The following is a 237747-nucleotide window of genomic DNA, read 5'->3' as shown; positions in this document are numbered from 1 at the left end:
CGTGCGTGCACGGCACCTGGATGCCGGCGCCCTCGGAGGCCGGAAGGCGTTGGATCCCTTGGAGCGGAGCGTCTGTTCTATTCTTATCTCATTGATGGGGCTCTGAAGGCGAGGGGTTTGTGTAAGAAATATGGAAAGCTGTCAAACTAGGCTCCTGATGATGGTGTTTTCTCCTGTTCTTTCCAGTTATGAGGGGAAAACGAATTTTCAGTGATACCTAACAGTTTTTTTCTAAGCGCTGACTTGGAGACCCGCAGCCAGCCCTTGGATATTATTACTATTTTAAAGAGGTCAGCGAAGTTAAACATCTTTCTCAAGGGCACATTAACCCCGCAAAGGGCTCACAAATTGTATGATAGAAAGTCCAGTATTTTTACATCATTGACGTCAAAACCCGTGATCGGAACATCCCCTCACCCCCCATGCCGCCGCTTTAAGGCCCTAGAAAAATGGCTGAACCTAGAATGCAAAAACTGAAGGAAGGCAGCCCTGATTTTTCTTCTGCTAAACACAGGGTCTTCACCAGACGGAAAAGCTAATTAGTGCTTTAGATTATTTCTGGAAAGTTATTTAAATTCAGTTACAGAAAAAACAGCCACTAAAGAGAACCTAAGAAGTCACAAGTTTGGTAATTTAAGACAGTCACCTCCTTTTGTCGTACTTTTCAAGAGACTTTAAAAAAACCCACAACATAATATTGGTATGGAATTGAGTGTTGTAATTCAAAGAATTGAGGTAGTTATTTCAAAGTAACACTGGAATCCCAGCATTTTGGAGTGTCCTGAATTCCAGGCCAGCCTGGGCTACCTAGACCCTGTTTTAACAACAACAACAAAACAAACCCAACTAGTACTTTTTTTCAATTCTTTGGAAAGCATGGAATAAATATCCTGTATATACCTTTTTTAAAAGGAGCAAAACTAAAAACACCTTTATAACAAAAGGCAGTGAGATGGCTCAGTGGATCAGAGCACTAGCTGTTTTTCTAAAGGACCCAGTTCAATTCCCAGCACCCAGATGGTTTTGTTACCCAGCACCCAATAACTATAACTCCAGTTCCAGGAGGCCCACACTCTTTTGGCCTTTGAGGGCACCAGGCATGCCAGTTGTGAGCAGACACACATGCAGTTAAAACACTCATGCACATAAAAATTAAATTTAAAATGGATACATGAAGAAAAAACTGAATGTGTGCAGGTGCTGGTGGTGGAGTTTCAGAGTTTGAGCTACCTAGTGTGGATATTGGGAACTCAAGTCCTCTGAAAGAGCAGCAAGTGCTCTTAACGACTGAGCCATCTCTCTAACCTCTGAGAAATACTATATACTGGGTTTGACAATGACTTCTTGGCTATAACACCAAAAGCACAGGGAACAGCAAAAGATAATACAACTTCAACGTTAAAAAGTTACCTTTTTTTGCATCTATTAAGCATGTTATTTTTCTATTATTTCTATTACTTCTGTTACAAATTACTTTTTTTTTGTTTTTTTGTTTTTTTGTTTTTTGGATTTGTTTTTTTCCAAGACAGGGTTTCTCTGTGTAGCCCTGGCTGTCCTGGAACTCACTCTGTAGACCAGGTTGGCCTCGAACTCAGAAATCCGCCTGCCTCTGCCTCCCAGAGTGCTGGGATTACAGGCGTGCGCCATCACCGCCCCACCACAAATTACATTTTACTTATTTATTTAATGTATATGTTTGCCTGTTTATATGGATGTGCACCACATACATGTGTGGTTAGATCTCCTGGAACTGGAGTTGTAAGCCGTCCTGTGAGTGCTAGAAACTAGACTTGAGCCTTCTGTTTGAACATCCACCATATGTTCTTAACCATTGAACCATCTCTCTAGCCCCTAATTATTTTTTTTAATTTTTTGTTATTTTAAATTATGTATCTTTGTGGAGATATGTCACATGCTTGCAGGTGTCCTCTTAGACTAGAGGCGTGGCATGTCCCCAGAGCTGCGGTTGTATATGAGCTGCCCGACATGGGTGCTGGGAACCAGAGTCGGGTCTTCTGGAAGAACAGTCCATGCTCTTAACCACTGACCCAACTTTCCAGCTCTCAATTCTTTATATTTTTGAGTCAGAATAATGTATGTAGCCCAAGCTGTCCTGAGACTGGTCTAAAAGTCACAATCCTCCTAATGTCTTGGCCTCCTAAGTACCAGGGTTACAGGTATGACCCACTATGCCTAACATTTCAATTTTCAACACCTTTTTGAGATAATACCTACATACCATTAATTCATACATGTAAAGTATAAATCCAATGGATTTCATATATATATATATATATATATATATATACACACACACATACAGATGTGCAAGCAATATCACTCATTTTTAGGACATTTAATCATATATGAGGTAAAGTTCATAATGATCAGTGATAATTTCTATGTCCCTTCATAGCCCTCATTCAAGTCCTAAGTAGCCACTAACATACTTTCTGTTCCAATGACTTTCCTATTCTTAATTTTCATATAAATGTAATACCATGATGTGTGTACTCTTGTGTATTTAAATCAGTCTATATGCTGGCCAGTTTTATGTCAACTCAACATAAACTAGGGTCATCTGAGCGGAGGAACCTCAGTTGAGAAAAATGCCTCTATGAGATCTGGTTGTAGGCAGGCATGTATTGCGTTTTCTTAATTAGTGATTAACGAGGAAGGGTCCAGCCCATTATGGGTGGTGCTTATCCCTGGGCTGGTGGTCCTGGATTCTATAAGAAAGCAGGCTAAGCAAGCCATGGGGAACAAGTCAGCTCCCTCCGTGGCCTGTGCTTCAGCTCCTCCCTCCAGGTTCCAGTCCTGCTTAAGCTGACTTCCTCCAATGACCATGACTCAGGATATGGAAGTCAAATAAACCCTTTCCTCCCCAAGTTTGGTCACGGTGTTTCAACACAGCATAAGACAATGTGTCTTCAGTGATAAGTACAGCAGCTATAAGCTTTCATATACAAGTTTTATGGTCAAGTATTTTCATTTATCTCAGGTGCATACTTTAGAAGCATTTGTTTCAGAAATTGCCTGACGTATTTATTTAGAAATGGAATTTCTCTGTGTAGTCCTGGTTGTCCTGGAAGTTTTTTTGTACACTAGGCTGGCCTGGCTCTCACAGAGATCCACCTGCCTCTGCCTCCCAAGTGCTGGGATGAAAGGCTGCTGCCACCATAGCCACTATATTCTGTACCTCTTAATTGTTTGGCCACCTTCCCCTGGGCCATAGACTGAGACTGAGCTTTTCTTTCTTTCTTTCTTTCTTTCTTTCTTTCTTTCTTTCTTTCTTTCTTTCTTTCTTTCTTTCTTTCTTTCTTTCTTTCTTCTCTCTCTCTCTCTCTCTCTCTCTCTCTCTCTCTCTCTCTCTCTCTCTCTCTCTCTCTCTCTCTCTCTCTTTTTTCTTTTTTTTCCCCCCCCCCCCCCGAGAGACAGGGTTTCTCTGTGTATCACTGACTGTCCAGGAACTCACTCTGTAGACCAGGCTGGCCTTGAACTCAGAAATCCACCTGCCTCTGCTTCCCAAGTGCTGGGATTAAAGGCGTGCGCCACCACTGCCTGGTGAGACCAAGCTTTTCTAATGTGGGCCTTGGGAAACAATGAAGATACAAATAGTAATGATAACCTAGAGGCTAAATATAAAGCACAGGATTTGGATCGAGTTCTTTATGGATTAATAGAGGGAGAGACAAAAGCAATAGAGCAATAGGGGACCCAAGAGTAACAAGTTTCGGTATAAAGAGACATGGTGGCGGGCCTGACAGCTCAGTGGGAGTTTGGGTGGGAGTGCGACTTCAGAGTTCTGAAGTTGACTGGAACCAAAAGAACAACGCCAATCCTTATTAATTACAAGGTGAGAATGTAGGTGCTTGTTATTTGCTCTTGGCATCTGGGAAGTCTTGGACTCAGAATGCAGCTGAGTATAACCTTGAACTGTTGATCCTCCACCTCTGCAGTGCTGGAACTGAAGTTGTTCACTACACCTAGTTAGTGTGGTACTGGGGCTTGAACCTAGGAATCCTTGATTGCTAGAAAGCACTCTACCAAACTGAACTAATAAATCTACACCACAATATGTTTTGTTTTAAAGAAATATAAAAGTCAGATCAGCAAGATGGCTCTGTTGCTATGCTGGTATGCTGGGAGATTCGAGATCAGTCCCCAGACTACACATGGTGAAAGCAGAGAATCAACTCTACTAAGATGATCTCTAACACACACACACACACACACACACACAGAGAGAGAGAGGGGGGGGCACCCTTGTCTACAGGATACCCTGTTTCAATGATTCTTAAGAGCAGCAAAGTTCAGCAGTTCAGAGCACTTGGTGCTCCTACCAGAGGATCCAGATTTGGGTCCTAGTACCAAATGTCAGCTTACAGCCTTCTGTAATTTCAGTTCCAGGGCATCTAGCACCCTCCTCTGACCTCCAGAGGACACACACAGTGCCCTTACAGACACCTGTGCAAAACATTCACACATATAAAATTAAATACATCTTTTTAACAGTGGTATGGCTAAAGAGTGGGTTAAGAGTATGTTCTGCTCATCTAGAGGACCTGAGTTCAATTTCCAAACCCATGTCAATCACCGATAACTCAAGCTCCCCATCTGGTACCTCTAGCCTCTGCAGGCACCCCATTCATGTGCACATAAACCCACCCTCATGAGCACATACATAGTTAAAATACTAATTTTTTTTTTTGGATTTGGTTTTTTGGAGACAGGGTTTTTCGGTATAGCCGTGGCTGTCCTGGAACTCACTCTGTAGACCAGGCTGGCCTCAAACTCAGAAATCCGTCTGCCTCTGCCTCCCAGAGTACTGGGATTACAAGCGTGCGCCACCACTGCCCGGCAAAATACTAAATTTTTATAAGGGGGAAGTAATATTTTTTTAAGGTGAGTATATTGACAGCTACTTGTAAATCTTAGTACTTAGGTGGTTGAGGCAGAAGAATAGGAAGTACAAGACTAGACTCAGCTACACAGTAAGACCTTGTCTCAGGAAAAATGATATCACAGAAAGTATGTGTGTGAAAAGGGGGAGCAGGAAGGGGGAGACAGAGAGACTTTTAGAAGAATTCCTAGACAGGTTACATATCCAACTTTACCATTCTGACATGTATACCCAAGTAGGTGATTCCAACTTGATGCCAACTTCCCATGAGCCACAGCCAATCAGAAAGTGCCAGTCTTGCAGTGCATGTCTGCTCTGACATGTCTGGAGCTGCCCAGAACCAGACAAATGTGAAATGTGTTATCAGACTCTGAGCAACCACTACACAGACCCTTCAAGGAATGGCAAGGAATGAGAGAGGAGAGATTAAGCATCTTCCAATATTAAGAAGGCTTTTGAGGAGGCTGGAGAGATGGCTCAGTGATTAGGAGCACTGACTGCTCATCCAGAGGTCCCGAGTTCAATTCCCTGCAACCAACCACATGGTGGCTCACAACCATCTGTGATAAGATCTGAGACCCTCTTCTGGTGTGTCTGAAGACAACTACAGTATATCCACATAAATAAATAAATAAATAAATAAATAAATAAATAAATAAATAAATAAATAAATAAATAAATAAATCTTTTTTAAAAAAGGCTTTTGAAATGGACAGGGGAAGGTGTGTACTCCACTCACGCCTAGCAAAGCCACTCATTTATTCGTGACGCCTTTCTGAGGTGTCATCATGTAGTCACACTCAGGGACACAGTCTGAGAAATGTGTCCTTGGGTGTTTAGGTGCTTTGTGTGCCGGTCAAACTGTGAATGCCAACAGTGCATTTACACAACCCTAGATAGTACAGGTCTGTCATTCACTGAGGCTGTGTTCGGAGGGAGGGACCGGATCTGGAGCTGGACCCTGAGACGCTGTACACCTGAGGCAGCTGCTTTACCACTTACCTTGGTTCCTGGCCCCATGGCCTCCTGATGCTCTGAACATGCAATGGATGCTGAGGCTACTGCCTGTTAGACAGTAAGGGTTTTTTTTTTTTTTTTTTTTGACTTTTTACTAAGATTATATTCTAGTCAGGCATTGTAGCACACACCTATAATCCCAGTACTCAGGAGGCAGAGGCAGAGCTCTCTGTGAGTTCGAGGCCAGCCTGATCTACATAGTGAGTTCCAGATCAGCCACATGGTGAGACTCTTTCTCAATAAGTAAACAGACAGACAAATAAAAACAAGAGTGTACTCTAATACAATAAAAATTTACATAGATCAGTAAGTCATTTATTAGCACTATCAAGTATGCACTGTACACAATTGTGCTACATTTTTACAAGACTGGCAATGCACTGGCTTGTTTGCACCAACACCAAGACCTGAGTAGAACACATCATCACAGCTGTGACCTCGCTAGGCCACAGGAATTTTTCAGCTCCATTACCATCTTATGGTAATATGCAGTCCACTGACCAAAATGATGTTTAGGCGGTAAACAGCTGTAAATATCAAACATTGTTCTAGGAACTAAAGAGACCAGGAGGGACTAGAGCTAAGAAAATGAAATGTCCTGATCCCGAAGAACTTTTGTTACAGTTGTTAGCACAGACAGGGAGGTAAAGCCATAACAAAACGCCTTGGGGTGTGCGGGCAGTAGACATGGAATGGGAGGGGACCACGTTCAAGACCAATGGTCTGGGAATGCAAAGCTCTGGATGGCGAGATGGAGGTGACCATGCAGGACTGTGAGGGAGGCCCTGTCACAGGAGCAGCAAGCACATCTACTAAGGAGGGAACATGTCTAATCTGCATGGAATATTTCTGGTAAAATTCAAATCTACTACAAAACTTTAAAGAACAAAATAGCCTTGACAATTATCTGAACAGTTTTCAAGAAAAATTTATTTCCATAAATTAATTAATGTAACAGTGGGCATTTAGAGTCACAAACTATCAAACAGAAAAGGAACTGCAGGGTATCATGTATACTAGCATTACCAGAGATGGACACAGTTCACTCAACTATTAGCCATGATAATACAGGAACACTTGGGACAGCAACTTACTGGCCCAGATCCTAACTCAAGGGGCCTCTTGTTGAGAATTAAAATCCAGCCAACACCAGACAGTCTTATAAAGACAAACAAGCCTTCGATCCTGGCATGCTGGGCTGGAAGGCAGCTAAATGAGGACCCTAAGCTTCACAACCAAGATAGCTTTTGCTGGTCAAAGTGCGGGTAAGTTGGAATATTAATTAATTGTGATTTGAACAAAATTTAACTTGCCTTCCTAGCCAGTTCTATATAGAAGTTCAGTCCAGGAAAGCAGCCCTCTCCTGACAGGAATTCTGGTGAGGACATTCCATATCTCTGGCCAATTAGTTATGCTTTGGATACAGCCACCCACAACGTGGTCATTAAAAAGGCCCTTTTCATGATACCAGGGGAAAAGCTATAGAAACAAAGGATATTAAAGAAAGCACCAACTGCATACTTTCCTCCCCCCAGGTACCAGGAGGAAAGTACCATGACCTAAAAGTTGGTCTTGCACAGATCTTAATGCACACGGCACAGAAGAGACGAGCCCTGCCTGGGGAGATGGAGGGCTGTGTCCACTTGGCTGCACTGCAGCCCGGACCTGCTGCCACAGCCTTGCAGGCTTGCTACTGCTCTTAGCATGGTGGGCAGAGGAGACACCCAGGGGAAGGATGCCCAGAGGGTGGGATCTAGAATTGACCTTAGGTTGGCTCTGGAGCCCTCGCAAAAGACCCTTTCAGGCAAAATTGTGGGAAAAAAAAAGTCATGATTTTCACAGCTCTTGGAGGAGCACAAAGTTTAGGATTCACAGCATGAGTTTCTGAGCTCTTCAGGCTCAAGTAAGGCAAAAGCTACATCTCTTCCCACTGCACCTCCCTCTCAGTCAGCTCTCACAATAAGGGCAGCAGGAAGACAGACACAATCTGCTTTAACAGGTGATGAGGTACATCTAGACGGATGGAGAGATGAGGCGGGGCGGGACAGGGCGGGACAGCGGGGAGGGAGAGAAGACAGGCACTAGTGAGGAAGGAGGCTGCTCCAGTGAGACTGAAAGGTGGCCAAGGAAACAACTGAAATCTGGCTGGACCTGAGATTACTCTTCTTTCTCCGTAATCATTAAAACACTGACCTTCTGAAGGTGAGCTATAGTTAAGTAAGTTGTGCTTAAGGGCAGCTTCTCATTACTTGGGTGGGAAGTCCAAGAAATTCTACCAATTCCCATTACAGAACCAATCTATAGTTTTGGCAGGTGACAAGCCAACAGCCACTACCTCCAGCCAAGGTCAGAGACCACAGGTTCCAAGAACACTAAGGTGTCCCTGAGGCTGGCTGACTGCTGTGAGACATAATGGTAAGACAGGTGAGGCCGAGTCTCCTAGTTCTGAAGCAGATGGGCCTTTGCTGGAGGGCAGGCCAAGCTGACCGTTTTCCTCCTCCCATTCCCGGGACAGGGATAGAGTTAGGTCTCTCTAGTCCTGTGCTCTACAATGCTGACAGTCCAGACTAGTGTTTCCAGCCTTTTCCAGGCCACACTAGTCATTAACTCATTCCATTCCCTGCAGTAACAACAGAGCTCAGAAGCACTGAGTAACTAAAAATCCCACCCCAACAAGGGAACACAGGTCACATTTGTAGGTCTGGTCAACATGTGTAAACCGGGATCTGCACACACTGCTGAGGTCCAGCATGCAAACTAGCCTGCTCTCTTCTGTAATGGAGCCATGGCCTTCAAGTCTCCACAGACAAGCAGGTGTGTATTAACTTATTTAAACAGCTGAGGAGATGAAAGACTTGATACATTTTCCCCTGCTCATGTCCAGTTTACTGTTTCAGGGTGGCCCAGACCACCAACCTGCAAAGGAAAGGCACATAAAGACCCCAAAATGGCACCCCCCCTCTCCCTAGCCATTGACAAATAGGGAATGAAAGAGTCCGAAGAGCACTGGCCAACATTCCAGGTCAGCACTGCTGACTCTTGTCTACAGACGGACAGGGAAATGTCCCTGGACCAAGCTAGGAGAATGGGAAGAAATGACCATTGTTCAGCGGCCGGCTTGAGCATCTTACCCATCAGCGGGCTCTCCGAACTCTGAGCAGCAGGTATGAAGAATGAATGGGAGAGATACTGGGACGAGAAAACACAAGGACAGGGAGCACGGTGAGGACACAGTAGGAGGAGGGAGCACGGTGAGCTCTGAGGGCCTGCTGCTCAGACAACGGCAGCCTACCACCTGCAGACTCCTCTGGGCACAAACCTAGAAACTGCTACTTCTAGCATGCAAACGCTTCCAACAGGTTTGACAAAGGACCAGAGTACTGAGGCACTCTTGGAGTGCTGGCTCCGGCCTGTTACAGAGCCAGGCACTTAAGCAGCTGAAAATGCTCTTGGCCAGCCTCTCACACCACTGCTCCTAACTCCACCATATCCCAGCAGTTCAGAGAAAACCACACTCCACCTCAACAGTTTTCAAGTGGTTATAAAAGAAGTCTGCTTTTATGTATGTCACTAAACAAATATATGTATTCAGTGGGTGGGACTGAGGAGAGGGAGAAAAGTGCTTTCTCTAGTGAGCTACACAAAAAGGTGGGGAGGGAGGGCCTGCCTGAAACACACGACTGGAAACACTGCCCCTCCATGTGCTGACCAATGCCTGTCACATATTGTCCTAAGACATATATTGTCTTTCTCCTTAATGTCTTACAAAATGGTTTAAAAATCACATTTAGAGATCCCAAACATGCAGCAATAATAAAAAAACAAAAAAGAAAAGATGAAAATAATCAACACTATAACATTAAAAAGTGCAACTTACATTGGGGCCGGGATGGGCTCCTCTGGCACTAGTGACCCACAGTCACAGATGGGAGAAAAGATGGGGGAAAAGCCACAAACACACACAAACACACATTCTCTCAGAATAAAGGTCCTGGGCAGACAAGAATCAAAGTCAGAAAACACACCAGTTCATCTTTCTCAATCACCATAACAAGCTGGTGAGAACACACAGGCCAGGCAGCCAGGTCCTCCCTCCCCCGGCAGGGCAGCCAGGTCCCCTTCCCCCCAGGCCAGGTATCTAAGTCATCTTGGACGAGCAGCACCATAAACAGAGAGGAACTTTCATGTGAACGCACAGACACCAAGTCCTTAGATTCCTAGTGTTGCTTAAGAGTGTGGCTTTTCCACCTGTTGGGAACTGGGAAGGAGGTGGCCTGAGGTCATTCAGGACCATTCCCAGGAGAAGGGAGCATTCCTGAGGCTCTATACTCAGCAGTAGAATTAGAGGGCCCTCTTCACCAGCTTCTAAAAAGGCTGCACCTTGAAATAAGTAAAAATTCACGGGCTGGGCATCGTGAGTGGTTTGGGCACAGGGCTAAAATCAGGGAACCTCTTCCAGGGAGGTCTACAAAAGTTCAAAATGGAGACCCCGAACTGTTCTCAGCAGCTGGCTGATGCTCCTGCTCCTCCTCCTTGGCAAAGAAAGTCTCCAGTTCCATCAGCTTCTGAATCAGAAGAGCATCCAGCTCTTGAGTCTGCAGAGCCGCCTTCTGGGCCCTGGTGAAGCTGCCGGCCAGCTTCACCTTACCTCGAGCTCGTCTCTTTCGAGGGACCGTAAAGTCTTGGAATTCCAGAACTCGCTTCCGTTTCTGCTGGCTGACAGAGATCAAGGTGCCATTCCGTTCTTTGGGTTCCTCAAAGATGGTCTCTAAACACCTAAGGACAGAGCGCAGATCCGAGTCACCAGCAGCACAAGGATGCCTGTGCTGACCCCCAACTCAGCTGTGTCCTGCCAATCGCTGTTTCTATGCATGAGAAAAAGCATATGTGTGTTTATAACTATGTGCACAAAGTGAAAAGTTACAACTGAAGGGGGTACAGCAAGACCGAGGCCAGTTCCTCACACTAGTGTATAGAGTAGAGGCCAGTTCCTCATGCTAGTGTATAGAGTAGAGGCCAGTTCCTCACGCTAGTGTATAGAGTAGAGGTTAGTTCCTCATGCTAGTGTATAGAATAGAGGTCAGTTCCTCACACTAGTGTATAGAATAGAGGTCAGTTCCTCATGCTAGTGTATAGAGTAGAGGTTAGTTCCTCACACTAGTATATAGAATAGAGGCTAGTTCCTCACACTAGTGTATAGAATAGAGGTCAGTTCCTCATGCTAGTGTATAGAATAGAGGTCAGTTCCTCATGCTAGTGTATAGAATAGAGGCTAGTTCCTCACACTAGTGTATAGAATAGAGGTCAGTTCCTCATGCTAGTGTATAGAATAGAGGTCAGTTCCTCATGCTAGTGTATAGAGTAGAGGCCAGTTCCTCACACTAGTGTATAGAATAGAGGCTAGTTCCTCACACTAGTGTATAGAATAGAGGCTAGTTCCTCACACACTAGTGTATAGAATAGAGGCTAGTTCCTCACGCTAGCATGTATAGTACCGTTAACTCCTGGTTTTGTAAATGCTCTCCACAGCAGTTGACACTGGGCCATTGCTTGTCACATAGCCCTGGCTGGCCTCAAACTCCGTATTTAGCCAAGATGATTCCTGAGCCCTCTACTTCAGCCTCCCATGTGCTGGGATCAAACATGCATTACCACACCAGAACCCAGACAGTGAGCCTTTTAAACTCTATGAGCAATATGGATCGCTACCACAAATTTATTTTGGGTTTTCCTTCTGTGAACAAAGCTATTAGCTCACAAACCACAAAATAAAAAATAAAAAATAAATGAAAACTGGTAGCTGGGATCCACCGTAGAACGTTTGCCTAACACACATAAGGGGCCAGGGCTACAACCCAGCATGGTCTTAAAGAAAGCAAAAACAGATAGGATGATGCAAGTCTCTAGTCTCAACTACCAGGGAGGCAAGTACTTGATTTGGGGGCAAGCCCTGAGTAGGCCCAGAATTTGGCAACTGGTGGTACATACCTCCAAAAGTAACACACAACATGCACTGTCCTGCACATGGGGCTCTTAACTATGGAAGACCCTGAAGCTTATTTTCATTTAATTAACGTTGTCCAATTCGGTTTCAACGGTTATGCATTATATTTCCTTGTAAGAATGGACCTAAGAGAGGCAAGCAGATTTCTGAGTTCGAGGCCAGCCAGGGCTACACAGAGAAACCCTGCCTCAAAAAAAAAAAAAAGAGAGACTGAACCTAAGTTCAGTGAGCACCCGAATAATAGAAACTTTTGGCTGTTCCCGTCTTTCTTACGGTTACCTAGCAATCCTGCAATGAACAGGCTTCTAGGAAAAATGCCTTCCAGGCAGAGCCCATGTCTAGAGTCCTGGGATAATACCAGGACTCTCCTTCAACCCAGATAAATTTAGTGCCCATCACTGCTTTGAACTGACTTCAGACCCAGAGCAGGCCCATGACACTGCATCAGTGTCTGGACTAAGATCATGGCTGCAGCAGTAACTACAAGCCCAGAGGAGACAAGGCAGTGTGTTATCAAGACACACCTGCACAGCACACAGACATTTCCTATCATGACCCCAATTCTAGCTACTTCTAATGCCCAACACTGGGCTGGATATGGGGCCACCTGTAATACAGACCTTTCCAAAAGCAGAATCAAGTGGATCTGTGAATTTTAGGCTAGCCAAGCATGCACGATGATACTGTCCCACAAAATACAAACAACAAAAGTCCACTCAATACTGGGTAGAGCTGAGTTGAAGTGCCTTTCTACCCAAGAAAAGTGAGAGGTCATTCCAGCACTGCCCGCTGGGCCGGACGGCCGCAGGACTCACCTGCTTGCAGGAGGAGACTTGTAATTCTTGTTTGTATAGATTTCCTCTAAACTAAACTCCTTCTTCTTTAATCTGCGAAAAGAAGAAACAATCCTCAATCCTGCTGTCACTGTCTCACACATACACATTCAAGTAGAAAAGAGAAAAACTGTTCATCCCATTTCTGGCCACTAGAGCTGCGGAAACCACTCTGGCCCTAGCACAGTAGGAAAGTATCTACTATGGCTTCACAGCAGCGGTGTCCTGTGCCAGGGTGCCTTCCTCTTCTTCATTTAGGGTTCTCTGAGACAAGGTCCCAGTAGGCAGCGCAGTCAAGACTCCTGCCTCCTCGGAAGGCTGGGGTTACATGCCCGAGCCTGCACCCAGATGCTCTCCCTCCATTAGCAGTGCTGGGTCTTGTGAACGCTGGGCAGGCCCTCTGCCACGAGTCCAGCCACATACTCGCTTTTATTCTTCTTGGCTTAGAAATGAGAAGCTTTAGTGGCCGGCAAGAATTTAATGAACACAATAAACCTTTATTGGTTGAGTTGGTTGGTTTTATTCATTCACTCATTCATTTATTTATAAGACACGGCTTCTCTGTGTAGCTCTGGCTGTCCTGGAACTCCCTCTGTAGACCAGGCTGCCTCCTGAGTATACTGGAAGTATACTCCTGAGTATAATGGTCTACACCACCATACCTAACCCCTGGGTTTATTTAAGTATGTGGGTGTTCTGCCTACATGTGTATCCATGCACTACATGTCAGAAGTCAGAAGAGGGTGATGGCCCTGGAACAGAAGCTACAGGTGTGAGCCACCATGCAGATGCTGACAACTGAAGCCACGTCCTCTGCAAGAACACCCGGTGCTCTTAACAATTCTGTCATCTCTCCAGCCTCTCCAGGTTTTTTGTTTTTTTTTCTTTTCAGACAGGGTGTCTCTATATAGCCCTGGCTGTGCTGGAACTCCCTATGTAGATCAGGCTGGCTTTTCTAAACTTACTATTTATTTTACTGCACAGACTAGGGACAACCTTGGATGACATCCTTGGGAACACTGCCCACCTCTTTTCAGAACTCAGCTCCGCTCATGGACTAGGCGAGAACACCAGTCGAGCCCGTGAGCCCCAAGCTCTTCAGTTTAGGAATTCTAAGCTTGTATCACCAGAGCTGGCATATTTAATCTGGGTTCTGGGTTCAGGTCTTTTGCTTACCTCAACCTGGGATTATAAATGTCTTTTTTAGCAATGACCTGACCATTGTCTAGAAGTACTGGCTTACCCAGTCACTACTAAAGTACACATTGCTCACATCTAGGTCTAGACAATCATGAGTAAAACTGATGCAAATGTGTGTGAAGATTTTTTTCAGTATATACATTTCCAACTTGTGGATAAAATCTAATGAATATAAAGTGGTGGAGCAGCCAAGCGGTGGTGGTGCATGCCTGTAATCCCAGCACTCTGGGAGGCAGAGGCAGGCAGATTTCTGAGTTCGAGGCCAGTCTGGTCTACAGATGAGTTCCAGGACAGCCAGGGCTATACAGAGAAACCCTGTCTCGAAAAAACCCATAATCAAAAAAAAAAAAAGTAGTGGAGCATGCCTTTAATCTCAGCACTGGGGGAGGCAGGCAGAGACAGGTAGATCTCTGAGTTCAAGGCCAGCCTGGTCTACAAAGCTAGTCATAGGGCTATACACAGAGAAGCCCTATCTTGAAAAACCACACAAACAAATACCCTAACTGAATGCTGTAATGTATGGTCAGAACATATTTACTTAACTGCATGCTCACCGGTAACAAATCTGAGCTCCTGCCGCTCTGTGCCCAGTGACACTGCTGCTGTGCTTTCATTAGCTATTCTAACAGGCGTGCGGCAGTATGCCCTTGTTTAATGTGTAAATCCACGATGATACAACACTGGGCGGCCTTTTAGGTGTCTGTTTCCTCCTTTTAACAAGATCTAAGTTCAGGAAGTTTGCCCATTTTTGAACTGGGTTGTTCATTTCTTACTGAGTTTAAGAGGCTGTGGTGCATGGATGCACAGGTGAGTGGTATGGACTCCCCGGCCATGCGATGAAGACCCAGGTCTGATCCTAAGTACCACTGGACAGAGGGAGGGGAGGAGCTGTATATTTTGGATAATAGTCCTCACTATATTAAATTGGAAATATATTTTGCTTCTATTTTATTATACCTTGTAGTCTTCTAATTTTCTACCTATCGACCTCCTACCTACCAACCAGCCTATTTATCTATCAAGCAATCAACCAGCCAGACCAGGCTACGCAGTTAAGAGGTTGATTGATTCTGAGCTAACTTGTACATGGGATCCAGTTCTATATGTGACAACCCAGCACCGCTTGTTAGAAAGATTCGTTTCCCCCGAGTGGCTGTGGGGCTCTTGTTGGAATCAACTGACTTTAGATGTTTACATCCAGGCGCTTACTGTGTCACCTCAGAAATCGATCCTTCAGCTACTTCTGCACTGTCGTGACATTGTAGCTTCATACAGTTTTTATAGTAAAAAAATCCCAAAAGCTTGACATCTGCCATTAAACTTGTTTTTTCAAAGACAGTCTCAGCTGACCTTAAACTCTGCTTCAGTGTCTAGAGAACTGGGATTACAGGCATGTACCAGTACCATGCTTGGCCATTTCAACTATTTTAAATATAACTACTTTTGGTATGTGTGCGGTCTAAGCACATGGGCTGTGTGGTACATGCTAATGCCTATGCTGCAGAAGCTCTGTGTCTGCTCACCCTGCGCCCTGCAGACGAGGCTTCTCAGGGTGAGGCGACTGGCCATTCACAGCACTCCGCTCTTCCACGGCTTGGGTTTAATTCCCAGCACAAACATGGTAGCTCACAGCTATCTAACTCCAGTTCCTAGAGACTGGATGCCTTCTTCTGTTCTCTGCAGACCTTATACATGGATTGTACACATACATACACAAGGCTATACAGACATAATTAAAAAAAAAAAAAACAGCTGGGCATGGTGGCGCAGGCCGGTAATCCCAGCACTTGGGAGGCAGAGGCAGGCGGATTTCTGAGTTCGAGGCCAGTCTAGTCTACAGAGTGAGTTCCAGGACAGCCAGGGCTACACAGAGAAACCCTCTCTCGAAAAGAAAAAAAAAAAAAAACAAAAAATCTCAATCTGCAATACTGCCCTAATCCACGGTGTTACCACCCAGCCAGCCCCTATGTCCAAAAGTTTACAATGTCCACAATTCTCATTAGCACTCAAGCTGACCACTGCCAACCTGATGGGTGGTCTGGAAGCGAGATCTGGTGATGAATGCTTGCTGGTTCCTACCACAGGGTTCATATGGGCAAGCTATGCAGACCCCACCTTTCCCCTCAGTGCTGGCCATTAGCGCTAGCTAGCATCGCCACTATCTGCTACTGAGGCACTGACGACTTCCCTAGATAGTTACCATTAATTCTGCTTTCAGTTCATCCAGGATCTCCAACGGTGCCTCAGACCTTACCCTCCAGGGGCAAATAGACTCACTGATGACAGGAGAGATGGCCTTTGTATCTTCCTCACAGAGAAATGTTGCTTTCACGTCAACCAACAACTCCAGACAGATTTCCAAAAACTTAAGAAACTGCTCAGTTCTCTGCCCAGTGGATCACTGATAGTCCATTTTGGAATTGTACACTATCCCTCTCAATCCCCTTCTCCTCCATTTCTTTCTTTTTTTTTTTTTTTTTTGGTTTGGTTTTTTGGAGACAGGGTTTCTCTGTACAGCCCTGGCTGTCCTGGAACTCACTCGTAGACCAGGCTGGCCTCGAACTCAGAAATCCACCTGCCTCTGCCTCCCAGAGTGCTGGGATTACAGGCGTGTGCCACCACTGCCTGGCTTCCTCCATTTCTTTTTTAAAAAAACATCTTTTTTATATATGAGTACACTGTAGCTGTCTTCAGACACACCAGAAGAGGGCATCAGATCCCATTACAAATGGTTATGAGCCACCATGTGGTTGCTGGGAATTGAACTCAGGACCTCTGGAAGAGTAGCCAGTGCTCTTAACCACTGAGCCAACTCTCCAGTCGTCTCCTTCATTTCTTAATGGAGGCATCCTGCCTTATAAACTTCTTGTCTATATCTCTTCAACAATAGATTCAAAAGATTCCTAACCAGAATTTTAATCAATTGCTATTACAGGATAACTAGCCCCTAGCTACAGAGCCAGACGCCTTCAACTCCCAATTATTCCCTGGAGATAAAGATCAAGTTTGCCGCAAGGACTTCAACAACCACATTCAGCAGATAGTAGTCTAATGATAAACAGAAAAGGGGGGAATGCAAACCCCTCATTGTGCAAGTGGCATGCTATGCCCACCCAGACCATAGTGGCTATAGCCATCATTTTCAACCCCCTCCAGATGCAGACGAACAAGCTCTGTCCTGCAGAGAAAAAAAATGCCCATGGTCAGGCCACAGAATCCTACCAACCCCAGGCCACCCTGAAAAGGCCCCCTAACCCAGACCCCCTATATAAAGCCTGATTACTGCTCAGTTCTTTGCTGCTTTCTACCCAAGCAGAGGCAGTCATTCTCTCGGGTCATTCCCAGTAAATCTTTTCTGTGAGGTTTGCTGTGAGGTGTGACTCTGGACTTTCCTACCAGAGATGTAACACACCAGCAATCAACCTTAGCTCCTTGTACATGCCAGACTATCCCAGAGCTACATTCTAATTGTGTGAACTTTCTAACCTCCAAAGATGAATAACAGACTATATAAGACAAAATATAACGGGCGAACAGCAAAAAACACCGGAACAAAACTTTCAGAATGTAACACAGAAACCAAAGGAGAGGAGGAACAAGGCATAGCTTAGCAGCACATTATCTGTGCAGTCGCACAAGGCCCTGCCTTTGACAACACTGCAATAAACAAACCCCTCCTGTACCACGAAGGAAGCACTGAACATAGGAGCTGGGAAAGGCTGCTGCTCTATGGACCAACACCTGCCTAGCATGCGCAGACAGCCTGTGTTCTATCCCATCCAGCATACAACAAAACCACTCTAATACCTGGCTCCATCTCCCTGGTGGCTTTTACATGTGCCTTACTGCATGACTCAGGTTTTGGGCCATCTGTATTCCCTGAAATGTTTACCACATTCTCTATTGGTTCCTACAACCTGAGGCTTTTCAGATTTGATCACTGCCTCTTACTTCCATGGTAGAACTGTATCTCCATTTATTCATTCATTCATTCATTCATTCATTCATTCATTCATTCATTCATTCATTCATTTATTTATTTGACTGTTATTAACAAAAGTTAACATCCCTTTAATACTTTTTTTTGGTTTTGATTTGAAACGGAGTACTACTATTTAGTCCAGGCTATCCTCAAACTCACAAACCTGCTTCAGTTCTCCCAAGAACCTGCATTACTATTACATGCCTCCCTACGCAGCTTCTTTTAAATTAAAAATCGTTTGTTGTTATTGTTGCTAAAACAGAACTTCTAAGTGAAGTTAGCAACATCTCTTCTGTGGACATGAAGACGGAAGACTTGTGGTTAGTTGGTATCATGATGCCCTGCAAGGGCCACCGACTTCCAGATCTACAAGCCATTGGAGAAATGTGCTAGATCAGTGCTAAACCTATGGGTCTAATGCTCCATCAAGGGTCAAACGATCCTTTCACAGGGGTCATCCTAAATAACATTACGTTATGATTTATAACGTTAGCAAAATTACAATTATAAAGTAGCAATGAAATAATTTATAGTTAGGGATCACCACACATGACAAACTGTTAGCCACTGCATTAGGAAAGCTAAAGCACTGTGCTAGATACCGCCTCAATTCTCAGGCAAACCTTTAAGGCCATGACACCTATGGAAATGTACGACCACAGATCTGTGGTGCACAGATCTACTGTAGTCCTTTTGAGGGGACCAGCTACGGTCAGTTGCTTTCCACTGAAGAATGGATTTGCATCCTTCCTAAGAATGTATGGTCTGTGACAATTCTCCCTTTAGAGGATCATGTCTTTTAATTAATTTGTAATTATTACATGTGTGTAATGTGTGCAAGGGCATGTGTGGTTATGGGCATGCACCTGAAGGTCAGAGAACAATTTTACGTAGTCAGTTTTCTCCTTCCATCTTAACATGGGTTCCAGGAGTCAAGTCATCGGCGTTGCCCGTCAAACACTACCCACTGGGCCACCTCACTCATCCAGGAGTTCATGTCTTTTCCCATTTGTTTCTATTTTATTTATTTCTATCAATATGCCTGAGCGTATGCATATATACCATAAACATGCAGGACCCTGTGGAGCCCAGCAGAAGGCATCAGACACTCTAGAGCTTGAGTTACAGGTAATTGTGAGCCCCCACATGGTGTTGGGAATGCCACCTGGGACCACGGGAAGAGCAGCCCCTGCTCTGACTGCTTTGCTAGTCCCCTATTTAATTTTTGAGGCAGTGATTCATAAAACACAGCCTGGCCTTGAACTTGGTACATACCCCAGGCTGGCATCAAATGCCTACCCTCTATCACTGAAGTGCTAGGATTATTAAGCATGAACCAATACATCCAGCCCATTTATATTTTTGTATCCCTAAGAGAATACATAAATATCCCTCTACTCTAAATAAATTACAGAGGGAAAAATCATTCAGCTTTGAAATATCTTAAATTAAAGAATTAGCTACAAATTGGGAAAGCAGGACCTATCACAGACAATTGACAATAGAATTGGGTTTTTTTTTTTTTTTTTGGATTTGGTTTTTTAGAGACAGGGTTTCTCTGTGTAGCCCTGGCTGTCCTGGAACTCACTCTGTAGACCAGGCTGGCCTTGAAATCAGAAATCCACCTGCCTCTGCCTCCCAGAGTGCTGGGATTACAGGCGTGAGCCACCACCGCCCGGCCTAGAATTATGTTTTTTTTTTTTTTTTTTTAAATCCTTGAGCATCCTTATGAAGTGGGACGTGGGACACAGACCTCCTCCCATATACAGATCACAATTATAAATTCACCCCCAAAATGCAACGCCATCCCTGCTGCAGCAAACACACAGCATCATTATGTACTCACGCTGTGTCTGTACTGAGGTCCTGTGTCAAGGACATAAAACAGTGAGAGGCTGTGTGGTTCCACACTTCTAAAGTCTCAACAGAAACTAAATGTAATTAACAGAAGTTAAATGAAGGTTAAGGTTGTTTTTTCAGGTCCTGTTAGGAACTGGGAAAGTCTTGGGACATTTTTTGTGGAATCACAACTTCCCAATTTGAGAAAGCCCACAGGTTAGGATTCCAGCCATGGATATTTCTTGAGGCTACACCCCCATCATTTAGCAGCGGCTACGTTCCATGGGTTCTGGCTACAGAGCTGACATCCTTGGAAACCGGCTGATGCAGTTGGGCTGTCAGAGATGGTGCAGATGTGAGCTGGAATCCACCTCAAACACTCAGATGATGGCATCGTTCCCACAAGCTGCTGCTAGGGCCCCAGATAGATGACACCAATATCATAAACAGTTTTGGAGCAGAACACCCACAACATGCAGATATATTTCCTGCCAAAGCCAGAGTCATTGCACGTCATCCTTGCTTGTGTCCTAGGAGATAGGGGCACTTAACACTCTGTATTAAAGTAGGATGCCAGGCGGCAGACAATGGAGTTAGGAACCAAGGTCTATACAGTGAATTCATGATCCTCAAGGTTTAGTAGCACAAGAGACCCCGTCGTCCTTTTCCTGGTGGAGCTTTACTGTGTCAAGGCTGGCAGAAGTTAAAACCTCCTCACTTAAATGGCTGGCTATCTTGTGGATGGGAACTGAGGACACTAATACAGTTCATACACATCATCTTCATCCAGATCCATATGCGCTTAGGTGGGGGTGGCCAAGATGTTGCCAGTACAGCCCAAGCCGCATGACCTCTTTCTCATGACCATCATCAGTTTAGAGCACTGGTTGCTCTTGCAAAGGACCATGTTTGATTCCCAGAAAGTATGTAACCAATCCATCTGTACACTGCAACCAATGTACAAATCCATTTCTGGGGCACCTGACACTCTCTTATGACCTGTTTGGATACTAGGCATGCTTGTATATATATATATAGATATATGCAGGCAAAACCTAAATACATATAAAACAAATAAATTAAGAAAAAAAATAAAGAACGGTTACACAGAGTCATCTTGCTCTGCCAAATACAAGCAGTAGAACAACAGCTGGCAGACCCCGTAATCAGCACAGGGGCCAAGCTCCTCCCACACAGGCCTGCAGCCAAGGACAGACTTGCAGATCTTGCAATCGCTCCTGGTGGTTCAGACGCAGATTCCATGGCTGGCAGTGTGGGATCCAGGCTGCCCAGGTCCAGGTGTGCTGGGATGCAGCTCATGTGCACCAGGGAGCCCATCATCACTCAGCAGATGCAGGGAGAGGAGGTGTCGGTGCACTGTTCTGTCAGGGCATGAGGTGAAGTCACTAAACAACCAACCCTGGGCACTGTAACTGGAACTTCAGCCTAGGGTTGCCAGCCTTTCCTGGTAGCTAAGAATCCAGACTGTACATCCACAAAAGTTCCACAAAAGAGGCTGAACTTCCCAGAGTTCTTCCTTTTTACTCACTGCCAGGGTTTGGAGAGGGTACTGTTCTTTATTGTTGTCCTGGCTGTCGGGGAGGGAGAAACATAGATGTTCATGTTTGGTCTGCATCTACTTAATGTTTTTGTTGTTGTTGTTGTTTTTTGAAACAGCGTCTATTTAGTCCTGGAACTCACAATGTAGACAGGCCAGCCTTGAACTCACATGAATTTCCCTAACTGACTCTAGAGTGCTGGGACTAAAGGCACGTGCTACTGTGCCCAACAATGTGCATTTATTTCATGCCCAATTTTCTGTAGCTCTTGCCATACACGTTGTGCCACGTCAGCTTCCCTAGGTCCAGTGGCACGTATCTAGTACTCTGCTCCCCTGGAGATGTTCAGTGATCAAGAAGCAACTCTCGATGCATTAATGCATCGTTCTCTGCAAGTTTCCGTAGATGTAGTAAGAATGCAGGACTCCTTTCCGACCTCTAACCCAGGTTCCAGTACCAACTACGTGGTCTGTGTACCCTACTGGCCCTAGCACTGTGTTGTGAGAACGGCACACATCACTTTTCTTGTGAAGCTGGGTTCCCACTGTGGTGCCCAAGCTGGCCTTCTGTTCCCGCACTGAAACAGTCCAGCTGCCTCACTTCCCGAGCAGGATCAACCACACCGTGTGCTGCTGTACTTGACTGACACTTTGTCTCTCCAAAGTGGCAACTTTAAAATATGTGTATTTTTAAATTGTATATGTGTTTCTGAGTATTTGTATATGAATGACATGTATGCAGGAGGTCAGAGGAAGCATTTGGTCCCTTTAAATTGGAGTCACAGATGGTTGTAGGCCACCATATGGGTGCTAGGAACTGAACCTCTCAGTGTTGAGATTAAAAGGATGTACCACTGTCTGTTCCAGGCCACAGCAATAATTTCTTATACTATTTGTTTTTTTAAATTTCATACAAACCTAGACATAATCAGGAAGAGACACTATTTATTGATAAAGTGCCTCTAGACGACTGGCCTGTAGACAGGCCAGTACATGCACACGCAAACACACACACACACACACACACACACACACACACACACACACACACACAACCTACCTCTAAAGCATAGATAGGGTCTCACTGCATCCTTGATTGCTGTTACTAAGTAGACCACGATGGCCTCCCAATTGCCAAGATTAAAGATGTGCCTTACCACCCCATTCTTTTAAATGGATGTTCTATAATCATTTAACTACATTTGTGTTTTCCTTCTTGTTTTGTTTTATTTTGTTTGAGAGAAGGTTTCTCTGTGTGTAGCCCTGGCTGTTCTAAAACTCTCACTCTGTAGAACAGGCTGGCCTTGAACTCATCAATCCACCTACTTCTGCCTCCCCAGTTCAGGGATTAAATGGGTGCGACACCACCGCCTGGATCTTACACTGTGATTTTCACTTTCTTTTGTTCTGTTCATAACCAGGGTGTCACTGTGCATCTCTGGCTGACATGGGACTTACAACATAGACTTTTCTGGCCTTTGAACTCACTCACCATCCAACTGCCTCTGCCTCCTGAGTTCTAGGATTAAAGACAAACCGAGATCTTATTCCTCATTTTTGATGCAAGGTCTCCCTATTGTTTCTATGCTAAGTCAGCAAGCTTCTGGTGAATTATTCCATCCCTGAGGCCCACCTTGCAGATGAGAAACTGTATTCAGCTTTCTATTAAAAATAAACATATATACACCTGGTTTGACTTCTCCCACTTTTGTTTTTGTTTTTGCTTTTAGGTTTTTTCGAGACAGGAACTCACTCTGTAGACCAGGCTGGCCTCAAACTCAGAAATCCACCTGCCTCTGCCTCCCAAGTACTAGGATTAAAGGCGTGCACCACCACTGCCTGGTGGCTTCCCCCACTTTTAAGAGAAAGGTCTCAAATGTGCAGGCCAAGCATGCCTGGAATTCACTGTCCTGCCACAGGTTCCAGAGTGTTGGGATTATAAACCTGTGCCTCTGCACCCTAATGTAATCTTTTCATTTTGTGTTTTGTAGAGACAGGATCGAATACAGCCCCGGCTGATCCAAAGTCCCTATGAAAGATAAGTTAGCCTTTTCTTATCCTTCCGCCTCCAGCTTCTAAACACCAGGGTTACTGGTGTATGCCACCAAGCTTGACCCCAAAACTTCTTTATTTTTATGCAGTTTATGTAATTTTTAAAAGATTTTATTTCATTTAATTATATATATATGATATATATCATATATATAATATATGATATATATCATATATATGATATATGTATATATAATATATAGAATATATATATGATGAGTACATGATATGATATATATATGATATGATATATATGTGTATATATATATATATATATATATATATATATATGTATGTATGTATGTATGTATGATGAGTACACTGTTGCTGTCTTCAGACACACCAAAAGAGGACATCAGATCGCATTACAGATGGATGTGGGTCACCATGTGGTTGCTGGGAATTGAACTCAGGACCTCTGGAAAGGCAGTCAGTGTTCTTAACCACTGAGACATTTCTCCCTGCCCTATGCAGTTTTTTAGCTTTTATATTATGACTTACAAATTTTTATTATAGTTAGCCCATTCCAAACAGAAGTTTCCTATGGTTTCGTCAAACATTCCTAAGTTTACACTAAAATCTGATTAGTAGAGATTATGATTAGGATAAGGCATATAGATACAACTTCATTATTCTTAAAATGGCTCCTATCCCAATAGCAATTAATAGCACAGATTCCCACCACTGACCTGAGAAGACACCTTCACTATACTCTAAATCACCCTGTAAACTGGTATTCATTCTCAATTTTCTATTTTACCAATACATGTATTTATGCTCTGGCTAACTTTTGAGACTTTATATTTCAAATCTCTGAGATTAGTATTCTTATTTCATTTCTTTTAAAAACTTTCTCTTAGCTGGACACAGTGGCAAATGGTTTTAGTCCGAGCACTCAGGAGGCAGAAGCAGGGGACTCGCTTCAAGTTCATAGGCTGCTTAGTCTACAGAGCAAGTTCTAGGACAGCCAGGGCTACACAGATATCTTGTCTCAAAGAAACCCACAAAACAATTTTTTCTTGGTTATTACTGTTTTATGTTTTACACAGCATTGCATCAGAACACACACATTTTATTTATTCAAATTTTTTCAATAATTTTGTTTTAAAGATTACTTTTATTTTATGTATATAAACATTTGTCTGCATGTAAAACAGTGGAGAATACAGAAATAATTTCACACATCTACTGCGGTCAAACAATTTTTAACACAATTGACATGGGCACACAGTGTAGAAAGGGAAGTATCTTTAAGCAGAGCTGGGAAAATTGATTTCATGTGTAAATAAATCAAATTTGTCTTTTTTCATATGTAAGACTCAACTCAAAATAGACTGAGAGCCTAAACAGGGATAGAGGTTGATAATGGAGCACTTTTCCTGGAAGGGTCTGGGACTGATTCCTGAACCACAACAGACCCTCCTCCTAACCACGTGGGAGCCAGTCTTCTCCTAGGCTGCGTTCTGAATAAGAGGCAGAACTGTAGGCTCCTCCTGCACCATGGCGGGGACACTGCCATGCTTCCCACCATGATAATGGACTGAGCCTCTGAACCATAAGCCAGCTCCAAGTGAATGTTGACCTTATGAGAGTTGCTGTGGTCATGGTGTCTGTACTCAGCAGTAAACCCTGACTAAGACATATACCAAACTGTATTTTCTTCTGGTAGGATTTTATTTTTTATTCACCCTTTTACATTAATTGCATTTTTAACTTTTCATCATTGAGAATTTTATTTTGCCTTTTCTCTTTTAAAGTTTTTCCTTTACTCTTTGCTCCCTAACATCCCATGTTTCCCCCGCCTTTAAGTGGGTTCTCTATTCACTCCTTGGCTGTCTCCTCCTTTCCTCTTAACACTCTGCTGTTCCCACACTTAGTGCACAGGGTCCCAGCATGCTCCACAGTAGCTCTGACATTTCAGTTGCATGGGTGTTAATGATGCATTACTGGATGACGGGATTTTAAATCCCTCTGCACCTCATACAGTGTGGCTGGCATTATTGTTGCTACAACACTTTGGGTTCTCTTTGATGACTGGTACTGCTGACTAAACCTTAAAGAGCAGGCTGCTCACTAAGATACCTTGCAAACTAGAGGCTTATAAACTGACAGATATACAAACTTCAAAACAAAACTGGAAGAAATACAAAATAGCGAGACAACATGACTCATCCAAAAGATCAAACTCTTTGGTTACTGAATTCAAAGTTACTCGTGTGGTTAAAATGCCAAATGAAAACTTCAAACATTTTCCAGCAAAAATCAGCAATGGAATGAATTAGCAGTGAAAGCACCCGTTACAAAGCTTGATAACCTGAGTTCGATTCCCATGCTCCACATAGTAGAAAGATAGAAGCAACCTGCAAAACCTGTCCTTTGACCTCCACACATAACCGGTACTGTACACATTTGGGCCCAGTCATGAGCACTCTTGCACATATGCATCAAAACACACACACACACACACACACACACACACATTAATAGTAATAACAACAAAATCAGCAGTATGGATCAAAAAGCTGATAACACTGAAGAAAAACTCAGCAAAGAGATTAACTTAAAAATAGCAGGCGGCTTTGAATTCCAGAACTAAAGTGGTAGAGGTAGGCATATCACTATGGGCCTGACCTAAATAGTGGATTTCAGGTCATCCGAAGCTTCACAGTGAGACTCTGTCTCAGAATACAGTAAACAGGGAAGAACTGGAGAAATGGTTCAGGGGTTAGAAACATTTGCCACTCTTGTAGAGACCTAGGCTCATTTCACAGAATCCACAAAGGTTCAAACTGCCTGTTCCAGGGGATTTGACACTCTGTTCCGGTACCCAAGAGCTCCTGTGTGTGCACTCTCCTCACATACCCACACACATGACCATAAAAAGTGAGGCTTTTTAAAGAAGAGAGCTCGCTAGCGAGAAGTTGGCAAGGAAAAGTTCAATGAATCAAATAATAAACAGTATGACAGCATTAATAACAGGCTTTGGATTTGGCTTTTTTGAGACAGGGTTTCTCTGTGTAGCACTGGCTGTCCTGGAACTCACTCTGTAGACCAGGCTGGCCTCGAACTCAGAAATCCGTCTGCCTCTGCCTCCCAGAGCGCTGGGATTACAGACGTGCACCACCACTGCCCAGCTTTAATAACAGGCTTAACCAAGCAGAGGAAAGCTTACTAGGGAGGGGGGCGGGGAGAAGGTATAAGACAGCAATATTCAATCATCAACAAGAAAACAAAAAACAAAACCAAGGCACTTGGTGGCACAGGCTATTAACCCTAGCCCTCAGGAGGCAAACTGAGGTGGATCTCTGTGAGTTTGAAGGCAACCTGGTCTACAAACTGAGTTCCAGGACAACCAAGGCTATATGGAGAAACTGTCTCTAAAAACCAAGCTACAAATAAAAACCCACAAACCAATCAACAAACAACAACCCCCCCAATAACAAAAGCAAACATGACCACAATGTTCAAGAACTCTGTGATACAATTAAGAAACAAACTCAAGAATCTATGTGATAAAAGGGTGGGTGGGTGGGGAACCCCACTTAAAGTATCCAAAAGTTCATCAATGAAAACACAACATAATCTGCCCAAAAATAAAGAGATTTTGAAATACAAGAGGCATTTAGAACTCCAAATAGACCCAACCAGAGAAAAACCTCTCTGGTGCTATTAACACATCATAGTCAAGATGTTAAAACTACAAAGTCAAAAGGCTGAAAAGATTGCTCAGTGGTTAGGAGCACCGGTTGCTCTTGCAGAGGACCCAGGTTTGATTCCGAGCACCCACATGTCAAGTCAATCCATCTGGAACTCCAGCCCTAGGAGACCCTGAGCTCTCTTCTGGCCTCCATGGATAACATGCACACAACACATATAGTGCACAAACACATGAAGACAAAACATCCACATAAATAAAACATCTTTTTCATTTGTTTTCATTTTTGAGACAGGCTTTCTCTGTGTAGACTTAGCTGTCCTGAAGCTCAGTTTGTAGAATAGGCTGGCCTCTAATTCAGATATCCACTTGCTTCAGCATCCTGAGTCCTGGGATTAAAGGCATGTGCCACCAATGCCCAGCTAAAATCCTTTGATCTAATTTCTTTTTATAATCTATGATCAGAATGACTTTTCCCCCCCAAGAAAAGGTTTCTTTGGCTATCCTGGAACTTGCTCTGTACACCAGGCAGGCCTTGACCTCACAGAGACCCTCCTACCTCTGCTCTCTGAGTGTATGTGCCACTGTCACCCAGCTGAAAACAATGTTTTAAAGGATGGAAACTGAAAAAAAAAATTAACAAAGGAAACCCTGGTCCATCTGCCCAGGAAGTAACCCATCTCTCCCAAACTCCAGGAAGCAATGACAGCCACTCCATACAGGAGTGCACTGCATAGAGGAGATGAGAAAGACATGTGGACTGTCTGCTGGGCCCGACTGCTAAAAGCAGAGAACCCAAAGCCCTTCCTGACACCACACGACACTCCACGAGGTGCTCTGACTCCACCTGGCTCATAGCAGCCAAATACCTATCTCTTCTAGACAGCCAAGGATAGGGGGATTGTAGAAGAGGGATCACCACCAATGGAGACCAATAACCTTCTTCTTAAATGTCCACAGGACCAAACTAGGCCACTTGCTCCCAGAATGGCCAACGATGGACTGGCAGATCATGCCCAATAGGCTTGGGCACCCTAATTACATACACCTCTCCTGAGTGTCATAAGTGGTTTCCAGTGTCCTTGTTAAACTTTGCTGGGACATTGGGTCAGCCAGCTTGAACTGCAAAATTCAGTCTATAAAAGGACTCAGAAATCAGGAGAATTGCTTGTGTTCCACCATGTTCTAAGGAAAGGGTGTAAGAGGAAAGAAAGACTTTCTCCAAGACCCAGGTAAGAAGCGTGACGACAGCAAACGGAGGAAGAGGCAGTATCCATTCCAGTGAAAGGGTGGACGGCAGCACAATGGGGAGAGAACACCAAAACTAAAAAATAAAATCTTTTACGGGAAACAAAACAAGAAGGCAGTGTGATGCACACCTATAATCCCAGCACTCAGGAGGCAGAGGCAGGAGAATCTCTGTGAATTCAAGGCCAGACTGGTCTACAGAGATAGTTCCAGAACAACCAAACAACCAGAAACAAAACAAAACAAAGGACAACAAATGCAGTGAGAATGTGAGGAAAGGAGAATCTTATGCACTGCTTATCAAAGGGCCAACTCCTGTAGCAAACATGGGTATCAGTGTGCAAGTTTTCCAAAACACTGAAACAGAAATGCCATATGTCAAGGCTGGAGAGACGGCTTGGTTGTTAGGAGCACGGCTGCTCTTCCAGAGAATCCAGTCAGCTCACAGCTCTCTGCAACTCTAGTTCTAGGGGATCTGGCACCCTCACACAGACATGCAAGCAAACCACCCATGCAGATAAAAATAAATCTTAACAGAAAAAAAAAAAAGGAATGCCATATGTCCAATTGGGAATGCCATATGTCCGACTGTAGGACTTTCAGATCCATGCATGCGTCAACACACCACCAAAATTAGTACATGTATATGAAAAAAAGAAAGAAAAAGAAACAGGATCATCAGGGGGATGAGATCTTGGGAAAATCAGGAAACAGTGTGGGTAACACAAGATGAAAACGGAAGCAGGGGCTTCCTGGAGTAGGGGAACCTCCAGGGTGTACAAGGTACAGGGAGGGGGGCAAGCACGAAGAAAATGAAGAAAGGAATATATAAAGATGCCATGGTAAGACATCATGTATACAGATTCAAGAAGAACAAGGAGAAAGGCTTTTATAGCATTAAAAAAAAAAAAAGAAAAATTCTGCCTGCAGGTGATGTGGCAGCCTCCTTTAATCCCAGCACAGAGACAGGCGATCTCTGAGTTAGAGACAAGCATGGACTTATGGCAGCATGAGTTCAGGACAGCCAGAGGTACACAGAGAAACCCTGTCTCAAAAAAAACAAAAGAAAAATATAAAAAAACACAAAACCAAACAACAGAGCAAAGTGAAACAAACAAGCCTTTGTGTTCCCACTAAGGCTTTGAGATCAGAAGCACACGGCGGGAAGGAAAGCCACATTGAAACCTACTTTCTATTGGCCATGGGGTGCATGAGATATGCAAAGCGTGCGTTTATAGAGGTGACACAAAGGAAGAGTCAGTAAAGGACGTGACAGCAGAGAAGGCTCAAAGGCTTCCCCTCACAAAGCCTTCTCCAGTACAGAAAGACGAGGGAGCGAGAGAGAATATATATTTTAAGATAATGCTATTTACTTGTAATCTCAGCATTTAGAGGCTAAGACAGAAGGATGATGGGTTCAAGGCCAACCTGGGCTATATAGTGAGAACAGGCTTTGGCAAGCACTGTTCTCCCTGAGCACTTACTTGGCCCACAGACAGACTCTTAGAGTTCAAGAGGTTAATTGATTTAACTTACTTAAGGGAACCAATGAAAACTATACCAGAACACTGCACATAAACCAGAAGGGTGAAAACTGAAGGTGACCTTGAACTCTTCCCTCCTATCCACCTCCGGATTGCTGGGATCACAGGAGTACACTACACTGCCCAACTTCAAAAGTATATTGGGGAGATATGGCTCAGAAGTTAAAAATACCATAACACAAATCCATCTTCAGTTCCAGGAGATCCAATGCCATGAAAGTGACCTTCAAGGGTACCAGGCACAATACAAATAAAACCAATACACGAAAATGAAATGTTTTAAATAAACTGGGTTTTTTTGGTTTGTGTGTGTGACTTTTTGTTTTAAGTTGTTGTAACTCTGCACTTGTGCGCTGCCCCTGCCCCGCTTCTCCTCTGAGAGAGAACCTTCCCCAGGTAGCTCTGCAGCCGCCATGTCCCCAAGGCTGGTCTGAACGAGAACCTAACTTGGCCTCTCAAATCTCAAAGGCTCAGTTCCGACTGGGGTTTAAGCTAGAATTATGCACATAATATCCAGCATAAGAAGAACAGTAAAAATGACTAATGTATTGGAAATCTTGTACATAATTATATAGCCATATAACCATGAATTCTTGGGATAAATTGCCAGAAGTAAGAACACAGCTGAGTATGTGGCGGCGGCTTTGAGGACAAGTATGCTTAGCCCAGCACTTTTCCCAGACAGAGAACCCAGTCTGCATCAGAGAAGCTCACCTTTTGGGCCGAGGCAGGCCCATGGGGGTAAGGTTGGGATCTGGTTTAGGAATGGTTTTCCGGATTCGGATCTGTGAGACTTTCTTTGGTCTCTTCTCTGGCTCAGCCTGTTTTTAAAGGTTAAGAACAAAGATAGTCAAGATGTGAGACTTCTAAATAAAGCTGCTACACTCAAACACTGCTCCCTCAGTTTACAGACAAGCCTAAAAAGGAGCTAAAGACACGTATCCCCTTCCTACCCTTGCTTCATTTTTTGTCATTGCCCCTTCATATATTAAAACAGAGTTGAAAGGTTTATCAAGTTATTACCAAGAGATAATCAACTGAAAGTGTTCAATCAGTGGAGATGGGCGATGTTGTAAACCCGAAGGACACGATCATTTATTCATCTTTCAATGCACAAAGGCTCTTAGGGCCAAGTCTCTTTATAAACTCTTTAATGCTGTTGCTGAGAAAACGGGCCTGACAAGCAGTACAGACAACTAGGCTCTGCATGGAACGGGAGAGCTGGCAGCCAGCGAGGAGAAAACAGAAGGGCCCCATCTCTGAGACAAACCAAGCCCATGCAGAGCCACGTATCATCTCCTACCTCAGTGCTCAGACCCTGAGCCAAGGCTGCTGAGTAAAGGCTGTACCTACCATGTGATGGGGTCAATGGGAACCCCGACACCACCTCCACCTGACACCCTGGTACTCTGCATTTACCTCGTTCTGCTGTGCAGGGCTGCTCTGTGGTCGGGGGCAAGTTGCTGACACAACATCCAACTCATCAAACCCAGGAACTGGGAGCTCAGAGGCCGAGAGCAGGAGCGTGCTGACAGCGGGTTCTGTCACCAAGCAAGACTTTGGCACCAAGGCAGGAAACACACGCTCTAGCCTAGCACCATGGAGACAGAATGAAGACAAAACCTGTATGAGGTTTGCTCTCTACTTCTGGCGGACTTGTTTGTTTGTTTGCTTGTTTTTGAGTCAGGGTTTCTCTGTGGAGCCACAGCTGCCCTGGAACTTAACTGTGAGAACCAGGCTGGCCTCGAAGTCACAGAGATCCACCTGCCTCTGAGTGCTGGGATTAAAGGAATGCGCCACCACTGCCTGGCAGCAAGCAGGCATTTTATTTAGATTTCTTTTTTAAAGTAACTTGGTAAGCACACAGGTTAAGATTCTTTAAAAAATGTAAAGATAAGGACTAGTCAAATGACTCCACATGCAGGTCTTGCTGTGGTCCTGGGGTGTACATGTGCATGTTGAGGCCAGGACAAGGTCCTTCCTCAGCTGTCCCAGCCACCTTCTTTTTGGCCTAGATCTCACCCAGTAGCCTAGCCTGGCTGGCTAGTAAGCCTCAGAACCTGCCTATCTCTGCCTACCTAAGCGCTAGAATTGCAAGTGTGCCACCATGACTGGTTTTCTCTGTGGGCTGCGGGGGATGAAACCCATGCCCTCAGGCTTGCAAAGCAGACAGTTTACCATTGTGGCCTCATCCCAGCCTATGTGATCTCTTGAACATACAGATTAGAATGGGTGATATTTTTTCTGTCCAGGAATGACATTTTCAGTCAACCTGTTTCCTAGTCATTTTTAGACTAACCTGGGTCTACACATATGTAAAATTACAAGAATGTGGTCAATCCATTTCAGTGTACAGGGCAGTTTTATAAAGAAATGTGTAAGTAAGTGAAGACTGGTGAGAAGATAGTAGTGAATGAACAGATGAACCAACCCCACTCAGGGACCAGGACCCAGGCTGGTGCAGGACCTCAGACACCTTGAGATACTTACAAGCTGGTTAGTGATTTCCTTTTTAAGTAAAGGGTTCTGATTACACAAGCCTAGTCCTCATTATTTGATATAGAGCATTACTCAGAGATATTTGAGACCTATAAACCTGAGTAAGAGTAGTGAGACCAGGTCAGAGTTGTGCCATGCCTAGCCCATGCTATCAACAAACACTAGAATAAATGTATTCTCCTCTTGCACTTCTCACACTCACCCATCCACACTTGAGGCCTGTGTGCCAAGGCTTACCTCAGGTAACAACTGTTGGTGCCGTGGACAGCTTCCATGCCTGGAAGAGGCACATTTGGTATGGTGGTGTGGCTGAAGTAAAGCACAAAGACAAAGCAGCAAGTTAAGGGAGTGGGACAAGAGCAAAGGTCTTATGTTACTGCAGGTCCTGGCACATGATGGAGGCCAAGAATAAGCACCTCCCACCGTGCCACTGCGCTCATGGGTTCACTGGGATGGAAGCAGGCTAACAGGAAGAGTGTTCCTAATAGAGAAAGGTATAAAGAAAAGAAAGGACAGTAAGAGAGAGGCCTGGAACAAGAATGATGTTAGGGCTTATACCTTTAAATTGACTTGGTAAGCACACATTAGGATTCTTTGAAAAGTTTCAGGATGAGGACTAGTAAGATGGCTCCTCATGTAGAAGGTCTTGCTGCCATGCCCGACCACCTGAGGTCAAACTCTGGAACTCACAGGGTGGAGGAAGAGATGGAGTCCCCAAAAATTTATTGACCAACCTTCCTTTATGTGCTTATCATGACACATGTATACTTCATACATGCACACACATACAACAGATGGTTTTTAAAAATTAGACATAAAAGTATCTTACTCGTAAAAGAACCAAACACAACATAACAAAGTTCCTGGATAAGCAACCCCTATACCAGGGAGGATATACGGCGGAATGATGATGAGTTCAAGATCATGCTAAGACACACATGGAGTTTGAGGCCAGTCTGAACTACATGAGACCCTACCTCCAAAATAAGGGGGGCGGGGGCGGGGAGAGTAGGGGGAAAGGTAAGATGGCTCAGCAGGTAAAGACACACACACTGACAATGCAAGGTGACAGCCTGAGTTTAATTCCTGGGCCCCACATAGAGTGAAAAGAAAAAAACAACTCCAAAGTTGTCCTCTAACTACACACACACACACACACACACACACACACACACACACACACACGCACGCACGCACGCACGCACGCACACGCGCACGCGCATCATGGCACAAGTCTACTCCATCCCCCCCTGAAAAAAAAAAAACAAACCCCAAACATGCAAACAAGAAAGTATAATGAAAATATAAAATAAAGACCTTAAACTGTTTAGGTCTATATTAATTGTTAAAATAAATTTTGCCTTTTGGGACTGGAGAGATGGCTCAGTGGTTAAAAGCACTGGCTGGTCTTCCAGAGGACCAAGGTTCAATTCCTAGCACTCACATGGCAGCTCGCAATTATCTGCAACTCTAGGGCATCTGATACTTTCTTCCAATCTGCGTGGGCACTAAGTACACGGTGTCCATACACACATGCAGGTGAAACAGGAAGACATGTAAAAAGTAAGGAGGCTGGAGAAATGGCTCGGCATTTGAGAGCACTGCTTACTCTTGTCCAGGACCTAGGCTCAGTTCCTGGTACCCACTCGGAGGCTCACAACCATCCTTAATCCAGTTCCAAGGGTTCCATCACACTCTTGTGACTTCCTTGGGCACCAGGCATATATGTGTCACATAGACGTCAGGCAAAATACTCATAGAAGAAAATTAAAAAAAAAAAAATTAGAAAAAAATGTTACAGCTGGGCGGTGGTGGCATACTCCTGTAATCCCAGCACTTGGGAGGCAGAGGCAGGCGGATTAGGCCAGCCTGGTCTATAGAATGACGACTATACAGAGAAACCCTGTCTCGAAAAACCAAAAAAAAAAAAAAAAAAAAAAAAAAAAAAAAGTTACTGCCCAGTGTACACAAGCACAACCACACACCTAAAGCACAGCTGATTTCATCCCTCTACCCATGGCTTACAGATATGCTCATGTAGATGCTGGGAACATTCTGTGCCTTTCAGATAAGACTGGCACCAAAATTCTACCGACTTTAGAACAGAGCATACTTTATTAACATGGAGCTTGTATCATAACCCTAAATCTCATCTCCTCCCTGAAAATTAGCAATTTGTTAAACAGCTAGGAAAAATTTCTCAAATGTTGAGAACAGATTAAGATCTTAGGTGAAGAGTCTCAGTAAGAGGACAGATACTGGAAAAGGCAGGTCAAAACAGGATTTAAGAGCCCCTGTGTCTAGTTCTAGTTCAGTGGAAATCCCAAGCAACCAAGGGATTAGGTTAGAAAAAAATCTTCAAGTGCTCAGTGCAGTGACACAAACCTGTGGTCCCAGCTACTCAGGAAAAGAACAACAGAGCACAGACTTTGAGGTCAGCCTAAGTAATAGAACTTGTCTCAAAAATAAATTAGATCAAAACACTGGGGGCTAGACTGTATAGTGAGATCCTATCTTTAAGAGAAAAAAAAAGGTCTGGAGGGTGGCTCAGTGGTTAAGAGCACTGACTGCTCTTCCAGGGTCCTGAGTTCAGTTCCCAGCAACCACATGGTGGCTCACAACCATCTTTAATGGGATTCGATGCCCTCTTCTGGTGTGTCTGAAGATAGCTACACTGCATACTCATATACATGAATATTTAAAATAATATAAAATAATATAAAAAAATAATAAATGAATATTTAAAAAAAAAGAACTAGGCAGTGGTGGCGCACACCTTTAATCCTAATACCTGGGAGGTAGAGACAGGTGTATCTCGGAGTTCGAGGCCTACGTGGTCTACAGAGTTCTAGGATGGCCAGGGCTACACAGAAACCCTGTCTCAAGGACAACAATGACAACGACAACAACAACAACAACAACAGGAAAAAAAAACAAAAGAAAAAGAGGTAAAGAGAAAAAGAAAGAAGAAAGAAAAGGAAAAAGGTATATATAGAATGTAAGAAGCAAAAATAATGTAAGGAATTATGAAAAACCAAATGAGACAGAGTTCTGAAAGAGAAAAGAGCCCTAGACTCACATCCTGAATACTAACACAGCATCCAAGAATATAGCAGTGAAGTGGTCAAGCCTATAATCCTTGAACCTGGAAGGTGGAGCAGGGTCAGGAGCTGAAGCCCAACATAGGGAGCTGGAGGCCATCATAAGCTACAAGACAGACAGAGAAAGAGTGGGGAGGAAGGAAACACAAAACAGTTGAAAGCTCTGTGCCATAAGCTATAGCACAGAACAGTTACAACAATTTACAGAGGCAGACCAAAGTACCAGATAATATATGAAGTATGCCATCATTTGACACAATTGATCCCTTTTATTTTTACGGTATACTTTCTTATTTTGTACATATGTGTGAACTCACCATGTGTGTAGCGTGGCATGCGTATGGAGGTCAAAGGACAAATTGTCATTTTTCTCCTCCCACTTCATGCGTTCTAAGAATATAAACCAGGTCATCGATCGGGCTTGGTGGCTTACTCACTGAAACATCTTGCCAGGAAGCACCCCATTCTTTCATTTGTCATTTTATTTATTTACAAATTTAATTAAAATTATTTACAGATTTAATAGTTTTGTATAGCTGCAGTGGTGGTGCACACCTTTAATCCAAGCACTCAGGAGGCAGAGGCAGAGGCAGAGGCAGAGGCAGGGGATCTGAGTTCAAGAGCAGCCTGGTCTGCAGAGATAGTTCTAGCACAGCCAGGGCTACATAGAGAAACCTGTCTCAAACACCCCCCCCCCACACACACACACACACAACCAAACTGGGGTCCTCTTAACTGCTGAGTATCTTTCTTGTCCCTTTAATGTGTTCTTGAGACATTTCAGCCCTTACCCCAAACTGGTCTTAAATTTCAATCAGAATTAGAATTTCAACTGTAGCAATAGCTAAGAACAAATTAAAAGTGACAGAATTAAGTTGGCCAGTCCTTTAGTCCCAGATCTCTAGAGGCAGATCTCAGTAGGCCAGCCTGGTCTACAGAGCAAGTGCCAAGACAGGCAAGGTTAACAGAGAAACCCTATCTGGAAAAATAAAACAAAACAGCAGAGTTTCTGTTCATATAAAGAATCTCAGTAGAAATATTTATCTAACACAATTCCTTGAGGACTGTTTTAGTGTAGGGATTGATTTCAGCATCTTAACTTGTGCTAAGCATACACTCTACATAAACTATATCTCACCTAAAAACTCTTAAAAAAATGGGAAATTTTAAATCTTAGGTTCCCTAGGAGGGTGACTCTAGCTAAGACTCCTAGTTGTGGGGGATTCTGGAGCCTGAAATGGCCATCTCTGAAAGCTAGGCAGGACTCCAGTGGAGGAATAAAAACACCCACCTACCCATAAAACCTTCAACCAAAATTTGTCCTGCTATAAATGCAGGAACAAAGATGGAACAGAGACTGAAGGAATAGCAAACCAATGACTGGCCCAACTGAAGACTCATCCCCATGGACAAGAACCAATCCCTGACACTATTAATGATACTCTGTTACACTTGCAGAAGGGAGCTTAGCATAACTGTTCTCTGAGAGGTTACACCTAGCAACTGACTGAAACAGATGCAGAGACCCACAGCCAAACACTAGAAGGAGCTCAGGGAGTTTTGTGGAAGAGTTGGGGGAAGGATTCAGGGACCCAAAGGGGACAGGAACTCCACAGGAAGACTAACAGACTCAACTAACTGGACCCTCAGGCTCCCACAGACTGACCCACTAACCTAAGAGTACATACATACATACATATATACAGTAACCTAAGAGTACATACATACATACATACATATATACAGTAACCTAAGAGTACATACATACATACATATAAACAGTAACCTAAGAGTACATACATGCATATATACAGTAACCTAAGAGTACATACATACATACATATATACACTAACCTAAGAGTAAATATATACATAGGCTGGATCTAGTCATCTGCGTCCCTCTCCCACCACCCATGGCACATATCTAACAGAAGTGTAGCTTGGTCTCCATGAGGGTCCCCCAACAACTGGGGTGGGGGCTATCCCTGACTTTGTTGCCTGCCTATAGATCCTGTTTCCCTAACTGGGCTGCTTTGTCTGGCCTCAGTGGGAGTGGACATGCCTAGTCCTGTAGTAATTTGATGTGCCAGGGTAGGTTGGTACCAGGGGGGGCTCCCCTTCTCAGAGGAAAAGAAGAGGATGATGGGATGTGGAGAGGAGCTACATGAGGGGAATGAGAGGAGGGGGCTGCTATCTGGGTGAAAAGCAAGGCATGGGGGAGAGGGAAAGGGGAGGGGGAAGACAGGGAAAGAGGGAAGGGGGAGGGGGAGAGGAGAAGACAGGGAAAGAGAGAAGGGAGAGGGGGAGAGGGAGGGGGAAGACAGGGAAAGAGGGAAGGGTGAGGGGGAGAGGAGAAGACAGGGAAAGAGGGAAGGGGGAGGGAGAGGGAGAGGGGGAGAGGAAAAGGGGAGGGGGAAGACAGGGAAAGAGGGAAGGGGAGGGAGAGGGAGAGGGGGAGAGGAAAAGGGGAGGGGGAAGACAGGGAAAGAGGGAAGGGGAGGGGGAAAGGGGAGAGGGAAGACAGGGAAAGCGGGAAGAAGGAGGGGGAGGGGGAGAGGGAAAGGGGAGGGGGGGAAGACAGGGAAAGAGGGAAGAGGGAGGGGGAGGGGGAGAGGGGAGGGAGGAGACGGGAAAAGAGGGAAGAGGGAGGGGGAGGGAAAGGGGTCACTACTAAGTTGAATGGATCAGAAACATGTGGCCAAGAGCGGTCCACCTGAAGGACAGGCTGATGGAGCAGAAGCATCCAGGAAGACATCAGATTGGCAAGTGATAGGCATTTATATGGGTTTTAACAGGTGAAGAGATTAGCATACTCAGAACCTGCCCAGCACAATGACTACAGCTTAGTAAAAAAAATGTATCTCTGATCTACAGAGTTCCAAGACAGCTAGAGCTACACAGAGGAACCTTCCTCTTCCCCTCAACTCCCCCAAAAAGAATCTATCCAGTTCACTACAAATTCCTCAAAGTCCCCAAACCAGGGTATGCAACTATGAATTTCTGAAGGCCATATTACAGAAAGAAATGTAGACACAACTGGGACATGACGGCTCAGGCTTGTAATGCCAGCACTCAAGGCTGAAACAAGGTGTTCTTGAGTTCTGGGCCAGCCTAAGCTACAGTATCACAAACAAACAGGCAAACAAGCTATAAAGAAAGGTAGTTAGGCACACACTGGGCGTTATAGTGCCTAACTTTATTCCAGCACTTGAAAGGCAGGGACAGGTCAGATCGGTCTGTATAGTGAATTGCAATAGCAGAGCTATACTGAGACCCTGACTCAAAAGAAAAAAAAAAAAAAAAAAACCAAGATGGCAACACAAAGAGTAAAATGTAGAGAATAAAATGTAAAGAATAGTGAAGATGTAAGAGAAGATGTTGTGGGCAAATCGGGGCCTCTATATGCAAGAATTACTGCTGAACTCTCAACAGAGACTTTCCAAGGAAAACAATATAACAGAGGCAGCCCCTAGCAGACAATCCTGCCTTTCCAGCCCTGGCCCTTCTCCTTTCCCAGGCAGCAGGAGGCACAATACAACAGAACAATGTTCAATAGAACAATGAAAGAAAAGGAGACAGCCCTTACCTGCTGGGGGTGCTCAGGCTCCCCTGCTGCTTGCTGTGAGTGGAACCAAGAGCTGGCAATCTGAAGGTCCAAGAGGGCCCGTGCTGGCTCCAAATGGACAACACTCGGCCCACCGAGTAGGGCAGAGAACAGAAGACCTTATCTGCTATAGAGGCTGGAGCCCTTAACCCTTTTAGGCCCTGTGTAAACTGGGTCAAGAAGAGCCTCTGCATGATAGGCATAGAACTGTTGAAGTTCCGTCTTTTTGTCCAGATTCGGTAACATCCGGGTGAACAAAGTGCTAGAAGTGTGTGAAGGCCAAGGTCAGAGCAGTCTGCTCTGGTCTCAACTATGGCAGTGCCTCCGTAATCTCCGAGAGGAGCCTGAGTGTGTGTCTGACTACTGAGGCCAGTGTCTTCCCTGAATGTGTCCATCCCAGGGCAACCATGGGACAAGAAAAAAGAGAAGGTCCACTTGGGAGATGGAGCTGCGCACGGGGAGGCCTCTGTTAAGGCAAGCCTTGATGGAGCACAGTGCTCAGGAAAAGTCCTGGAGGACTCAGCCATGCAACCGGATGCTGATTTCACATGAAAGGAAAATGGAACGTTTTCAATACCAAACAGCAGTGACGGCATCTTGTTGCTCAAATCTATGAAGCTCATCTTAACAGCTTCAAGAGAATAAAGTGCCAAGGGCCTACTGTTAGACCCCCTATTCCATCCAGTAGCTGCCAAATATGGGTCCAGCTGCATTGCATTGTGTGAAAATCCATCTAGGAGCTTTTTATATCTGAGGCGCTTGTAGTTTTTAGCCAATGGAACAAGGGAAGAGGAATATCGCCGATATCTGAGTTTCTGGGGCTTTGTTGCTAGAGTCAGTTTGGAGGCAAGGACAGACAGCTTGTTGAGTAAGGCTGATTCTTTGGTAGGCTTCCTACAACTCAGGCTCCTCAAGGAATGGCACAGAGTAGCCTTCGGCTTTGGTATGTGGCTACACAAGCTCTCGCTACTAGCTACAGTTTCGGGTTCCAATGGCTTGGCAGGCACAGTACATGGGCTGAGAAGTCTGTGTGCTTTTGTGGGGATTGGGTTGGAGAAAATCTTTTCACAATCAGAATTTCTCACTTTATTTATTTTTCTCCGCACAGTGACTGGCTCCTGACAGGAAATTCTCTTACAGGTTCGATGAGGCTGCTTCTTTACAGGAAGCAATCTTTGCTGATATGACAGAGTCACGAAGGCACCGTGTATTCGGTCACCTCCAGCAAAGCTGGGGTCATGTTCTTTCCAGGAGGCACCAGGAAGGCAAGTACCTGTGCATAACTCAATGTCTTTCTTTAATGAATGACATAAACTTTCTTCTTTGGGGGATTTCAACCTCTGGAGCTGTCTGTTTTTTTTGTCCTTGGATGGCTTTCTTAGGGTGACTGCTCCCATCATGATGGACTCATCTTGGTCAGCCACTGGTTGCTTCTTGTTTTGCATCTCATCTGAAAACATCTTTGATGATGTATGTTGTTCCAACAGTGCATATGTGCCCTTTTGAAGTGTGCGCTCGTCTTTGGGCAAGGCACAGTCCACAGTTCCCTGGTTTTGTGGGACTTCAGTAACATTTTGCAATCTCTGGCATTTCAAGTGGGTCTGAGAATTACCATCATGACCTTCTCTGGTGATGGTCTCTTCAGATGCTTCCCCAACAGGTATGTGACCCAGTAGTTCCTTCTGATGTTCTTTAGTTTCTTCTTTATTCATTTTAATTGCTATTTCCATTGTCATAGACAAATGTTTATCAATAGAATTCTTACGAGAGCGACAAGTTTTGCAAACATTTTTGTCCACACTGATGCATGTGCTATCTTCTTCACTAGGGTTACTTAAATCCATTGGTATTCCTTCTTTCATGTCAGACAGAACTGTGCAATCCTTGACATTTTCACAAAGCATTTCACCATCTTTGGGTTTGAAGTGATGTTTCCTGTTAGGCCTTTCATCATGAGCATCAGCTGGTGAATGTTCCTGAGAAGACAGACAAGAATGCACCACCCTGGTAGAGTCTTGGCACCCAGGAGACACTGCGTCTTTTAAGGATAATCCAAAGGTTCTTTTCTTGCCAAACTCAGAATTTGCTTCAAGTCTCTGTTCTTCTATCACAGATCCTCCTTGACGCTGATGCTCACAATGAATATAATTTAAAGATACACTTCCTCTATCCAGGGCTCGTATTTTTGGTTCATGATCTACAACAGATTTTACTTCATGATCAACGGCAGAGTCTGGACATTCTTCCATTTCATAGTCTTTTAGAGATCTGCATACTTTTTCTTCACGTGATTTTTGTATTTCAGGAGAGTCTACTGAAGCTACAGCAGTTGGGAGTTCTGAGTGCCAAGCAGGTGTACCTTTAAATACAACATTCAGTTCTCGAAGAGACGAGCTATTTCTTAAAGCCTCGTGGCATGCCAGTGTATCTTGACTTGTACCATGACCAGATAGACTGTGTGATTCTGTATCCAGCACTCCCTCTGTAGGTTCATCTGTGCAGTCTGGACATATAGCATCTAGCATACTGTGTGTGAACTCTTCAGAACCAGGAACATTTTCAAAGGCTCTTTTGGGATCTTTTATCTTTAAACTACTACAAGACTGAGGGACTTTACTGCCTGAACTGACTATCAGATCCTTTGGCTTGTGGCTTAGCTCAGGGAAGGTCTCTCGGTAGTCACCACTGCCGTCTTCCCTGGCTGGCTCACCTTCACATCTGCATCTGTCTAGACTATTTTGGTTACTCTGGCAGTCAGAGACTTCATCTGCTTTCTGGTGAAGACTTTCAGCTGCTTGGTACATGGTCTTAAAATGAGATGAAGGAACACTCAGAGACTGGTCCACTAAGGTTTCAGGACTTGGAATGTGTGCAGACTGCTTTAGTTCTTGTGTGTCATAAGCAGAGATGCTGTGTTTATAAGTTTCAGTGTCTCTGTGTTGATCTGGTTTCTTTCTAACTAGTCCTTCGTCACTGGTTTCCGCATGAGTAGCTGCGTTCAGAAAACCACTATGTGACACAGCTGCTGCCATTGCACTTCTGCCCGTGCCTCCCAGGACGCTGCTCTGCACCTCTCTCCCAGCAGGTTCACTCTCCAAGAGGGTGCTATTTTCTACAAAACCTTCCGGTCTTTGGAAGCAGTGATTGCCATACTGAGCTGCATTTCCACATTCTACTTTACAGTTGTGGACTTTCAGAATATCTCTTCTAGGTTCACAGGCATCGAAAGCAGAACACATGCTCTTTTCAGATGCATCTTGTGTTATGCAGTGACAGCTGAAGATATCCTGAGATGGGACACTTTGACATTCAGTGACAAAGGAAGAGCCAGCTGCTCCCCTCACACTTGAGGATAACGTGGAATGTACACCAGTGACTTCCTTTTGCCCTTCTGAGCTTGTTTTGATGTTGAAGGTTTGTACGAATGAAGAGGCACCACAGGCTTTGTCACCTTGTGGGGACATGGCTTCTGTTTTTGACTCAGCAGGAATGGTTTGAGTATCAGGGGTAACATTTACTCCATTCTCCAGACAATGATGGCTCTCTTGAATATCTCTGCATGTTGCTGAAGGCATTTCTCTGTTTCTACAGGGTAGAGAGTCAGTTGTCACATGGTCTTGAGAACTAAGGGACACTTGTAGATGTGGAACACATTCATGCTCTATTTTGTGTGCTCGGTCAGGGGAGCATACACACATCTCACTGGTGATGTTGGGGTCACTGAAATGTGAGACGCTGTCACATGAGGTCTGAACAGGTTTTTCTGGAGATGATAATTTTGCAGTACCTTTCTTGGGTTTTGATATTTCATTATGTTCAGAACTTACTGGATCTTCTGGCATCAAACTCTGAAGGGGCTTTCTTTCAGACAGAAAATTGCTGCATAATGCCTTATTTAGCAGAGAGTCACCCAGATTTCTCTGGATGCAGACTACAGACTTAGCATCTTTACTGGAAATCTTCCCATTTAATGCACTGGACTTTACAGTAGTTTGTTCAGGATCTTCAATATGCACCTTAAATAAGGAAAAGCTGCTTTCCTCAAAGTGTTTCTCAGGATGGGTCATAGCAACAACAGTTTTTCTATGGTCCTCAGAGTTTATCAAATCACCATGAAGGTCTAAAGTAATTTTCACATCATTTTTTTTAAACATAATTTCTGTGGCTTCAGTAAAAGAGTTAAGCATAGAACCACATCTGTCTGTACAGGGACAACTAGCTTGAGTGTGACAGCTGCTATGGTTACTGGATTCCATAGTCATTTCTTCTCCACAAGTGAAGTCCTTGCTTTGATCAACCTTGTGCATTTTTTCAGCAGAAGCCTTTATCAATCGACTGCTTTCAAAACCACAGTTTTCTAACGATTTTGGACCAGACAAATATGGTGTGAGAAATAACATTTTAGAATTTTCTTCTGAGGGTTTTATAGTATCTCCGCTTCCTGTAGTGAGAGAACTGTCATGTGCAGAGCTGTGCTTTTCCTGGCAGTGGCTGGAACTCTGCGGGTGATTGTCATCTTCTTTACAGACAGGGTGTGAGTCACAAGACTCTTCCTTCCGCTTGCTCATTCTGGAAACAGCACAGTTCCCTGGTAATGACACACAAAGGCCACATTAGTAATCCTCCACAGTATTTTTCTTTAAGAGTTGCTTTTGTTAATTCAGAGTCCACAAAGATTACAGGTACACTCTGGGAGGCAGAGGCAGGCAGATTTCTGAGTTCAAGGCCAGCCTGGTCTACAGACTCAGTTCCAGGACTGCCAGGGCTACACAGAGAAACCCTGTCTCAAAAAAAAAAAAAAAAAAAAAAAAAAAAAATCCCAAATCCCAAAAACAAAGCAAAACAAAAAAAAAAAAAAAAAAAAAAAGGTTACAGGTAGCGTGGAAAGTAAAGCTCTGGTTCCCCAAAGCTCACTGCTGGTCATGCTCCTGTCTGCGCACTGCTCCCAGCTGACAGATACTGACTCCCAGTGCCACCCAATGTCCTCCATCACTGTCCCTCTAGTTCCTATGGCTTTCATACCTTGTCTCTCTTCTGTGGGTTCTGGCAGAGCTCCAGTTGTATTATGTACATTTCCTTTTACAAAAGAGAACCAAACACAAATCAGTATATAATTTAAAAAATAAAAATAAGAAGCTGCTCTATCTGAATGAATTTCATCATACATCCAATGAACAATGACAGAAAGACTAACCTGGGAAGACAATCAGAAAGCTCAGTATGGCATACTAGTAGTTTTGTGTTTCTTTGCAAACTATGATAAAGAGCCAAAGAAGCAACCAATTTTGAAAAAAATATAAACCACCTTTCATTATGTTATTTGGCATTCAGATGATACTAGATAATTGAGTAACAAGTAAAAATTGAGCCTGACTCAAGTCTTAAGTTGCTGGGCTTTGTTGTTGTTGTTTTGTTTTTTGTTCATTTGAAATGTTTATTTATTTTATGTGAGTACTGTTAGGATTCTGTCTAAGCTCCACCCCACAGTTACCTGGCACAGCCAGGTAGGCCTGGCCCATTATAAAACGGGATGCCTGTCCCCTCCCCTCCCTCTCCCCTGTTTCCTGCTTAATTCTCTCTCCCCCTTGCCCTCTTGGGCTCTTCTCTCTCCCCCTCCCCTTCCTCCTTCTCTCCACATGGTCATGGTCGGCCTCTACTTCTCTACTCTCTCCTTCTCTTGGCCTTTCTTTGCCTCTACTACCCTCTTAACCCCCATCCCCATGCCCTGAATAAACTCTATTCCATACTCTACTGTCCCTCCTGGGGAAGGGATGCCTCAGCATGGGCACACCTTCCCCCACACCTCACCACACCATTTAGAAGATACCTTAATAGCTCTCTATCTTTTTATAATCACAAGTACACTGTCGTTCTCTTCAGACATCCCAGAGGAGTGCATCAGATCCCATTACAGGGTTGTGAGCCACCATGTAGTTGCTGGGAATTGAACTCAGGACCTCTGGAAGAGCAGTCAGCGCTCTTAACCTCTGAGCCATCTCTCCAGCCCAAGATAGACAGATAGATAGATAGATAGACTGATTGATTTATGTATATAGTGTTCTATTTCATGTATATCTGCAGGCCAGAGGATGGCACCAGATTTCATTATAAATGGTTGTGAGTCACCATATGGTTACTGGGAATATCAGTATCAAGACCTCTGGAAGAGCAGTCAGCACTCTTAACCTCTGAGCCATCTTTCCAGTCCAAGATAGATTTATGTATGTATGTATGTATGTATGTATGTATGTATGTATGTATGTATATGTACAGTGTTCTATATGCATGTATACCTGCATGCCAGAAGATAGCACCAGATCTCATTACAGATGGTTATGAGCCACCATATGGTTGATGGGAATTGAACTCAGGTCCTTTGGAAGAGTAGCCAGGGCTCTTAAACTCTGTGCCATCTTTCCAGCTCATGCTACTAATTTAAAACACTACTAGGAGGCCCTGGTGATGTCAGTTTGCAATAGCAGCTTCTCAGGGGCTGAGGCAGGATGGCAAGATCTACGACTGTCAGAGCTACAAAGTGTGTCCCAGGTCAACCCAGGCAACTCAAAATAAAGCTGAGAAGGTTAAGAAGAAAGTTGAGTGACAGAGCACTGGCGTCAATCCTAGCTAGGGTAAAACTAGTCCATCTACCTACTGATCACAATAAACTGTTATTACAACAGTTCTTATTATTTGATGATCATCGTATTACCTGAAATTAGATATAAATAAAACAGCTCTTTGTAAAGGAATAGTTAAAGCTGGTACTGTGACTCAGTGGTAGAGTCCATGCCTAGCATTAGAAAAGCCACAGGTTCAATCCCTAGCACTGCCAGAAACAAGTCAGGAAACACAACAACAACAGCAACAACAAAACCAGTTATGTGTAGAACTTTGTATATAAATATGAGATTAACTTGCAAGTGAAATGGTCCTGAACCCAATGAGTTGCAACAACTGCCCTTCTGTAAGCTGTGCTGATCGCTGTGAGGCTGAGTAACAGGAACATGCAAGCTCAGTTTACTCCATCACTTCTGAGTTAGGATGAACACGGCCATTAGGAAACTCACAAAGCAAGCAAACAACAACAACCAGCCCACCTTTCAGTGTGCAATGCAGAGTGTGTGAAGGAATTTTACTTCAGACACACCTATGATGCCAGCAGGAGGGAAACAGAACAGGAGCCCCAACCCTTGTTCAGAGGCAGCCAGAACTCTGAACCCCTCAACTCTATGGTACTAATTTTCCTGAGCCTCAAGTTCTTCTGTAGAAAGCATGGTAAGTGCACTTATCTCAATGCTATAGAGGATTAAATAACATGCAAACACTGCCTGGAACAGTACTTGCAGTATTTTCTCTTTGATTCTTAAATATAAGATTCTACATATAAGAATAGTTAAAATGATAACATTCAGAATAGCATTTAAAAATATTTAGAATATGGGTTGCAGGTATAATTCAGTGATAGGAAGCTTGCCTGGCAGGTATAAAGCTAGCAATACGTGGGGTGGGGGGAACCTAATGAGTTTCTTTTTTTTTTTTCTTTTCCCCCCAAGACAGGGTTTCTCTGTGTAGCCCTGGCCGCCCTGGAACTCACTCTGTAGACAAGGCTGGCCTCGAACTCAGAAATCCACCTGCCTCTGCTTCTATTGTGCTAGGATTAAATGCATGCACCACCACTGCCCCGGCCTAATGAGTTTCTTATCTGGAGTACTAGCAATTGAACCCAGCAACACACACATGCTTAGGCACACGCTCTGCGGCTGAACTACACTCCCCGACCTAGGACATGGAGAAGTAGTAAACACTGGATAAATGTACACTGGATGTCAACAGTTTACGTAAATATGAATTACTAAAAAAAGTCATCTCCAATTCTCTACACAGTATTTAGCATTGTGAAATAAGCTGCTTTTCATGTCATCCCAAATAATGATCCGTCTGTGAATTTCTCAGCATGAACACTGGGTGTGACAGTACAGACCCACAATTCTAGCATTTGAAAAGTAGAGACAAGCTCGTTCTGCCATCTTGAACTTTATATATAAGAGATTAACTTGCAAGTGAAATGGTCCTAATCCCATTGAGTTGCAACAACCTTCTGTAAGCCCGGGCAGTGGAGGCCTGCCGGGCACAGGCCTTCTGAAAGCAAGTCCGTCTGGAAGGCTGTGGTGCTGGGCCACTTTTGCTGGCTACAAGCGAGGTGTCCTGAAACCAAGACAGCACACGGCTCTTCTTAAAATTGAAGGTCTTTATGCCCGAGATGAAACTGAGTTGTAAGATGTATGCTTATGTGTATAAAGCAAAAAGCCATACAGTGACTCCTGGAGACAAACCAAACAAAGCCAGAGTGATCTGGGTAAAAGTAACCCAGGCCCACAGAAACAGTGGCATGGTTCGTGCCAAATTCCGAAGCAACCTTCCTGCAAAGGCCATTGGACCCAGAATCCGTGTGATGCTGTACCCGTCCTGGATTTAAACTAATGGAGAGTAAATAAATAAAAGTATATTTGTGCTCTTTGAAAAAAAAAAAAAAGGAAAGAAAAGTAGAGGCAAGGTGTTCAAAGTCAGCCCTGACCAGTACTCAGAAAGCAGAGGCAGGAGGACCTCTGTGAGTTTAAGGCCAGCTTGTTCTACAGACATGTTCAAAGCAAGCCCAGGCTACACAGAACCAGTTTCAACAAATAAAAGCCCCCCAAATGAGCAGACAAGGAGAGTACTGGTCTGAATGTGTCTGGACAGGACAGACCCCCTTGTGAAACAGCCCCATAGCTACTTTGGTCTTACCCCTCTGAAGCCACTTCTAAGCCTCTCCGGCTGTTATGTTTTTATTCTGAAGTGTTTTTGAACACTGCTTAGCCAAGAGCATGTCTCTGAGAGGCAATGGAAACTTTGGGACACTTGATCCGGAGGAGAGTCTACACAGACACTTCCAGGAAAGCCAGGACTATATAGTAAGACCCTGACAAGGGGTGAAGGGTGTTAGGGGGTGGGAAAACAGAAAGTCCTGAAAGGAAGATGTTGATGTATTGATGCACGGATCTCTGAGTTCGAGGCCAGTCTGGTCTACAGAGTTGAGTTAGTTCCAGGACAAGCCAGGGGTATACAGAGAAATCCTGTCTTGAAAAACAAACAAAACAAAAAGATAAATATTAAAGGTCAGGCATGGTGATACACATCTTTAATTCTAGAACTCTGGTGGCAAAGTCAGACAGATCTCTGAGTTCTAGGCCAGCCTGGTCTATAGATCAAATTCCGAGGCAGCCAGGATGGCCCAGAGAAACCCTGTCTCAAAGACAACAAAGAACCTGTGCCTGCAGAATGATTGATTCCGAGTTCAGTACTATGGAAAGATTGGAAAGCCACGGGTGCTAACTTTGGGCTAGCTTTAGCCCCCAGAGACCACACACATACTGCTTGCCAAATGCCAGATCATGATCTGATCTCAAGACCAGAAGATCAAAGTGGAAGACCACAGGCTATGCAACGCCAGGACTCAGCCTCCACCTTAGCCTCAGCCCTCCCTGTGCAGTCAGGTCACACTTGGCCTCCTTGGAACACCTTCCAGCCCAGCCTCTGTCCTTGACCCTTCTCTTCTGTTTCTTTCTCCACTCACCCTTCCTCAACTGGGCGACAACAAGCGAAACATGGTAAAGAAAACTAAGAGAGCTGGGGAATGGTGGGCCACACATGTGATCCTAGCACTCCCAAAACAGAGGCAGGGTGTATGAGTTTGAGGCCAATCTGGTCTATAGACCAAGTTTCAAGACAGCCACAGCTACACAGAGAAAACTGATCTCAAGCAATCAAGCAAACACTATTCTCACTAAGAGTGTATTCTGGCAGCTATCCAAAAGAAGACAACTAAACCTTTTCATAATAAACCCCAAATTGGGGCCTGGAAACATGGTTTAGTAATTAAGAATGCTTTACTGTTCTTGCAATAGGCCCTGTTTGGGGACCCACTACCTCATACTGTCACTCACAACTGCCTTTAACTAGGTCCACCAGGTCTGACCCCTCCTCTGGCCGCCACTGGCTCCTGCACATGTGGACACACATGCTTAGGCAAGCTCACGCATGCACATAAACAACAAGCAAATCATAAAAAACGAAAACAGAACAAAAGCCTTCCCACGGATAATGCCCATCTTTGAATCCAAGCATTTAAGGGCAGAGGCGGTGGGCATGAGTTCCAGGTCAGCCAGGACTAAGTGAGATCTTGTCTCGATAAAAGCAAAACCCAACAACAAAAGAAGTACCATACCTCTGTTCGTTCGTGGATCTCCAGGGAGGTCTGCACACATAGGTCCTTTGCTGGATTGTCTCAGGAGGATATCCTGCAGCAAGAAAACCCCACAGTCAACAGAAGACACAGAGGTATGTGAGCCCAGAGGTATAATAACACCAGTTATTATTTCAGAGATCAGTGTAAGGCCAGGATTGTTGCCAACAGTCACAGGAATTGAGAACTGAAGAAAAGCTCAAATTTAGGTTAATAAATAAAAAGGATTACTTCTCTGGAATTTGAGCTTGAAGCAGATGCAAACAGAGCACCTAAGTGGGACTAAAACAGCAGTGTTCCTCCTGCCTCAGCTTCTTGAGTGGTGGGGCTGAAGGTGTGTATCAGCATGCAGCTCCTGTAAGTGCCTTCTGAAATCAAGAGATGAGTTAGATGGACAGGAGCACTTAGTAGCAGCTTGAGCCAGTGCAGGACCGAAGTTTCTCTGTGCTCAGGCATGCAGCTCAGAGCTGCCTACAGCCCCCTCTAGTTCCCTTCACAACTTTAGAGAGGGGTTGTTGAGAACAAGAAAAGGAAAAGGAGGAGCTAGCTGGATCTCAAGAACAGAAACTGCTGGAGAATTTTTAGATACCTGCAAATCAATGAGAAAATTGGGAAGTTAATGACTGAGTTTGTGACTTTTAATGCCAGCACCACAGAGGCAGGTCAAGTCCAGGCTGGTCCACATAAGAAGTTCCTGGCCATCAAGTCAAACTTTGTATTAAAAAAAACAAACAAAACAAACAAACAAACAAACAAAAAAAAAACCCCAAAAAAAACCTCCTAAACTGAGGCTTAATTTCAGTTTTGAACTTTTGTCCTGCCTTTTCAGTTTTATGTAAGTCACAAATTACTTCAAAATAAAAGTCCTAAAAGATTTTTTTTTTAAATTTAAAATGTGTGTGTGTACACACAACACACAAAATTTATTGGCCTACATGCAGTACCCTTGTAGGCCAGAAGAGGGCCACAGCTGCCATGTGGTTGCTGAGGCTTGAACTAGGAGCCTCTGGAAAAACAAGTACTCCCAACCACTGAACCATGTTTTCGGCCCCGGTTTTTGTTCATGCTTTTAATTCATTTATTTTTCTGTGTATGTTTTACCTGTATGTGTGCCTGGTATCTGCAGGGGTCAGAAGAGGGTGTCAGATTCCCTAGAGTTACAATTACAGATAAATAAACCCAGAGCTGCCAATCAAACCCAGATCTTCAGCAAGAGCAAGTGCTTTTAACCTCTGAACCAACTCTAGCCTCTCAAAAACAGAACCAATCAAAAAAGGGTAAGAAAGCATGCTCCTGGGTGTGGCTCTTGCAGAAGACTCACAGACTTAAGAGCCAGCCTCTAGGCTACTGAGTCGGACAAAGATAGTATAGGGCTGGGGGCACAGCGCAACTGGTATGGTGCCTAATGAACTGGACAGAGCCCTGGATTCAACTGCCAACATTCTAATGAAAGAGAAGTTTTATCTCTAGATGGATCTCCCATTTCCCTACACCTTTGTATGTAGAGGAGAAAAAAAAACTCGGTAATTTTAAAGGAATTTTCCTGTCTCTCAATTCAGAAAACCTTCAGCTTAAGTGAGTCACCAATGGTAAGTCAGAGAAAACTCTTACAACCCATCAACATGCTTTAGATGCAGCCCTGTCTGCTTTAGACAAGCAACTGGGGAGCAATAGTGCCCTGCAGACCCAAGAACAGCCTATCCATATCAACTTCTTTAAAATGCTTGTTTCCATCACGTGTACACACCCGTGTGCATGCATAGGTATCTATCTGTAAGTACAGCGGGAGGCTAGGCGTTCACATTGGATGTTGTTCCTCAGAGCCATCTGCATCCTCAGCCTCATTTTGTATGTGACTGTGGGGAGGGCATGTGCCTCTGCACATGTGGAAGCAGAGAACAATTTTATGAAATTGATTCTCTCCTTCCATCTTTACTTGAGTCCTTAGGATCAAGCTCAGGACTTGTGGCTTGTACAGGAAGCACCTTTATGGTTAGAATCATCTCAACCAGCCCTCACCTTGTTTCTTGAGTGTACTGGCTGGTTTTGTGTGTCAACTTGACACAGGTTGGAGTTTTGTCACAGAGAAAAGAGCTTCAGATGAGGAAATGCCTCCATGAGATCCAGCTGTAGGGCATTTTCTAAATTAGTGATGGGGGGGGGGGGGCGTTGTGGGTGGTACCATCCCTGGAGAAAGCAAGCTGAGCAAGCCAGGGGAAGCAAGCCAGTAAGTCACATCCCTCCGTGGCCTCTGCATCAGCTCCTGCTTCCTGACCTGCTTGAGTTCCAGTCCTGACTTCCTTTAGTGATGAACAGCAGTGTGGAAGTGTAAGTTGAATAAACCCTTTCCTTCCCAGTTTGCTTCTTGGTCATGATGTTTGTTCAGGAATAGAAACCTTGAAAAAGACATTGAGAAAGGGTCTCTTGGTGATAAGGATAGGTTGGGCTGCTCAGTGAGAGTGCAGACAATCTCCTGATTCCAGTGTCCTACGCTCTTGGCTTGTATGTGAGTGCAGGGGAAAAGCTCGGGTCCTCGGGCTGACACAGCCAGCAAGCATTTGCTGAGGGAGCCATCTCCTCAGCTGCCAAGACTTTTCACTTTTAGGTCCCTGAAATTTTATTTATTTCCAACAGGAAATCCCTTCATTAGGAGCTGGAGAGATGGCTTTGTGGTTAAAAACACAGGCTGCTCTTAGAGAGGACCCAAGTTCATTCTCACGACCCACATGGTGGCAACTCGTTCCCAGGATCTCAGGCACTGTCTGCTTCTGAAGGCACCCACCTACACACGTGCTGCATACAAATACACACACACACACACACACACACACGGTTTAAAGTTTTATAGGCAGTTGTGAGCAGCTCAGTGTAGGTGCTAGGGAGTGAACCCAGATTCTCCGGCCATCAGAGTAGCAAGCTAACGTTAGGCACTGGCCGGGCTTCCCACCTCGTGGACTCTGGGGGATAAACAGCAACCTCCTGACAACTATGGCAAGCTTCTGTTAGGATCAGAGACTGCCGGGGCAGGGACATAGTAGTAATCTGGACAGTATTAAGTTCAGCAACCTTTAAATAAATTGACATAAATCATAAAAACTGGGTGTCTTGTGAACACACCATGAAAAAATGAATTTCATAGCATGCTTCAAACAATCACCAGCTGTCTCCTTACTACAAGGTTCCTTTCCTTCAAATCCAGGACATTCTCCAAAATGTGTATGCCGTGGCTGAAAAGCAGTAACTTTTTCTTACGCCTTCAGTACAATTATTACACCCTGGAACCAAAACTTTTTATAACATATTCAACCCAGGTTCATCTACCATTATTGAAGAGAAAAGAGCAATTAAAAAAACAAACATTCTACAACCTCGACTCAGCAACAATCACTAACAAGCCTGGTGGGGCAGAGAGGATTTTCAGTGCGTCCTCACTGTGGGGAGGACACCACAGGCTATATCCATCATTGCTGTAGCTCTGAAATAAGACCAATCTTTAGTGTAGCCTCCATAGGAAATCTCACATGTACCATCATTTTCAGTTTTCTCCTACAAGAATAGAGTTCAGAACTGAAAACATCATTTCAGAGTTGAGGTTGGCTCCTGTAGCTGGTCTTTCCCCTGTACCTTTCTCAGGTACTGTTTTCTTAAGGTTAAATAAAATAAAATAAAATAAAGTGCAGGGCTGGAGAAATGGCTCAGCAGTTAAGAGCACAGGCTGCTCTTCCAGAGGTTCTGAGTTCAATTCCCAGCAACCACATGGTGGTGGCTCAAAGCCATCTGTAATGGAATCTGATGCCCTCTTCTCTTGTGTCTGAAGACAGCTACAGTGTAGTCATACAAATAAAATCTTAAAAAAAAAAAAGGCTTGGGAAAGCGAGGTTTCCAGGAAAAATAAAAAATAAAAATGCTAGGTGGTGGTGGTGCACACCTTTAATCCCAGCACTCAGGAGGAAGAGACAAGTGGATCTGAGCTGGAGGCTAGCCTAAAAGAGGTTCAGAATGGAGAAACGGTGCCTCTGTTAACTTTTAAATCCAGGACAAAAGGTTGAAGTAGCTATTTAACACACCAATGCAGACCCAGCTATCAAGTTCTCCCAGCATCCCTCAGTCCCTCCCTGTTTCAGGGTATGGCTGGCCTGCACCCCAACTCTCCAGCCCAGGGGCTGGGCTGGGCTGCCCTTCCCCAAGAGAATCTTCCTTAATATAATTCAGACATTTTGGTTACCATCCCCTTTGGTATCTCTGGCCTCCTGGCTGCTGCACCTGGCTCCTTCCCCTCCTCCCACCTCTCCCTACTTGACTACATAAGTCACTTAGTCCACTCTGGACTCTCCCAGAGTCCACTGCCTCTGGCTATGCTCTCCCTTTTATCCACAATAAACTTCCTCCTTCACTATTTTAAGGAGCAGTCTCGTCCTTGTACAGGACCTAGGTTTGGGTCCCAGCAACTACCTGGGTGCTCCCAGCTATCAATAACTCCAGTTCCAAGATCTGAAGTCCTCTTCAGCCCTCCACGGGCACCAGGCACACACATGATGCACATACACACAGGCAAAATATTCAGACGCATAAAACTGAAAAATAAATTCTTAAATTATGTGTGTAGGATAATGGACTTTTCCTCATCCATTACAGAAAAAGCAGAGGCAACTGAAGAAAGCTGAGAGCAGGAGAGGTGGTCTTCCTCAGGGAAAAAGACGCCAACTGGTTGTCCAGTGTACAAGTAGTAGTATATGAAATACAATAAGCCGGGCGGTGGTGGCGCATGCCTGTTATCCCAGCACTTGGCAGAGGCAGACGGATTTCTGAGTTCGAGGCCAGCTTGGTCTACAGAATGAGTTCCAGGACAGCCAGGGCTACACAGGGAAACCCTGTCTCAAAAAAAAAAACAAAAACAAAAACACCACCAACACCAACACCACCAACAAAGAAATCAGATGCCCTCTTCTGGTGTGTCTGATGAAAGCAAGATTGTACTTGCATACTTAAATAAATAAATAAATAAATAAAAATACATAATTTAAAAAGTTCATTCTCAGCCGGGCAGTGGTGGTGCACGCCTGTAATCCCAGCACTCTGGGAGGCAGAGGCAGGCGGATTTCTGAGTTCAAGGCCAGCCTTGTCTACAGAGTGAGTTCCAGGACAGCCAGGGCTATACAGAGAAACCCTGTCTCGAAAAAACCAAATCCAAAAAAAAAAAAAAAAAAAAAAAAAAAAGTTCATTTTCTTCCAATAATGAAATATTCCTCATCAAATAAATGAAACTAATAGTTACAAGATTTTACACAACTCTAAAGCAAGAAAGAACTACTTTTTGCTGGTTTATATTTAAGTGTTTTTTTTTTTAAAAAATAAGATTTATTGTTTTTTCTATATATGAGTACACTTTAGCTGTCTTCAGAAGAGGGCATCAGATCCAATTATAGATAGTTGTGAGCCACCATGTGGTTGCTGGGAATTGAACTCAGGACCTCTGGAAAAGCAGTTGGTGCTCTTAAGCTCTGAGCCATCTCTCCAGCCACCATTTAAATGTTATTAATGTATGTTTTCATGTTTGTCCTGACACAGAGTGTCATCTACTTTGGTAGATGGCTTTGCTCTGTAGCTGAAGCTCATGTTGAGCGCCTGGATCCTGACTCCTCTACGGAGCCCAGTGCTGGGACAGACGGTACCCAATAAACCCAACATCTACCTTCTAAATGACTGAAAAATGTATCTCATGGTTGAAGTATATAAGTTGTTAACTTTTTTATTTTTAATTAAACTAATAAAATTTATTTTAAAATATACAACCCAGTATTGACAATTAAGTCATCAAAATAATCTATAATAGTTAAATGCCTCTGAAATCTACATGATGTCTTCTGAAGCTAAAAGTAATATGCCCTCAATCAGTTTCTAAAATCTATTTGAAACATTACATATGATAGAAGTAAAAGAAAAAAATCTCTTATGAAGTCCTCTATGAAAAGAAATTGTGAAAGTTCCTGATTAGACAGAAACTGTTTCATCTCCAAGGGAGAATACTCAGCATAACTGTGGCTTCATAGAATGAACTGAGTAGTGTTCCTTCTGTTTCTATTTTGTGGAACAGTTTGAAGAGTACTGGTATTAGGTTATCTTTGAAGGTTTGATAGAATTCTGCACTAAAACCATCTGGTCTTGGGCTTTTCTTTTTTGTTGGGAGCCTTTTTTTTTTGGGATTTTTTATTTTGGTTTTTTTGAGACAGGGTTTCTCTGGGTAGCCCTGGCTGTCCTGGAACTCACTCTGTAGACCAGGCTGGCCTCGAACTCAGAAATCCGCCTGCCTCTGCCTCCCAGAGTGCTGGGATTACAGGAGTGTACCACCACTGCCTGGCGGTTGGGAGACTTTTAATGACTGCTTCTATTTCTTTAGGGGTTATGGAACTGTTTAGGTGGTTTATCTGATCCTGACTTAACTTTGATATTTGGTATCTGTCTAGAAAAATGTCCATTTCATCCAGATTTTCCAGTTTTGTTGAATATAGGCTTTTATAGTAGAATTTTTTTCTTTAATTTCCTCAGTTTCTGTTGTTATAGCTCCCTTTTCTGATTTTGTTAATTTAGATACTGTCTCTGTGCTCTTTGGTTAGTCTAGCTAAGGGTTTATCTATCTTGAAAAAAATAAAGAAATTAAAGATGTTTTAGAATTTAATGAAAATTAAGACACAACATACCCAAACTTATGGGACACAATGAAAGCAGTGCTAGAGGAAAACAGCTCTGAGCGCCTCCAAAAAGAAAATGGAGAGAGCATACACTAGCATCTCTAAAACAACAACAAAAAAAAAGAAGCAAATACACCCAAGAAGAGTAGACAGCAGGAAATAAACAAAACCCAGGGCTGAAATCAACCAAGTAGAAACAAAAAGAACAATACAAAGAACTGACAAAACCAGGAGTTGGTTCTTTTAGAAAATCAACAAGACACTTAACTTTTAAAATGAGTGTTAGGATTACAGGTATATACCACCATTCCCAGCCAGGTTTTGTCTCTTAATTCATCAGGTCAAGAATTCTTTATGAGCCAGTGGTAGTGGTGGTGCACGCCTTTGATCCCAGCATGTGGGAGGGAGAGGCAGCATGATCTCTGAGCTTGAGACTAAGAAGCCTGTTCTGCAAGTTAAGTTCCAGTACAGCCAGGGCTACCTCAGAGAAATCCTATCTCAAAACAACAACAACAAAAACCCCAAAGAAAGAAAAAGAAAAAGAAAAAGATTCTCTATGTATGCTAACACATGCCTTTAATCTCAGCACCAGGAGGCAGAAGCAGAAACAGATGAATCTCTAAGTTCGAGGCTAGTCTGGTCCACATAACGAGTTCAATAGCCAGGACTACATAGAGAGACCTTGTCTCAAACACAAAACAAACAAATAATTTTCTTTGCATAAGGCAAGATATTGCTCTATAAATTATATGTACAAATATCTTTACTTAATTGGCTTGATGTCTTGCTTTCTTTCCTTCTTAATTGTCAGAGTCTTGCTATACAGTTCTGACTCAACTGACGTTCACTGTGTAGCCCAGGCTGGTCTTGAACAGATGCCAATCTTCTTCCTTCAGCCTCTTAAATAACAAGCTGACCACTATGCCTAACATCAGCTGTCTCCTGACTGTTTGGTAGTCTGTCAGATTAGTAAGGTTTCTTATTTTAAGGTCATCTGATTTTATATATCCAAATGCTGTGCAAATGGCAGGTCTCCTTGTCTGAGAGGTTTGCAGTGTTCACAAGCTTTGTGACCTGAGAATGACTAGGAACTACTGCTACCTAATGATGTCCAATGAGTCTAACTGTGCCCAGTAGGATCACTTCTGTCAGAGAGTCATCCAAATGCTTCAAGACTCTTCTCAAATCTCCTGAGAGATTTGATCCAAGTAAGACAGTTCCATTAATCAAATGAAGAACAGCCTTATTTATTCTTTTTCTTTTGGGGGGGAGGGGGTTTCTTCTTCTTCCTCTTTTTTTTTTTTTTTTTTGGTTTTTCGAGACAGGGTTTCTCTATGTAGCCCTGGCTATCCTGGAACTCACTCTGTAGACCAGGCTGGCCCCCGAACTCAGAAACCCACCTGCCTCTGCCTCCCAAGTCCTGGGATTAAAGCATGCGCCATCTCTGTGAGTTCAAAGCCAGCCTGGTCTAGAGTGTTTCAGGCTAGGCAAGGCTACATAATAAGACTCTGCCTCAAAAAAACAAAAACAAACAAACAAACAAAAAGTGTACATGTAAGTGCATGTGCGTATGGCACTCAAGGAAGTCAGAATACAGCATAGGACCTCCTAGAACTAGAATTATATAAGGTTGAGAAATCTTCCATGTGGTTACAAAGCCAGGCATAGAAGTATACCCTTGTAGCCCCAATACTCAAGAAGCTGGGGGGAAGGGGTTGGAGAGATGATGGCTCAGAGGTTAAGAGCACTGACTGCATGCCAGGCCAGGCAGTGGTGGTGGCCCACACCTTTAATCCCAGTACTTGGGCAGCAGTGGCAGGCGAATTTCTGAGTTCGAGGCCAGTCTGGTCTACAGAGTGAGTTCCAGGACAGCCAGGGCTATACAGGGAAACCCTGTCTCAAAAAAAAAAAAAAAAAAAGCACTGACTGCTCTTTGAAAGGCCCTGAGTTCAAATCCCAGCAACCACGTGGTGGCGCTCACAACCATCTGTAATGAAATCTGATGCCCTCTTCTGTGTCTGAAAACAGCTACAGTGTACTTAGATATAACAAATAAATCTTTTTTTAAAAAAAAGAAGCTGAGACAGGAATACTGTCTTTCATTAAAGGCCAGTCTGAGCTACATAAAGACCTTGTTTCAAACTGAAACAGAACAAACTAAAAATAAAAAAGAACTGGCTTTCAGTCTATTATGAAGATCACCTCTGATGTCCTAAAGATAAAATTATCTGTACACACAAGCATGCATGCACGCACGCACACTTGCCTAGTATATACAAGGAAGGCCTGGGTCTGATACCTATCACTGTGGAGAAAAAAAGTTTCTGGGCCTGAAAAGCTAATAGCTTCTGAAAAACCCACCTGATGAAGCCACTACATGTAGCATTAGCCTCCCCAAAGGTTTCTCTGGGACATTTCACTCCAGTTTGTCATGACACTACTAAAGCTTGAATTCTCATCATTTTGCATCATTCTGTGTGTCTGTGTGGGTGTGCACATGTGTGCACCTGTACTGATGGCTACAGGTGGAAGTCAGGTGTGGTCTCCAACAGCCTGCCACCCAGTTGTTTTGATTAGGGTCTCCCACTGAACCTGGAGCTCATAGATTTGGCTCTGCTGGATAGTGCGAACTCCAGGGATCTGCCCCTCTGTGCCTGGCTTTTCATGCGGTGTTAGGGATCTGATTTTTAGTTAAGCCATCTCCCCAGGCCTGATCCGTAGCTTTCTATCAGCATGTATAGAAACACCACCTTGTTTTTAGAGAAATTCATACAGTAGCGAGAGCACAGCAGTGACTTACATCCAAAAATAGCAAAATCCATATTTTTGACAATGTTTCAAGACTCAAGTCTCACGCTGCCTGTCCACAGCATCTGGGATTTACATTAGAGGAAATTGCTCTGCAGTGCTATCACTCAATCAACTTATCCAAATTGAGATTTCACCTCTTACCTGACGGGGGCCCATCTTTTCTTTAGTAGCTGTGGACTGCTGGCACGGGTCTTCCTGTGCTCCCTCACATGGGCCTCTGAAAACTTGCTCCTGGTCTCCTTGATCTCTGAAGACCTGTGGCTCCATGCTCTCGGGTCCGTCTTCCCTATCCACGATCTCATAAGCCACAGGATCTCTTGTAGGGTCCACTAGTCCACACCACCCATTCTTGCCCCCATAATCCAAGGTCTCAGAGCTTTCTTCAGGACAACTTTCTGCATGAGTCCTCTGCCACCCCAGGGGGGAGGCCCTGCCATGACTCACAGGAGAGCTTGAGGTTCCAGGCTTTACATCTGGAATCTTACTTGGCTCCTGCTCAGCGTGAAGCTCTTTGGAGACACTCACTGAAAGTTCAGAGTACAGCCCCTGTACCACAGCAGACATGGAGGAAGCAAGCGGAACTGGCTGAGTGTCTACTCCAGATGACAGCATTAGGGCAGATGGAGATTATGGAGTCTTCTGCATCAATGGTTTACCCTGACACAAATCAAACGAAGGATAGAAGTTTAAAACCTTGATGTGGCAAAAGAAAACCATTTCCATTCACATTGGTTAAAACATGGAAAATAGCCAAGCACGGTGCCTTTAATACTAGCACTCTGAAGGCAGAGGCTGGTGGATCTCTGTGAGCCTGGTCTACAGAGCCAGCCTTATCTACAAAGCAAGTCCAGGGCAGGCTACACAGAGAAACCCTGGCTCAAAACACAAAACAACAAAACCAAAAAATTATGAACAACATATTCAACTTCAAATATCAGCATTAATGGACACCAAATGTCTACTGTTTGGTAGGAAAATACATATCTTGTTGGGCAGTGGGAGGCAGAGGCAGGTAGATTTCTGAGTTTGCGGCCAGCCTGGTCTACAGAGTGAGTTCCAGGACAGCCAGGGCTAGAGAAACCCTGTCTCAGAAAAAAAAAAAAGAAAGAAAGAAAAAGAAAAATACATATCTTAATCTTTTCATAATACCACCGGGGATTGTGGCTCATAGCTGTGATCCTAATACTCAAGAGGCTGAGGCAAGATTGACTCAAATTCAAGAGCCTCAGCTACATAGGCTCTTTGTACAAGGCTATCCTTGACTAAGACTGAGCTCCTCCTCGAGAAAAGTGGGAAGCGGGGGCTAGCAAAATGCCTAAGTGCATGTGCTGTTTTTGCGGAGGGCACCAATTTGGCTCCCACGAAAGTCTGCGCCCAAGGTGAACAGTTCAAAACCTCCTAAACCACAAGCTCCAGGGGATCTGATACCTATAACACCTTTAGGAGGCTACAGTCATCTGTGTAGATATATATAAATACACAGCATTTAACTGCCAGGCCTAGTGGCACTCCCCTTCAATCCCACTACTCAGGAGGCAGAGGCAGAGGCAGATCTCTGAATTTGAGACCAGCCGGGTCTTCATAATGATTTCCAGGCTAGAAAGGGCTCCATAGAGAGATCTGATCTCAAAAAACAAGAAATCTTAAAAAAAAAAAAAAAGACATAAACATATATCCAAAAATAGACCTGACATCAACTAGAAAACAAAGGTGCTTTTCTACGTCGTTTGAAGACATGAGCCTTAAACACCTGTTCACTGTTGTATCCCAGAGTAGGTACTTGACATGGAGTAATTACTCAGTTGCTGTTTTTGTTTTGTTTTTTAAATATATGTGCGTATTTCTGTGTACACGTGGAGGACAATGTCCAGTGTCATTCTCAGGACAGAGTCTCTCTTTAGTCTGAAGCTCATCAATTAGGCTAGACAGGACGGTCAGCAAAGTCCGTGGATCTTCATCTCTGCCTGTCCTGTGCAGGGGTGACCCCAGGCTCGCTTTTGTTTTCTCACTTGAGACAGGGTTTCTCTGTGTAGCCCTGGCTGTCCTGAAACACACTCTGTTCAGCAGGCTGGCCTCGAACTCAGAGATTCACCTACCTCTGCCTCTGCCTCCCAAATGCTGGGACTAAAAGCATGCACAGCCACTACCCAGCAGGAGACCGACATTTTTAATACATTTACCTTTCTTCTCTGAAGGAAGATACTGGAAAATGCAATTCCCTTTCTTTACATACTTGAGATCTGTCTACCCAGACAAACACAAGTTCCTAACTAATTCAGTTCCTCTGGCTGCTTCTTGAGATTCTCCAAGAGGTTTTAATGGGCAACATGCATTTACTTCAACAGAACAACCCCATGAGCTCAGCAGAACAACTATTATAGATCTTTTATTTATTTATTTATTTATTTATTTATTTATTTATTTATTTATTTATTTGAGACAGGGTTTCTCTGTATATCCTTGGCTGTCCTGTAACTTGTTCTGTAGACCAGGTTGGTCTCCATCTCGGAGATCACCTGCCTCTGCCACCCAGAGTGCTGGGATTACAGGCGTGTGCCATCACCGCCCGGCTATTACAGATCTTAATACCACACCTGAGGTTGAAAGTGGCAAGCCTAACACGCTACAGAAGCCGCAAGCTTGCCACAGGATGCCACTATGTGGGTAGTTAAATTCCTTGTACTGAATGCTAGAAACAGGCTCCTTGCTCAAGTATTTCATCTAAGTATTTCATAGTACTAGAGGGAGGAAGATGTAGCTCATCGGTAGAGTGCTTGCCTAGGTAGTGCATGATGCCTAAGGTTCACTGGGGAGGGAGGCACCCAGTACACAGCATGCAGCATGCAGAGCCACTGTGTACTTTCATGATGATTCTTAAAGCTTCTCCCACCCTAAACAAGGCAAGAGAAATATTTTTGTTTGTATTTGTTTTGACTGAGACAGGGTTTCTCTGAGTAGCTTTGGCTGTCCAGGAATTCACTTGTAGTCCAGGCTGGCCTCAAACTCAAGAGAACCACCTACCTCTGCCTCCTGAGTGCTGGAGTAAACGCGTGCACCATCATCGCAGGCTAAGAAGAAAAATTTTGAAAGAAATTGTCCCCAATTTAAAGACTAGAAACTATAGATATCAGAATGCTACCCAGAATGCTAGCTCATAGCCTGGGCTGCTCCAAAACTAGAGGTCCTGGCGGGGGGTGGGGGGGGGTGGCACATGCCTGTAATCCCAGCACTCTGGGAGGCAGAGGCAGGCAGATTTCTGAGTTCGAGGCCAGCCTGGTCTACAGAGTAAGTTCCAGGACAGCCAGGGCTACACAGAGAAACCCTGTCTCAAAAAAACCAAATCCAAAAAAGAAAAAAAAACAATAACAAAAAAACCCCCAAAAAACCCAAAACAACAACAAGAACAACAAAACCAAAACTAGAGGTCCTACGTTAAGCCTCGTGAATGTTGGGTTTGCGGGTATGAACTACCTACCATATGTGCTTTAAGCTAAACAAAATTTTTAATGAAAAGTTAAAAGGCAGTGGTGCCTCATACCTTTAATCTCAGCACTTGGGAGGCAGAGGCAGGTGGATCTCCAAGATGGAGACCAACCTGGCCTATAGAACAAGTTACAGGACAGTCAAAGCTACATAGCAAAACCTTTCTTGAAAAACAAAAACAGGGCTGGAGAAATGGCTCAGTGGTTAAGAGCACTGACTGCTCTTCTGGAGGTCCTGAGTTCAAATCCCAGCAACCACATGGTGGCTCACAACCATCTATAATGGGATCTGATGTCCTCTTCTGGAGTGTCTGAAGACAGCTACAGTGTACTTATAATAATAAGTAAACTAATTAAAAAAAAAGAAATATTTACTTTTTTTGAAATATTTACTTTTTAATTGGTGTGATGACACACACCTTTAGCCTCAATACTTGGGAGGCAGAGGAAGGCAGAACCTTGCATAAGTGTTTGAGACCAGCTTGGTCTACATAGCAGATTCTAGACCAGTCAAAGCTCTACAGCGAAACCCTGTCTCAAAACCAAAACCAAAATTGCCTAAATTGAGGGCTGGAGAGCTGGCTCTGTTTATGAGCACTTGCTGCTCTTGCAAGAGGACCTGGATTCCAGCTCCTACATCAGATAGCGCCTACCCATCTATAATCCAACTCCAGGGTATCTGACACCCTCTGGCCTCTGAGGGCACCAGCAGGCTTGTGGCACGCATAAACGTGGGTAGGCAGGCAGGCAGGCAGCATACACGCACATACACCAACTCTTAAAAAAGGAATAAGGAGCCGGGCTGTGGTGGCGCACGCCTGTAATCCCAGCACTCTGGGAGGCAGAGGCAGGTGGATTTCTGAGTTCGAGGCCACCCTGGTCTACAGAGTGAGTTCCAGGACAGCCAGGGCTATACAGAGAAACCCTGTCTCGAAAAAACCAAATCCAAAAAAAAAAAAAAAAAAAAAAGGAATAAGGACTGCCTAAATTGTTAAACTCATAGGCAGTAATCCTCGCACTTGGAAGCTGAAGTTAAGAGAACCTAGGATTCAAGACCAGCCTGGGCTAGTTAAAAGACCTAATTTCAAAAACCATACAATGAAAGGAAAGAGAAGAAGGAAGAGGAGGAGGAAGAAGAAAAGGAAGAAGAGGAGGTATAGGAGGAGAAAGGAAGGAAATTACCCAAGAGAGGTCCTCTAGATCTCATGGCAAAAGCAGATTCTCCACTTAAGAGATAGAACTGAGGGGCTGGAGCAGTGGCTCAGCATTTAAGAGACTCACTGCTCTTGCAGAGAACCTGGGTTCAGTTCCCAGCATCAATGTGGTGGCCAACAACTACATAGAATTCTAGTTTCAAGAGATTTGAGGCTGTCTTCAGGCCTCTGCATTCACCTTCATATGAATGGTACTCATACATACACTCTTCACATACACATAAAATATAAAAAACTAAAAATAAATATCTTTAGCCAGGCAGTGGTGGCGCACGCCTGTAATCCCAGTACTTTGGGAGGCAGAGGCAGGTGGATTTCTGAGTTCGAGGCCAGGCTGGTCTACAGAGTGAGTTCCAGGACAGCCAGAGCTATACAGAGAAACTCTGTCTCGAAAAAAACCAAATCAAAAAAAAAAAAAAAAAAGAGAGACAAGAGTTGAGACTACTTTATCCCTTTTAGAATTAAAACTCTTCCTTTCTCCTCTAGCTACTGGTTATTTCTGAAGGACTTCAGATTTTAAGCCATTTGTCTATGTGTGTGGGCATTAACAGAAAATAATTGTACTTGCTATTTGATGCCAAATAGTAGCAAATACTCAGTTTTAACTTGGTTTCGATTCCTTTTCCTAGTTACTACAATGCACACAAAGTGCAGGAAAAGATCCTATAATGATGGATCACAGAGATGGCCAGGAGTTAAACTGCTAGCCTTTGACCTCAACTCAATCCCAGAGACTCACGAGTGAAGAAGACCAACCACCAAAAGTTGCCTCGACTTGTACATATCTACAAATGTGAACACAGGCTCACATTCACATATTATCACACGTATACACAAATATCAATGAAAGCTCCTGTAAAATGCAAGTTTGCCTCCCTTGGGAAGGTGCACACCTTTAACTGCAGCACCTGAACGAGCAGCAAGCAGGACTGTGAGCTCATGGCCACCTGGGGTATACAAGCGCTCTGAAGAAAACCGAGTTTATGGAAACAGACTTCTTGGGTCTCTGCCACCTTCCTCCCCTATATCCCCTGCCCACCAGAGGAACTTGGGTGTTCTCAAAAGCTAATCCATCTCTTCCTAAATTTTATTTCCTCCATGATGTCACCTTTCCTTGAAGCCTCTCTGCTGAGTAAAACCCAAATTTGTCCCCTTGCACTGGGGCAGTAGCTCAGTGAAAGTGTGTGCCTGATGTGAAAGATCCAACTCTACAGTTCACAGTGGGCATTCCTCTTCCACAGGACCAGAGTTAGGTTCCCAGCAGCCACATCATGCACATAATCTCCTATAACTCCAGCTCCAGAGGATCCAGTTCCTCTTCTGGCCTCTGAGGGAACCATGTATATGTGCACAGACACACACAGAAGTTGAGGCAGGCTGATGAGGAGGAGTTAAGATAACATTTCATTACACACAGAGTTCTCCAGCAGCCCGGGATATATGAGAACTGGCCCTAAATACCCCCAAAGAAGCATGCGTTGACTGTGTTGCCTGGGTGATAAGCTCAACAATAACTCATTTGCATGCTGTACTTGAGTGACTGTGGTACCTCAGCTGTTATTTCAGTGGAAAGCACTAGTTTCAAAGATAAAAGGCCCTGCGTTTGAGCACCAGCTACACAAAAAACAAGCAAATAAACTAACAACAAACAAATAGTAAGTGCTACATTATGGGGTTTTGTTTTGTTTTGTTTTAACCAAGATCTAAATGAAAAGGCTGGTGGGTAAATAGCTAGCAAACCTATTAAAAACTAGCAAGATCAGCCTTTTATTGTATCAGTCTTCTCACCGTCAGCCTCCTTCCTATCAACGGTTTTAAATTAAATTCTTGTAGTAAAAAGAAAGAAGAAGTAACATGTTTATAAAATTCAGACAGGGATTTATTTATAACTTAAGCCTTCTCAATGCTTATAACCAAGCTATTGGAAAAGTTAAGTCACTATCTAGTTTAAGGTTTGAGCAAAAATTAACCCATTGACTTAAGAAAGACTCTTACCTGGCTGGAGAGATAGATGGCTCTTCCAGAGGATCTGGGTTCCTTTCCCAACACCCACATGGAGGAGGCTCACAACTGTCTATAACTCCTGTTCCAGGGATCTGATGCCCTCTTCTGACCTCTCCAGGTACCAGGCACACATATGGTACACAGACATATATGCAAGCGAAACACTCAAAAACATAAAATAAAATATAAAGCCAGGCCGTGGTTGCACATACCTCCTGAGTGTCCCAGCACTCAGGAGATTAGACAGATGGATCTCTGTAACTTCAAGACCAGCCTGGTCTACAGAGTAAGTTCCAAAACAACCAAGGCTACACAGAGAAACCCTGTCTCAAAAAAATAAAAAAATAAATAAAATTTAAAAACCAATCTTAAATCACTCTCACCATGTGTACAAATACATATTATATTATTTAGGGAATGGATTTATTTCAGACATTATAAAATGAGTGATATTTTGTAAAAAAAATATGAAATAAAATTATTCTTCTAAAAGATGATATTCACAAAACAAGCCTTCCATCCCAAATACCAGGGAGACACAAATTTCTAGGCCAGAATTTGTGGGCTACACAGTACAATAACAAGCTATACAGGAGACCCTGTTTCAAGACAAAACAAATTTGTTTAAAAAAAAGGGGGGGGGAGAGTGAAGAGAAGGAGGAGGAAGAGATTTGGGGGGGGGAGGATTGGATTTTTTTGGGTTTTTTTTTTTTTTTTGGAGACAGGGTTTCTCTGTATAGCCCTGGCTGTCCTGGAACTCACTCTGTAGACCAGGCTGGCCTCCAACTCAGAAATTTGCCTGCCTCTGCCTCCCAGAGTGCTGGGATCACAGGCGTGCACCACCACCACCCGGCTGAGATATTTTTGAGTTGAGACTAACAACTGACCTCTCACCTGTGTCAAATGCAAAGCTCTGTAGGGAGTAACTCAATCTTTCTGGTGTCCAGGCCAAAAGCCAGGGTCCCTCCCTACTCTGACTTCACTCACTAGCTTCAGGGTCTGGAATGTCTTCAGTTTAAATGAACTTTCCTGGGCTTGTTCTTTCCATGCAAAATGACCAAGCTAAAATATCCCACGAAAGCCCCAGGGTAGAAAGGACAACCTCCCTCTTTTCCTCTTTGTTTCCACATACACCATAGACAGGTATCAACAGGAGTACAGGGCTCAAACTAATTCCTTCAATAGGTGCGCGCGCATGGGCATTTAAGGCAATGTAGGAATAGTATACATAACAAAAAAGACACAAAGGTTTTCTTCAGCGTGATTGGGTCACTGAACTCCTACCCTACCAAAAAATCAAAAACATGACAAAAGCCAGTAAAGGCGTAACATCAGGCTGGAGAGATGACTCAGCAGTTAAGAGCAGTCAATGCTCTTCCAAAGGTCCTGAGTTCAATTCCCAGCAACAACATGGTGGCTCACAACCATCTGTAATGGGGTCTGATACCCTCTTCTGGTGTCTGAAGACACCTACAATGTACTCATATACATAAAATAACTAAATCTTTAAAAAAAAAAGCATAACATCGCAATTCCCCATGTCATTAGAATGAATCTATTTTACCACACCCCAAATTTTACAGAGCCAACATGTCTAATCATTCAACAGTCCCCTCAAGTAATAGTTTTGGAAGCAAAACTTGACAGCAATAAAGCAAAAAAAAAAGAAAGAAAGAAAGAAAGAAAGAAAGAAAGAAAGAAAGAAAGAAAGAGAAAGAAAGAAAGAAAGAAAGAGAGAGAAAAGGAAAGGAAAGAAAAGAGAAAAAAAAGAAAAAACAAAAAAAGAAAGCAGATCAGAGAAACTCCATGCCCCAATAATCCCTTCTGTTGAATTGGAATGTTCAGAAGCTGTTAACAACAGTGGGCACTGCCATGCTTGTGTCAAGGAACAATACTCACAAGAATGATCAGGCCCTGAGAAGTTCACAGCACTCCTTTCACCTTGAGAAAAGGGCTTTCTTTTCCAAAGATTCAAATTCTGCAGCCAGTCCCTCCATAAGGGACATTCACACACTGTAGCCAATTCTTCCATGAGGGAATTTGGAGAAGAGGCCTCTTCTTGAGGGACAGAAAAAGAAGAATCTTTTAATATGATCTCCCTAAACCAGGAGTGGTGGCTCACACCAGTGATCCTAACACTCAGGAAGAGGCCAAGGCAAGAGGGCTGCGGAGGACAGACTGGGGTGCACCAGGGGTGTCAGGCCAGCTAGGGCCGTATAGCTAGACCCTGTTTCCAAAGAAAAACAAACCACTGATCAAGATCTCAAACTGGAAGCCATCATTACACAGGACCCAGTCCTTAGAGACGTGTGCAGGGGAGCTCTAAGGCATCACGGCTGTTTCCCTTTCCCTTTTTATTAACATGCAGAAAAAGCAATCCATCTTTCAACAAAGGTTTTGAATTGAAAATGCTCTTGATGTCTACTGACAAAAGACACCATGTATGAAAGACTTTCATGTACTTATCCAAGGGAAAGGGGAAAGAAGCCATTTTCTGCGCTTTACATACTGGAAAAGGACAGTCTTTCACTTTGGAAAGCTGGAGGCTGGAGGCTGTATAGATTAGGGGAAGCTTTTTTTTTTTGATTGCCAACAAAAGCAACTGAAGGGAGGAGAGATCTAGACAGCTTTGGTGAACAAAGAAAGTGTGGCTTCTGGCACCAAGTTTCCCTCCCTCTTAAGACTCTTAATAGGGAGATGGAGGCAGGAAGATCAGAGGCTTGGCTACAGAGCAAATTTGACACCAGCCTGGGCTACATGAGAGCTCATCTCCAAACAAAACAAAAAGTGGCACACGGTGGTGCATGCCTGAATTAGTAGTGTCTTGTAAGGTGAGACAACATTATGAGGGGTCAGGGGCTAGAGGCCAGCCTGGTCTACCTACTGAGTTTGAGCCTGGGCTATAAAGAGACTCCTCATATCAAACTAAATAAATAGATGAAGTGCTAACCTGTTTCCAAAACTTAGTATTTTCTTACTGATTTTCACTAAGGCTCTCTGTTAACTTGGGGAGTAGAGTAGGATCCAAAGTGAGAGGCAGTGCCCTGTATCTCAGGAGCAGGGAAAGCCTTTCTGGTGGAAAGAGTGGGCTGAAATTTGTGAGGAGGATACATTCATGCAATCACCAGCTTCTCTGAGGACATGACTTTTCTTCCTAAACATAACAACAGAAACGACTGACCAAAAGTTCACTGTGCACCGAGCATTTTCCACAAAACTTCCCTTGAGCCCTCATGACAATTCAGAGAAAAAAAGTACCCAGGTTTTACAGATGGGCTGCAACTGACAGGGGATGAGTCAAGGTCACAAAGACGTTAAGTGGGAGACACAAACTTGCAATATCACACTCCAGTAGAGGAGGAGCAGCTCAATGAATACTAAAAGACCGAATAAAAACACAAAAAGCAAAGCTCCCTTGGTGGACATGACTGGGGGAAGGGGAGAAAAGCTGACTTATGATATCATAAATTCAGGGCCTCTCTGTATTTTGGGGTAAAAGTGAAAAAAATAAATAAGGAAAGACAGATCCGTTTCTTGCAGAAAAGATACCTCTGTCACTTTTGGGAAAGTTGAGAATCTCCTTCACTGAAAGACGCTGACCAAAGTGGGGGTCGTTTAGGGGTTACCCCTTAAATGTTCCTTTGGATAAAGAATTCCCTTTAGCACCATAAACGGGTCTCCCTTCGCTGACAAATCGACCAGAGCCGAGGAAATGCGTATAGCTACAAGGGGCGTCGTCTTCTCCAAGGTGAGAAGTTGGGGGTCTCCTTCAGATGGAGGTTCAATGGGCGCCTCCTTCCCCTGGAACCAGGACTCTGAGAAGCTGTTTTCTCCCAGCAGCGTGGAGCCTGATCTCCTGGATGTCTGTGGGTGTTTGTCACTAACAACGCTGCTTCGGTGCCCTTCGGCTCCCTGAAAGGCTGGGGGCCCAGACCCCCTTTAGTCACCACCGTCCGGCGGAGGACCCCAAGGCCGTCGTGGGGCTGCCCAGGCCTCTTACCCTGTGGCCTCCTCCGCGGCCCGTGCTCATCCCGCCACTTTGGCCTCGGCTGCCTCCGTTCCCGCTGTCCCCGCCGCCGCCAACTCTACCAGATCTTCTGGAGCCGAGGCCCGAGGGCGCTCCAGCCTCCACCGCTTCTACAGTGCCCTCCCCCCCTCCCCACCGCACTTCCTCATCCGGGGCCAAAGCCAGCCATGCGGACGGGCTTTGATCCCGCCCCCGCACGGCGCGCGCGCAATCCGGAGGGCGGCTCTTCCCATCTGGTACCTCCACCCTCTGCTAGCTCCAGACGCACACAGCCCCGCCCCCACCGTGTGGACTCTTAAAGAGAAACACACCCTGCAGCATAGTTCCTGTCTCCCGCTGTTACCAGAGCTGTGGGCCTCCCCATTTTCGTTTTTTTTTTTTTGTTGTTGTTGTTGTTGTTGGTGGTGGTGGTGGTGGTGGTGTTTTTGTTTTTTCTAGACAGGGTTTCTCTGTGTAGAGCTGGCTGTCCTGGAACTCACTCTGTAGACCAGGCTGGCCTCGAACTCAGAAATCCACCTGTCTAGCCGGGAGGTGGTGGTACATACCTTTAAACCCAGCACTTGGGAGGCAGAGGTAGGCAGATTTCTGAAGTCAGCCTGGTCTACAGAGTGAGTCCAGGACAGCCAGGGCTACACTGAGACACCCTGTCTCAAAAAAACAAAAACAAACAAACAAACAAAAAACAAGAAAGAAAGAAAAAGAAAGGAAAAAAGAAAAAAAGAAAGAAATCCACCTGTCTCTGCCTCCCAAGTGCTGGGATTAAAGACGTATGCCACCACTGCCCGGCTCCTACTCATGTTTTCTGAGGTGGACAGATGCCAATCTAGGGGCCTGCTTCCATCCTGGCAGATCACGAGACCTTGTTTTTTTTTTTTTTTTTTTTTTTTTTTTTTTTTGGCTTTTTGGATTTGGTTTTGTCGAGACAGTTTCTCTGTGTAGCCCTGGCTGTCCTGGGACTCACTCTGTAGACCAGGCTGGCCTCGAACTCAGAAATCCACCTGCCTCTGCCTCCCAGAGGGCTGGGATTACAGGCGTGCGCCACCACCGCCTGGCACGAGACCTTTTAATAACTGAAATCAAAGGTTTAGGTCATACCATTCTCCTGTTGCTTCTAATCACACTGGCCACGAAATCCAAAAGATAACCCAGGAAAGCAGTTGGTTACACTTTGATTTTATTTCATTGCCTCTTTGGCATTGAAAAGTACTGAATTTTATCTCTGTGGTGCCTGTTTCTTTCCATCCTTGTCTGTTTTCTTCAGGACTATATTCACAGCACCTAAGGAAGTATCTGGAAGAAATTAGAATGAATCTGGGCACGCCTTGAATTCCAGCACTTGGTAGGCAGAGGCAGGAGGATCTCTGAGTTCAAGGAAAATTTGTCTGCAGAGCAAGTTCCTGGACAGTCAAGGCTACACAGAAAAACCCTATCTCAAAAGGACAGAGAGAAGGAGACAGAGAAAGAGACAGACAGACAAAAACTCAGAATAGAAAAAAGAGTCGGACAGTGGGGGGGGGGGGGCATGCCTTTAATCGGAGCACTTGGGAAGGCAGAGGCAGGTGGATTTCTGAGTTCAAGGCCAGCCTGGTCTACAGAGTGAGTTCCAGAATAGCCAGGGCTACACAGAGAAACCCTGTCTCGAAAAACCAAAAAAAACCCCAACATGTAAAATGCTTAAGTATGAGTACAATAAAAATGAATGACATGATCAAAGAAAGGGAGAATTCAGAGTGAACCAGAAGGAATTTTTATCCGGTCCCTGTGTTTTTAGACTCCATTTCAACCCAATCAAGATTTGATGCTGTGGAAGGCTCAAATCCCATCCTTAACATCAGTTACTTCCAGTACTGTTACATTTCGGAGTACTCCAACAGCCAAGGAGTCAAGCTGGTCCTGAGGAATGGTAAGCTGATCTGAGCTAGTCAGGCAGAGTGGTAAAGTGATTCAATGAAGACTTCTTTTGTTATTGTTTTTTGTTTTTTGACACAGAGTTTCTCTGTGTAGCACTGGCTGTCCTGGAAATTGCTCTGAGTTCTAGACTGGCCTGGAACTCAAGAAATCTGTCTGCCTCTGCCTCCTTAGTGCTGGGATTAAGGTGTGTGCCACCACTGCCTGGCACGAATACTTCCGTCCAGCTGTTTTAATTCTGGGTCCCCCAGAATGATGCCTAGCTTGACGAGAAGAGGAAGGAGTTAGGTGGCTCATAGCTCATTGGCTCCCTTTCCGAGGTAACGTGAACAGCTTTTAGGAGTTGGACGCATTGATCTCTTGGTGTTTGGAACTTATATATGGCTACTGAATGGAGCAACCGTTGGCCCGCCTTAGAAGAGGGTCCATCCAAGAGATCATGAGAAAACGTAATAGGGGGCAAAAATCCAGAACGTAAGTCAGGAGGAGATGATTGTACTTCTCATGGGGAACCTCCCTGTATGTATATGTTATGTCGTGTAGCTTGGTGTTTCTGCGGGACTCCTAACAGTGGGAGCGGGGCTGTCTTTTACTCTTTTACTTGCTTTGGGAGCCCATTTCCTCCTACTGGGTTGCCTTAACCAGCCTTAAAATGAGGGGATTTTTCTATGATAATTTCATTCCATAGATTCAACCACCAGATGGAAGATGAAAGCAATCTGTCATGTCAAATCTGTAATATATAATTCACATGTATTAACAAAAAGGCCAAAGCAACTCTGCTCCTTCTGTCAACGGACAGCTCTGTAGTCTACCACATACCAACAGCAGTAAGCCTATTTATTAACATCATTTTATTTAAAAATAGATTCGTTTAGAGGCATGATTTGTAAAGAAAGTTAACCAAATTAAATGAACTATTGGCTTTTGGAAATTATTAGAAAACATCCACAAAATTCCCTGCCAAAGCTTGTGTACTCCTTGTAGACATCAAGGTGCAGGCACTGGCCCTGGAGTTCTCTATCTGGGTAGAGAATAGATTATTTTATCAAAGTGCTGCAGCTAAGACCCGGTTGGAGAAAATCTTCATCTAAGTCATCCTTTCCTGAAGAATCTGAGGGCTTGAGATATCACTTAATACAATCATTTGTTGACTCTACAGATGCAAAACCAACTGACAAAGACATGGCTTGGATAGTCTAAAGAACTTTGCAAAGCTGTGACTTTGATCACAGAGTATCTGGCATCCTCCTTTAAGGAGGGAACATGGTTAGGGTGTGTTTCCTGAAAATAGCTTTTGTTAAGAGAAAGAATTGGATGCCAGGGTAGAGGGCAGAGCTGACTGAACTAGCATGTGGGACTCAGATCAGTAATAGTTTCCCCTGTGTACAGCATCCTCAGTTGTCAGTTTGGGAGACATTGAGGGCAGAGTATAATTGCTGTTTGCCTCTCTGTTCTTTAAGACATTTAGGATGTGTGTGCTGACTCTGAGATCCTCCCATGGACAAGAGAATCCACCTCCCCCCACCTCCGTCCTGTGAGACACTAGGAATAATTCATCTTTAGATAAGGAGATTTTTTTGGCTTTGTTTGTTTTGGCCTACATGGTGGGATCAGGTCAGGCCTTCTAGCAGGTTCTCCTTCCCATGAATCTTTATTCTGTAATGAGGCAGACACACAACTTAATCTGGTTGGATGATTTATACCCCATCTAAGGAAACTACTGGGCCTTCTGCCATGCAAGCCTATTGTAGATTTAACCCATTGTACTCAAGCATTCAATGTTTTGAATATTACTTTTTTATCGAACAAATTTTGTTTGCACTTATTTTGATTTATGTATATTAGGTTTAATTTTGTCAACAAAAGAGTATATAATGGGAAAAATAAATTAGTCTCTCCTTCCAAGCTTGTCTTTGTACATGTTACATTAGTACTTAAATTGTATTAACTTGTATTTCTTAATTATACTTAACAGTTATATGTTACTAACTCCCTCATGAGTTAAACACAATCCCTTTTTTTTGTTGTTTTTTTTGGGGGGGTGTTGGATTTTGTTTTTTGTTTTTTTGTTTGTTTGTTTGTTTTAGAGACAGGGTTTCTCTGTATAGCCCTGGCTGTCCTGGAACTCACTCTGTAGACCAGGCTGGCCTTGAACTCAGAAATCTGCCTGCCACTGCCTCCCAGAGGCATGGGGATTACAGGTGTGCGCCACCGCCGCCCGGCTCAATCCCGTTTTCTTGCTACATAGTCCAAGAACTCTAGGGAATGTTCTGCATTCCAGAGATCTGGATTAGAAGGATGAGCGACTACACGCAGAGACTTTTGAACTTTTCAATAACCATCCGGACCAGGCAGAGTTACTAACTTCATCAAATATATGGAAACAGCTCAGCGAGATAAGTCAAGTCTCTCAACTTTCTCCTATTATGAAATCACTCTCTGAAACGAAGGTCTTGGCTGTGGCTCTATTTTCAAATTTCCCTTGCAAAGCGGTTAGCACTGTAGACGGTGGCGGGAAACGCCAACGGGAACTCAGTTTGAAGTCAGCATCGACGCCACGCCCCTGGTCCCCCTCCACCCCCCCGGCCCCCCCCCAAGCCCCGGAGGAGGAAGTGGCGCGGCCACCGAGACGAGGCGGAGGCCGGGCTAGAGCGGCCAGGCCGGCTGAGCGGGGACCGGCGAGGGGCGGGGACTCGGGGCGGAGCCTCGGGAGCGGCGCGGGCTCAGGTGAGCGCTCTCCGGCGGTGCTGTCTGTCTAGCTCCTAGAGCTCTGGTGCGGAAGCTACGCCAACTGTGGGCTCTCAGGTGGGATATCCTGAGGAGGTCCTGGAGATCTGTCCAGGACCTGGCTTCGGGCCCGGCCTGAGGCGGGGAGGGGCTCTGGAAGTGGGGGTGAGTCGAGCGCCAGCCTCGGGCTGAGACTTGAGGGGCTTGAAGGAAGGGTCCCTGAGCCAGGTTCGAGGCCCGACTCTTCCTGCAGCCCCCGTGTGACCTTGGACCAGTCTTTATCTCACCGAGCTTCCGTGACCGCAGCGGTGAAATGGAGGCAGGACGGTCCGCTGAGAGTTGGTACACATAGAGGTTCGGCAAAGAAACCCCAGCCTTCCTCAGTTCTCTCTTCCCCTGGACATTGTTAGTGGAACGTGAATCATGGGAGTGCTTAACAGTTCGAGTGACCTTGGGCGAGTCCCTTGTTTTGACGTTTCTCTACAGATGTGATGGACTAACCTCTTCGAATATCCCTGTACTGTTTTGGTGTTCCTGATGCAGACAAAAACAAGGTAGTGCCCCTCTTACCACAAGCCTTCCTTTTAGGTATGCGGTAGAGAAAATAGCTTTAGAGGATTGACTAGCTCTTAGCCCAAGTTCCCTTTAATTTTTAAAGTACACTTCTATTTGTTTTTCTCCCTTGGTAATTGGAGGAGCGATAAAATGCAAGGGCTGGCACGCCTCTCAGCTGAACAACAACTAGTACCTTCAAGGCCTAAAATTAAAGAGCAATTTTAGGAAGCCTGACATTCTCGCTTATTTGTTTGTGTTTCAGTAGCAGGAAAGCAAGATGACTTCCCTGCTCCAAGATCGGAACAGCTGAAGAAACCACAAGACAACATGAGAACCACAAAGGTCTACAAACTTGTCATCCACAAGAAGGGCTTTGGGGGCAGTGGTCAGTATTGATTGATCTTTGGGGATTGTGTAAGTTGGCTGAAGTTATAATGTGCCTTAGAAATTACCCATATCACAATTGAGGCGGGACAGGTAAGAGTGGTGCAGTATCAGCAATCAGGAATGGTTGGAAGGGAGAGCACAGGGTCTTTTGGAAAAGCATTCACATTCAGATTTTGTTTAGTTGGATTTTGAATCCAGCTTTTACCATGTATCCAAGGTTCATTTAGAACTCACCATGTAGCCCAAGCTGGCTTTGAACCCATTTTCCTCCTGCCTATGTATCTGGAAATACTCCACCACACCTGAGTTAAGTTTCCTCTTGCTTTGCTTTTGGCCACAAGTTTACTAGAAAAGGTCTCTATGACAGGGCTGCATCCAAGTCCTCCCTTCTGGTTTTTTTTTTTTTTTTAAATGTTGTTTACTTCAAAAATCAGAATTACTGACAATGTGAGATGGTTTGATTTTTTTTTTTTTTTGAGACAGTCTAATAGCTCATACTGCCTTTGAACTCAATATGTGCTGGAGGATGATGAATCACTGACCTTCCTTCATACCCAAGTGTCGGGATTTCAGGCATGTGCTCCCACATGGTTTTACATGGATCTGGATAAAGAACCCATGCTTTGTGTCTGTGAGCAAGCACTCTGTCAAGCAGGGTTACCTTCAGACCTCAATGAGTCCTTTTAAACTTTATATTTCATTTAATATTTATTTATGCACTTGTGTATATCTTTGTGTGTATGTGTGTGTGTGTGTCACAGATATAGCTTGATGATATACCTAGGAGACCAGAATTCTAACTAGTATACCCTTCAAGTATAAAGACTGTGGGTATGGTAAAATCTCTTGTCCCCAAGGAGCTCTTTACATTTTGAAGGCTGTAGTAGCTTGTGCCTGTGACACAGAACTTTCCAACGTTGAGACAGGAGAATTGCTGAAGGTTTGAGGCCATCCTGCTGCAGAACATAACTGACTCTGTTTCAAAGAAAAGAAATAGGAGCTAGATGTGGTGGTGCACACTATGAATCCCAGCATACAGGAGGCAGAGGCACTCAGGTCTCTTGTGAGTTTGAGGCTTCCCTGATCTACATAGTGAGCTCCAAGCTACACAGTGAAACTCTGTCTCAAACAAAAAGGACAAAAGGAAAGAAAAAGGAAGGGGGGAGAGAGGGAGAGAAAATGGAGTCAGTAACACAAAATGCTCAGGGAGCTTCATGTAGACAATGGACGTTCATCACAGGGACTTCACACACATTGGAACTGAGATTATCAACGGAACATTTCAAATAAAAAATGAGATTGACCCAATCAGTTCTTTACTAGGCTGAATTTTGTAGAGTATAATTATCTTGAGGTGGATGGATAGATGGATGGATGAATGGATTGGTTGATTGATACCAAGGACTGGGTTTGTAGCCAGGGTCTTATGCATGCTAAGCATTTTTCTATTGACCTATACTTTTACCCCAGGCCTTAGAGTTTAAAGGTTGTTTTTTTGTCCTAGTGTGAACTTGGCTCAAGTTTTACAACACATAAGAGATGGTGAGCCTGGTTTAGACAGAAGGAACTTAGTACTAGTAATGAGCTCAGTACTGTAATTTTACTGGCGGTCTAACCTTTTAGGCAAGTCAGTTATCTCCTAGGTTATTGCCTTGTTCTTGTTAATACTAAAGATCTATTACGAGGGTCTAATTAAGACAGTGTTTAAGGAATTTCTTTGAATGTTACATAAATATGAGTCCTGTGTTTGGGTCTTAGACTCTTCCCATCATATGTATGCCAGATTCACAGTGTTTTAGAGTAAAGGATATGCCAGAGTCATAATTCCCCAAATCATGGACTGCTTTTTCCATGGGTGTAGTAGGAGAGCAGAGAGCGCGTGTGATTGGAGACAGTCCCTGAGCCCTTTCCAATCCGCCCATTTACTGTTGAGACCCTAGATACTTTTGCAATTTTTTTCTTTTGAGCTGAGGATGGAAACCAACATGCTAGGCAAGTACTTTATCACTGAGTTACATCCCCAGCCCTATGTGAATCCTTTAGTTCTAAAACTAGATTTAAAATGGACCCTCAGGGAAAAGGCAGAACATCTGCTTATCCATGTGTGAGCCCTTGGTTAAGTTCCAGCCTTAGTAACAATTGGGGTTGGTGAATGGCTCATGGGTAAAGAACACCTGCTGTCAAACCTATTAACCTGAGTTAATCCCTGGGCCTTATATGATGGAGGGAGAAAACCAACATCTGTAAATTGTCCTCTGACCTACACACACACACACACACACCACCACTACAAGCAGAAAACAAAACCCAAATGGAACATCAGTGTAACAGCAAAAGTGAAAATAAATGTTGGGCATGGTGCAGCTTGCCCTGTCGTCCCAGAAGGCTGGAGGTGGAGACAGGAAGATGAAAGAGTTTGATGTTACCTTGAGACACCTATGTTAGTCAGGAAAGTAAAACAAGGCCAGAGCGTGCCTGAGATCCGGTCCTAACGCTACCGTGATGGGGTGCCCTGTGTTTTCTGTCTGATGCTTTAATTTTGTAGAAGGTATGTGCTAGCCATTCAGCCCAACACTGTATACCACTGTATACTCACCTTCTGAGCTATACTCCAGCCCAGTTGCTTTTTAAAACCACTAAGTTGTCTTTCAGATGATGAGCTAGTCGTGAACCCTAAAGTATTTCCGCACATCAAACTTGGAGACATTGTGGAGATTGCTCACCCCAATGATGAGTACAGGTGAGCGATTCAAGAATGACGGGAACTGGGTACCCTGCCGATTTCAAATGCGATTACAGGCTAGTCAGAGCTGTAGCAAGGCTCAGTCTCAAAAAACAAAACAACAAATGCTCATATCTAGGGCTGAAGAAATGTCTCAGCTAGTAAGAGCACTGGCTGTTGTTCTGGAGGACCTGAGTTTGGGTTCCAGCCACCCACATGGCATGTCACAACCATCTGTAATGTCAGTTCCAGGACATCTGAAGCCCTATTCTGGCCTCCTACGGTACCAGGAATGCCTATGGTGCACAGACAGACACCCAGGGTAAAACACATATGCACAGAAAAAAATTAAAAATAAATTTTTTAGAGATTTTTTTTTCAAATTATTTGTATGCCTGTGCATGTGAGTGCAGATTCCCTCCCTCTGAAGTTACAGACCCTTGTGAGCCACTTGAGGAGGGTCTTGAATACCAAATTTGAATTCTGTGAAAGATAGCAAGTACTCTTAACTGCTGAGCAGTCTCTCCAGCCCTAACAACGCGTTTTAAAATGTCCATTCCTGTTTTAAAGTTGAAGGAAGAACTCTGGATAGTGTTGTTGCTTTTGCTCATTTCCTTCCAGGCCAAGTGTAGTTTCTTTGTTTCAAAGGGAATTTTCTGTGTTTGTGTTACAAGTTACAATGTGCACTATATTGTTTGTTTGCTTTTTAACTACAGTGGAGAAAGCTTACCTCATGCAGTGTTCCTCATTGTTGCTTTCTCTTCCAGTCCTTTGCTTTTGCAAGTCAAGTCTCTTAAGGAAGATTTACAGAAAGGTGAGTATTACCTCTCTCCCTCCCCTCTCCCTCTCCCTTTCCCCTCCTTTCTCTCTCTCTTTTTGAGACAGGGTTTCTCTGTGTAGCCCTGTCTGTCTGTCCTGGAACTTACTCTGTAGACCAGGCTGGCCTTGAACTCAGTCTGCCTCTGCCTCCCAAGTGCTGGGATTATAGGTGTGCACTACCACGCCTGTCGCATTTTAATATTTTAAACATTATTTTATTTCATCTTGTTTTTTGGTTTGTTTTGGTTTTGGTTTTTGGTTTTTGGTTTTTGAGATAGAGTTTCTCTGTGTAGCCCTCGCTGTCTTGGAGTTCACTCTGTAGACCAGGCTGTCCTCGAAATTACAGAGATTTGGGTACCTCTGCCTACCAAGAGCTGGGCTTAAAGGCATGTACCACTACTGCCCAACTATTATTATTTTAGAAACCTTGAAAATAAATTAAAGCATCACACACCAAAATGAACTGACTCAGAATCTGTATAATTCAGTGAACTTCTATACAATTAGGCTAGACATTTGGAAAGGATGCCAGGGAGTATCACATGAAATTTTTTACTTTTATTACCAAATATGTTTTATGTACTTGGCTAACACCGAAACAAAGCCAAAAGCTCCGTGGCAGAATTAGAACTCGGACAAGTAGCTTCCTGTCCTCTGCCATGGCTGGTTCTTTCACCTGCATCCTGTCTTTCCTCGTTCCCTGGTCTTCAGCTTCCTCACTTTTTTCTTCGTGTTTACTGTATGCACATGCACATTTGTTCACATACACATAGGATAGAATCTGCTTGAGAGGAAAAAAGCATGCAGGTTTTTTCTTTCTGAGTCTTTGCTACGTACTTACATACACATTCCATAATGCTTAAATGCAGCGGGCTCATGTTACCTGTGTATACATGATCTCATGGATGACCACTTGGTGTTGGATAACTAAAATCGAGGGCTCTTCCCTGGTACTTGGCATCCCTCAGTTGCCTGTAGTCTTTTGTCTACAAAGAGGGGAGCCCTCAAGCTTCCCCCTTTTTATATTTTCATGTCTACTGGTGTGACATTCTTTAGGTCTTGTTTAGGCAGCCACTTGATAATGGGAGGCTTTCTGACATTTCTAGGTGACAGTCTCGCAGCGAACTTCCTGTCCTTCTAGCTCTTACAGTCTCTGTGTTCACTTTGACAGTGGTCCCAGAGCCTTAGGTGAGGAGCTGTGAATATATGTATCAGTCGGGACAGAACAGAACACAATCTCTTTTTTTTTTTTTAAAAAAAAAGATTTATTTATTATTATATGTAAGTACAATGTAGCTGTTTAGACACACCAGAAGAGGGCGTCGAATCTCGTTACAGATGGTTGTGAGCCACCATGTGGTTGCTGGGATTTGAACTCAGGACCTCTGGAAGAGCAGTCAGTGCTCTTAACCACTCAGCCATCTCACCAGCCCCCCACAATCTCTTTTTGTTCTCTGCATCCTGATCAATTGTGGATTTGTGCATATTCTGTTCTCTTTTTCTGAAGACATAGTAAGACCCTGTTTCCAAAAAGAAAAAAAAAAAAAGCAAAACAGCAAAAAACCTTTTTTCCTATGTTTGCTTAATGTAAGTTAAGTGCGTGGACACACAACAGGCAGGATGCAGGTGTGGAAGTCAGAAGACAACTTGAGGAATCAGTTCTTCCATTTTGCCATGTGGGTCCCAAGGATTGAACCTAGGTTGTCAGACTTGGTGGCAAGTGCCTTTACCACTGTACTACCTTGCCGCCTGAAATAATGGGTTTTATTGTGACGTTTCTAAACATGAACAGAATGTATTTCTATCAAATTCACTCCTCACCACCTTTCTTGTTCCTCACATTGGATAAGTCCGCTCCTCTTTTACAGTACCTCCCCTGCTGCTTCCAGGTCTCTTTCTTTGTGCATGACCCAGTAAGCTTTATTGGGGTTGTTTACAGGAGCACAGGCACCTTACCCTGGATACACCACTGGGAAAATGTCTTTTCTTTACTCATCAACCATTAAATGTGCAAGAATGGCTAGGGCCTGGTGAGTCTCCTCCTTTCATGACAGCAGTAACAGGCCTGATGTTATGTAATCATAGCCGCTGTGAGTTAAACAATGAAGTTATCATATCCAGATGTGAGCGACCCACACTGTTCTTCCCCCTTTTCTGGCTCCTATATTCTCTCTGCCCCTTCTCCTGTGTTGCTATGTTCCCCGAGTCTTGAGGCCTGGCATGCAAAAGTCATTTGTTCTCAGCATCTTGACCAGTTGTGGATCTGCAATCATTGCTGACCAATGCAGAAAGAAGCTTTTCTGGTCAAAGCTAATAGCAAAACTAATCGATGGGAATAAACATAGTTATTTGGGCAGTTTCAGTGCTTATATACTTTCAGTTCTAGGGGAGGCTAGAGAGCCTTGTGAGTTAGAACCAGTCTGGGCTACAGAGTAGAGTTCTAGGGCAGTTTAGGACTGCATAGTGAGACTCTTTCCAAAATCAAAATAATGAATGAATAAAATAAAAGTATACTAATTTAGAAAGCGATCTGAATATGGCTTTATGAATGCGCTCGGTCTCCTCTGACCTTAGAAGCTAAACAGGATTGCACCTGTTTGGTACTTGGATGAGCTATATCAGTGTGAAAGGGACATTGTACCCTTGTGGTAAAACTGTAGCAGTAGTTTCCACACTACTGTTTGTGATCTCCCCAACCACAGGCTTAGTAGTGGAAATGAATCTCCTTCTGCTGTGTGTGTGTGTCAGAGTCATCCATAACAGACTCCTGTTGCACCATGGACTCGTCCTGCCTGGCTGGTTTGTATTGTGGGGTGTCAGATCCATAGCTGAGTAAGACAGTTGAGGATCCCTTCTGTCACCATGAGGGCTAGTTATCGAGGAAAGCTTCCAGCTCAGCTTGGTTTCTCTGTGCTCCTTGACCAAGGCATGTAGCACCCTCAAAAATAAGGTCTCAGCGTCTGTTTTGGTGAGCCACCCATGGCAATGGAATTGCTTATATTTTCAGATCTTTGGAGTCTTCCGTGACCAACAACTTAGGAGGGAAGGTTAAGTAGCTCACCTCTGCCACTGGGGTTTGAATTTTCTTATGTCGCTCCTTCCACCCTAACCCAGGGCTCTGCATATTAAACAAGTTTGCTGTCACTGAGTCATATTCCTAGCCTTCAGATCGGTCTGTCTGTCTGTCTATCATCTATTTTCCTCCCTCCCTCCCCCTCTTTCTTTTTTCTTTCCTTACATATTTTTAAATAGGGTCTCCATAGCCCTGGCTGTTCATGATTCACTATGTAGACCAAGCTGGCCTGGTACTTGGTGGGCTCTATCTGTCTGCCTCTCAAGTGCTAGAATTAAAGGCATATACCACCACACCTAGCTCAGCTGTTTTTGATAGTTTTTTAAAATGCTTTTTAAAATATTTTAATTAAAAACCTTTCTGGTTGTTTGTGGTAATAAGGTTTCATGGTCCAGGATGAACATGCTGGGTAGTTAGGGTGGCTTTAGATTTCTGATCCTCAGTCCTCTACCTCCAGAGTGCTGCAGTCAAAGGCACTTAACTACTCTTTTTTTTCCCCCTGTAGTTTAGGCTGGCTTCAAACTCAATGTCTTATCAGGCTAGCTTCCAACTCATAACTATCCTTGTCTCCGTGTCACAAGTAATAAAATATTGTTTTGTGTGTGTGTGTGTGTTTGTCTGTGTGTGTGCCTATGTTGTTTGTGGGTGTGTTTAATGTGCATGTGTGCTTACCAATGCCTGTATGTATAGAAGTTAGAGGTCGATGTCAGGTGTCATCTTCTTAGTTTTTTTTTTAAGATTTATTTATTATTATATGTAAGTACACTGTAGCTGTCTTCAGACACACCAGAAGAGGGCATCAGATCTCATTATGGATGGTTGTGAGCCACCATGTGGTTGCTGGGATTTGAACTCAGGACCTTTGGAAGAGCAGTCAGTGCTCCTAACTGCTGAGCCAGCTCTCCAGCCCCACTTCTTAGTTTTTTTGTGACAGTATTTTTGTTTTCGAGAGAGGGTCTCACTGTGTGTTAGTAAATGTACTATCATGGAACTCACTATATAGACCAGGCTGGCCTTGAACTCAGAGATCCAGCTGCCACCACTGCCAGCAGAATAGTCTTTGATGAAGTCAGAGTTCTGTTTTGGCTAGGCTAACTGGCCACCAGTCCAAGGATTCACTAGCGCCAAAGGACCTGAAGCACCATTGCTAGGGAGCAGGTGTGTGCATCCATGCCTGCCTTTTATGAGGGTGCAGAAGACCAGGGTTCAGGTTGTTGTGTCCATGGAGCAGGCACTTTACTGCCTACCGTCTTTCCAGTTCCCAAGGCAGGATCCTTATGAACTTGACTCATATGTGCCACTACTGAGTTACATTTCTTTCTTTACTGATTGGATTTGTTTATTTTTTTGTAAGGATGTTTTGCCTGTATGCATGTATGTGTATCATGTACACGCCTGAAACGGGGTTACAGATGGTTGTGAGCCACCGTAAGGTGCTGGGAACCCAACCCAGGACCTCTACAAGAACAGCAACTCTTAACTACTGAACATCTCTCCAGCCCCAGCTCTCTTCTTTGAGGCAGAGGCTGCTTAAGTAGTCTAGTGTGGCTTTTCAGTCTTCCCACCTCAGCCTCCCAAGTGCTGGAATTATAGGCGTGCGCCACCACTGCCCAGCTATTATGTACTTTCTATAGTGAAGTAAAGCAGACGGCTCTATGCCATCTTCAAGACTATATATAACACAGGGCAAGGTTGCCATGACATCAGGTGTTTATTATCACTTTAAATCAAGTGGTAGTTTTTTGGTTGTGTTTCATCCGTAAAGTACAGAATTGTTTAAATATTGAACTCCTGGAAGACAAAGAAATAGCAAATGATGAGTTATATTAATTTTTGAGTATGTGCTGATTTCAAAATGTGTTAACTGATCCAGATTTTTTTCTCTGTTTCAGAAACTATCAGTGTGGACCAGACTGTGACTCAAGTATTCCGGCTAAGACCTTATCAAGATGTCTATGTGAATGTTGTAGACCCCAAGGCAAGTCTTTGCTTTGTACTTTTATATCTTTTTATAATAATTAGCACCTATCCTCAAAGGTTAGGAACTATGGAAATGAGGTACTAAAGTGTTGTGCTGGATTGTTAAATATATAGCCATATCTAGGTCATTTAGATATAAATGTACATAGGCTGCTTTTATTTATTTATTTATTTATTTATTTTTGATTCCCCTCCCCCCCCCCAGACAGGGTTTCTCTGGACCTGGCTGTCCTGGAACTCACTCTGTAGACCAGGCTGGCCTCGAACTCAGAAATCCGCCTGCCTCTGCCTCCCAAGTGCTGGGATTACAGGCATGCGCCACCACTGCCCAGCTATTATGTACTTTCTATAGTGAAGTAAAGCAGATGGCTCGATGTCATCTTCAAGACTATAACACAGGTCAAGGTTGCATGTAGCTGTAGTTTGAGCTACTTATGCTGAGGCACGATTACTCAGCAGTGAGAGGGTAGCCTGGGCTACAAACCAACCATAGCCTTTGCTAATCACCAGCAACAAAGGGACTGAAGCACAGTGTTAGTCCTCTGATGTCCTTTTTCATGGGATAGCTGCCGTACGGTGTCCTGTAGAATTGCCATGGGCATGGCTGAGTTGCCTTTGCTGTGGAGAATTCTCTCAGGTTCTGCTCTTGAGTGGTCTCCCAAAGCTTTTCTTTTTTGCATCTTTTTTATGGTGTGTAGCAAAATAATACAGATGTGTGGTTATTCTCTTTTAGGATGTGACTCTTGACCTCGTGGAATTGACTTTTAAGGATCAGTATATTGGCCGTGGGGATATGTGGCGACTAAAGAAAAGTTTGGTAAGATTTTTTTTTTTTTTTTTTTGGTTTTTTGGATTTGGATTTTTTTCGAGACAGGGTTTCTCTGTGTAGCCCTGGCTGTCCTGGAACTCACTCTGTAGATCAGACTGGCCTCAAACTCAGAAATCTGCCTGCCTCTGCCTCCCAGAGTGCTGGGATTACAGACGTGTGCCACCACCGCCCTGCTAGATTGCTTATTTTAAATAGTATGTTGTCTTTTTTATGACAAATTGTCTTCATTTATCATATAAATTTAGAACCATCAAAATAAGTTCCAATTCTAGCATCTGCAACTAGTTACTGTAAACATTTGTCTATATCCTTATCTATTTTCTTTCTTACTTATTTTATTTTACATGTATGGCTGTTTTGCCTGCATGCCTATATTTGTACTTTATGCATACATAGTACTTTCACCAGTCAGAAGAGAAAGTTAGGCCTTCTAGAATAGGAGTTACAGACTGAATTGCCATGTGTGTGCTGGGACCTGAACCTGGGTTCTCTGTGAGAGCAACAAGTGCCTTCTCTCAGCTCCTACCCCACTGCCAGCCCCAGTTGTGAGGATGGTCCTAATATGTAGACTTGGCTGGTCTGGAGTTTGCTGTGTAAGTCAGACTGGCCTTGGACTCCTCCTGAGTGATGGGATTGAAGTCCTGTACCATCACAGCCACGTATTTATTTATCTTTAATGAACTTTTAACATTTAAAATGCCAAGTGCTGACCAGGTACTGAAAACTTTTTAGTCCAGTGTTTGCATATTATGAACAAACAAATTTTTTTTAAAGATTTATTTTCTTTATTATATGTTGGTATGCTGTAGCTGTCTTCAGACACTCCAGAAGAGGGCTTCAGATCTTGTTGCAGATGGTTGTGAGTCACCATGTGGTTGCTGGGATTTGAACTCAGGACCTTCGGAAGAGCAGTCACTGCTCTTAACCACTGAGCCATCTCTCCAGCCCTGAAGGAATAAATTATATGCACAACTTCTACACAAAATATATTTTCGGGGTAAAGTCAAACAACCAAAACCTTGATTGGGCTAGGAACGTAGTCCAGTGGTAGAGCCTTTGCTTATTATATGTGAGGACTTTAGTTCAGTTCTCAGCATCAAATATAAATAAACAAACAAGTGAAAATTATGCTTTTTTTGTTGTTGTTGTTGTTTTTTCAAAACAGGGTTTCTCTGTGTAGCCCTGGATGTCCTGGAACTCACTCTGTAGACCAGACTGGCCTCCAACTCAGACATCTGCCAGAGGTGCCTCTGCCTCCCAAGTGCTGGGACTAAAGGTGTGCGCCGCTACCGCCCGGCGGAATTTCTGTTTCTTTTAGCTCTCTCAGTAGTAGCTAACCTTGAAGTCTTTGGTTTGGACTTTGGCACTGAATAAAATTCTAAAGTGTAAAGATAATTTATACAACATTTATAATGTAGATAAATGTAGGGTCTAGGTAAGCACTCCTGAAGATCAGTGGACGTCTCAGGCGGCACTTACTGTCTGCTTGCTGGGACTTGCTGCGGCCTCGAGAGCCAGTGAGTCATCACCTGGCTCCAGCTTCTTCCCTGTGTGGTAAAGCTCTCACTGCCTTGCTGACTGGACTTTGTTGTTGTAGAAGATTGTTTTTTTTTTTTTTTTCTGAGACAGGGTCTCTGTGTAGCCCTGGCTCTCCTGGAACTTGCTCTGCCTTGACTTCTGAGTGCTGGGGCTAAAGGCCTGTACCACCACGCTCTACTGTTTTGTTGTTATTGTTGCTTTTGGAGAAGATTTTAAAGCCAGGAGCCCTTCTGTGTGACTTTCCTGGTGGTTTAAGTCTTTTCTTTTTCTCTCTTCCCTTAGGTGAGCACCTGTGCCTATATCACTCAGAAAGTGGAATTTGCTGGCATCAGGTAGGTATCCTGGCATTCTGGACTCACTGGGTAGTAAGCAGCAGTAGGATCTAGTTTAGCAAGTCGGCTGTGTTCGACGCTCCAGGCTGTGGGTCTCCATCCAGGAAGGCGCTCAGGTGTTAGACTGCTGTGATATGAGCAAAGAAGTACCAAGTACGCGATGGCAATTTCAGGACTGCTGTATGATTCTGCTCTCTGGGATGTTGAGACCTAGTCTCTTGTAGCCAGGCTGTCCTCAGTGATGCCAACACTAGCTTTTTGTTTTTGTTTTTAGAAGATAGTGTTTTTCTGTGTAACAGCCCTGGCTGTCCTGGAATTTGCTTTGTAGACCAGGCTAGCATTGAATTCACAAGGATCCGAGAGTCCTAGGATTAAAGGCATATGCCACCACACTTGGCTTGCCAATACTGGCTCTTAACTCCTGAGTCTTCCCACCCTGACCTCTCCAGTACAGGGATGGCAGGTGCATACCCCCATACCTGGCTGCTTTTAGAGTTACCTCGAAAAGTGGCTGAAGTTACTGTAAGAAGAGGTGCAAATTACATATTTAAGAGTTGAAACTATTTTATATCACTGTTTAATCACACCTGGTTTTTATAGGATTCTTGCTTACAGGTGCACACTAACAGCACCGTAGCTATGATGTGCTTGTTGCCTTGTTAATTGGATTGCCTCTCGATGACTGCATTTAAAATGGTTTCTGTATTTTAGTAAAAGGGACTTTTCAAAATCTGCCACCTCCCTTTTTTAGAGCTAGAGATGGAGCCCAGAGCCTCGTATGTACTAGTCAGTCAAGCACTCTACCACTGAGCCACAACTCTAGCCCTGAAACTCCTGCACTCCACCCACTGCAGCATTTTCTTTATGGTCTTATATGTTTTGTGCTGGGAATGGCCTCACAAATGCTGGGAAAGTCCTCTGCCACAAATCTACATCTCCATTTTTTTTTTTTTTTTTTTTTTAGAAACAGGGTCTCATGTCTCATGGTAGTGTAGGTTAATTTGGAATTCACTGTGTAACCTATGCTGGCTGTTTATAGTCTTGTGAATTTACAGCTCATTATACACATTATTGTAATGACTCCATGATAGTCTGTTGTATGGACACACCATAGTTTTTTGTTGTTGTTGTTTGGGTTTTTCGAGACAGGGTTTCTCTGTGTAGCCCTGGCTGTCCTGGAACTCACTCTGTAGACCAGGCTGGCCTCAAACTCAGAAATCCACCTGCCTCTGCCTCCCAAGTGCTGGGATTACAGGCGTGCACTACCACGTTCGGTCACACCATAGTTTATTTTAATTAGTTGGCTTTTAAAAATATTCTCTGTATGAGTGTTTTTCCTGCATGTGTATTCCCACCACATGTCTACCTCAGATCTCTTGGAATTGGAGCTATGAATGCTTGTGAGCCACTATGTGAGTGCAAGTCTTGAACCCAGGTCCTCTGTAAGAGCAACAGTTGCTCTTAAAGAGCCCTCTATCCAGCTTCCCTTAGCTTGTACAAAGATATGTAGTACAAAAGATGCTGTATTAGCTATATTTAATAAACTATTTCAACTTTTTATTTCTAGATTACAGCTGTAATGGATTGTGAACTTCACTGATTTCAAATAGCTCACTAATAGGAAGTGGAGGGTTCTCAAAAGCAGAAAGTCAAATGGTGAATAAATACTTGAGAAAATGTTCAACATCTTTAGTCATCAGAGTAACACAAATTAAAATTGTGGTTGAGAGATTAACTGACTAGAAATATAAATGAGGCCCTGGGCTTCATCTCTAGCACTGAGATAAATGGAGGGATTTTGAAAAGTCCCTTTACTAAAATACAGAAAATTTGAGATCCATATCAGAAAAAAACAAATTGCTGGGCGGTGGTGGCTCACACCTATAATCCCAGCACTCTGGAAGCGGAGGCAGGCGGATTTCTGAATTGAGGCCAGCCTGGTCTACAGAGTGAGTTCCAGGGCAGCCAGGGCTATACAGAGAAACCCTGTCTGGAAAAACCAAATCCAAAAAACCAAAACCAAACCAAACAAAAAAAACAAAACAAACAAACAAAAAAAACCCCACAAATTAAAATTGCTTTAAGATTCTATATGTTAATCCCACTGGTCAAGAATAAGACTGCTATCACAATTTTTGAGCCAGTTTTGAAGCACGCTCTAATTTAATACTGTCTAGGAAGATGGATGGACTCTAGCCACGCCCATTCCTGGTTTCCCAGGAAATGGCACAAGTCATGTTTTACAGAGGCTTAAAAAGGGCAAAAACACAGGGCTGCCATATTTCTTATCAAGTCCAATCAGGGCTAAGCATGTATTCTGATGCACTTCCTGCCTGTGCACTTCTGACTACAGAGGCAAGTGTATACATCCTGGCATATTTTCTGCCACATGATGAAGCACTACCAGTGCAGAGGTCAAACAAAGGGCCAACAGGAACTTTCTATTAACTTTCTTAACTGCAAAAATAACTCTTAATCGCAAGATATATTTTTTTCTGTATTGCTCTTCCATTAACTTGCAAGGTGTGTTGTTCTCGTTCCTGTTTTGGTCTCACACTGTCATCCCAGTCAGAATGGCTACCATCAACAAAGCAAAAATAACCAGTGCTGCTGAGGGGGTGAGGGCAGGGACTCCGATAGACTGGTGGTGGCAGTGTAACTGATACAGTCACCATGAAAACAACATAGAAATATAAATGTCTGCATTCTGGCTAGATTGTATAGACCTAGAAGGTCTTTGGATGTGATCCCTTCCCAGAGCAGCCATGTTGCTGGATTAAAATTTCTGTACATCTTCCCCTTTTCTGTTTAAGGTAAAATGTGTACAGTGTCACTTTTACAACAGAAACAATTATCAGTTTCACAGACTTAGCAGCAGGATGTCCTTATGAAGATCTGTCAGTGATCCTTTATAACTAGTCCTAATCATCTGTCCTTTACCAAAGGTCCATTTTAGCATCAGAGGTCTCCAGTCTACCAGTCTAGTAAACGATCTGTCCTTTTTCAACCAGTTTGTTGATCTGTCCCCATGTTTGGGGGGGGGGGAGGTCAGCTTTCCATGTCATCTACATTGCTATCTTCCTTCCTTGAGTCCTGCCTTTCAAGTGGAAGCTTCTCTTACCAGATCAGAGCTTTATCAATTTTGATGGAACCCATGGTCTTTTATCACCTGTGCAAACAGACAAACCCGTTATACATTTTCTCACTACCACTCTGGTGTTAACACATCTTTACAGTATACAGGTTGATCTAGTTCCGTAGTTTTTCCCTATAACCCAGTGTCTTTCAGCAGCTGTTGTTCCTGCCTCACTGGCATTCAAAGAATTTAAACATTATTCAGTCTATTTCTGGGTATTCTTATTTCCTTTTTTTGTTTATCAAGGTACAATTAGATACACACATAACATTTTTTACATTTGAAACTAGACAATTAGGCACTATCACTCTATGCCCAGCACCATATCAGCGAGTGGCTTTTTACTTATTTAAACAGAGAAACAATCAAGCCATATTACACAAGATATCAATATACAGTATCAGTTAAAATAGGTATCCATTATCTGAGAGTGAAGACATGTTCATCTAAGCTCCCCAATGTTGTAGTAGCTCTCTTCTCCAGAGGTTTATGGTTATGTGTGCCACATATTTGACCTTCTGGTCCCATACATTTAGTTTGTCTTGCACTTTGTTTTACTTGGAATAATGCTCCAATCCCAACAAACTGTAGTTACCTTCTGACAGGGCTGATGTGGATTCCAAGATTCTTTTGAGATTATAGTTAAATCAGCTCCTGTGTCCACCAATCCTTCAATTTCAATACCATTTAATTTTTGATCTCTGGTCGTTGATAACAATTTGTCAAAAACCGTGTCTTCAGGTTTTTCCAGATTCTTATATTCTTTTATTGGAACTCCTGGCCTTTGACATAAGGAAACAGTAAAAGCTAGGAATCCTGTCTCCAGAATTTATTTATTTCTATATATTTATTTACTGGGTTTTCTGAGACAGGGTTTCTCTGTGTAGCTCTGGCTGCCATGGAACTCACTTTAGACCAGGCTGGCCTTTAACTCAGAAATCCACCTGCCTCTGCCTCCCAAGTGCTGGGATTAAAGATTAAAGGATTAAAGTAGTGTGCTACCACCGCTCGGGCCTGTCTCCAGCTTTAAACTGCAATTTTTCTTTATGTAAGACATAATCTCAGTCTCTCCCTTGAAATCTTCATCTGTACATCCTGGATGTACAGTGAATCCTTGAGATGTTAGGCTACTTCTTCCTGAAAGCATCCCTGCTGTCTTTGTAGGTAGTAATCCATGACTCCAGTGGGTATTTTTGTAGCATTGAATGTTTGGTGATAATGTGAGATTTTTACTTATGGCTAAGTCTAGGGCAGTGCCTCCTACTGTAGCATGCATTAGCTCTCCAATACCTAGTTTGGTTTTCTCCAGTTGCTCTGTGGATTACTGACAGGAAATACCTGGCTCATATTGTTTGTGCCCAGGTACAAGCGAACCCTTTAGGAGGTTTCCCCATATTTAAGGATTATCTCATAGGGAATTAGTTTCACCTCAGTAAGGTATTACCTCAATTATCTCTTGCTGATCTTTACTCATTAGTCATTGGACTACTTACCCTTACCACACCTTCTATAAATCCTGGAAGGCTGAGGTCTTCTTGAGAAGTCTCTAGGAATGACTTGCCTACAATCTATTTTCAGATGACCTCATTTCTCACAGTTAAAACAACAGACATTTTGACATTAGGGTTATTGGCCATTGCTTGTCCAAATCCAATTTCATAGTCATTAGGGCTAATATCAGCAGTAATTCTAATCCATTTACCCATGGGTGCTGATCGACCTTTTTTAAGGTCTATGAACTTTTTTACAGTCTGTTTCAATCAATATCCATCTCGTCTGGATCTGATATTGCCCTGTTTATAGTAGACATTAATCTATGAAAGAGATCAGTAAACATCTCTCTGGGACTTTGCAGTCTTTGTGAGTGACACAGATCCTTTTCCTTCTTCCTCCACCTTTTCCCAGACTGTTCAAGCTACTAAAGTACATTGTATAAAAATAGAGCCATCAAATTGCTTCTGATTTTGTAAATCAGCATATTGGCCTTCCCTTAACAATTGATTTTTCACAGTGTTAGCACTTTTAGGCTATTACGATTTTCAATAGCTGCAACTTCTCTTCTGAAAACATCATGTCAGCTGTTGTAATTGAGAACCAGCTTCTAGCCTGGCCTTGGTGTAATCCACAGGCCTGTAATCCCACCACTTGGGAGGCAGAGGCAGGCGGATTTCTGAGTTCAAGGCTAGCCTGGTCTACAGAGTGAGTTCCAGGACAGAGAAACCCTGACTCAAAAAAAAAAAAAAAAAAAAAAAGAGAGAGAGAGAGGGGGAGAAAGAGAACCAGCTTCCTGTACAGCTGCCACCAAATCTTTCCAGTCTCGAGGGATAATTCTATTTTGGGTAGTCTAGGTATTTAACATCTGTCTCATATAGGGTGAGTCCATTTCATAAGTTATTATTAATTCTTTAAAATGTCCTCTGCAAACCAGAACCTTGAAGGCCTTATTAAGAGGTGGCCCGGTAGGTTCAATGTGCTGTCTGTCCTAATCCTCAATGTCATCAGGTAACATAGGTTCACAGTTAAGCACTTCCTGTTCTCTTACTTCCTGTCTTTTGTCTCTCTTTGTACTTAGTACCTAGCTAATTTCTTGTCGTTGTACATATATTTTTCAACCTTTTTTTGAGAGGAAATATAAAGGATCTGAAATGGAGTTTTCTATTTTTTTAATGTAGGAAGTTTGTCTATATAATTAAAACAGTCTTTTTTGGGGGGTTGGGACTTACTTATTTGCTGTCTTAGGCTCTGTGACTCTGGAGTCTCCCAAGTCTTTCTGGGCATGTCCAACCAACTGAAAATTCCTCTGGAGAGGGATGATTCAAGGAAAATTACTTTTCTTCAACATTTCTGTCTGATGTCCTCTCTTTTCTGCAATGTTGATGGGTTTTTTCCTTCTCCTGGGTGGGCACCAGATACAAATGTCAATTTTATTTCCTCAGATGAAGGGGTGACATGAGAGCCGTAACTGACTGAGTTATGCAAATGCATTGCTTGGGCTGGACCCAGAGCATTTCTTTCTCTGTTCTAACTTTCCTTAGGCCGAGGTCTGGAAGCTTCCAGCCTCTGTACAACTTAATCTTCCTTTTTCAGTATGACTGAAAAATGCGTGACTTTTTCAGTATGCCTTCTGTTGACTTCTGACTGAATTGCTCTGCTTGACTTCATACTAACTTTGGCAAGAACAACCATAAAACCTATTTCCACAGGAATAATTTTTTTATTTATCATTTATCCGTTATGATATCTCATTTGTTCTTCTCAAGAGCGCTAGAAATTAGATAGATAGGTAGGTAGGTGGCTAGCTAGCTACAGGAATAAATATTCTAATCACATTTATTGCCTTTTTAAAAGAATTGAGGCTTGGGCAGTGAGTGAGATGTCTCAGTAGGTAATGGTACTTTCTGCCAAGACTGATGAATTTCCTGGTTCCTACATGGTAGGAGAGATCTGCTTTGGCAAATTATCTGCTTTTCACAGACATAAACATACCTCTACACATACACAGACAATCTCTGCTCTTCACAGACATAAACACAACCCTTCATATACACAGACAAAATAAATGAAGATAGTAAAATCTGAGCCTTAGAAAAGATGATAACATCTTGTAACAATAGTAGAAGTACTAGAATCTAATACCAAATTTTGTTGCACCAATTTGCATGTGAATATTACAAAAAGCTAGTAACATTGAGTACAGTTGAGAAGGTTTTTGAGATCCTGTAAAACAATGTTTGGTTGTATGTAGTATGTTGCTTTGTTTTGTTGTTTTTCTTTTTGTTTCTTTGTTTTGTTTGAGACAAGGTCTTATTATATAGCCCCCTGGCTGTTCTGGAAATTGCTGTGTAGAACACCCTGGCCTTGAACCCATAAAGATTTAATTTCCTCTGTGTTCTTGAGTGCTGGGATTAAAAGCATGTGTAAAAAGCAGTATGTCAAGTGCTGGGATTACTGGTGGATGCTACAACTCCCAAGTACTGTGTCATTTTGGGAACTGAACTCATATCACATGGAAAGGAACTACATCGATTATTGTTTATCTGTTGATATTCAGCTAATAAGTGACACTCAGCTGCAATCCCTTCTTAGACTAGTTATTCCCCAAAGTGGACAGCTCTGAGCTGAGAGCCTTGTTTGTTGTACTGCTCTGTTCTCTTACAAAAGTCCCAGAGGAAAGACAGTGGGTGACACACTCCTATAATATAGCACGTAGGTGAGTGATGCTGGGGGATTCTGTGTTCAAGAACAGTTTGGGGTATATAGAATAGAGTCTAGCCTGAGCTACATAGTTGTCTCAAGAATAAGCAACAAAAGAGTTTCAGAGAGAAAAACATTAAATTGGAAAAGATTTACCAAATTACCATTGTTTTTTTGTTTGGTTTGTTTTGGTTTGGTTTTGGATTTGGTTTTTTTTCGAGATAGGGTTTCTCTGTATAGCCCTGGCTGTCCTGGAACTCACTCTGTAGACCAGGCAGGCCTCGAACTCAGAAATCCTCTGCCTCCCAAGTGCTGGGATTAAAGGCGTGCACCACCACCGCCTGGCTCTTTCTTTCTTTTTTTTTAAAAGATTTATTTCCTGTATATGAGTACACCGTAACTGTCTTCAGACACTCTAGAAGAGGGCGTCAGATCTCATTACAGATGGCTATGAGCCACCATATGGTTACTGGGAATTGAACTCAGGACCTTCAGAAGAGCAGTCAGTGTTCTTAACTGCTGAACCATCTCTCCAGCCCTTGTCTTTTTATTTTAAGTTTTTTTTTAATATTATGACTATGTAGCCTTGTGTATGTATACGTACTATCATACTATCAATGTACAGGGTCTACAGAGAACAGAAGAAGGCGTCTGATCTCCAGGACCTCTGGAAGAGCAGTCAGTGCTCTTAACCACTGAGCCATCTCTCCAGCCCCCTCTTTCTTTCTTTTTCTTTCTTGTTTTATTTTGTTTCATTTCATTTTGTTTGTTTTGTTTTGCAACAGACTTTTACTTTGTAGCTCTGGCTGTCGGGAACTCATTATCTAGACCAGGCTGGAGATCACAGAGATCTGCATGCCTCTACCTCCTGAGTGCTGAGATTTGGGAAACCCCACGTTTCCCAACATTTTTATTTTTTAATTTTTTGAAGTGTGATTTCCCTTGAAATAGGGATCTTGACCCTTAATATCTCCTGACTGCTTGTGTTAGGATCCTGATATTAAAATGATGTTTTCCCTGTATTGAAACTCACTGTATCCGGGCTAGGATTAAGACAGATTTTACCAACACTTATTTTTTGAGTTTTGACCAAAGCTATCAAGTCTGCACCCAATAATTTTGTAAATCATTTCTGAGGATCACTGTTCTTTGAAGGCCCAATTTTTAAGACCTGTATGGTTTCTGAGGACTCTAGTTGTTTGTATTTAGGACTCTGACAGTTGCTTATAGTAGATAATCTGCTCATAGGACTCTCTATTGAAAGGTAAAACTGATGAGGGCAGTTGGAAACAAGTAGACCTAGATGACAGACACAGGAGGCTGGCTTGATTCAGAAGACATACTGTGAGTGACAGAGCCACCTGGAGGGAGCAGCAGTAACTTGTATGTGTATCTCCTTTCAGGGCACAGGCTGGAGAGCTGTGGGTCAAGAATGAGAAGGTCATGTGTGGTTACATTAGTGAAGAGACCAGGGTAAGAGTTGTAAAATGACTTTCTGGGTTTGTTTCCTTATACCATTATGTCTGAGTTCTGAATTCACAACAAAGGCATCAGCAAAACTCTCATGACTAATACTGACTGCCCAGCTAGGTCCCCTACTTCTCTCCTATTTTATAGTTGGATCTTGGTAGGTTGAAATTGATCTTCATTTTCTTCTTCCAAATGAGGCTGTTCAATCTGTTAAATACAGGTCTGGTTGTAGTGGCTCTGCTTATAATCCCAGCATTCAGAAGGTGAGGCAGGAAGATTACTGTGAATTAGAAGCCATTCTGGGCTACTTAATTAGTTTCAGTCTGGGCCACAGAGTAAAATATCTTAAAGTTCTTTGGTATAGTTCCTGCACTTAGTAATTTCAAGTGTTTGTTGAATGGATTTTCTCAAGTACAAGAACTCATAATCTGATCCTATGCAATAGGCATGGACCTAGATTCCAGGCTACTTAAGAAACTGAGGAAAAGCCATGCATGTTGCAGACCTTTAATTCCAGTACAGAGCCAGACAAATCTCTGAGTTAGAGTTCAGCCAGCCCAACTGAGTTGTACAGAGCAAGTTCCAGGACAGCCATGGCCACACCAAGAAATCCTGTCTTGAAAAACCAAGAAACCAAAAAACAAACAAATAAAAGAACCTGAAAAGATGACCTTGGTTCAAAATAGAATAAAAACGTTTGTTTTTTTTTTTTTTTTTTTTTTTTTTTTGGCTATGGATGTGTAGTCCAGGTTGGTCTTGAACTATCAATTTTATGTCTACCTCTGCAAAGTTGAAATGATAGCTGTTATTACCACCGTAGTTTGGAGAACAAGATACCTGTATATGAAAAGAAATTAGGACGGAAGAGGGCTTATGGGACATGCGGGGAGTGGGGACCCAGAAAAGGGAAAATCATTTGCAATGTAAATAAAAAAAAAAAGAAAAGAAAAGAAAACAAATTAGCACTGTTGGGTTGGGGCTGCACCTTAGTGGTAGAGTGGTTGCCCAGTGTGACAAGATTGGACAAGTGTGACAGTGATACAAGTCCCCAGTATCAACAGGAGAAAGGATATTAGTATCACAACATTTACTAGCTGCAGAACTGGCTCAGTAGGTAAAAGCACTGGCTGTGTGAGCCTGATGATCGGCGCTCAGATCCTGAAAGTCATACGTAGTGGTGTAAGCATCAGCATCCTTGCATGCTCCTACAGTGAGAGGAGATGCTTCACAAGCTTTTCCACCAGCTCGCCCCAAGAGAACCTACCTCAGTGTGGAAGGTGAGGACCGAATTGAAGGTTGGCCTCTGACCGCCACCTGAGCACTAGTGTGTGTACCACGCCCATTTAAATTTGATTACACACATCTTCTTCCCCTCACCGACCTCTCAAACATAGATGCACAGAATTTAAGTTTAAGACTCTTACCCCAGCACTGATACACCTGGATCTTTTGGTCATTCCCTTTTTTTAGTGATGCACTCAAACCCATGGTAACACATTAGCCACATCACAACCAGCCCTCTTCCCCCCCACCCCAGACAGAGTTTCTCTGTGTAGCCCTGGCTGTCCTGGAACTCATTCTGTAGACCAGGTTGGCCTCGAACTTAGAAATCTGCCTGTCTCTGCCTCCCAAGTGCCAAGTGCTGGGATTAAAGGTCAATCAGCCCACTTACGTTAGGTAACTTTTTTTTTTTTCAAAGATTTATTTATTTATTATATGTAAGTACACTGTACTGTTTTCAGACACCAGAAGAGGGCATCAGATATCTTTTACCAATGGTTGTGAGCCACCATGTGGGTGCTGGGATTTGAACTCATGACCATAGGAAGAGCAGTCATTACTCTTACTGGCTAAGCCATCTCTCCAGTCCTTTAGGTAACTTCATGACCACAACATTTGCCTGGTTTGCCATCACATACAATGTCATAAGTGTACATTTTAAAAGGGAAAACTGACACAGCAGTGCACTCTTGTTGTTACTGTTGTTGTATTTTGAGATAGGGTCTCACTGTGTAGTACAGGCTATCCTGGAACTCACTATGTAGACCAATCTGGCCTTGAATTCACAGAATAGGCCTTCCTCTGCCTATTCTGTGTATTGGGATTAAAGGTGTATGCTAGGACTCCTGGCCAGGACTTTAGTCTGAAATCTCGGGAATTGAAGGCAGGAGAATCTGTAGTTGAAGGACTGACCTACTTCTGTCTTTAGAATAATTTTCCCTTAAAGGGGAGTCTTATTTATTTGCCATTCTGGGGGGAGCCTAGGGGCTTGCACATGCTAAGCATGCACCATTGAACTACATCTTTTTCAAAAAAGTTTTAAGTATAGAACCTGGTGGTGGTGGGAGTGGTGGAGGAAGAGGAAGAGGAGGACCTGTGGCAAATGTGGCAGCTGTGGCAGCACATGCAATTAATCCCAGCACTTGGCACTTGGGAGGTAGAGGCAGGTAGATTTCTGTGAGTTCAAAGCTAGCCTGGTTTACATAGTGATTTCCAGGATAGTATAAAAACTATAAATGTTTTTCTTCCTTTCTATAAAATATGCCATGATTTTAAGATGTAAACCAGATATAATAGTACAGGTCAGCAGTCTGAGCATTTCAGAAAAATCATGTTCAGAAAAAAGTTAACGTGTAGCTCAGAGGTCTCACACTGGTTTGGCATGCCTTAAGTCCTAGGTTAAATTCCCAACACTGCTAAAAGGAACTGGACTTGTGCTGCCTGTAAGTACTGCACTCCAGCAGTTGAGGCCAGAACATAGATAGCTCCATCCAGACTAGCCTGGGTTTCATAGTGAGAACCTGTCTATTCACAAAGGAAAACAAACAGGGCTGGGGTGCTGGCTCCCTCGGTAACAGCATTTGCTGTGCTAACTTGAGAACCTGAGTTCAAATCCCTAGCACCCATGAAAAAGGTAGACATGGTCACACAGTGATTTTACTGGAGCAATATTAGGAGGGGACAGCTAACCAGGCAGTGGTGCTAAGTTAGCACTTTCAAAAGTGTGTTTTCCCTAGACATTGTGTTTCTATTTTTAAAAAAGAGAATAAAAGTCTGGCAGTGATAGCACACACCTTTAATACTAGAGGCAGAGGAAGGTGGATCTCCCGAGTTCATGGCCAGCCTAGTCTTGGGTTTCAAGAAACAAAGTTTCTTGAAAAACCGGGTTTGAGGGGGTGGAATGGGGAGATTTTTCAGGAATTCTCCAGAGTGAATAGTCTTTAAGAAGGAGTCTTTAGTGAACTAAAGGCTTAGAGATTGACATTCTGCTCTTTCACCAAAGTCCTTCAGAGGTAGCAGTGAATGACTAAATAACATGAGTGGTAAGAACACATAGCCAAATAGGGAATGTATGATACCAATTATAATTTATTAGGCTCATTTGGCAAATCTTGGTTCAAGTTCTTGAGGTTTCTGTGACTTCCATGGGTAGAGCTGCTGCCCTTTCTGCTACATTTCTGGTGTGAATATCCTTGAAAGTATTGTAGTGCATTGCCGGTCCTTACCCACGTGCTGTAAAACTCCCAGAGTTTTCAGACCTTGCTTTCTATGACACAGAGCTCAGAGCAGAATTAAGTAACTTCCTGTTTGTTTTTATAGATTATTTTTTATTTCTTGTGTATGAGTTTTTGCTTTCCACATATATATGTGTGTACCAAACATACCTGGTGCCCATGGAGTCCAGAAGAGTTCATTGGATCCTCTAGAACTGGAGTTAGAGACAGTTGTGGGCCACAGTGTATGTGCTTGTGGGTGCTGAGTGATCAACCTGGGTCATCTCTGAGAGCATCCAGTACTCTTGACTACTGAGCCATCTCTCTAGCCCCTACTTTTGGGTTTTTGAAGTAGAGTTTCATGTAGCCCAGGCTAGCTTTGAACTCTCTGTACCTAAGGATTACCTTTAATTCCCAGGCCTCCTATGTCCACTTCACAAGTGCTGGGATTGTAAGCATGTGCCACACCATACACTCAGACTTACTTGGTATAGTAGCTCAGAGTTTCATGAAAGCTAGGCAGGCTTGCTGCCAACTGGGCATTCTATCTACCAGATGGAAAATGAATGGGTAAAGTTTGCTTTTAGCCATGCCACTTCACAATTAAGAGAATTCCTCCATTGTTTGAGAAATTCATTTAGTAAAAAAACCACAAAATTTACTGAGTATATATTTTGTTTGCTTTTCAACACAGGGTTTTGCTCTTTAGCCCAGGTTGGCTTTGAACTGACTGTATTTCTGCCTCACTTTTCTGATTTACAGGATTACAAACATGAACTACCATGTCAGAGTTCACTCTGTTTTTCTTATTATTTATTGTTAAAATTCTTACATATTTTGATCATGTTTTTCTCTCTCCCTCAACTCTTTACAGATCATCCCTACTTCCCTAACCACCCAACTTCATGTTTTCTCTTTCATTAAAATAAATACAAATATTAAAATAATGAAAAAAATCAATAGACAAAAAAATGCCAAGACAAAACTAAAGCACCCACAAAAACGTGGAATTTGTTTTGTGTTTGGCTAATTATACTGGTCATGGAGCATGCCCTGGAATATGGTTGATTTACCAAGTGACATTCCTTTGGACAAAACTGATTTTTCCCTTTGCCTACAGATATCAATTGTAAATAGCTTATTGGTTAGGGGTGCGAGCCTGTGTTCTCTTGCACCCTTCAGTTCTGGGACCACATCTTGCTTGAACCTGTGCAGGCCTTTTGTGGGTCTTATGTGTACTGCCTTGATCTCTGCGAGGTCATATGTTCATTGGTCCTGCTGTGTCTGAAAGACACTGTTTCCTTAGAGCCATCTACCACCTCTTTGTCTTACAGTCTTTCCACTTCTCTGTAATAGATCCCTGACCCCCAGGGGGAGAGGTTTGATGAAGATATCCCATTAAGACTACTCCAGTCTCTCACTCTTTGCCCATTGTCTAGTTGTAGATCTCTGTGAATTCCTATCTACTGCAAGAAAGAGCATCTCTGATGAGGGCTGAGTGAGGTTGTGTTCTAGCAATATGTTATCAAAAGTCATTTTAATTAATTAATTAATTTATTTATTTCTCACACACCTTTATTCCTTCTGGATAAAAGTCATTTCATTTTTATGTTCCTTTAGCAGAATAATAATAGTTTTTTTCCCCCTATGTCCATGGCATGTATATCTAGGCTAAGGTTCTTGGACATTTTAGCAGTGTCAGGTGTGGGGTCTATCTCATGGAGTGGGCCTTAAAAAAAAAAAAAGACCATAAAAACTGGTGGTTGTTAATTCTATAACATTGTCCCTGTATTGCACTAGTATATCGTGTATGCAGGTCGCTTTTATAGGTTGCACGGTTTGTGAATGTTAGCTTTTAAGCTTTAAATATACGTGCACTATTCTTAAGTGTATAATTATGTTAGGCTGGTGAGATTGCTCCATGAGTAAAGGTGCTAACCACAAAGCCTGATGGACCTGCATCTCAGTCCCCAGTGCCCACATAGTGGGAGGAGGGAACTGACCTCCATGTGTTACACACACACACACACACACACACACACACACACACACACACACATGCATGCACACATTTGTATTCACATTCTCTCCTTCTCTAAATACTCATGAATAATTGTTAAATATGTCACCCTTAGCACGGCAGTGGTGGCACTCGCCTTTAATCCCAGCACTTGGGAAGCAGAAGCAGGCAGATTTCTGAGTTCAAGGCCAACCTGATCTACAGAGTGAGTTCCAGGACAGCCAGGGCTACACAGAGAAACCCTGTCTTGAAAAACCAAAAAAGAAAGAAAATAAAGAAAGAAAAAAAAAAAAAAAAGAAATATGTCACCCTTACCATCATGACAGACTTTGAGACCCTGTTCATCCTGTAGAACTAAAATTTTACTTTTAACAAATCATTTGCTTTTTAATGCAATTATGTTTTTATTTGTTACAGGTGGTGTTCCGTTCTACGTCTGCTATGGTTTACATATTTATTCAGATGAGCTGTGAAATGTGGGATTTTGATATTTATGGTACTGTTCCCTAAGTACTGATTGTAACTGGCAATGGAAAGAATTTTCTGTTTTCCTCCAAGTTTGTAGCTCTTGGTAGTCTCTAAAGATGTGTTGTGCTTTCTTGTCAAACCTTTCAGTTCTGTCCTTTTTACTATTATTTTTCTTTTTGTTGTTGTTGTTGTTGCTGTTTGTTTTTTGAGATACGGTCTCCTGTGTCTGATGATGGCCTTGAACTTCCCATTCTCCCATCACCCAAGTGCTGAGATCAGAGGCATTCACTTCCGCCCAGCTTATGCTGTGCTAGAGACTGAACCCTGGGCTCTGTGCTAACTAAGCATGCATTCTACCAAACTGAGATCCAGGCCAGGCTGGATGGTGCATGCCTTGAATCCCAACATTCAGGAGCCAAGAGGCATTCAGCTTTCTGAGAGTTTAAAGCCTGCATAGTCTACATGGCAAATTCCTGTCAGAGCTAGATAGTGAAACCCTGTAATCAAGGATGACCTTGAATTTCTGATTCTCCTGCCTCCCAAGTGCTGTAATTTCAAGCATGCACTACCATGCACAGTACTCTCTGTTTTATTTACTATTAGACATTTTTCATTTATTAATATTTTATGAATATGGGCATGCATACATCCTACATACCCCATGAAGGTGTTTTTGCCCATCAAGCTATCTCACTGGCCCTACAAATTATCTTCTAATACACTTTAAGCACAACTATAAGAAGTATCATATTTGGAGTGTAGGTTGATCTCTTTTCTTGAACACACAATAAATTAACTAGTCATCTGCCTCTTTAAAAATGTGGGTTTTATACCCATGGCTCCAGACACATAGGCAGCAGAGGATGGCCTTGTTGGACATCAAAGGGAGGAGAGGCCCTTGGTCCTGGAAAGGCTTGATGCTGCAGTGTGGGGGAATGCTGGGACAGGGAAGCGGGAGAAGGATGATTGGGGAACAGGGGGAGGGGAGATGGGTTATGAGACTTTTGGGGGGAGGGGAGAATCAGGGAAGGGGACATTTGAAATGTAAATGAAGAATAAAAAAAGGTAAAAAAATAAAATAAAATTTGGGTTTTACCTTGAAGCTGATACTGTAATTATGAGATTATATAATTATGAGAAAGTACAGTCCTATATTTTCTGTGCTACGGAAGCATCTAACCTCCATAATTAAACTTGGCTTGATAGAGTTCAACCCACAGTCCAATGATAGAGTGTTTGTCTAGTATATGCAAGTAGGTCTTCTACATTTTTGTACTTTATACTTTTTTTTTTGTTATTGTTGTTTGTCTTGTTTTGTTTTTGAGGCAAGGTCTGTAGTTCTGGCTGGAACTTGCTGTGTAGAGCAGTCTAGTTCTGAACACAGAGATCCACCTGCCTCTGCCTCTAGTGCTGAGATTTAAGGTGTGTGTCACCACATCTAGTGACTTTGTACTTTAAAAGCTTTGTGATCTTTTACAAAAAATTAAGCAAACCCCATTGGTCCTGTTCATTGACCGCCTCCTCACTGCTTTTCAGGGGATCTGTACTTTGAGAAAGCTGTGAACGGTTTCCTTGCCGACCTGTTTACTAAGTGGAAGGTATGTTTCTTTCTACATTGTCCAATCATCTGGGTGGATCTCACTCACTACATATAAATTTTTTTATTTATTAATAATTTTAATTATTTTAGTTTTTAATTTTTGAGACAGTTTTCATGTAGCCAAGGCTGGTCTCTGACTCCCTGAATAGCCAGTGATGACATTGAACTTCTGATCCTCCTGCCTTAACACAAACTAGGATTGTGGGCGTGCTTTTCTTTTGTCATTCTTTTTCTATTTTAATGTTTTAGTTGTGTCAGTGGGCTATTGGTCAAACTGTCTTCCTTGTTTTTGGGTCTTCTTGAGTATGCTAGATTGGCTGTCCTGGGAACCTCTGGGAGCTCCTGTCCCAGCTGCTCCAGCTTTGGGGTTACAAACATGCACCCCCCCAACTCCCCTCAGCCCCCCACCCCCCATGCCTCCTGGCTCCCCTAGCTTCTACTTACTATTTTTTCAATTAGTTGTTGTGCTTTTGATGTCGTAAGAAATCACTCCTGGAGCTGGAGGGATGACTCAGTGGTTAAGAGCACCAACATGGAAGTTTATAACGGTCTACAACTTCAATTACAAGGGATCTGGCACCCTCATATACACACATGCAGGCAAAAGACCAGTGCACACAAAATAATTCTGGGCATGGTAGTGCACACCTATAATTCCAACATTTGAGATGTAACTCCACTTACGGTATAATCCCAACATTCAAAGGATGAGGCAAGCCTAGTTTAAACTATGTGGTGATAGATAGACAGACAGACAGACAGACAGACAAACAAACAAACTTTTAAGAGTTTAGGGTATTAGCCCTGATATTTAGATCTTTAGCTGACTTCCATGTGTGATATGAACCAAATTCATTTTCTGGTTTTTCTTTTCTTTTTTTTTTTTTTTAAATTTATTTTATATATATGAGTATACTGTCACTTTCTTCAGACACACCAGAAGAGGGTATCAGATAACATTACAGATGGTTGTGAACCACCATGAGGTTGCTGGGAATTGAACTGAGGACATCTGGAAGAATAGTCAGTGTTCTTAACTGCTGAGCCATTTCTTCAGCCCCTTTTTCTTTTTTTAAGATAGGCTTTCTCTGTGTAGCCCTGGCTGTCCTGGAACTAGCATTGTAGACCAGACTGACCTTGAACTCATAGATATCTACCTGCCTTTGCCCTGTGTCTAAGAGCATGTACTACCACTGGCCCACTTGGAGTCATTCTTTTCCATATAGTCAGTTGTCTCAGAACATCTGCTGTATAGTGTATTCTTTCTCCTCTATAGTGGATTTTGTTATTCTTATCTAAGATCACAAGACCACAGAGATATAGGTTGATATATGGACTTTTAACTCAGTTCTATTTATATATGTCTATCCTGATGCCAATATATCCTCAGCCAAATAGTGTGATCACTAGCATTATTTTTCTGTCTGTAATAAGAAATCAAATTCTTAGCCAGGCGGTGGTGGTGCACGCCTGTAATCCCAGAACTCTGGGAGGCAGAGGCAGGCGGATTTCTGAGTTCGAGGCCAGCCTGGTCTACCTGAGTGAGTTCCAGGACAGCCAGGGCTATACAGAGAAACCCTGTCTCGAAAAAACCAAATCTAAAAAACCAAAAAAAAAAAAAAAAAGAAAGAAATCAAATTCTTTATTTTAATTTTAATTTAATTTAATTTTATTTTGGTTTTTTTTGAGACAGGGTTTTTCTGTGTAGCCCTGTCTGTCCTAGAACTCACTTTGAAGACCAGGCTGGCCTCGAACTCAGAAAAAAAATCCGCCTGCCTCTGCCTCCCAAGTGCTGGGATTAAAGGCGTGTGCCACCACTGCCCGCTCTTTATTGTTTTTATAAGACTGTTTATGAGGATCAGATTTTTATTTCTATTAAAAAAAATGGGTATTAGAATTTTGATCCAGCACGCCTTTAATCCCAACACTTGGGAGTCAGAGGCAGGCAAACCTTTGAGTCTGAGACCAGTCTGGTCTACAGAGTGAGTTCCAGGGCAACCAAGGCTACACAGAGAAACTCAGTCTGGAAAAATCTAGGGCTATAGCTCAGTTGGTGCAGTGCTTACCAAGCAGCCAGCCTTGAGTTCAGTGTCTGGCACATGATAACACTGGCAGAAGTGCTGTAATTCTAGCCCTAGGGAGGTGGAGGCATGAGGATCAGGAGTTCAAGGTCATCCTCCTGGGACAAACAAAATGAAACAAAAAAGGTAAATTGACCTTTTAAAAATTGAAGTTCTTTGAAGATACAGATACTGCTCACTTGACTTTCCTACCACATGGAAACATCATTGGGATATATACACTCAGTATTTGAGGTCACAGAGTTTGAAGTAAAACAAAAAGGGTTCTCCTCCAATTAGCTTTTTGTTGTAGTTTCCTTTTCTGCAAAATGGAGATGATGATACTCCTATCTCCTTTTCCACATGGAGTGACTCTGTGTGACATTTTTTCTGTCCATCATAATTAGTAAGAATGCTAGATCTAGAGCATGTGAAGTCCAGTAAACTAATTGGTAACTAAGGAGGTCTGCTCTACCGAAGCAGTGTGCTTCCAGTACTTTGACTTTCACTCAGGAATTTCTGTCAACCTGTGATACAGCCTTGGAAGAATGCTATATTTAGTTGCATTCTTTTATGTCACATGCTGAATTGTATGAGTGTGGTTGGGAGAGAGATGAGGCTGAGCCTGGCAGGAACCGAAACTACACTTGGTGACTCGGTAGATGAGCTACGTGTCATGTCCACCCGTGAGCACCCTGTTCCCAGGGCTTTGGTCCCAGACTTCATGGAAGTATTATTCTTCCTCTTCCAGTTCTCATCCTGCAGTTTATAGGAGAATCTTTGGTCCTTAAAACCACTACTGTGGCCGCTTAGTTCTGACGAATTAAAAATGGGTAGAGATATAATCAACTCTTTTTTGTTTTTTTGGTTTTTTTGGGTTTTTTTTTTTGTTTTTGCTTTGTTTTGGTTTTGGTTTTTTGGATTTGGTTTTTTCTGAGACTGGGTTTCTCTGTGTAGCCCTGACTGTCCTGCAACTCACTCTGTAGACCAGGCTGGCCTCGAACTCAGAAATCCACCTGCCTCTGCGTCCCAGAGTGCTGGGATTACAGGCGTGCGCCACCACCGTCCAGCTTATGATCAATTTCTAATGTTCACTTGACCAAGTTTATGAAGGATTGGATGACAAGAAGCCTTTTTTAATTGTAGCTTTCTAAGCATCTTGCACATTTTTGGACCTCTAAGTAACTTACCTGAAATCAAGCAGTGGTAAGCAAGAAGTGATAGCAGGTCTGACAGCATGCAGTGTTGTGTCTCTTCAGTGTTTCCTACAGTCCCATGAAGCTGTCCAGTACCATGTAGCTGCTGAGCCTCTTAGTATGAATGGATTGCTTCAGTGAAATAAATGATGTAAACTTAAACCCCCCTTTGTATGTGTTCCTGCCTAGGAGAAGAACTGTAGTCATGAAGTGACTGTGGTCCTGTTTTCCAGAACTTTTTATGATGCAAAATCTATCGGTGAGTAACTTTTTCTCATTCATATGTGTATGAATATATACCTAATACATATATACATCTCCCCAGCCCAAAGAAGATAGATTTTTTTAATTCAGTATATTCTTGTTACACAGTCCAAATTTTATCTGTTTGTTTGTCTGTCTCTCTGTCTATTTATTTGATTTTTCTCCTGAGACAAGGTCTCACTATACTCTAGAAATCACTATGTAACTAGGGTGGTCTCAGACTAACAGAGATCTTCCTTCCTCTGCCTCTGTACCATTACTCCTGCTAATTTTAAAATGTTTCATAGACAGGGTCTGGTTACATTTTTAGGCTGACCCTGAATGGCTGTCTGAGGCTTCCGAGCAGCTGGCGTGCCAGCACACATCATTATACTGCCTTCTTTCAGTTATTTTACATTGGGTTCCTCACCGTCATCTCCAGCAATTTATCTTTGTCTTCTTTGCTTTTGTACTTTTTTTTTAAAGATTTATTTATTTTATGTATATGAGTACACTGTAGCTGTACAGATGGTTGTGAGCCACCATGTGGTTGCTGGGAATTGAACTCAGGACCTTCAGATGAGCAGTCAGTGCTCTTAACCACTGAGCCATCTCTCCAGCCCACTTTTGTACTTTTTGCCTTTCCCATCTTTGCTAGGGTGATCAAGTAAAGAGGAAAATAATGCATCTAATTGTAGCTACTATCTGTGTAGCTGCTGAACCTAGTGTATATATGTATATATATACATATATATGTGTGTATGTATATATATATATATATATGTATGTATGTGTGTGTGTGTATATATATATATATTAGTATATAGTAGTAACTTGTCTAATAAATTGATGTATATGTAAGATGGCTGGGCTATGATACTATCTAAAAAACCTGCATAATAAATACACAGTTGTATTTCCTTATTTACTTAGTGTCTTGGGTTGTTTGTTTGTTTGTTTGTTTGTTTTAAAGGCAGGGTCTCACTGTGTAGCCTTGGCTGTCCTCGAACTTGCTTTGTAGACCAGGCTGGCCACAAACTCATAGAGATCTGCCTATTTCTGCCTCACAAGTGCTGGGATTAAAGGCATATGCTAGGTGGAGAGATGGCTCAGTGGTTAAGAGCACTGACTGCTCTTCCAGAGATCCTGAGTTCAATTCCAAGCAACCACATGGTGGCTTACAACCATCTGTAATGGGATACAATTCCCTCTTCTGGTGTGTCTGAAGACAGCTACATAAAATAAAAAAATAAATTAAAAAAAAAAATTAAAGGCATGTGTTGCCACTCCTGGCTTTTTTTTTTTTGATATCAGATCTTTAAGGCAAAAGAGTAATCCAACAGCAAGGTAAAAATCTCTTTTCAATATGATCTGTATAGTGAATTTTCTTTATTTCAGATGAATTTCCTGAAGTAAACCGAGCTTCAATTCAACAGGATCACAAAGGGAGATTCTATGAGGACTTTTACAAGTATGTTTTGATATTTTTCGGTGTCTTTGACTTATTTATTGGTTATTTCCTCCCAACTTAAAGAACTTACTCAGACTTCATCAATTTTCCGTTCCTGTACTTGTAAAATTTTAGGATACAAAATAATACATTTTGTTTAGAATTTTTATTTGTTTTTGCTTTTATTAAACTTTTTTTTTTTAGCCCTAGCTGTCCTGGAACTCACTCTGTAGACCAGGCTGACCTCGAACTCAGAAATCTGCCTGCCTCTGCCTCCCAGTACTGTGATTAAAGGCGTGCACCACCATTGCCAGACCTGTTTTTGCTTTTTTGAACAGTGTCTAACTATTTAGCTCAGGTTCGTCTGGAAGTCACTGTATAAACCAGGCTAGTCTTGAACTTGTACCATTCCTTGTTTCTGCTTCCACAGTGCTAGGGTTTTAGGTGTGAACCATTACAGCTTTCCAAATTATTATTATTATTATTATTATTTTTTTTTGTGAAAAATCTTAGCCTTCAAAACCTACTGTATCAGTAGGTAATATGAAAACTTTGGGTGTTCAGTGTCTGCATTTGCAGTTAATATCTCTTGCCATATTTGCTTTTCCTGCTTTTGGTTAGATTTTATCTTAAAATAATTTATAGATCTTTTACATTTTTATTCCTATGTAAAATAAGATAATTTTATATTTAATCATATCATTTAACAAAATTAACAATGACTCTAATCTTACCCACTTATCTGATCTTTTTTATAGTTTCTTAATTGTGTGTTAATATAACTTTATCCGTGTATGTCAGGGCATACATGTGTATTTGTGAGAGTCTGTGTGTGAGTGTGCATGTGGAGGCCAGAGGTCAGCATTGGGCATCTTTCTTGATTTCTTTCACTTCCTTTTTTGAGACAGGGCATCTTTCACTGAACTTGGAGTTTGCTGAGTGGGCTGGCCGTTGAGTTCAGGGATCCGTCTGTCTGTCATTCTCCACTGCTGGGGTTACAGATATACACAGTCATTGCCTGGCTTCTCCATCAGTGCAGGGTATCTAGGCTGTCAGGCATGGAAGCAGGCTCTTTGCCTACTAGGGTTGAGTGATTGGTACACAGAAGCTTTGCTGTCTTATTCTGTCCTGTAGTGTGTGTGTGTGTGTGTGTGTGTGTGTGTGTGTGTGTGTGAGTATGTGTGCATGTGTTGTGTTCACATTTGTATACGCTCATGAAGAGGCTAGAAGTCAACATTAGGGGTATCTTTCTGAAGCATTTTCTTCCTTACTTTTATTTTTTTATATCATTGTGATTATTTAAGACAGTTTTTTTTTTAAAAGATCTTGGCTGGAATTCACTGATCACGCTGACCTCAAACTCTGCGAGATCTACCTGACTTTGTCTCCTGAGTGCTAAAATTAATGGCGTATGCCAATCATGGTTTGCCTTAGTTTTATTCTTTTTGTTTGTTTGTTTTGTTTTTTTCAAGACAGGGATTCTCTGTGTAGCCCTGGCTGTCCTGGAGCTCACTCTGTAGACCAGGCTGGCCTTGAACTCAGAAATCCACCTGCCTCTGCCTCCCAAGTGCTGGGATTACAGGCGTGCGCCACCACCCTGCTTATTCTTAAGATTCCAAAAATTGACTTACTCCCTCATGTATGTTATGTACCTTGGTGTCTTGCTTGCATGATGTCTGTGTGAGGGCGTCAGATCTCCTGGAACTGGAGTTAGAGACAGTTGTGAGCTGCCGTGTAGGTGCTGGGAATTGAACCTGGGTCCTCTGGAAGAGCATCCTGTGCTTTAAGCTGATGAGCCATCTCTCCAGCCCTGATTTCCTTGTTTATGGCGTGTGTGCCTGTACTCAAGGGAACACTTTGTTGAGGTCAGAGGACAGCTTGTAGTGTTTGTTTCCTCTTTCTACCTTGTAGGTCCCTGAGGTAAACATCAGGCACTGGGCCAGGTGCCTTTTATTTATTTTTTTGTTTGTTTGTTTGTTTGTTTGTTTTTTGTTTTGTTTTGTTTTGTTTTTTTGAGACAGGGTTTCTCTGTGTAGCCCTGGCTGTCCTGGAACTCACTTTGTAGATCAGGCTAGCCTCGAACTCAGAAATCAACCTGCCTCTGCCTCCCAAGTGCTACCAGGTGCCTTTTAATGAACCACTTTGTTTATTTGTCTTTTTGGTTTGAGACAGGGTCTTTCTCTGTAGCCCTGGCTGGCCTAGAATTCCCTATATAGACAAGGCTGAGACTCTGCCTCCTGAGTGCTGGGATCAAAGCTTGGAATACTATACCGAGAGTGTTTTATTTTTGACCAAGTAACCCTGGCTGGTCTGAAACTGACTATGTTGACCAACCTGTCCTGAACTTGTGGCTGTACCTCCTAAGTCCCCAGTCCTTGAATGGTAGGCATGTTCGTCTCTTCATCCCCTGCTTACTTCTCAGCATTAATCACACTATCCTTCTTCCTTGAAACTTTGTAATGAGCCCAATAGCATGGATGTAACAGGTGCTTGATTTCACCTTCATGATAATATCCTTTCAGAGTGGTGGTGCAGAATGAGAGAAGAGAAGAGTGGACTTCACTCCTTGTGACCATTAAAAAACTCTTCATCCAGTATCCAGTGTTGGTGCGGCTGGAACAGGCAGGTACTGCACCTGTGTGTCAGAGCTGATTTCCTGGCTTTCCTTTTTTGGGGAATTGGGTATGTGGTTCAAGACACACTTTCTCTGTGTAACAGCCATGGCTGTCCTGGAACTCACTCTGGACCAGACTGGCCTGGAACTCAGAACCAACTACCTCTGCCTTCTGTGTGCTGGGATTAAAAGTGTGAGCCTCCACCACCTAGCACCTTCCTGGTAGTTTTCAAGAGATCGTCTTTGATGAAATGTTTTTCCTTGTTGATATCTTCTGCTTCAGGGGGCTTTCCTCAAGGAGACAATTCTACCTCAGCACAAGGAAACTACCTAGAGGCCATCAACTTGTCGTTTAATGGTGAGTAAGGACACGCTAAGCGACCTTTTCCTTTCCATGTGGCCATACACAGCTCATTGCTGATACCCAGACAGCCAGACCTGGTCGCCCTCTTCCTAGTTACACTTCAGACTGACTGAAAGCAGTACATCCTGATCGGGTGGTCATAATGACTGCTGTTTGGCTCATAGGCCTTCTATTGGAGAATCAGCTCAGTGTGTTCATCTGCCTCTGTGGTGAGGAGCTGGCAGGACTCCTGCCTGGTGGGTTTTAGTTTTGGGTTTTGGGGTTTTTTTTCTACAGGCTGTGTTTTTATTTTTCATACCCTCTCTTAACCGATTTTAGGGGTTTTTTCTTTTTGCTTTTTGAAAGAAAATACATATAATCTTGGGTGTGGCGCCTGAGGAGGGAGAATGATAAGCATGAGGGATAGAGACCATAAGCTACTAGAGAGCCCCTGCCTCAAAAGCCAGAGCAAAACATGGGGTTAGTGAGACACTTAGTATAGCTGCCTGAAATCAAGTTGAGGGCTTAGGTTTGAGCCCTGAGATCTTAGAAAAAAAAAAAAGGATTCCTGCAAGTTGTCCTCTGATCTCCACCCACGTGCAGTTAGAAGAATGCATATCCCCCCAACACAATAAAAATTCAATTAAAAAAATTAAAAACAAAACCAGAAAAAGTGCATATGCTATATTGTTAAAATTCAAGTAGAGAAGGATGGTATAATAAGTAAAAACAAGGTACACTCCATCAGTCCTGTTGTAAGAAGAGACAGTGACTGTGGTGTAACCTCTTCCTAAGGATTGTCCCTATATATATGTGGTAGCTGAGGTACCGTTATTTGCCAACGGAAAAGGAAATTTAAAGTAAAGATTCAGGCAGGTCTTTTCAAGGAAGATATAGACCTTGGTAGCTCTGAGAAACAGAGCAGTAGGAATTCCTCAGTGAACCTGTCTCTGCTGTATTTCCAAATACAGACTATGGGGAAAGACTATGGTAGCCATGAGCAGAACTAGCTGGAGGTGGAAGGGCTGATGCGTTTTCACTTCATGTTACCTTTCCAGGAGTCATACGCAGGTGCTAGGGGATTTTAGAATATGTTACACTTTAGAGTGGTATCCCGGTGCTAGGGAATTCTAGAGCACAGGGTAGCTATTGCTACTATTCTTGTAATATTTGACTTGCCACACCCCCTCCCCAAGACAGGGTTTCTCTGTGTAGCCCTGACTGTCCTGGAACTCACTTTGTAGACCAGGCTGGCCTTAAACTCAGAAACCCGCCGGCCTCTGCCTCCCAAGTGCTGGGATTAAAGGTGAGCACCACCACTACCTGGCAATATTTGACTTTCAAAATATTTTCATAGCATGAATTATTTCAGGAACAAAAATTTGTATGTATGATAAAACCCTTGATCTCTATATTAAATATTGTGTTAAACCGATGTTTGGGGGCTGGCGGGATAGCTCAGTGGACAGAGGTGCTTGTCCCTCAACCTGATGACCTGACTTTGGTTCCTTGGAATGTAGCCATTTGAATGTACACACAGAAAACAAGTAAATATAAAGCATCGTATTTGCTTCTTGGAGCTTTCAGATAGACTCCTTGATGGATGATGTAAGTTTATGAGATAAATTAAGCACTTACAGCTGTATAGGCATCAGTGAAGGCAAGTCATACAGAGTAAAGTGAAGGACTTGTTTTTAAGACATTGCAGAAGTCAAAGGGAAAATATAAATGTGTGTATGACTTGGTAAAATTCAGGTTGGAGTGATTGGAATGTATGCTAAGTGCTCTGAAAGCACAGAGATGCTTGCTTGTGCTGGCTTCTGAAAAGCTGTGGCATCATCACTGAGGGGAATTTTGTTTTCTTTTAAGTGTTTGACAAGCACTATATCAACCGAAACTTTGACCGAACTGGGCAGATGTCTGTGGTGATCACACCAGGGGTGGGTGTCTTTGAAGTGGACCGCCTCCTCATGATCTTGACCAAGCAGCGGATGATTGATAATGGTAATGGTTCTTGTCTTCTGCTGTCTCCCTGTGTTGATAGCCTGAGTCGTCCTAGAATCATTGAGTTTTCAGTGTCTTCTTAGAATATGGAGGGCTTTGCAAAGGAATCCAGGATGTCACTAGAATTTAATAGTGGAGGCCTTGCTTGTCTTCTTATAGATCTTCTGGGTAATCAGTGTCTAACCTAAAGCACAGTAGAGGAAAAGCAAATGCATGTATTTTTAAGTTTAAATTGCAGCCTCATACCAGCCCAGTTCAGTAATCCCATTCAGACTGCGCTAACAGACCGGAGCACTTACTCCTGCGCGTGTCCCCTCTTCTCAACTTTCTTCATCCTTCCCTTGTAGGAATTGGTGTGGACTTAGTGTGCATGGGAGAGCAGCCATTACATGCTGTGCCGTTATTCAAGGTAATAGAATTTGGATTCTTTTCTGAAGACCAGTTGAAGAATAATTAAACTAGAAAGACTGGAGCAGTTCTTAGCCAGCTTATTTGCTATGTCATCTGTGTCCTGGCATTTTCTCTTGCAGCTACACAACCGGAGTGTTCCGAGGGATTCTCGGCTGGGTGATGATTATAATATTCCTCACTGGATAAACCACAGGTGGGTATGAGCTTGAATGGAAGACAAATGTTTTCAATGGTTTCCGTGGTGTGGGCTCTTTCAATTTGTTATTGTTTTGTTTTGTGAAATGGTCTCTGTGTTGTCCATCCTCAAACTCATGGCAGTCCTGCCTCAGACTCCGGAATACTGGGATCATATCCTGAGCCACCCAAATCTGCCTTATTAATTAATAATTAATTAATTGGTTGTACTGTTTTAAAAAATATTTACTTTTATTTCTATATGCATATGCCATTTGTATATGAGTACACACAAAGGCCAGGCAAAAGTGCTGATCATCTGGAGCTAGAGTTACAGGTGGTTGAGAGCCACCTGATGTAGGCTCTGGGAACCAAACGCAGGTCCTCTAATCACTGGACTATCTCTCTAGCCTCCCCTAGGGCTTAATGCAGAGTGGGCAATTGCTCTCTCCTAGGCCTGAAAATCCACTTCTTTAGACCATTATTTTTTTTTCCTTTTTTATTTTGTTCTTAAGTCACAAAATCATTTCTATAGTCTTTGTTTGGATCTCAAGATGTAGAAGTAAAAAAGTTTTAGTGCTCTCTACTATCGCATGGCAAGGCGTGATGTGCCGGGATCTTCGGGAGCGGGAGACAGTGGTCCTTAAACCACTACTCTATATGTGCTTGATCTGATTCTCAAGAGCACTGGTTAAGGACTAATGTGACTGACCCCACAGTCTTCTCTCCTGCCACCGTTTCTTCTTTCTTTTCTTTTAAAGATTTATTTGTTTGTTTATGTTATACACATGAATACACTGTAACTGTCTTCAGACACACCAGAAGAATGTGTCTGACACACCACACCACATCCCATTACAGATGGTTGTGAGCCACCATGTGGTTGCTGGGGGGAATTTATCTCAGGACCTCTGCAGGAGCAGTCAGGGCTCTTAACCACTGAGCCCTCTCTCCAGCCCTTCCCTTTCTTACTGTGGGTAGCAGACACCCTCACCTCACCTTCAGAACTAATTTTTTTAAACCTATGGTGTCTCGGGCTTGTCGTTTCCTTGAAGGGTCTTTCTTTCAAGGCCAACCTCTTCTCTGTGACTCCCTCCCTGCCAACTCCCTCTCTCGCCTGTCGTTCGTCATAGGCTTCACAAGGGACGGCCTACTTGCCTATGCCTCCAGCTCAATAGAACCTTCTATTTTGACTTTTATAGCATATTTTTAAAAAATTATCACCACACTTATTTATTTACGTGTCTGTGCCATGGCATGCTTGTGGAAGTCAGAGGACGAATTGTAAGATTTTGTTCCTTCCCTCCTTTCACCATGTAGCTCCTGGAGATCAGACTCAGGTCCTCAGGCTTGTTGGCAAGTGTGTTCAGCTATCACCGAGCAGTCTTGCTTGTCCTGGCTTCTATAGTATTCAGGTTACAAAATATACTAGAGAGCAGCTTGGAAACTCATTACAAATACAGATGTTAGCCTTGCTTATGTGTCTTTTATCCTTGTAAAAAGCTGTGTTCCTATTGGCTCAGTGATTGTTGCTAGCCACGTTTAGTTATTCATAGGCAAAGAACCAGAAATGAGCAAGGGTTACTTGTTTATCCATCTCTGTAATTATAATGTGGCTCCACTACAATTATCTTGATCAAAGAATGTCCCTTATTATTTATTTAATAAATATTTTTCGTATACTTTTTTTTTTGATATTTTCTTTATTTACATTTCAAATGTCATCCCCTTTCCTGGTTTCTTCCCCTCTCTGAAACCCCTCAATCCTATCCCTCCTCCCTCTGCTTCTATGAGAGTGTTCCTCCACTCACCCACCTACTCCCGCCTCCCCATCCTCAATTCCCCTACACTGGGGCATCTATCAGAACAGTCATAGCATTGATAGCTCAGCCCGTGGGAGCTCTGGTTGGTTGACATTGTTGTTCTCCCTGCGGGTCGCAAACCCTTCAGCTCTCTCAGTCCTTTCTCTAGCTCCTCCACTGGGGACCCAGTGAATATTATTTATTATTTATTGTAATAGTTATTTTCCAAGAGCCTATAAAATATTGTCTAGCTGGTATTTTATTTTTTTTTTGACAAAGGGTCTTGCTATATAGCCAAGTTGACCTCAAACTTTTGATTGTTCCACCTTAGCAATGTTAATGTTAAAGCCATAAGCCACCATAGACAGCATAGATATTATACTTTAAAAAAAAAAAAACTTTATTGGAGGGCAAACTAGGAGAAGGACAATGATCGGACTGTGAAAAAATAAAAGTAATTAAAAAAAAAAAAAAACAACTTTATTGGTCTGGAGAGATAGCTCAGTGGTTAAGAACACTGCTTTTCCAGAGGTCCTGAGTTCAAATCCAACCATCCATATGGTATTTCACAATCATCTGTAATGGGATGAGATGTGTGTCTGAAGATAGCTACGGGATACTTGTATCAATAAAACAAATAAATCTTTAAAGAGTTAAAACATAATCCCAAACTTTATTTATATGGGCCTTTTGCCTACATGTGCACCACATGCTTGCTTTGTGTCCTCAAAGGTCAGAAGAGGGTGTCGAGTGCCCTAAAACTGGAGCTACAGATTATGAGCAATCCTGTGGAAGCAAGGAATCAAACCTGGGTTCCCTGGAAGAACAGTCAGAATTCTTAAGCCCCAAGCCATCTCTCCAGCCCTATTTTGTGGTCTTCAGCTCTAAAGAAAAAAATAGAGAGCAGGAAAAGATTGATTCAGTGTGGCAGGCAGCACTAGGAAGATAGGCAAAGAGATCCAGAAGACCCCTCAACTCCATTTTTAAGGTTCTAAAGTGAGATCAGAACTTAATAGAAGACCAAGGGTATACACGTCTAAACAGTGCTGGTGAAGATGTGGTCCCACCCACCACTGCGCCATCAGTGGCTGTAGGCTGTCCTGTAGGATGGCTTCACAGATTGGGAAAACTAAGTGCAGTCTCTTTCCAGGACACAAGTCCCACGCTGGCTAGCAGCCTTTCCTCCTCCAGCATGCAATTTCTGGGGAATTCCCAGGTCTTTAAAGTCTGTTGTTTCAATAGTCTCAGGTTGAGAGACACAAGTGCCTCTTTAGAATATTTTCATTTCTGCCAGCACAGTTACAACAGTAAGTACCTTTATCTCCTGAGCCATCTTGCTGACCTTTTTATTTGTAATTTTTTAATACATTTCTATTCAGTTATCAATTCGAAATCTCGATTGAAAACCACATACTTCATGATTTTGAGTTTAGTTTAGGAAAGATAAAAGGTAACTATAGAATATATAGAAAGAATGTATTTCAGTTAAATTTCTGCATTTTTCTCAAATTTTACTTTATAGTAACTTGGAAGATTCCCCAATTCCCACTTTATTTTTCATGCTACACTGGTGTTCTGGTTCCATTATGATGCAGCATAGAACCACATATGAAGGACTTTTAAATCCAAGAATTTGGTGGGACTGACACCTCCTTTTCACATTTTATTGTGAGCCTTGCCAAAACAGAACAGAACAGAACAAAGGAAACAAAGAAAAATCCTGAAACCCGAAAGAAAATTGTGATATTAGAGTGTTTATGACCCTGGAAAATAGCCATTTCATGGTTCAACTTAATAGAAATCCATCTTTCTGTCTCTTGTAACTTTCTAACTTATCTCTCTGGTGTGTGTATTCATGCGTACGTGCATTGGTATGTGTATATGAGTGCACATATGTATCACTTTGAACACATTAATAATAGACTCAGAATACCCAAAATATATCAGTGCTGCATTATGATTAAGAAATTTAAAAGCATTATCCCTTAGTGTAATGTAACCAAGGTTGAGCCAACGTTTGAATCCTGCTTTTCTTCCTGTGTCTTCTGTTTGCTGTAATAATCTGAATCTGTGCCTGCCTGAATGTGAGTCCCATTGTGTGTGTGTTTCTTTGTGTTCCTAACAAAGCACGTTGCTCTCTCTTTTATTGAACAGCACAGAACATACCACATGGGGAAGGAATGAGGGGCGCTTTATAGAAATCTTTAACAGAACTTTTAAAGGGATTACGTCATTGGGTCCAACTGACCCAGATAACAAGGAAACAAATGTTATCAAGCAATATCTGCACATTGTCTTCAACATTTATGGTGGATATTCATTCGTTTTATAAGGTTGCTTTCAATCTATTTTTGCTGTTTCTAGCACTTATTACCCAGTCTCACTCACATACACACTCACTTACGGGTCAGGGCAAGCAAGACTACATAATTTAAGATTATGTATTTAGATAGTTTAGATTGTAAAGGTTCCACAGAGCGCCAGCCCTCCTAGAACTGCCTGTGTTCCCTAAGTGCTGGATGAACGACATGCACCACCATGCCTCTCAGCATCGTTCTCTTAGAGGCAAAAAGTTCCAGCCTTTTAGAGCGTGAGATATTTGTATGTTGTATTGGTACACGTGTGTTTTGGTGTGTATATATCTATATGTACATACTTGTGGAGAGCAAATGTCAAAATTTAGTATGTCTTTTTTCCTGGAGCCATTCACTTTTTTTTTTTTTGAGACAGGGTCTGTCATTGTCCTGGAGCTTTCCCAAGTAGGCCAGGCTGGCCCTCGAGGTAGGCCCAGGCTGTCTCCCTGCTGCTGGGATTGCAAGTGCACAGCCTACACTCTTGAGTTCCTTTGTGCTCAGTGTGCCATAAGATTGTTCCCATGGCCTGTCAGTTATCTGCAGCAGCTGCTGCTGCTACTTCTATTCTGTTGTTTTGCTTTCTGAAACATGGTCTCACTTTGTAGCTGTGGCTGCCCTGGAACTCACCATGTAGACCAGACTGCCTTGAGCTCACAGAGATACACCTTGGTTCCCATGTATTAGACCATACCTGGCTTCATTTTTATTTTTTGTTTGTTTGTAGTCAGAGATTCTCTAGAAGTCTGAGCTGGGGCAACATCCCAAACATTATTTATGAGTTTATAATGTAGAAAGAAAAGAGAATACAGGAAGGTCCCAAAGAATAGAAAGGAAGTAGTACTGTGTCTGTGTGTTCAGCACTCTGGTGTAGTACTCTCGACTTAACATGGGTTTATGACATGGTTGTATTAACATCATGTTTAGAAAGATTGGGATTTAATGGTTTCAGCTACCTTTTTTTGAACACTTAACCTTTTTCCTGTTTTTGTTTGTTTTGTTTTGTTTAACTTAAGTATCGATCAGTGAATGGATGCTAAGAACTTCCTGTGGACCTAACTATTTACCCAACATCAGGATGAAAGTACCCTGATATAAAGCGCTCTCGCCCCTTCCCTTCCCGACCTAGAAGATTCTGATCTAGTTAGCAGTTAGGACTAATGCACACTTAAGAGTGAGCATATGGCATGTGGGGAGAAAGGGCCAGAGCAGCAATTGAAATCATTGCTGTTGTTGAAGTTGGAATTAAAATTTTTTACTATTATTATTGGTTGTTGTTATTGTTTGAGACAAAGTCTCACTATGTAGCCTTGGCTAGCTGAGACTTTGCTATGTAGACAGCCTGGCCTCTTTCTTTCTTTCTTTCTTTCTTTCCCCCCCCCCCCCCCCCGAGACAGGGTTTCTCTGTGTAGCCCTGGCTGTCCTGGAACTCACTCTGTAGACCAGGCTGGCCTCGAACTCAGAAATCCACCTGCCTCTGCCTCCCAAGTGCTGGGATTAAAGACGTGCACCACCACTACCCGCCTCAGCCTGGCCTCTTAATTCATAAAGATCTACCTGCCTTTGCCTCCAGAGTGTGACCTTGCTTGGCTTTAGTGTGTGTGTGTGTGTGTGTGTGTGTGTGTGTGTGTGTGTGTGTGTGTGTGTGTGTGTTTAAGAGTGTGGTATATGTGGAGGCCAGAAGATGGCTTTTGGAAGTTGATTTTCTCCTCCACCATAGGTTGCCAGAGATCACATCAGGTTCTCTAGTGAGAAGATTTGTGAACCTAAAACAAAACCAAGCGCAGGTGTGCTGAGCTCACCTGGATTGCACTTTGTCTTAAGGTTTAGATTAATGAAGCCTGTATACTAGGGGACATCTTTAATCGCAGCCCTCAGAAGGTAGGGGCAGGCGGGTCTGAGTATGAGAACAGTTTGGACCACCCAGAAAAACCCTGTCTTGAAAAACAAAGCGTAACATTGAGACTGGAGAGATGACTCAGTGGTTAAGATCACTGGCTGCTCTTCTAGGGGACCTGGGTTCAATTCCTAGCACCCACGTGGCAGCTTACAAGTGCCTATAACTCAAGTTCCAGTGGATCCAACACCTTCACACAGACCTACATGCAGGCTAAACACCAAACACACATAAACATAAATACATAATACATTAATGACCTTTCTTCTTCTTTTTTTAAACAGTTTCTACACATCCAAAAGCCAGCTCTTTTGTAACAGTTTCACTCCACGGATAAAACTGGCAGGAAAGAAGGTATGTTTCCCCAGTTTGACCAACTCTCTGGAGCTGTCACCCAGCTGTGCGTTTATTCTGATCTTGAAATACTTCCACCTTCCCTCTCCCCTGCCTAGGGACATAGATAAGGTTTAAAATTTTTCATGCTGAAACTCTAAGGAAGAGCTGGTACTACAGCCCACCGTAGACCACTTTCCCAAGCACGCAGGCAAAAAGCCCTGGATTCAGTCCCTAGCAGGAAAGCAGGCTGGCTGGCTCTGGTAAAGTTCAGGGGGAAGTTTCTTTCATGTTGATGTGACTGGTTTAATTCCAATGCTGAGGCCACTATTATTTGAGACAAGGATAATAAGAGGGCTACACATTGCAGCAAAGAAGAAATACAAAATTGTAAATGGTCACATTGTGTTAGTAAGTTAATAGAAATTTAAATGTGGAGGTTTCTTTTCTCTGTTTACCACAAAATATGCTAATAATAATTCTAGATACTAGGAAAGGTGGCAACTTCGGCGTTGGAGTTCCTGGTTGTTCCTTACTTTGGCAAAGCAGGGTAGCCATAAGTATCGAGTGTACTGCGAATGTTTATGCCATTCCTTGTAGCTTGATCATTTTAAAATAATTTCTGATTATTGGTGTGGGAAATTTGAAAGATTCAACAGAAACTTTTGTTGTTGTTGTTGTTATTGTTGTTGTTGTTGGTGGTGGTGGTGGTGGTGGTGGTGGTTTTTTGAGACGGGTTTCTCTTTGTATCCCTGACTGTCCTGGAACTCATTTTGTAGACCAGGCTGACCTCGAACTCAGCCTGTCTCTGCCTCCCAAGTGCTGGGATTACAGGCGCCACCACCGCCGGGTGAATAACCATCTTTTCTTAAGGTTTTTATTTTTGCTAACAAAGTACCATAACTAAAACCAAATTGGGAAGAAAATGGTTTATTTGGCTTACAAATCCTAAATCATAGTCCATTGAGAGAAGCTATGGCGGGAGCTCACTGAGGGGCCTAGAAGCAGGAGCTGGTGTGGGGATTATGGAAGAATGCTGCTGTTGCCTTGCCCGGGCCGCTTTCTTATAGAACACAGGACCACCAGCTCAGGGTGGTGATTAAGAAAACATGACATTTTCTCCATCAAGGTGCCTTCCTCCCAGATGACTCTAACTTGTGTCAGTTGTCATAAAATTAGCCAACATACTCCCCTATACAGTTCTCCTATGCCCCATCTGGATAAGGTTGTGGAAATAAATCAATGAAAGGTGGGAATTAAAAGACTTAGCAGGGCTTGACACTGTGGTAGGCAGGTGTCAAGTGTTAGCACCCACTTTTCATAAGTTACTCGATAGCTAGGACATGGTCTTTGCTGTGGGGAGTAGCACATACTGTGTTGTTCTATCAGAGGAATGATAAATTATCTACTTAATTTTTCAGTCTGCCTCTGAGAAAACCAAAAATGGCCGTGATACATGTGAGTATGTTTGACATATTATTTCATCACTTTTAGAAATAGTCAGCTAATTCATGGCAACAGAATAATGTGAAATAATATAAAAAGGTTCATATAACGGTCAAGACACCCAGGTTCCTTATGTCACCTTTGGAAGGGTCCTTAGCTGATGTTGTTCCTTCACTGTAAGCTGCAGTGAATGGGTCACTTTGGGGGGTCAGGTGGAAAATAGTCCACCAGCTCAGCTAGGATTTAAAGTAAGGCTATAAAAGATTAATGTGCTGTTTACACTGCCTTTCTTTTAACTCTATACTTTTTTTACATAAGTATTTTTATTGTTGTTGTTTGTCTTGTTTTTCAAGTCAGGGTTTTCTCTGTGTAGTCCTAGCTATCTTGGAATTTTGTCTGTATACTAGACAGGCCTTGAACTCATAGAGCTGCCTCTACCTCCTGAGTGCTGAGGTTAAAGGTGTGTGCCACCACTGCCTGGCAACTCTATATTATTTTAACATCACTTTGGCATTTATGTCAGTCCTAACCAGATAGTTGGGTTATTATTCTGTCTTGTCGTTAGTAGAGTATCACTTGTGCCTTTCAGATTTTGATGCCCGTCTAGGTCATCTCTATATAGATAAGTATACCTCTAGTGATATCTCTAAGTGTCTGTTAGATTATCTTAATTGTATTATTTGTGTTTTGCAGCTCTTGGGACTCCAAAGGAATCTGAAAACACTCTTCCCATCCAAGTAGATTACGATGCCTATGATGCCCAAGTGTTCAGGCTGCCTGGGCCATCCCGGGCTCAGCGCCTCGCCACCTGCAGGTTTCCTGTCAGATTCTCTTGGGTGGGGTCATATAAAATTATTTAGTGGCCAGACATGGTGGTGGCACAGGTCTGTAACCTAGCACTCTTAGAAGGCAAATGTTAAAGGATTTCAAGTTCGTTTTTTTTTAAAAAGATTTATTTATTGATTATATGTCCTCAGACACACAAGAAGAGGGTGTCAGAGCTCATTACGGATGGTTGTGAGCCACCCTGTGTTTGCTGGGATTTGAACCCAGGACCTTTGGAAGAGCAGTCAGTGCTCTTAACCGCCGAGCCATCTCTCCAGCTCCAGATTTCAAGTTCAAATCCAGCCTCAGTTATATAGTGAAATTATATCTCAAGAAAAAAGATTAATTAAGAAAACTTGCCGGGCAGTGGTAGCGCATGCCTGTAATCCCAGCACTTTGGGAGGCAGAGGCAGGCGGATTTCTGAGTTTGAGGCCAGCCTGATCTACATTGTGAGTTCCAGGACAGCCAGGCCTATACAGAGAAACTCTGTCTTGAAAAAACAAAATCCAAAAAAAAAAAAAAAAAAGAAAAGAAAAGAAAAAGAAAACCTGAAGATTGTGATAGCACTCCCAGCACTTGGGAGGCAGAGGCAGGTGGATGTTCCTAAGTTCAAGGCAGCCTGGCCTACAGAATGAGTTCCAGGCCAGCCAGGGCTACAGAGAGACTCTGTCAAAAACAAACAAACAAACAAACAAACAAACAAACAAAAAGAAAACCTGAAGGGTGCTCACTTTGGCAGTGCATATGCTAACATTGGAAGCATACAGAGCTTAGCATGGCCCTGCATAAGGAAGACATCCAAATTTGTGAAGTGTTCCTTCTTTTATTTTTTAATTCCAACACTTGTTTGTATTAAAACAGACTTCTAAAACAAAAAGAAACCTGAGAGACTTTTATAAATGCAATGAACTTTGAAGATGTTTAGATTGGAGCTAGAGAGGTGGACCAGTGCGTAAGAGCGCTTGTTCATTCAGAGGACGCAGGTTCAGTTTCTAGCATCCACATGGTGGTTGCTTAACCATCTAGATTTAGAATTCCAGGCTCTCCGAGGCCCAAAGTTGTCTTCTGACCACCAGGTGCTACAGGCAAACATGTGGTGTACCTACACACATGCAGGCAGAACATTTACGTACATAAAATAAATCTTAATTTTTTAAAAAGATGATTTATTTTATGTATATGAGTACATTACAGCTGTCTTCAGACACACCAGAAGAGGGCATCAGATCCCATTACAGATGGTTGTGAGCCACCATGTAGTTGTTAGGAGTTGAACTCAGGAAGAGCAGTCAGTCTCTTAATAACTGAGCCATCTCACCGGCCCTATGTATATATGTTTTAAAATTAGCCCCAGAAAAAGCCATCTTATAGAGATCATGAGAATTCCGTTTGCAGCCTCTGTCCACCTCTTATTTGTCCTGAAGTACTGTCTCAAAATACAGGAAGATTCTCAAACATGTTTTAGTTTTTGTTTGTTTGGCTTTTTATGACAGGGTTTCTCTGTGTAGCCCTAGCTTTCCTAGAACTATCTCTGTAGACCAGGCTGGCCTTGAACTCAGAGATCCCTCTGCCTCTGCCTCCCGAGTATTGGGATTAAAAATCTGCACCACCACTGCCACGTGGTTCAGCTGATGGTCTTAACCACTGAGACAGTTTTCCAGCTCCTAATTGTTTTTTGTTTTTTTGTTTTTTTTTTTGGCGGCGGTGGAGGGGGAGGGGGAAGTTTTTGGGTTTTTGGTTTTGGTTTTTTTCTTTCTGTTTTTGTTTGTTTGTTTGTTGTTTGTTTGTTTGAGACAGGGTTTCTCTGTGTAACCCTAGCTGTCCTGGAACTCACTCTGTAGACCAGGCTGGCCCGGAACTCAGAAATCCGCCTGCCTCTGCCTCCCAGAGTGCTGGGATTACAGGTGTGCACCTCCACCACCCGGCTAAATTTTATTTTATTGTCTATTTTTTTGCTTAGCTTAGATTAGTTTGCTTTGTTTGGCCCATGTTAGGAACTGAACTTAGCCGGGCAGTGTGTGAATGGTTTTATGTGTGGATGGTTTGAGTGCAAGACTATATACCATCTGCATGAAGTGCTTTTTAGTTCCAGAAGTGGCATTGGATCCCCTGTGATGGGAGTTACAGCTGTGAGCCACTGTCCTGGATGTTGAATTCAGGTTTCCTTGAAGAACAGCCAATTACCTTAACCATTGAAACATCTTTCTTGCACAAAGTTTCATGTTTCAATGAGTGTATTATTGTAAAAACTTCTCATAAGGAGAGAGAAAAATATCCTAATTATTTTCTTTCTTTTTTTTTTTTTGATTTTTTGTTTTTTTGAGACAGGGTTTTCTCTATATAGCCCTGGTGGTCCTGGAACTCACTCTGTAGACCAGGCTGGCCTCGAACTCAAGAAATCCGCCTGCCTCTCAGAGTGCTGGGATTACAGGTGTGGGCCACCACCGCCCGTCCCTAATTATTTTCTCATTTTTAAATACGTTTTAAATATTGGCTGCTGTGTTTTATAGCAAATGTTAGACTTCATTTTCTTTTCATCTATATATATTTTAGAATGCATTTTAAAAATCAATTTATTTTATTTTTTTATGTATGGATGTTTTGCCTTCATCTGTGTCTGTAGAAGGGTGTTGGATATCCTGGAACTTAGACACTTGTCAACAGACTTGTGAGCCAGCTGACGTGAGTGAGAGGAAGGGAACGTAGGTCCTCTGCACGAGAGGAGTGCTCTTTGTCACTGCTCCATCTCTTCAGCCCTGCTTCAGCATACACTGTTAACTGTTCACACTGTTAACTGTTCACACTGTTAGCTGTTCACACTGTTAACAATTTTTTTTTTAAGGTAGGGTTTCTCTGCATATCCCTGACTGTCCTGGAACTTAACTTATAGACCAGGCTGGCCTCAAACTCAGAGAGACTCTCCTGGCTCTGCCTTCTGAGTGCTGGTATTAAAGGCATGTGCCACCACTTTCTGGCCAAATAATTTTTTTGTAGGGGCTGGAGAGACATACTGCTTTTTCAGAGGACCTGAGTTCAGTCCCAGCACCCAGTTGTTCCTCTCACAATCTTCCTGTAATTCCAGCTCTGGGCACCTGTATTCACATAAACAGTCCCTAAACAGACTAATACACACAATTAATACAACCTTTTTAAACGTTTTTTTTTTTTCTTGTTTTGATCATTATCTCATGGATTTACTGTGCAGCGTAGAGTGGCCTTGAACCTGGTGATCCTCTCTGCCTCAGCCTCTCAATTGTCAGGGTTATATATAAACTGCCATGTCCCTATTTTTCCTCTTGAGATGAAATCTTACTTTGCTGTCCAGGCTAGCATTATTTCCCATATTGGGAGTTTTAATACTGATTTCCTGAGTATATCTAACTGATGATCTTTGTAGATGTTGAACTCAAAGTCAAAGTGCCCTTTTCATGGCGTTAATTTACCTCTCGCTTGTCAGGTCTGTGAGAGAGCAGGAGAATCACAATCGCAAAAGTGCCAGCTCCTGTGATGTCTCATCCAGCCCTTCCCTGCCAAGCCGTGCACTGCCCACTGAGGATGTGAGGAGCCAGGCTTCTGATGACAGCTCCCTGGGCAAGAGCACCAACATCCTGATGATCCCGAACCCCCACCTGCACCAGTATGAAGTCAGCAGCTCATTGGGCTACACCAGCACCCGAGGTCAGAGTGCTGGAGCAGACAGAGCTGGGGAGGTCTGGGAACTGTTTCTTTGCAGGATTGAGAGGTGAGAGTGGCAGGAAGTGATGGGAGTGGGATGCACGTCTCAATTTTAGTTATTGCCATGCCAGCAGATGGGTATAGATCATATTAGGTGTTGCATGTGTATTGTACTATTTATGTCTTAACCTTTTGTGCATCATCTACAGTGCTGTCTTAGGCCTAGGGTCAAAGGGGTTTGTTATTTTCTCAACTCCATTTGTGCCATACTTAAAATAACAGCGTCCTTTGTAACTGACTTTGCATAGTTACGCTCTTTCTTTGCAGTAGTGGAGATTAAACTCAGGGTAAGGGCCATACCACTGACTTACATCCCTCGTCTGGCATTTTCTTTATTTTCTTTTTGGCACAGGGTCTCATTAAGTTCCCCGGGTTGGACTTGAGATCTCTTTATAGCCTAAGTAGTCTGTGGGCCTGCCATCCTCTTGCCTCAGCCTGCAGAGTTAGCTGAGTTTATAGACCTTGTCACCAGGGCCCAGCTCATATTAAAACCATGGGTTTCTGTATCCATAAAATAAATAGCAGTGGGTTAAACACACACACACACACACACGCACACGCACACACACACACACACACACACACTGGGGTCTGGAGAGGTGGCTCGTCATTTAAGAGCAATTGTTGCTCTTGCAGAGGATCCAGATTTGATCCCTGCACCCACACCATGGCTCACGAGCTCATCTGTGACTCAGGCTCCAAGGGTTCAGTGTCCTGTCCTGACCTGAAGGCACTGGGCATGCGTGAGGTGCCTCGACATACATGCAGAGAAAACACTTCATGTACAAAAAATGTACACTAACATAATCAGATGTTTTATTCTCTTTTTTAAAAAAAATTACTTCTTTATTTTATGTATATGAGTACACTATATAAACACACCAGAAGAGGGCATTAGATCCCATTACAGATGGTTGTGAGCCACCATGTGGTTGCTGGGAATTGAACTCAGGACCTTGGGAAGAGCAGTCAGTGCTCTTAACCTCTGAGCCATCTCTCCAGCCCCAGACTTTTTATTCTTATCATTACTTCCTAGATAATAATACTTACATGCTATTTACATTGTATTAATTGTTATAATTAATGTAGAATTATGTGAAGTAGGTTATATACAAATATGCTATATAAAAGATTAAATATTCAAAGTTGGGCTGATGGAATGATTCTTTGAATCAGTCTCTTCACAAATACACAGACATGACATATATTCTCACTCACTCTCTGATTTTATTATGCTTAATCTTGATTTTATTTTTTGCCTTTTAAATGAGTTGGCTTAGCTGGGTGCATATCTTTAATTCCATCACTGGGGTTGCAAAGACAGGCAGATGTCTGAGTTCAAGGCCAGCATGGTCTACATGTGAGTTTCAGGCCGACTGAAGTTACACAGTGATACACTATGAGACTCTATTTTAAAAAAACAGGCTGACTTAATTCAAGGTGCTAGAGGCCTCAGAGTACAACAAAGATGAATCAGCAGGCTCTAGATGTGGTGGCACACACCTTTGATCCCAGCACTGCAGAGGTAGAGGTAGGTGGATGTTGGAATTTGAGGCCATCCTAGTCCAGGGCTACACAGAGAAACTCTGCCTTGAACCCCCATTTCTCACCCCCAAATTCACAAATACAGTATAAGTAGCTGAATTAAATGAGAACTGGCCATTGCATAAAGTTTATTATAATGTACAACAGGTTCCAGAATAACACTTTGTTCTAGCTGTTAGTAGAAAAAGGTCTTACAGCAGAAAATCCAGATGTTTACATGGGAATGTAAGACGATCACTGTCAGGTGTATGAAATAGCTTACTTTTGCCAGATTTCTCAGTTGCACCTGAGGCCAGGACCCCTCCCCCTGGCCTGGGCAGTTAGCTCCTGAGTTGCTTCTGCTCCCCTTTCTTCCTTTGAAAGCCTTGTCTTCCTTGGCTGTCTCCTTGGTCTTGAGCTATTTTACTCAAACTTTAGGAACTTCTGTTTTACTGCTCCTGAGACCTGACATGGTGCCTCTAGTCACTTCCAAGTTATCTGTGTGGGTATGTGTTGGCAGAGGCCAGAGATTGGATACCCTTGGGCTGGAATTACAGGCATTTGTGAGTTGCCTGACTTGGGTGCTAGGAACCAAATGTGGGTCCTCTGGAGAGCAGCAGTGCTGTTCATGTCTCCAGCTCTGCATTGTTAATCTGCTGTCAAACACTAGGGATCACATGCCTCCTCCTCCTGTATCCTATCTTTTCTTTTTTTTTATTAAAAAGATTTATTAAAAATCTTTTAATAAAGATTTATTTTTCTGGGAGGCAGAGGCAGGTGGATTTCTGAGTTTGAGGCCAGCCTGGTCTACAAAGTGAGTTCCAGAACAGCCAGGGCTATACAAAGAAACCCTGTCTCGAAAAAAACCAAATCCAAAAAAACCAAAAAAAAAAAAATTTTTTTTTATTTTATGTATGTGAGTATACTGTAGCTCTCTTCAGACACACCAGAAGAGGGCATCAGATCCTATTACAGAGAGCTGTAATCCACCTTGAGGTTGCTGGGATTTGAACTCAGGACCTCGGGAAGAGCAGTCAGTGCTCTTAACCGCTGAGCCATCTCTCCAGTCTCCTGTGTCCTATCTTGTCTCTCCAGCTGTAACTGCAACTGTAGTTCATAGGCTCCTCTGACTTAAAAAGACAAAACCAAGTATGGCATAGTGGCATACACCTTAAATTCCAGATGGATTCAGATGGATCTGTGAGTTCAAGGCTGGCCTGGCTTACATAGTGAATTTAATGCTAGTTAGGGTTCCAAAGTTGAGGCCCTGTTTTAAAAAAACAAACCAATAAGCAGAAAAGCCCTTTTATTTTTGAAACAAGTGAGAATAAAAGGCATACAGGAAGATTGTTGCACATCTGCTCTTCCCAGTGGTAACACTGTGTATGACTATAGTGCAGCAGCAAAGCCAGAAACTTGACACTGGTACAATTCATAGAGCTTACTCACTTATGCTGCACTCATATGTTTTGTGTGTTTTTATCATGTAAAGGTTCATCTTACCACAACTGCAATTAAAACACAGAACAGGGAGCTGGGTGTGGTGACACACTCCTTCAATCCCAGCACTCCAAAGGCAGAGGCAGATCTCTGAGTTCTGGGCTAGCCTGGTCTATAAAGCAAGTTCTAGGACAGCCAGAGCTACCATACAGAGAAATCCTGTTTCAGAAAATAAAGAAACAAGAAAGAAAGAATAGTTGTGCAGCCAGGCCTGGTGGCACAGGTCCATAGTCACAGCTTCTGGGGAGGCTGAGGCAGGAGGGTCACAAGTTCAGTGCCTGTCTGGGCTGCATGGTGGTTCAAGCCCAGCCTGAGCGATGAAGAAACGCTGCCTCAAAAAGTAAAAAGTAAAAAAGTGGGGGTGTTTGGGAATTTGGTTCAGTGGGAGAGCGTTCACCAACCATGCAGAAGTCTCAATCCCTAGTACCCTGAGGAGAGAAAGCTCAAGAGCAAAGCTGTTGTTCCCCCTCCCTCGTGCAAGCATGCAGAGCCCTCCCCTCTGCTCATCATTGTCCTCTAAAATTCCATTACTTAAGAATGTGTGGGTGGATGCACTTCTGTCTGATTGTTTTTACAGCCTCAGCAATACGTATGCTCCCAGTTGCCCCCTCTTGCTGTGGAAGGAGTCCTAATAGGCAGGGAGGCTTTTCCATGGCCTAGCTTGTTAACAGTGGAAACTTTGAGCTCCTGGGACCCAACCATTTGGCAACAAGGTGCATTTATCAATGAGGAACCATGATGTTGTGCTGTATATGCCTATAAATATTTTTGATGGTTGGATATTTTTTAAAACTAGCTGAAAGCAAGAAATTTCAAAGGAGAAAAAAGCAGGTATTTATTTATATGATTAGAGAGTATAACCTACATCACCTACATCAGCAGTATTTATATCTTAAATGCAAAGAGTATTTTATTTTAAAATGTTCTCTGCATTTTTGAGACAAGGTTTCATATAGCCCAGGCTGGCTTCAGATTCACTGTGTAGTCATTCTATCATGTGTGTCCTTCGGATTAAACACCGGTCACCAGGATTAGTGACGAGTTCCCTCACCTGCCGAGCCGTCTTGCCAGCCCCCTTTTCAGACTCTCATTTTACTATTGCCCAAGTTAGCCTTGAACTTGAAGCAATCCTCCTGCCTTTTCCTCCCGAGTGCCGGGACTGTAGACGAGCAACATCCTACCCAGCTGACTTTCTTCTTTCACTTTCATAGTAATTAATTAGGCCACATGTTCTATTTGATAAATCAAAGCACCATTCATTAGTGTACAGTGTATTCTGTTTGGTTCAGAAAATGATCAATGACTATACTTTCAGTTTTGAATGAGTTAACATATTAAGCAGCAAAAATAAAAGGACAAATACCAAGTAGCAGATAGAAGCACTGGACAGACAGCAGAGCATTATCAAATCAGGAACACATCCAGCAGAGCACAGGAGGGACCTTTCTCTACACAGAGCCAGGGGCCACACTAAACTAGGGCAGCAGCTATTTGAGGACACATGACATAAGCATGCTTGAGTCTGAAACAAGGGAGGGACTCCTCACTCTGAGTGCCAGTTCAACCGTGAATTTACCAATGTAATGTGTGTGTTGTAGTGAAAGGTCGTTTTTGCTTTGATAGAGGACATCACTGTGTACTCTGACCAGTCTCAATAATTAGCCTCAATAAATAATACATTCAGAGAGAAAGAAAAGAAGAAAGAAGGAAAGAAAAACAGACAGTGTTTGTGAGCAGACTTGTTCTATAACCCCTTTGATTTTTCCAGGCAGGGTCGCACAGAACAGCCTTTCTGGCCTGCAGCTCACCATATGTAGATCAGGCTGGCCTTGAACTCAGAAATCTGCCTGTCTCTGCTACCCAAGTGCTGGGACTATAGGTGTGTGCTGTTATACTGGGCTCAAACATTAATTTGTATTGCTTTGCCCACATAGAGAATATATTGACCCCATTCCCAAGGAAGATAACTCAACCCCCATCATACTCACTGCATCCAGCCCAGTGTTCATAGCCCCCTAGCAAGATAGGGGAATCCGTTAGGTTTGTGTGTGTCTTCACGGCGACAGGTCTTCAAAATACTTGAAAAATAAGCAAACCTAAACATGTTTTATTTCTTCATTCACAGTTTCACTCATTCTCTTACTTCTGATATTTATGATGTCCTAGGTTTTTGCTAGCCTTGACTCATCCATCTACTAAATTCTGATTTCATTGTGGCTTTGTGCTTTGTTTTGTTCAACTCCATGATGGCCAGCAGATGTCTTGGAGAACATGATAGAACCACCCCAGCGGGACTCTAGTGCACCAGGAAGGTTCCACGTGGGCAGTGCAGAGTCCATGCTGCATGTCCGACCTGGAGGATACACACCTCAGAGAGCACTGATTAACCCCTTTGCCCCCTCAAGAATGCCCATGAAGCTCACCTCCAACCGAAGGCGCTGGATGCACACTTTCCCTGTAGGTAAGATGGCTGCTCAGGTAAGAGCCTTGGACTGTGAGTTCCTAGCTCTGGTCCTTAGCACTAATCACCCATGTGACTTTAGTCAAGTACCTCAGCTTCTGTGAACCCCTTGGTCGGCCAGCGAGATGGACATGCCTGCCGGGCTTTTCACAGGGTTCTCAGCGGAGCCTTTGAACACACACTTGAGAGCAAGCTCTGTAACTATCAGCTGTGTTAACCTAAGGGCTTTGTTTGTTTGTGTGAAAGGGCCTGTGCTTTCCTGGCGGCCTCATTTCCACCCACTTAGGTCACTTTGTCATTTCTCAGGGGCCTACGACAGGTGAATAAAAATAATTATTTTTCCTTTTTTTTTTTTTTTTTTGGTTTTTCCAGACAGGGTTTCTCTGTGTAGCCCTGGCTGTCCTGGAACTCACTCTGTAGACCAGGCTGGCCTTGAACTCAGAAATCCTCCTGCCTCTGCCTCCCAAGTGCTGGGATTAAAGGTGTGTACCACCACCGCCCAAAATCTGACCTCTTTTAATTCTGTCTTTTTTTGTGCTTAAGCACCATTGATTCCTAGAGTTACACTTGTTACTTTTTGGTTTGCTTTTGTTGTTGCTGATTTTGTGTGTGTGTGTGTGTGTGTGTGTGTGTGTGCATGAGTGCGTGTGGTGTGTGTGTGTGCGCGTTTGCTTGCTTGCTTGCTTGCGCTTTATTTGGTTTTTTTTTTTTGAGCTAGGTTTTCTTTGTGTAGCCCTGGCTGCCCTGGAATTCACTCTGTAGACCAGGCTTGCCTTGAATTCAGAGATCCGTGCCTTTGCCTTTCAAGTGCTGGGAAAGAGGTGTACTAAGAGTGTGCCACTATGCCTGGCTTGTTATTTCATTTTTTTGTTTTTGTTTCCTTCTCTTGTCATCTTTTAGTCCTTTTATACTTGTCTTTTTCTGTGTGGCATCTTCATAGTATTCATGAAACTGAAGGTTCCAGATGTTCCTAACACATGACATGATAAAGCATGGGGCCTGCTTGGAGGAAGCCTCTGTGGGAGCCTGATAGTCCCTTATGTATGTTCCTTTTGCTGTGCTCTTTGTCAGATCTCTCCAGTATCCCAGCAGTTGGGAAGAAGGAAGAGTATGTTTTTTGTGTGCAGCCTGAGCTGTCAGGTGGGAATAACATTCAGTGGTTCTTTGTGTGCGTAGGACCTTCTGGAGAGGCCATCCAGATCCATCATCAAACCCGGCAAAACATGGCAGAGCTGCAGGGCAGCAGGCAGAGGGACCCCACCCACTCCTCTGCAGAGCTGCTGGAGTTGGCATACCATGAAGCGGCTGGAAGGTGAGGGGTTGGCACCATGCTCTGGACGGTAGCCCAGCACAGCGCTGAACAGCCGGCTGATGAAATGACACACAGTGACTTAGAACACACTCGGGCAGGACCCTCCTTGGTCAGCCAGTGTCATTCCCATCCATGGTACAAGCAATCAGCCTGGCACTTTGCCTATAATATTACCAAGACCCTGCTCAGGTATATTTTGAGCTTATATTTTGTAAACTTCCTAATTTTCTTCCAAACCTTGGTCAAAGGTACAAATGAGCTATCTCTTTTTTATCTCAAAGTTTGCCTATGGAACACTGGGACAGGTTGTCTTAGACAGCCTTCCGGTGACTTGGCATGTTGGTTTTTGAACAAAAGCCTTATAAAGCCTCTGAAGAGTCAGTGTAAGAAGAAAGTCACTTAAGCCTGATGTGCATCACCCCGGTTTCCGCCTGGACACACTGGTCCTAAATTGCTTTAGGAAATACTTTACAAAGAGCATCCTTCTTGGTCCCTTCCTTAGACACTGGGCATCTTCTTTGCTGGGGGTTGTTCATGGGAGGTCTGGACAGTGTGTCACCCTCTTCACCAGGTTTACTCTGGTACATCCATTCGAGCATTTTATATCTTTCCTTTGTTATTAAGTGGGGAGACACGGGGTAGAAAGGATCTAGCGTGGTGGTAGATAAGCAACAATGGAGGGTGTCCAAGGCTGCCACAGAATGACGCACTATGTGATGCTTTGATGGATCCTAAGGACTGAATATCAGGCCTGTTTTTCATGATCTTTTCCTTTTCCCATATGTCCTCTCCCACACGATAGGATACAGGGTGAGCAGGAAAAAAAATGTGATGATCTACATTAATTAAGCCAGGTGGCCTGGCTTTGTTCTCTGCAGGCACAGCACTTCCCGCCAGCCTGGTGACAGCATGTCCTTGAACTTCAGTGGAACGGAAGAGCTTTCTGTCAGCTTGCTTAGCAACAGTGGCACAGGTAACTCATCTAAGAAGAGTTGGGATGCTCTGAGCAGCCTCACATCTAGAAGTGACACAAAGGCCAGAAAGGCAGGACCATGTCTATTTTGGGGATCTTTTCAGCCACAACTCTGGGTGACCTATTTAGAAGCTATGCTTTGTAATACATGGATTATAAATGGACTGCGCATTGTATTTTTAGCTGAGAGCATGTTGGTCAAGACATATTTATCATTGCTTTGTCAGGGAGTCCTAACTGAGGGTTTGTGAGGTGCCGAGGGTAGCACCAGAGTCCGAGTAGGAGTAGTCTGTACCCTCATGGAACAACAGGCCAACAGGGGAACATTGTGACCTCTGTTACATCATCCTGTGGGTGGTGGCATACACCTTTTCAGTCCCAGTACTCCAGAGGCAGAGACGGGCAGAGCTCTGTGAGTTGGCCCGGTCTACATAGTGAGTTCTAGGCCTGCCAATCCTATGTAATAAGATACTCTCTCAAAAGAAAGAGGGCAGAGGGAGGCGATGTGGTTATGTTGAGAAGTAAAAGAGCTTCTCAGGCTTGAAGGGGTGGAAATTGGTTTGATGGAAAGTTAGAAGGCATAGATCTAAGTGCAGATGAAGGGTGGAGTGCACATTTCTTTTTCATTCTTTCTGACACACTTTTATTATCCTCCAGCAATCCCAGGAAGGCGTGTATTACTAAGTACAGTTTACATGGTCAGTTGATGTCTAGACAGACAGAGATACTGAACTAATCACTCACAGCAGCCCAGGTACCCTCGTGTGAGCATTCTCATCACAGTATCAGGGGCACATGAGTTTAGAAGGCTGCCTCTTCTGCAAAGCAGGTATTTTACAAGATGAGTGTGGAAAGATTTAAACAACAAGGTGACTGCTTCATCATGTCTGTGTCCTATAAATTGACTTGTATTTCTAGAACTTGGCTTAAGGTTTATGAAAGTAGGGGCTGGAGTGATGACTCAGCAGTTAAGGGCAACCATTGCTCCTTCCCTGGACCCAGGTTCAATTCCCAGCACCCACATGGCAGCTCACAACTGTCTGCAGCTCCAGTTCCAGGGGTTCTGTAAATTAAAAGAAAAAAAGAAAAGAATTTGGAAAGTAAAGCTGTGTAAAGGGGCCGATGATATTGTTTTAGTCACTGGTAGATTAATCTAGCTATATTCCTAGAGCTTATGCAAGTGACAGTAAGAGAATCCCAGAGTGGTTACAGTCTCATTCAGTTCATTCATTCATTTTAAATGAGAAACAAGCAAAAGTTTGGTACTGTGGAAATACTTTCAGCCATATAATCAGGGTGCTTAAATGGCTGCAAGATTTTCTCAAGTGCCTGCAGAATGTTACAAAGGCAGTGTCTATCACTTGGCAAAAGTAGGAAGTTTTCCTAGCTTTGGGGTACAAGGTTACTAAGGAGGGCTGATCTGGGTTTCTGGACCTAGCTTGACCAGTGATTAGAAGCGGGAAGAATTAATTGAACCCAGATGGTAGTAGCCAGCACCAGGGAGCCCAGTGACCTGGAGTATTGCTGAGATACCACATGTAGCCTTTGGAATTTTAAAAGGTTCCTGTTGAGAACACAGTAAGCTTTAAAAGAGTCTTGATTTAAAGACGGTGTGCAAGGTCTTTAGGTGATATTGTCATATCCTCTTAGCCGAGAGTTTCCTGGCACACATGTGCACACACACACACACACACACACACACACACAGGCAGGCAGGCAGACAAAAACAGACAGGCATTGGGAAAAGATTTGCCTGCAGCCTGGCTCTCTGGATCATCCTTTCCTCCTTGGTCTTCTAAGTTGTCAGTCTGCCTAACTGACGGACTGCTGTTCTTGGTGGCTGGCAGGTGCCTCCTTGTGGATGTGATGTCTGGACCCAGTTGTGCTGTTCTTTTGCCCACCTTTCCTTTTCTTCTGCCTTCCCATTCTGATGGTGGCTCCTCAGCTCCCTTCTTACTGTTTTTGTTGAGCCCTTTATTGTCTCTGTTCAGGATGACCACAATAGCTCTTCCTGCTCTGTTCCTCTCTTCTTCAGGGAACTACCATGCTGTCACCAATGATGTATTTCAAAATGGTTTTGACCAGCTTCTTCCAACAGGCACCCGTCATCACCTGTCTCCCGTGTCCCTTCATGTCCTCACCTGACTCTACTTTATCAATGTGTTGAGTATGGAAAAAGTGCAAGCTCTAGGATCTTAGGACATGAGACTCACTTCACAATGAGTAGTGAGCCCTTTGGGCTGGTTCCTACCTTCTGTATACCTCAGTTTTTTATTCTGAAGAGAATATAATGAAAATGTAAACAAAAACAAACAAACAAACAAAAAGTGACAGTCCACATGAGTGCTTTCAACAGTGCCAGGCAGACATGGGTGGTTAACAAATGGGAGGTGTTGTAAATAATATGTGGATTTTCTTACATCCCAGCCATGGTCTTCATTCTTCTGTGCAGTCTTGACATCCTTTGTCCAAGATGGTTCAGCTTCAAGTGCGCCTCCTTTTCTGCAGCTTCTCCTTGAGGTTTCCTTTCCATCTCATGCTTCCTAAGAGATGTTAGACTTGTTCCCACACAGCTCCTGATGTGAATTGCAGCTGGACAACTTAGTGCATCACTAGCCTATCCAGTGTTGGTGTCTATGTCTGTCTCCCCACTAGACTTAAAGTGTTTATTGCTACTTGTTTCCCCATAGTGTTAGGCATATTTATTGATAAAGTTTTATTTTGAAGACTATGCTGTCATGTGAGAAGCTTTAGGATGACCAATAAAATTAGTGTTTAATTTGTACTTGAGTATTTGTGTTTGCTTTTGTGTGTATGTGTGGGTATGCATTTACAGTGTTAAGCTTCTTAGAAACTGGGCTCCTTAGGTTGTTTTTCTGGTTGGGGTGATATAGTTGTAAAGGCTTACTCTTTCCTTTCCTATCCCCTTATGACCTGTAGTGTAGGTTTTAAAAAGGACCAGAGGTCATCAGGAAGTGGTCTGTAACTACATGGGAATTGTTTCATCTTTGAACCTAGGTTACCTGATAAATCATTTATTTTAATGAACACAAAAGGAAATTAAATTAAAACTTGATAAGTTTTATTTCCATATACAATAATCAATTAGCGTTCAGTCTCTCTTATGGTATCTTTAGAACCTTATCTTTATTGTCCTGGCCTAGTCTGTAGTCTGTTAGCTGGTCTTAGCTTTCTCTTTTGCTCTTTCATACTGCTTCTTCTCTTTTTTTAAAGATGTGTTTGTTTGTTTGTTTGTTTTTTGTTTTTTGTTTGTTTGTGTTTGTGTATATGCGCTTATGTGAGTGTGTGAACATATGTTGGGTGGAGATGCACACAGTTGTGCACATGCAGAGGCAGGGAGAGGGAGGGCATCAGGTGTCCTATTACTTTTCATCCATATCTTTGTGGCAGGCTCTGTGCCTGAACTTGGGACTCATACCTTCTCGGCTATGTTACAAACCAGGGATACTTCTTTGCCCCTCTAGGAGCTGGGCTTATAGGCGTTTGCAGTGAGGGACGCCTGGCTTGATGTGGATGCTGGGATCTGAACTCCATCCAGCACTCATGGCTGCAGGCAGAACAGTGTTCTGAAGTGCTGAGCTATCTCTCCAGCCCGTTTTGTAAATATTCTAAATAAATTAGAAGTCAGATCACAAAACGTATTTATACAAAGCTGTCTAAGGGCTTCTTGACTAACATTTCAAGGCTAAGGCATTACAAGCTTATGTTATAAGGCCAACGGCCTGTTAGAGCCTTGTTTCTCAGGTAAGCTTCAGATCTCTTCTGCTTCTCCTTACTCTTCTGTCTTGTGGTTCACTTGCTAGCTCAGGCACACGCAGAGTCTCAGCCCTTCCTCCAGCTCCGCTCCACTGTGTTCTTGACCAAATGAGCCTCAGGGCTAAAATCTAGTCGTCTAAATTTCCCCCATTATGAGAAACATTTTTGTTTTGCTCATGCTTTTTTTATCTCCAGAGCTTGAGGTAGTTCTGGCACAGAGTACACTTGATGTTAAGTGGGTGTCCTTTTTTATCTGTAGTCCTGGGATCATAGCCAGGGCCTTGTGTATGTTATATGTTATATGTAAATGTAGCAGTGAGCTTTTTGTCACTGAAAAATTATTTAATTTTTTTCTGATGCTCTTCTCGCTAATAACCTTGTTGAACAATTTACTGGATTCACTTTTTCAAAGAGTTAGGCAGTCTTTTTATACCATTTGTTTTGTGTTGTATATAGGGACTTTTTTATATTATAGGCTGAATTTTAAATTTACTATGTAGACGAGGATAGCCCTGAGTTTATAATTCTCCTGCCTCTACCTCTGAAATGCTGGGACTGTATATGTCTATCACCAAATCTGGTTATGTGTCCTGGGGATCAAACTCAGGGTTTTATGCTCCCTCCCCATTCATCCTCTATCTATCTATCTATCTATCTATCTATCTATCTATCTATCTATCTATCTATCTATCTTTCTATCTATCACCATATGTCCTTTTGTGTATATAGTACTTCCAGGTCAGTGTTTCTATGGGATTCCTGAGTGTGTAAGTGAGTGGTCTCAGGATCTCTGTCTGTTTCTTGTGCCTTTCCTTAGGCTCTTTTCCTTTGTTTTGTTCTATTCTTATGTATTAGTTTTTGGTTTTTCTTTATCTTATCTTTGTTTATATTATATCTTGTTATTACTCCTTAGAAGCATGTTGCTTTCTAATGAGAAACAAAAGGAAATGGATCCAGATGAGAGGGGAGGTGAGAAGGAACCAGGAGAAGTAGAGGGAAGGGAAGCAATAATTAAGATATTATGTGAGAAGCCAGGCAGTGGTGGCACACCAGGACAGCCAGGGCTACACAGAGAAACCCTGTCTTGAAAAAAACAAAACCAAACAAAACAAAGCAGACAAACAAACAAAAAGATATTATGTGAGGAAAAAAATCTTGTTTGTTTGATTGTTTTGAGACAGGGTTTCTCTGTGTAGCTCTGGCAGTCCCAGAACTCACTCTGTAGACCAGTCTAGCCTTGAACTCAAAATCAACCTGCCTCTGTCCACTGAGTGCTGGGATTAAAGGGATGTACCACCATCCCTGGCTTTTTCTTCCCTTTTTAAAATATTTATTTGTTTGTTTGTTTGTTTGTTTTGTGCATATGAATACACTGTAGCTGTCTTCAGACACACTAGAAGAAGGCATCTGATCCAATTACAAATGGTTGTGAGCCACCATATGCTTGCTGGGATTTGAACTCAGGACCTCTGAAAGAGCAGTCAGTGCTTTTAACCACTGAGCCATCTCTTCAGCCGCCCCCAGCTTTTATTTTCAATAAGAGGGGGAAAAATCCAAAGGGGGGTTGGGGGGAGGGAAGGAAGGAAGAAAGGAAGGAAGGAAAAGAAACTGGGCTTGGGGCTTTACAGTGTTGGCTTAGCAGTTAGGAGCTTTTGTTGCTTTTATAGAGGATTGGGGCTTCCATATGGTAGCTCACAACCAAGTGTAACTCAAATACCAGGGTGTCTGATCTCTCTTCTGTGGACACCAGGCATGAATACAGTGCCCAAACATACATGTAGACATGTTTGTAAAATTGAGTAAGTAAACAGACAAACTGGGCTGAGCCTTGGGGCGAAGGAAGGAGGATGGGAAGTTCAGGATCATCCTCTCCTCAAGCAAGGGTGAGGCCAGCGAGGGACACAGGAGACCCTGCCTTGAAATAATAACAAAAACCAGAGCCGAGGCATGCATGTCACTAGTTCGTGTGCTGCTTCCTACGTGGACACTGGTGTGGAATCCCTTTAAGTCTGCTCGTTTGCCTTCTGTGTATGGTGTTGAAGTCCATTCAAACATTTTGTTCATTTAGTTATTGGATTGTTAATTTTCTTCCTCTTGAGTTTTGAGAGATCTCTTTATATTCCAGATGCAATTCCTTTTTCCAGATTATGTAATTTTTCAAGTGCTTTCTCCTATGTTATTGCTTATTTTTTTCTAAAGGTTCACAAGGAATTTATAAATATTTGTTATGGTTGAGAGAGATTCAGGTGACAAAGAAATATATGGAGTAAACAGTTCAAATTCTGGGGCTGGAGAGAGGCTCAGCAGTTAAGTCGGGGATGTTCTTGCAGAGGACCTGGGTTCCATTCCTCGTTCCCACGTGGCTCGCAGATGTCTGTGAGGATCTGATGTCCTCTTCTAGCCCCCATGTGCTTCAGGCACACACAAGACGCACACAGTAAGAGCAGGGACTCAGACACTTAAAAACAATCTTAAAAATGCAGCCAAAGGTCTGCTTTTCACTCACCTCCTCCCTTAAGCTTGCTCTGTGGAGACAGCTAATGTTGGTTATTTTTTGGCCCTTTCCAATTCCTGTTTATAGTCTGCTTTTTTATTAAATAGTTATGTTTTCTAAGTGACATTTTTTGTGTGTGTTTTTTAAATTAGCTGTGTCATTTCATATTCGAGTTTCATTTTAAATATTTTTTAGACTAATTAGATTTAGGTAGATAGAATCTTTGTTAGTCTGTCAAGTATAGTAAATTTTTTTTGTTTGTTTGTTTGTTTTGAGACAGGGTTTCTCTGTATAGACCTGACTGTCCTGGAACTCACTCTGTAGACCAGGCTGGCCTCGAACTCAGAAATCCACCTGCCTCTGCCTCCCAGAGTGCTGGGATTACAGGCATGCATCACCACCGCCCGGCTCATGTTATATTCTTAAAAGCTATAATTTTGGAAAGAGTTATAGAAGTGAAGGTTAAACAAGGTGTACAAAATGTAATTAGGTTATTTTATGTGGGCTAAAAATTAATTAGTTGAAATGATTTTAAAATATGTCAATTTCTTCAAAATAAGTAGCAATTTGCTTTGTGTAAAAAAAAAAAAAAAGCCTATTAGACAAAAAGAATGGTATTGATAACATTGACGTTCTGGCTCGTTCCCAGATTCTCAGCTCTTCCTATTTTTTCTGTGGTTGATATTTTTGGGCCATTTGAAATACCCAGTTCAGAATTGGCGCATGGTTTGTGTTTGTATTTTTTACTTTATTTTTGAGCTTTTTCAACCACAACTATAAGAACTTTTTTGTTGAGTAACTTTTGATTCAGACAAGCTGCTTTTTCTTTCTCTAGGTGTGAATTCTAGGACCCAGATCAAGGACTCTCTAGAGGACGGTGTTTCTACCTCAGCAGACCCAAGTAAGAGGGGCTGACGGACTAGTGGGAGGACAGGCCATGAGGACTGTGGGGCAGTGAGGGCAGGAGCAAGCTCTGTGGGAAAACAACAGTCCAGACAGCCACGTTCTATGTGATAGGAAGCAAGGGACTCTGAGTGTCTCAAATGACAAGTGAGAGAAGTGGGCTGAATGACCCACTCCAGAATGTGTGCTCCGGGGCACACAGGAAAGAGTAGGCTTTCCAAGAAGACCCTCGTGCTGGGTGGAAGCCAGCCTTAGCTCTTAGACCTGATACTGACCATGAAAAAAAAATCAGCAAGAAACAATGGGCTGTTACTACAGTCTTCAGATACACTTAGAGTTGAAAATATTTGGCTAGTTAATGTCTGTTTGGGTCACATCTGTCTGTTTAAACAGCTGACCAGTTTCAGACCACCTTTACTAGAATACAGGGGACCACTTACCACTGCACACACTGAATCTGTGTGGCTATGGGTGTGCAGCTCCGAGGCTTTCGTCTCTATCGATGATTGATGAACTTAATCCTTTTACAATTTTTCATGTCCCTATTACTCATTTTTTAAGTCAAAAAGTATTTATTTTACATAGTTATGTGATGGCCCTCATATGCCATAGCATATGTGCATAGAGGCCAGAGGTCAACCATGTGAGCTGGCTCTCCTTCTGCTGGGTGGACCCAAGGATCAAACACAGCTTATCAGCTTTGGTGGCAAGTGCCTCTACCCACCGAGCCATCATGCCAGTCCCGAAAGCTTATTCTTTTTTCTTTCTTTTTTTTTAGGTTTGTGGTTTTTTGTTTTTTTTGTTTTTTAAGATTTGTATTTGAGTTCACTGTAGCTGTTTTCAGGCACACCAGAAGAGGGCATCAGATCTCATTACAGATGGTTGTGAGCCACCATGTGGTTGCTGGGAACTGAACTCAGGACTTCTGGAAGAACAGTCAGTGCTCTTAACCGCTGAGCTATCTCTACAGCCCTCTTTCTTTGTTTTTTTTATTTTGTGTTTTATTGTTGTGTCTGTATGAGTGTTTTGTCTGCATGTACGTCTGTGTACCACATGCATGCCTGGTGCTTGAGGAGGTGGTTAGCCTCCACGTGGTTGCTGAGAATCAAACCCTGGTCCTTTGCAAAAACAAGGGTTCTTCTTAACCACCGAGCCAACTCTCTCCCCTGCCCCCTTTGTTTGTTTGTTTAAATTTTATTAAGCTTAGTGTGGTAACACAGGGCTTTAATCCCAGCACTTGGGAAACCTGGAGTAAGTAGGGGTTCCAGGCCAGCTAGGGCTATACAGTGAGACACTGTCTCGAAACAAAAAATGCAGAAAATGTGAAGTTATTTTTAATTATATCATCAAACATATGATTATATTTGGGTTTTAGTATTTATTTATTTATTTATTTGGTGCTTTTGTTTGTTTGTTTTTTGTTTTTGTTTTTTTTTTGAGACAGGGTTTCTCTGTATAGCCCTGGCTGTCCTGGAACTCACTCTGTAGACCAGGCTGACCTCGAACTCAGTAATCCACCTGCCTCTGCCTTTTAGAGTGCTGGGATTACAGGTGTGCACCACCACCGCCCGGCAGTAATTACTTTTATTAGTGACCATGTGGATAGTTTCCAGGTTTGTTGTTTTGATTTTTTTTAAGCTAGGGTTTCTTGATATAGTCCAGCCTGGTTCTGAACTTGGAGTAACCATCTTGTCTTTGCTTTCCCAGTGCTGGGACCACAGGCATATGCTATCATGCCCAGCAGAAATCACTTCTACAAGAGTCAGAAAGGCAGTGAGGGGTTTTATCCAGGAAGTAGGGATAAGCCCAGTTTCTTGTTTGTCATGTGGGGAAGTTGGGGATGTATTTTGAATTCTGAGGTCTTAATGACTCTGTGATCCCTGCATAGAGACGGAGTTAGGCCCGTGTCAGTCCTCTCTGCCCCAGGGAGGCCCCCTGTGCTGTAAGCTTGTTACTGCTCAGTGCACGTGCATTTACAGTGTGCAGTGTGCAACTGTCCCACCTAGTACTCAGAGGTATGGAGGGGCTGTTGTTGCTCTTGTTTCCTTCTATAGATTTTAAAGAAGTCTTCCCTTAAAGGATCTTAAAGATTGAGTCAGTTCTACTTAGAGAGATAGCTACCTGTCTATTTTCATCATTCAAATGAAACACTTGAGGGGAAACACTTATGTGTTAAAGTGGTTTAAAGCCTGGTGTGTAGGGCACATTGTACCCCAGCCTTCTGCAAGTTCCAGAAGGATTACAAGTTCAAGGCTAACCTGGGATGCCTCTGGGAGAGGAAGAAGGAGGGGAGAGAGATTATTGTGGTGCTGGCTCTGGTATCCCATGGTGGTGGACGGCATCTTGATTAAAGAGTCAGAGAGATCACATGCGGTAAATGTAAGCTAGAGTGCAGGGCAGGGCAAGGACTGTCAGAGCTGCCTCTAGGTTTCACTGATAGAGCATCCATATTTCTCATATTTCCACAAGTGCAGGAGTCTAGTGGAGCAAACCACATAGTTCGTCCTCTGGGCTTTAACTCAGTGGTCTTGCGCTCAAGCCGTACTGGCCGTATATGCGTTGTTTCTGGTCTTCACAGTGGAGTACATGGCTGGCGTCTTGTGAGTGGAGTCCAGTGCTGCTCCTCAGCATCTCTCACTGTCCATCACAGCCTTCTGTAACTGACTGGTCTGGTCGGAATGTCAGGAGTTAGTTACCAGTGTTGAAACCTGCTTATCTAGGGAGCAGATGCCAAACTCACATCTCAAATCCCAGCCTTGTAACTGTCCCACACATCCTCCTCTGGCTTTCCCTGCTATCCTTCTGAATCTATTACTATGGTTCTGAAAGTGTTCCTGTTTCTGCTGCTATATGCTATTTTGCTCCCAATTAGGCTGAGCTTTCTTCCTTTCCTACCCAGACACTCTGCAGCACTCGAAAAGAGAAGCTCTACCCTGAGCCTCTCTCCTGCCCTCAGAATGTTAATTTGCTTTGATATATAACCCTGCCTGCCCTGCAGTAACCTCACTGGCATTTCAGCTATAGCTCATGATCAGCAGAAAATGAAAAATAGCGGCTGTGAATCCCATTGCATGATGGGATTGGATAAGCATGTGTTGCGTTATCTAACAAACTCTGTTTCTCTCTCTTTCTCCCTCCCCTATCCCCTTCCCTCTGCTCCCTGTCTGCCCTGGCAATTTCGATCACCTTTACCATGAACTTCACCCACACCCTCTCCCTTCCTTCCATATCCAAACCTGCCGTGGTGACTCCATGTACCTTTTCCCGTTGTGCGAGGCAGTTCTGACACTGTCTGCTCCCCCTGTAGTGCCAGGCTTCTGTTGCACAGTTGGAGTGGATTGGAAGTCTCTTACTACTCCTGCATGCCTCCCCCTCACCACTGACTACTTCCCGGACCGTCAGGGCCTGCAGAATGACTACACAGAGGGCTGCTATGATCTCCTCCCAGAAGCAGACATGGACAGGTCAGTGCCTGAAACAAAAGCAATCCGCTTTGTTTGAGAGGGTTATGGGTATATTTGAACACATGCAGAGAAAGAAGAACACTGGACTTTATGCCTTCCATGTCCTCCTTTAGTATTTGGGAAATGTGATGATGCAAGAACTGTTAGCTTCTCTTAAGTTCTGTTGACACTAACAGTTTGTCTGCCTGGATCATGTATTTGCTAAAGCAGTTGTTTTGGGCACACTTCATCTGATTCTATTTTCTAAGGTTATTCTTATTTTCTGTCTTCTTTCTCTACCTTGTTGAACTGATATTCCTCCTAAAGCTGGTGTACAGGTGAGGGGATTTTATGAGCTGCTGTGGAGTGATGACAAGAGGTGAAACAAGAGCAGAGATGCAGCGCTGTCTGTGTCACTGCCCAGAGCAAGCACACCCACAGGCGCTCGTTTCTTTTCCAGGAGGGATGAAGAGGGTGTTCAAATGACAGCCCAGCAAGTGTTTGAAGAGTTCATTTGCCAGCGTCTCATGCAGGGCTACCAAATCATAGTGCAGCCAAAGGCCCAGAAACCCAACACCACAGTCCCACCCCCACTGAGCAGTAGCCCACTCTATAGCAGAGGTAAGTGATTCTCCTTAAAATTATATTCCCTCTTTTCTACTAAATCCTGAGCGCACGTTTTCTTTCATTCAGTTATTGTCTTAGTTCTTGTGATAAAACACTAGACCCAAAGCAAGTTGGAAGGAAACAGTTTATTTGGCTTAAACACATCACTGAAGGATGTCAGGACAGGAATTTACACAGGGCAGGAGGGACTTGAAGACGAGCTGATGCAGAGGCCATGGAGAAGTACTGCTTCCTGGCTTGCTCTCAATGGTTTGCTCAGCCTGCTTTCTTATAGAACCCAGGACCACCAGCCCAGGGATGGCACACCCACACTGGGCTGGGCCTCCCCCACCCAGTAAGAAACTGCTTGACAGGCTTGCCTGCAGCCAGACCTTATGGAGACATTTTCTCACTGAGGTTCCTTCTGTCTGATGATAGTTTGTGTCAAGTTGACATAAAAACCAACTGGCACTTCAGCCTCTACTACAAAGTAATACCCTATTTCAAAACCAAAGACCCTACTGTAGGAGCCAGAGAAATGGCTCAGTGGTTAAGGGCACTGGCTGCTTTGCAGAGGGCCCTGGTCTCTGGTTCCTAGCTCTGACATGGTGGCTTTCTCCCAGTGGTACACATACGGTTAATCCCACTGAAGGAGAGTAAAACCGGTACTCAAATTCTTTGTTCAAATTAAGTAAACTTTATTTTCTGTCAGACTGTGCTCTCTCCCTAAAGCATGATTTTGGAAAAATAGCATCAAACACGGGAGGATGTGGGGTTTATATAGCCAAAGCCAAAAACAACAGCAACAAAAACACTTTAAGAATAGGGAGGGTTTCAAGACTTGAGGGATTTCCAGAGGAATTTTGGTTACATAGGAACTTGGCTAAACATTTCAAAACTATTTGGAAGAATATCTTCTCGGGGTATTCAAGGTGTAATCCAAACTCCATAGGGTAGAGAGAATGTCAAATCACAGAAACTGGTTAAAGCACTGTCAGCTTGGGTTTTGAAACAAACAGAAATGAATTTGTTCTGACCTTGCAACAGAATGGCTTCCATCCTTAAGATGGAATCAGGCTGATCCATCAATACTTTTGGGTAAACACAGATACAAATAAAATTAAAATAAATATTTTCTAAAAAAAAAAAAAAAACAAAAAAACAAAACCCTTCTTCTTTTGAGACACGGTTTCTCTGTGGTTCCCTGGAACTCTAGACCAGGATGTTTTCAAATTTACAGGGTTCTGCCTGTTTTTTGCCTCCCAAATGCCATGATTAATGGTGCCCACCTCTAAAGGTGGTCAACCTCATTCTTCTTAATCTCCCTCTCCTTCCCTCTCTTCCTCTCCATCTCCCTTTCTCTCTCCCTCCATCCCTTCCTCTTTCTGTTTTCTGAGACAGGTTTTTACTGTCCAGCCTGTTATAGACTCTTGTTGGACTATAACTCACTTTATAAATCAGGCAGGCTCACCTCTAACCCAAAGATCTATTTGTCTCTCCCTTTGAAGTGCTGGCATTTAAGGTATGCACCCTTATGCCTTACAATTCTCTTTTTAAAAAAGGAGGATATGACTAATTTTAGGCATGATATAGTTTGGTTTAGACAACTAGGAGTAGCAAAGGCCAAGTTAATATTTAGTTATCAAGTATATAGTGAATGCTCTAGACCTGGAAGTGGGTATTTAATTGTTTCTAGTGTTACACAAGAGGTTCTCAGATGGTGCCTAAATCTAAGTTTACTGTTTATTTGTTTTTTAATGTATATGTGGAGTGACACAGTCCACAGTAGCCAGGGAGGGGCATTAAATCCCCCAGAGCTGGAGTTACAGAAGCAGTGGTGGGAGGCCAGCATGGGCTCTGGGACCAGCCCAGTTCCTTTGGAATAGTGATAAGTGCTCTTGACTGCTGAGCATCTTACCCACTCCATACACTTTTTTATGCGTCTTTGTCTTTTTTCTTTTCCTGGACCTCAATCATAGTAGACAAAGTTCTCTACTCATTTACATTTGTTCTTTTCCCCTGAGTCTGTGTTCTTCTTTCTTTCTAATTACTGAAGCTTAGTGACCTGATTCAAGCATGAGTCACCCATTAGTGGCTAGCAAGTGACCCTAACTGAGGAAGAGCCAAGTTGTGGAGAACTTGTCTCAAATAAGTATAACAGAGGGACTGAAGTGTGGATGCTGGAAAGCAGTACTCACTTCCTGAAGCAGTCAGAGAGCTGTCTTGATTCCTGGTTTCTTCGTTGTTGCTTATGTAGCCTCCACTTCCCTATTTGTAAAACTTCAGATCGTTGTTGGTTCTAGTAATACTCCTCTGGCTGGAAAATTAAAGAAGTATGGATCTGGCATGTGGTGTCAGTTGGCAGCTAGTCTAGGCCTCGTAAATGAAGCTATGCATCTTTGATATTTTCTTTCTTTTTTTTTAAAAATATCTAGCTGGGCGGTGGTGGTGCACACCTGTAATCCCAGGACTTTGGGAGGCAGAGGCAGGCGGATCTCTGAGTTCGAGGACAGCCTGGTCTACAGAGTGAGTTCCAGGACAGCCAGGGCTACACAGAGAAACCCTATCTCAAAAAACCAAATCCAAAAAAACAAAAACAAAACAAAAAATTTATCTAGCCTTTTTTTAAAAAAAAAAAGAAGATTTATATATAAGTACACTGTAGCTGTCTTCAGCCACCAGAAGAGGGCATCAAATCTCATTACAGAGGGTTGTGAGCCACCATGTAGTTGCTGGGATTTGAACTCAGAACCTCCAGAAGAGCAGCTGGTGCTCTTACCCACTGAGCCATCTCTCCAGCCCAATATTTTCTTAGAAAGCGCCTTTGACATTTGTTACATGCTGCCTTCTCTTTGTATTGTACACTCTCCTGGTTTTGTTTTGTTTTATTTTATTTGTTTGTTTGTTTAAGGCAGGGTCTTTTATAGTCTAGGCTAGCCTTGAACTCTTGATTTTCCTGCTTCACCTCCCAGTTGCTAGGGTTACAATGTATATTGTCACACTTGGATTTTTCTCTTTGAACCTTTTGGGGTGCCAAGATCATTTTGGAAGGTTGCTATGGTCACCACTGTACCACCAGTGCACTTTAACAGAGATCGTTTTGGAGTCATCATTTTGACTTCCACAGTGCCTGGAATATAACAAATAGTAAACAAATATTTGTGGTTATTCATTCACTTATTCATTCAACAATGTTTTTTTTTTTTGACACTGCTAGTCAGGGAAATTTATAGCTCAATAGAGAGAAATGAATCTGCTGTGATAAAGACTGGGAGGGAAAAGTTAGTTCAAGACTTATGAGACTGCTTTAATTTGGAGCTTGATATGGTTTGGAGGATCGGTGCAAAATGGTGTTTGAACTCAAACCTGAAATAAGTAGAAGTCATTAGGAGAGATACGGGAAGTTGAAGGGAGGAGCATGCAGGCAGAAGGATCAGCTTATGCGTGTGCAAGAAAGCCTTGGAGCAGGAGATATTGTGATAATTTTTGCACACCAAAAAAAAAACTAGTGTTAGAGCGCTCTGGAGTTGTGGCTAGAGATGTTAGTTCTCACGGGGCTGTGGGAAGAGTTTAACTTTAACCCAAGCAACAGTAATAAATTGACTTTTAGATGTCACTGGCCACATCTAGCCTGCCTATCCTCTGCTCTTGGATGGATAGTGCTGTCCCTTGTGAGTGTATTCTAGTGTCCAGTCTGGTCCTGACATTTATGACCCTCATTCTTTATGGCTAGTTGTCAGAGGAAAACTCTTATTTCCCAGGTAATAAAAAGTACTGCTATCCTGTTACTAGTGTTACTTGGAAAGTTGCTTTCCTAGCCAAGTTGTGTGTCTCCCTAGTTTCAGGTTCAATGATCGATCACAAAGGTAAGGTAGGACTTGTCACAGCAGAATCTTGGGGTTTAATGTGGGGGAGGACACATTAACTGAACTACAAATACATGTTAGGGTTACTGGGGTGCTCCTAGTTGTGTCAGGGCACTGAACTGGATGCCCGTCACCCTTCTCCCCTGATACTCTTCCTGACAGCCAGCAGGCTGTGTATAGCAGAAGTAAAGGAGCATCTCTGGGGTACTCTGCAGCTGCAGAAAGCAGGGCTTGCAGAGATTTAAAACAATCACAGTCAGAATCCTCTCAGACTCTACTGTCTTTTATTCTCCTGAGGACTTCCAAGGGACCTGCCACCATAGGGCCATTTCTCTGAGCTGATCAGGAGAGAGCAGCACACTTTCTCTGCAGGTCACGAGGAGCTTCCCCAGACTTTGCTGCTGTTCTTTTGTTTGTTTGCTTGTTTGTTTGTTATGACTGTCCTGGAATTCACTCTGTAGACCAGGCTGACCTCAGACTCAGAAATCTGCCTGCCTCTGCCCCCTGAGTGTTGGGATTACAGGCAGTTGCCAGCCCTGCCTGGCTACCTTGGTTGTTCTTTATAGCACAGTTTTATTCTTTTGAACACTTGTCATATGTTTCTGATTCCTCATCATTCCCCACTCTGCTGTGTTTAATTCAGTTAAACTATGCTTTTGAACACCTACTCTGGGCAAGGCCTTTTAGTTTATTCAGGGCAGAGGATAGGGGTTAACGGGGTAGTGGCGGCAGAGAGAGGGAGAGAGTAGAGAAGTGGAGGCTAGTCATGACCACGTGGAGAGGTGGGGAGGGGAGGAGAGTCCAAGAGGGGCAGAGAGGAGAGAGGTGAAGAGACAAGAGGCAAGAGAGGTAAGAGCGGCCAAGGCCTTTTAATAGGAGCTAATATAAAGATAAACTATATTTAGATCAGGCCTCTTGGAACTTTGTTTTAAATTTTAATTTAATTTGTTCTTGAGGCAAGGATGCACTGTGTTACCCAGTTTTGCCTCAAACATCAAGATTCAAGCAATCTGCCTGTTGGTGTTCTCGATTGCTGGAGCTATAGATATGCACTACATTGCCTGAGAGTAACACATACTAGAGCTACAGATAAGGAGCTACAGATAAAATATTCACTAGGCTAGTGGTGTCTGATAGCTTTCCCCAGGAAGTTACCTTTGATGGCTATATAAGGTTATCTATAAGATGGGCTGGAGAGCTGGCTCTCAGTCAGTAAGAGCACTTCACTGCTGTGCTTGATGACCTGAGTGAGTTTGAACCCCAGAACCCACAGATTGGACAAATTGTCTTCTGACTTCTACACATGCATGCTATAGTTTGCATATGTCCTTGTACTCATGCACGTATACACAAAAAAAGTAAATAAATGTGAATATATTTTTTTAATCCATAAGATTTCAGTTAAAAAGCAGGAAGAAAATGCAGAAGCAGTGTCCAAGCAGCTGTGTAAGGGCAAAAATTGCATAAGTAAGTAAGTGCTCCTTTCAGACTGAAGCTGGGAGAACCCAGGGAGGAGTTGGAGCACAGGTCAGGAGGTGAGGACCGAGGTGTGCTTGGGTGGAGTGGAGTTTCATTTTAATCCTACACGTTTCCCCTATTCATGTTTTCTCCAGAGGGCTGTGCATCAGGGGTGGAGTGTGGCATCCAAGTGCTTTTAGCACCTTTTTCTCTGATTTGCTATTAGTTGGTTTAATAACAGAAATATCTGACCATTTCTGCAATTTTATTTTTTATTTTAACCAAAGAGGATGCTTCTGTGAGTTGCCTCTCTAAACATTTGTTTCTTCTTTTCCTCTTTATCTGTATCTTTGTGGATAAAAGCAGTCATTCTCTCTACTAGGCCTTGTGTCCCGAAACCGCCCTGAGGAGGAGGGCCAGTATTGGCTGAGTATGGGCAGAACTTTTCATAAGGTGACACTCAAGGACAAGATGATCACTGTAACTCGATACCTTCCCAAGTGAGTCCTTGCATGTTTACTATCCTTGGTGACCATCTTGAATTTTGTCTATACCTAAATTATGTGTACAAAACAATATGTGCATAAGAAATAGAAAGAGTCCCTTAGAATTTTGGCTTTGCCTTAAAATTAAGTTTATAGCTTACTGCTTCCAAAAGGCAACCAATTCAGTTTATAAAGCTTAGCATAATTCACATCAAGCATATTAAAAATCAAAGGATGAATATAAGAAAAGAATGGTAAGTTTAAAAAGATCTGAGAAATGTTTATTAGTCTGCTAGGATGAGCTGATTTCTGTATTTAGGGATTGAGCCCAGGTAGTATCAAGTATAGTGAGACAGAAAAGGGTGGTAGTGGTAGTGGCAGTGGTGGTCATGGTGACAGTGGATGTATGTTCAGATGACTTTTAAGTATACAGGCATACTTTTGTTTTTCAGGTACCCTTATGAATCCGCCCAAATCCATTACACCTACAGCCTCTGCCCTTCTCACTCTGACTCAGAGTTTGTCTCCTGTTGGGTGGAATTCTGCCATGAGCGGCTAGAGGAATACAAGTGGAATTACTTAGATCAGTATATTTGTTCTGCTGGCTCTGAAGATTTCAGGTGAGACAGTGGCTTTAACTTCCCGTTCCTGCTGCTTTGGATATGTGCATCTTTTAATACATTTGTCCTTTTGTCTGATGTCTGTTTTGTTTTCCCTAAAATTGGAAGAACAGAGCAGACCTGCCTGTGTTAAACTGTGTGGCTAATGGTGATGGTTATGTAACAGTGTGAATCTACTCAGCCATTGACATATACACTTCAAATGGGTTAAAATGATATATTTTATCGTGTATATTTTATTGCAATTGGAAGGAGAAACTCAGTCACAATGTGCCCTTTGGTTCAAGTATAAGCATAGAGTATGGACTCAGTGGAGGAACTTAGGCCCATAGAGATTGTAGGATGTGCCTGGGGCTACCTCGCTACAGCTATGATTCAGCATGGTTTTTTGTTTTTGTTTTTGTTTTTTGATTTTCTGAGACAGGGTTTCTCTGTATAGCCCTGGCGGTCCTGGAACTCACTCTGTAGACCAGACTGGCCTCGAACTCAGAAATCCGCCTGCTTCTGCCTCCCAAGTGCTGGGATTAAAGGTGTGTGCCACCACTGCCCGGCTTCAGCATTGTTTTATGTAAATTAATAGTCTTCATGTATATGTTCACATGTGTGCTTGTATACAGATCTATACATTTTTAGCAAACATAAGGGTTCATATTGCCACATGCTTTTAGCATTTTATTCTCTTGCTGTCTAGTAGCCTTATGGTTGTGGTTGTCTCATGTATAATGTTTCAACTTTTCTGTCTGCTTTGCAATTGATGGTGGACAGCTGCTTCGCTGGGGGTGGCTGCACAGAGGCATTGTTGTGACTCTGGGGTTAAAGCAGAAGCCACCTTGTGGTCTTCCTTGTGATTTTGTGTCTAGTGTCTTGAGCAAAGCCACTTGGGGCAGCAAAGAGGACTGTCTGGCACCAGCTTCAGAGAGCTCTCTGGCAGGACTTGTGTTACCTGCTTTTTCTCACCACCACTCTGTTACCCTTGACTATAGCTTAATCGAGTCACTGAAGTTCTGGAGAACCCGATTTCTACTACTGCCAGCCTGTGTCACTGCCACCAAGCGCATCACAGAAGGGGAGGTGCACTGTGACATCTATGGGGACAAACCCCGTGCAGATGAAGATGAGTGGCAGCTTCTAGATGGCTTTATTCGCTTTGTAGAGGGCTTAAATCGCATCCGCAGGCGCCACCGCTCAGACCGCATGATTCGGGTAAGGCTTCTTAGAACTCCTGGGGGCTACAACTTGCCTGGAGTGCAGGCTCTGCCTCCTGTTTTCTCATCAGCTGGACGACTTATCCCATGACTACCCAACATGTGTCTGAACCCGATTTCTACTACTGCCAGCCTGTGTCACTGCCACAGTGACACAGGAAAAAACAAAAAAAGTTTATGCTGCCCTTTGCGGTTTCTTCCATGTTGGGAAGTTCCTACCTGTTGTAGGATGAAAGAGGAGATTGGTGCCAACGGTGACTGGACATTGCTTTATGACTGGCTGCCCCTTGTAGCTGAGGACAGAGCACCTATTGTGTAATCCCCAAGTGGGACCCAGGAGCAGGCACAGCAGTACTGAATCGCAGAGTAAAAGCTCTTGAGAGCTTAACAGCAGCAGGCCTTCCTTTTAGAAAGTGTCCATCACATTCATTTCAGTCAAACACTGCCACTCAGTGGAGAAACTGAGGCTTTTGAAGGCTGCAGAATAGATTTGAGGCCACCCAGGCAACAATAGGCAGATGTATGATTCAGCATTGGTTTGCTTAAATGAATATATAGTACAGTTGACATGTGTGTTTGTGTGTGTGTGTGTGTGTGTGTGTGTGTGTGTGTGTACACAAACTACAGGGATTCATGTTACCAAACACCACCGTCAAAATGAATGGTTCCTCAGAGGTAGACCACCTGCCTGACGTTTGACAAAACTGAGTTTGATTCCAGAACTCAAAGGAAAAACAAAAAAGGTTTATGCTGCCCTTTGCGGTTCTATCTTTCCTGTCTCAATTTCCTAGCAACTGCTAACCTTTCCAGATGTTTTTAAAATGCTATCATATAATATAAAACCATTTGAGGCTTGCTTCTTTTACAAAGCATTATGCTTTGGGATTCATTCAAGTTTGTACATTAGTAGTTCGTTACCTTTAATCTTGTGATAGTGGTCCTTCATCAACCTTATTTTTAGCCTCAGGTTCCTTTTCCCACATCAGCTGCCATCTATACACAAGATCACATGTGCATGGAAACACTCAGAATGTGTAAAAAGAGCTAACTTTACTTTGAATTCCAGCTCCAGTGGGATTTGAACTTACCTGGTTAAACCAACTTCTCCGAGCCATAGTTTCTTTTATAGTCCACTAACCACAGAGAACCTATGTTCCTCTGCTGCATTAATTAGGTTCCCTGAGTCCAGAGATGCATCAGTGTGAACTGAGATACAGGGAAATCTCAGAGCCCACCTGGGCTAACAGACTCTCCTCCTCCATGCTTTAGAAGGGGACTGCCATGAAAGGCTTGCAGATGACCGGGCCCATCTCCGCACACTCTCTCGAGTCAACAGGCCCCCCAGTCGGGAAGAAAGGAACCTCAGCTCTGTCTGCCCTGCTGGAGATGGAGGCCAGTCAGAAGTAAGTGCAACCCCGCAGGCTTTAAGGCATCTCAGTGCCTCAGTCATCTGACCGAGCTGAAACATAATTTCCATATGTAATTAAGAAGATACTGCAGGGCTGGAGAGCTGTCTCAGCAGTTGAGAGGAGTGGCTACCTACTTTTAGTTCTCAGCACCATGGTGGCACCCAGCTGTTTGTAACTGCAGTTCCAAGGTTTCCACCGCCTTCTGTGGCCTCTGTGGACATTGCACACACATGGTATACAGACTTACTTGTAAGCAAACAGACATTCACATGAAATAAAACTAATTTTTTTTTTTAAGAAAGACATTTACATGACCAGAAAGTGAAGCTAATACCTGGTGAGTGTCAAATAACAAAATAGGCCTGCAGTTAAAAACTTGAAGTCTGAGCTGGGCAGTGGTGGCGCACACCTGTAATCCCAGCACTCTGGGAGGCAGAGGCAGGTGGATTTCTGAGTTCGAGGCCAGCCTGGTCTACAGAGTGAGTTCCAGGACAGCCAGGAACACAGAGAAACCCTGTCTCGAAAAATCAAAAAAACCCCAAAAATTTGAAGTCTGGGTTTTTATTCATACTACAAACACTTTTAATCTGGACCATAAAACATTTTCTTTAGCTTTTTTCCTTCTTAAAGTTTGTATGGGAAAAAAAATTTGTATGGATATCACGTATGCATCTCTGTGCGTTGCCGGTAACCATGCACATGTTACAGAGACCAGAGGAGGATGCCGTGGGTCCTTTTCCGTCATTCTCTACCTTGTTTCCTTGAGACAAGGTCTCTCAGCTTGGCCTATTGGCTGGGCCAGCAGAATCTGTCTCCCTCCTCCACAGGCCTGAGAGTACAGGCAGGCCTGACTACAGCTGGCGTTAGATAGGTGCTGGGGATAGAAACTCAAGTCTTCATGCCTGGTTGGCAAGCACTCTTTTTTGTTTTAATCAATGGTTTGCCTGCATATGTCTGTGTACCACATGGCTACCTGAGGCCTTCAGAGCCAGAAGGCGGACTTAAGGATGATTGTAATTTAACCAGGGTCATCTGTAAGTGTAACATATGCTCTTAACTACTAAGCCATCTCCCCAGCCCTACCTATGGTTAATTTTGTTATTGTTTTGACTTTTGTTTTTGTTTTAAGATGAGTCTGGCAATGTAGCTAGCCTAGGTTAGCTTAATTTTTTTTTTTTTTGTTATAGTTTTCTGTTGTCTCAATCTCATAGTAAGCCTTCCTTGGCTTCCTGGGTGCTGGGATTAGTAGGCATATGCCACCCTGTTGGTCTTAATTAGGAATGGGGTCTAGCTGTATTGTCCATGATGTCCTCAAACTCCTGGATCAAACTCAAGTGACCTTCCTGCCTCAGCCTCCTGAGTCTCTGGGACTGCAGGTATATGCCAGAGACATTGTATCTCCCTGGAGATGGAATGACGGGTGAACTGCCTCACGTGGGTGCTTGGAACTGAACTGGGGTCCTCTCTAAGAACAGTATGCACTTATAACCACTGAGCAGTGTCTCCAGCCTGTGCTCGGCTTTACAGAGCAGAGATTTGATCTACATTTATTCAACCGTAAAGGCCCAATAGTTTAGAAAAGATATCCACTTCTGGTTCTCCCAGGCATTTTATTCTTTTTTTTTTATTTATGTTATTTATTATTATAAATAAGTACACTGTAGCTGTCTTGAGGCACACCAGAAGAGGGCATCAGATCTCATTACAGGTGGTTGTGAGCCACCATGTGGCTGCTGGGAATTGAACTCAGGACCTCTGGAAGAGCAGTCAGTGCTCTTAACTGCTGAGCCATCTCTCCAGCCCCCATCTTATTCTTCTTAAAGACAAGATCCTATGTACCTTATGCTAGCCTCAGACTCACCATGTAGCCAGGGATGACTTTGAACTCCTGACCTTTGTGCTTCTACCCCCCACATGCTCAGGCTACATACACAGCGCTCTCCCTGAAGTGACTCATCTTGCTCCTTCAATCGTGCACTGGATTATGTGGCCCCTTCATAAATAGCAAATACTGCCAGTTGGCAGTACGTCAGCTGAATGACACCGGGCTTTGTGAGGAGGACATGAAGTGCACAGCAGGAGCTAGAGATAAGATGGCCGTGCATAAGCAAAGAGTTTCTGGGGGAAGGTAGAACTCAGCAGAAAGAGGAAGCATTGCGTGCATCCTTCTCACCCTCCCCAGGGCAGATTCGGCTCCCTGTCCGTTTGCCTGCTTCCTGGACCTACATCAGTCAGGTTACCTGACAGTTTTCTCCTGAGGACAGCGGTTCAGTACTTCACTCCGCTAGTTTCATAGTAGATGTGTAGTTTTATGGAGTTATAGAAGGTGGGATGCTGAGGGGCCCTTGTACAGATGTTATGCAGGTGGGTGAGGGAGACCCTGTCTACCCTCTTGTATGGTTCCATGTTGTATCTAGTAAGAACATTCGCACAGTGACTTCAGAAAGTAAAGTTGATTGGGCAAGAGAGCATGAGGTGTGTGTAGAAATTCACTTGGAGACAGTGTGGAGTGCCGGATGCCAGGCTGTCCTTACATGTTTTCATAGGGGCAGGATTCACTTAGCACACATTTGGTTTTGTTATAGTGAAAAGTTTCAAACAGATGAAAAAAAGTGAGCTGGCTAATATAATATAGTAAGTCCCTCTTTATCTGTTTCAGTGAGCATCTGCTGTTGGCCACTCTTGTTTTATTCATAATAGTCCATGGGTGTTCATCTTCCTTTATATTTTATTTCTCAAATCCCAGTTATCACACTCTTATCTGTAATATTTCAAAATATATCTCTGAAAAATTTGTCTTTTAAAAAAAAAAAAAAACTAAATGAGGATAGCAAGATGGTCCAGGGGTAAGAGTATTTGCCACGAAGACTTATAACTTGAGTCTCATTCCTGGAATCCACGTTGTGGGATTGAGAATTGACCCATGAAAGTTGTCCTCTGACTTCAACACTTATACTGAGGCATGTGTGCTCCCCAGTAAAAAAATGTAACTTAAAAAAGCCAACACCCTAATCATAATATCCTAATGTATAAAGATGTAACTTAAAAAAAACAACACCCTAATCATAATATCCTAATGTATCATAAAGTTATTATTCCTTAATAGTATGAAATATGTTTTCAGTGTCTTTGGCAAAAATGTGTCTCTTAGTTAAGGATATTATTGCTGTGATTAAAACATCACCACCATCAAAAGCATCCTGGGGAGAAAATTTTTTTTGCTTGTGCTTCCACGTCACTGTTGATCATTAAAGAAGTCAGGACAGGAGCTGCCGCAGAGGCGGGGGGGGGGGGGGGGGGGGGGGGTGCCACTTCCTGACTTGCTTCTCATGGCTTGCTCAACCTGATTTCTTATAGAACCCAGGACCACCAGCCTAGGGATGGCACCACTCATAGTGGGCTGGGCCCTTCCCAAAAATCATTGATTAAGAACATGTACTTACCTACAGCCTAAGCCATACAGAGGCAGTCTCTCAGTTGAGGGTCCTTCTCAGATGACTCTAGCCTGTGTTGGCATAAAACTATCCTATCCAGCATGTTTCCGGGGATGGGTCCCCCACCTAGAATGGCATGGTGCCTGGGTGCCAGGAGATAGGGTTTGGGTGGAAGGAAAGGATTACAAACAAGGTGCAGACAAACCACAGAGTGCCTGCAGGCCTGCGGATGGGAAGAAGAGGTGGCCAGATGAATCCTCCTGAGAGTGCTGGCTCTCGTTGGGAAGACCAGGAAAGGCCTCAGGTTTCTGCCAGGAGGTTCTCCCTGACTGCAGAAAAGAACGAGGAGCATACGTTTCTGGGAGTGGTGTGAAAATGGAGGTAAAAAATATCTTATTTTAATTTGACAGTGAGTCACTGGTTAGTATGCGCCAGTGCGCCTCTTTCTGCTCAGACTGGGAAAAGCCAGCCATCTTGTGCTTGTAGCATTCCCTGGGGTGGGTGACGGAGGCTTTCAGTGACCCTGTGACAAGAGCCAGGTCATACTGAGGCATTTTGCTCCTAGTTGATATGCTAGGCTTTTGGGAGGCTGAAGGTAGATTAAAGGAACCAGACCTTTATATAGTATTTACTTACACTGAGCTTTTTGTCTCCCCTGCCCCCTTTGTTTGTTTGTTTGTTTTTCAAGACAGGGTTTCTCTGTATAGCCTTGGCTGTCCTGGAACTCACTCTGTAGACCAGGCTGGCCTTGAACTCAGAAATCCTCCTGCCTCTGCCTCCCAAGTTCAGGGATTACAGGCGTGCACCACCACCACCCGGCTTGTTTGCTTTTCTTTCTCTTCTACTATAAAAAGCAGATTTGGTTATATTTGTTGGGAAAACCAGCGTTACAGCAGTGTGAGAAAGGGCTTTCTTTTTATAGTCTGCTGTCTTCCTGTAACTATTTCCTCCAGTTCCCAGCCAGTCTTTATCCAATAAGCACATTCCTTTGATCAGGCTTTTGTGGAGTCAGCTCTATGCTGACTAACAGCAGTGGGTTAGCCTGGGCAGCAGATAGTGGCCTGAAACCTTGTCTGCTTTTATGGGATGAGGATAACCCAATGCAGACAAACAGACAGATGTCCTCAATCTATGAAGGATGACTCCATGCTAAAAGCAGTCCAACAGTGTGATAGTGCCCCAACCACCTATATGTATGTTTACCTACTTGTGTCCTGTGTTTGGTGTAAGCTGGTTTCCTCCTGCCAATCACACGCAGTGTAGGCTTTGTGCAGGACTGACCGCTTGTCCCCCTTCCTCAGAATACATGTGCCCTGTGCTTGCTTCCCCGTCTCTGCATAGTCACTGTGGCAGGCAGGTGCTGAGCTACCGGACAGGAGCACCGAGAAGGCAGTTCCACAGATGTGGATGGTCATGTGCACCCATTGGTTATTGCTGTCGCAGCCATCAAGACATGCCGGAGAGAGTCGCTGTGTGTTTACGCATGTAACTCAGAAGGAAACTGAATATAGAATATATTGCAGTGTGATAGAGAAATGCAGTTTATTGGTGGACAAAGACGAAAAGCAAGTGTTTCTTCTACTTCTCCTATAAAGTATACCTTAGAATAACCAAGTAGTTGCAGATTTATTTTTCTTTCTAAAATATTCTTGCTGACTAATATCAGAAAGAATGCTAGAATATCACTGAATATAGTCACTAAAGAATCAAAGGAACTGAGAACTCATCAGTACACAACACACAGAGGAAGAATCCTTGCCCCCCCAGTTGAACCTACATCTAACTAAACTTTTAGGTCTAATAGCTCTCAGGAAGTACAGGGAAGAAAGCATGGAGTAATAAAGGGGTAGACTCAGCAGTCTGGATTGTATACGTCTCGGGTAAGCTGCAGACTGAGAGGGGTTGAGACCATAAAGGAGATGTCAGAGATTATGTAACTGCAAACACAGGCCTGCATAGAATCTCGTTTTGGACACACTAACATTTTTGAGATAGTTGAGGAAATATTTGGTTGTGGTTATGTTTCTTAAAGGTTATTTTCTGGGAGCTGGAGAGATGACTCAGCAGTTAAGAGCACTGACTGCTCTTCCAGAGATCCTAAGTTCAATTCCCAGCAACCGCATGGTAGCTCACAACCATTTGTAACAGGATCTGATGTCCTCTTCTGGTGTGTCTGAAGACAGCTACAGTGTACTCATATACAATAAATAAATATAAATAGACAGACAGACAGATTATTATCTTTTAGCGATATTGCTGTGATACAGATAAAATGATATGTGAATTTTGTTTCTAGGTAATTAGCGTGAATAGACAGGGAAATAGAGGAACAAAGTTGTTTTGGGATTTTTTGGTTTGTTTGTTTGTTTGTTTTTCTGAGACAGGGTTTCTCTGTGTAGCCCTGGCTGTCCTGGAACTCACTCTGTAGACCAGGCTGGCCTCGAACTCAGAAATCCTCCTGCCTCTGCCTCCCAAATGCTGGGATTACAGGCGCGCACCACCACTCCCAGCTCCACAAAGTTGTTTTTGAGTATATAATTTTAATGGGTGAACATGCAGGGTTGCCTATAAATTATCCTCTGCTTTTGTTTATTGGCCTTTTATTTATATTTGATTATCTCCCAGCTAGGTAACAAAAGTGACAGAGCACTTGCTATAGTGGACATGAGAAAACACAGGTTTGATCTCTCCATCCACCCACATAGAGTCAGAATGAGAAATGTTGCAGATTTGGTTGCCAGGGAAACAGACCAAGATATGATGTAAGCTGTTTATTAAGGAGACTTCTTAGTTAGATTCAACACCTGAGGGAAGGAGTGGAGACAGGATCGGGCATTTTACTGTCACATACCCACTGACAGCCTCAGGTACTACATGAGCACTGGGACTAGAAGGTACAGCTTTTAGAGGAAATCTGGGTTTTAACAACACAGCATTCATCAACTATGGCTGGGGGGGGGGGCATGAGCTTAAGCCAACCTGCTCTGCAGTTGGATCTGTCCCTGCCACTTATATAATGTGCCCAGCTGCTGATGAAAATAGGCTGAGAATTTGGCTATGAAGTATCCATTGCAGCAATATACGTGTTCTCTTTGTCTGTCGGTGATGGCAAGATGGCTTTGCTGCCAAGCCTGATGACCTGCATTCCCCAGAACCAGTATGGTAGAAGGGGAGAACCAGCTCCTGTAGGTTGTTTTCTAACTTTGAACTTGGGTCTTCTGGCATGAACCACACCACCCCAATAAATAAATAAATATAGAATTTTCTTTTCTTTTATATAAAGTCTGTACTAAACGAATAGATTTTTTTCTTATCCCTAAACAATGCTGTGTAATAATATAGTATTTATATTATATTGGATATCATAAGTAATACAAAGATGGTTTAAAGTATATGGAAGATTTAAAAAAACAGCCCAGTGATGGTAGCACACACCTGTAACTCCCTTACTGGGGCTGGGGGGCGGGGTAGAAGCAGGACAATAGGGAGCTTTAGATCATCCTTAGCTACATAGAAAGTTCGAAGCTAGCCTGAGCTACATGAGACTCTGTCTCAAAAAAAAAGAAAAAAGAAAAAAGAAAAAGCTGCTGGAGAGAAGGCTCTGTAGTTAAGACACTGGCTGTGCTTATAGAGGACCCAGTTGTCTTGGCATTAGTGTATCCACATGAGGTCTAAGTCACCGCACAGACCCCTGGAGGAGATTCTCTTCATATTACAGCAGTGGCAAAACTGTGCGCGTCTTTTCAGACTTACCACATGAAAGACTGAGATCAGAAAACGGCATACAGGCGTTTACAGTTACTTTTCAGGGGAACGGGGTATTAGGGATTGAGTACACGGCCTTGCATGTGCTCAGCAGGATTTTACTACTGAACTGCTATTCTAGTCCTTGCTTTTTGTTTTTGATATGTACCTTAGGCTGGACTTAAACTCATGATCCTCCTAGCTCAGCCTCCCCAGTGCTGGGACTGTAAGGTTGTGCTACCTTGATCAGTTTGGTTTTTTTTTTTTAAATATTCCATATACTTTAAACCATCTTTATATTATTTATGGTATACTGCATTTGGCTAATTTTAGTTGGGAAAAAATTGGAAACCAAACATGTAGCTATGCCTTAATCTGCATCAGAACTGAGATAAGATGAGATATAAGATAATCATATTTCTCTTACTTTATGACTTAGGGAAGGAGGGAATATAATTATGTCTGAAAATTAACATAAATCTCTTTAAAGTATACAGAACTAATACATATTCCCCTAGTTCATAGATACCGTATGTTACCGCAGTGCTGATTTTTAGACTGTGTTTTTGGGCAAGTTAGGTCTCACTGTTACTTAGACAGTTCTGAAACTCCTAGTCTCAAATGATCATCTTGGTCAGCCTTTCTTTAATGTGTATGGGTGTTTTATCTACATGTATGTCTGTGTTACCACATGCATGTCTGGTATTTGACCAGGCCTGAAGAAAGCACTGGATCCCCTGAAACTGAAGTTAAGCCACCATGTGGGTGCTGGGAGTTAAACCCCGTCTTCTTGAAGAATAGCTATTGCCTTAATTACTGAGCCATCTCTCTCTCTATCCCCACAATGATTTTTTTGAACTAAAATTTTAGTATAAAAAAGGTTTCAAGAAACATAGGCTTTGTTATAACATATTTATACATGTATCATCATGCCTTGTCCCCACAGTCCTACTTGCCTGTCTCTCCCCACCCCCACCCCCACCCTATTCTGCTTCCTTCCCTCATAGTGCTCTTGCTGCTTTTATGCTGTATGTATGTACGTATGTATGTATGTATACACACATAATATTACATCATACATACATGTATATATTAAATATAGATTCTACATATGAGTGGATACAGGATATTTGATCTTTCTTGGAATACTTATTTCTTATTTTTTGGTCTTTTTAAGACAGGGTCTCTCTATTATACAGCTCTGGCTGTTATGAAACTCTCTATGTAGACCAGGCTATCCTCAAACTCACAGAGATTCACCTGGGATTGAAAGTGTGTGTCACCACACCCTGCTTCTTGGAATGCTTTTTATTTTTTATTACATTTATTGGAGAGGCAATACACATGTATGTGTGGGAGGTCAGAGGACAAATTAAAGAAGTTAGTTCTTTTCTTCCACCATGTGGATTCAGTGATCAAATTCAGGTTGGTAGACTTTACCCACTGAGCCATCTCACCAGTCCTAGAATGTTCCTTTAACTGGGCCATTTTATGCCTATACTGTGCAGGCTGTTTATGACAGTTTAATTGCCTGGGTGGAGAAACCCTGTCTTGGTGGTGGGGGCAGTTTAATGGTGTAAGGGTGCCGGGGAGGGCCTGAAGGGAAAGCAAGGCAGAAAGAAGCATGTTTCAGAGGTGGAAACAGCAGTGCAGCCTTCCTGTAAACCAGCTTGGATCTTCTGATCTCTCAGCCAGCTGCAGTCACGTGTTTTCCTTCCTTCAGGAGCCTAGGAGAACAGCAGACAACTGTGCACGGAAAAAGCTCCACTCAGCCCCCTGAGAACAGCGGTGCTGCCATGACTCCCACCTATGTGGACAGCCCACGCAAGGTAAAGGCGGCTCACCAGCAGGGGGCTGCTGCGTGCTCTCCAGAGCCCTGTCCTGATGCTCTAGATATTCTCCCTCAAAGCTCTTTAAGTTCTGTTATCCTTCGTCAGGGACCTTCTTGTTGATGGCAACATGTGAATCACAGCATGTGCATAATCAGGTGCAGCATATGAATCACAGACTGAGATCTGACTTGAGCTTTGCAATTTGCCAAGTAGCTTTTCTTCAGTGTTAACCATTCACTCTGCTGGAGTGGAATTGGAAATTCCTGAAGCATCATCCACACTGCCTGTTCTTTTTGATAATGGAATTCCTATTACTTGTTTTTGCTTGTTTGTTTTGTTTTTTGTTATTTGTTTGTTTGAAGATTCCTGAGAAATACTTGGAAAGAAAAATGCAAACAAACATTTGAGGCATTAGGCCTTTTAAGGCCTAGCAAGTGCAACAGGATGGCAGACACCCTAGGTTGGACTTCTGTGTCTTCTGGGAAGGTCAGACACACTATTTGTGTGGACAGTGAGCTGATTCTGTGCTCTCAGAGCTTTTACTACAAGGAGATGAAAAAGAGTCTGGCATTTATTTTTCATAATTTTGGCCACATCTTTAATTTAATATGTATTAATTTTGCTCATATCATAAAAAGTTTTCCATGGCCCCTTTTTTCTTTTCTTTTTCTTTCTTTCTTTGTTTTTTTTTTTTTTTTTTTTTAAGTTTTAGGGATTCAACAAAAGCCTTTTATATGCGAGGCAAATAGTCTACAACTGAACTAAACTCTCAGTCCCTAAAATACTATGTTGAAAGTAGAGGTAGAACATCCAGTTTACATACTCAAGGCCCTTGGGTTTGATTCCCAATACTTCATATATACAGAGAGCTTGTTTAAAATGTAAATGGTTTCTCCTCTTCAAGGTAAATTTTAGCTGGGTGTGGTAGGGCATGCCTTTAATCCCAGTGCTCAGGAAGCAGAGGCATGTAGATCTCTATGAGTTGGAGAATAACCTGGTCTACAGAGCAGAATTCCAGGACAGCCAGAACTATCTAGAGAGAATCTAGGGTGGGAGCAGATATTACCAATGCTATAGAATTTAATCTACAGCATGAAAAATTCTAAACGATGCTAACGAACTTCTTCATGGCAGCTATTTGACTGCCGATCTGATTAATTACTTTCATATAAATTACTAGAATTATACTCTAGGGATTAAAATATGAGAAAAGTATAAACCAAAACAGTGGGCAGCCTGGAGGCTGTGGAACAGAGATCAGCAGCCCTGTGTGTGGATTTCAGACTTCATGGCAAAATAAAGGTACTGCATAAGTACTTCCATAACCATCTAAAATCATAAAAGCTATTATTTTCTGATAGCCTGTGAAGACCAGGTGAGTGATCAGATCTACTCTTTAACTGATGGTTTATTAACCCTACTCAAGGGAATAGCTTCAGGTCCCAAGGAAGTCTGTGTACAAAGGAATTTTCTTTTGGCCAAAACCAAAACAAAACCAAAAGAAACACAAAACAAAACCCCCCTTGATCTCATTTCTGTGACATAGGTCTCAGTGTTATCCGTGCCTCAGCTGTTAGAGCAGGATGGACTGATGTCCATCAGCCCTTTTCTGATGCTTACTTTCCTCATCTGACTTCTGAAAGCCATGGTACTGGGGTGTGTCTTCCAAGATTATAGGCTCAGAAGCCAAAGTGCCATGAGGTGCCCTGCTAGCCTGCCTGGAGACAGCACCTGTGCTGTGTCTATGATGCCTCTGCATTTTCAGTCATGCCTTTGCAGGGCGTGCTACTGGAGGGAGTCTGCAGTGGCTGTTGGGAGATACTGGCGTGATGATAAGAGGAACACCAAATGTCTCCATTGTTTTACTTCTAGAACTGAAGGAGAGTAGAGACCTTGATCAGCTGCCACTCCTGCGTGCACTGAGTGACAGTCACACATGCAAAGCAAGGCTTTGAAGAATCAGGAGAGCTTTGAGGGTTTTTGTTTTTGTTTTCTTTTTTTAAGATTTATTTTTTTTTTATTTAATGTACATGAGTGCAATGTAGCTGTCTTCAGACACACCAGAAGAGGGCATCAGATCTCATTAAGATGGTTGTGAGCCACCTTGTGGTTGCTGGGATTTGAACTCAGGATCTCTGGAAGAGCAGTTAGTGCTCTTAACCACTGAGCTATCATTCCAGCCCAGGAGATTTTTGAAATTCCTATTTGTCATTTTTGCTTCAAATACATGGACATTTAAACCCAACCCTGAGTAGAGAAGGGGGTGGTTGCTTCTGGAAGCCATTGCATTAGTGCTTATGTACTTGACTTTAAGTCTTAGTTTCTTGATTTCATCTCCCAGGTAGTAGAGGAGCAGGTACTGCTGCCTCTAACACCCTGTATGCACAGATCACGCAGGACTTTTCTCTTCAGTGATTCTTTGCTGCCACATTTAGTAACTAACAGGCAGAAGAAATCTTAGGCTCCAGTGTCTATCTCCTAGAAGGCTGTTGCCCAGCCAGACTGAAGGACAAGATGTCACTGCTGCCTTTACCTCCCTGTTCTCAACACTGCTCTGGGGCTGTTCTTCCTTACCATAGGTCTGAAGGAAATCAGAAGCGTCCAAGCCATAGGTACACACAAGGAGCTTGGCTGTGCTCCAGCTCTGGTGCTTCCACCCAGGTGGATGGTAGTTTGCTGACTGAGGTGTGGTTTCTTGCTCTTGCTTTGCATTTGGATATTGTCTTTCTGGGTCAGTCCCGCTCCCTGTTCCACTCCCCACCCCATTTCCTCAAGTCCTGATTTTTCTTCTTCCCTCATTTTTTTCACTTGTTTATTTACTTATTTTTCATCCCCATCTCCTCTCATACATAATCCATTTCTTGGCTCCCTTGCACCTGCTGCTGCTGCTGTTGCTTCCTCCTCCTCTGACTTCAGGACGGGGCCTTCTTTATGGAGTTTGTCCGCAGCCCACGCACAGCATCATCTGCCTTCTACCCTCAGGTTAGTCCAAACTCCAGCCTGTTCGTGCCTGTCCTGGGCAGAGGGCTCAGGCTGGCCTTCTGCTTACCTCTGAGCAGATAAAATTGGACTGAATCTAAATTTGAAGGGCAGCTGAAGTTGGATTTGTCTCTAAGGTATCTTGGTGTTCACAACAGCAAAAGAAAATATGAGAGACTCATGTACGAGGACAGCCTGCCACACCACCAGGACCGGACCATGCTTCTCCTTGCTGCTTATGTGGTTCACCCAGTTGCCATAAATCCCATTGTTGCCACATTGCAGCATCTGCCCTTTGAAAGTTTATAAGCATCATGAAATGTGTATATTTAAGGACTGAACACTTATTTTTCTCCTCTTCATACAGCCAAGATAAATTTAAAACAGTATGTTTATAAATAGTCATGAGCTGTATCATACATAGGCTAATGGTGTGTGGCCCTGGGAAGCTCACTTGCTTTCTGAGCTTCATTGATTTGTCAAATAAAGTTTGGGATGAGGTCATTGAGGGATTTCCAGGCCTTAAGATTCTTTACTTACCACATGCCTAGCACACTATCTCATTTCACCTTAGAACATAACCTAATAGTTAAGTAAAAGTGTTATTCCAGTTTTATAAGTAGAGAAATAAAGGACAAAGAAGTTGCTTTCTATAGTACAGAGAACTGGGATTTAAGCCCATGACCCACAAGACTTGACTCAAGACCCACTCTGTAATTAGCATTAATAATTACTATTTTGACTGCTCTTTGAAAGCAAATAGGACTCCCTGCTCTTTATGGAGGCTTCTAAGTATTATATGAAATTGACTGAACTGCAGAGAAGTAGTTACAGCAATCTGAAAGAATGAACAGGGTTTATGCAAAGTGGGTCTAGCTAAGGAGAATGGGACTTGTAAGGCTCAGTGGGAGAAGTTACGGAGTCCTAATTTAGTGAAAGTCAGAAAAGCAGCTCATTGAGCTTCCACCTTGCCAGTGCTTTATAAACATGACCTTTGTAACAACCTATAAAGGTGGACAAGTTCTACAGCTGGGAATAGTAAATAGAGGTCAGTTTCATAGAGGAATTAGTGATTCCATTCTATCCAATCTATCCATCTCTATCTATTCAATGAGAGATGTTTGTCTCTCCTGATGTTGTAAAATCTGATCTTCATTGTAATAGGAAATAGTAATTTAATAATGATTTAATATGGGGTCATTTTGAATATTTGAAACAACAAAGGTTTTAAAAAATTATAAGGGAATAACAATCAGAAATCACATTTCTGATCATAGTGCAAATAAGCTCTCTGTTAGTCATGAGAAACAATACGAAATATCTATATTTTTAGAAATGAATATGCTTCTAATCTTGCATATATAAATGAACAGCATGATGCTAGATAGGCAGTCAGTATGCAGTCAACATCAGTCATGATTAGAATCAGTACAGTTGGCTCTCTACAGCCATCCATAATCAACCTTGGATCAAAAATATTGGGGAGGAACAATGATGTCTATTCTGAACATGTACAGACTTTTTGCTTGTAGCTTATTATTCTCCAAACAGTATAGTGTGACAACTGCTCTCATAGCTATTCTGTATGTCAGGTATTATAAGTCAGTTAGAGATTATTTAAATTCATGCAAGTGTGTCCAGCCTACAGCCTGTGGGCTATATGTGCTACAGGACAGCTATGAGTACATCCCAATACAAAATCATAAATTTGAAACATTAGGAGATTTCGTTAATTTTTTTTTTTTAAATTCTGTGTTTTGTTATATAGCTGGACTGTGTGATTCTCCTGTTTGACTTTGTAGGTGACCGAGTTGTGTTGAAATGTCAGAAGGTTGAGCATGTGAACGTGCAGAGGATGATTTGTATAGACTATACACAAATACTATGTTGTTTATTTTAAGAGATTTGGTCATCCATGAAGGGGAGGGCAAATGCTGTGATCTAAATATACTATATTCATATATGAAATTACCAAAGAGTAATAAGCAAATATGCATTAAATTGATATAATTCAGCTTCAATACTTTTCAGTCACCCTTTGGTATAAAGACACCATTACCTCTAAGAAATAAAATCCCATAGATAAAGAAATAGATTCTAAAACATAATCAGTTCTAAAGCATAGTTCATACTAAAGCACCTTGGCATAGTCCCAAAGCCAAGTTTGAAAGTAGCCATCTTGGGCTGGAGAGATGGCTCAGCAGTTAAGAGTACTGAGTGCTCTTCCGAAAGTCCTGAGTTCAAATCCCAGCAACCACATGGTGCCTCACAACCATCTGTAATGAGATCTGACTCCCTCTTCTGGAGTCTCTGAAGATAGCTACAATGTACTTACACATAATAAGTAAATAAATCTTTAAAAGAAAAAGAAAAAGAAAGGAATGTAGCCTTCTTACTCCACTGTATGTTAGAACATTCATGTCAAATGGTTTTGTATATTTTGTAATAGTAAAAATAAAAAGAACAAAGGTATACAATTTAGTTGTATAGAGAAAGATTGCTTAGGGACTTTGGTAGAGTTGAATTTTTAACTTACCCGTCTTTTTTGTTGTTGTCTTAAAGACTGGACCTCTTTATAACACTGGCTGCTCTAGACCAGGCTGCCTTGAACTCCCAGAAATCCACCTGCCTCTGCCTCTGAGTGCTGGGATTAAAGGTGTGCACCACCATACCTGACTTTATTTACACATATTTTCACAGCCTTTCGCCCTCCCCTTCACCCTACATTTCCCTCACAACTTCACTTGGGAGTCTTTCCATGGGAGGGGAATGCTGAGATAGGGCTTCACTCTATAGACCAGGCTGACCTCAAACTCAGAGATACGCCTGCCTGTCTCCAGAGTGCTGGGATTAAAGGTGTAGGCCACCACTGCCCAGCCCTTTCTTTTGTAATAACCCACTAAGTCTAACTAGTGCTTCCTTCCTCCCTGCATAATTATGTGCCTATGAGGGAAATCCAAGGGGGGAAAAAAACTGATATAGGGTAAGACCTTGTAAAACAGCTAGAGTTTTGTGCTAATTTCAGCTCTAAGCTTCCTGTAGCCAAAGTATGGGAAACATCATCCTAAGATTCAGAGTGGTCAGACAAAAAAGACAATAGCATTTTCCGGAAAACATAACTTTTTCTGGTGTTAGGATCTGAGCAAAATGCACATCTGTAAAGGATAGGATGTGCATGATACAGAGCAGACATCGCATTCTTGGGGCAAATCTGGCCCACCATTTTGTTCTTTTAAATGAAATTTTATGGGATGGTACGCACATGCACAGGCAGGCACACATGCCACACCTCTTTTGCCTGTTGTTTCTTTGGTTTTGTTTTGAGATATTCTTATGTGAGCCCATCTAGTCTGTCCTGGAACTTACCATGTAGCCAAGGATGGAATTGAACTATTGATCTCCATTTCTGCCTCCTGAATGATGGGATTACATGTGTTTACCACCATACCCAGCTCTTTTTGTCTCTTTGCCATCTTAGGTTGGTTGCTTGGTTTTGGTTTTTCATGCACAGATGGTTGCTTCAGTATTCTTCAGTATTCTTGGGAAGAGTTGAATAGTTGCAACAGAGATGTAGCCCAACATGTTTACTATCTGGACGATGTTGGCCTATTCCAAAGCCTCAGCGGTGTTCACAGATGTAACTGGTTACTGCAGCTGCCTCTGGCTCTATTCTCTGGGTGTTGATGGTACCCATTGAAACCTATGTGGGTGCTTTTTTCTGTTTTGTTTTGTTTTGTTTTGTTTTGTTTTTTAAATCATTGAACCTTGCTGTGGGAAAGCACAGTGAGTGGTTCTGTTAGACCCAGGGTAATTTTTTTTTCAGGGTAATTTTTTATCTCGTGGGACATTTGATAATATCTAGAAACATTTTTAATACATCTGTGGATAGTATTACTGACATCTAGTGTGTGGGATTGGGGCAGTGCACAGGCCACCCTGTGACAAAGATTCATCTGATCTCAAGTAGCAGTAGTGCTGAGATGACAAGGCCTGTTTTAGAAATAGATATTTATATCATATAACAAAATATCTGTTAAAAGAAAGCTCTGTCTGGGGGATTTACTCAGGAATGTAAGTTGAGGCTTTTATTGGTTGTTAGAAGTGCTCTAAAAGGCTTAGTCATTCTTTGTAAATATTTGGTCTGAGAGGTAACCATTAGTGATGCTGCAGAGATTTAGGTCACTGAGGTATAGTCCTGCACTCTAGGAGCCTTAAATGAAATGAGACAAGCAGACTACTTTCTGAGCACTTCCTTCAGCAGCGAAGTCTGCCACTTGGAAGCCAATGTGGGGGTAATTGGGAAACGTTGAGGTAACTTGTGGGTCTTGACCCCTTTGGGGGCAAACAACCCTTTTGTGGGGTTGCATATCAAATATCCTGCCTATCAGATATTTACATTGCAATTCATAACAGTAGCAAAATTACAGTCATGAAGTAGCAATGCAAATAATGTTGTGGTTGGGGGTCATCACAGCATGTGGAACTGTATTAAAGGACCGTAGTGTGAGGAGGGCTGAGAGCCATGAAGACCTCTGTCCAAGGTGGGTGGGGTTTAGCCAGTGAAATAAGGAACCACAGGACAACAGAACGGGTAATACTGTACAAAGAAAGTTCTTAGACTGAAAGGGTATACTTGGTGAATGGCTGGTGATGCGTGGAGATAACAAGTCAGACAGATGTTCTCTAGAGTTCACAGTGTGGTGGCTCAGAGATTTGCAAGATTTCAGAGTAACAGGGTAACTAGGTTACAATTGGTTTTTAGAAAGATGCAAACAAATGATAATGGCTCGTAGGTGGTTTTCCGGAGAAAGGCTGTCGTTATATACCAGTTATGATCCTGTTCCAGCCTTCCCAAGTGGAGGGAGAGCATGGCATATGGCATGTGAATTTCCCAAGAGGAGGACAGAGGACTAGGCCTCTCTCAGGATGAAGCTAGAGAAGAAAACTTAGAAAGGCCTCTGAGGTTTGAACCGTCAGAAAGCTAACTGTGCCTCTGACAGGTACCAGAAAGGCTTGGGGTGGAAGGCTGAGTCATGGTAGATGGAAGGCGCCTCCTGGGATGCCAACCCATTTGTCTTCTCCAAATTTCTTTTTCCTCCTTTCAGTTTCCTAAGATCCTAACTTCTATGTTCTTTCTTTTTTGGAGACAGGGTCTCACTATGCAGCTCTGGCTAACCTGGAACTCTCTATGTAGACCAGGCTAGCCTCAAACTCACAGAGATCCTCCTGCACTACTTTGCCAAGACTTCTGTGTCCTTTTAATGGGGAGTGTCCTTCAGTGCCAGTCTTGTGGTTTTGAGTCTGGAACTGAAGTGATAGCTGTGGTTCTAGGGTTACTGTGACTGACTGGCTTCTTTCTGCCTTGGTTTAGAGGAAGTGAGTCTTTAATTTCTCTGACAAGGTAGTATACCCAGGACTGGGTGTGGTCTCTAGACTCTTGGCTCTTCCACCAGGGACCAGTGGGGACTGAGAATGGGAGGAATGGAAAAAACCCTATGTGTAAGTAGCTTCACTGTATGTGCATGAAGATATATAAAATGTCTGTTGGCTTCATAAACCAGAATAGCTTATTTACAGTTTCCTTTTGGTTAATTTTGGATCCATGTACTACTTACCCTTCTGCAGGCATCTGTGGACCAAACAGCTCCTCTGGTGTTAGACAGCACCAGTTTAGGAGTCAGCACATGCCAGTCCATGGATAGAGGCAACAACCAGACCTTTGGCAACTCCCAGAACATAGAACAAGCCTTTCCCTCTACAAACCCTGGTGACTGCAGGTAAGCTACAGAATAACCAAACTGATATTCTCATTGGATGGGGGAAAGTTTAACCAAACACATAGCAGTTGAGAGTCCAAAGTTCTTCGCCATGTTCTGTCAGCTACAAGTCATATGTGGGATCCTGAAAGAATCAGTCCTCACAACCAAGTGGTAGAGTGGAGGATCTGTGTTCTCTCAGAGATGTAGAAAGTATCAGATATCTCGTCAGTTCTATTCATAATGCCTCACACAAGTGCAAGTCGGTAAGGAAATGCGCTAGCAGTGGGTCAGTCACACACTGTGTGTAAATGAGGCTTTTCCTGTTCCTGAGAATCCAGAGAAGGTTACTACCTCCACCTCATTTGCTGAGTAAATATCCATGCTTCTCTTTTGTTTTTGGGTTTTTGGATTTTGGTTTTTTTGAGACAGGGTTTCTCTGTATAGCCCTGGCTGTCCTGGAACTCACTCTGTAGACTAGGCTAGCCTCGAACTCAGAAATCCGCCTGCCTCTGCCTCCCAGAGTTCGATGCCACCTCCTGGCCATGCCTTTTTTTATTTTAAAGGCAGAGTTTTTCCATTATGTAGCTCTGGCTGTCCTCGAACTTACTCTGTAGATCAGGCTGGCCTCAGACTCACAAAATTCCACCTGCCTCTGCCTCCTCAGTGCTGCTGGGACTGAAGGTGGTATATGCCACAGTGTCCCAGGTGATGGGATGGCCCAGTGTGTAAAGACCTTGCCTTGCATGCCAGCTCGCTTCACTGTAACCGTGGAGTCTATGCACAGGAGAAAGAAAGAACCAACTCCACAAAGTTGTCAGTTTGGAGGAACGTTTTCCTTTCTTTCCTGGCTGTGTTTGCTTTATGGCGGTTCTACCTACTCTGTTCGTACTGTGCCACTGTCCTGACTGAGCAGATCTTGGCTCTGTGATTCGAGAAACTTAACTTTTACAGCCCTCTCCCTGGTGCTCTTGGATACTCATGAGTAGTCCCTGTTGGCAGTCATTGCATTTCCTTACATCATAAACTCTTCACTGATTTTGCCTCTATTACACCCACCACTGTGTGTTCGTTTTGGCTAATAGAGGGGATGTTTGTTTAGGCCTAACTTTTCTCCTCTAACATTTCTCAGGCCCAAGTCCTCACCCTACCTACCTATGGAGGAGATTGCGGTGTGCAGAGTATGCATGAGGAGAGTATATCCATGGGCTTCCTCATTGCTCAGAGGGTAGAGAAGCAGGATGTTTCTGCTTTTGGAAGAAAGAGGAACTTCCGTAGGCTGGAGACGTGTCCTAGTTAGGACTTCATTGCTGTGAAGACACCATGACCACAGCAACTCTTTTAAAGGAAAACATTTAATTGGGACTAGCTTGTAATTCAGAATTTAGTCTGTTATCATCATGGCCAGAAGCACGTCAGCACAGAGGCAGACACAGTGCTGGAGAAGGAGCCAAGAGTTCTATATCCAGATCCACAGGCAGCAGGAAGAGACAGTGAGCCATTAGGTCTTGTTTGAGCTTCTAAGACCTCAAAGCCTACCACCAATGACTCACTTCCTCCAACAAGGCCATACCTACTTCAGCCAGGCCACTCCTCCTATTAGTTCCACTCTTATGAGCCTATGGGGCCATTTTTTTTTTCCCAAACCACAAGGTAAGAAGATCAGAAATGCTGTGGTAGGCAAAAGCAGGACCCATGACTGAAAATTACATAGTGTACATTCCCTTTCATGATACAGCTACATTAGGAAAGGCCGAGTTGTCTGCCTTTGGAGGTATTTGTGATTAGAAGTCTATCTTTTGACTACATACTTGAACTCAAACTCAGGGTTTGAAGGAAGGTTTCTTCAAAGGTTTTGAAGGCTTTTTCTAACCCTGAGATTCTGGTTTTAGGTTTTTGTTGTAGTGCTGGGATTAATCCATAGCTTAAGACTATGAAATACTGCACTGAATCCTGAAATATACCACAACCCCCCTTTGCAGTAGGTACTCAGAAGATTGGAATACAAGAAAGGGAAAGGTATGAGGAATTTCCAATAGCTGCTGAGTGTTCATCTCTCTTTTTTTTCCTTTCAGATTGTCTCAGCCACATCTCTGTAATAGGTCTTTCCAAGTAGCCTAAGTTGATCTCAAATTCACTTTAAGGCCTTGGGCTCAGCCCACAGCACTGAAGCTGAGGCCCATTCACAGCACATGTATCATGTTCTGTTGTGTTCTGTGTTACAGCTCTCAGCAGCACGTGGCGAGCTCTCTGACATCGTCCTCTACCCTGGTGGACATCCTGGAAGCCATGAAGCATCCCTCGTAAGTGACAGGCACATTTAGAAAGCAAGGGCAGAAGGTTCCCGAAGGAGGACTTGTGTGGTAATGTGGGTGGGTAGTTATCCCTTACTCTACCGCTTACCAGCTGTGGGATGTGGGCAAGTTACCTGACCTCCCGGAGCCTCTGCACCTCATTGAGACAATGAGAGGGATTTTGTTTTCTCTACACAGGGTTTCTCTGTGTAGCCCTGGCTGTCCTAGAATTCACTCTGCAGACCAGGCTGGAATCAAATTCATGGAGATCCGCCTGCCTCTGCCCCCCCACCCATGTGCTGAGATTAAAGGTGTGCTTCACCATCACCCAGCTACAATGAGTTTTTTAAAAATTATACTTTACTTATTTATTTGTGGGGACCTAGAGGGCATGCACATGTGTGGGTGCTGGTATGCTAGTTATATATGGCAGTCAGAAGACAACCTGCAGGAGTTGATCCTTTCCTTCCAGATGTGCCTATCATGACTGAGCTTGAGTTGTAAGGTTTGGTGACAGGCACCATCATGTACTGAGCCTCTTGAGTTTTATACATATGATTAATGCAACATTAAATTCTCATGTAAAGTACCTAGTATAATACTGATGGAAACAGTTTTCTCTAAATGTCCTTTCCCCGCTTAGTTCTTCTGTCCTGCCATGGGGATTTGTTTGTTTGTTTGTTTGTTTTTATGCTGCTTTAGTATATGTTACAGCTAGTGTTTATAAAATAGTTAAATCTTGTGAAACAAAAATCCATGAAAATTCAGAGAGGTAGATGTAATGGACTGACACGTAGAAGATTGTATTGTGGCACATGTTAAAGAGAAGCTTTTGTACAGACTTCAAACTTAGTTCTCTTGAATAGTCACCCGTTCGTGAAAAGTGGTTTGAGAAACCTTAAGATAGATGACCATGAAAAGGAGCAGACTTTCTGGGGTCTGAAGGGATTTATACTTGAAGACACTCCAGTCAGCAGAGGGTCATGGTGAGCATTCTGCAGACAGAACTGTTTCAAGTCTGCAGCTGGCTGGGAAACCTTCATGCAGTTGAGACCAGCTTCCAGCTGGAGCTGCTGAACCACCTTCTTCATGGCGGTAATGCTAGAAGAACCTGACATGGTGCTCGGGATAGCCTGGCCGACTCAGTCTGAGTAGGGGGCGGCAGGTCGGGGATTTCTCTCAATCTAGGAGTTCTATATGAACCCTCCCCTGGAGCCCTCACTAACCATCTTTTCTCTTTCCTTATGGGCACTGGGCACATATTCCCTGTTCACTTGTGGGAATCCAGGACAGGAGTCCAGCTGCTGTCTGAACAGAAAGGCCTTTCACCATGCTGCTTCATCAGTGCTGAGGTCGTACACTGGCTGATGAACAACGTGGAGGGGGTCCAGACGCAGGCAATGGGCATCGACATCATGCAGGTGAGACCGCAAGGTGGGGTTTGTCCTCTCAGGTCCTTGTCATCACAGTCTGTCATGGAAGGAGTCACCCATTCCAGTAACTAGATTTGCAAGCAGAGGTGAGGATCTGTTTTTAACAGACATTTGGTGTATCTGAAGTTGATGAGAGGATGGGTCCTCCTTTGAATACACTTTGAACACCGTAGGGTTAGAGATGGTAGCACAAGTCCCCAGCAGCACTGAGGAAGTGGAGGCAGAAGGATAAGTTCATTAAGTTAGAAGCCATCCTGTTCTACATAGTGAGACCTTATCTTAGAAATACAGAAACAGGTATGTGTATGTGTGTATGTGCATATGTGCATGCATGTGCTTTGGCTTTAAAGTTTGCCAGAACTTACTGTCTGAACTGAAATATTCTGGACAAAGTCTTGTCCTTGTCCCTTAGATAAATATCTGAAAGATTTTTCAGGGAACGGTCACCAGCCCCAAGTCCAATCTTACCCTGAGATGCCTGTGTATCCAAATCCCAAGGCTGAATTCCAGGCTCTGCATCAGGCAATGTCACATAGTATTACAAAGGCCTCAGAGCGAGGAGGGACTTCATTTCCTGGTCTTGTGCTTGGACAGGGCCTCCTTCTAGTGCTCATTTCTATACCCCCGAGACATGCATGTTGCTGGGCACATAGTAGGCACTCAGGAGATTAATACTGTCAAGTTCAACTCACCGTTGAGTGGACAAAGCAGAATGATGAGGTCAGGCTGACTGAGCTGGTCCACACTGTCCTGTCCACTCAGCTCTGCAGGATAGTTGTTGAACAGCTGTCTTTTCATCACTGCATGGTAAATGTAAGAACTAATTTGAATAAGAATACTGTCGTCATTTCACTCTTTGGAGGTCTTGACATGCTATTTTGCACAGTTTTTCCCTTCCATCTCTTTGAGAGTATTACTTCCTTATTGATAAAATGACATCCTGTTAAAACAATTTAAGGGAAATGAGCTGGAGGTACACATACTGATGTAGATAAATGTAGAATCATGATATCAGTAAAAACAAGTTGATACCAGAATCTAAGTATTATACCTTTATTTAAATTTAAAATACTTTAAAACCTCATTCTCATGTCAATACATAGCTACATAAAACCTTTTAAAAATATATACTTGAGTGGCCGGGCGGTGGTGGCGCACGCCTGTAATCCCAGCACTCTGGGAGGCAGAGGCAGGCAGATTTCTGAGTTTGAGGCCAGCCTGATCTACAGAGTGAGTTCCAGGACAGCCAGGGCTACACAGAGAAACCCTGTCTTGAAAGAACCAAAAAAAAAGAAAAAAGAAAAAAATATATATACTTGAAACATTCACATACATGTACATGCAACATAAAATAAACAAATAAATCTTGGGACTGAAGGGAGATGGTTCATTGGTTAAGAGTGCTTATTGCTTATCCAGAGGACCAGAGTTTCATTCCCATATCATATGGCTTGCTGTAAATCCAGCTCCAGGATCCAATACATAAAATATAAATACATCTTTAAAACAAAGCAAGCCGGGCGGTGGTGGTGCACGCCTGTAACCCCAGCACTCTGGGAGGTAGAGGCAGGTGGATTTTTGAGTTCAAGGCCAGCCTGGTCTACAGAGTGAGTTCCAGGACAGCCACAGCTACACAGAGAAACCCTGTCTCGAAAAAACCAAATCCAAATAAATAAATAAATAAACAAAACAAAAAAAACCAAAATTTTTTAACTAAAAAAGATTCCTGAGAATATTACTTGCATTAGTTACTTTTCTATCGAAATGAACAAGACAACTTAATAAAAGAAAGTGATAAATGGGCTTATAGTTGCAGGTTAAAGGCTATGATGGCTGAGTGAAGGTCTGGAGGCAGGAATAGTGAAGAGCTCCTCTCAAACAAAACAGGAGGCAGAGAGCATATTGGTGATGAGTCTTTTGAAACCCCCTAACTCTTCCCCCTGTGACACACTTTCCTCCACAAAGCCACACCTCCTAATCCTTCCGGAACAGTTCTACCAACTGGGGCCCAAGTATTCAAACATATGAGCCCCTGGGGGCCATTCTCACTCAGACCACCACATTTCTTAGTTGAGAAGAAAGAATGGGACTTAAAAGAATCTATAGTTTTGTTGTTGTTTATGTCCTTTTTAAAAGAAAATGTTTTGTGTATGTGTACACCAGTAATCTGCATGTCTGATTAGATTAGTGTAATTAGATTCCCTCAAACTGGAGTTAAGGGTGGTGCTGAGCTACCTGTGGGTTCTGAGAACTGAACTGGGGTCCTCTAGAAGACCAGCAAGTGCTCTTAACCAATGAAATAACTCTCTGGCCCTATGTTGTATATATTTTTCTAATTTTTTTTTAATTTTATATGTTTGAGTATTTTGCTTGCATATGTGTTTATCCTGGTGCCAGAGAAGGCCAGAAGATGACATCTGATCCTCTGGAACTGGGCAGTTGTTAGCATGTGGTTAATAAAAATTAAACCCTGGTCCACTGGAAAAGAAGTCTATGCTTTTAACCACTGAGACATCTCTCCAGCCCCCATTTTGTTCTGTTCTGTTCTGTTCTGCTCTGTTCTGTTCTGTTCTGTTCTGTTCTGTTCTGTTCTGTTCTGTTCTGTTCTGTTCTGTTCTGTGTTTGAGACAGTCTCTCTCTAGCCCTGGCTGTCCTGGAACTCACTGTGTAAACCACTCTGTCCTAGAACTCAGAGATCTACGTGTATCTATCTCCTTAGTTAAAGGCATTTACCAACATCCCAGATGGTTTTGGTTTTTTTTTTTAAATAATATGAGTTGACATTAATGTCATAGTGTTCCCTTATCTCAATTATTTCCTAAACTTTCAGTTAACCATGGTAAACTGACTCAAAAATATTAACTGGAACATTCCTGAAATAATATTTAAAGCATCTTTATTATAATATATGTGGTATATTATATAGCTGCATTTTATTATTAATTATCATTAGTATCTTACTATGCCTAATTTATAAATTAAAAACAGTTCAGTTTTTCTTTGATATCTGAGGATACATTCCAAATTTACCATCTGTATCAAAATCTACAAATGCTCAAATTCTTTATATTTACAATAGGACATTTAGCCCTCCCATATGTTATACACCATTCTAGGTTATTTAAAACCAAATAAAATGTAAGTGTATTGATTAAGGGATGGTAATTGAGGAATCCTCTGTGTGTGGCCAGTGCAAATGAGTTTTCCCTTTTTATTCTTACACATTTCTTTTTAAAATTTTTATTGATATATACTCATTGTATGTGGTAGGAGGCCATGTGAGGACATTTTCATACATCGGGCAGTGTTGCATGCCTTAATCCCAGCTCCTGAGAGGCAGAGGCAGGGGATCTCTGTGAGTCTGAGACCGGCTTGCTCTACAGATCATGTTCTTCTAGGACAGCCAAGGCTACACAGAAACATCGTCTCACATAAGTGAAGAGGAAAAGGCATTTTCATAAAGTGTCACGTCCACTTATCTCCATCCACACTGCTGCTCTCCTCTTGCCCACTTACCACTCCTGTCCGTCACCGCTGTGTCCCTCCGACACTTCCCTCCGACACTTACATAATATATAAGATGGCAGAACCTCAATCAAGAGAAAATACAAAGCATTTCTTTTATAGTTGGCTTAATCAATGTGATTATCTCCAATTGTGTCAGTGTAAATTTATTTTTATTATGGATGAGAAACAATTCCATTGTGTATATAAACCACATTTCTTTGTCTACAAACTGTCTCTCCACTCCCTGTCCCTTTGCTGTGCAGAGCCTTTTTAGATTAGTTTGTAGTCTCATGAAGTCTTGTTTGTCAGTTGTTACTATTATTTCCTGAGCCATATTCAGTAAGTCTTCGCCTATGCTTAGATCTTAGGTCTTTCTCTAAGAGGTTCAGAGTTCCCAGTATTGCATTAGAGGTCTTGATTCAGTGGGAGTTGATTGTTGTACAGGGTGAGAGACAGGAATCTAGTTTCATTTTTCTACAGTAGAGATACAAGTTTCCCAGTCCTGTTTGTGGACACTGTCTTCAGTGAGTATTTTTTGCTGTCTTGACTCCTCACTGTATGTCACTGATCTGTGTGTCTTGTGTGTGCCAAAGAGGTGCTCTGGTATAACCTGAAGTCAGGTATGGTGGTCCCTCCAGCACCATTCTTTTTGCTCAAGATTACATTGACTGTCTGTGCATCCATATGAATTTTAAGATTTTTTCCTTCTTCTGTGAAGAGTGGCATTGGAACTTAATGGGGATTGCATTGACTCTGTAGATTAGATAGGTACTTTTCATATTAATTCATGAGCACAGGATTAAAATCCATAAAAAGAATTTGGTGACATCTTTCCTGTTTCTGTTTTGTGGAATAGTTTAAGAAACACTGATGAGAAAAAGAACTAACCAGGAGCACTGGTGTTCGTTCTTTAAAGTTCTCTTAGATCGTCAGTGAACCAAGATGATCTTGAAGTCCTCATCCTCCTGCCTCCACTTCCCCAGTGGGATTAAGGGGTGTACACCACAACTAGTTTTCCTTTGGGGATTTTGGGAGACATTCTCTAAAGAGGACCATACTGCCTTGCAGATTGTTACATTTATTGAAGTTAGGTGGTTATCTACTTGGATGGTTTGTATGTTCAAAATGTTTGATGAAATTGATACATTTTATAACTTAGAACAAGTTCATCTTCACATAGCACGTTGTCAGAGGTGTGAACTCAGTTCTCCAGTCACTCCACTACCTTGGCTGCTGTGTGCAAGCAAGGGCTGCCTCTGAGATGTCAACTGCAGGACTTTCAAGACTGTCGTTGTCTTTCCTAGAAAATGCTAGAAGAGCAGCTCATCACACATGCGTCTGGCGAAGCATGGCGGACCTTCATTTATGGCTTCTATTTCTACAAGATCGTGCTGGACAAAGAACCCGAGCGAGGTCAGAGCCAGAGCCTTTCCCTAGTCTTTCACATCACAGTGCATCGTGAGCTCTGTGTGTGGCTTTGAATTTTGATTTGACACTCTGTTAACTTTCAGCATTTGTATGTATTTTAAGCATAAGTGAATAACAATGCTGATTTTTCAAAATGATTTATTTAGCTGTTTTTATAAATGTGTATGCGTGTGTGTGTGTGTGTGTGTGTGTGTGTGTTTACCCCATGTATTTGCAGGTAAAGTGCTGTTGTATTATACTGCATTGTTTAGGAAACAAGAAAAATTTGGTCATATTCAGTGTAAATACTCTCCTATCCCACCCCCTAAAACACTTTCCATGTGTTTGACTGAATCTGTAGATATACAGCACATGAGTCTAGGGGGCTGAATGTGTGCATTTGCCTGTTTATTTTGGTTCTGAGAGGAACCCAAGGCCTATGCACATAAGGCAAACACTCTGCTTCTTAGGAGTATTGTAGCTCTACCCCTTTTTAATGAAGAAAGGGAATTCTCCAATGGGGAACAATTTCTAGCATGAGTTTATCTAGCTTGCATAACTCTGGAGGCACCAAGGACTCAGACCAGCCTCGTAGTGTATGAATTTCAGGTGCATGGGGACTGGCTGGAAGTGACTCCTTCCATCTGCTAAGTCACTTTTCACCTCTGGGTCCATATGTGATATGGTATAGCCAGTGCCTCTGGGTCCATACGTGATATGGTTGGTATATATAGCTAGTCCTGTTGACTGTACACTCTTGTCAAGATAGTGTCTATTTTTATCTTCTAATACAAAAAGAAAAACCCACAACAGTTTATGTCCTGAAATTATTATGAAACTGATAAGATTTTTTAATTGAAGTAAAACAAACTTACATAACATAAAATTAGCCTACATAACAAAAGCCATTCACAGTACTGAACAACCACCACCTCTTCTTTGTTAGCTGTCACTGCCCCACCCTTTATTTCCATTCACTCTCAGTGTAAACACTAGGAGCTGTTTTTTTCTAAATATGTCATGTATAAAGAGTCATATAGAACGTAGACTTTTACACCTGGTTCTTAACACAGTGTTTTCAAGGTCTGTACTGTAATATATATCAGTCAGAAAGCGAGCATTGTGATAAGGGGTCCTTTACTTCCTCTGCATTTCCCAGTGGCTATGCAGCAGCCCTCTGCCCCCTGGCACACAGCAGGAGTGGATGATTTTGCCAGCTTCCAACGCAAGTGGTTTGAGGTAGCCTTTGTGGCAGAAGAGCTCGTGCACTCTGAGATTCCTGCCTTCCTCCTGCCCTGGCTGCCCAGCCGGCCAGCCTCTTATGCAAGCAGGCACAGCTCCTTCAGCAGAAGCTTTGGAGGACGGAGCCAGGCAGCTGCACTCTTAGGTAAGTTGTCTTTGTAGTCTGAGAATAGCAGGTAGCTGGGGAAGGGAGGTTGCTAGCCCTCTAGCATGTATAGGCCCTACTTAGAACCACAAGAAAACTGTTTGTGACTTTGATTGTGAGAGGATCTCACTGTGTGGTCCCGGCTGTCCTACAATAAACAAAGGTCCACTTTCCTCTGCTGGATTTAAAGCAGAGGTTCTCAACCTGTGGGTCATGGCCCCTCTAGAGGTCAAAGGCTTGTTTCAGAGGGGTTGCCTAAGACCACTGGAAAACACAAATATTTACACTATGATTCATTAACTAGCAAAATTAGTTATGAAGTAGCAATGAAAATAATTTATGATTGGGAGTCACCACAATATAAGGAACTGACTGTATAAAAGGGTCATAGCATTAGGACAGTAGAGACCCATTGGTTAAAAGGATATGCCATCTTGCCAAACAAGAAAAAAAATGTTTCCAAGTATGGCTGGATGTGGTGAGTTCACCTTTTCATCCTAGCACTTGGAGGCAGGGCAAGAGAATCTCTGAGTTCAAGGACAGTCAGGAATACATAAATCTCAAAACACACACACACACACACACACACACGTAATTTCTTTCTGACCAGATGAGATTAGTAGTGCACATCCATAATCCTAGCATTTGGGAGGCAGAAGCAGAGCAGGGACTGTGAATTTGAGGCCAGCCTAGGCTGCATAGTGAGGCCCTGACTCAGAAACCTAACCAATTTATTTATTTTATAAATAAATAAATTTTATAAATAAAAAAGTGTTTATAAATAAACACTTCAATTTTTCCTCAGGGGGGAAGAAACCAAAATGATTTATAGAAGAGAAAGACCACAGTGTGTCTCACTAATGCCTGTAATTTGGTTGGGTATTTGCTTGCTTTACTGTTGTTTGGGGATGGCTTTTTGTTTGCTTGTTCCTTTCTTAAAACTTGTGATGCTCATTTGGAGGTAGCTACAGAAAGCTATTTTGAAATGCCTAATGTTGATACATGAACCCCTGGCTTGGCCTATGGTCGCTCCCACTTCCCCGTTCTTATTTAAGTCACTGAGCCAGGATACTACAGAGGTGTCCAAGTCTGGAAGAAACAGGACCACGTGCCTTCTTCCAGAGCACAGGCCTTCTAGTTTTCTATGACAGTCTGTTAGATCTTGGAGTCAGGAGAGACTGTTGCATTCCTCTATCCAAACTTTTTCCAAAGCATTCCTGGTGAATGTAGATGGAGCCAGCTAGTTTCTTTTTTAGAAATTCCCTTCAACCTGTTGACCTGCTCCGTTGTGAGGCAGCTCTGGTTGTGAGGGCTGAGCTTCCGGGTTCTTTCTCCTCTGGTGATACCGATCGGTTCTCTAGGTCACTAGCAACGCCCTGGAATGCTGAGCTTGTTTCTTCTCTGGTCTTGTGCATATTGATTAGACTTCCATGTAGGAGCTGCAGCTGTGTCCATACTGAAAGCCTGCTAGAAGCGTCTGCATTGTCAGATCTTTCCCTGGAAGTGCAAAGCCAGTGCTAGAGCAGTACTTGGCTCACTAGTACATTTCCTTGGGTGACCCCTAGACTCACCTATTCTGCACTTAACAGACCTGATCACAGAAGATGATGGAAGTCACTGCTGGTGTTTATCCCTTGCCTTTGATTTTGTGACAGGCTTTCTAAATCTGGAGGAATATATTCATGGTGTGCTAGCCTAGAGAACACAGCTTTCTTTGGTGTGGAGTGTTGAGTCAATTGCCCCTGAGAGTGTCATAAAGCAGGATCATGAGGCCCAGACAGAATCTAGCTTTAATGAACATTTTAGTATCAGAGTGAACAAGTAAGTACCAAATGTGCCTCAAGTACTCACAACGCCCCAGACAGGCCTCACTGTGAGCATTAGTAACGCTCGTGCCATAAACTAGAAGGAAGGCATGATGGGACAGAGAAAAGAACAGACACAAAGTGGCCAGAGGAGAAGGCAAGTGAGGGAGCTTTATAAACCTTTCTGAGCCATGTGTTTCTTAGCTGGCCTGCCATATCAGTTTGCAGACAAGGAATTAAACCAGAAGACATGAAGTGCGGTTTTCAGAGATACGTGCCTGTGGCTAGAATTGCAGAAGCTTGGCACTTCAGCTCCAAGAACTTTGCCCATTCTGCATGCTCAGTTTTCTGGAGTCATTCACTGCCCAGCTATCTCTGCTTTCCAGCAACAGCGCATTAAATGTGTTGATAAGGAGCCATTCAGCTTCTACCTCAGAACCCAGACCCAAGCTTCATCTTTCAGATGAAGAAAAACCATGAGGAGTAGAGATGTGAGAACAGATCCTGACTTATAGAACACCTGAGTATGCGGGTGTGGTTATCACCCATGGAGGCTACAGCCTTTCTGGGTTAAAACTTCTCCTCCTCCTCCTCCTCCTCCTCACTAGTCTGGGATGAGTTCCCCCCCCCCTTTATCTGTTTGTGGGTCACTGAATTCTGGAGCTCTTGTGTACAGCCGTGTTGAGTTTCTGAGTTTGTGATAATGGTTAAGATAGCATCCCTCTCTCATAAAGAAAAGGAATGGATTGACCTAAGAGTCAAACTGCAGCATAATTGGCTAAGTCTAGCTTATGATTTACTTTATGATTGGCCCTCCTTTTTTTATATTTACAACTATTTCTGTTTGCACATACATAGAGGCCACAAGATGGCAGGCCTGGGTGTCCTGTATCACCGTGTGCTTTCTCTGTCCTTTGCAGCAGGGTCTCTCCCCAGGGCTTGTATTTTTTCATCTGGGCTAGAAGGCAGCAAGCTCCAGTGGTCCTCCTGTCTCTGAGCTGGCTTACAAGTGTATGGGACACCTGACCTGCTGTGTGGCCACGAGGGCCTGAACTCTGGGCACCATTGATTGTGCAGCAGCCACTCTTAAGTGATAAGCTATTTCTACAGCCCCCAGATTTTGTTCTTTGAGACAGAGTCTGACTATATAGCAACAGTGTCCTCTAACTTATATTCCTTCTGCCTTGATTTATATATATATATATTAGATTTAAGGTACCATGTGTGGCTAAAATCACTAATATTCTATTTTTTTAAACTGGATATTTTCTTTATTTACATTTCAAATGTTATATCCCCTTTCCCAGTTTCCCCTCTGCAACCCTCCTATCCCATCCCCCCTTATCTTCTATGAGGGTGCTCCCTCACCCACCCACCTACCCACTCCCGCCTCACCGCCCTAACATCCCCCTACACTGGGACATCAAGTCTTCACAGGTCCAAGGGCCTCCCTTCCCATTGATGTCACTAATTTTCTTAAATGGAATTTTAGCTCTCCAGCACAGTTGAGCAAAGAATTCCCATAGGTCCCCTGCCCCTCCCACACTCAGTCTCCTTCATTGCCAACCCCGTCAGATGACATTGTTCTGTTCCTTGTTCTGGTCCTTGGACCTACATGGATGCACTTTCATCACCCCAAATCCATGATTTCTGTTAGGAGTTTACTCTTGGTATTGTGCATTCTGTGAGTTTGTATAAATTTACAGTGCTGTGTTTTCTATCATAGCAACATAAGAGTTGCTTATTATCCTAAAATTTCATCTGTTCTTATAAAGTTTTTTAAAGATTTATTTATTTATTTATTTATTTATTTAATGTATATGAGTACACAGTAGTTGTCTTCAGACATACCAGAAGAGGGTGTCAGATAACATTGGAGATAGTTGTGAGCCACCATGTGGTTGCTGGGAATTAAACTCAGGACCTTTGGAAGAGTAGTCAGTGCTCTTAACCTCTGAGCCATCTCTCCAGCCCAGTTGTTTTTGTTTTTTTTTTTAAGATTTATTTATTTTATATAAGTGAGTACACTGTTGCTATCTTCAGACACACCAGAGGAGGCATCAGATTCCATTACAAATGGTTGTGTGCCACCATGTGGTTGCTGAGAATTGAACTCAGGACCTCTGGAAGAGCAGTCAGTGCTCTTAACCACTGAGCCATCTCTCCAGTCCTCGTATAAAGTTTTATTGGAACATAGCTGAAGCCATTCTCTTATGTACTGTCTATGGGGCCTTTGCCCTAAGTAGCATAGAGGCACACAGACAGCTCAGAGTGCCTGAAATATTTATTACCTAACAGCAAGCAGAACAAGTTTTTTCTAGACCCTGGGCTGTTGACTAGAGATTTCAGGATAGCAGCCTCCATTGTGCACTTGCGCAGTTTCATACTTACAGTGCTTATTGTCCACTCTTTTCCATTACCCCACTCCTGTACCTCTCCGTGTGTCCCCACGTCTCACTGTGTGCTGACACAGCTGCCACTGTCCCAGAGCAGAGGACTGTGACCCTGGATGTTGATGTGAACAACCGAACAGACCGGCTGGAGTGGTGCAGCTGTTACTACCATGGAAACTTCTCTCTCAATGCCGCCTTTGAGATCAAGCTACACTGGATGGCAGTGACTGCCACAGTCCTGTTTGAGATGGTGAGACCATTACCTCACTGTAAGGCAGGGGCACTCTGTGGAGGTTCCTTCACATAGCCTAGACCTGTAGGGATAGCCTTACAACATTAAACACAGAAAAGTTCAGAGCATAGATCAGTGTTTCTTCACCTTGGCAGTACTGACCCAGGGGCCAGATAATTATCTATTGTGAGTGACTGCATGCCTGTTGTAGGTTGTTGAACAGCATTCTGGCCTCTACCTGTTGAATGCCAGTAACACCTCCCTAGCAGTGCTAACCAAAACTTGGAATCACTGGTCCAGAGGGAAAAGCAAATCTCCCTTGTGTCCTGGGACTTCCATGTAACAGCAGCCATCACTGTTACCATGTTTAAAACATTCAAGGAGATCCTGTGTATCTATAAAACAGGGATGGGAGGCTAGTCACGGGGGCACACACCTTAAAAAAACTCTGCAAAAGGAGCCCCACAAGGCCAAGGCCGCCTAGCTACATAGTGAGCTCCAGGAGGGCCTGGGGCAGAGTGAGCACACACTTAGGCTTCCATGTTGGACACAGGTTATTTACATTTTGCTTTTTCTGTTACCTGCATATCTTCCATACCAATACAAATCAATCTGCCTTGTTTTTTATTTGTTGAATTTAATTTTTTTTTTGTCTCATTGTTTTTAATGACTACAGAATATTCTAGTATTTATTTATTCCAGTTTACCTCACCAATTCCCAGTTAGTTAATATCACTGGTTTTAACTTACCATTCATCAAACAAGGGTAAGTCTGTCTTCTGGGGGGCACTTGGCAGTATCTGAAGATATTTTTGCCAGCTCCACACAGGGGAGGATTGGATTTATTTTTAGCATTTGATGGTCAGCAACCAGAGGTGTCTGTGTTAATGAGCAAGTCCCTGGAAGAAGTAGCTGGCCTACAGGATCACATGTGTCAGGGTCCAGGGTTCCGGAGCCTTGCCGGAGGGCATTCTTCCCTGTCTTTCCTCCTGCTGCTCTGTCTTGACCTCCCTGTGGACTTGTGCTATGAATGCAGCCCACAGCATCAGCTGCCCATCCCCAGCTCAGCACTATAACATAAGCAAGCACTGCTTAGCCAGGCTGTGAGTATCTTCTCAGAGCCTCCTTAGCCATCACCACACTCCACTCCTCCTTGTGTGCACAAAGGAAACATTGTCATGCATCACTGAGTCCACTGCCCTCTGACACCAGCTTAGGCGTCTCACCACAGCCGAGAGCAGCTGGGACGTAGAGAGAGTGACTCAGTGAGTGCTGAGGGCCTTCGAGAAGTAAGTGCAGCACAGGAGAGAGATGCCATGAGTTTGTATGCTGAGCCTGGCAGGTTGACACACACCTTTAATACCAGCATTCGGGAGGCAGAGGCAGGCCAGGCAGATCTCTCTGAATTCGAGGGTTTACTAGTTGACATAGTGAGTTCCAGGACAGCCAGGACTACACCAAGAAAGTCTTGGTGGGTGAGAGTAGTTTATAGGCCTAGTTTTGTCTTATACAACATGGAGTCCTGGGGAATGTTCAGTTAGGTGTCTGTTATGCATAGACTTTTTGTTTGCATTAGTATCTTCAAGGACTGACTCCTCTTGGAAAGGCACTTCTCCAGAGAGCATCCATGAGATCTGTAAGGGGGCAGAGTGTCGGGAGATGAGTGGCTCAGCAGATAGCGTCCTTAACTGTACAAGACTGAGGATGCTCAGATCCCAGCACCTATGTGAAAGCCAAAGGAGTTTAGTGACTATCTTTAAAAAATTCAGTTTTCATATCTAGTCTAGTAAAACCAGTGAAAGCAGCTAATGCATTTATCACAGCATTTTGGTTTAGTTTTGGGAGTTTTGTTTTTGTTTGGTGGTTGTTGTTGTTGTTTGACTTACCTATAAGTGTGTAGACCATGGTCTGTGTGTTGAGGTCAGGGGACAAGTGGAGGGAGTTGCTTCTCTCCCTCCATTATGTGGGTTCCAGGGAGATAAAATGTCCGTGGGCAGCATTGATAGCAGTGTCTTTACAAACACTGAGCTACCTCACCAGCCAGCTAGTTTGTGGTTTTGTTTGTTTGTTCGTTTGTTTGTTTTTAAGTATCCATCAGTTTTATGTTTCTTAAAACATATTTCAAAAACACTTGCATAGTCACCCAAGGGACTGTGTTGTCAGAGTTACTTACAGAAGTCTAGCTTTCAGGAAGATAGCTTTGGGAGTTCCCCAGAGTGTGTTCTGTATCTGAGAGTTGGTCACTTTGTCTAGAGTCCACTATACTCATCTCCCGCCCTGCCTCAGTCAGAGTGAGTTCTTTTCTTATTTGTTACACTGGACTTCATATACACAAAGCTAGAAGTGCTCAGCCTTTGTCACGTGACCTTCCCCTGACATTCCACAGAATAAGAAGGGTCTCAGCTCTCTCTTCCGTTCCTTGCAAAAGAACTGAAGGTCAGAGGCTTGGGCCATAGAGAGGAGCTGTGTGCTCACCTCGCAGTTTTTCTAGCAGTCAACAGGAAGCACACATACACGTTTTCCTGACCAGGACGCTTGGCGCCAGAGGACATGAGTAAGTGAACATGGTCATCGAATATGTCTGCCACTGCTGCGGGTGTGTTCTGTGGAATCAGAGGTATTTTCTCTGGTCTAAAAGAACCCAAAGGTGATGCTGTTTTACACTTTCTTTCAGGTCCAAGGTTGGCATCGAAAAGCTACCTCCTGTGGCTTCCTGTTAGTCCCGGTTTTGGAGGGGCCCTTTGCACTGCCCAGTTACCTGTATGGCGACCCTCTGAGGGCCCAGCTCTTCATCCCACTCAACCTCAGCTGCTTGCTCAAGGAGGGCAGCGAGCACCTGTTCGATAGTAAGAGCTGCTCCCCTGCAGGGTCTATCTCACTGCGTCAGACCGCCTTCCAAAAATACCCTCTCCCGTGTTCTCTCATGAGTAGAATCTAGATGGAAAATGAACAAAGACATTAATAAGGAACAAAAAGCAGGAGGAGGTATTGACAATTCAGGAAGGGAAAAAAGGACAAGTGGGCAGTGGGATGAGAGGGAAGGAGGAAGATGCTTCTATGAGCTGTCCCAATGAAGCCCATCACTGTCCAGTGAGCAGAGGCCTAAAGAGACAACAGAACTGCAGGCTGCTCGGGAGAGCTCATCTATCCACAGAGGCAAAAGAATCTGGGTTGTTGTCCTGGGTTTTTGGTTTTTGGGTTTTTTTTTTTTTTTTAATTTTTAGAATTTCATTTTATTTGTGTGAATGTTTTGCCTGTCTGTGCATCACACATGGTACCCACAGAGGCCAGAGAAGGAAGTTAGATCTCCTAGATCTGAAGTTCTGGATGGTTGTGAGCCACCACTGGGTTGCTGGGAACCAAACTTAGGTCTTCTGCTAGAGCAGCCTGGTCTCTTAACCACTGAGCTGCCTCCCCAACCCTGTGCTGGGTTTTATTAGTGACTGGGTAATCTGGGGCAGACCACTCAATGCTTTGAGCTTTGAATTTCTCTTGCATGGATTGGCTAGAGATACTGCACCAGCTCTGCAAGGCCAATGTGAAGCAAGGAGGGGATCGTGTGCTGTCCATCTCTACACCATTACTGTGTCCTGTGTGCTCCCAGCCACCTGATTTGCCTGCAATGCTTGATTGAATTTGAGGAGAGCCTTTTGTATGCTAGTACATGCAATAAGGCTCTAGAAAGGCAATCAAAAGCAAAACAGGAAGCGGTGTCCTCTTGTGCAAAGTTGCAACAGGCTTTGTAAGTCCTGGGTTCCCTGCGTGTGTCTCCAGTGCTGTATCTCAAGGACTCAGATTAGAGTCCTTCCTCTGTCAGAAAAGGTCTGCAACAGCAGACCACCCCAGTGTGCCTTTACCCACACCATCTCCCCATCTCTACCTCCCACTGCCATCAGCACACGTGCAGATGAATTCACAAATAGCTCCTAGAAAGTTTTCCATGAGTACAAGATGACATTTTCAAAAGCAAGAAGCTGGAGTTGATGCTAATGTATCAGAAGCTGATAACAAGATTATAAATGTGAAAGGCACAACTCTGATGTAAGAGAAATATTTTCTTCCCACTCCCTTGTAAGTTTGCATTATGCTAAATGGCAGAGGGTAAGGAGGGCTTACCAGAGAGCAGACTAAACCTAGTAATCTGGTGATTCTATGACAGGCTGCCTGCTAGTTCCAACAGTCTGTACTCTCTGCTTACAACTTAGCAGACATTTTTGTACCTGAGCCCTGCAGAGTTTTGTACCTGAGCTCTGCATTAGAGGCCAGATCCTGAACTGCACAGGGCTGAGAGAGGACCATTTATGCAGTCCTAAAATGTAAGTGATGTGTTCCTCCCAGAGCGTTAGACCAGGCAGCTCACTGCAGGACTGTTAATATCTTGAGGGGCTGCAGTTACCTTACAACTCTAAAGATGCCCTCCTCATTGTAACAGGATTGTTTGGAGACATCGTAGCTGATGGTTTCTCTGCTGGTTCTGACCTGGTCTTCTAAACCATCAACCTCAGTTGGTTACCATGGTTACAGGGAAAAGTCCTAATTTAAAGGAACAGTAGTCCAAATCTAAATCAATTTTCTAAATTAGGTGCCTCTTTTCTTCTTATTTCCTCTACTTCTTGTAACAGTGAGTCTGCACCCTAAAATCTGGAACAAATGTGGTTGGGGTGTGTGTGTGTGTGTGTGTGTGTGTGTGTATATGTATGTATGTAAACGTGTATGTGGTGTGTGGGTGTGTATGTGGAGGTGTCTGTTTGTATGCATCTTGTATGTGTCTCTGTGGTTGTGTGTATGATCATGTATCTATGTGTGTGCATATGAGTGGCTGTGGTGGGGTGTCTACCATCTATTTTAAAGATAGTTCTAATTATGGACAGAGTAACAAAGCCACTCCATCCCTAGTTCTTGGGATGCCTCTTCTGTTGTTGCCAGAACCCTCTAAACCTCCATCCATCCAGCTCTGCTTCCTGTTGCTATGTAACAGAGTGCTCGGCCTTCCATCCATCCAGCTCTGCTTCCCGTTGCTATGTAACAGAGTGCTCGGCCTTCCATCCATCCAGCTCTGCTTCCTGTTGCTATGTGACAGAGTGCTCGGCCTTCCATCCATCCAGCTCTGCTTCCTGTTGCTATGTGACAGTGCTTGGCCTTCCCACCTGCTTTCTGCTTTGGTCCTCAGCAGCTGCCCTGTGGAAGAGGGGTGCAGAGCAATTCAGCCGCTGACAGAGGAGCAAATTCTTCTGCACTGCTCGCCTCCCCTTCAAAGCTCATGACTGCTCGAGAATTCCTTGTATATATACCTGCTTCGGTTTCTTTACCCATAAAATGGCGCTTTGTCTTTCTTTAAAGGGAAATGGAAGGTTAGCGATGCTAGAAATGGGAGGGTGGTTTTTCTCAGAAACACCTAATGTACACTTCAGGTTTGTGTTTTAATATTCTTTCAGACCAGGTCTCATGGTACACACCTGTGAGTAAGTAGAAGGGCCAGGGATTCAAAGCCAGCTGGCCACTTAAAGGTTGAGGCCAGCCTGGGCTGTGTGAGAGCCTGTGTCAAAACCAAATCATAAAACATTACGGGGCTCTCCTCAGCTTAAGAATTAAGACATTAGCAGAAGCCTCGTTGAATTCTGAAGGTCACACTGGCTCCTGAGGATTCCACCTTTCTAGACTGTGGAGGAACTTGGAGAGGGATTATGGGATACACAGCTGTCATTTCTATAACTGGGTGGGGTAAAGTTCAGATCCACGAGACAGGAATCGTCAAGAGCAATGAAGAGAACAGTGTGAATCTATTGCAGGCCTTGCGATCACAGCTCAGCGTTTATTCCTTATTCCTTTCAGGCTTTGAACCAGAGACATATTGGGATCGAATGCACCTTTTCCAGGAAGCCATTGCACACAGGTTTGTCCATTAGCAAGAAGGAACAGTCACCAAATCAGTATTTTTCTCCATACCTATGAAAACCAGTTCATTCTGTTCCGAAGGAAAAGCATCTGTCCTCCTAGAGCAGTGGTCCTCCCCCTTCCTGACGCTGTGATCCTTCAGTACAGCTCCTCATGCTGAGCTGACCCGAGCCACAACCTTGTGTTGTTGCTACTTCACAACTGTAATTTTGCTATTGTTATGACTCCTAATGTAAACATCTGATATGCAGGATACTGACTTACAGCCCCTGTGAAGGGGCGGACCTCTAAGGGTGGAGAACCATTGCTCTAGGGACAAACTTACTGCTTACCTTCGCTCAGATACAGAGGGAAATGCTGCCTTGCAATCTCTGTCTGTTGTCTCATAGACTCCTTGCTTGTTCTTTGTAAGTAGCCTAAAAAGAACCCAGTTCTGCTATGGAGGAGACAGGTGAAAGCAATGGATGGTCTAAAAGCAGTGGATCAAAGTAGATATTTCTTGGCACAGGGCTTGTGTACCAGGTAAGCCTTTCCTGGGCTCCTCTGATTCACTGTCTTCTTCACAGTGCAGCACACCATACTGTTTCCAGGGGTTGCTCAGCTGGTGTCCACTTGCTACTTATTCCTATGGTGAAACAAAGCCTTCTCTCACTATGTCAGTTACCCTCTGCTTGACGCACCTTCTTTGTATAGTCCTTATCTTACATCTTCAGTCGCTAGCACCTGCCTCTAGTGTCGTCCCCCCCCCCCCCCCCGTATCTGCTCTGTATTCACATATTCCCCCGTGCCCGCTATATATTCACATATTCCCCCAGCACCCGCTATATATTCACATATTTCCCTAGCACCCACTATATATTCACATATTCCCCTAGCACCTGCTATATATTCACATATTCCCCCAGCACCCGCTATATATTCACATATTCCCCCAGCACCCACTATATATTCACATATTCCCCCAGCACCCACTGTATATTCACATATTCTCCCGGTGCCTGCTATACATTCACATATTCCCTCAGCACCCACTATATATTCACATATTCCCCCAGCACCCACTGTATATTCACATATTGCCCCAGCGCCCACTATATATTCACATATTTCCCCAACACCCACTGTGTATTCACATATTCTCCCAGCGTCCGCTATATATTCACATATTCCCCCAGCACCTACTATATATTCACATATCCCCCCAACACCCACTGTATATTCACATATTCTCCCAGCGCCCACTATATATTCACATATTCCCCCAGCACCCACTATATATTCACATATTCCCCCAGCACCCACTGTGTATTCACATATTCTCCCAGCACCCGCTATATATTCACATATTCTCCCAGCGCCCACTATATATTCACATATTCCCACAGCGCCCACTATATATTCACATATTCCCCCAGCAACAGCTATATATTCACATATTCTCCCAGCATCCACTATATATTCACATATTCTCCCAGCGCCCACTATATATTCACATATTCCCCCAGCGCCCACTATATATTCACATATTCCCACAGCACCCACTATATATTCACATATTCCCACAGTGCCCACTATATATTCACATATTCCCCCAGCACCCGCTATATATTCACATATTCCCCCAGCGCCCACTATATATTCACATATTCCCACAGCACCCACTATATATTCACATATTCCCACAGTGCCCACTATATATTCACATATTCCCCCAGCACCCGCTATATATTCACATATTCCCCCAGCACCCACTATATATTCACATATTCCCCCAACACCCACTGTATATTCACATATTCTCCCAGTGCCCGCTATATATTCACATATTCCCCCAGCACCCGCTGTATATTCACATATTCTCCCAGCGCCCACTATATATTCACATATTCCCACAGCGCCCACTATATATTCACGAGGCCACAGATCTCTAACTTCTCTCACCTAAACTAGCTTTTCCCTACCTTATACCTTATCCTGAATGGTGTGTGTGTGTGCTCAGAGAAGGGTGTGGAATGAGTGCTGTGCTAACTCATTTCCTACTACTGCTAAAAGGGTGTAGACCTGAGCAGGGTGAAAAGAGGGAGGGAGAGGGAGGGGAGGGAGCCAGCACTGCAGGCACTGGGAAAAGACCTTGCTCTAGGAAGCAGACTAGTCTCCTCCACCTCCACCTCCACCTCCACTGCCTAGAGGTATAGAAGTCCCATGGTGCCTTGGTGAGCCTTACAGTGTAGTCTTCCTTTTCTCGCCCCCAGGGGCTTGCTGGGCTCAGCTGGTAAGTGTGCAGGAAACAGTGCTTATTAGGATGCCGCAGCTAAAGCACAGCTGCCAAGCCTCATGTTGACCAGTCGCTACACATTTTGACTAGATGTCTTCAGAGTTTGACCTTCACTTGCCAAATCTGTTTTTGTTTTTGTTTTTTTCTTCACGGGATCTTGTTCTCTAATCCTCCTCCTCTCCCGTGGGTCCTGAGGAATTCTCTCTAAACTGTTGCCCTATCTGATTTTCTCACATGTCTCTAAAGCTGTCCCATGTGTGACATGCTGTGTATCACCCTTTGCCTAAGCCCTGCCTCCTCTGTGCCTGTCATTGTCTCCCTCTGCCAGGGACTCTCTGGTCCCTCTATTTTGAGTTCCTCTCTCTGTCTCTCTATCTCTCTCCTCCTTACAGGGGTATACAGTGTAGTTCAGGATGGCTTTGAACTCACAGTCTCCTGTCTCTGGCTCTCGAGTGTTAAGATTACAGGGTACTCCAGCATAACCTGCTTGAAATTGCACTTTCCTCTTTTAAAAACTGTCAATCTACAGTGCTTTGTAGGCCCTAGGAGGGCAGAAGTTTAATTTTCTCATTCTTAGTGCCAGCAAAATGCCTTTTCCAGAGTAGTTGTTCTGCTTTTAGCTTCTGTGTGCCGTGCTGGGGGTGGGGCCCAGAGCCTGTGGGTGCTGGGTAAGCAGTCCCCCACTGGGCTGCATCCCTGGTCCTTCCTGTGGCTTTGCATGGAGTCAAATTCCCAGTGGAGATGTGACTCTGAAGTGATGGTCTATCCAAAGGTCTATCTCAGACAAAGCCAGAAAAGCTACCATTCATATTCTCTCTCTCTCTCTCTCTCTCTCTCTCTCTCTCTCTCTCACCCTCTCTCTCTCACCCTCTCACCTTCTCTCCTCCCCCAGCCCCCTGTGGTGGCTCCTAGCTCTTTTAAATACTCTGGATAATTGGAGTTAGTTTGGTACATCTTCTCTTGAGGTGGATACCCCTTACCTTCATTACAATCTTAGGTTTCCTCAAGTGGAAAATGAAGCATCCATGGATAATTGGGCAGAAATGAAGGTTTTCTGAGGTTTTTGTTTTGTTTTGTTTGTTTTGTTTTGGGATGGAGGGGAATGGTGGTGGTAGTGGTGGTGGTGGTTGGAGGTTTGTCTGATCTAGTTTGGTTTTTGTAGTTTTGGGTTTGGGGGGGAAAGGGTCTCACTCTGTAACCCTGGCTGGCCTGGAATTCATGTCTGTAAACTATGCTGGCCTTGAGAACTGCCTGACTGGAGTTAAAGTGCAGGGATTGAAGGCATGAACCACTGTGCCTGGCTAAATTGAGTTCTTAAAAAAAAATAAACACCTTGGGGCTGGAGAAATGGATCTGCAACAGAGTAATTGCTGCTTCTTGTAGAGGACTCAGCTTTGGTTCCTAGCACCCACCCTGGGCAGCTCACCACTGCCAGCGCCCTCTTCTGGCCTCCAGGGGCACTCATGCAGACAAGCAAGCACACGTGCAAACACATAAAATATTTTAAAGTAAAAATGAAGGTCTTCGGCTGGGTGTGGGGGTCAGTTGGTAGAATGCTCCTCTAGCATGCAGCAAGCACTCCATGAAGCAGGCACAGTGGTGCACACTGGGGACCCAGCACTCCAGAGGCAGAGGCAGGAAGTCAGTGGTGAAAGGTTAGCCTCAGCTGAAGTATGAACTTGAGGCCTGCCTGGGATACCTAACCCTGTCTCAAAGATAAATAATAAATAAAAAGGTCTCCCGGTGACCTAAGGGAGAAATGAGACAAGAGCCTCCGGTCCAGCTGATCATGTTAAGTAAATCAGTTGGCTTGGTCAGAGAGTACGAAAGAAATCCAGAAGTGTCCTGTAGATGCAATCCATTGAGTTTGCACACTTGATGTGCACGTAGGGAATACCAGCCTAGAGCTGGCAGCTTGGAGAATACAGCACAGCACTTCTCCAGTGAGCTCAGTCCAGAAAAGAAGACACATTTTACCTCCTACATCGTTGCCTTCATTACGTAAACCCTCAGACACAGAGGGCAGAATCTGGGCACATCTGTTAGCGCGTCCTTTACAGCTCTTAGCAGGTGGGGCTAGAATAAATGTGCTTTATGGAAATAGAAAAACCAGGAATAGAACAAGCTATAGATAAGAAGTGGAACAGGACAAGTCACAGATGAGAAATGGTTTCTGTTCATTTCCCATTTCTAGAGCAAAGCACGGCAGAGGGCCTTGGAGTGCTCCTCACCTTTAAGGGAGAGTTTTGATTAAGACGCTTCATTCCATTTCAATGGGGGCCTTTATTGAGACCCTTCTCTTTGTCAGCATGACAACAGTCAGGTGTGGCAAGAAAACCTAAGACAGGATGGGGGCTGGTGAGCAACTTGCCCGGGCCGACTCCACAAGAGGCCGAGTGAAGGCCAAGTGGGGACCGCAGAGGGGAGGACTGGGAAAGGGAAGGTGCTGAGTGGGAGCGGAGAGCCCGCAGCCTCCGAGTGGAAAGGCAGATGTTCAGAATAACAATCCGCAGCCTGCATGTTCCTCACCGGAAGCCTTTCTACATGCCAGCGTCCTGGCCTGTCGGAGGTTAGCTGCACACTGCTCCCTGCTTCTCTAGCTAATGTGTCTGTGTGTCTGTCCTTACCATAGGTTTGGATTTGTACAAGATAAATATTCTGCCTCTGCTTTTAACTTCCCTGCTGAGAATAAGCCACAGTATATCCATGTCACAGGTGAGGAATGGTGGTTGTGGGTGGGGTGCACGGGTCCCTGCCCGAGCCAGCAGGGGGCTGTTTACCAACAGCTCAGGCGTGGTCTCTCCTCAGGGACGGTGTTTCTGCAGCTGCCATATTCCAAACGCAAGTTTTCTGGGCAACAGCGGCGGCGACGGAACTCTACCAGTTCCACTAACCAAAACATGTTCTGTGAGGAGCGGGTTGGCTACAACTGGGCCTACAACACCATGCTGACCAAGACATGGCGCTCTAGTGCCACAGGGGATGAGAAGTTTGCTGATCGGCTGCTGAAGGACTTCACAGATTTCTGCATCAACCGTGACAACCGACTGGTCACATTCTGGACAAACTGCCTGGAGAAGATGCATGCCAGTGCTCCCTGAGGCGAGGCTGCTCTCAGGAGAGCTGTGGGTGTGCTGAGCTGGCCTCGCAGGTAGGCTCTGGCCGTGTGTCAGGCTGCTCCTGTCAGTGAGTGGGCCACTGCTGATATTTGGCCTCTGCACAAGTATGAGTGAGGAGAAAGACTGGAAGCAGCTGCCGCCGCCGCCGCCACCACCACCCAGATCTCGCCATCATGTGCCCGCGGCAGGGGGAGGCACAGATTGTCTGTGGGAGGGAGTCAGTGTCTGGGAATGGGGTAGGCAGCTTCTATTAGGGTCCTTTTCCTTCACCAGTAGTGGGATATTCGGAACAGAACCTCCTGCTTTCTGGCCAAGAATATGTGTGTATAAGATAATTCTGTGACATAGTGTACCATTGGCTCACACCAGCTGTACATATGTGTACATAGCAGAAGCGAATAAAGCCCCCCACACAGTGTCTGTTCCCAGCCTTGTTCATAGCTGCAGTCCCGCCATGGCTGAAAGCCAGGCCAGTCACGTCACCTCAGGTGGCCAGAAGACACACTGGTCTTGAGTCTGGCTATGAGTTGGCTTGATAGGTTTCTTTTTAAGTCCTTGGGCAGAAACAAGGATCCTTCTGGACAGGACTACTGAGCAGACAGTGCAATGCAGTGGGAAGCTCTTGGCTTGTGTTATCAGATATATGCCTCGTCAAGTGGCTGTCTGCTCAGGAGAGCAGCCATCATGGCATTTCCCACATGTCTAACGAGAGCTTTTGACTCATTGCTCAGGGAAACAAAGACGAAGACCAACAGGAGGCCCTGGTAGTAGTCGCAGCTGCTGCTTCCTCATCCACTAGAGCTAATCACACCCCCACCGGTGTACCTTCTTTCCAGAGTTCGAGTCCTTCACCTCTCCTGGGCCCTGTGCACAACTCCAGGGCCAGCCCTGCTTGTCTTTCTCTTATCTCTAAGAAACCTAACTTGTCTCTGGTTCATCCTACTGTGCTCTCCTGGGACTGGGGTTTTGTTGTTATTGTTGTTTACTTGTTTTTTTTTAAGACTACTCCAAGCAGGGTACAGCAGCTTACACCTGTAATACCAGTGTTTCAGAGACTGAGGCAGGAGGAATATGGAGTTCCAGACCAGGCTGGCCTCCACAGCGTGTTCTTAACAAAGCTGAACTTTACAGTGAGACTGTCTCAGAAAGTCTCACTTTGGGGCTGGAAATGACTCAGTTAAGAGCACTTGACTGATCTTACAGAGATGACCTGAGTTCAGTGCCAGTACCCATGAGATCACTCACAGCCATCCATACCTGGGGTTCCAGGGGCCACACCCTCTTCTTACCTCCTTTGGCATCAGGCACACATGTCAAACACATACATGCAAGCAAAGCACTCACACATAAAACGAAATCTTAAAGCCGAACAGGCAGCTCCACTCCTTGTAGACTTGCCACTTAGAACTCTCATGACTCCCTGGACTCCAAAAACCTTAGGTATGGTGCTGGAGATGCATTTCAGAGCCAGCATGATAGGCACCAGGCTCTGGACTCAAGTCACAGCATTACAAACGTAAAATGATTTTTACAAACAGCATCACCCTGTCTGGTGGGCTCTTTCCACAGCTGCCTTGGGAGCTGTGCATTCCCTTGAACCAGACTCTTCACTAGCTCGGATTGTCTGCATATACCGTTCCAAGCTGCACTTGTCTGGAACTTCTGATCACAGCTGTTAAGTCTTAGATGTAAAGTTTTTTTTTTTTAAGGTTTATTTTTTGTGTGTATAAGTGTGTGTGTGTGTGTGTGTGTGTGTGTGTGTATGTGTATGTGTGTGCATGCGCACATGCATGCACACGTGCATCATGAGGTCAAAAGAGCATCAGATCCCCTGGAACTAGAGTCTAGATGGTTGTGAGCCACCATGTGGGTGCTGGGAAGTTAGCCTGGGTCATGAACCTGGGTCCCCTAAGAGCTACAAGTGCTCTTACTGGCTCAGCCACACCCCCAGTTCCTTTGTGTGAAGCTTTTGAGAGAGGAAGCTGTTACTGTGAACGTGTGATCCATGGGAAGCAAGCTAAAAACCTTAGCTTTCCCCCCCACTTTCTCGTCCCACGAATCTCGCTCCTCCTCACTGTCAGTTTTCTTGTAGGTGGGAGCTGCCCAGAACAGCTGGGGCTCTGAGGCAGGTACATCTGGACTTTGTGGAGTATACATATAACCACAGCACTTGAGAGACTGAAGGAGAGGGACGAAGGTTGCTGTGAATTAGAGGCCATTCCAGGATACAAATAGTAAAACACTGTCCCAAACAAATAAACATACACACAAAAGGACGGTCTCATTTGAAAGAACTTAACTACTGAGAAGACAGAAAATATCTCAGGGTCTCATTTTCTCAGATGGGTATGTTCAGGGCTCCATGCCAACCTGATAGTGCTGGTCACAGCAGCTGTTGGCCAAGCCAGACCCTGTGATTTTGTGTGGTCTTGTTATGCATCCTGCAAAACCACCAATTGCCACTTCACATACAGTTTTCATCATTTTCCAGAGGTAACTTGGAAGACATAGAAAATGATCTGGCAGAATACCAACTGACGAATTGGATACCAGGTCACTGTCAGCTGGTCCTGAGGTGCTTGTGACCTTGAGCTCCAGTTTCTGCAGTCTCTAGCATTCCAGATTCCAGTACAGTGCCCTCCTCCATCAGCACCTAGTTAGCCAGACAGACAGCCTGTCCCTGTGACTTGGCTACCTCGCTCCATCCCTGGTGCCCAATGGCAGAGCCTTGCCTCAGGGGAGTTACAGTCTGAAATGTGTCCCCACTAAGATCTCATGTATTAGATGCTTAACCCCAAGCCTGGTATGGTGACACAGGACTCTAATCCCAGTACTAACAAGGCAGAAACTAATGACTAAGATCCTCTGTGAGTTTGAGGTCAGCCTGATCAACAAACTGAGTTCCAGGACAGAAGAGCACACCAACTGTGTAAGTCCCTGGGTTCCATCCCCAGTTCTGACATATATATTTAAAAACAAACATCATTAAAAGGAATGAGGGGCCAGCAGGACAGCTCAATAAATAAAGGTGTTTTCCATGGATGATTTAAGTTCAGTTCTCCAAACCCATATGGTGGAAAGTTCTCTGACATCCACACACATGTTGTGGTACTCATGTATCCACATATATACATACATGCATAAATTTAATTGAAAGTTTTAGAATATATTGAGATCTGTGAAAGTTTTTTAAAGTGGATAGAAAATAGCGGGAGAGAAATAGAATACAAGCCAATATATAGTTCTCTGCAGTCACCTACTTCCTGAGTGTGCCAGGCTCATCATATTTGACACATGCCTGAGAAGAGGTGAAAGAAAGGCTTGTGCAGGTGGAGGCTCGACTATTCAGCTGAGAGGAGTCCAGGCTGGGCTGTTCTGTGGGATAGCATGACCTGATCGTGTGCTGTGCCAACTCTTTTCACCTTGAACTGCAGATTTCATGTATGCAGACACAGGCATCCTATAACAGGGCCATAGCTTCCCACACAGAATCCCTGATGGCGTAGGCAGTGACTTTGCCTAGCCCCCAGGATCCTGCCTATTTTTCCTCCTGGGCCTGCAGCTGCTGGATTCAGCCTGCAGGAGCTTCAGGCAGCTCCTGGCCTTAAAACTATAGCCACATGCTTGCCCTAAACACAGCCAAGAGTGCTGTGGAAGGTCTAGCTTTTGCTTGTCAAAGAGCATGTGCCAAGAGCAGGTCTTACAGCATCCAGGCATGACCTCCATCTGGTGGCAGCAGAATCATCTGTTTCTGGTGCACTGGCTCATATTTCTTACAAGAAGAGGATCCTGAGAGCTGAGATCAGAATGTGGAGAGGGTCTCAGATTCCTTGCCACCCCTTTTTCCTCTGAGCCCTGGGATTCTCCTGTGAGCTCACTTGGCTGCCAGAAACCATGAAGACGGAGACTACAGACCTCTCCCTTCTGTAACTATGCTGTCTGTAGGGTTAACCCTCAACCTTTAGCTCCCAGGAGCCTGTGACAGTTGCCACTAGAACCAGGATTCTTAGCACTTAGTGCTTTTGAAGTATAACACATCGCCCATCCAAGTTCATTTTCTCCCATCCAACATTCCTCAAATGTCTCCAAAGAGATGAAATAATTATTTTTAAACCCATGGCATCTCAAGAGAAAGATTTCCTGACACCTTTTGATGTTCATCCAACCCTATTGGTTCCTGTTCTATGCCTTACCCCTCCCTGCAGTCTAGAAGTGTATGAGGTACTGTCTTCAAAAGGCAGTCTCTTTTCAAGGCAAAATGTCCTGTCCCTTTCCAAACTCTGTTTGCTTGGTCCCCAAGTACAGACAAGAGAAACGAAGTAGCAGAAGTCCTGCTACAGGCAAACCAAAAGATGAAGTGAACTAGGCACAGGGAAGTGAAGCTATAGTCCCTGCTATTCAGAGGATGAGGCAGAAGAATGACTTTGAGCCCAAGAATTCAAGGCCAGCATGGGCTACATATCTGGGACCTTATCAGAAAAGGAGTAGGGGAGAAGGAGGAGGAGAAAGAACCAAGTATTTTGATCTGATTGGCTTATTTTTAAAGGTTTATTTATTATATGTAAGTATACTGTAGCTGTCTTCAGACACACCAGAAGAGGGCATCAGATCTCATTACGGATGGTTGTGAGCCACCATGTGATTGCTGGGATTTGAACTCAGGACCTCTGGAAGAGCAGTCAGCACTCTTACCCACTGAGCCATCTCTCCAGCCCCCTGATCCGCTTTAAGAAACAAAATGGTCCACTTAGATGGGCCTCTCCCAGTAGAAGAGAAACCTGCTATTTCCTCCTAGACGAGAAGAGCTGAGTTCTTCCTTAATGGCAGCCCTAACCCAACCCCCATAGTGATCACTCTTGCTAGGTTGCTAGGCCAGAGTAACTGAGACCATTGCAGCTACACAGCAAGTTTCAGGCAGAGCCAGTGTAAGCTCCTGGTGGTGTTTATTGCTTGCACACCAAGACCTGGCTCTTGTGTTTTCTCACACATTCCTTGTTCTTGAAGCTTATCCCTTCAGAGCTGGTGGAGGGCAAAGAACACACCTTGTTCATCCACATATCCTCCGCTGGAAGTTCACCTCAAATTTAGAGCTCTTTTACCTTTGGCTGGACTCATTCATTCAGCCAACACTGGGAAGCTGTGGCACTGTGGAAGAGGCCTGTCTACACTGGGTAAAGTGCCACAGAATCAGCAGGGGGCCTGATTGTGCGTGGGGGAAATGAGGCTTGGGCATTTGGGCAATGTAAGAGTTCTCGAATAGAAGCTCTCCTAGTAGGAAAGGGGAAAGCTAGATTGCTAAAGACTGAAATCAGAAAAGCTGTGGGGGGAGGGGGTTAGAGGGTGGTGGTGGTGGTGTTCTAGCCTGTACTTTCAATGACTGATTTCCAGAAGAGAGGTTAGTGTTTTCAAGTTCCAGGGTACCACCTGGAATGCCAAGTGGGCCATTGTCTTAGAGCCCTGGACCAACCTGTCTCTGAGGTTACATTACACTAGGTATGGCTTCACTCATCTCTCAGGTTTTGCTGTTTCTAGCCTCAGATTTGATCCTGATTGGCCCAGAGTGTGATTGAACAATCTCAGCCACACTCTGGGCCAGGAACCAGGACAGGCAGGGAATCATCTTCCTTCCTGACCCTCCCCTTTCTCTTTAGGCCAGAAGCCCTGCTCCCAGGTTCTGTGTTTTGTTTCCTCATGGTGTGATCCTGTGCCAGCCCTCCCTCTGCTCACCCCATCCATCTGATCTGCACCCGTTTCCATGGTAACAAAATGGGAATAATCAAATATTCACTATATCACTCAAAGAGAATTGGTTTGAGGACCTAGGAGACAAGGGCTCTGAGAATTGAGCCTTTACACAGGCTGTTATTTTATTTTGTACTGAATTAGGGTCTTTCAGGCCCAGGATAGCTTCAAACCACAATCGTCTTGCTCTGCCTCCAGAGTGCTGAAATTCCAGGCATGTGGCACTACACTCTGCTCAAGTCACTACTGTTCTCCCTAATGTTCCTGCCAGCTACCTGTGCAATCCTGAGCAGTCTGTTCACCATGTGAGGTGTTAAATCTGGGGCTGGGATGACGTCTCTGTGGTGTCCTTAAAGGGGTCATAGTGAGGACCCTTGCAAGTTAGCTTTGTCTAGCTGTCTGGGTGCCGCAGAGTGCTTGCAAAGTTTTTTATAGTGTTGAGGTTTGAACCCAGGGCCTTGCACATGTTAAGCAAGCACCCTGCCACTGAGTTACACCCCCGGCCCAAGCCGGGCGCTGTGCATATGGCTTCCTTAGAAGCCAAATGTTCCACTTTGAATGTGCCTGGCAAGGGCATTAAAACCTCAAATGCCACCAACCAGCCTGTAGCTTGGAAAAGGATAGAAGAAAAAGAAAGAAAGCAGAAGAAAGAGAACAGCAAGAGCTGCCTGTGTATTGAACAGATAAGTGCAGGCCCAAGTCCTGCTAGAACCAGAGGACAACACTAGGGAGCTAGCTGGGTGATAGGACCCTTACCTCTCCTAGGAGAAACTGAAGTCTCCTGCAAATGAAAAGTATTGCCTGAGGAAAAGAGCAACCTTTGGCCTGGGATTCTCCTCCCTAGAGAGGATGAGAGACAGGCAAAGGAGGAGGAAAAGCCCTGGGAGAGGAGGTCTCATGGCCTAGGGAGGAGGGGAAGACAAGGCTGGGGCTGGTCATAGCGCTGTGGTCAGGGCCAAGTCGCCAGTCCCTCCTATTCTTGGGTACCACACAGACGCTGGTGTGTGGTGCTGAAGGGACTTGGGTGCTCCTGCATGACTTGACGCACAGGATGCATGTCACCTCAAAGCAGAAGTGAAAGAGGAACCTTTCTTGGGAGACAAGAGGCAAGCCTGTTCACCCTTCAGTATCTTCTGCAGGAACCAGGAGGGCAGCGGCTACTCACCAGCCTGGCGAGGTGACAAGGAGAAGCCAGCTTGGTGGCTGAGGGCTGGCTATGCGCATTCCTCCATACATATTTGGGGCTCTTTAAGCCTTCATTCTTTTGAAATACCCCAATAACTATATGTTTAAATCAGTTGTTTTTTTTTAAATGATTGAGACTCTGAGAGACTTAACTCAATACAAACCCCTGTCTCCTAGGAGAATCGAAGACAATCTCTCTCTGCAGAGAGGAATCTATGTATCCTTTATTGTTCCCTCACCATCCACACATTTGCTGGCCATCCTCTCATCAATACATGCATCTTAACAGCTTTCTGTGGTTCACACAGAGAAGAATCCATATGGCATTGTTCTCAATTCCCAGCATAGCTGACAGAGGAGCGTTCACAGTGTCTAGTCATCGATGTCTTCATATGAAAGAGAACGGGAGTCTCAAATTCTTCAAAGCAGTGAGTGGCCGGGTGGCCCCACCCTTAACTTTCAGAAGGAAAGTTGGTGTGCAAACACTGAGTCAGAAGAGGACCTGGGGCAAGATTCTGCTGGCAGCATGGGCCACTGATACCACTGAGAACCCTGGGGGTGGTATTCTGTCCTGCAGGAATCCCACCATGACTGTGCACAAGTTTTCCACTGCCAGAGGAGCCTCTCCTATTGGTTGTTTCTCTCCTGGGACCTTGGCAGACCAGATACAGGCAGAGTTCTGGGAGCCCTGTTAGTGGTGACTGACCCTACGGCTCCCTACTGACCACTAATCTCTGGAAGAGTTTGTCACCTAATATCACCCAGCCTCCCGTTGCCCTCTGCAGCAGCCAGGAGACACCAGAATGCATTAGTGGCCCCCAGACAGAAATGCATTTCTGTGAACATCTCAGGGAAGCAATGTCTGATCTCCAGTCTATAGAGGACTTGAAGGGATTGGAAGTGAAGAACATCCCAGTACTGTAAAGGCTGCGAGTACAGAGGAATTTCAGGGCCAGTGGACTCTGCTGAGTCCTGAGTTCACTGGTGCTCAGGCAGAGCACCAACGGGCTCTTCAGGTGGGCAGGTACTCTGTGCTGATCCAGGCGTTCCCAGCTGAAGCCTGAAATGGTCACTCGGTTAGCAAAACTGGCCTGTGGCTCCCACAGGAAAGGTCACTAAATGGATAGGAGCACTTAGCAGTCTTGAGGTGTTCTTAGGCAGACAAAGGCAAAAGGGGGAAGACTGGTAGACAATGAACACCAACTTCTATGTATGTCTGTGTACAATGTACATGCGTAGAGCCATCTACACGGCATTTTGTAGATACAGGAGGGGAGAGGGACATTAGACAACAACACAGTACACAGTAATTCTTTTCATAGTTGTGAATTATAATTGAGGAAAGTGTCCCAAAGGGGCTGTGAGGTTGGATAGACCCTCACGCTGTGCTGGGCTAAGGTCTGTCTTCTGGACGGTTTCCTGGAAACCTGGTGGCAGGCAGAGCTGGAGAAGAGCAGCTATGCAGGGAGAAGTTCTGGCTGTGAAGATCCTGAGACCCTGAGGCAGAAAGCCTGGGGCTCCGAGTGAGAGGAAGGAGTAAGGGCCAGAGGAGGAAGTGAGACCTTACCACCCAGGACCATCAAGTGACACACAGTGGTACATTCACAAGAGAAGGAAGTCAGGAGGACTCGGTCTAGCCTCCTCTGGCCTCTTTTCAATAGGAATATATTCTCCCTCCTTGCTGGGCTACTGGAAAGTTGTGTTAGGTAAAAGCAGAGAGGGGAAGTACCTAGGTTAGGGCACCAAATAGCAGGACCTTTAGTTTACGGTGCATGGGTCATAAGCTGACGGTTTAGCAGCCTCTCCAGAGGCTTCCACTAACACGTCTGCCTTTCTCTAGAGGTAGATTCTAGGAGATACAGAGACCAGGGCTACCGACGGGTTTAGATACCACAGTCAACTTGCTGTGTGCTGAAGCATTTCCCTGATGTCATATTGCTGCCCCACCAAGTCAGTGCAGACTGCAAAAGGGCTTAAAACTGTGGCAGGGTCCACATTAGAAGGTGATGGGCGGACCCCTTTCCCGTCTCCTCGGGCTTTAATTCATGATCTAGTCTGTCTGTGCTGACTCCTCACTCAGGGACAGCCACATGCTGTGCAGATTGCATAGTACTGGAGCCCTGAGGTCTGACTAGTAGTAAGAGCACATCACTCCGGAAGTGTGGAATCACCTTGGCCTTCCTCTCCTGATTCAGGGAGGCAATCCCCATAAAGCAAAGAGCTCACATCCCTGGACCATAGGTATTCCTGGTGGAAACTGTGCTGTTTAGGTCTACCTCAAGTGGTGTGTGTGTGTGTGTGTGTGTGTGTGTGTGTGTGTGTGTGTAGTGATGGTGGTGTTTGGTTGTTAAACTATTTGTTTTGTCATACTTTGAGACAAGATTTCTTTCTTTAGCTCAGAATGGCCTCAGCCTTAAAATCCTCCTGGCTCAGCCTGCTGTTGCTGGGATTACAAGTGTGCAACATCATGCTGGGTAAGTACCAGCTGCCCTCTACAGGGAAGTAACCAAGAAATGTTGGCACCTTGCTGGCAAGTGTTAGAGTCCAGGTCCCCATGCCCTTGCCCACACAGCCCTTCAGCCTGGGACATACCTTCAGTCTGCGTTCTGTTGAATTTGGGGCTTCACTTGTTGGTGGTGGCCCTGAGGTTTGGTCTCTTCCTCTGGCAAGTGGCTTGTGGGGGTGGCTGCCAGTCCTCAGAAGGGTCCTCACTGCAGAATGACCTCGCTGACCATTGCTTATAGAGGAAAAAACAAGGGTCCTGAGTGGGGAACCAGCTTGTCTGAGCCGGCGTTGGTCTGTGGAGCTGGCCAGGCTAAGTCTCTGTGGTCGCCTTCCTCTTGCTTTCTCATGCCCTGACCATGCTCTGTGTGTCTCACAGAGTCCTCCTCAGTGAGTGCACTCAGTGTGTGTCTGCACAGTCCTCACACTGTGAGGCCCCAGCCTCCATCCACCTACCTCCCAGGCTCAGTTGCTTCCCAGGCCCTTCACTGGAGATCCCGGAGGAACAACAGCAAACTCATGTGTGTTATAGCCCAACTCTTGATTTAGCTGTGCGCCCCACCCCCAGCTCCCCTAAAGCCTGCTCCTCCCACAGTCTTCCCCGATTTAGTAACTGTACCATCAGCTACCCAGTTATTCAGGCAGAAAGCCTTGGAATTATCTTACATTTCCCTTTCCCTCGGCCCCCTCATCTGATCCATTAGCAAAAACATATTGTAATCGACCTTTCCTCCCCTCCCAACCAAACTAGTCCTTCTGCATTTGCTGTACTGCAGAGGCATGCGTCTGGAAGCCCATCATTCCTACAGCAAGATGGTGGCAGGTGGAGGCTGGGGAATCACCTGGAGCTTGCAGGCCTTTGGTCTGGAGCACACAGTGCTGCAGAAACCAGAAGAGGACTTCCCTCGACCAGGCAGAGGGCAAGCCCCAATCTCAGACCTCCACACGCATGCTGTGGCCTGTCCTCTCACGCACAAATAACAAAGATTTAAAAAAAGAGCCTGAGTTACAAGTCTACTCTAGGTTAGTGTCTCTAAAAGGACAGCATTATCCTGGCCTATGAATTCTTTAAGGGGGTAATTTCTTGGATTGGGACTGTAGCTTGGCAGTAGAGCACTTGCCCAGTGTGTACGAAGCCCTGAGTCTAATCTCTCTCTCTGTTTCTCTCTCTCTCTAAATGTATTTATTTATCATATACATATGAGTACACCACCATTGCTCTCTTCAGACACCCCAGAAGAGGGCACCAGACCCCATTACAGATGGTTGTGAGCCACCATGTGGTTGCTGGGAATTGAACTCAGGACCTCTGGAAGAGCAGTCAGTGCTCTTAACCACTGAGCCAATCACTGAACCGTCTCTCCTGCCCCTAGTTTTTCTTAAAAAGGCAATTATTTTCTCCCTGTCTTTGAGAAATAAGAGCATGTACATTTTATCACTTTTTATGCTCTATACCCTAATCTGCTTAACAGAAGCACCCTGGTCTTTTACCAGCAAGTGCGCCATGGGGGGATTTAGGAGGGTGCGACCCTCCTTCGCTCCACAGTAAATGTCTTTCCCCGTGGCTCGTCCCTCTGTGGTTGCCCTGGTCTCACCGCAGCTCTGTGTGCGAGTCAGGCTTCGTCATTCTCCCTTCTCAGCCCCATCACTGTCCCTCAACCTTGCGACCCAGTGACTCAGGGAAGCCCTCTCATTTCATACATTTCTATTCTTGTTGCTGTGACAGGAGCAACAGGGAAGTGTTTCTTCAGCTTCTGGTTTGAGGTACAATCTGTCATGGCAGGGACAGCATGGTGGCAGGGCCTTGAGGCAGCTGGTCACCTTGCATCCACAGTCAGGAAACTAAGAGCAGGGAAGGCTGCTGCTCTGCTGGCTTCCTCCTCTCTGCCCAGCCTGAGACCCCAGGCCGTGGAGCGGCACTGCCTACACACAGCGTGGGTCCTCCTACCTCAGCTCACCTAAATCAGAACATCCCTCACCAGCTGCCCACAGGCTTGTCTCTTGAATGGTTCTGGACCCTGTAACTCGACAATCCACATTAACCATCACACGAGGTGCCATCTCTGCTGTGGCACTGATCCCTGGCTTGAATTGAGTGTGCCTCTCACAGACTGAACTCTGTGAGAACAGAGGCCAATGCATTCTTTCCCTTCACTGACTCGGAATGTTACACTATGGTAAATAGCAAACGATGAATTAGCAAGCGAATGAGTGGCTTGGTGGGAGAGACCAAGGTCAAAGGTCCAAGGGAACAATGTGTTGCCCTTGCGAGAGTAGCTCGGCTTTCTCATCCGCTCCAGTCAAGAGGCTGGAAAGCTGTTCTGGTGCCCGGAGGTTCTACTTCCTGGGTCACGGTCATCGGTGCTCACAGGCATCCGTGGCGTTCTAAAAGGAGAGAAAGACTTTGCCCCTTCAAGCAGCGATCAAAGCTGGACACAAAGTGACAGTGTGACGGAGAAGTCTGTCTAGCCTCCTGTCTGTGTGCCAGACACACCTGCTTCTCCTTCCTTCTGAAATCAGGGGTAGGATGAGCCCTCCTGACTCTGGAGCACTGCGTTCTGGTTTTTCTGGCTGATGACACATTCTTTACCGGGTTAGAGCAGAGGTTCTGTAGACCTGGGCCAGTCTCCGACAGAGTCCACACTGGGACACGGCAAAATGAGAACCGGGACGACACGGGGACTTTTTATAAAGCTAAATTAATTCTGAGATGGTCTGTCCTACATTTTTCTGTGTCAAGCTGCCCTTTCTTTTATGAAGCCAGGGTGACAGGAATTGATGACTCCATGTCCTTGTTTGTCAGAATCACCTATTTAATTCTCCTTTGAAATCTGCTGGCTGAGGGAGGTGGCTGAGCTGGGGCAAGAACACAGGTTTGCTAGTTTCCAGATACCTAATGCCCTCGGTTCTGCAGGCCCTGGGGAGGTTTTTACACAAGGGAGATGTAAGAACTGGCTGTAAATTGTCGACAGACGACCATACAGAAGAACCTACTTGTTCTTGTTATAACCCGTGAGACAGTCTAGACTGGAATGTTTCCACTGATGTCAGCTGAACATGGTGGCTCTAATCCCTGCCCTGATGAGGCTGAAGTAGGTAGATCTCTGAGTTTCAGGCCAGTCTAGTCTGCGTAGTGAGACTCATTCTTAAAAGAAACAGACAGACAGACAAAAGTAAAACAAAAACTTATATAAAAAAAAAAAAACCCAACTGATTGATAGGTAAGTAGTCAGTAATTGAATGGGCTGTCCCAGCACCACCAGTGCTCGCGATGCACACATGTGGGGACCGCTTACCGATCTTGGCCTTGGATTCAGACAGACCTGTATTTTAACACCAGTTTCATCACGAATTACATGTGTGACCTAGAGCAAATAAATCTTCTGCTACTTAAAATGGGAGATAGAAAGCCAGGTAGTGGTAGCACATACCCAGAACTCAGGAGGAAGAAGCAGGTGGATCTCTATGAGTTCGAGGCCAGTCTGGTTTACAAAGCAAGTTCCAGGGCAGCCAGGGCTACACAGAAAACAAAATAATAATAATAATAATAATAATAATAATAATGTATATTATGGTTTATTATTATTGTTACAAATACAATAAAATAAGAGATAGAAACTAGAAAAATGGATCAGCAATTAAGAGCGGTGGCTACTTTTCCAGAGGACTTGAGTTTGAGTCCCAGCACCCCCATGGCAGTTCACAGCTATTACTCAGTCCCAGGGCATCTGAAGGCCACCTCTGGCCTCCTCAGGAGCCAAGCATGCACACTTTGCACAGATATACATGCAAGCAAAACACCCATATGCATAAAAGTGTAACTTATTATTTTTTTTTTTTTTGGATTTGGTTTTTTTTTGAGACAGGGTTTCTCTGTGTAGCCCTAGCTGTCCTGGAACTCACTCTGTAGACCAGGCTGGCCTCGAACTCAGAGATCTGCCTGCCTCTGCCTCCCAGAGTGCTGGGATTAAAGGCGTGTGCCACCACCGCCCGGCTGTAACTTATTTTTAAAAAAAGAAAAGAAAGGAAAACATGGTGCCAGGAAAACCTGTCACAGGGCAAACTAACCTGATCCTAGAGGCTGAGGAAACCTTAAGGAAATAACCACTGAACCGAGGCCTGAAGTAAGACTATCTAGAATAACACTGTTGGTGGAGAGCATTCTAGGCAGAGAAAGACCTACAAGGGTAGGATGACGCTGGGGGAGCAGGAATGGACAAGAAATGCATCTCGGGCATGCTAAGGATTTTTACTTCCACTCTTAAAGGTTCTAGCTGGGCATGGCAGCTCACACCATTAATGCCAGCATTCAGGAAGCCCAGGTGGGTAGATCTCTGAGTTCCAGGCCAGCCTGGTCTTCAGAGAGAGTTCCAGGACAGCCAGGGCTACCCGGAGATAGCAAAACAAAACAACAAAGAGGAGAAGTTCTATGTAAGCATCAGAGAGCGTGATCAGGTTTGCTGTTCTGAGAATCTTCTGCTCTGTGGTCATGGGGGTTGGCAGGCGTGGGTGGGATGGGCGAGGCCAGCGGGAAGCCATACGTAGTTGTTCAAGAGATGCACAGTGGAGCCCTGGACTGGTGAAGCAGTCGGGGAGAAGACAAATGCATAGTCTCAAGGACCACTTAGGAGATAAAATGGCCATGACTGAGCAATGTATTCCAGGAAGGATGAGCGTGAGAGAGTTGTCTAAGATGACACCCAGGCTTCTGGATAGAACTGTTGCCAGGCAACAGAGTGAAAGCCAGAAGGGAGTAGGGAAAGCCTGTGACACGATTTCCCTTGCAGTTGTTATTAAGTCTGTGTTCGTAAAATGAAAGGTGTGAGAATGTACGGCTCCCTGGTTGCTAACCAAGGAAGGAAGGCTGCCTTATGAAGGGGGCATGATGGGGGCAAACGGGAGCTGAGGCTTTGGTCGTGACTGGACATTCAGGGAGCGTATGGCTTTAAGAGGCTGCTTCATCACCTCTCTGGGCACGAGCTCTAGAATGTGTGGCCAGCTTAGCCGGGAAACATACAGACATAGCAGACTTGCTTGTGTCCACTGCTTCTGTTTATGGGACTGCTCCTTGGGAAGCTGTTTCCTACAGACTAACTCGTTTCCACTCTAGCATAAAGGTGAGAAGCAGTAAGTCAAGAATTCGACCACAGGAGCCCATTTGCTCTCTGCTAATCTTCCAGAGTGAGGTGATAGCTGGATCAGACCCTTGTCTCTGTCCTGCTCCCCTGCCCCTAGGAGGAGACATTATGCAGTTTGCTCAAAGCCTCAAAGCTGAAGGACAAACAAGTGCCCTTTTGGAGTGAGTCCCATGTTCCTTTTCTTACCTAGAGCTTGGAGCTTTGTGCAGCCTACCCAGCCTCTTCCTAGGTCAGATGGGGCTGGGTAGAACTAAGGGGACAGGCGAAGGTCATAGACACTGGTGGTGCTGAGCATGTGCGGTGAGGGAAATGACGAGGGGGTGTCAAAGGATCGTCCTGCTAAGCTGGCGTCAGTTCTGACTCTTGGGCAATGTGTACCTCTGCTATGTATGCTCCTAAATGTCTTCCTGGAAAATGCAAGATGAAGTTTATAGGAGTTATAGAAAGAGGAGCAGGTGGACAGTGAAAACCAAGCCTGCTTCCCTTCCCTGCCCCTGCAAATGAGACCTGAAAAACAACGTCTGAACCTGCTGCTGAGGTTTCCACGGTGGCTCCACTCTGCGGACCTTCCCATTGGCTAAGACATCCTGCTCTGGCTTTAACAGAGGCTCAGATATGGGTCTCTTTCCTGATTGGCCAGCTTGTGCTGCAGCGCCATGGCAACAGAGGCAGAGGGACCAGTCTCTGCAGAGACTTGAGTCATCATCTACCTGGGGTGGGCTAAGATACACAGAGCTGCTTGTAGGGGGAATCGGATAATCCCTGATGGAGTTCATAGCCAGGCGGTGGGCTTTCCACACACTGGTCAGGGCTTTGGGGCAGGTGGACTTCCCCTCAGATTGTCTCTTTTGTATCTTGCAGCATCTGAGTATCCTTTTTTCCCCTAGGGCTTTTATGCCCTGTAGGAGAAAAAAACAAAACAAAACAAAACAACAAAAAAACCCTCTGGCATTGACAGAAGCTAACTCATTTGCCCAAATTCATGTAAACCACAAGCCAGGATGTGAGTTTATACTGTATTGTCTGACTGGCTTGCAAGGGTTATTGTGAGAGAATCCAGGGGTCTTCTCATTTTCATTTTTGTTTTAAACTAACCCTTTTTTATTGTCAAACACTAAATGCTTTTCAAAATACTCTTCCATCTAAAATATCCAATCATCTCTACAGCCCTAGGAGTTATATAAGCAGGGGCTGAATGGCCTATTTGACACACCAAGGCACCAGAGTTCAGAGGAGACTGGTGACTTATTTTGTGTCACAGAGTGCCAGAGTTGGACTGTTACCCTTCTGAACCCTTGTCAAGGCTATGTACTCAAATCATCGCCTTCTCTACCCTGGGGTCTCCAGGAAGCTGACAGATGGGCTTTTCTAGCCTGTCAAAGAGGCCGATAGAATCAGGTGGCCTGAGCTGGGCTAAGTGACTCACACCTGTAACCCCAGTACTCGAGAAGCTGAGGCAGGAGAGTTGTCATGTGTTTGAGGCCAGTCTGGGCTACAAAGTGAATTCTAGGCCAACCTGGCCTATAGTGTAAGACCCTGTCTAAATAAAGAAATAAAAGCAGAAGGTATAATTAAGCACTGTGGAGCAAGGATCTTCACTCAGCCTTAGAGCATATGCCTACTACATGTGGGCCAGAGACCGTGTCAGATTCGCTAGAAAGGAAGTTACATTTGATTCTGAGCTTCTCTCTCTTACTCTGTGTGTGTGTGTGTGTGTGTGTGTGTGTGCAGGGAACTGAGCCTTGGGTCTTCTGCAAGCACAGTAAGTGCCCTTAACTGCTGAACCATCTGTCCAACCCTCGAACAGTCTTTGTTTTGTTTTTTGTTTTTTGGATTTGGTTTTTTTTTGAGACAGGGTCTCTCTGTATAGCCCTGGCTGTCCTGGAACTCACTCTGTAGACCAGGCTGGCCTCGAACTCAGAAATCCGCCTGCCTCTGCCTCCCAGAGTGCTGGGATTACAGGCGTGCGGCACCACCGCCCAGCTCAAACAGTCTTAAACCAGGATTCCAAACACCAAGAACATTAGACCGGGGCCATAGTGTTGCTCTCCCTGCCACCACAGAAAGCAGAGGGGGCTCTGTGTGCTGCGAGAGCTGACTCTCCTACGTGTGCACTTTTCTTTAACTGAAGCTGCAGCTATGGATCAGTTTCTGGCACAGGAAAATGCAGACTCTGAGGACTGGCTTTGTGTAAAGGAATCTGAAGTACTTGTTCCTCACAGAGTGATTCAACATCCCTGACAGGAGGGCATGGGCAGCAGAAATAGAGGGAAAAAAAACCCAGTGCTTTCTTAGTTCAAATTTAAGCTGAAAGTAAATGTCCTGGAAGGTTTCTGTCTTAGCCAGCTGGGGCTTCCTCAGGTTCCTGCCTTGGGAACTAGACCCACCTTCCTGCCCTTCCCAGAGCACTGGTTCTGCAGATAGCCCGGTGGAAAGCTCCAGCATGCTGCTTTTCTCTCCAAAGTGCCACACCAGCAAGGAGAGGACACAAAGTTTCTCTTCAGCAACAGTTAGATGCACCTGTCCTGCCCCAGACACCAAGACACCCTCCAAGACACCAAGGAGATGTGGGGAAGACTGTGAGGCCTGCTTCCATGAAAACTGCCGTTTAGCGGAAGAGATGAACAGAAAGCCCAAATGTGACTGCATCAGGGTCTTAGATGGTAATAAAGGGACAGTCATAGACTAGTGGGGGTGGGGCTTAAAGGGAGGAGGGGGTGGTACAAGATGGCCAGGAAAGGTTTCTTTGAGGAGGTGGCAACTGAACAGATATCTGGGTGACAGGCTCTTGTATCAGTTCTCTTTGACGGTGGTAACCGAGCTTTTAAATTTACCACCTGATCATATCCTGGGCTGACTTCTGTCTGTTTCTCCTGGCTGTGCTTGCAGATACGTTCTGCTGGATGTGCAGGAAGCCAGAGATATCCCAAATTTAAAGACCCCCAAGTGGGATGGAATCTGTTGCTGTGAGACTTGAGCGGCTCAGCTCCCGGTTTGTGAAGTGGGAACTGCAGACAGCTCCCTGCTTCCTTTGTAGGGGCACAGACTGCAAGAGGCCCCCAAAGCACACAGGATTTTAAAGGGGGAGGGGGCTGTCTGACTCCTTCAAAATCCTTTGAACATGCCTTTGGGAAGGTTCGGGATTTTGGTTGCTGGCTCTTGTTTGGGCGTCCAGTGTTCTCTTGGGGATCACCTGGCAACAAAGCAACGCTGCTCGGCACCCAGGGTCGGGGGTGGGGTGAGGTGGGGGGGGTTGGGGGGAGGGGGGAGGCCTTGTGGAGCTTAAGATAAAGAAAGGTGCCTTGCTGCCCTGGATGGTGATGGAAAAGGAAAAAGCCAGGAAAATTATGGGGCCCAGGAAGGCCTGGAGTAGATGAGACCCCACTTGGCCAGGGAAGGAGCTTGTAGGCATATCGATTTGGCTGAAGGAAAGGAAGCTGTTGACAGACAATGTGCCAGGGACTGTTGTCAACTTCCTACTTTTTAACCACGGAAACACACTGCTTAAGGCACCATGGGGACCCAGAGGAAGTGCCAGGGCTGGAGAGGAGCCTCGGGGTCTTCTGGGAGGAAGCAAGGATGACGCTTCAGAGGCCTAGAGGATGAGTCAGGCCAAGCACCAGAGGCAGCAGGAGAAATGGGAGGAGCCAGAGGGTCACCATGGAAGGGACAGCGTCTTCCAAGAGGCCAGAGGGAAGGAGAATTTGGGATTTTCAAGTTGTTTAAAGCAGAGAGTCCAAATGGAGGATGTGATAAACCTGGGGCTGGCCCACGGCCCCAGGTCTCTTCTCCGACGGCACAGGATGGCCAGGCACAGCAAATACAGGCTGGACTGAAAAGCTGTTAGGTGAATAGCAGTGTTTTCCAGTATGTGTGTGCACATAAGTATTTGGGTAATGCCTGCACTGAAGCACCCTCTGTCTGGGATCAGCTCACCTTCCCCTCCTGCATTGTCTTTAGTGTCCCTCTGTCCCCATGGAGGATCACAGGATGGCTTTAAGCCCTGAGATGATGTGCTCAGACTTCAGCTCGGGAAGATGCCTGGACATGTGGGAAAATACACTAGAGGCAGAGCAGGAGGAGGTGGGTGGGCAGGTGAGGTTTGTACTATCGGCCTAGCCCCCCAGATGGAATGCCCTTGTGCCTGTGAATTCCTCTGCCTTTCCCACCAGGCAGATGACCAGGAATAAACCAGTCAGCTGGCAAAGTCCCGAGGGACTGCTGATCTGGTCAGCCCCAGCTCTGCATGTGGATGTCTGGACCACATGGCTTCCTTGACCCTCAGAATCTTCATCTATGAAACAGAGGAGTCAGACGATGGGGTGCGGGGGATGCCCGCCACCCTGCCCGGTATGGGATCATGATGAGGACATTTGGCTCCAAGCTCCCTTTTCTGCTGCTCTTTCCCTGGCCACTGAATCCATGAAGAGATCTTCACATTTTTCTTGGAAGAAGAGGCTCCACATTTGTGGAGGGTCCACTGTGTGCAAGCAAATCCTCTGGGTTCCTTGCCTCGGCTACTGCAGCAGCCTTAAAAGTGCTTCTCTGACTCCTTAGATAGCAAACAGAGGCTTTGATCAGATAGATAGCTTTGCAGGGTGGTCTGCCTGGCGCCAGCGCTCAACCCTCCCACTGTCTCCAGGAAACCTCCCCAGGAGCCCCTAATCCCCCATTTATTTAGGGCTTGGGCTCAGTCAGCAGTCCTGTTGTCCCACTGCGGGCCACATGCTGCCCTGGCTCTTTCAGAGTTAAGCCAGGGACTAAAAAGGGCTGGCGCGGTGCTCATCCTCCGCCAGGCTGAATGGCTTAGGAAGCCCTTTCCCATAAGTGCCCTCCCCACGGCTCCACAGAGCCGAGACATGGACCCTTCCAGTTCTTCTTGCCTGCATCTCTGCTGCAGTGAGGCCACATTAAATATTAATGGGGCAGCTCCTGGCACCACTGTGACGTCAATTGCTGCTTTGGGAGGGCTGCGGCTGCCTTCCCAAGGTGAAGCAGTGACCGGAATTCAGAGAGCTTCAGTGGCGTCCCAGGGGCCTGGCTGTCAGGACTTGGAGAAGATACTGCTAATGTAAGGCATGGCGGCAGTCCAGCTTTCTCCGCTGCCTCCCCCACAGCGTTCTCCTCTGGCGCGACTTAAAGTCCATCATCTGGCAAGTAGCTACTGAGCACCTGCTGTCTGCCCAGCGCGACTCGAGACTCTATGCTCCAGGGATGCGTCTGTAGCCTGACGAGGGCTTTTCATCCTGGAGCTACCCCTGTGGTAGAGAAAAGAGAAAGCCTTCACTGTAGGATAGAACCAGTAAGCACCCAGGCCTGACCCTAAGGGATCCTTAGTTTATGTTGAAACCTGAAGAAGGAAGGGTCTGGCTTAGGTAAAAGAGGAGGAGAGGTGAGACAGAGGGAACCTGACTGGAGCATAGAGCCTAGTTCCAACCTTTCTAGCCAGCTATCTAAACTGGATTTTCTCCTCTGGATTGCTGTGGAAGACAACAGAAGCCTCTGCTAGAGACAACACAGTCTTAAACACACAGTGATGTAGAAAGTAAGAGCACAGGGCAGCTGCTAGGAGAACAGCTCCAGGGCCTGGCCTGTTTATGCATGTCTGTCACGGCACTCCAGAGGCTGAGGCAGGAGGATCAGTTTCTGCTACATAGTGAGGTCCTATCTCAAAAATAACAGCCCTCATGCCTGAAGGAAAACAGAGCCTGGCCTTTGTATATTCTCTTCATCCTCCCAGGAATTCTTACCCCATTTTTCTGAGCAGAGAAACAGGCTCAGGAGAGGTGACCTGAGATGACCAGGGTCACACTGGGGAGTCACTGTACACGTGACTTCTGGCCAATGGCAATCCTGGTAAAGACTGTTAAGGTAAACTTGAAGCCTCAACGGTAGTAATAGTGAAAAGCAGAGAAAACAGAATTATTCGGTGTGGCCACCTTGGAAAGAGGTATGAATGCTGAGATCTAGTGACATCCCCACACTCCGGTTATCAGGGCCCTGACAGGAGGCTTAGGTTTAAGGAGAGGGAAGAGGCAATATCCACATGACCGAGCAGTCCTGGTCAGGGTGTGCTCCAGGCATCCGTGTCTGGGCTCCAGGGTCTTCTGGGTAGTGGTCTGAGGAGCTGAGAATGGTGGCCTCTCCTCCTCTGGCATTACCGGGCTCCAGACCTTTCTGAGAGACTCTCCCAAGAATCCTGAGGAAAGTCTGATTTCTTGGGGACCATTGATTTCAATAGTCTGAGAGCCAAAGGGAGAAGCTACTACTGTCTCTCTTCAGGATATCTTTAAAACATTATTTTTATTTTATGTGCATTGGTATTTTGCCTGCACGCATGTCTTTGTGACATCACGTCCCCTGGAACTGGAGTTACAGACAGGTGTGAGCTGCCTTGTGGATGATGGGAAATGAACATGGGTCCACTGGAAAAGCAGCCAGTGTTCCTAACCACTGAGCCACCTCTCCAGCCCCTCTTTGGAATATCTTAACCTTGAGCCTGAAGAGATAACTCAGTGGTTAAGAGTACTTGGTGCTCCTCCAGAGGACTGAAGCATTATGGTCCCTAGCACCTACATCTTGGAAGCTCAGAACTCCCTGCAACTTCAGCTCTGGGGGTCTGGTGCCTCTGGCCTCTTTAGGCATCTGTAGTCCTGTGTATATGTGTGCACAAGAGCACACATACAAAATTGAAAATAAAACATTTTTTTTCCCCGAAGAGCTTCTTAGCCTGGTGTGGTGGCATGGATTTTTAACCCCAGCACTTGAGAGGCAGAGGCAGGTGGATGTCTAGGAGTTTGACACCAGCCTGGCCTACATAGCCTACATAGCAAGTGTCAAGCTAGCTGGGAAACATATATAGACAGCATAGCGAGAGCCCGTCTCAACAAACAGAATCCAAAGCAAGACAAAAAGATAAGGAACAAGTTTGAAAGGGGCACAAAGGGATAGGAACACGGCTGTAAAGTTCCTGGTAGGGTTTGGGGCGGTGGCATGACGGTGCAGAAGACCAACCACTACAGCAGTGGCTGCTAGTCAACCACACCCTTGGAGTAAGAGCAAACCCAGCTGTCTTTAGTATCTTTTGTTTTGTTTTGCTTTGCTTTTTGAGACAGGGCTTCTCTGTGTAGCCCTGGCTGTCCTAGAATCATTCTGCAGACCAGGCGGGCCTCCAACTCAGAGATTTACCTGCTTTTGCCTCCCCAGTGAGTGCTGGAATTAAAAGCACTTACCACCGGGCCTGGCTTTGGGCAGGGGGACAGGGGGAGTCAGCATCTTTTGTATGCCTATGCTTTTGTGAATTCCCCGCTGCTCCCAGACCTTTCTGGCCCAGCCATGTCGCAGCACCTCAGGTTGAGACGGTCCTCTTTTGTACATATGTGAAGGCACTAATAGCACTGTCAGTGTCTTATGAGACATTACGCCCATTCCTTCCTTCCCTCAGCCATACCTTCCTGGCTGCAGCCGGGAAGGTCTAGCAGGGGCAGCACCACCATAACATGCCCATTTCCCATGAGGAGACTCAGGCACAGAGAGGTGCAGGGACTCCTCTAGGTTTCCCTAGCTGGGGGAAGAGTTGAGGTTGAGGCGTGAGGTCCAGTAGCTCTCTCTTGTACTTTTAAAGCCACGGAAGCTGGCAGGTTCAGTGACAGCCCTCCCTTCTAGTTCCTTTGGTCTTTGGTCCTGTCTGCTTCCTGCTCTCTCTCTCTCTCTCTCTCTCTCTCTCTCTTCTCTCTCTCTCTCTCTCTCTCTCTCTCTCTCTCTCTCTCTCTCTCTCTCTCTCTCTCATTTTCCACTCAGGTGGGTGTGGCTGGCAGTGACCCTGGTCTCTTGCAAAGAGAGCCCCAGTGTGGGTTTCTGTAACAAAGAGAAGGTAGAAAAGGCAGGACTGCATCCAATTCTGCATTCATAGCGCATCCCTGAGTCCAGGACTTCCTACTCAGCATCCAAGGGCTCTGAGGACAGATGAAACCCCAAGTCGTACCCTCAGGCGTTTTCATCCTACTAGCGAAATGGCAACTTCCTAAGGAAGTAAGAGGCAGATTCCTTAAAATGACAAGGAACCTGAACTCTATAGTCACAAAGATGGTGGTTCAAACGCTAACTCCTCTAACTGTAGGCCTTGGGTAAGCAGGTGCCTCCCTGAACCTCAGTTTCTCTCTCTTCAATGGGTATAAGAGAAATAGATCAGATGCTCTGTTAGTGGTATAACCATGCCTGATGCCTGCTGGTAACATCAACCTTATTGATATTATTTTATACAGAAAGCAGATACTAGAATCATGATGGAAATAGGCAGAAGTTGAAAGACATTTTGTTTTTGTTTTTGTTCTGTAAAAGTGTCTGCCACACAAGCTTGATGACCTGAATTTGATCCCTGGAACTCACAGCAAAAGGAGAGAATTATGTCCCTTTAGCACACATATACATCCCTGGAACGCAAGGCAGGAGAGAATTAAAAACCCCTCAGCACACATATACATAATTTAAAAAAGAAAGGAGGCAAAGGAGGAGGAGTTAAAAAGAAAAAAAAGGACAATTCTCACAGTGTAGCACAGGCTAGGTCTCACAGTTTAGCATAGGCTGGCCTCAGATTTGTCTCTTGTCTGTGTCTCAAGTGCTGTGACTACAGGTCTCTGCTACATGCCTGTTATTTCTTTAAAAGATTTATTTTGCTTATTTTAAGTTACATGTAGGTATATAAGTGTATATGTGGATACTTGATTGAATTCAGGTATCTGAGAAAGCATCGGGACTTGGAGTTACAGATGATTGTGAGCTACCGGGTGGTGGGGCTGAGGACCCACTCAGATCCTCTCCGAGGGCCGCTCTTGACCACTGAGCCATCTTTCCAGCTTCCTGCTGGAAATAGGAGTATCTCCTATTGGAGGAACAGAGGAGGTAGGCTCTTTGAAGGTAGGGTTTGCTGGATATATATCATGGGGCATGCCTTTAAACCTTACATTTGGGAGATAAAGGCAAACGGATTACAAGTTTGAAAGTTTGAGGTCAGCCTGGGCTATGTAAGGAGAACTTGTCTACAAAAAAAAAAAAAAAAAAAAAAAAAAAAAAAAAAGGAGCAGCACTAAAGAAACAGGCAGGCTTGGAGGGAGAGATAAGGACATTTTAGTGGGTAGAAATTTGTGGGCAGAGTCTGGGAACATGGTGTGCCCAACATGTCCAGGGAGTGAGTAATGAGTTTTAAAAGTGGCTTTGGGCTCATGTCGTGAAGAGCTAGGTGGAAACTCTGTATCTTTTAGTAGGAAGGATCCTTCCATAAGCCCTGGCCCAGAGTTCCTCCCACCCCACCCTGGGCTCAGCCATCTCCAGTGGCCTTGGCCTCACAGATTGCTTTGTTTCCTGAGTCAGGGCCAGTCCACTGCCGTCGGCTGGAAGAAGCCAGGAGGCTGCAACAATCTGTTTGCCTCCTACTAACATCCTGGGGAGGGAAAGATCGTTTTTTTTTAGCACAGTTGCCTGGCAGAGAACCTTGGCAAAAACTAGTGACCCTCTCCTTTATTTCCCAGTTAAGGGACCATTTATGGAACACGTGACAGTTCCAAGCTCAGAAGACCCTCAGAAGGCCAAGGGCAGCGGTGCAGACAGTGGTGAAGACACATCTGGAACCAAGCTTCTGTTCTGCCAGAAGTCAGCGAGCCACCACTTGGCCTCCGGCCCCTTACTTTTAGAATGGGAAGAAACTGACCTTGCCGTAGCTGAATGGAAGTACACTGGCAAGCTGCCGCCTCATGGCCTGCTAAGCCGTGGGGATCTGTTTCCTTGTCTCATTGATGAGGTCTCAGCCATTTATTTATTTACTTAGAGTCAAGGTCTCCCTTATGTAGCTCTGGCTGTCCGGGAACTCACTCTGTAGGTCAGTCTCTACTTGAATTCCGAGACCCACCTGCCTCTTTCTCCAGAGCCCACCATGACCAGCTTTATTTATTTGGAGTGTTAGGAATTAAGCCTAGAGCCTTGCACGTGCTTGGCAGGGGTTCGACCATTAAATTGCAATGTCAGCCCGACCGTGTCTTCAGAAGCAGCCCTGGCTTTGCCTCTAGCCATGCTGTTAGATTTTCCAATGCCCCCAGACTTTCGGAACTAGAAAGTTGAGGTCTCCCCAAAGAATGGAGCCACTCTGCACTAAGGTCTCCATGTCACAGACAGGACAAACACAAAGTCAACACCAGCCTCAGACCTGCCCCCAGCTCTTCTCCCAGCTGGGGACAACCTCTCCAGCCAACCTCACAGAAACCACACAGAACTTGGAGTCAATTACCTGGGAGCTTCCAACAAAAGGATCTAGAAAGTTCTAGCCAAGAAACAAAAGCTTGATGGGTCCACCTGCCTACAGTCCCAAAGCATGTGTGGAAACTGGAGGATCAGGTGTTTGAGGGTATAAGGAACCTGTCTCAAAAGATTAAAACAAACACAAGTTCAAGCTGGATGTGATTGCATAGATCCATAATCTTAGCACAGAAGGTTGAGCCAGTAAAATCAGGAATTTGAGGCCAGCCTGGGCTACAGTGAGTTTGAGGTTAGCCTGGGTCCATAGCAAAGACCTTGTGCAGAACTGAAGCAAACACCCTTCCTTCTTCCTCCTACAGCCCAGCTCCCAGCAGAGCCAGAGGGAGATCCGGTAGGGGTGGGGGTGGGGCGGGCTGTGAACTGGTTCTGAGTGCTACACAGTCCAAAGCACAGTTCACAGACTGTGGCTACCAGGACATTTTAGCACGTCTGAATGCCAAAGGCTGCCACAGGGGCTGCACTGCTTCCTGCTCTGAAAGGGGAAGGCTAGGGACGGTTGTGAAACCTGTGGCTCCCGGCCCAAAAATCGGTGGAGAAGCTTAGATGTTGAATACCTGACCCTTCTAGACTCAGCTTCCCTCTGTATATTGAGGGTGACAAGCTTTCTCCAAGTAGAGACTGTGAGACAATATTTGAGGGTGAAGTCACCATCCTGCCACCGCCGAGGACAAGGGAAGGGATTGATCAGCTTGAGCTGTTGATGCTGCTACTGACAGTGGTAATTACCATTGGCTGAGGAATCCGAAAAGGCACCTTGGCAGCAAGCTAACTGCGTTGGGGTGTGGCAAGGAGACCCATCTTGGTGACATGGTAATGGTAACCGTGCCAACCACTACTGCCACCTCTCTGGAACAGTATTAGGTCTTTTCTGTAATATGTCCTTTGGTGTCCAGACATCTCAAGCACTTCAGAGTGTATCAGAGTATCTGATATTGGGAGGGAAGGAGCAACAGAACCAGGCCATACCTTTTCTGGGTCACTGGACTCTGTTTGGAAGGTTCTGGCGATGCTTTGGGAATCCAATCATGCTGAGGAGCAGTTGCTAGCACTGTGCTCAAAATGGGGCACAGCAAGGGACTACAGAGTCAGGATGGACCTGAGACACTTGGAGGGGCCAACTGTGGTGTCACATGCTTGTAATCCCAGTGCTTGGGGGCTGAGGCAGGGTGACATCAAGACCTGTTTTTGTTTGGGACTTTTCTGTTTTTGTTTTCCAAAACAGAGTTTCTCTGTGTAGCTCTGGCTGTCCTGGATCTGCTCTTTAGACCAGGCTGGCCTCAAACTCAGAGATCCCTCTGCCTCTGTCTCCTGTGTGCTGGGATTAAAGGTGTGCACCAGCACTGCTTGGCCCAAATATTGCTCTAAAACAGGGCTTGTCATCTCAACACTATTACCCAGGATAGCCTTTTCCATCCTTCTCTACCTGGTATTAATCCATTTATGGGAGAGGAGCCCTCGGTGACCTCAACACTTCCCACCAGGCTCTGCCTCCGAAGCGCTGCTTCATTGGGAATGAAAACTGCGGACATAGGCTTTTCAGGGGGAAATGTCCAAACTGTAGCATGTCAAAGTCAAATATACACACACACACACACATACATACACACACACACACACACACACACACACACACACACACACACACACGGGTCTACTTCATTTTCACTGTTTCACTGTCAAGCAATCTCAGGCAGCCATGTCAGAAGTGCCTGAGGGCTCTGGCTCCTCTTGCTCTTTCTCTGCTTCCCTTCGTGTTCATGGCCAGCCTCTACTTCTCTCTCTCTCTCTCTCTCTCTCTCTCTCTCTCTCTCTCTCTCTCTCCTACCCTCTTAACTCCCCTCCCCATGCCCTGAATAAACTCTGTTCTATACTAAGAAGAAGGAGAAGAAGAAGGAGAAGGAGGAGGAGGAGAAGGAGGAGGAGGAGGAGGAGGAGGAGGAGGAGGAGAAGGAGAAGAAGAAGAAGAAAGAAGAAGAAGAAGAAGAAGAAGAAGAAGAAGAAGAAAGAAGAAGAAGAAGAAGAAAGAAGAAGAAGAAGAAGAAGAAGAAGAAGAAGAAGAAAGAAGAAGAAGAAGAAGAAGAAGAAGAGCTTAAGGGCTGTAGGCCTAAGAGCAGGATGCAACCCAGGACTTCCGTGCCACTCCCACGTCTCAGGCGTTCCATCCTTACAGAAGGCTAACTGTCCACCAATTAGACTATGACGAGTGGCCACGAAACCCAAGGAATCCACTTGCCTCTACCTCCCCAGCCCTGGGATTCAAACATGTCCCACCACGGCCCGGCAGGGTTCTTACCGCTGGGTGGTGGATGGGGAGCAACCCTGCCCGAGCCCTTTCCTTACACGAGCTCTGTCTCCGGCTCACCATGATCTTTACTGAGCGCGCCTACATGCTCAGCACTGCAGTAACCCCAGGAAAGGTGCAATTGGCTCATGCCAGGCTCACAAACTGAGGCTTGCTAGTGGCACTTGCCCACAACGTCAGCACTCCAGTGGGAATAGTGGGAGAATCACAAGTTTGAGGACGGCCTGGGCTACATGTGAGACTGTTTCAATGTAACAACAACAACCTTTCAAATAACCGAGGACTTGGCAGCCAGGAGCTGGGATCTGAGTGGCCAGAAGATCTCCATCTGTCCAGCTTCATCACATTTGAAGAGTCACCTTCACTGATACAGATCAAGATTAACAAACCAGGCCAGCTGGGCAGTGGTGATGCACACCTGTAATCCCAGCACTTGGGAGGCAGAGGCAGGAAGATTTCTGAGTTCAAGACCAGCCTGGTCTACAGAGTGAGTTCCAGGACAGCCAGGGCTCTACAGAGAAACCCTGTCTTGAAAAAACCAAACCCAAAAAACCAAAAAAGAAAGAAAAAAAAGAAAAAACTAAATCCCAACCCCCCCAAACAAAACAAAAACAAAAACAAAACCCCAAACAAACCACGCCAATATTTCCCCTAACAAGTATCTTAAGAGTGTGATAGTGGGGCTGAAGGGATGGCTCAGAGGTTAAGAGCACTGACTGCTCTTCCAGAGGTCCTGAGTTCAAATCCCAGCAACCACATGCTGGCTCACAACCATCTGTAATGAGATCCAATGCCCTCTTCTGGTGTGTCTGTAGACAGAAACTGTGTACTCTAAAGAAAAAAGAAAGTGTGACAGTGACAGGTGGTGGCGTATGCCTTTAAGCCCAGCACTCAGGAGACAAAGGTAGCTGAGTCTCTGTGAGTTCGAGGCCAGCCAGGGCTACACAGAGAAACCCATGTCTAGAAACAAACAAACAAAAAAGTGTGACAGTCCAGTGTGGTGGTACATGTCTTTAACCCTAGCAATTGGGAGGCAGAGGCAGGTGAATCTCTGTAATTTAAAGACCAGCCTGGTCTACACAGTAAGTTCCAGATCAGCCAGGGCTAGAAAGTGTGAGACCCTGTCTCAAAACTAATGAAAAAAATCATGTCAAGCTTGGTTTTAAGACACCCCATGTTCCCCTTTAGGCTGATTGCTCCCCACGCCGAGATCTGTGTTCTCATATCTCCTTCAAGGTCCAGCTTTTGCGTTCAGATCCCCTCTTCTCAGAGGCAGATTTGCACCTTTCCTGAGGTTACTGCAGTGCTGAGCTCAGGTGCTCAGTAGTGATCGATCTGTGAGCCGGAGACAGAGCTCTGTGTGGGGAAAGTCCCTTCTGCACAAGTCTCCGTTTGATCCCCACCTCCCAGTGGTAAGAAACCAGGTGTGGTAGAACATGCTCAAACTTCCGTGAAGGCCGTGAAGAGGATTTGAAGGACTCCTGGGGTTCCAAGGCCAACCAGCTTAGCCTAACTGGTGAGTTCCAGGCCAAGTGGGAGATCTCTATAAAACAAAACCACACTATAACAAAGCCAGTGGGGCGGCTCATGCAGTGAAGGCACTTGCAGTTAGGCCGGATGAACTGAACCCCTCCCTAGGACTCGCAGGGTAGAGATAACTGACTCCTACAAGTCATCCTCCGCCCTCTGCACACATCTCTGTCACCCCTTATGCCTGCCTCCTACCCAAGTACATGTAATTAAAAAAAAAAAACTTTAAACTTTCTATGTATATATTTAAAAAAAAACAAAACACCAAAATCATGTCTCCTGAGGAGTCTTCAACATGAGCACAGACACTCCTCACATACCTAAGGCCCTTTCTGTGCTACAGTGGACGTGATTTTTTTTTTTTTTAATGTGTGCATGGTTTTTTCCAGATAGGGTTTCTCTTTCTCTGTGTAACAGCTGTGTGTGTGTGTGTGTGTGTGTGTTCTCTTTCTCTGTGTAACAGTCCTGGCTGTGTGTGTGTGTGTTGTGGTTTTTCCAGTCATGATTTCTATGTATCCCCGACTGGCCTACAACTTAGAGATCTGCCTGCCTGTGTCTTTGTTTCCTGGCTACTGGGATTAAAGGCATGCTCCACCATGCCAGGCTATTTTTCTGTCTTAATTGTAGTTTTTTCTAGCTTGAGGCCCAGCCCAGGGACCCTTAGCACAGAATGACAGGAGCAATGGAGGCTTAGTGGCCAGTCCATCCCCACATAAGTCCAAGAAGATATTGAAACCAGATTTTGGTCCCTCCACATACAGGATATATGATCTTGTATTTTTGTTCCCTGTTCCACTGAGGATCCACCTCAGGCCCTCCAGGCCAACACTGAACCTCTGACCTATATATAATCACTAATTCCCTAAAAAGATTTGATCCAGGCTAAGTCGACCCAGCTGGCTGCCAACTTTTGGCTTTCCTAGGTTTACTAGGGTCATAGATGGCACTTCTGCTTTTAAGAATGGGGGACCTGCTGTGCCCTTCCTGGAGTGGTTGTATGGAATAGGTTAGTGCCAGTCAAGGCCCAGCACTAGGCCAGCTCCCCGGAGGTACGCCCTGAACGCTGCAACTCCCCTCTGCCTAGCTACCTGTCCCTTCCTGTGCAAGCCGGAGCTGGCCCAAGGTCAGTTTTAAGGATGGCAGCGCCACTCTGCAGTATGATGGATTCTAGTGTGTCTGTGAAGGACTGTCCCAAAGGGCAGGACCCACCCCCCGCCGCTGCCGGAGCTGACCAAAGCGCTGGGTGTGGCCACCCCGTGCAAAGCCGCCCCTCAGCTCGGGGCCGGAGCGCCTCGGCTTCTCCATACAGGGCTATCTGTGGGTATCCGCTTCTCAGGCCTGGGCTCTGTCTTGGGTTCTGTGGCGCTTTCCTGGCCTGGGCTGCGACAACGCTCGCCAGTGGAACCACCGTCGCCGCGCCCCAGCCGCTCCCCACCCTCCACGCTGCGGCGGTAAAATGCAGCACTCCTAAGGCGCCTGCGCAGCTCTCCAGCACGGCCCTAGCGGCTACTATTTATAGCAGGTGACGTCACCTTAAAAAAAAAAGACCGTTAGGGCTGGGCCGCCCCGCCCCCTCCCGTGGCTCTCGGCGGGCCGCTGCGAGTGCGCAGGCGTGGTCCCGTCCTCCCCGCCCGCCCGCGGCGCCCCCTATCCTCTCTCAGCGTCTCCGCGGCGCTCGCCACAGCGTGTGCAGCCAGCCAGCGAGAAGGCGCGAGCGGCGGCCCAGCCTGCAGCCTCCCGCCAGCCGGCGAGCCAGTGCGCGTGCGCGGCGGCGACTGGGAAGCGGACGGGCGGGCGAGCGAGCGAGCAGGCGGTGCGGGCGTGCGAGGCGAGGCCGAGTCGCGAGCGAAATGGGGGACCGAGAGCAGCTGCTGCAGCGGGCGCGACTGGCGGAGCAGGCGGAGCGCTACGACGACATGGCCTCCGCCATGAAGGCGGTGAGCGCGCGGCTCAGAGCCGGGCGGCCGGCCGGGGGCTGCGGGGCGGGGCGGCCCGGGCCTGGGCGGTGGCTCCCTCCCCTTGTACGGCCACCTTTTGGGCGCGGCGGCTGCCGGACTCTCCATTTCCTGAGGCCTGGCCGGGCGGGGTCTCCCCGGGGGGAGGCCTCTCGGAGGCTGGCGGGCGGGGGTCGCCGCGTCCTAGCTCGGAGCCCTGGTGGGGGAGGGGGCACCCGAGGAAAGGAGGAAGTCGCGTTCCTGCTTCTAGACCCTTCTGCTGGACCCGGGCGAAGCGCGATTGCCGTCCATCGTTCACCCACTGTAATAAAGACTCATCCGCGAGTGGAGACCCGTCTCCTGGTTTTCTCTGCCACGACCTGTTTGCTTTGCTTGCCTGAAGCTGGGGTTTCCCCCCCATTTTCCACACCTCGGGTCTGGCTTTGTGTGGGAAGACCCCTTTCTCAGCAGTCATAGGCGTGAAGGAGGGTGTGGGTCCCTGCATACAGCCCAACGGTCAGTGCAGTGCCTTCCTGGAGATGAGATGAAAATGAAGCGAACCTGGGTGCCTTTGCATTCCTGAGACCCTCATAGATGGATTCTGCAGCTAGATTTCCGGAAAAGGAGACATGCGCAGCCACACCCTAGCGAATATCTTAGGTTAGAGCCCACCTGCCTGTCTGATTGAGTTCTGTTACCACACCTCTATAGTCTCTTCTTAACATCCTGGGTTTTTTCTAAAAGAATATTTCTTGTCAAGGTCACACAGTGGCAGAATTACAACTGTGGCCACCTAGCTCTTCAGACTAGGGAGGAAATCTCCTTGGACTCCACCTTAGACTTCTAAATACATAAACATTTTTGAGGGTGAGACTCAGAAATCTGCATTTTAGCAGTCCTTGGGCAGTTTTTTAGCTGACTTAAGTATTGTAGCTCATATGACCTATGGTTGGTGTTTGAAAGGATTTCTTAAACCTAGATACAAATTTAATTTGGAAATTGTATTTTGATACTACATAAAATAGGAAATTGAGGCCAACATTCCAACATTTAGGATTTCCCAGGTAAGATCGATAATCAAGTTATCTTTCCTCTAGTGTCCTGGTACACATTCAGCAAAATGTCTCTGGAACCCAGCAATATCACAGGCCATTTGTTGATTCCTTGGTGATACTGATTTCAGCATTATGGTATGCTGTTCTGGTTAGAAGCATTCATTTATACCAGGGAATGTTCTAGATTTGGGGTCTGGATTTCAGAAATTGTGGATTCTTTAAGAAAATGAATTTAAAATACAGTTTTTCGAAATTTTTTGGAAACAAGGCTGTGCATCCTGAAAACCACCTCCCTCCACACACCAAGTCACTCCTAAATGTTTCTGGAATTATGCAAGTTGCGGCCTCTCCCTGAACAGCTGGGTTAGGAGGTCTTTGCTCAATATATGAGTGGGACTTTAAGACTACAGTTTAGGGAGGCCTTCTGGAAATGAAGATGATAATACAGTAAAGGGAAAATGGCCATCAGATATCTGGAGCTATCAACCTTCCTGAGGTAGGAAGGAAGGAAAGACTAGAGAGAGATTACAAGAATAAAACAGTTTAGCATGGGGGGAAAAAGGCTCTTTGGTGTTTCTAAATGGCCTTGAAGAATGTTCTGCAATTTCCTGCTTGTATCCACAGATGTTCTCTGAGGCATTAAGGTAACATTTTGCAAAAGCTAATGGACCTTTGTGTTTGAAATTTATAATCTATGTCTAAAATGATTTATGAGTTGAAAAAGACACCAAACACTGAGAATTTAATATTTGTACCATCAAATTAATGGTAAAACATTCCCTCAAATTAACTGTTAAAAATGAGTATTTTCTATCAGAATTTATGTTTGACCCACCTATATTAGTAGGATGTACTTTTTGTACATTTTGCCTGTTGGTGTAGTTTGTAGATGAAATTCTTAATGTTGATGAGTCATCCATTAATAAACCTTAATTAAAGCTTTTGGGAAGAGTGAATTCTAGTAAACTTATATTGTTTTTTTTAATTTTTCCCCTTTAGATAGGGTTCCATGCGTCTCAGGTTGGCCGCAAGCACTTTAAATAGATGAGGTTGGCCTTGAACTCTAGATGATCCTGTCTTTACCTGTCAAATGCTGGAATCACTGGTGTGCTCCACCATGCTTAGCTTCCCTCTGGGTTTATGTGGGCTTTCTTTCAGGGAATTGAAAAGCAGGTAAGTTCTAGAGAGAGTGAAACAGGACATTGGCTTGATGGAAGATCCAAGGCCGCTGCTCTGACCTTGAACGTTAGTTCTGGCTTCAGGGTCTCTGAAGTATAAAGTTAGGAATGTTTGTGTTACTAACAAGTCATTTTTTTGTCTTTAATCTTCAAGGTTTTCTTTCTTAATTTAAACAGTTTAATCATACTGCCTTATAATGTTGTTTCTCAATCCCGCAGCGTCACCTGGAGGACAATAGTGGCAAACCTTAAGAATTTTGACTGGATTTGGAGGCCGGTGGTACAGCCGTTGGCCTAGTCTGTTGAGGGCCCCAGTTTTGATCTTCAGCATCCTCCCCCCAACACATTAGAAATAGTGGTGTTCCTTCAGATGAGTTGAAACACATAATATGAAAAGTCAAATGTTTGTGAATGGAAGCTCAGTAGAGACCTTCAAGCTCTTCCTGTTCTCATACCTTGCCGGGTCGGTGGAGTTTAATATGGACGCTGAAGTAAGCTTATTAATTGGGATAAAAATGTTACTGTAGAAGGACTGAGATATCAGGGAAAAAGAAAACTAGGCCTCTGGGGAATATTGGTAGGTAGAGAGGTGGACATAATTCAGTAACATTTTCTATTCCTAAATCAATTATATCAAAACATAAGTGGTCATTGTGAAATTATAAAACGAAAACACAGTGTTTTACTTAAGTCTTAAGTCTCACTGACTTAAGTCTTAAGTCTCACTGACTTCAAACCCAGAATCGTCTTGCCTGTGCCTCCTGAGTGCTTGGCTGTGCCGTCAGTCTAGCTGCTGTAGCCTTTAGTGTTGGCAGAGCATAAAGAGAGATGTTGGATTTGATGAACATGAAGTTCAGGAAGCAAAACTGCATTTAAGGAAACATGAGCTAGGCAAGCAGAGGTAAAGGGGCCCTTACTGCCAGTAGCTGGGAGAGTGTGAGAAATGGGAGACACAGGTGCTGTGTGAAGGGGGAATGCCCAGGGAAGGCTAATCCTGTGTATTTTTTAAGGTGTAACAAAAACTGACAATATGACATTTTTTTTGAGACAGGTTCTCCCGCAGGCTTGAAATTCCCTAAGTGAACCAAACTGGTCTCTGCCTCCCAAGTACTGGGATTAAAAGGTGTGAGCCACCACTTATGGCTAGTGTGAAAGCCACTTTAGTGCTGTTTGAAATAAATGAAAGCTAGGAGAGACCTGTTTTCCACTAGCTGAACACTGAAGTATCTTTACCAATATATAAGCTGAGGAAACAGTTGTGCTACACCTTTCCTTTAGAAATGTGTTATGGGCCAAGTTTGATGGCTCATACTTATAATCCCAGCACTTGAGAAGTTGAGCTTGCAGTTACTGGGAGTTCAAGACTGGATTGAGCTACTCAGGTACTCTAAAAACAGTAAACAAAGTTTTGGAGGGGTACCCCAGTGTTTTCTGTATTGTATTCAGCAAGGTTATGGATTTATTGCTTTACTTTCTAGGTACTTATTGGATGGTAGCTGTTAGTCCATAGACTTACAGTTTTATTTATACTAATTTGCCTAGTGCTAGGGATCAAACCACAGGGCCTTGTGCGTGCTAAGCATATGCTCCACCACTGGTTAACTCCCTCAGCCTCACATAATGTTAAAACAGGTGTCTGCAGATACTGTTTGTAATAGCACCATTCTACAGATGAGATGTCTAATGGTTAATTTTGTCTTGGAAGTCAAATAGTTGTGAAGCCAGAATTTGAAATGTCGAGTTCTTAACTTTGGTGTTGTATAATGTTCCATGAAGTTACAGGATAGTTTCTGATGTATGTTCTGCTATACTAAACATTGTTCCAGTGACTTTATATAAGTGCATTTACTAAGCAGTTTATACTTACTGAATGTATCTGCCAAGTTTGATTAAAAATAGAATCTACTAGTTGTGGCTTAGCTACAGTAGACAATATGAAGGGGAAGTATATATCTGTTCTGAAGGCCTGGAGTCTTTATTGTAGTAATGATTAAGAATTGGTTGAACTAGTGTTCTGGCTGTGAGTTGTTCCATTGTACTTGTCAAAACTGGTAAGATGGCTTAGTTGTTAAACTGCTTATACAAACATAAGGAGCTGAGATGGGTCTCAGAACCCACATTACAAACAGCAGCAAAACCAGACAGTGAACAAATGCTTGTAACCCAGTGCTGGGAGGCAGAGACAGGCTTAGTGGTCTTCTAGCCCAGACTACTTACTGAGTTCCAAACTACTGAGAGAAACCCTCCCTTAGAGGGTCTCAAAGATGTGTGATGCCTGAGGAATGGTACCTGAGGTGGTTCTACACACACACACACACACACACACACACACACACAGTGGTACACTTCTGACTGAGAGTGTGCATGTGTATGTGTGCATGCATGCGTGTGCACAAAAATTTAAGAAATTGTCTTAGTTGTCTCTCCATTTTGATTTCATTGTATATACGCCCGTGGGAGCCCCACGGTGTCTACTGATGTCCCTGTGTGTCCCCCTTGGAGGCAGCCTAATGGCAGCATTTTAGTGTGCTTGACTCTTCTTTTTTCGCTAATATTCTGTCCCTCTGCCATAGGAGTAGACATTTCTACCTGATATCAGAACAGCAGGGCTTCTGAAGCCACTAGTCCTGGACCTTCAGAGACAGTAGTGTGCAGTAATGCCGGTGTTTGGGTTGAGTGATGTCAAAAGCAAGGCAAAGACAAGTCCACGTTGTCTCCTAATAATGTTTTCATTTAGCCAACATTAATATTAGAGTATTAGTTATCTGTGCTGGTCTTGAGCTTATAACATAGCCTAAGTAAGGCTTGACAATCCTCCTGCCTCAGCTTCCCAAGTAGCTGTGATGATGGGCCTGTGTTACAGTTCATGCCAGACTTCTGTGTTAGTTTTGCTTGCTCAGTATTTTGTTTGGTAATGGCTGTCTCCCATTAAAATTAAGAACTTTTAAGTTTTTCTAGTCATTGTTCTGTTTTTGGCACTGGGTCTATTTTTATCCAGTTTATTGCCTTATGAGTAGTGGGAGGAGGCCCTTAGAGATTTCTGAGTAAGCACATGGTGTCATAGGAAGATAAATGAGTTAACAACAGACTGTTATTTGTGACTTTCAATAATGCTGTGTAATCTTAGAGCAGAGAGTTGGAATAGCCAGAGGTGGAGTTACATAAAGACAACAGTTAAACTGCTGACACGGAGACTGCTTTTGTTATTTGTTGATTATTTTGTTTTTAAGAAATGGAGAGCCAGGCGGTAGTGGCACAGGCCTGTAATCCCAGCACTTGGGAGGCAGAGGCAGGCGGATTTCTGAGTTTGAGGCCAGCCTGATCTACAGAGTGAGTTCCAGGACAGCCAGGGCTATACAGAGAAACCCTGTCTCAAAAAAAAAAAAAAAAAAAAAAAAAAAACCAAATCCAAAAAACTAACCCCCCCCCCCCCCAAAAAAAAAAAAGAAATGGAGAGATGGAGGTAGAGGCTGAGGCCAGCCTACTCTACAGAGTGAGCTCCAGGACAGCCAGGACTCGAGAGAGAGAGAGAGAGAGAGAGAGGGAGGGAGGGAGGGAGGGAGAGAGGGAGAGAGAGGGGGGGGGGAGAGAGGGAGAGAGGGAGATATATATATATATATATATATATATATATATATATACACACATATATATGTAAATAAATAAAAGAAATGGAGAGATGCCTCTAATCCCAGCTCTCAAGAGGCCAAGGCAATTGGATCTATGAGAATTTGAAGACCATCTGGTCTACATAGTGAGTTCCAGGACAGCCAGGGCTACACAAACACTGTCTCAAAAAAAAAAAAAAGGAGAGGCTGGCTTTTATAAAAATGGGAAGGTTTTTCTGAAGAGTATGAAATGCATACTGCTCTTAAAGAGGACTTTATAGACTCTAATAGAGACCCAAGTTCAATTCCTAGCACCAGATCAATAACTTCAGCTCTGGGCAGTCTAGCATCTCTGACCTCTTCAGACTCCTATATTAAAAAATGTGAGCCTAATATGCAAAGTGAGTTCCAGGACAGCCAGGGGCTGTTCCACAGAAACCCAGTCTCTTTAAGAAAAAAAAAAAAAAAAAAACAACTAGACAAACAAAACAACAAAACCCCACAAATTGAGTAGCTGAAAACAGAAATATTCTATAGATTTGGAGGCTAGAGTTCTGAAATTCAGATGCTGGCAAGGTAGTGCTTGCTCTAAAGACCCAAGGAAGAATTCTTCCTTGCCTCAGCCTATTGTGATGTCTGGCAATCCTTGATGTTCCTGACTTAAAAGGCACTGTCATTCTGGTCATTCTGATCCCTGCTTCTCATGTCACATGGTATTCTATGCCTGTGTGTCGGTCTCCAAATCTTGCTTTCCTTATAGGAATTGGGGTCATTGGGGAGTATGAATTGATCTTAAATAATTTTATCTACAAGACTTAATACTTTCACATAAGGTCACATTAGCAAGTACCAGAGATTAGGATTTCAATATAAATTTTTTGAGAACACAGTTTAGTCCACAGCAAAATTGAATGCTCTTTCTGTTGACTGTTAGCTGGTTTACTTGGAGTTAACATCATAGAAAACCAAAATAAGTTGTAGCTGGTAAAATTGAATATTTTCATTTAAAGTAAGCAATGTTTGAAAATTTTTATGGCCACCTCGATTCCAGTTATACAGTTTGGAAAAAAAAAGATGGCTGCTAAAGTCACATTGTTTCCTTTCAGTAGTGATGGGTGCTTAGTAATGTACTTTCCTCTTAGTTTGGGTGAGGCCTGGAGGTACACTTGAATAATACCACAGAGTGAAGTCTTTAGAGCATTATACCACCTTCCATGATAACCCATTTAGCCATACCTTTACCAAAATGAGAACAACAACAACAAAAATCTTGCTGGGCAGTGAGATATATACATCATTGATTCCATCTCTTGGGAGGTAGAGCAGGCAAATCTCTAAGTTTGAGACTAGCCTGAGCTAGGATAGCCAGGGCTATACAGAGAAACTATGTCTTAGAAAAACAAGTCTTTGGATGTTGGGGGATATGTGTCAGATCTTCCTGGAGCTGGAGTCATCGGTAATTGTGAGCCACTTGGCCATGAGTACTGGGTTCTCTACAAAAGAACCAAACACTAGTTTTCTGCAAAAACAGCAAGCATTTTTAACTCATTAAGCCTTATTTTTAGCCACACCAACAGTAGACTTAAATAATAATGAATTTCCTTAGGCCCCATCATGTCCTGAGTACTGAGATCACAGTAGCAAATATTTCTGTACCTGGCTCCATTTTGAAGAAGATTGATAGTTGTGTTGAAATAATAAGGTCATTGGATATGCCACTACCTGTTGCTTCTCACGTCGAAGGGGTGATTCTCTGCATACTCAGGCTTTGTCCTCTTATGTTTACCTGTGATGTTTTGCAGGTGACAGAGCTGAATGAACCACTATCTAATGAAGATAGAAATCTCCTCTCTGTGGCCTACAAGAATGTAGTTGGTGCCAGGCGATCTTCTTGGAGGGTGATTAGTAGCATTGAGCAGAAAACCATGGCAGATGGGAATGAGAAGAAGTTGGAGAAAGTTAAAGCCTACCGGGAGAAGATTGAGAAGGAGCTGGAGACAGTTTGCAATGATGTCTTGGCTCTGCTCGACAAGTTCCTTATCAAGAACTGCAATGATTTTCAGTATGAGAGCAAGGTGTTCTACCTGAAAATGAAGGGCGATTACTACCGCTACCTGGCAGAGGTGGCTTCTGGAGAGAAGAAAAACAGTGTGGTTGAAGCTTCTGAGGCCGCATATAAGGAAGCCTTCGAGATCAGCAAAGAGCACATGCAGCCAACACACCCCATCCGGCTTGGCCTGGCCCTCAATTTTTCTGTGTTCTACTACGAGATCCAGAATGCACCGGAGCAGGCCTGCCTCTTAGCCAAGCAAGCCTTTGATGATGCTATAGCTGAGCTGGACACATTAAATGAGGATTCCTATAAGGACTCCACTCTCATCATGCAGTTGCTGCGAGACAACCTCACTCTCTGGACGAGCGACCAGCAGGATGAAGAAGCAGGAGAAGGCAACTGAAGACCCTTGAGGTCCCTGCCCCTTCCTTCACCCACCACCCCCATTATCACTGATTCTTCCTTGCCACAATCACTATATCTAGTGCTAAACCTATCCATATTGGCAGCACAGCTATTCAGATCTGCCCTCCTGTCCCTTGGGAAGCAGTTTCAGATAAACCCTCATGGGCATTTGCTGGACCGATGGTTGCTTTGAGCCACAGGGCGCTCCCTTTTTGAATTGTGCAGAGAAGTGTGTTCTGAATGAGGCATTTAATTATGTCTGTTGGTCTATAGCAAATCCAGGTGATGGTAATTGAGTGTAGAAAGGAGAATTAGCCAACACAGGCTATGGCTGCTATTTAAAACAAGCTGATAGTGTTTTGTTAAGCAGTACATCTTGTGCATGCAAAAATGAATTTGACCCTCTCACCCCTCCCTTCAGCTAATGGAAACTGACACAGCGACAACTTGTTCCTTCACCATCAGCTTTACAAACTGTTTCTTGTGAGCTTTCAGCAGCCCCTGCTGTGCCTCTTTAAATTATGATGTGCGCACACCTTCTTTTCAATGCAATGCATCAGAAGTTTTTGATATGTGTAACTTTTTTTTTTGATTGTGATTAAGAATCATGGATTTATTTTTTGTAACTCTTTGGCTATTGTTCTTGTGTACCCTGACAGCATCATGTGTGTCAAACTGTGTCAATCATGATGGGTGGTTATGAAATGCCAGACTGCTAAAATAAATGTTTTGGACTTAAAAGAGTAAATAAATGCTGCTTTGGGGATATTACCTGTGCCTGACCTTGATTTTTTTTTCTCCTCCCCCTTCCCAAACATTGAAGCATTAGTCATATGTATGTAATACTCAGACTTCTGCTGTCCTCTGACTTAATTACATATTTTAAAGCACACAGTAGTATATCAAATAACATTCTCTATCCACTGTCCTTGTTAACCGATGCTTATAAATGAGCCAAGTAAAGTGCTGCCTTCTGTGGTAGGGAGCCTCTGTAAGGTTTGTTCTGTGTCTGTTGGGAGGGTGGTGGTTGATCTACTTGAGGGTTGACTGGTGTTTAATACTGACAGTATACTTTCCAAAGTAGATATTATAAAGTGTTAATTGGGGGATGCCACCTGGGGCCCTGAACTAATTTTTAGTGAGTAGTTTTAGCCAAGTGGTGCATGCCTTTAATCCCAGCCCGAAAGAGGCAGGAGCAGTTTGAGGCCAGCCTGGTTTACATAGTGCACTTGGGCTATAATAAATAGATCCTGTCTCAAAAAGATACACTGAAAGTTTTAAGTAAATCTAAAAATAGGGGGGTGGGTTAAGTGTTGTATAAGATGAAAAGAGTTTGCTAAGTGGCTCAGTGGTGACAGGCTTGATGAACCTGAGCTCACTCAGATGCTGGAACCCACGTGGGTGGAAACTTCCCACCAATGATTTTTATCTCTTTAAAAACAGGGTCTCTATAACTCTGGCTGCCTGAGACTACTGTATAGCCAGACTGGCCTCAAACTCAGGAGATATGACTGCCTCTGCCTCAGGTGCCGGGATTAAAGGCATGCACCACCATGCCTGGCGTTAAGTGGGGTTTCTTGAGAGGAGCCA

At 44.1% G+C, this 237747-nt stretch overlaps 4 protein-coding genes and 2 pseudogenes across 21 annotated transcripts; 4 read left to right on the top strand and 2 right to left on the bottom strand.

The window, feature by feature from the left end:
- Positions 1 to 6213: 6213 nt before the first annotated feature.
- Prr14l (proline rich 14 like) lies at positions 6214 to 69674 on the bottom strand. Of its 4 annotated transcripts, none has more exons than XM_052199576.1 (11): positions 69522 to 69673; positions 67421 to 67579; positions 58963 to 59478; positions 49304 to 49376; positions 44062 to 44115; positions 39022 to 43627; positions 32572 to 32643; positions 31255 to 31426; positions 30550 to 30656; positions 12740 to 12811; positions 6214 to 10696 (listed from the first exon to the last, which is right to left on the bottom strand). In XM_052199576.1, the coding sequence occupies exons 3-11, from the start codon at positions 59431 to 59433 to the stop codon at positions 10396 to 10398; spliced, it is 5928 nt and encodes a 1975-aa protein (XP_052055536.1). In that variant the 5' UTR covers positions 59434 to 59478; positions 67421 to 67579; positions 69522 to 69673; the 3' UTR covers positions 6214 to 10395. The 4 variants fall into 4 exon arrangements, 2 of the variants coding, with proteins under 2 accessions (XP_052055536.1, XP_052055535.1); XR_007980300.1 differs by lacking the exon at positions 67421 to 67579 and adding an exon at positions 11909 to 12049 and having other exon boundaries at positions 10604 to 10696; positions 69522 to 69674; XM_052199575.1 differs by lacking the exon at positions 67421 to 67579.
- On the top strand, positions 46269 to 47515 carry LOC127696224 (60S ribosomal protein L35a-like; annotated as a pseudogene).
- A 4452-nt stretch (positions 69675 to 74126) lies between the features above and the next one.
- Positions 74127 to 197637, top strand: Depdc5 (DEP domain containing 5, GATOR1 subcomplex subunit). Of its 14 annotated transcripts, XM_052198162.1 has the most exons (45): positions 74162 to 74186; positions 74440 to 74540; positions 74673 to 74740; positions 75004 to 75126; positions 77781 to 77868; positions 78618 to 78664; positions 83635 to 83720; positions 84456 to 84539; positions 86373 to 86422; positions 95156 to 95225; positions 101154 to 101232; positions 102741 to 102802; positions 106250 to 106319; positions 107702 to 107774; positions 110276 to 110379; positions 110651 to 110725; positions 112580 to 112714; positions 113062 to 113123; positions 113245 to 113318; positions 119634 to 119703; positions 121104 to 121140; positions 121822 to 121942; positions 125412 to 125632; positions 130971 to 131174; positions 132351 to 132486; positions 133365 to 133459; positions 140566 to 140631; positions 143914 to 144097; positions 144537 to 144697; positions 150389 to 150506; positions 150944 to 151111; positions 152095 to 152314; positions 153586 to 153719; positions 162627 to 162732; positions 165652 to 165717; positions 171340 to 171491; positions 173696 to 173773; positions 175053 to 175185; positions 180009 to 180117; positions 181271 to 181498; positions 185777 to 185946; positions 188603 to 188774; positions 191761 to 191821; positions 196731 to 196813; positions 196907 to 197637. In XM_052198162.1, exons 4-45 carry the CDS (start codon positions 75069 to 75071, stop codon positions 197197 to 197199), a joined length of 4803 nt encoding a protein of 1600 aa, XP_052054122.1. In that variant the 5' UTR covers positions 74162 to 74186; positions 74440 to 74540; positions 74673 to 74740; positions 75004 to 75068; the 3' UTR covers positions 197200 to 197637. The 14 variants fall into 14 exon arrangements, with proteins under 14 accessions (XP_052054124.1, XP_052054123.1, XP_052054131.1 ...); XM_052198163.1 differs by lacking the exon at positions 74440 to 74540 and having other exon boundaries at positions 74154 to 74186; XM_052198165.1 differs by having other exon boundaries at positions 74440 to 74740; positions 75007 to 75126.
- LOC127696981 (uncharacterized) lies at positions 122682 to 122780 on the top strand (annotated as a pseudogene).
- LOC127696223 (guanine nucleotide-binding protein G(I)/G(S)/G(O) subunit gamma-5-like) lies at positions 174631 to 174882 on the bottom strand. Its single transcript, XM_052198794.1, has one exon. It carries the CDS (start codon positions 174880 to 174882, stop codon positions 174631 to 174633), a length of 252 nt encoding a protein of 83 aa, XP_052054754.1.
- A 29921-nt stretch (positions 197638 to 227558) lies between the features above and the next one.
- Ywhah (tyrosine 3-monooxygenase/tryptophan 5-monooxygenase activation protein eta) lies at positions 227559 to 236928 on the top strand. Of its 2 annotated transcripts, none has more exons than XM_052198517.1 (2): positions 227559 to 227861; positions 235502 to 236928. In XM_052198517.1, exons 1-2 carry the CDS (start codon positions 227775 to 227777, stop codon positions 236153 to 236155), a joined length of 741 nt encoding a protein of 246 aa, XP_052054477.1. In that variant the 5' UTR covers positions 227559 to 227774; the 3' UTR covers positions 236156 to 236928. The 2 variants fall into 2 exon arrangements, with proteins under 2 accessions (XP_052054477.1, XP_052054476.1); XM_052198516.1 differs by lacking the exon at positions 227559 to 227861 and adding an exon at positions 230387 to 230582.
- The last annotated feature ends 819 nt before the right edge of the window (positions 236929 to 237747 follow it).

This window comes from Apodemus sylvaticus, chromosome 11, assembly GCF_947179515.1.
Source record: "Apodemus sylvaticus chromosome 11, mApoSyl1.1, whole genome shotgun sequence".
Classification (NCBI taxonomy): Eukaryota; Metazoa; Chordata; class Mammalia; order Rodentia; family Muridae; genus Apodemus; species Apodemus sylvaticus.
The sequence above is the reverse complement of the archived record's forward strand: the minus strand, read 5'-3'. Positions and strand labels throughout refer to the sequence as shown.

Excerpts from the sequence above, each read along its gene's own strand:
- Prr14l (XM_052199576.1), bottom strand. The coding sequence starts at position 59,433 with ATGCTGTCATCTGGAGTAGACACTCAGCCAGTTCCGCTTGCTTCCTCC. Across the intron at positions 43,628-44,061 it reads ACCCACAGAAGAGAGACAAG|GGAACTGTGCTGTTTCCAGA; the intron begins GTATGAAAGCCA and ends TGTCATTACCAG. Across the intron at positions 32,644-39,021 it reads AGCCTGAGCACCCCCAGCAG|CCACACCACCATACCAAATG; the intron begins GTAAGGGCTGTC and ends GCTTTACTTCAG.
- Depdc5 (XM_052198164.1), top strand. The coding sequence starts at position 75,069 with ATGAGAACCACAAAGGTCTACAAACTTGTCATCCACAAGAAGGGCTTT. Across the intron at positions 173,774-175,052 it reads GAAGCCATGAAGCATCCCTC|GACAGGAGTCCAGCTGCTGT; the intron begins GTAAGTGACAGG and ends GTGGGAATCCAG. Across the intron at positions 180,118-181,270 it reads GGACAAAGAACCCGAGCGAG|TGGCTATGCAGCAGCCCTCT; the intron begins GTCAGAGCCAGA and ends TGCATTTCCCAG.
- LOC127696223 (XM_052198794.1), bottom strand. The coding sequence starts at position 174,882 with ATGTCAGGTTCTTCTAGCATTACCGCCATGAAGAAGGTGGTTCAGCAG.
- Ywhah (XM_052198516.1), top strand. The coding sequence starts at position 230,481 with ATGAAAAGTCAAATGTTTGTGAATGGAAGCTCAGTAGAGACCTTCAAG. Across the intron at positions 230,583-235,501 it reads AGTTTAATATGGACGCTGAA|GTGACAGAGCTGAATGAACC; the intron begins GTAAGCTTATTA and ends GATGTTTTGCAG.